General features: G+C 36.9%; 19 protein-coding genes, 1 long non-coding RNA gene and 1 pseudogene across 39 annotated transcripts; 14 read left to right on the top strand and 7 right to left on the bottom strand.

Moving 5' to 3' along the window:
• The first annotated feature begins 1,480 nt into the window (after positions 1-1,480).
• On the top strand, positions 1,481-6,393 carry LOC113694237 (uncharacterized). Of its 2 annotated transcripts, XR_003449291.2 has the most exons (4): positions 1,482-1,637; positions 3,378-3,430; positions 3,543-5,851; positions 5,991-6,393. It is a non-coding gene; the product is annotated as an uncharacterized lncRNA (long non-coding RNA). The 2 variants fall into 2 exon arrangements; XR_011815723.1 differs by having other exon boundaries at positions 1,481-1,637; positions 3,543-6,393.
• Positions 6,394-13,032: 6,639 nt separating this feature from the next.
• On the bottom strand, positions 13,033-15,602 carry LOC140007955 (uncharacterized). The gene is made up of 3 exons (XM_072051607.1): positions 13,630-15,602; positions 13,455-13,556; positions 13,033-13,383 (listed from the first exon to the last, which is right to left on the bottom strand). Exons 1-3 carry the CDS (start codon positions 15,586-15,588, stop codon positions 13,126-13,128), a joined length of 2,319 nt encoding a protein of 772 aa, XP_071907708.1. The 5' UTR covers positions 15,589-15,602; the 3' UTR covers positions 13,033-13,125.
• A 4,235-nt stretch (positions 15,603-19,837) lies between these two features.
• Positions 19,838-21,911, top strand: LOC113692035 (cytochrome P450 94C1-like). The gene has a single exon (XM_027210371.2). It carries the CDS (start codon positions 19,941-19,943, stop codon positions 21,477-21,479), a length of 1,539 nt encoding a protein of 512 aa, XP_027066172.1. The 5' UTR covers positions 19,838-19,940; the 3' UTR covers positions 21,480-21,911.
• Positions 21,912-29,741: 7,830 nt separating this feature from the next.
• On the top strand, positions 29,742-38,781 carry LOC113692876 (uncharacterized). Of its 4 annotated transcripts, none has more exons than XM_072052311.1 (15): positions 29,742-30,228; positions 30,551-30,677; positions 30,783-30,823; positions 31,362-31,450; positions 31,839-32,821; positions 33,545-33,676; positions 34,366-34,438; positions 34,716-34,755; positions 34,899-34,971; positions 36,088-36,153; positions 36,582-36,659; positions 36,762-36,934; positions 37,404-37,450; positions 37,963-38,215; positions 38,321-38,781. In XM_072052311.1, exons 3-15 carry the CDS (start codon positions 30,796-30,798, stop codon positions 38,626-38,628), a joined length of 2,343 nt encoding a protein of 780 aa, XP_071908412.1. In that variant the 5' UTR covers positions 29,742-30,228; positions 30,551-30,677; positions 30,783-30,795; the 3' UTR covers positions 38,629-38,781. The 4 variants fall into 4 exon arrangements, 3 of the variants coding, with proteins under 3 accessions (XP_071908412.1, XP_027067281.1, XP_071908411.1); XM_027211480.2 differs by having other exon boundaries at positions 29,755-30,228; positions 31,357-31,450; XM_072052310.1 differs by having other exon boundaries at positions 29,847-30,228; positions 30,438-30,677; positions 31,357-31,450.
• A 9,753-nt stretch (positions 38,782-48,534) lies between these two features.
• LOC113692215 (subtilisin-like protease SBT4.15) lies at positions 48,535-55,726 on the top strand. Its single transcript, XM_027210584.2, has 12 exons — positions 48,535-48,590; positions 49,034-49,124; positions 51,794-51,882; positions 52,052-52,149; positions 52,269-52,412; positions 52,510-52,615; positions 53,303-53,810; positions 53,900-54,000; positions 54,107-54,325; positions 54,461-54,569; positions 54,642-54,855; positions 55,046-55,726. The coding sequence occupies exons 1-12, from the start codon at positions 48,535-48,537 to the stop codon at positions 55,594-55,596; spliced, it is 2,286 nt and encodes a 761-aa protein (XP_027066385.2). The 3' UTR covers positions 55,597-55,726.
• A 2,371-nt stretch (positions 55,727-58,097) lies between these two features.
• LOC113692689 (IQ domain-containing protein IQM3-like) lies at positions 58,098-62,008 on the bottom strand. Its single transcript, XM_027211176.2, has 9 exons — positions 61,423-62,008; positions 61,140-61,254; positions 60,886-60,951; positions 60,651-60,739; positions 59,985-60,072; positions 59,599-59,745; positions 59,406-59,498; positions 58,883-58,984; positions 58,098-58,626 (listed from the first exon to the last, which is right to left on the bottom strand). The coding sequence occupies exons 1-9, from the start codon at positions 61,839-61,841 to the stop codon at positions 58,132-58,134; spliced, it is 1,614 nt and encodes a 537-aa protein (XP_027066977.2). The 5' UTR covers positions 61,842-62,008; the 3' UTR covers positions 58,098-58,131.
• A 9,325-nt stretch (positions 62,009-71,333) lies between these two features.
• On the bottom strand, positions 71,334-73,261 carry LOC113691396 (large ribosomal subunit protein P2B). 2 transcript variants are annotated; one of them, XM_027209519.2, is made up of 4 exons: positions 73,126-73,261; positions 72,876-72,990; positions 72,073-72,308; positions 71,334-71,644 (listed from the first exon to the last, which is right to left on the bottom strand). In XM_027209519.2, the coding sequence occupies exons 2-4, from the start codon at positions 72,961-72,963 to the stop codon at positions 71,618-71,620; spliced, it is 351 nt and encodes a 116-aa protein (XP_027065320.1). In that variant the 5' UTR covers positions 72,964-72,990; positions 73,126-73,261; the 3' UTR covers positions 71,334-71,617. The 2 variants fall into 2 exon arrangements, with proteins under 2 accessions (XP_027065320.1, XP_027065321.1); XM_027209520.2 differs by having other exon boundaries at positions 72,073-72,402; positions 73,126-73,177.
• A 1,508-nt stretch (positions 73,262-74,769) lies between these two features.
• On the bottom strand, positions 74,770-80,312 carry LOC113692014 (monodehydroascorbate reductase). Its single transcript, XM_027210347.2, has 10 exons — positions 79,997-80,312; positions 79,092-79,163; positions 78,041-78,092; positions 77,813-77,893; positions 77,544-77,662; positions 77,227-77,446; positions 76,776-76,894; positions 76,548-76,673; positions 75,766-75,906; positions 74,770-75,300 (listed from the first exon to the last, which is right to left on the bottom strand). The coding sequence occupies exons 1-10, from the start codon at positions 80,045-80,047 to the stop codon at positions 74,977-74,979; spliced, it is 1,305 nt and encodes a 434-aa protein (XP_027066148.2). The 5' UTR covers positions 80,048-80,312; the 3' UTR covers positions 74,770-74,976.
• Positions 80,313-96,077: 15,765 nt separating this feature from the next.
• LOC113692804 (serine/threonine-protein kinase KIPK2) lies at positions 96,078-101,225 on the top strand. 2 transcript variants are annotated; one of them, XM_027211373.2, is made up of 4 exons: positions 96,078-96,387; positions 97,561-99,751; positions 100,082-100,962; positions 101,056-101,156. In XM_027211373.2, exons 2-3 carry the CDS (start codon positions 97,773-97,775, stop codon positions 100,926-100,928), a joined length of 2,826 nt encoding a protein of 941 aa, XP_027067174.2. In that variant the 5' UTR covers positions 96,078-96,387; positions 97,561-97,772; the 3' UTR covers positions 100,929-100,962; positions 101,056-101,156. The 2 variants fall into 2 exon arrangements, with proteins under 2 accessions (XP_027067174.2, XP_027067173.2); XM_027211372.2 differs by having other exon boundaries at positions 100,082-101,225.
• Positions 101,226-106,203: 4,978 nt separating this feature from the next.
• LOC113694094 (double-strand break repair protein MRE11-like) lies at positions 106,204-117,731 on the top strand. 3 transcript variants are annotated; one of them, XM_027212943.2, is made up of 22 exons: positions 106,204-106,551; positions 106,786-106,921; positions 107,228-107,385; positions 107,806-107,896; positions 108,293-108,412; positions 108,508-108,576; positions 108,656-108,747; positions 108,868-108,970; positions 109,054-109,161; positions 109,264-109,326; positions 109,397-109,468; positions 110,169-110,246; positions 110,334-110,396; positions 110,486-110,546; positions 111,667-111,749; positions 112,220-112,333; positions 112,455-112,532; positions 113,545-113,616; positions 113,728-113,951; positions 115,316-115,433; positions 116,310-116,507; positions 117,416-117,731. In XM_027212943.2, exons 1-22 carry the CDS (start codon positions 106,535-106,537, stop codon positions 117,446-117,448), a joined length of 2,151 nt encoding a protein of 716 aa, XP_027068744.2. In that variant the 5' UTR covers positions 106,204-106,534; the 3' UTR covers positions 117,449-117,731. The 3 variants fall into 3 exon arrangements, with proteins under 3 accessions (XP_027068744.2, XP_027068745.2, XP_071908410.1); XM_027212944.2 differs by having other exon boundaries at positions 106,228-106,551; positions 107,856-107,910; positions 117,416-117,654; XM_072052309.1 differs by lacking the exons at positions 106,204-106,551; positions 106,786-106,921 and having other exon boundaries at positions 107,327-107,385; positions 107,806-107,910; positions 117,416-117,654.
• Positions 117,732-119,215: 1,484 nt separating this feature from the next.
• Positions 119,216-131,288, top strand: LOC113693946 (BTB/POZ domain-containing protein FBL11-like). 5 transcript variants are annotated; one of them, XR_003449207.2, is made up of 19 exons: positions 119,216-119,535; positions 119,671-119,721; positions 119,857-119,977; positions 121,154-121,295; positions 121,422-121,471; positions 121,584-121,672; positions 121,761-121,854; positions 123,747-123,783; positions 123,881-124,032; positions 124,282-124,816; positions 125,174-125,452; positions 125,567-125,712; positions 125,835-126,185; positions 126,833-127,076; positions 127,270-127,325; positions 128,559-128,639; positions 130,293-130,343; positions 130,452-130,520; positions 130,903-131,288. XR_003449207.2 is itself a non-coding variant. In XM_027212736.2 (19 exons), the coding sequence occupies exons 1-19, from the start codon at positions 119,357-119,359 to the stop codon at positions 131,074-131,076; spliced, it is 2,895 nt and encodes a 964-aa protein (XP_027068537.1). In that variant the 5' UTR covers positions 119,216-119,356; the 3' UTR covers positions 131,077-131,288. The 5 variants fall into 5 exon arrangements, 4 of the variants coding, with proteins under 4 accessions (XP_027068537.1, XP_027068538.1, XP_071908409.1 ...); XM_027212736.2 differs by having other exon boundaries at positions 130,299-130,343; XM_027212737.2 differs by lacking the exons at positions 121,584-121,672; positions 121,761-121,854 and having other exon boundaries at positions 130,299-130,343.
• A 3,099-nt stretch (positions 131,289-134,387) lies between these two features.
• Positions 134,388-142,406, top strand: LOC113693894 (ABC transporter G family member 39-like). Its single transcript, XM_027212657.2, has 20 exons — positions 134,388-135,057; positions 135,148-135,268; positions 135,581-135,669; positions 135,834-135,918; positions 136,030-136,320; positions 136,406-136,496; positions 136,791-137,691; positions 137,851-138,011; positions 138,238-138,341; positions 138,450-138,615; positions 138,724-138,807; positions 139,163-139,296; positions 139,504-139,836; positions 139,943-140,233; positions 140,341-140,424; positions 140,574-140,707; positions 140,794-141,021; positions 141,205-141,376; positions 141,541-141,795; positions 141,903-142,406. The coding sequence occupies exons 1-20, from the start codon at positions 134,699-134,701 to the stop codon at positions 142,170-142,172; spliced, it is 4,353 nt and encodes a 1,450-aa protein (XP_027068458.2). The 5' UTR covers positions 134,388-134,698; the 3' UTR covers positions 142,173-142,406.
• Positions 142,407-142,729: 323 nt separating this feature from the next.
• LOC113693895 (tyrosine-protein phosphatase RLPH2-like) lies at positions 142,730-145,106 on the top strand. Of its 2 annotated transcripts, none has more exons than XM_027212660.2 (4): positions 142,730-143,410; positions 144,055-144,122; positions 144,285-144,464; positions 144,574-145,106. In XM_027212660.2, exons 1-4 carry the CDS (start codon positions 142,864-142,866, stop codon positions 144,607-144,609), a joined length of 831 nt encoding a protein of 276 aa, XP_027068461.2. In that variant the 5' UTR covers positions 142,730-142,863; the 3' UTR covers positions 144,610-145,106. The 2 variants fall into 2 exon arrangements, with proteins under 2 accessions (XP_027068461.2, XP_027068460.2); XM_027212659.2 differs by having other exon boundaries at positions 142,732-143,410; positions 144,643-145,106.
• A 759-nt stretch (positions 145,107-145,865) lies between these two features.
• Positions 145,866-153,244, bottom strand: LOC113692372 (dnaJ protein ERDJ2). 2 transcript variants are annotated; one of them, XM_027210765.2, is made up of 11 exons: positions 153,031-153,244; positions 151,420-151,688; positions 151,218-151,313; positions 150,521-150,641; positions 150,299-150,405; positions 149,972-150,189; positions 149,289-149,466; positions 149,087-149,206; positions 148,665-148,751; positions 147,270-147,377; positions 145,866-146,937 (listed from the first exon to the last, which is right to left on the bottom strand). In XM_027210765.2, the coding sequence occupies exons 2-11, from the start codon at positions 151,603-151,605 to the stop codon at positions 146,101-146,103; spliced, it is 2,058 nt and encodes a 685-aa protein (XP_027066566.1). In that variant the 5' UTR covers positions 151,606-151,688; positions 153,031-153,244; the 3' UTR covers positions 145,866-146,100. The 2 variants fall into 2 exon arrangements, with proteins under 2 accessions (XP_027066566.1, XP_027066567.1); XM_027210766.2 differs by having other exon boundaries at positions 151,420-151,675.
• A 3,246-nt stretch (positions 153,245-156,490) lies between these two features.
• Positions 156,491-176,066, top strand: LOC113693802 (1,4-alpha-glucan-branching enzyme 2-2, chloroplastic/amyloplastic). Of its 4 annotated transcripts, none has more exons than XM_027212501.2 (22): positions 156,491-156,849; positions 157,672-157,775; positions 158,660-158,952; positions 160,001-160,099; positions 160,749-160,791; positions 161,796-161,855; positions 163,185-163,265; positions 164,977-165,093; positions 165,455-165,538; positions 166,432-166,553; positions 166,729-166,848; positions 168,197-168,326; positions 168,435-168,545; positions 169,104-169,232; positions 170,459-170,562; positions 171,400-171,544; positions 172,380-172,527; positions 172,642-172,742; positions 173,981-174,058; positions 174,360-174,515; positions 175,245-175,319; positions 175,416-176,066. In XM_027212501.2, exons 1-22 carry the CDS (start codon positions 156,711-156,713, stop codon positions 175,521-175,523), a joined length of 2,547 nt encoding a protein of 848 aa, XP_027068302.1. In that variant the 5' UTR covers positions 156,491-156,710; the 3' UTR covers positions 175,524-176,066. The 4 variants fall into 4 exon arrangements, with proteins under 4 accessions (XP_027068302.1, XP_027068301.1, XP_071908406.1 ...); XM_027212500.2 differs by having other exon boundaries at positions 156,560-156,849; positions 157,618-157,775; XM_072052305.1 differs by lacking the exons at positions 175,245-175,319; positions 175,416-176,066 and adding an exon at positions 174,646-174,901 and having other exon boundaries at positions 156,567-156,849; positions 157,618-157,775.
• A 174-nt stretch (positions 176,067-176,240) lies between these two features.
• On the bottom strand, positions 176,241-179,326 carry LOC140008343 (growth-regulating factor 4-like). 2 transcript variants are annotated; one of them, XM_072052307.1, is made up of 4 exons: positions 178,943-179,326; positions 178,523-178,756; positions 177,890-178,211; positions 176,241-176,868 (listed from the first exon to the last, which is right to left on the bottom strand). In XM_072052307.1, the coding sequence occupies exons 1-4, from the start codon at positions 179,196-179,198 to the stop codon at positions 176,436-176,438; spliced, it is 1,245 nt and encodes a 414-aa protein (XP_071908408.1). In that variant the 5' UTR covers positions 179,199-179,326; the 3' UTR covers positions 176,241-176,435. The 2 variants fall into 2 exon arrangements, with proteins under 2 accessions (XP_071908408.1, XP_071908407.1); XM_072052306.1 differs by having other exon boundaries at positions 178,523-178,747; positions 178,943-179,287.
• A 5,966-nt stretch (positions 179,327-185,292) lies between these two features.
• LOC140008341 (1,4-alpha-glucan-branching enzyme 1, chloroplastic/amyloplastic-like) lies at positions 185,293-194,902 on the top strand. Its single transcript, XM_072052301.1, has 13 exons — positions 185,293-185,389; positions 185,565-185,684; positions 187,033-187,162; positions 187,271-187,381; positions 187,940-188,068; positions 189,295-189,398; positions 190,236-190,380; positions 191,216-191,363; positions 191,478-191,578; positions 192,817-192,894; positions 193,196-193,351; positions 194,081-194,155; positions 194,252-194,902. The coding sequence occupies exons 1-13, from the start codon at positions 185,352-185,354 to the stop codon at positions 194,357-194,359; spliced, it is 1,443 nt and encodes a 480-aa protein (XP_071908402.1). The 5' UTR covers positions 185,293-185,351; the 3' UTR covers positions 194,360-194,902.
• A 174-nt stretch (positions 194,903-195,076) lies between these two features.
• LOC140008342 (growth-regulating factor 4-like) lies at positions 195,077-198,160 on the bottom strand. Of its 2 annotated transcripts, none has more exons than XM_072052302.1 (4): positions 197,778-198,160; positions 197,358-197,591; positions 196,725-197,046; positions 195,077-195,704 (listed from the first exon to the last, which is right to left on the bottom strand). In XM_072052302.1, the coding sequence occupies exons 1-4, from the start codon at positions 198,031-198,033 to the stop codon at positions 195,272-195,274; spliced, it is 1,245 nt and encodes a 414-aa protein (XP_071908403.1). In that variant the 5' UTR covers positions 198,034-198,160; the 3' UTR covers positions 195,077-195,271. The 2 variants fall into 2 exon arrangements, with proteins under 2 accessions (XP_071908403.1, XP_071908404.1); XM_072052303.1 differs by having other exon boundaries at positions 197,358-197,582; positions 197,778-198,157.
• Positions 198,161-225,218: 27,058 nt separating this feature from the next.
• Positions 225,219-227,027, top strand: LOC113692213 (uncharacterized; annotated as a pseudogene).
• A 16,655-nt stretch (positions 227,028-243,682) lies between these two features.
• Positions 243,683-247,497, top strand: LOC113693829 (uncharacterized). Its single transcript, XM_027212557.2, has 3 exons — positions 243,683-244,739; positions 245,624-245,834; positions 246,719-247,497. The coding sequence occupies exons 1-3, from the start codon at positions 243,816-243,818 to the stop codon at positions 247,249-247,251; spliced, it is 1,668 nt and encodes a 555-aa protein (XP_027068358.2). The 5' UTR covers positions 243,683-243,815; the 3' UTR covers positions 247,252-247,497.
• Positions 247,498-250,697: 3,200 nt separating this feature from the next.
• Positions 250,698-252,383, top strand: LOC113692041 (UPF0481 protein At3g47200-like). Its single transcript, XM_027210376.2, has one exon. The coding sequence runs from the start codon at positions 250,882-250,884 to the stop codon at positions 252,247-252,249; it is 1,368 nt and encodes a 455-aa protein (XP_027066177.1). The 5' UTR covers positions 250,698-250,881; the 3' UTR covers positions 252,250-252,383.
• Positions 252,384-253,192: the final 809 nt, after the last annotated feature.

Below are 253,192 nucleotides of genomic sequence, written 5' to 3'. Positions count from 1 at the left end.
TGGTGTGACTGTCACAAAATATAACATTAAGGGGTAAAACTGATAGTAGTGTGACTAAAATATAATATTAGGAGGTAAATTGATAATAATGATATAGTTCAAAGGGATAAAGTGATAATAACCCAACTATAAAGGACAAGGAAACTATATGAATAAAAATCAAAGTCTCGAACACAAGCGGTTAACGGCACACACTTGGTTTGTTTGGATTGTAAGTTATTTGAGATATTTTTACTGTAACATTTTTTGTGATGTGATGTATGTGAGATAAAAAGGTAATTGGGAAGATCAAAAGATGTATTGAAAATTGTAATGATGATGTAAGCAAATATATTTGGGAAAATAATCAGCTGTCCAAATATCTCTCGTAAGTCTGATTTTTAAAATTTTTTTTAATAGTTAATGGTTTCCAGGTGTACTAAATGAAGGAACATTCAAGTATTCCAAAAGAAAGAGGCCCGTCAACTGGTTAGTTTAACAGCCCCATTTGGTGCCAGGCCTGTTGTCAAGTTAACACCAACTTTCAGTGAAGGACTCGAAAGGCCCAATAACCAATCATATGGCAGTAACTCGAGATCAATTAATTTGACAGATTTTTTTTTTTTAAAAAAAAAAACCACAGGAATAAAATTACGAAACAAAAAAAAAAATCCCAAACAAACAATATTCATGACATTTGAATACAAACTAGGATATTTGTAGGTAGCGAAGAGGAATAAATAATTTATAAGGCGGGGGAAATTTTATGTTCTCTCAAGTATATAAGAAATCAGATTGGAATTGAATCAATAGTTAGGGGATTAAAATTTTAATTACCCCTTTAAAAATGTGTGTTAAAGCAAAGACTTTTTTTTTGTTTTTTGTTTTTTGTTTTTTGTTTCTCCTTCCCAGTAGTCGATGTTGACATCTCAAACCAAGACTTACCGGTAAATATTATGTAGTTTCTTAGGCTATTTCAAATGGGAAAAGATTTAAAAGGCACAGGAAAAAAAAAATCTTGCAATTTTTTATATTTTTCCATCCAGAAAAAAAAGTACAATAAAAAAAACGAACTAGACATTGGACTTACGTGTCATAAGCTGAAGCTCTCACTTAATATTTTGATATCATCTATCTATCTATGGAGTAAGTTTAAACAATGAACCTAAAGGATTTTTTTTTTTTTAAATCCAAATGGCCTTTTTTTTTTTTTTAAGTATAAGTGGTTGGAATTGAATTTTAAAACCTTTCAATTACATTCTCTGTCCAATTTTAAAACCCAATTTATCCAAAAAAAAAATCTGATTATGGATCAAGATTACGTGTATACATCCGAGCTTGCAATTGTCAAGATACACAAAGAATTAAACCATTATACTTCATTTGTTAAAAGCAAAAAAAAAAAAAACACAAAATAATTTGTTTTATTTATTACTTATTTGTTTGTGTTTTCTCTTCCTGAAACACAAAGCACGGACGGACATTGCCTTGGTGGACCCCGAAGGCCGAAAACGTACTTGCCACTCGTGCGTGTCTACTGTTTTATTTCGCAGAAGCAGAACAACTTGAAAGAAGCGCCACTCTCTGCTTCATTCGCTTGCAGTGGGACTGGGAGAGGAACAGATTGGTTTCCGAAGAGACAAGGAGTCAAGGGCAAGGTTTGGTTTTCAATTTTCATCACCATTAATGTTAAACCAGCATTATTGTCAACTTCTTCTCGATTACAAAGTATTCTTGAACGCTGTTGCCGTCATAATTCTGCACTCAAAATATTCTGCCCATGCTCGTACTACTAAGTATTCCGCACTCAATCATTCCTATAATTCTTGATATTAGTCATTATATTTTGTACACATTAATGGGCTAAATGTATTCTGATATCTTTCTTTCAAGTATTAAACATTTTATTCAAAGTACTCAGGAAACCGCGATCTTCGGGGGGTTTTTTTTTTTTTTTTTGTGTGTACAACGTCCTGGTGTATTAGTTTTACTGTGTTTTTTCTTAGTTTATTTGTTTTTATCTTTTATACGTATGTATAAACAATTTGAAAATGGCATCTGAAGTTGTTGAGCTGGAATTATTTGATTAATGAGAGAGATTTGTTAAATTTGTCTGCAGAATTTGTATAGTTAGATCTGATTTCCTGGAATAGCCTGTGTTTTAGCTATTGTAGCTTTTTTATTACTGAGTGGTAAATTCTAATTGTTAGATATGTTTTCTTATATTCATAAATAAAACGAGTTTTATTTTCCTGGCCAAAAAATAAAAAAAGAATGCATCATTTACAAATGTTGGAGTCTCTTTTGCTAATTCTGTTTTCAAGCTTTCGATATATACCTGGTACACTAAAAACTATCCATGAAAAATTGTATTTCTTCATTGAAAGGGTTTGAAACAGCAATTACGATCTATCTGAGCTACAATTCAGATTTATCTTAAATGGGCTATTTTAATTCAGATTTATTGTATTTAGATTTATCTCAAGCGTAGAATAATTAATTTGCTATTTTAATGTTTCCATTGGAGTTTAGTTTATTCACATTTTGTACTGAATTAAGGAGAAATATGGCAATGACGCCTATGCAGCTGCCCCCATGGAGAGTCATACTGTTAGTTTTTCCTTTCTTTCCAATTTTTTGTGCTTGTTCAGGTGGATTTATGTGTCTCTATGCTTTTGTATTTTGGATTCTTGCTATTTGAATGTGTGGATAACCATTTTGTTTTTGTCTTTATTTATTGGCTGTAAATCTAAGAAGCAAAATTGCACTTTTCTGTAAGTTTTGAATGTTTAGGGGAACATGAGTGCCCTTAAATACTGGACATTTCATGTTAAGGGTCAATGCCTGAAATCTTATTGAAAACTACGTTTTTCTTGATTACACTTCATAGCTTGTTAGTGAGGATCAAAAGCTTAAAAGTTTTGAAGTCAGTAATTAGCGTACATGCCACTGCCATAAGTTATCAATCGTTCACATTTCTTGTATGCAGTGTGTCGAGGATTGCATTTTCTTATCTTTAAGAATACAGCAACTAGTTTGTGCATTTTAGCTTATCTTGCAACTTAACTATTAAAATCTTGAAGTCCTTCTAAGTTGTTTTTTTTTTAGCTTTATTATGTGCTTACTTAGCTAAGAAATGAAGAAGCAAGATTCACTGTCTATTGTTCTATTACGTTGTTAATTACCTTAAACTAGATACCGCAATTCAAAAGCATATTCTGGCAGGGGATGGGCATATTAAGTAGCAAACCTTGTTATATTGTTTTGGCATTTTCTTATGTTAAACTCTTTGTTTTGTCATATTGAGCTTCCAGAAGACTGCAGAATGATACTCCAATTGTAGAGATTAATATCATTATTTATGCTTGCTAATAGTTCTCATTACTTCATGCACACAGAAACTGATGCTGTTTCTAGTACAATATTCTGATATAAAGCAAGCTTGATTGAGGTACACTCTATTCATATTGCGTTTTACCATAATTCTGTACTCTACTTTATTGTTGCCCACATGATCTTGAATATAATCTCATCCTTTTCACTTTGTTTCATCTCTTCTTTAGTTCTTTCCTTGGTGTAATTGTGTTTGTCAAGGAAGCAAGGTACACTAAGGCAAGAAACCCTTTGATTTTTCACGAGGCAGGTCTAGCTCTTTCCCTGTGCAAGTTGTTTGCAACATGCAATATTTTTTCTTGTTTACTTGGTTCAAACCAACCTTTATTTTCTCTTTCCTTGGCAGGTAAGAATTTTCGTGTCTGAGTTATAGCTCATTTTGTTTGAGGAAAATTATATATCAACTTGCATTTAATAGATGACTATCAATGAAGATTATCTAGACATATGGTTGGCCTGGCCTCACGTGTGTTTTGGTTTCCGATTTGTGCACTAATCTGCATTTTCTGAATAGCAAACACAAGGCCTTGCCCATTTCTTTGTTTCTTGGTTCATTACATGTAGCTTATACTTATCCTCACTTTGGTCTATACTGCTCTCTTTTCGTGACTAGCCGCTACACTGCAGAGAACCGTTTCAATTGTTTTAGAAAGACTATTTTTGTTGGTTTCATTAGAGATCTTGATTGTTTCAGTTAGGTCTAAAGAATCTTATTGAAGCATCAATTTTTGTGTCAAGGCAGAGAAATATACTCTAGTTCACATTATGGGTAGTTGTCTTTGATTGAAGCATCATCCATTCCTAAATAGGGACATCTTTGTCCACCTATGAAATACAGTTGCCAAGTCAAAATTACTACCACCTGTCATTCTTTGAAAATTGGAAGCATAAGAAGCAATGTCATGTATTTATATACTTATTTAATACGCAAACAGACATATAAACATATTTTTGTAAGTACTTGTGTCCACTTTCTGAAGTACTTGATTGAGTGTTAAAAAAACTGTCGTTGTCTGCACATGAAAGGTTTATGGATCTAGTGTACTTGTGCTTTGAGCTTAATTAACTCCTTGGTTGGCGTTTCACCTCTTGAACTGTAAAGTGTAGAGATTTTTTAATGATCCAATATGGGAAGCATCTTTTTTGGACCTTTTGAAATTCTACAAGTTTTTAATCTTATAGTAATTCTGAAGTACCTTTGAGAAGTGCCTTGTCTGCCAGTTGGAAAGACTTTGCCAAAAGTGCATGTGTTCTCTTGCTAGCCTGGATAAATATTAGAGATTGTTTCTTGACTCTTGGAAATATATAGCCCTTAAGTTATCTTCAGAGGTACTCTATATGATACAGGCATCTAACGTTCTTTTATTAAGTATATGTGGCTAGAGGTGGATGAGTAGACTTTGGTGAAAATACACTGTCTTTATGATTATCAAGGTACATACAGATTTCTTTGTCAACTGTTTTTCGATGATTCTCCATAATTTTAAAATTTTAAGATATTTCCTTGTCTAAATTGTAGCTTTTGTTCATTGTTAGGCTCGTTCCATAGATTAGAATCCCCTTTCAACCAATATTTAAAAGCTAAAATTGAGCAGTTAGTGTTGCACATAATAGTGGAACTAAAGCAATGTAGTCTGCGACTCCATTTAGTGTTGCTCTGATATAAAACTTTGCTTCATGAGTTCTACATTATACTTCCAGTTAATTCGGACTAAATGAACAATTAAAACTAAGCTTGAAACAACCGTTGAAGGCATGATGTGTGTATAATTATTAACTGTTGATTGGAAGAAAGTTTTTCAGGTCAAAAACCCATGTCCTGTAATCAGATGATTTGAAAATTATGTCCTATCTTTCAAACCTGTAAAAAATAACTTACAAATATTTCTCCCTTGAGGACATGTTTGTTGGAGTCAGAAAATGGGACTGCTGTTGATGATAAATCATAGATAGAAGATATTATTGCACGCGATGCAACGCAAATAAATGAATAACTAAAGTTGCCTGCTTATTTTGCACTTCAGCATGTGTCTTTCTATGTCTTGTCTTAGAGCATTTGATGAGAACTTTCGAGAGAATCATATTTCTGATCACTAACTTCTAAAGAAAAGCCTTTGGTTAAAACAAAAGAGCAATTTTCACAGCAGAAAAACTTGTCTTGCTTGTTTCAAAGAGGTTTTGTGAGCTAACCACAAGACTTAATGATTTACATAATGGATTAGAAAACATGCCCAGCATATGAAGTTTCCTTTAAAAAAAAAAAAATTTATTTATGTAGTTTGCTCTTACAGACATCCTACTTACCTGTGAATATTTCACTTTACCAGTGTGTGTCTATTACTACTATGTTTTGTTCATATCTGTCCAAGAAGATACGGATCTTTCTTCTTGGTGGTTGTTTCTTTCTTTTTCAGTAAAGCATGATTCACCAGGAGTAAGAGTATCTGTTTTCAAGGAATTCATTCATCAAAATTCACAGGTACAAACGAACTGAAAGCTTTGTTTATGATTTTTTTTGTCTTCCATTAGGATGGATAAGGATGTAGATCGTGGTGTGATTTTCATTTCGTTGATGACATATTTAAGTTTGTTGCTGTACTTAAGTGGTTACTTTTCAGATCTGTCATGATGATTTTAGGAACTATAGCATGTTTGAAGACACAAATTAGCCAGAGACTTTGAACTTGGTGGAAATATTTGGGTGCCGTAGGATCTGAAACGTCCATCATACGATCTTCCTTTGAAAAATGGTGTCATGAAGTTAGGGTTTACGAGTCACGACCACTCATACACCTAATTTTCTATATTTAGAGCTTCATGATTTCATAACTGTTTATAGAGGGTGCCAATCAGTAGATGTATTAAATATTAAAAGTGTTGAGGCATTTGGATTGTGGATGTGGAACGGCATATCTTATCTGATTTCTTGGATGGTAGAGGAGGATCCGATGTTGATACACTCATTTGTCTCATCCTGAACTTCTCTCACATTATATGCTAATGAATTCTTTCGTACTGATAGTCACGCTTTTAAAAAAAAAATGAACTACAATAGAGATGACGTGAAGTCAATAGTTGAATGAATAATGTTCATGCGTCTGTTTCGGCTGAGCAGATGCTTTGGATCGACATCTTCTACCTGAAACCTACTTTGTCCTCTCGTTGAATGTTGCGTCATTTGCCGGCCTCTTTAAACTCCAGTTTTGGTGTTTGCTTCTGTGGATGGTCAGTAGCCCCTCATGTATTGTTTAACACAAGTGATTATTACATTAGCCAATAGATTTCTGGGAAAGTGGTAGGTCGAAGAATGAATGCATTTTTTATGCAATGATCGGTTCTGATGCATATCATCACTATATACAATAAACAAAGAAGATTTCTTATATACTTCTTCTGGTAGCTTATGATTTGATAACCGCCCCCCCCCCCTCCCCCCGCCTTTACGTGATAATAATGCCACGTGATCGCTCCCCTCATCATAAATAGCGCGACACTTCCGCCTACTATGAAAGAAGCGTGCTGCTTTCATGTACGCTTTCAATTCAGAAGTGATGTCAGTTTGTTATCCTGCAACAGTTACTCCATTTTGCGAAGGTTGATTATTTTGGATTGGTCTCCTGCTTCAATTTTATCATCGTGGGACATACTTTTTTTGTTTTTTCAGAGACGATAAACCTATTCTATTCTACACCAAGGGAGAGGGGGCGGACCTAAAGAGATCCAGGAATAATCCGAAGGGGATTAAACCATCACCGGACTAGATGGATAGAAACAAATCACTTAGACGTGGCATTTTTCGGTGACCCTTGCCTCCCATCCCACCCACTTAGGTGGTGGCCGGGCTGGTGGTTATCATCGTGTGGGACATACGCTGCCGTTTTTAGTAGTGATCGATCTTTAGTGCGGGACAGGGTGCGTTTTTTTAGATACCTTATAGGATGGATGCCATTTAGTACCAGTACTTGCTACTATCTTTCGTAGATATGGCAGACCAGCCGTTATGAAAGATTGACGTATCCCATAACGTTATGTTGAATATATGTGGCTAGAAGATTCACTCCTCTTCCATAAAACCTTAGAACGGGGAGCGGGTTGGAGCAAGTGCGGGGCTCCGGTTTTCATATAATTGTGCGATTGTTTTTGTTCCATAAATGATTTTGGTAAAAATTTCATTATATTTATATGTTCTGCGTTTGATAATTTAATATACCATTAGAACTTGGAGAAACTACAGCAGCACCAATTGCACCAATTGCAATTGCATTGCATAAAAAATTAACGGTAATGAGTCGAGGTGCCCTTCTCTTCCAGTCGACTTGTAGATTAGCGTTTAACCATTATTTGGGAGTTAATTGTAATATGATTTAGTTGTAAATCCTTTGTATTTGATCGCATTCTAATCTTGATTAACCAGAAAAAAAAAACCTTTTCTTCTGGAAACGGTAAGCAAACAGTGGATCTCTCAGCTGGCCTACCGTTAAGCACATTCGACCAATCATATTTCCAGGTAGTAATTCATCTTATGGTATGGTGCTTAGGAAATGGAATAATACCTACAGATTAATTGTGAGTTGTGATGTGGAAAGAAAAATTAAAAACCAATAATTGGGATTTCTTTATGCAATAATAGAAAGGATAATGGAATATGCCAAGAGATGCCACAATTATAAAAATTTTGCTCCCCATTGTCGAAAAAAAGGCTAGTAAGCTGAAGTAATCTTGGGAAAAAAAAGTTTTTTAATGCACTTGGAAAGCATTTTCCGTTTCTTTTCCGACTGCTGAATAAGATGGAAGAAAATATTACCACTTGTCTCCTCTTACTTTTTTTTTTTTTTTTTTCTCGCTAGTAAGAGCGTGATTAATCGATGCAATGCCATTCTAGGATATGAGAGTTCACACCAACAAAAAAATACATTAAAATAAACAAGCAAATTATTGAGGTAGGCACTAAACTTTTTTAACAGTTAAGATTTAGTCATTCAATTATTAATAGTATATTTTTACCTACTAAAGTATTAAAAGTGTGAATTTTGGATCACTTCATTTGATTTTATTATAAATTCTCTACCAGATCTAAGGGTTCGTACGACTCATGAGACATATTATTAATAATTAGATTTAAAATTAGACGGAATGATCCGAAAATTTACACTGTTAATGATTTAGTGAATAAAAATATACTATTAATAGCTGAATAGGCAAATTTGACTATTCATAAAATTTAATTAATTACCTGGATAATTTGCTCTAAAATAAACTGTAAACTGAGATTATAAATTTTGCTAATGAACTTTGAGTGGTTAAGAATAACTCGTTCGTGTATATATCTTCCTTTTCATTTTCCTTAAAACCATTAGCAACCATTGCGATTCATGCTTTATAAGAAACTAAACTAAAAAGAACGAATCTTTCCATCCTCCGAATGTAGCTGTATCACGGTAGTAATAGCGACTCAAAAGATAAAACATGACCTCGTTCAGAAGAAAAATCTATGGTTAAGAACACTCCGTAAAGTTGAGACATCCATCATGGATGATTAAGATAGAGGAGGAGTTAGTGGGAAAGACAATCATGTCTTGAGTGTCGCTTTTCTCTCTTGGTTGATCAACGTACATATATAATATATTCCTTTTTTTACTGTTCATTTGGGTAATTGACGGTGCGACGTGTATCAATCAGCAGGAGCCAGTTTCTTTGTCCTACGTAAGCATGGATTCTTGGGGCATCTACGTTGGTATTTCATTATCACTCTTTTTTTTTAATTATACTTTCATTCATAATAAATTACACTCCATATAGTATAATAGTACGAGTTCATAATTAAATCAAATATTTATTTTAACAATATACAACTTATATCCTGTCAATGAATAAAGTAATTTTTTAAAAATAATTTTGTTATTTTCTAAAAAATATTAGTATTAATTTCTGAGTTTGAACAATATATCTTTTTCTGTCTCTCAAAAAGTAATAAATTGTTATTTTCTGAAATTTGGGTAATTTGGTGGTTTTGATTTTGTGAGGATGATGAATTTTCTATATTTGGAACATTTAACATGTTTCAAAAACTACTAAAGTTATCATCCATAATTACAAAATATTGAAATTTTAGAAAATTGTGCAAAGAGGTTGAGAAAAATTAGTGAGAGATTAAGTGAAATAATAAAGTAAGATAGTGAAATAGGAAAAAAAGAAAAAAAAAAAGGTGTCTTGTATGTTTATATAGAGAAAATAAAAAAATGACCGCTGAAAAAAAAAATTTGAACGTAAACTTGCACCATAAAATTTTCACCGTTACCTATGTTTAACCAAATTTATCCGTTGCACAAAGGGACTCACTATCTCCTCTTTTTCACCAGCATCATTGTAAAGTTCATAATTACACGGCCATTGGAGTTGCTCCCAGGAAGCAAACAGGGGGAAAAAAAAACACGGAGTAATTTTATTCTGGCCTCTAAGTAAACAGATTACTTTTGTCACTTTCCTAACTCACCGTGCCGTCCAATTCCAAAGCCTATATTGCGCCCGTGCATTCTCGGGAATTAAAGACGACTGAGCATGGATAAATTTTCTTGTTTTTCTTTTTGATGATCAATTTACAAATGCTTTATGCTGTCTCGGTCGTCCTTTTGGATCTCGATAAATGTAATTACAAATTCTATCTAGACTGAAGCGAGACAAAATCTTCAGGATTTCAAGGCACTAAAAAAATAACAATATCAAATTCAGATACCTGCGATCGACGTGGAATTTTTGTTTTTGTAGTAGTCTCGTACAAACTGGAAAGCTCAAATTAAAGTCTTAAATCTGTCACAATTAAATACTGCGGTCTGCAAATCGTTGCTCAACCACAAGAAACCCAAAATAAAAAAAAAATAACTCGTATGTTTCAATATATATATTTTAAAAAAAAAAAATTTCATAATCTACTAATTATAGATGAAGCGTCAAATCAATTAAATTGTGTGCCGTTGTCATATTCTAAGTATTATTAAAGAGAAAGGGCAAATATTGCCTTTTATACTTTAATGGGTGGGCCTGGTTACATGTGTTAGGAATCTTTAAGCTCGCAATTCTAATGCTTATATAGTACTATTTTACTCTTATTGCGCCACGTCAGTATGAGGAGGATGATCCTAATGGATGCGTCTTGCCATTATGGGTTAAATTTATTCCCGCGTGGTGTTTCTCTTTCTTTGCTATTTGTGTTCTATTAATATTATTATTTTACGTACGTCACATCATAAAAAAACATAATTTTTTTTTGTTGCTATTTATATTCTATTAATATTATTATTTCACGTACATCACATCATAAAAAAAATATTATAATAACTAAATCAAATAAATCATTCAAATAAATTCTTATCCAAACAAACCCATTGATGTGCAAGAAGACTGCTTGGCATTGTTCCCCTTGGGTATCCGACGATTGATTGTTTAGCAATTCATGACATGAGCTAGTCAAACTCAGTAATTAATCCCTAATATCATTTTTCTTCCAACAGAAACTGACAACAAAGCTAATTTAATTGGTCTCTCTTTCAATGACTTATAGCTCCTCCTCCGGTCAATAATTCTCCACTTTCCGCGAGGACGTTTTATTCGTTACAACTCCTTTCTGGATTGTAATTTTTTGGGCAAATTACATTTTAGCCCCCTGTGGTTTTCGAAAAAACCACATAACCCCCCCATCGTTCAAAAAGCTACACATAAACCCCCTGTGGTTTGGGTTGAACTGGCAAATAGACGGAAAGCATCCACCGTAACGATTCGTGGGCAAAACGCGCCTGTTCTTCTGGTAGCAGTAGGAAACATACCCATATTACCCCTGACCAATTTGACGTACCCAATAAAGCCTAGATGGGTGCTCCTCATCTCTTTCCATCTTCCGGAATACTTTGTAGCTGACTTTGCACTGAATGTTGGTGAAGGAACCCAAGATAGAGAACGAAGGAAATCTGAAGGTGAGTTCTAACATCAAGGTGCAGTCTTTTACTTTTCCTGAAATATGACTTGAATGGATTATTAATTTTTTTTCAATAAACTATAGATGTCATGCTCAAGCAGTGCTGGTGGAAGTACTGAAGATCTAAGGTACCAATACCTATTTTGTTCATGTGGGAGAAAAGCAGCGGTAAAAATTGTTGAATCTGACAAACCTTCAAAAGGAAAGCTATATTTTGTTTGTGCGACAAGAAGTTGGGAATTTTTCTCATGGTGCAATCCAACAAGGAGAATAAGACAATTACACTAGTGATTTGAATGTTACAAGGAGAGACATATTTAGTGGAGAATCAAGTATTGATAGTTCAGAAGTGGAAGGCTTGCGCATGGATGGTGGTTTATATTTGAGGAAAATGAAAAACATTGAAGAAAGCTTAGGAGCCATGAAGATTTGCGTGGGTGCTTGTTTTGCTATATCTGTGCTATCATTTCTCATTTTGATGTTTAAGTGAAAATAATTCAGATGAATTGTGGCTCTAAAAGTGTTGTAAATCTGAACCTGTTGTGTTCAATGAATGAATGAATGAATCTGCTTTGGTAGTCAATTGATATAATAGGCAAACATGATTTCCAGTTGGTATGAACCTGCTTTGGTACTCACAGGCTGAACTTTGTACTCATCGAGATAGCATAGCCAAAAAGCACATACATGAGCTATCCAAAGTGGACATTTGCAATGGTTTAAAGCAAAAGAAAGTATCTCAATTAATTTAAGGGATAATTTCAGAAACCTCCCCTGAGAGTTGGACGGGTAACTAGTGTGTCAGAGAGTTGCCATAATCTCCTTAAACCCGCATGCGGGTTTAAAAAGTATTCGAATATTCTCATATGCACATATGCAAATCGAACCAACCGGATATCTTATCCGTATCCCATTTTTTTAAATAAAAATCTTATAAATTTGAAAAATAAAATCAAATTTAGATGTATTAGGGTTTTAAAAATATTATATAAGTGATAAAAATTTTATAAATTGTAAAAATAAAATCAAATTTAAATAATTAAATGTTATATTTGCATAAGAAATAATACAATAATCATAATAATGATAATACAATAATATTGGTGTAATAAAACTGCCATTAATTTAAATATTTACTTATAATGCCCAAAGAGCCTAATTACCAATTTTTTCTTCTCGCGCTCAAATATAACATTAACCCGCATGCGAGCTAATCTTGAAATAGAAAAAACACAGAATCCCGCTTGCGGGTTTCAGTGTTATTATGCAGGCGGGATTTTAACCTGCTTGCTTGTAAACATGTACCACATTGCTCTGAAATTATCCCTTAATTTAACTACCATTATAGCTATGCGGCAAGAGTTCAAGTATAGACAAATAAGGAGCAGTAAAGGTTCAGACTAAGTTCTAAAGCAAAAAAGCACACATCAAAAGTCAATTTCCAAGATGACTCAAGCATGGAACCAAATTCTGAAGCATTGAACCAAGCATTGAACCAAATTCGTATGACTTACTTAACATGGGCTCACACCACTGAACTTTGGATTCATTTGACAATATAGCTGTCCAGAAGTTCATAACCAATTTTTACAAAACAAAATAAGGTACATAAGTAGCTAATCATTAAGTCCAGCAGACACCAAGATTCAACAAAAAGTGTAGCAACAACATATTAACAGTAGACACCAAGATTCAACAGAAAGTGTAGCAACAACATATTAAAAAAAAGCATTTGCAGACAAATAACTTAATTGAATTACAAACACGTTTAGCCCTCTTAGTCCTCACATTCTAGAAACACGTTTAGCTTTCTTAGCCCTCAAATTTTCCAACACACTTGCAACTGTTGGTACAAGTTTTCTGACTCTAGTTGATCTTCTAGTATCCAAAATGGGTTCAACAGCAGAAGCAGTTCTTGTAGTATCCAAAACAGGTTCAACAGGTTCATCAGTTGGTCTTCTAGTGTCCAAAACAGGTTCAACAGGTTCATCAGTTGGTCTTCTAGTTTCAAAAACTGGTTTAGCAGCAGAAGTTTCACAAGGCTGCATAAATAGATAGGTTTAAGTCAGTTAAATGCAGTAATTGCAGTAATAACCATCATCATTAATAGTACCTGTGACACTGAACCCTGTTGTGAGACAGATCCAATACTTGTATTTCCAGCATTTACAACATCTTCACCTGCATTTCCAGCATCACTAGCTCCAGCAGGCACCTATTTTAATGGTAACACATAAGGTAACAAATTAAGTACATATGACACTGATTACAAATTAACTACTACTTACCTTATAAAACTTGGACTTTGGATGGATTGGGAATTTACAAGTCCTAGAATTATGTCCTGGCCTAAAACACTTCTTACAGTGCACAACAAGTCCTTTTCTTGTAGATGTGGTGCCTCTAACTTCATCAGCTTCTCTTCTTCTCACTTTCTTGGGTCTTCCAGGTTGCTTTCTAATCTTTGGGGGATTCACCTTTTCAGCTCCTTTTGAATCCCAATAGTCTTCAGAGGGCATTGCAGCTATAGTGTAGTTATAGGTGCTCAAGTATGCTTCTTTGCTATAACAAGGATCAACATAGTGTTCAGGCTCTGATTTATCCCTTTGAATGGCAGCAATAGAATGTGAGCATGGAATCCCACTTAGTTGCCATGATCCACATGTGCATGTTCTACGACTTATATCAACAACATATACTCTAGTCCCACAATCCACTTCATACTCAGCATCCCGAGAATAATGAGCTATGCAGAACCTACTATTTAGCTTGTTCCTCTCAAGTCGTTCTTGTATGTTTGGACAAAGGTTCCCTTCATACTGTTGCATGCCTTCCCTTTTCACATTTAGCCTCTGCATGAGTTTTCTTCTTATCCACTCAAACATGGAGATGATTGTGAACTCTCTTGTTGGAAGTATGTAGGAATTAAATGACTTATTCAAATTATTAACAAGAATATCACTCTTGCATGAGGAGCTGGAATGTGACCTGGACCATAAATGTGCAGGAATCCTGTTTAACCAACCAGCTGCATTCATAGCTTCTCCCACCTTTGGATCAGCCCTTTCCAATTCAGCCATTGCTATCTTGAAGTCACGAATGTTCCCAGCAGACGCAGCTGCCCAAAAGTACTCCTTCAACTCCTTTCCCTTGAACTTCTGTTTGAAATTTTGATATATATGACGAAGGCAGTACCTATGCTCTGATTCAGGAAACACATCATCAATTGCACTGACTAATCCTTTTTGCCTATCAGATATGAATGTCCATGGAGCTCCATTTTCAGCACCAACTTCAATTTTCAACACCATCAAAAACCATTTCCATGAGTCATATCTCTCGGCTTCCACTACAGCCATTGCAATGGGAAACATGTTATCATTGCCATCCCTACCCATAGCTGTCAAAAGTTGTCCACCAAATGGACTTTTTAAAAAACAGCCATCTAATCCAATTATTCGTCGACAACCAGCTAGAAACCCATTCTTCATTGCACTTAAACTCCAGTACATTCTTTCAAATATCCCAACCTCGTTCTCATCCAGTCTAGTCACTTGCAGGACAATATGGCTACCAGGATTCCGGATCAACAAGGTAGCAGCATAATCTCTGATGACATTATACTGTTTTATATCATCCCCTTGTAGTGCCTCTCTTGCCAATCTTTTAGCTCTATAAGCCTGTCTCATGCTTATGTCCACCATAATCTCTCTCCTCACAGTCTTGACAAATCCTTCAATAGAAGAACTTGGTTCATCTCTGAACCTGTCTAAATATTTTTTGCTCAAATATCTTGCATTTGCATGATGATTGCTGTATTCTCTTCCACACACATGCACTCCCTTTATTGATTTGATCTGAAAGGTGCTTTCATTTTGAATTGGGCTTGCCCGTATTTTCCAAGAACAACCCTTTTTGCACATGGCAATAACTTTTGCTCTTTCATTTTTTTTGTACTTCATGGTGTAGCCTTCCCTGACATTCCATTCCACAAGTGCTTCTCTAAAGGCCCGTAAGTTCTTAAATTTATCCCCAACTTTCAACTCAAAATCTGACTTTCTGAATTCAACTGCAGCATTAAAATCTCGACAACTATTACCTTTCCCATTTCTTTCATCATCTCCCCACATAGTGTCAAGCAGTTCTTCATCATCAATAGCAAATTCATTCCACTCTTCATTAGTTTTAGAACTCTCCCATTCTTCAAATTTGTTCTTAAAAGAGCCTGGTGTTTGCAGATCCTCCATTATATATGTCTGGTTTGCTGTTGTTGGTTCTTCATCTGTGCCTTTTGCCTGCTGCTGATTTTCTATTTCATTAGCCTTTGCTCTGTTTGCAAAAATATCCTCATCTTCTGGTCCTTCTAATCCCTCTTTCAACCACTCAGGCTCTTCTAAACTATCAGATGTAGCATCACCGTACTCATCTTCATTTTCAGGCTGTTTTTCAACTTCATCTTGCTTTTCTACAGCTTTTTCACCTTTTTCCTTTGCTGAATTAGACTCTGCTTTGCTGTGCTTTTTGTTTCCAGTTAGTTTGGTCTGTCTTCTCACTGACTTCTTGACTATCTGTTTCCCCTTTTTGCTTGCTAACTTTTTTGGGGTATCTTTATCAGATGCCACATTTTGTGCTCCACTATGTGGGGCATCAGTGGGGGCACTTTTACCATGACTTTTTACTCCAACTGAAGCAATTTCACTAGGCATTTCATCACGCAATTCAGCATATATGTTGATAACATCTACTCCTTCATGTGCAGTTAACATTAACTCTATTTATTTATCTCCTTTAATTTCAGCTGCTCCAACATACAACCCACAATTTGGTATTTCAAAATATAGGTTCACATTCGAGGCATCACCATACCTACTATACAATTTACACAACATATCCCTGGATAATTTTCTTGTCTCACAATTTTTAAATATGGCTACATTGTTACCAGTATAGACAGTTTCTGGTTCCCATATGAATATACCACCGAAATGCAATTTTATAGTAATTCTTTTTGAAGTTGTCATTTTTTTCAAAGCCTGCATTAGAAATAGTGAAACACATGATAAGAAAAAAAAACACAATCTGATTAAGAAAAGGACATTTAATAGATTACACACTTCAATGAAAACACATGATTACAAAAAAATACAATCTGATTAAGAAAAGGACATATTGCATATCGCATACTTCCATGGACCACATGACGGCCAATAAGCCGACAAGCAAAAATTATTCAATGTCCAAATTGTCAAAACTTTATCAGCAGCCAAATCACTCTATATTATTGAAAATCAAGCCACCCACATTTGACCCAAATCTGACACTAATCAACAAATCTCAAACTAACAAAGTCGTATTCTACCCATGTTTAGTTGAAATTCCGGTGATTTTAGAACTCCCGAATGCAATTTTCTTTACCCTAATCTTAATGCATAAATTCAATTCTAGTCGATAAAATACTCTATGCTTAAATATGATAATACAGATTGTCCCAAAGCAGCAAAATTTTAAATTAATCAACGCTTAAGCAAAATAATCACTGATTTATTAACTTTCCAATGCCCGCTAGTTTCTGTTCAAAAACCATGCAAGTGCATCTTATATGCTAAAATGATGTCAAAAAACTTACCAGATGCAACAACAGCTTTCGTGATGCTCTTTCACAGCTACTTTTTGGTCTTCAATGGTAGATCTTTGTGGGTTAAATTTCTCTCCTTCATTCGGTGGTCATGTTTTTCTCTCCTTTTCTCACGACAAAGACAGAACAAGGAAGAATCTGACTCATCTGCTTCCTTTTTGTATTTATATTAGGGTAATTTGGACATTTTGCCTACGAATCGTTACGGTGGGTGCTTTTCGTCTATTTGCCAGTTCAACCCAAATCACAGGGGGTTTATGTATAGCTTTTTGAACGATGGGGGGTTATGTGGTTTTTGCGAAAACCACAAGGGGTTAAAATGTAATTTGCCCTAATTTTTTTTACAAAAACAAAAAAAAAAAAAATTTCGTTTCCTGTAAACATATTTTTCAATCATTTTTTTAAAATCTTGCATACATCAAATTGTTATAATATTTTTTTAAAAAAAATTCGTAAAAATAACAATCCAGATGGGCTTTCAAACCCTAGAATGGCGTCTCTATTAGAAAAAATAAACTAAAAAGAAATCTTTATTTGCAAATTTGCTGCTGGCTCAATTGAAACGTGGTACCATTAGAAAAGAAATCACAGTTCGTTTCATGTATGCACATGTCGTGTTGCTTCCGTTTAAAGAAAGTACAGTCAATTTGAAAGAGCTGTCTAATTTGTCCAGAACGCACTTCAGCCTGTTTCCTTCTCAAGTTGATATGATACAAAATTTTAATGGTTAAAAATCATTAAGAAAACATAAAATAGAAAGATTCCGCCCTTGTTATTTTTGTGAAAATTATAACAGATGCCGCCGATATGAAGGCGCCTGTGTTTGGCGGCATTAATCAATTTGAATGGGGCATACACATGAAGGTGGCAAGAACATGCATGTACATTTTCTATAGGCGTCATATACCATACATAGCAATTAGCAAGCAATCATCATGTTACTTAAATCGTTTATGTCAGGTAGCGAAACTAATCTCGTGATCCGCCGATTTAATCATTGGCCGGGCTTACTTGCTCGTGAAACATAACATCGCCTGACGGGACTGCTCTGGCCTCAATTCTCCAATGAAATTAAGCCAGATACCGGCCATACTTAACCAAACTTGTCGAGCTCAATCTAAAGTCTTGTCTGTGAATAACAGCCATGTAACCTAACCCATATAGGATGTGGGAGTGTCACCTTAAGGGCCAAAAACATGAATGTGGATAATTACGGGGTGCCCAAAAATTCTGATTAATTTGTCGCGCGCCATGGAAGAACACCAGTTTGGAACTTCCGTCAGTTTCTCCGTTCCGGTTACCACATTTAACAGTTGAGATGTAATTAGCGTACATACTGCATAACCGGAAATCGGTTGCTTTCTGAAAAAGTTTACTCCATGCATGGAATGGCTTATCCAATTTGCTTCAATCAGATATGGCACCAATGACGACTGGCCTCGCCTTGTGATTGTATGGTTGACGATATATTATATACCACTCCCTTTTGTCAAAACACTACACATGTACATACACACTGTGTGTATATATATATATCCCATCCCATGGACATGGACTTACCGTTGCAAGGTCGCATCCCAAGAAGATTCATCTGAAAGCCGCCCACCAAGGGATAATTATGGCGACAGAAGAGGTATAGAAGCTAAAACAGATCAGAGTTAATCTCTCAATGGAGAAGGTACTGGTCCATGTTTGCTCCACTAGAGTCTGGAGAACCAGCGAGCTCAAGAAATTTTGTGTCTATCTAAGGCTATTCTGCTTAATTTTTTTCAGATAAATCTTCTGTCACACATTTTAATTCTTCATAAATATCATATTTTAATTCTTTTTTATTCACAGTCGAATAACTATTAATACAGTAAAAAATTAAATACAACAATCTCAAAAAATAATATATAATAGAAAATCACAAAATAAAGGACAACATTCACAAAAAATCTCATTTAATTTTGTGTATTTTGATTTTTTGAGTCCGTTAAATTTTGCATATTACTCATTTAATAGTTATTGAAATTTAAGGAAACAAAAAAGAATTAAAATATAATGTTTATGAAGGAAAAATAGCAATATAATAAAAAGTAGATCATACAACGGAGCAGAAAGTGGGATTTTAAAAGATTCGTTGCACCAAATAATCGTACAAATAAATTAACTTACCCAGATTCAAATCTTGAATGTATGACTTAGAATCAATTAACTTGCCATAATTCAGAATTTACTTGTATAACATGGTACAAGATTAGTTTTTTGAGAACTTCAGAAAGGGATTCTGTTTTCTGAATCACATATTAATAGTTTGTATCCTTTGCACTTAGATACTTTTTTTTTTTTTTTGGGTCCTCATTTTTATGAATTGAATAACTTCAGAAAATTTGCATTGTTGTGGGGAGCAAGACCAAACCCAGCCATTATGAAGTCATATGATTCGACAACACTAGCTGGAAAGAGGCAAAATGGCGTTAGTTGCAGTTTCTCAAAGGGAAAAATAATTCAGTAAACACCCATAAACATGACAACATGCTCCCATGAGTCGCCGCGCTGCCGAGCCCAATATTATACCCATCGAGTGGGTACAAATGAAAGAATATGAGCACGTGTTGGAATGTGTACAAACTATATATTGCATTAGCTTAGCTTATATATAGTCTTATATACTGTTTGGTTGGATGGTGCAGAAGGATGCGTCATCAAACTGACTTTTTCCTTTAGCCCATGCGTTATCCCTGCTCTCACCTTTCTTTTTTTTTTTTTTTTTTTGCAGATATAATTTTGTTTCCTACCTAAAGATAATGAAGAACAGTGAAACCTGGTTTTGCATTTCCTTGTTCAACTGTTGGTTCATTATATATGTAACTCTTTCAAAATAATAAATATTGGTCTCTTTCCCCTTAGTCCATGCTAGCTACTCTTATTGGCCTTCCATTGCCCGCACCCTCTTTATCTTCATAAAAAAATCACCCATCCATGGAGTCTGCCCAATTTTCATGCTTTATCGTGCCTAAGTTTCAAGCTTTCTGTTTCCTTGTCTTCTCTTTGGCGATGGCTTTTGTATTTCTTATCCTGAAGTATTTTGTTATGAGGCCAAGAGTTTGGTGCAAGTGTGTGATTTGCCAAGCTTATGTTAGCTCCAGTTGGTCAGTCAAATTCAAAAACTTGTGCGATTGGTACACTTATCTCCTCCAGGATTCGCCTTCTCAAACTATTCACGTGCACGTACTCGGCAACATAATCACTGCTAATCCCGAAAATGTTGAGTACATACTCAAAACCAGGTTTGAGAATTATCCCAAAGGCAAACCTTTTTCGACCATCCTAGGGGACTTTCTCGGCCGGGGCATATTTAACGTTGATGGTGACTTATGGAAATTCCAGAGGAAAATGGCCAGTCTTGAGCTGTGTCGAATCTCCATGAGATCTTACGCCTTCGATGTTGTCCAACACGAGATCGAAAATCGCCTTATTCCTCTTTTATCCTCCTTCGCAGCGGGTAAAGAAGATCGCGTTCTTGATTTTCAAGACGTTTTCCGCAGATTTTCATTCGATTGTATTTGCAGAGTATCGTTTGGGTTGGACCCCAGGTGTCTAGAAATATCCCTGCCTCTTTCAGAGTTTGCTGTCTGTTTTGACCTAGCATCCAGATTGTCGGCGGAAAGGGCCATGACCGCTGCACCAGTTACTTGGAAGGTCAAAAGGATGCTGAATATAGGCAGCGAGAAGGAACTCCGGAAAGCCATCCAGATGATCAACCTACTAGCTAAAGAAGTCATAAGGCAACGCCGAAAATTAGGTTTTTCCGAACACAAAGATCTTCTCTCTCGATTTATGGGCAGCGTCACTGATGAAACCTACTTAAGAGATATTATAATAAGCTTCCTCCTAGCAGGTCGCGACACAGTTGCCTCGACTTTGACAAGCTTCTTCTGGCTTGTGGCTAACCACCCGGAAGTCGAGGCTGCTATTCAACGGGAGGCTGATCGAGTCGTGGGGCCTAAAGAAAAGCTCACCAGCTTGGAACAACTAAGAGAGCTTCAGTATTTGCATGCTGCAATCTTTGAGAGTATGAGACTGTACCCACCCGTACAATTCGATTCAAAATTTTGCCTGGAGGATGACATCTTCCCTGATGGAACCGCTGTTAAGAAGGGAACACGAGTTACTTATCATCCTTACGCGATGGGGCGGATGGAAAATATCTGGGGTTCCGATTGCTTAGAATTCAAGCCCGAGAGGTGGTTGAGAGATGGCGTCTTCTTCCAAGAAAACCCTTTCAAGTATCCTGTGTTTCAAGCTGGACAAAGGGTCTGTCTGGGGAAAGATATGGCACTTGTGGAGCTCAAGAGTGTAGCAATTTCATTGCTGCGAGACTTTCACATCGTTTTAGCTGAAGCCCATCAAAGCCCGCGCTTCTCTCCTGGACTTACGGCCACTTTCCACGGTGGTTTGCCGGTATTGGTCCGAGGAAAGAAAAGCTCCGCCAGCACCGAGTCAACAGTAGCTCAATAAGAGTATCAAGCTCGGGTATTCTCTAGGTGCGCATCTCTCTATAACCCTAAACTTGTAAGTAATCTCCATTAAGATTTTATCTGCAGGTAGATGGTGGACTCAGGACAGCTAGATAGCTGTACGTACCGTGAATTTGTTGAGAAAACGAGATTCATCAAGCGTTGGCTGCCTTCGTCGGCTCCAAGTATGTATACTTGATTTTTTTTTTATCATGTACATCCATTGTGGGGATATGGCTGTTGTTTTTGTACTGTACTTTTTGTATTGGTATTTTGATGTTTCTAGTGTAGGATTAGCTCCTCAGTTTCTGTACCCCATGTCCCCTATATATATATATGTTTCCCGAAATTGTGGAGGACAAAATTGTACATTAATTGGTAGAACTCATTATTGTCATTTCGCAGTTCATAAAGCAATTGATTCCACCCTCAATACCTAACTTGTACCTCGCATGCTTTGTTTGCCCTGATATGCTGCTACTCTCTCTTTTCATTTTTTCATTTTTTTTTTAAAGTTCCAGCTACTTCATTACTTCCTTTCCTATTAGTTCGCACCGATCGATCACGAAAAGTTCTTACGATGCAATTGAACAGGTGGCGCTTGATTCAGACTGTATCATTTCTTATTGTTGCATCTCCTTCCCATTTAAATGGTTAACTTGGAAATTCTATTTGTAGCTATGCCTCGTAAGAAAAAGAAAGAAAATTTAAGTAGTGTTTGGATTGCATTTTCTGTCATTTTTCATGGAAAAATTACTGTAGCGATTTGATATATGTGAAGGAAAAATGTGATAGGGAAATGTGATCACGGAAAATGACAATATTTTCCGACGGAAACAAGCAATTCAAGCATGACCAGAATGCGGATGTTTCATGAGCTAGTGATTCAGAATTCTAGATTAGAAATGGATACCAAGTCTGAATTGTACTTTTTACTACGATGTAACTTGATTCTTGCATGTGTTTGATGGAGTCTAGTGAACGTCCAAGTTCCACTGTTTTCTTTTTTTTTTTTTTCTGGAAAAAGATGAAAGCTTTGCGGGCCAAGACGGATTTTTAGGCACAAAAAAATTAATTAATTATCACAATGTAAATTGAGAATGGCAAAATTACAGATATAGCTATAAATTGGAGTGTTACTGACAACTCTAAACCATTAATCACATTCTAATTTAGCTAATTATTGATCTCCACTATGATTGTCTAAGGTCTCAAATGTTAAAAATTAGCGCCTGTTATGATTCCTAACAAGTTAGTTGGCAAGATCATTTACCTAAAAGTTCTCTGAATCATCATCAAGCGTAGATGAAGAATCCCTATTGATTTTCTTTAAAATGAAGGGAAAAAAAAATGCCACTATGATCACTGAGAAAGAAAGAATTAAGGAACACAATATATATATATATATATATATATATATATATCAGAAAAGTATACTAGACTAACTGATTCTTTATTTACATGATCAGTAACACAATATCGACCTCAAACGTTCTTTTACAATATGATCTTTTAGTGCATTTGTTGTGTTACGTATCTCGTGCAACAACAACATGTGAGCTTTGAGCTTTTATGATTTTTGATATTAGCACACAAGCAAATCAACTTTATATTATGATCAACACAAAAATTAGAGTCCGTGCCCGACTGTGACGCTTTTAGATGGAAATACGTACTATTTTGTCTCCCCGCCCCCGGGGGGGGGGGGGGGGGGGGGGGTTGGTTGGTTTCAGAGCTCGACACTTTTTGGAAAGTTTACGGGCATATAAACAAGCCACGGACGAGTCTGAGGTTTCTCCTAGGCTTGCCCTGTCCCACCGGAGTGTATATGCGTGCCGCCACCACAAGGGATTCAGGCGGGTAGGAAGGATATAGAGGGCTTTTGAGTAACTCGATTGACTTGGCAATATTAGCCAATATAAAGTTCGACTTCGCTACCAGAGGATTTGGGAATAAAACCTGACAAAGCACAAACATTCGTTAATGGAGTTTTATGTGTTTGTTGAGTAAATATTGGTCGGTTCACAAGCAGTGTAGCTTTTGAACACAATACTTGTTCATGTGCTAACGATTAGAGCTGCGGCTTACATATAACGGGTGAATTCTTAGTTTACGATGGAAAAAAAAAAAGAATTCTACAACGAGGGCGGTTCTTGGAGTGTTTTCTACAAATGGGGGTCTTCGCATTCTGTGCGAGCTCAGTGAGGTCGCATTCTACGAATGCGAGGTCGCATTGGAGCTCGCATTTGCGGAATGCGAGCTCACTGAGTTTACAGGACACATCAAAATTGTCTTCTACATACAAACTAAATAATTATGCCTCCTCTATTGAATCTCTATCTCTACAATCGTGCCCTATGCTGTCTCTGATGAGTAGCGACTCAGCATCTTTACAGGAGATCCACTTATTAGACGGCCTTCAATCAATCTCCTCATCGCTTGATCACTCAGTTTTGCCCTTTCATCGATGTGATGAGTGCAAAATGTATGTACCAGATCGTGTACAAAATCTGCAAGTAACCTGCCTTTACAGTTAGAGATGTCAATTGTGAATAACCCTCTTCACTATCTGCTACACCTTGCCTCCATCAGATGAATTAGGAAGCTTTCTCTGGGCTTCAATATCTGTAGATGCAGTAGCTACAGAATTTGATCCTCTCGAGGGAGCTGAAGAAGGAGATGGAAGCCTTTTAGGTAGCATCTGTTTCCACATATCCTTTGGAAATCTTGATGCTTCTTATGAGATGAGAATCAAAGCAAGAAGAAGACTGAAGAGCATGAACTTATGCCTCCTACAAGAACCTGATATGATGAATACTTCAAGAAGAACTACAGAGTAGAGCTCGCATTTCGCGAATGCGAGCTCTATTCTAATCTCGCATTCGCGAAATGCGAGCTCAGAGGGAGCTGAAGAAGGAGATGGAAGCCTTTTAGGCAGCATCTGTTTCCACATATCCTTTGGAAATCTTGATGCTTCTGATGAGATGAGAATCAAAGCAAGAAGAAGACTGAAGAGCATGAACTTATGCCTCCTACAAGAACCTGACATGATGAATACTTCAAGAAGAACTACAGAGTAGAGCTCGCATTTCGCGAATACGAGCTCTATTCTAACATCGCATTCGTGAAATGCTCTAACCTCGCATCGCTCAGTACGGAATCCATTGCCAAAATCACCCATTTTGTAGAATTTTTTTAAAATTCATCACAAAATTAGAAATTTCTCTACATATAACTGTGCGGGCAAGTAGTTTCGCTGATTGTGCTTTTGAATAATTTCAAAAATCTCCCTTGAGATTTCTAACAATTTCACTGAATTTCTCTGAGGTTTTTAAAAATTACACCTACCTCCCTTGATTTGATAGTTTTAATAACAAAATCTTAAAATAATATTGACTTTATCAAATTTTTAAATGAATACCCAAAAAATGATATTGTGTAATGAATTTTAATTTATTTTCCTATACAATTATAAGATTATATTGTATAATTATAAGAAAAGCTACCAAATTTTTCATGTCCATATAGTACTATTTGATAAACAACTATAATAATCATATAAGCTGTAGTCATATATGTAGACTATATGTAAGTAGCCTATATAGATTATATGATAATCATATAAACTGTAGAACCACTAGTATAATCACTGCATTTCCTTTTGATTTACGGGAAATTATGAAATCTCTATATGATTACAAAACCACTACTTATTATTTGAAATGTCTATACGATTATAAAAGGTTAATTTCCTGATAGGTAGTTCTACAGTTTTATTGACAAAAATTTTTTTTTAAAAAAAGAAAAATAATAAAAAATAATTTTAAAAGTCATTCTAAATATAAACATACCAAACAAGGGAATTTCACTAAAATATTTAAAGGTAGTATTGTCATTTTAAATGACAAGAAAGGTATGTATAATTTTAAAAATTTCGAGAAAGCTAAATGAAATTGTTAAAAACGTCAAGGGAGGTTTCTGAAATTATCCCTTTGACTAATTAATAATCATATGGACATTTCAACAGCAGAGATTGGTTCTGGCCCACAAACACCGATATTACCTAAATCAGCCTTGATCGTTTGATCTGCAATATCTCCCATTGTTACCAAACACAACATGCGCATCTCCCCTCTGTAGCTAACTTGTATAACTAACACCGATGGTCCGGGACCAAACCCGTAAATTAGACACGTGGAGTACAAATATATACAGTTGTAGCGGGGAGGTTTGGTACCAACCATAGTTATTAAATTCGGTCCAGTACTCAACTTAGAGAGGTGATTGAATCACTAAGTTACTGGTTCAGTCACGGGTTGTATATTAGTTATATTATAAATATGATAACATATTTTATATTATAAGAATAGTAAATTTTTTAAGTTGGTGTTTCAACTAATGGTTTGACTAGCGATTTTTTTGGTTCACCAGTTGAGCTCTCAAGTCTTTAACAGGTCAACGAATTTGTTGTTTAATTGATTTAATTAGCAATTCAATTCGATTCTATGGCTGATTCACTGATTGATCGGTTCGACCGTCGGATCGAGCCAAGTTTTATAACTATGATAGCAACTGGCACTAAATTAGCAAAGTGTCGATCTGCCTGGATTTGATAGCTCAAATATGACACATGTAAAGACGTGACGTGTTGTAGGAGAGGTTGTTGCTATTTTCTCTTTTCGCTTTCCTACCCTTCTTGTAATTCTGTAATGTTGGTGATAGTAAAATTTTATGTTGGTCCGAAGTAGGTATTGGACATTGTATAATAATTATTCTCGAATCAATCAAGGAGTTTCAACTGAATTTATTTATTTTTTTTACAGTGATAAACATTATAAGGGAATGGGGAGTCGACGGGATTTTTCCATCGAAAAAAACCACGAAGTGGCAAGGTGAAAAACCCTTGCCTCCCATTTTCACCAAGACTTTGGTGGTACCAACAGCCTCTTAGGCAGTTGGCATTTCATGTGGCTTCACTTGATTTAATTTCACATGTGAAGTAGACTAGCATAATATGTGAATTAATGAGTTTCATGTGGTCCTACTTTCTGGTGGAACGTTTAGTCGGGAATCGGCTCAATTTGAACTTTGAAGGCAATGACACTCTTGCTTCTAGCCAGGAAATTTTAATGTGTCCCACCCATAAGTGAAAGGCCTTTTCCTTCAACCACATGAGCTTTCAAAGATCTCATGCCCACATATTCATGGGCAAATGAGAACAGAAGGCAGCTGCTTGAGCTATAGTTTTTGCAATTAATTGATTGAGTCCGTACTAAACAAAAAAAAAAAAAAAAATTGGCCAGTGATTCTTCGAGTTTTTTGGCGCCTCCGTTTTCCATGACAGCCGACAGAATTGTCATGGCCCGATAGATATTGAAGAGCCGATGGATAGATAGCACCATAACTGGCGTACTAATTAAGTTTAATTTCATAGCCTGTCACTGTTTTTTTCAGTGCTTATACGAAGTGTCATCTCCAATCCCCAAATCTTTGATCAGTTATGGCCCTCCACGAAGAAAAGAAAAGGCAAATGACAAGATGGCATTGAAACTAAAAAATTTTCTTCCGATTCTGAACTCTAAATATTATTAGAAACTTATGCGACAAACTTCCAACGCATCTGATGTTTTTGAAGTCATACACTCAAAATATGGGGTGTGCAACCTTTTGAATCATGGCAAATGGGCGGGTGGCACCAAAAGAAAACATGCTAAAAATCAAATATGTGGACGGAGAACGGAGCTGTAACGGGACTGGTGGTGAGGAACCACTGGGGTCAGCTAGAAGCAGCTATGGTTGAGGGAATTTCAGGCGCCCTGAGTACGGAGCATGTAGAGTGTCCTACTTTCCTTGAAGCACTAAAATTTGCTAGAGATTTTGGAATTACGCACTTTATTCTAGAGGGTGATGCTCTATGTATTATATAGATCGAAGCTAAACAACAATGGCAGGGAGCTGTCTCTTCTTGGGAATTTGATGCATGGCATGAGGTCAATGTTGGCTAGTTTTGAGTACGTCAAAATTAGTCATGTGAGGACTGAGGAGGACCACTAATGTTCCTGTCCACATTCTGTAAAAAATGTCTCTATCTTTTAATGGGGTTAGAGTCTGGTTTATTGACTTCCCCAAGAATGTCATTGATGCTGTAACCACAGATTCATCATAAACTGAAATCCTCCAAATTGTTTATCAAAAACAAAAAAGATTTCCTCATCTAAGCAGCGAGGAAAACTCTAACAGCTTTCACCTGATCACTCTGACTTATCCTAGCGGCGATGTTATTTTTTTTTTTATTTGCTTGAATTATATCCGTTCTTTTTGGATTTTCCTGTTTTTCATAAATTAATTTTTCAAATGCAATACTACTACAGTAATAAACAAACAAAAATAACTCCAAAAACACAACCCATACAATATTTTAAAAAATAACTCACAAATATATACAAAAAAAAAAAAAAATTCTACCACATTTTCTCCTTCTACTTAACACCACCGCCCACTCCCCCCCCCCAAACCCCGAGGCCGTGTGGGTTGGGGGATTGTTTTCCTTTCCCATGGGACAAAGCTTTCTTGCAAGTTTCATAAATGGCAAAATAAATTGCGTGGGGGGGCCGGCATGGAGACTCGTAGCTGCAATCCCACAGCAAAGTCCGGCTGGGGCTACATATTTGAGAATTGACTGAACAGCTTGGCAACAACTTCAAAGTAGCAATCGTGGGAGGGGCCACGAAAAATATGTGGAGCTAGAGATTGTAACACCTGAGCGATGGGTACAAACAGGGACGGGATGACAACGGGGCGGGGTTAGGGCGGAGGACCCCTCCCTATCCCCCGCCTCGCTGCCTACGAACTCTCTTCGCCCCTGCTCTGTCCCCCGCTCCCCCCCTTCCAATCTCCACTTTTTCTGCGGGTGCCCCCCGCCCCACTTCCTCCGCGGAAACCCCCGCGCAGACTAATAAAAATTTATTATATAATTTTATTATGGTTAAATTTTAACAAATAATCAAGTACTAAAATATCAACACATCATCAAATTATTATTCATTATAATTTTACAATTGAAACTTATAAAAACAATCAAACAAAAATTATTTGAATACAATCCAACATGATGAAATAAATATAATTAAAGTAGTCAAGTTTTCACTTTTGATACAAATACAATCACTAATTCATTATTGTACTTGTGTTTTTTTTAGGAATGTTATTGTATTAAGTGTAATTAGAGATTTAATATAAATGTATTAGTAAATTTAGTATAACCAATTAATAATTTGTATTAGTAAACATATATAATTATTAGTATAATTAATAATATCAATTATATTATATATACTAATAGATATCATATAATATATATAACTAATAATATCATTATCATAAGTTTGTAACTAATTAAATTATATATTATATATATAATTATATACATATATATTTTATATATTTATTTTTTTAAAGCGGGTGGCGAGGCGAGGGTACACTCCCCCACCCCGTTTCTTAGCGAGGGGGAAAATTTCTCCCCCCCACCCCACCCCTCGCCCCAACCCTCTCCCAATTAGCCCCCCGCAGTCACCCCGCCCCCATTGCCATCCCTGGGCACAGATCTTAGGAGCAACCTAAGTCAGGTTCAAAAAATTCCATTGGCGAATGACTATCATATACCCATAACAAAAATGGAAAACATTTGGTTGCGTCGATTTGAAGTAAGAGAGACGAGAGGATAAGGGAGGGAAAGGAGAGAGGAGGGAGAGGGTGGTGGTATCAATTTTAAAAAATACTCCAAAAATTTTTAAATCCTAAGAATACTTCAAAATACATACCAAAAAACACCCTTAAAAACATCTACAATATAAAGGTTTTTCATATACACTAATATAATAAAATATTTCAAAAACATCTCTAAAAACAACTAATCCAATTAGAGCCATCAGCTTTCATCTAGTCATTGGGCTTATCCCAATGGTTATGTTGATTTTTCTATTTGCTTAAATTATATCCTCAAATAACAGTATGTAATCATAACCAGGTAGGATCTTATTATGAAAAACTTGGAAGAGATCGTTGTAATGTTCCCATAAATTTGGAAATTCCCTTTTTTTTTTATTTTACCTAGCAGTTTGTTGTGTAGTTTCTTCGAAAATAGAAATCGATGTCAGATGAGATGGGCTGCAATGGATATCCACCAACGTTAAATTGGGCTTTGGAGTCTTGCTTGTCTGCCCACACTGCACATAAATAACATTGATCGATAAACTTTTAAAAGGCCCAAAACTATCTCATTCTCGAAACGCGGGTTCGAATCCCCTCTCCTACACTCACGCGCCACTGATAAACGCCTGCCCTGGCGGTAGTGTTTTTCCCTTTGATTGAACAAGCCAAAAAAGAAAAGGGAAAAAGAGAAAAAGAAAAATGGAGGGAACTGGAGAAGAAGCGCCAACCGACATCGACATGGACATTCCAATCGCAGAAGCGTATAACCGGATGAAGAAACTGAAGCCGAAAAGGAAAGCGAAGGTGAATAAGGAGGCCGCTGTCGATGGCGAAGACGAGGGTTTTTCGGTCCGCAAGGAGAATACCGGCGGCGATAAGAGTGAGTTTCCGCATGGAATTACTGTTTCCTTATTCGATGATTCCGTCGAGAATCACTTCAAAGCAGTGGATAATATCTCCAAGCTTTGTGGAGAGACGGATATGGACGATTTTGATCCTGCTGAAATTCAACGCTTGTCATCTTCCATCACATTCTTAAGGTTAGTTTTTTCGAATGTTAGATTCATTTAAAAAATTTATTGTGGTTTCTTTTAGTTATTTATGGACCTGATAACAAGAATCATGCTTCCTTACCGTTAAATTGATACCGAGATACATTTATCGGATAGAAGTAAGCTGAAACGTGCTGTTTAGCAAGACATAATTGAATTGACTGGAGTTTATATTTTGTTATGTTTGGGTGGAGAAGCATGCTGTTTTGATGAAGTGTGGTTTCCAGGCTATGTTCCCTAAGCCGTTGAGTTTTAGTTGCTAAGTTTGGGTTTTCTTTAAGAAGGGATTATGATGAATCCGTGCTTGCAGAGAATGGAGGGAATTTAATTACCCATCGAGGAATTTAAGGTTTTCTTGTCAAAATCAGAGCAAGGAGGGGAGAGATTTCATGGGTGAAATACGTTTACCGCAGTTTTCATCAGCTACTGTTCCAAAGGTACGCGACATTATATGTACTCGTTTGAATGTCTGCTTTTTTTTTTCAGCATTTATTTTTTTTAAAATGTGAATGATATAACACTGGACTTTCTTGATGCTGCAGAAAGATATACAAAATGGGGATGCAACTTCTTCAGAACTCAGGTGGCTACTTATTTGACAATGATGTTTAATTCATTTTTATGCTTTATTTTACCACTTATCTGCTTAGATCTTTGTCTTCCTACCTACTCTCTAGGTACCAATATGAGATTAAACATGGATGGGTACCAGAAGTAGGGGGTAAACATGAGTAAATCCACAATTCAAATCAGTTGATAACAAGCCAAATTATGGCAGTTATTATGTATTCTCAATCTGTTTGAATGTATACCATTTTTCTAATTTTCTTCTGCAATATATATAGTTTAATGGTTTAAATATGTTCGTGGTTTGGCTTATTGACATTTTTGTTGTGCAGAGTGTTTCAGTTGGTCTTTTGCAAATCTTTCCTTTTGTCTGCATAATGCTTTTTGCCACCTTTGATGATATATTACATTGTAAATTTATTGAGTCTCTTCATCCTGTGGATTTCCTATAAGGGATCCAACTAAGAAGTATTGCCAAGGATTTTTAGTGCTCTTTGTCTGATTTTGTGTTACTACCTTTTGGAGAGCTTCTAATTTGATATTTTGCAGCAAAGATTTTGTAATGTATGTTGGAGGTTCAGTTTGGGCATTGGACTGGTGTCCAAGAGTCCATTCATATTCCGACTCAAGTATTAAGAGTGAGGTAATTCTGTCTGATGCTTTCTCTTGGTTTGCTTCCATGTCTTCTTGATTTCCTCCTTCACTGGATTTTAAATGGAAATCTGTATATGGGAAACTTTCAGAGAGGTTCTTAATTGGAATTTTAGAAAATATCTAATGGGTATTTTAATAAACCTCTACTATTTTAGATTGGTGTTAAATCTTAATTGAACAGAAATTCTATGGTTTGATATTCATGCATTAATGGTTGAATTGTGGTTTGGGTTTGGGATCTCATGTTGACAAAAATTGGAAGAGTATGACTGTGTCAAATGTCTGATTATGGTCCTAAGCCTTAACAGACTGCCCTTGCAATAATTTAGATAAGAATGTTTGATAAATCCCCGTCTTTTTTTTCCCTTTAATTACAGTTCATTGCTGTTGCTGCTCATCCTCCTGAATCTTCATACCACAAGATTGGTGCACCCCTTAGGGGCAGGGGATTTGTCCAGATATGGTGTGTACTGGGTACAAACATGAAAAAGGACATGCAATCTCAGGATAAAAAAAAACGGAAAAGAACTTCAAGGAATAGTGAAACAGTTATAACTGAATCATCTGAACGGCGGAGACCACGGGGGAGACCAAGAAAACAAACTGTAAATGGATCTTCAAATAATACAAATTCTCATAGTGAAACAGTTACAACTGAATCATGTAAACAGCAGAGGCGGCGAGGGAAACCAAGAAACCAACCTACAAATGGATCTTCAAATAATACAAATCCTCATAGCGAAAAAGTTCAAACTTCTGCTGTACAATACCTTCAAGATTCATCAGCAGTAGTTTCTAGAGATGTGGCTTTGGTTGATACTTCTGATCATGAAAATGTTAAGACCAAGTTGCCTAAACAGATGAAGCCACGTGGCAGACGACCAAAAAAAGCTGTAAACAATAGCGAAGTAGTGCAAACTCCTGCTACCAAATGTTCATCCACATTGCTTACTGGAGATTTGGTTTCTGGAAATACGTGTAATCATGTCCTTGAGGAGAACTCCCAACTTGTGCTAGAAGTATCTACCATGAAATCCAAGTCAGTGATTGTCCCTTCAAAACGCATAAGATTGAAGGATAAGGGGAGCACAAGGGTTCAGGTTTCCAAAGATGCACAAGAAGCTGAACTGTCCCTCGCAAATCCTCCAACAGAAGAAAACTTAGCACTTAACATGATCACATGTGATTTTGGCTCAGCTAACTGCTCTATTCCCAATGATGTTGCCTTGCCTAGAATGGTATTTTGTTTGGCTCACAATGGAGAAGTTGCCTGGGATGCAAAATGGCGTCCATGTGATGTTTCTGACAAACAAAGAATGGGTTATCTTGCTGTCTTGCTCGGAGATGGTGCTCTTGAAGTGTAAGAATTGTTTATTAAATCATATTGCTTGACATCTAAACTTTACACATTTTTTATTTTTGCATGCTTGGCTTATTGGTTGACATCTAAACTTTACACATTTCTTATTGGTGCAGTTATACTTGACTTAATTTGTTTTTCTTTTTTCTTTTAGCTTGTTTGATTATCTGCTCTTAAGAACATAAGAATGAGCATGAGACTCTGCTGTATGCATGGATGCTATGAAGCTTTATATGTGCGATCAAAGTAATGAGCTTTTTGTCAGTCTTGCATGCTTCTTTTGGAAACTAAGTCTAATCTTGTGATGCATAGTTTCCTGAAGATAAGAACTTATATGTAGGAAGGGGAGAATTTAAATGAATGTACCCCTCTAGGATAACAAAAATGAAAAAGAAACAGTATCCAGACACAAGCATTGTCAAGCATATTGTCATTTTTCTTTCTTCCAGAAAGGGAAATATCCCCTGTAGATGTCCTACTGCTACACTGATATTTTAGCAACTGGACCATCAGTGCCTTGGGAAAATTGTATACTGACTCATGGATACTGGTTTCCTTTTTCTTTTTCTTCTTTTTTTTTTGGGGGGTGGGGAAAATAGGTGTTCTTTATGTCAAATTCTTGTAATTACTTTGTGGCACCTGCTAGCATCTTTTATTGTGTGTTGTACTGTAAATAGAGATGCTATTCTGACTATTTGTCATGGACCTAATTATTATATACAGCTGGGAGGTTCCTTTTCCTCGTACCATGAAAGTTATATACTCAGCTTCTCAAAAGGAAGGTACTGATCCTCGCTTCATAAGATTGAGACCAGTATTCAGGTGTCCAACAATAAAGCGTGGCGGTAGGCAAAGGTAGCTTGCCATTTATTCTTCTTAGTTTTATAACATTATTACACCTGCAAATGAAAGAACTATTCTACTCTCCCTGTCCTTGTTGTGTAGACAACCAGTTAAAGGTCTCACTAAAATGGTAATTGATTCCTAAGATTTTACTTGAGCAATAAACACTCTTTTATTTTGAGCCTCTATCAACAAGTAATTCTTGAAATACTTCCAAGGAAGATTCCAATGAAGATTTTAATGATTGACTTGAAATAGATACTAACTTACATTTGTCCAGAAAAAAGTTATTTGACGACTCGATCTCCCTCCTTGTGTTTCTTTTCCCTTTTGTTGTTCCCTGTGCCAAGGTTTTGATCCAAAAGATCTTATCTAGTTGCAAAACCATAATACATCTTCAAACAGCATAGCTTTTAAGCTGGTGAAGGTTGACTTGAAAACCATATTACATCTTCAAACAGTGTAGCTTTTTAAGCTAGTGAAGTTTGAGCTTTTGGATGTTTGTTCTTGCTAAAAGATGGGCCTTGCGCTTTTAGAAGCCTGAATTGGCATGGACTTTATTAGGGATTTGTTATGCGATTTGGCTTGCCATGTTTTCATTGGGGATGTAACAGATGTTGACATCATTGTCTGACTCAGTAGACAATGCTCAGTCGTGCACTTTTATTAGGTTTAATTCATTTACTGCAACCATTGAACAGTATTCCCTTGACGCTAGAGTGGTCGGCATCCTCTCCACATGATATGATTCTGGCTGGATGTCACGATGGAGTGGTACATGTTTTATTTGCTACTTCTACTGTTTGTCATTTTGGTCTTCGCTCAAAGATTTAAAATCCAGTATGCTATGCAACCCCACCCCCTTGTCAATCCCCACAAAAAACCCTCCCAAAAAGGTCGGCTATGACATGGGAGAAAAATAAAACAATTGTTGCAGATGATTGTATAATGTGATTTTGCATTTCATATTCTAATTACTCCTTTATCATCTGTTTTTGGGGCAATTCCATTATTCTTATGTTAAGTGGTACTAAGAATTTGGCTGTTTCAGGTTGCCTTGTGGAAATTCTGTGCTACTGGTTCATTACAAGGTATTATCTTTGCATGATTACTTTTACTTTTTGCTTCATCTTTTGCTGATATATCAGGTTATGAAAGGTGATTTTGCCTTTGGCAAATGGTGGACGTTCCAAACTATTGAATCCTAATGTGACCTTTTTTATGCATAATTTAGAGACAAGGCCTTTGCTTTGCTTCAGTGCTGACACAGTTACTATTAGAGCACTTACTTGGGTACCAGTTAGCAGGTTGGTAATGCTGGATTTACCTTCTTTTAAAATAATAATAATAATAAACTGGTTTCACTGGGTTATGAGTTCCTTAATATGTATAGATTCTTTTGTACGAATTTGTTGCTGCATTTCTCTGTCATTCTTTGATCCCCAGGTTGGTGGATCAATCCACCCCCTTGGCTTCAAAAACTAGGTTTCACCGAAAGATCAAAGTGATGCAGCCTGTTTACTTTGTGTTTGCAGATTTTGGAAATTTAAACTCCAAAAGTAAGATAATACAGCACTCTCTTGCTGAAGTATGTGATTAGTTTCTTAGAAAGGTCAGTAATCAAATCTGATGATAATAGAATTGATGGGCAGAATAAGTCTCAAAATGATTTCTCAAAAGTGCAAATCATGTCTACTTCTAGACATTTTAATTTTAATTTTAACTTGTTTTGGTAAATATGATTGTATGATTTCCTTTTCTTGCATTGATTTCTCAAAATGATTTTACCCCACGTCCCCACTTGACATATCTGAAATGATCTTGGATAAGTACAATCAAGATTAGTGACTGCGGATCATCTTGGTTGTACCTTCTTGAGATGTTATTAGTCACTATGCTGTCCAAATTTGTTTGCATCGAAAGAAAAATGAAGTTGCTTTGTCAGCTTGCTGAAACAACTTTGAGGGATGCTTTTAAGGTGTGCATCTTAAGAAGCTGCAGAAAATGATAATTATAATCTCCTGTGCTCTTTTGTTGTTGATCTAACACATCCGCATACCTAATTGTCAAGGTTATAAGCTATCGAATTGGGTTGGAAACAACTGATATGGAGATTCACAGTGATGACATTCAGACATTGGTTGAAACACAACATAGACTCTTGAAAAACATGCCTCATTTGAGGAGGCTTCACACCTTTCCAAATGCTAACAATCTTGACGCTATAATTAATCCACTGAAGTCCTTGCATGTAAAGATGGTTCATAATTTTGATTTTACTATGTATTGTCTCTCAACCCTGTTTGGCTCCCCCATGTCATGACATGCAGATCAAGCTCTTGATGGCCCCTTTTTTTTCCACCTTCATTCCCCATTAAGATATGCTTTCATACTTACTGGGCTATTTGAGTATGCTTTTGCAGCTATTCTGAGAGTGCAAATATTATTGTAACTGCTGGTCACAGAGGCTTGAAGTTTTGGGACCTACGGTAAACATAATTTCCTGCTATTGCTCTAAGATCTTTTGTCATGCTCTGTATAAATAGGTTAAGTAGTTGTATTTTGAAGGTTTAACTTTGTGAGTGCAAACATTTTGGTGAATTTAGTTGTGCAGTCCATTGTTGGCGTTGGAATAATATTGGTGTAGAAATTTTAAGACATTCTTAAATTCCTGCTGCATATGATTTATGTCTTCTTATGCTTTCATTTTGAGCTTTTGCATGTTAATTTTCACATGAACTATCCAAATGTTGTCGTGATGTATATGGTGCCCAGAATGCTGGTCATATATAGCATGCTCTATCTTCTTAATAGCCATATTTGTCAAATTGGGAGATTTTCTGCATTGCAAGTGGAGTTGATATAGATGCATCTTTTATGGATTGAGTTTATTGCTTATATACTTTTTCTTTTGCAGTGATCCATTCCGTCCCTTGTGGGATTTTTATCCTTTTCAAAGGGTTATATATAGTTTGGACTGGCTACCAGATCCAAGGTTTGAGTTTGATTGTTTTAATGGAGAAGAAGATAAATTAAATTTCTTTTAACTATAATATCATTTTGTTTTCTTATTAAATGAATGACTACTTTGCTTCAGATGTATTATTGTATCCTTTGATGATGGAGCGCTAAGGATTCTCAGTCTGTTGAAGGCTGCAAACGATGCCCCTGTTACTGGAAAACCTTTTGAAGGTGCACAACAAAAGGGGTTTCACAGCTACTTATGCTCTCCATTTCAGATTTGGAGCGTTCACACATCCCGGTTGACAGGTTCTAAATTATGTCTTAAGTTTTTTATTTCAGTTGATTGAACCACATATTTGGGCATATTCATCCATGGACTATGTGAGAATACCCTTCTACTGCTTAAAGTGGTGAAACTTAAATTGAACATGCTTCCCTTCATTCTTGGTGTATTGCCATAGGCTATGCAATGCGTACCAATTTTGGTGGCTTTTTTGGGGGTGGTGGCAGGGCTTGGGATGCCTGCTTTTACATTTCAAGACATAAATGTGTTGGGATGGATGTCATCGTTTTGAAATTTTTCAGTTAAAAAATAAGTTACCGTTGAACTAATGTAAAAGGCCACACTTTCTGTTTATATAATATTCCACCAGAATTGGATGATTATTCTCTGTACTAGACTGTTATCTTACTTCCTATCTTTCCTTAACATCTTTTATTATGGTTTATTGTATTGCTGATGGCATGATACATCTATCCTCTTCTGCTATATTAGGCATGGTTGCATATTGTGGTGCAGATGGTACTGCTCTTAGGTTCCAGGTCTGTATTGGCTGATCATTTTGGTCTCAATTCAATTTAACACTTCTGTTACATTGGTTTGACCTGAAGGAATTTATTGAACTTAATATGTTTGATGTGAATCACGCTTTTACGTTAGTAAGCATATAGTGGCTATGACTTGTGACCTTAATGGTGTAATCTGATCTACCTCTTGAGAGGAGGTAGAAGATAATATTGCTTTGATTTGTGAGTGAGATTTTCAGGCATACTATAAGAGTTGATAAGTCTGAGAATTTTGATTAATAAATCGACCAATTAGCCTAAAACATGAGCAACTTGGTCTCACTTAAAAAATATAACAGATTTGAGGACTGCCTAAGCACGCTTAGCATGTATGGATTGAGCTATCCATTAGCTATTGAATCTGCACAACTTAGCAGACTTGCAGTACCGTGTGTGTTTCTGATTTTCTCTCTGAACAATTGTACACTTCCAGCACACGTACCCCAAATTTTTCTGTGCTTAAAATTTGGTGTTTCCCCGGTGATCAGCTGACTACCAGAGCAGTGGAAAAGGATCCTCTGCGTAATCGAGCACCACATTTTCTTTGCGGAGCATTAACTGAGGAAAACTCAACACTCACAATGTTCACTTCCTTGCCTAATACTCCATTTCCAATGAGGAAGTCACTACGTGAGTGGGGTGAAGCCCCAAGAACTGTGCGTGGATACATATCTGTCTCTAATCAAGAGAAGAGAGCAAAACAGAAGGTTGTAAAAGTTCGATCAGAAGAAAAGCATAAAGGTATTACTCCGTATTACATGGCTATTTTCTGAAATTTAAGGGGTAGCCGAAAACATTTCATAGTAGATGTTTATCGAGTGTTTCTGACTTTAAATGTATACGCAGCTTTGTGTAAGAGGGGTGATCTGGATTCGGAATTCGGACCTGATTGCATGGCGGTGACCGAGACCAGAGAGGCAGGCAAAGTGAAAACAAGCAGCAACTCAGAAGCTGATCAACGACCTATCATGGTTGGAGAAGACAATCCAGATATTATGCGTGGGGAGGTGGAAGAAGTTGAAGTGTTCCCGTCTAAGACAGTAGCTATGCATAGAGTGAGATGGAATACAAATAAAGGAAGTGAAAATTGGCTCTGCTATGGAGGTGCTGCTGGAGTTGTACGCTTTCAGGAAATTGACATGTGCGGTGAGTGAATAATAATCTTTTGTCCAAACAAGACTTTGGAGGCTGCATTACGAGTTTCCGCCTGTGCGCGACTTTAATATATATACACACGGTTGTATTCTGCAGAAATATTTGGCTCCGTCTTCAGACTTTATTATGCAAGTGTAAATCTTTATGTGCAATTTAATCCATATTATGCCTGAGTAACTGATGGGAAATATTTCGGATAAAATCGTCCGATGTCATTATTTAAAGACCACCGCGACCAGACTGGCTGTTCGTTTCTTCCCCATCTTCGGCTGCCCAAAACAAACCCGCTACAACAACGTGTTCTTATAATAAATAATGAAAAGAAGGGTAAATTACTATAAAGTAAAACCGTAGTTACAGTTTTGTTGATGAAAGAGTAAATTATGATAGTCAGTGGCACATTGATTTTGTAATGTGAAGAGGTGATTTCTGGTTAAATAGCCGAATTGATCTAATCCAACTCCCTCTCTTGTTGACGTGAAATTTAGTATTCCGAAGTGAAAAGCAGGGTTTTGTCCCCTCGGATCACTCCGACGATCAAGTTAATATAGAGAGAGAATAAAGAGTAATGAACAGTATGAGCGCAACAGTAGTCTTACTTGTAAGGAGTAAACAGGAGATATTTATAGAGTGGAAGTGGACAAGATAGGATGATGGGTTCATGCTAGCGGGTCTCACATCCTAACGGTTACGGCTCTGTTCTGTGCCTAGAGGTCTGTCCCTAACACAATAGCAGTCTGGACCTCCTAACAGGCTGCGCTGTGTGGCCGCCATTAAGAGCAACAGTAGCTTTTCAGATAAAGCAATGACTTTTAGTGGGCTATCAGGTAGGTTGACATCATCCGCATGCAGCCGAGACGAATGTCTAAAACATGAAGGTCGCCCGGGATGTAGACCTGAAACGAGGCTGAGGTCGGAGACGGGAGTCATGGCCAAAGGACATCTCCTCGGTCTGTGTGACGGACGAGGTGATATAACCCCGGCTTGAAGCTATCCGAGGTGACCATCCTCACTAAACCCCCCAAGTCTCGGGAGCGTAGAGACCCGAGAGGTTCCGAGGCTTCTGGGTACTGAGATCGTTCAGATTCTGGGATCTGAACTTGTTCCGGATAATGGCGGGACGTGACATGTGGGCAAGTCAGTTGAGGGGACGTGGTAGACAAGGCGATTACGGGTAACTGAGGCGACGTGGAGTAATGGGAGGTTACATGCAGGGAACATGTCAGTGGAAGGGACAAACCATTAATGAGGAGAAAGAGAGAGACGTCTTTTTGAAATTTAATGTTGCCGCCTCTTCGCGTTCCCTCCAACCTCTATAAATAGGGGGTCCTTTTCACCGCATTATTTTTCATCATTTTCCTTCTTTGCAGCCAAACTCTTGCAAACTCGAGAGCATTGCCGAGATTAGTTTGTTTAGTCGAGGCACTGTGAGATAGCCGAGATCTCCCTTCTCGTTCAACCACATTTTCCTAACCAACAGTAAGTACGCTTACTCTTCATCTTATCTTCACTATGACTAAAGTGGTTAAGATGCACAAGGAGACCGTAAAATCGAGCAATCAAGCCGAGAAGGGCCCAACTAGGGGTGAGCAAAATTATCTGCTAACCTGAAAATCCGTCATATCCGATCCGATCCGATCCGAAAATTAGGATATCCGATTTTATTATTTGATCGGATCAAAAGAGAGTCGGGTATCCGCTAAGATGCGGGGTGGGTTAGGATCACATAATTAAAAACTCACGGGTACCCAATCTGTCCCGCATATATATTTTTTATTTTTATTTTTATTTTATATTTATACACACATTATAAAATAATAAGTTAGAACTAAATAAATAATTTTATTGAACAAATTGCATTACAAATATGAAAGACTATATTTTATTTACAAGATTCATTTGTAAAGGTCATGATCTTATATTTTATATAAAAAAGTTTAATTAATGTGGAACATATATATTAAAAATTGTGCTACTTATTTCAAACTTTTATTGATTTTGAATTCTTTTAATTTTTTCCTTTATCTTATATTCTCTTCATATGCTTGTTTCTTGGTGGAAAATCTTTTTTTTAAAAAAAAAAATTATGAAATCTTAGATGAATGTGTAAAATATAAAATTGAATTAGTATAAATCATTTTTTAAAAAAAATTAAATAATAAACGAGGCGAGTCGGGTATCCGCTGATCCGACCCTATCTCAGCGGGTAAGGATTAGAAAAAGGCTGACCCGCAAGGTGCGGGTCAGATAAGTCAAATGGTAAATGGAACGGGTACTCAACCCTTATCCACCCCTAGGCTCGACCCACCGGAGGAGTGCACTTCGTCCCGTTCCAAGGGAGAAATATCCAGCTCAGGGAAAGAATCCGCCGAGAACTACCAAGTGAGGGAGTCTCCCAAGGCGAGTGAGGAGAGTTTGAAGGTCCTCTACAACGACGAATTTGGAGTCGAAGTCCCTTATGATGAGGGAGTGGCAGAGCTAGTTGCTCCCGGGAATCTCTTCGACATTGACTTCGGCCATCTTCCATTGTACCAAAGCTGAATCGGCATGGTGGAGGTTAATAGGATATTGCAGAAGTACCCCTTCTGAGAGGGGTACAGCATTGGGACTCTTGGGCTGAACCACACAGCTGAGAGGCCCACGATGAGCTTCGTAGCCGTCTATGCGGAGAAGCTAAAAGCTGGGCTCAAAATGCCAACCACGAGGTTTTTCCAAGATATACTTCGGTATTTCGCAGTTCGGATAACTCAGCTCATCCCGAACGCGATCTGAATATTGGTGAGGTTTGAAATGTTCTGCTGAGAACAAGAGGTGACCCTACAGTTAATCTCTTCCACCGATATTACACCATCAAGAGGCACGGAAGCGAAAAGGGGTGGTTCTATTTCTGCAATCAGAATAACATCATCCCGAAACTTGTTGTCGGCGCCCTTTCTCGATAAAGAACTGGAAATGCGACTTCATGTTCGTCACTGCTAGGGACTTTCCCTAGGGGTTCTGGTGGAGACCCGTGAATACAAAAAGTGATCCTTTCCCAAAGAACCTGGACGAGGAGAACTTTTGGAAGATAATGGGGTCGGGTCTCAGAATCTATAGTTGGGACTATCCTGAGGCGGTGTTATTGGATGGGGGAATCAGTCGAGCTGTCATTAACCCTGAGAAGACACCCTTCTTCTCTACTAGACTTTAGAAGCCTTGTAAATTTTTTTTCATAGTCTGGGCCTTTGTTTCGGCTATTCTAAATAATAATGTTTGTTTCTGGTGCAGTGACGAAAGTTTCTTACATTATCACTTCGGCTCGACGATCGTGATCAAGAGACCGAAGAGAAAGACTTCAGGAGAAACCTCGGCACCACTACCGAAGAAGAAAACAACCCAAGCGTCAACTGTCAAGACCTCGACGGCAAAGAGCATTTCGGTTGGAGCAGCCATCGAGTCCACCTCGTTTGTGCCAGAAGAGAGGGCCACTCACGGAGTCATAGTCGCGCTTCCCCCTTATGGCCGAGGCAAGCAACTGAAGTCCTCGGTCATGCCGGTCATGGATTCTTCGTTGTATAACCGTTTCTATAGCGCATCTCAGTTTCCTGAACAAGACAAGATACATCCTAACGAGCACTGGTGTCCGAACTAGCAGCTTTCAATCGATGACCGGTGCACCCATCCTCGTGCGGCACAAGAGCTGATAATGTTCTCCAACTTGTCAAGGGATGCGGAGTTTACCGAGAAACTGACTTCTCACGAAGTGATCCAGAGCCTCATAGTGGCAACAGCCTCTTCTACGACCTTCGTTGCCGAGATGGCACGTCGATATAGCGATGTGCTTGAGAAGTAGGACTCCGACAAGTTGGAGGATGAACTCTCCAAGCTGGAGAAGCAGCTTGCTGTACCCGAGTCCGAGAAGACCCACCTGTAAGAGCGACTCGAACAAGCCGCGGCCAAGGAGGAAGTAAGTAAGGCCATAATCAACAGTCTCAGACCGGCCTTGGAGGAAGAGCAGAAGATGGGGGAGGAAGAGAAGAAGTCCTACCAGCAGGCACTCGAGGGTGCCGGGGCCTTAGCTATGGAGGTCTTTAGGAGGTTCGAGACCTTCATTAAGGATCCCGGGGAGCTGACCCTGCCAAACTTCATGTTCGGGTATACCTCGACAATAGACGAGGTCGCTTCTCATCTCTCTTCCGAAGATTTGGAGTCTTTAAAAAACAAGGTCAATTATAATGAAGACTCCAAAGAGCTGTGTGATCAGATGACCGAAGACATCCAATTTGGAAAGGACTTGGCCGAGATTCGAGACGAGTTCAACCGGTAGCTGTCCGAGCTCGACCAGGAGCTGGAAGGGGAAGAGGGTGTCGAAGAGGAGGGCCAGATCGACGAATGAGGTGAAGGTCGAGAAGAGATCGGCCCAAGAGGGACCCGGGAGGTCACGCGGGGTGATGAGAATATCGAGGTGGAAAATGCTTAGGAGCATTTCTGACCTCGGTTATTGTACCTTTAAACTTTTGTAATCATCAATGAAATGAATAGAAGTTATTTTTTTCTCATATCGGCTCTTTTTTCTTTTTCATTTCATCGCCTACTTGTTCCCCTTATTTTTTAATAGCAAACACATGACATGAAAATATTTTAAAAAAAATGAAGTGGCTCAATTGACAATAATTCAATAAAATTTTCAAAAATAATATAATTTTATATTCTCGGCGTGCCAGGTCCTTGGCACCAGAAAACCATTTCGATAGCCTAATTTACAATACCCATTTAGATTAGATTCCACAACTCGGTAGGCGCCCTCCCATTTTGGAGCTAATTTCCCTTGCGGCTCAGCTCGGCTGACCGAGTTTTTTTGGAGGAACAAGTCTCCTGGTTGGAATCGGCGATGTTTCACGATGGCATTGTAGTAACGGGGCCAAGGTGTTCTTGTAAGATCCATCCGTCTTTCTTTTTCATTTGTCTCAGCCGTGTAGGCTGCGATTCGAGGAGTGGACATAAGGATTTCGGCAGGAATGACCGCTTCGGAGCCGTAGGTTAAAGAGAAGGGGTTCTCTTGCGTGACCGACCTAGGCGTGGTCCAGTAAGACAACAGGACACTGGGGAGTTTCTCCACCCATGATGATCCAACTCGGTGTAGCTGAGTCTTGAGACTGTGCAAGAGAGTTCGGTTAAAATTCTTCGTTTGCCGGTTGGCTTAGATTGACCTACCGAAATGAAGTGTTGCTCGATACCGAGATTCTTGCACCAAGTTTTAAACGAATTCTCAGCGAACTACTTCCCATTATCCGAAATGATCACCCGGGGTATGCCGAAGCGGTAAATTATGCATTTTTAGAAGAATTTTTGGATCACCAATGGCATGATGGTCCTTAGAGGCTCGGCCTTGACCCACTTGGAGAAATAGTTCACCGCGGTTACAAGGAAAGTATATCCTCAAACAGTCTTGGGGAAAGGCCCGATAATGTCTGTCCCCTATTGCTTAAACGGCCAGGGTAAGGTGATAGGAACCATGAGATTTGCGGACTAGTGGTGTTCGAGGGCATGGACCTGGCAGGAAGAGTAGCGAAGGACAAGGTCTTGAGCATCTTATCCGATAGTTGGCCAGAAATACCCTAGGAGTAAAGCCTTTCTGACCAACATCCTGTGGCCGACGTGGGCCCCATACAGGCTTTCGTTTATTTCATGAAGGATGTGATGTCTTTCGTCGGGTGTACTGCATCGCAGTCATGGGCCAAGATAAGATCGTTTATACAGCTCGCTATCTCGGAAGGCGTAACGAGCTGCCTTGCGCTGCACTTTTTTGGCCTCGGCTTGGTCTTCAGGAAGGATCTCTTAGCCCAAAAACAAGATGAGTGAGCTCATCTATGTGTCTCCCGAATGCACAGGGCATGCCACTTCCTCTAGGTACCCGGACTCGATAACCACCTCTACAAGAACTGTATTGTTAAGGGCCGAGAATGAACTGGACGCCAACCGGGATAAAGCGTCGGCTCACCTATTTTACGACCGAGGTATTCTTTGGATTTGAAATAACTTGAAATATGCTGTGACTTGGTGAACTTTAAAAAGATACCGTTGCATGGTCTCTTCTTTGACTTCATATTCGCTAAGCATTTGGCATACCACGAGTTGGGAGTCATTATAGACTTGGATTTGTCGAGAATCTAGTTTGCCGACTAGTCGAAGTCCCGAAATCAAAGCCTCGTACTTGGCCTCGTTATTGGTTGCAAAGAAGTCAAATCGAAGGGCGTACGAACATACCTTTCCATGGGGATTTTTCAGGAGCAGCCCTGTTCCACTGCCATCACTGTTGGAAGATCCGTCCACATACAGCGTCCAACTTTGAGGCCCGGATGGTGCTGAGGTGGCGTCTTGGCTCAAGGAGAACGTGAGTTCGGCGAGAAAATCTGCTAACGCTTAGGCCTTGATTGTCGTACGGGGTTCATACGACAGATCATATTCTCTTAGTTTGACAGTCCACTTGGTAAGGTACTCGGAAGTCTCGGGACGCACCAATATTTACCGAATAGATTGATCAGTTCTGACGGAGATAAGATGAGCCCAAAAATAAGGCTTTAACTGCCTAGCAGCTTGAACCAACTATAGCACCAACTTCTCCACTCGGGTGTATCGAACTTCGAGTCCGCAAAGTGCGCAGCTGACATAATAGACGGGCATTTGAATACCCTCATCTCGGATTAGTACAGCGCTGACCGCTTCATCCGCCGCAGACAAATAAAGGTACAGCCTTTCCTCGGGGCGAGGCGAAACGAGGGTAGGGAGGTGGTGCAGGTATCCTTTCAATTGGTCGAAGGTTTGCTGACATTCTTCGGTTCAGGTGAATTAGTCAACTTTCTTCACCACCTTAAAACAAGGTAAAACCTTCTTAGCAGATTGAGACAAAAAGTGGTTCAGAGCAGCCAGGCAGCCATTTAGTTTTTGGACTTCTCGGACATTCCCGGTGGAGACATGTCTTGGATAGCTTTCACCTTGTCTGAGTTGGCCTCGATGCCCCGACGAAAAACAAGATATCCCAAGAATTTTCCCGAGATAATGCCAAAGACGTATTTTTTAGGGTTTAGCATCATCCTAGAATTCCGAAGAATGTCAAAGACCTTCTTCATATCTAACAGGAAGGCCGAGGTGGTTCGGCTCTTCAGGAGGATATCATCCACATAGGTTTCCACATTTCGGCCGATCTAATCTTTGAAGATTCAGTTGATCAGCCTCTGATAGGTTGCCTCGGCGTTCTTGAGCCCGAAAGACATTGTTGTATAATAATAGACACCTCGGTCAGTGTAGAACGCCGTTTTCTCCTGATCCTTTTCACTCATTCCTATTTGGTGGTATCTTTTGAAGGCGTCTAGGAAGCAGAGGATATCATGCCCCATGGCCGAGTCAACGAGAGCATTTATTTTCGCCAGTGGGTAGCATCTTTGGGGTATACCTTGTTAAGGTCGGTGAAATCCACGTACATTCTCCACCCACCGGCGTCCTTCTTCACCATTATGGGGTTGGACATCCAGGTGGGATATTGGACTTTCCTAATCATCTTGACGAACAAGAGTTTGTCAACTTCGTCTGAAATGGCTTAGCTACGCTCTGGGTCAAAATGCCTTCTCTTTTGTTTCACAGGATGAGCCTGTGGATCGACGTTAAATCGGTGAATCATAAGTTCATGGGGTACTCCGACCACCTCATCAGCAATCCAAACGAAGACGTCTCGGTGCTCCCTTATCAGGTTGATCAGTTCTTCCCTGAAGGGTGACGGAAAACTTGTTCCCACTTGGATCACATGCCGGGTCTCACCTTGTCAAGGACTACCTCTCCCATCTCGTCCTCGGCCTCCAGCCTGCCGGATTTTCCGGCATCCTGGGGGTCGATGCAGCCTATAGAGAGAACGTCCGACCTCTTTTCCTCAGCCTTTGATTCAGCTCGAGGGGTGACTGCGGCCTGTATGGTGGTGAGGTAGCACTCCCTGGCCCCGCTAACATCGCTGCTCACCTCAACCACTCCAGTGGGTGTTGAAAACTTGAAACTCAGGTGGTAGGTGGAGTACACGGCCCTCAGAGCGTTGAGTATGGGCCGGCCGATCAACATATTGTATAAGGAATCGATTTTGACCATGGCAAATCTTACAGGGACGGTCCGACAGCGGGGATTGCAGCCAATGGTTACCATCAGGAAGACCATCCCTTCAGGGTGGACCATATGTCCCCTGAATCCCACAAGAAAGGTCCTGACGGGCATAAGCTGCTCCTTGGTCAGCTTCAAACTTTCAAAGATTCTGTAGTACAGGACATTTACAGAGCTGCCGGGATCGACATAGATTTTCTTGACTATGTAATTATTGGTGAGGACTTCAATCACGAGGGTTTCGTGATTGCTGGAAGCGGCAGGGACAGGATCATTGGGACCATAAGTGATCACCTCGAATAGCCTGGAGCTCGGCTCGGCAATCTCCATGCCCGCTTGACGGTAGGTCCATTTCTGAAAATTCTGGCTGTCTCCTTCCATCAGATCACCCGTAATTATATTGATGATCTCAACGATGTTAGAGCCGTAGCTCGGGGACCTATCTCGGGGAGACCTTTAGTCCTCCCTATGGTCCTCAGGCCCACGGCAATGACTCTTCGTGTCCCATCTGTTTTCTCGGCAATGGCCTTGATTATCTCGGTGGGAAACGCTTCGGTTGAAGCCTCCATTCTTGCGGACGAATTGCTTCAAGTATTCCTGCCTAATCAAGTTTTCGATTTCTTTTTTCAAATCATTACAATTTTCGGTCTCGTGCCCAACATCCCGGTGGTAGGCACAGTAAAGACTGGGGTTCCTCTTCTCTTTCCTTCCCAGAATCTCAGGAGGGTCTCGATCGAGGTGATTTTGTCTCATTATTGCCAGAATGTGAGATCGGCTGGAGTTGAGAGGTGTTACCTCGGCATCTGAGGTGGATGACCTCCCTTTCGCAATTCTTTCAAAAATGCTCTACGATCTCGGAATGGATTCAACGAGCCGCTGGGGCCCTGTTCGACTCGGCCGATTTCTTTCTTCCTTCGGGACTCTTAACCAGTACGGGCTGCTTGGGCTTTGCATTTCATGCGATTCAGGTCCTCATTTCAAATATCTCGGTCCATCCTTTCCCAGAGTTCTCAAAGTGTCCACGGGTAGTCCCGATGAATTTTGGTGTGGAACGTTCCCACATCAACCTGTTGGTGAAGGCAGCTATGGTTACCTGCTCGTTTTGATCAGGTATTTGCACATTTTCTTCGTTGAACCTCTGCACGTATAAACACAGAGACTCCCTAAAAGCCTGCTGTATGTTCAGTAGGTGGGCCAAGGTTTTCGTAACTGGGCGAGACGATACGAAACGGTGGATAAACCTATTAACCAACTCGTCCAGCGAGAAAATGCTCCTAAATTCCAAGCTCCCAAGCCATTTTCAGGCAGTACCCTGCAGGAAGATAGGGAAGGCTTGGCAAATCACGGCGTCGGGGATATAATACAGCCGAAATACCAAGATGAAGGCGCGGAGGTGATTCTCGGGATCACTTCGGCCATCGTAGGGCTCCAACGCTGGGAACTTGAAGTTCGGGGAAATCATTTCCCCCTTAATGTCATCGGTAAAGGGCGGAGCCCTCATGTAGTCGACTACCAGCCCTTCGGGCTTCTGCGGGGCATCCTCAACTCGCCTTCCCAGCAAGCCCCGAGAAAATGCCTTGGAAATGGAAGCGATTTTAGAGGTGGCTTTGGAGGAAATACGTTTCGAGGTGCTCCGGGCGGAGTCTTCTCTGGAGGTTATCTCAGGGGACTTGGCTGATCTCCTTTTGGAAGATTCGGCTTTTTCCTTCCCCTACCGTTTGAAGTACCTCCCAAGTTCCTCAAAAATATTGGAATTTTCTGTCACAAACTCGGCCATCCGGGCGATGGCGTCTTCGTTTATGGGCGGGGCCCTTAGGGACCCTTGCTCTTTAGATACACGGTCTTGCTGAGTAGTGGATCTGGATTCAGGTCCAGTAGAGAGAACTCTTCTACTCCTAGATCGCGTAGGTCTCATCTTAAGAGTATTACATTCCCACAGACGGCGCCAATTGAAGAGGTGATTTCTGGTTAGATAGCCGAGCTGATCTAATCCAGCTCCCTCTCTTGTTGAAATGAAATTTAGAGACAGGAGAGCTATTCCGAAGTGAAAGGCGGGGCTTTGTCCCCCGAAATCACTCCGACGGTCAAGTTAGTATAGAGAGAGAATAAAGAGTAATGAACAGTATGAACGCAACAATAGTCTTACTTGTGAGGAGTGAACAGGAGGTATTTATAGAGTGGGAGTGGGCAGGACAGGACGATGAGTTCATGCTAGCGGGTCCCACGTCTTGATGATTACGGCTCTGTTCTGTGCCTGGATGTCTGTCCCTGACACAATAGCAGTCTAGACCTCCTGACAGGCTGCGCTGTGCGGCTACCATTAAGAGCAGCAGTAGTTTTTCAGATAAAGCAATGGCTTTCGGTGGGCTATCAGGTAAGTTGACATCATTCGCATGCAGTCGAGACGAATGCCTAAAACATTAAGGTCGTCCCGGATGTAAACCTGAAATGAGGCTGAGGTCGGGGGTAGGAGTCACGGCCAAAGAACATCTCCTCGGTCCGTGTGATGGACGAGATGATATAACCTCGGGCTTGAAGCTATCCGAGGTGACCATCCTCAATTTACAACTGATACGATACGTGTACAAATTTTATGAAGAATTAATTAGTTGTTTGTACTGCATATGCTACTATATGTGTATTGTATATTCTAGAGTTCAATTACATGAATCACAATATAATAATTGGTCCACTATACTGTTAGGGATTGTATTCTTAACTCTTTTTATTACCTTTATGAGTTGATTGATATGCATTGCCTGCGCCTTTTAATTTTATCCTCTTTGACTTTTCATTCAATTTCTTTTTTCAGTTTAGAAAATTATTAGATTTTTTTTCAATTAACTTGTGTTTAATTAAGTCTTACAAAAATGTACAAGATGCAGGGGACGTAAAACTGTGCCTCCTAATTACAAGTTTCAATCTTAACTAATTAGAAAATAAGGCAAAACACATAATAGGTTTGTATATGATTGAGAAAAAACGGTTTGAATCTTTTTTTAGCATACCAAACTTCTCTTCCCTTCACTTGTTTATCTCATTAAAGCATTTCTTTATCTCGCTTTCTTTCTCAAACTTACAACACTGCACTTAAATTTCCACTCCCAAATTGAGGACATTTACTTGTTATGTGTGGATCTTTTTGGTTCGATACGAAGTGAACGAGATGAAATTTGGAATAAAATTATCGTCAACCAAGATTAAAGAGCGTGAAAAGATGAAATTATAATTTGCCTAAATTTAAAGAGCATGAAATTGTCATCTTTCCACCCTGATAACTTATTTTTACCAACCTAGATCCATTTTTTATTTCCATTATACCCATATTAATTAATTGAAATTCATTGTATCTAAAATCATGCATTTATTCCATTTTTTGACTTTATATTCAGGTTTTCTTCTTTTGGTCTAAGAAATAGCTACCTATATTAATCTTAATTAGATAACATGGACAAAAAAAACATAGTATTAGGTATGCAAATGATTGACAAAGATGACTTGAATTTTTGTTTATCACGACCACTTCCTTCTTTTTTTTCTTTTTTTTTTCTTTTTTGCTTTGATATATCCACAATCTCCTTTTGTGTTACCAAATTTTTAGAGACATTTGTTACAACTCCAACAAGAATTGCAAGGCTAAAGTTCAGCTTTTTAAATTAAATGACAAAAATAATTTAATATATAGAGAAATAAATTTTGTTTCTACATAGTGTAAAATTAAAATAAGTTATATTTTTACATAGTGTAAAATTAATTAAGTGATTGTTGAGTATTCAACTTTGTTAAATCCTATTTTTATTTCCTAAATCGATCAATTTTAAGATGATCAAGATGCCACATGGTTCGGTATTTGGCATTAGTTTGAACTTTGAATTATATCTCAGTTTTGACGAGAATGCAAAATCTCCAAATAAATGACTCCGCTTTGTGAATTACATCATCTATTTATACTTAGTATGTAGCTTCAATATATGATACTTATCCTAAATGACTATTAAAAGCTACAATTCATTATTTGTTTCTAAGAGATTAATGTTTTTGATGTGTCAATATGCATCTTTGTTTAAACTTTTTATATTTACAGAATAATGATGTATAATGCACTTTGATAGGAATGAAATTAATGAAAATCAAGATTTATTAAAAACTGAAAAATATGTTTTATACATGCATGGCACGTGCATTTTTGCCACTATATCACAATGGTTTAGGACTTCGTCAATGTCCCAAGACAACCAGACGAAGAAATTATTTTTGGTTGATATTACATGAAATCCTGAAATATTATGCATAGAATTAAAGACAACACTATCCACAAAAAGAAGAAGTCATGGAGTTTCCGTAAACATTGTCCAAGTCACTAAGGGAAGGGATCTAGTCACTCAAGAAGATCCTTAATTGGAGCCACCAAATTCTGGTTCTTGCATTCTTTGCTCCTTGGTCAAATCTACCACTCTCCATCTCTTGCATGTTGAAGTTTTGAATTGTCCTCCTGTGACCAACTACTTATAGCCACATGCTCTTCCGAATCGATCAAACGAGAGATAGAAGTAATAGGACAGTAGAAAGTTCTTGTCTTGCATAGGCTGCGAAGATGAACTCAAACAACGTACTATTATTATGTTTCTGTTATCTCTCGCTAGCTACATTCATTAATGGAGCCAATGACAATGAAAGAAAGGTACATCTTTACTTGTTTGGGCTTTTCATGTGCCACATAGAGCTGGCTGCAACAACATTATGCCTTCATTCTCACCAAAAAAAAAAAAGTTAAGGAATCCCTCACAAAATATATGAATAAATAAAATGTAGCTCTGTTTCATATGAAAGTGATTTTAAACTTCACCACCCAATGATGCTCTAAGATGAAATAAAAAGTTCATTCTTCCGTTTCTGAAATTTGTGACAACTTTTTAGTAGTATCTCATCCTCATGTGATTGGAGACTGCTAACATAACTGCTGCCTATAGATCCTGTAGGCTAACGTACGTAGTAGTCCTTTTCTTTTATCTTGTTGAACGTAACGATTTTCTTGATCCACAGACATACATCGTGTACATGGGAGAACTGCCGGAGGAGGGGATATCTACAGTGGATGAACACCACAATCTTCTGCAAGAAACAATTGGAAAGTAATCACCCTAACATTAATTACACAGCGTTTTCATCTCTTGCATGTTTAAGGTCAACACAATTTGTCATCTTTAATTGTAGAAGGATTTATTTAGTTAGCTAGGGTATGAAATGGGATGGAAAACAAACTGTCCTCTAATCTTTTTGATTTGTTCGTTCAACTCTCAGTGAAAGGATAGCTAGAGAATCAAAGATACACAGCTACGGACGAAGCTTTAACGGGTTTGTGGCAAGACTGTTGCCTCATGAAGCTAAGAGCTTATCGCGTAAGTTTATGCATGGAATCAGCTGCTTCCGGTCATCAATTTCAGTACTAATAATTTATGTTTTCTTCAAGTTAATCGCTGATGTGATGCAAAATGTTGATTCTGCAACATTAATGCAGAGAAAAAGGGCGTCGTTTCAGTGTTTCCTAACACTGTACAAAAGCTTCGAACCACAAGATCGTGGGATTTCATTGGAATGCCGGAGACGGTTGAAAGAAACCATCAAGTAGAGAGCGAAACCATAGTTGCTGTCCTGGATACAGGTTAGGAAATGTAGATAATTAATTGGTTAGTAATTCTGACGTGTTTGTCCATAAATTAAAGTTTTCAATAAATTAATATGTACTTTCATGATTGCAGGAATATGGATTAAGTCACCAAGTTTCAACGATGAAGGCTACGGTCCTCCACCTCCAAAATGGAAGGGCAAATGCGCCAAGGGTGCTAACTTCACTGGATGTAACAGGTAACTCTTTCCCCTCTCCAGAAAAGGAAAAGAAAAAAGAAAAAAAAAATGCAATGAACTGTATGACCATATATGTCTTGCTAGTACTTCAGAGATCGTTATGCACGGAGTACTTCATTCTACGCGGTCGAAAACAATTTTTTTGCATGACATGACACTCGAAATATGAAACTATGTTTTGTACAAATCTTTTAATTGTATTTATAACATTTTTTAACCATTTGAAACTTTGTCTTCTCTCTCCAACCTCAAGCTTTCTCTTCGTCATCTTTGTTTGTTTTAGATTTTGCAAATTTCATATTACTGGAACATTTTTAGTAAAGAAAGGTACTAAATTCTGGACTTAATATGGAGATTAATGGTTTACTTTCTCATTAATTAATCTTCAACATAGAGAAGTGCATGAAAAGGGGGAAAAAAACAATATTGCTACTAAGAATTCCCAATTAATTTGACTAAGATGCCAGTTGAACTGGTGAAAGAACTAAAACAGCAAAATAATTTTTCTAGATGTTGTAACAAATCAAATTTATTCTTGTACTCAAATTTCCCCAAGTTGCACATCTCGGCACGTACGTATGATCGTGCATATAAACGGAAAATCAAGATTTTTTTTTTTTTTTTTTTTTTGGTGTTGAAAGCTAGGATTAAGCTAAATAATTAGTATCGTTTTCTTCCCATGCACAGAAAGGTGATTGGCGCACAATACTTCAATCTGGGAGGAGGTGCTTCGGACGGGCCAATTAGTCCAGTGGATCTTGTAGGACATGGCACCCATACATCCTCTACTGCTGCTGGCGTACCCGTTCGAGATGCGAGCTTGTTCGGCCTGGCAGAAGGGACTGCACGAGGAGGAGTGCCTTCGGCCCGTATTGCCATGTACAAAGTCTGCTGGGGCGTGGGATGCGACGACATGGACCTATTAGCAGGGTTCGATGCTGCAATTGCTGACGGCGTGGACATCATATCAGTGTCCATCGGAGGACCTTCAAGAAGGTTCTTTGAGGATCCAATGGCAATTGGATCCTTCCATGCTCTGAAGAGAGGAATCTTGACTTCTTGTTCTGCAGGAAATTCCGGGCCTGATTTGCAATCCGTTGAGAATGTGGCCCCATGGATCATGACTGTAGCTGCTAGTAGCATAGATCGACAATTTGTATCGACCGTGAAGTTGGGTGAAGGAGACACAATATCTGTAAGACTTTAAATTTGCCTTCTTTTGGTCATAAAAACAAATCTTTTGATGTACTGTATCAGAAGATCTCTGGCTTGGTTTTTTGGCAGGGAGTTTCTATTAACACTTTCACACCCACGAAACAAATGTATCCTTTAACAAACGGCGATCGTGCAGCAAATAGTAGCACGGCGAATTATGGAAATGTCAGGTAATTAATGTTATGGGTCTGAAAATATGTGTTTGAATTGTGCTGTGTGGATTGCAACATGCCCAGATAGTATTGGTCACATTTATTTGCACATGCTCTGTTGCAGTGCTTGTGATTATGGCACTCTAAGCGCGAGTAAAGTGAGAGGCAACATAGTATTCTGCCGTGGACGAGGCCAAGACTCCACCATTCAAGAATTGGGAGGAGTCGGAGTAATCATGTCAGCGGATCAGTACACAGACATGGCTTCTGCTTGCTTGATACCTGCAACCACTGTAAATGTTACCGACGGCGAACTGATTGATCACTACATCAATTCGACCAAGTACGTTTATTACGCATTTTTCAATTGATTCTCCAACTATATATATATATATATATATATGTAGATTGGTGAACCAGGCATGGTATACAATAGCATGTCAAGAAGTGTTAATTAACATGCAATTTGACAATTCAGGGCCCCCAAAGCTGTTATAGACAAGGCAGTAACAGTTAATATGACGGCACCATTCATTGCATCCTTTTCATCCAGAGGGCCACAGGTGATTGCGCTCAACGTTCTCAAGGTAAAATGATCCTTAATTTTTATCCTCGTTAGCTCTTCTTTGGTCTCTGTCTGATGAATTTTCAATGAACAGCCTGATGTTGCTGCACCAGGACTCGACATATTAGCTGCTTATTCCCAATTGGTTTCCCTGACTGGTGATACCAGCGACAAACGGATTGTAGAATATAATATCTTATCGGGAACATCAATGGCATGTCCTCATGCGGCTGCAGCCGCCGCCTATGTCAAGACGTTTCATCCCAAATGGTCTCCTGCTGCTATCAAGTCTGCTCTGATGACTACCGGTAAGAAAATGAGTCGGATGTTGTGTAAACAAAAAAAAGGGGACCATCATCTAGGTTAAATTATTAATATTGCCTAAAGCTCTAGCCTCGTGCAACTTATATCGACCATAAGGGATTTATTACTCCTAATCAAGTGGTTTCTTCAGCTTGCTAATTGCGTGTTCGTGCCTGTGTTCCGTATTGTACTCAGCAAAATCAATGAAGATCAAGCCAATAGGTCTCGCATTAGCCTCCGGTGCAGGCCAAATCAACCCGAGAAAGGCATTGGATCCCGGGCTAGTCTATGACCTCGATGTCAACTCTTACGTAAGCTTTCTGTGTAAAGAGGGATACAACGACACAGCCATTACAGCAATTACTGGCGACAGGACTAGCAACTGCTCAAGCTTCCCACCTGCTAAAGGAACTGATGGCCTGAACTACCCTTCCATGCACTTGCAACTGGTGGATCCTACGTCGAACAATACCGACATTTCTGCAATTTTCTACCGCACGGTGACGTATGTTGGGGAGGGTAAAACAGTATACAGAGCAAAGGTTAAGTCGCCTAAGGTTCTGTCTGTCACAGTTGTTCCAAAGGTCCTGTCTTTCACCAAGCAACACCAGAAAAGGTCTTTCAAAGTGATGGTCAAGGGGAATTTTGTTCGGCGAAAGTCATGGTTAATGTCAGCATCACTTGTGTGGAGTAACTGTAGGCACAATGTCAAAAGTCCTGTCTTAATATATCGGCCACCAGTTTAGGGAATTTCGGTTGGTATTTAATTTGATTATGGATTAAACGTCCGTGTTGAAGGAAAAGGGTTAAAAAAAGAAAGAAATGACTGCTCCTTATGAATATTCTTTCTTTTTGCTGTACTTAACCAAATTTCGAGAAGATGAAGGCGGTGCCTCCGAATTCCTTTTTCGATTAATACATTTCAAGCTGCATGAGTGTCGGCATCAGGATAAGTTCCTCTAATGTTACCCCGCTCTCCGCCCCATTTTTTAACAGTCGCCGTCCCCGTCCCCGTCCCCGTCCCATCACCTCTCCACGGGGGCGGATGCCCAACCCTAATTATCAGCTACAAAAAATCGCATTGCACCTTATGTATTAGCAGTAATAGCATACGCAGGAAACAATACATTAATTAAGGAATTAATTTTATATACACTATCAATATCATCAATATATATGTGTATAGTATCACGATCAGATATATGACGTATCAGTAAATTTTAAATTTTAAATTTAAATTTTGCACATGTCATATATCTAATATAATAGTGATATTGTTTCATTAATATGTCATATATCTAATATAATATTGATATTGTTTCATTAATAGTGTATATAAAATTAATTATTAAATAAAATTTCATGTTACTGTTAGCTAGTAGCGGTCTAGCATTACAAATTAATAAATGTAATAGACTAGTAGTAGTAGTGAACAAAAGCATTTAATCCAAACAGAGTAGTATCCAAGTGAACCACACTAAATATAAAAGTAGAACTTGAGAAAGATGAGGAGGTTAAATCACAGGTAGAGGGCGGCTGTGATGGTATTTAAGGTGGGAACGAAGAAGACCCATAGTTGATCACTGGCGGGGATTCCGGTTTGTTGGTGAGCTAAAGCCGCCGAAGCTTCTCCTCCGAACATGATCATTTTCTACTCTGAATCCTGTTACGAGAACAAATGATCACCATGGGCATTTCTGTAATGAGGAATATTTCCTCCTCCATCATCGTCAAGAGGTGTTCTCCATTTTCATCTCTTCTGATAGAGAGTTTTTGGTCTCTTTCTGCCTTTTTATCAAATCCCCAATAGTCGTTTTACGCGCCGCCTCCTCGCAGCACTTTCCCAGTCCCAGGCTCCGATTTGTGCTTCCGCCACGCGTTACCCATTGCCCACGTTAGCTGTTTCATTTCATGTGTGGACTGGAGGGTGCTGGCACGGGCCCCAACCAGCCATTGCTGATTAGGTCCTCCTTTTTTTTTGTTGGAGCTTTGGGGCGGGGGTGAGTATTCAGCGTCTCGACCCTTATGGGATTTGCTTATGAGGCACCTACGTGGCTTCTTTTATTTGCTGACACGTTTTCAATAAAAACTGTGAAAAAACAAAAAAAAAAAAAAAAGGGACAATGCTAGAACATATGAGAATAAACAGTACGACGGCGTTCCGGTTGTCGAACATTTTTTCGTCATTTTACAGGGGAACGATAGCACAGGTAATACGACAACGGCATCCTGCTGGTACAAGTAGGCATGGCCATGGTTCCACTTGGAACCGGGAACCGGACCGGAACCGAACCGTTTGGAACCGGACCAGAACCGGAACCAGAACCGTGGAACCAGAACCGTAGTAGAACCTTGGATAAAGGTTCCGGTTCTGGTTCTCTAAAAAATAGAACCAGAACCAGAACCGCCGGTTCCAGAACCGTTAAAAAATTTAAAAATAATTAATATAAAAAATAATAAAAGTAGAGGCATCATGATGACCAAGGTCATCATGATGCCACCACAATTTTTGCTCTCAATTTTTGCTCTCGGGGGCTCCTCCTGACTTGCACAAAGGTCCTCAGGCTCTCAACGGAAGAAAGAAACAAAGCAAAGGATAGAAAAAAAACAAGAAAGGTGGCTGCCTGCTAAATTTGACAAATTGGGGGTTAGGGTGAATTACAAGTTTACAACGTTACAATTCAACGTTGTAATTTTATCCAAATTTTCAATACAACGTTACAAATTTGGAACGTTACAATACAACGTTCCAAATTTTTAATTTCATTTTGTCCTATAAATAAGACTTGAAATTTTATTTTCTACTACACCAAAATCAATCTTCTCTCTTCCATCTCTAAACTACTCTCAATTTCTTCATCTATTATCTATTTATTATTTCGTACTTTGTAGAATAATAATAAAATTAAAATATGATATTTATTTTGTATTTATTTTTTTACATTTTATTTAAAATTTTAAATATATTGTTATATTCGTATTAAAATTGGTAAGGATAAGAAATTAAATAAAATTGTATATAACCATACGGAACCGGAACCGGAACCAGAACCAGAACCAGAACCATAAGGAATCGAAATCAGAACTATGCGGTTCTGGTTCTACCTTTTTGAAGAACCAGAACCGCCGGTTCTGGAACCAGAACCAGAACCATCTTATATGGTGCGGTTCTGGTTCTACCTCTTTGAAGAACCAGAACCGGCGGTTCTGGAACCAGAACCGTTGGTTCTGGAACCGTGGCCATGCCTAGGTACAAGCAATCTAGATAACTAAAGATGAACTCAGATGCCGGACAACTTCAAATCACCATTAGTGAGTTCTTGCGAAGGCAATCTAATTGGCGAAGGAAGGGTACCCCAAATGGGTGTAGCAGATGTAGAAGGCAGTCTTGGTGAGAGATTAGTCAACTCTAAGGCCTGTATCCTCAGTTCTATAGGGTAGTCAGCAATACAACCAATTCTAGGCCCAGCACCGGTCGACCATTTCAGAGAGAGCTGTTTCCCCAGTTGGTAAGACCTTGCCGCCTTCTTTGAGTTGATCCTTTGCAATATTGACGTCTTGGGCACCTCTGCTTTTGGGCTCTGAAGCCCACCAGAGAGAGTCCTCTGATAGTTGACGTTAATTTCAAGTTTTGGAGCTTCAATTGTTTCCACGGCCCCTTCATCTGGAGCATTAGTTTCGCAGGAATCGGAAACTGTTGAAACTTCAGAAGTTGATTCATCTTTTGTCGTTTTCGCTTCTTCAAAATTCTCATAATCTTCATTTGCTTTATTCATCTAAACACACAATTTTCAAAGCAAAACATTGTAAGTTCTATATGGAGATCATAACCAAAGAAAGCTCCAAATGCGCAGGACGAATCTAAGGTAGAGCTACATCTAACATGGCAGAGTTAAGTAAAGAATCGATATCTTGAATTCTCTCATATCTGTCTAGCTTGTCGAATACTTGGTGCAAATTCCTTTTGGAGTAGATTGAACAAATTATTCTGACAAGAAGAACTTAGCAAAACAAGCAAAGCAAATGAGATACCTCAACTTCATCCAGATTGACTCCATGTGCCTTCAGAAAATCTAAGAAAGTATCAAAGCTATCATCAGTGGGTCGATAGTGTCCACTGTATGGCGATATAGACTGCAAAAATGAACAATTGTAATCAAGTCAGATCAGATGCTATGTGAAAAAAGTATCAGACAACTTATAGTATGACACCACAACTGCTTACTGTGGGTTTGACTGAAAGAACAAGTCAATATCAAGCTGGACGAAAGTCAAACCACTCCTCTAATACGAGACAATAAATCCATATCACGCAACCTAGAAATAAAATTTTCTGAACAATACGCTGGCAACTCATTGTCTGCTTTCTTGAAGAAAGGTATATGCATCAATTTATCCCACACTCTTGTAGGTATGCCAGTGTATAGTTTCAAGGTAAGAATACTTCAAATCATATCATTTATGAATAATTACCTTAAATGCCTGTTAATGTCCACTAACGGAACTACCAGACCCCAACATAAAATTTCAGGTTGAAGTACGAAAAATACTGTACCTGAAGTGTTCCATCAATTACCACCAGCCTCCCAGCAGCCAAAGTAACGCCTCCCGCAAGAAAGCTGGAATGATGGAAGGTTCCTTTCTTTTTCTGCAGCATTAACAGTACAAGATTAAACAGACTGACATGGAAGTTTGAGAGCACATCATCAAAGGAATTAGTAGTTGTGATTTTAAGGCTTAATTCTCACCTCACCAGCGTAGAGTCTCTTAGAGGTGCTCATCACAAAGATCCATTTTGCTCCTGGTGAAGCTTCTGTTGTGTCAAGAGGTTTCCCAGATTGTTTATGCCAAATTTTCCCCTCAGTGACCAAATATTCATAATGTTCTCTTTCTTTCTGATAGCAACAACATTTTTTAAAAAAAAAAAATCCAGTTTAAGAAACTGTTGAAAATATTTGAACATTTTGGAGAAAGAACATCAAAATATATTACTCCTATATTGCAAGTGTTCAAGTTGCAAGATATCAGTTCAAAAGTATCCCACTTTTGATTACAACATGCAAATATATAGTTTGGAACTAATGGCATACTTAAAAAACAGATTGAACATAAACATTTTTTTTCAACCACTTACTGGTCCAAGATACTTAATATGCTGTTTACGAAGCTTGGAGCGTGGGCATGCTGTGAGATCGACCTCTTTGCCATCTCCAAGATCCAACCTGCACAAGGGAAATGGATATCCAAAGCTTTCAACACTCAGTTTTGTTTTTATTGGAACACATATCAGATATTTGAGGAATTAAAACAGTAGCACAACAGTGCATAATTTAGATTTGCATTTGCAGTGGAACTTCTGACTTTTAACATTATCATCACTCTTCACTAGTACCACAAATTTTGATAAGTGTACAATGGACCTATGAAACTTGCAGACTACAAAATCTTGTTGATGTTGTTATTGGTATAAACTGAGAATTTTATCTCAACAGTCATGTTGGGAGACTCTTGTAACTCTTATCCACGCATGGCAAATAGTTTATTCCTCTCTTACAGTTCTAAGCAAGAATATGAAGAGGGAACCAGGCAAGTTTCAAGACACATATTGAACTATTCTTGCCACGCCCTCGGTGTGCTGAGGTTCTTTTTCCAACAATTGCATGTTGCTTGGCTAATCACACACTAAATATCCAAATGCCATAGCGACTAATTATAGCCATCATGTATGACCGAATACATACTGAATAAATGGTGAAAATCAGAAAAAAAAAAATTAAAAGCCAAATCCCAGTTCTCTTACCAAAAAAAGAAGGGTTGACCAGCATCACCTTTACACCACTCTTCGTAATACAGATGCAAACTATGCCCATATCGGTGCCGGGGGTCAATCTAGATGTCAAATTACACGGAATCAATATTCAAGCATAACCATTGGCTCAAACACATTTTACGCCTAAATTAGACTTGGTAAATCAGACTCACACCCCGCAAGCAGAGAACACAGTTGTAAAGGGAAGGAAGGAACAGTAACTTACAGCCTCAATCCAGTGTTGAAAAGCTAATTTCTGTGCCTTGGCGTCCTTAGACAAACCTTTACCCACCTAACCACAAATGTTAAAACTCCAATTATAGCCGCCTTTTCGAACTAATGATCACTATTTATATGTAATTAGCTCCTACTATTACACGGATATTTGTAATCCTCAAAGTATATACAGTGGTAATTATTAATTAATTCTCAGATCACTTTCTAGTAAAAAAATTATTATTACCAGTTTACCACTTTTACCTTGGAAGCATTTAAGCTGACCCGATTCCACCGCGACGCAGCCGACTCCGGTTTCGAAAAATTGAAGAAAGATATCGTGCTGTGGTTCAATCGAGCAAAATCTAACGCCTGCCACCTACAAATTCAAACGCAGATAACGCATTCTATTACTTTGGAAGCTCAAAAAAAAAAAAAAACTGAGAAACAGATGGGACCATAAATACGTGCGGAATCGCAGTTTTGCAGCAAATATATTTTACTACGTCATAAATAAAATGAAAAAAAAATCACTGTGATAATCTACCAGAGCTCTTCAGCAACCACGGCGCAGTCAGCTAACATGCGTCGCGTACGATAGCTCCTGTAAACCTTCTGCAGCTTCATCGCCGCACGCGAAGGACATCTTCCCATCTTCTCCGGGAGAGGCTCCTCTCCGGCAAATGCATTGGCCACCGGAGAAGCGGAGTCTATAGTTGAAAAAACGGGAGCCATAAGGTCACTGCCACCAACGTCTTGGCATTTACCACCTGCGGCGACAGGAGATCCTAAATCCTCGCGTACGGGAGCATGATCGGATTCGGAGTAACCAAGAAGTTTGGAGCTCCGGAAGGGCTGAGAATTTCGGAGCTCCGGAGGCTCACGGGCAGCGGTGGTAGTAAAAGGGAAATTATCAGGGGAGGAGTTGAGATCAAAGGAAGAGAGTGCGTGAGCTTCGACCTCCATAAGGGATGGGACTGGGTCATCAACTAACCCTAGAGACTCGGAGTCAACTCGGAAAATCACTCGGTAAGGGTTAATGCCCAGAGGGAGTTCAGAGTCGTCGATTGTCGGAGCGCTTGAAGAAGAGTGGTGCTTGGCTTGGGATTCGTACTCAAGTAGTTCCCGGCAAACCTACCTGTCAATTTGTATGGATATTATTAGGAGGAGGACTAATTTATTTATATATAATGCAGCGGTTGAAACGTCCACGCGCCTGAGTGACTTAGCTGTATCGGTTTACGCCAAAAAAAAAATGTTAAATACTAAATAAAGACAATTTTCACTCCATATTATGGGTTGGTTGTGCTGGAAATGAATATTAAACTCCTAAAGAAATACTGTAAGCAAATATACGATCCTCAATATTTTTCTCTGTTGTGGTGGATTGAGACGGTCAACTCGAGTCCTACTCTCTTCTTATCTGTTTATTTAAGTAAGTTTTTACTATATCTTATGCTTTGCCAGATCATTCAAATCTTGCAACTAGTAACGAAAATATCAAATTTCACTTTGGAGTCATAGATATTTATTGAAAGCTTCTTCCCTCGTTTTTTTTTTTTTGTTGAAATTGATATTACAACTTGAGATTTAATTAGTTTTATCTTAAATAAGTTAGTTATTAAATAGGTAAGATACTCCATAAAATTTTTGTGGTTTGCGAACCTTCAAAAGCTGTTTGAACTATCTCTTAGGTTCCATTTGGAATTGCAGTACTTTTAGTAAAAAAGCAATTTTAGATGTTAAAAGTACTTTTAGTGAACAATATTCTATAAAATTAGGAGCGGAGTTTTTGGTGTTAAAAATATTTTAAGCAAAAACTCAAATTTGGTGCTTTGGATTAGCTTTTGCGATTTAAAAAATAAAACATTAAATTTAATCCTTTTATCCTATATTATGAACTAAATAAAGAGATAGATACATTTAAAAACTTTCATATTGCACATTATCTAATATAATAAGTACTTATTGAACTATATTTCTAAACAATGTATTTAAAAGCACTTAAGCATTTTTATTGAAAACTTTATTAGGAAAAATACTTGTTAATGAGCTGCTACAGCTCCAAACGAGCCCTCAATTCCATTCTATAGTGCATTCAAAAGAATGAAAATATTTTGACATACTATTTCTTCAATGTGTATGTCTTAATTATGATAGTAATTTGAAATTTAAAGTTTTAAATTTGTTATAATCTGATTATAAAAGGTAATTATTTCACCAACCAAGGTACGAACCCCTTTCAAAGAAACGCAGTCCTCAACATTGCATGGTATTTGATTGTTTAACTTCTCATTCCCAAATCCAGTTGGACTTCTTTTGGGCAGGATAGTCACAGTTGGCTTTAAAAAAAAAATAAAAATAAAAACAGAGAGTTTGAAAACATCACTTACCTCCCCTATAAGCTATTTGGAACCTAATGCTTAACTCGTAGATCGTCAAATGACTTCATTATCCTTACAACTTAGGCAATATTGCGTACTGTGCAGGGAGATAAACAATTGATTTATATGCAAATAAATAAATTTTTTTTTTAAAAAAAAAAGAGTATCCATCAGCTTCCACAAAAACGACAGGAGTAGTTTTTTTTTTTTTTTTTTAGTTATCAATAAACAAAAAGGCGAGAAGAGGACAATAGACGGCTAGCTTAGCTAGGACGATAACGCTATTCGAACTCAAGTCTACGTCGTCGCATGCAAAAACAAAAGTCCAAGTCCAACACTCCAACTTGCGAGCGTGAGTGAATCATATATACTCACTCGCCGTGGCATTGATAAAATTTCCTGCTAGCGTGGACGGGATGTTTCTGGCTATGATCTGTGCGGCTGACGAGGGTCAATTCCATTTTTATAATAGAATTAGCTGATATGGTATGCCGTAGACATAATACAAGATGAGGAGCACATTTTTGTAATTAGCTCATTTTTTTTATTTTTCAGTGTTCAAGTATACTGATTGTATAACTCTTTCGGGTCTTTGCTCGTAAATGTACAACTTTACAAATCTATAAAAGTTACCTATTGTTTTGACAGAAAAATAAAAGTAGACTGATCTCAACGTGGTTTTTCGTAGTTGAGAATTCTCTCGGCCTCAGTTGATTGTAAGTTATTTTAAGGGCGAAACAATTGTTTTGAGTTGTTTTGATTTGCTCATCTTTGATTTTTTTTTTTTTTTAATCGTTAGCTTATTCAAGGTTATTAGTAATATTTCAGATCAGCAACTTTTAAGGACTTGGGTGAGACTTTTGAAAGTAAGGCCTGGTTTGCAAGCAAGTTATTGGTCAAGTTTATTTGGTATAAGTTTTTTAAAAACTTTAACTATGAGAATTTCAAAAAATTTTAAATTATACACTTCAAAATATTCATAAATTTATACACGCTAAAAATTTTTATAGTAAAGCTTTAGATAAACATTCAAAAAATTCACTTATCAAACCGGGCCTAAATTTTGGCAATCTTCACAGGCACAGCTACTACTAAAATCGAGAGTTTATCAAATGCTCTTGCAACTTCGTAGTCGGTTTCCGGAAAGAGAAATCAAACGATACAAATAGCATAGCACAGAAGGACGGCACTTCTTTAATTCTTATTATATCGGTGGATCGTGACGAGAGGACATTATTTGTTTTTCGATGCCTCAATTTGTCAAAATCTTGTTGGGTTGGTGATGGCTTTGCACTGTTTTGGTATGCTACAAGTGGTATACGTTAGCCAACAAATAATATACACGTACAGAACTGCAATCTCCATGTTTAACCGCTTGGGAGTTAAGAATATGCGCTTGGCATGGATTTCTTAATCTTTGCTGGCATGAAAATTTACTGTAATGACAGAGCAGAGATGTATACATCTTAAATCTCTCTCTCTCTCTCTCTTTTTCTTTTGGGCCAATCTACACTGCATACGTAGAATATACAATATACGAAGTACATCGAGTAGTTTCGCAGATACAAAGCGTTTGTCCTGTTGCGTGTGAGCCCATCAGGCGATAATGATCGTGCAATTACTACATCCGTATCTCATTGTCAAAAGACTCAAACCACAATCTTTTTTTCTCACAAATGATCAATAACTCGCGCTCACGCGCACAGGTAGATTAAACACGGAAAGAAATATTAAAAAATAATTCAAACGAATAATTTAAAGGGATCCATAAAACAACTGAATTCAGCCAATTAGTCTCAAATCACAATCACAATTTCTCTTTTACACCATTCTTCGTAAAAAAAAAAAAAGGTTGTGGATGGCAATGGCGCATATGATAGGTTGTTCTCAACAACTTGGACTTTAGTAGGAGTAGTTTTCTCATCAACATAAATTTGGGTTGGAGATGAGCTAAGAAATGAGCTGTGGCATATTATCATTTGTCAAAACATATAGTACTAAATAGTTATATAATCCTACAAAAAGAATATCCGAGGAGATCTAATTCAAAAGTTAAAAAGCCACTCTTATAGTCTAACGAAGCATATCTGAGTAACCTTCTCTATAATTTCTTTTTAGTTGTATGAATAAAATTTCTTATAACATTTTTTTAGTGAGAGTTCCACCTGTCTTAGGGTTGCATAGTGAGAGTTTTCATTTTTCTTAAACTTTTTTAGCGAGAATTTTATTTTCTCATAGGGATTTCTAGCAAGAGGTTTGGGTGGTTTTTTCATCTTTCTTTTATTAGATCTGAGTTTTTTTTTTTTCATATTTTGATTATCAGATTTGAAATTTTTTTGGTCTATTTGACATATTTCACCATAATATATGGATGTGAAGCAGCTAATTAACAGATTTGATGATTGAAAGCATGCACAGATATTCGTAAAGTTACAATTGTTTTATCTTGTTTTTTAAAACTTGAAGCGTTATAATGTAATTTTTTTATCTATTCTTTCGCTTTGTAGCATCTAAATTTGCTAACTCAATCACAAGCAATCACCTTGTAAATTTATGGACTACAATATGTGACATTTTTTATCCACCCAAAAAAAATAAAAAAAAAGGTGTGACATTTTTTGCTATCTATCGTCAATCAAAGAAGATGTGATTCATTGCACAGCGGAAGAGTTGAAAAACTGAAGGAAATGTGAATGTCGAGTAAAGAGTTTATGGTCATTCGATTGGTGCTAGTTAGTGAGGAGGGTGTTTTTGATTAAGCGTAGATTACACCTGGCTAAGACTCTATCTATCTATTCAATATTACCACTCAATGACGATCAAAAGCCATTCCTCCAAGTGAGAGAAATTATGCTAATCTTATAATCAAGAAGTCACCCAATTCTTCTCACCGTTTACATTTGCTGATCCTACTAAAGTAGGATTTCTTTACTGGCTGATCTATTCCGGCCAAAATTAAGTTGTTGGGTCTAAATCTCACAATGAAGCTTCATCGCTGATTCTGTGGATTGTTAGTTTTATTTACATCGCGTTTGTGCTTGCCCACCTCACCCGAATTTGCTACTATAAAACAAACATACCGCTTTTATACGTTATAGACTAGTAAAAGATGTACTACTATTACTGGTCTTTTTATAGTGGCAAAAAATAAAAATCACTCGCGTTTGGTGGCTTGATTATTTGCAGTCAAGCTTCCATGTTCCCGGTAGTTTCTCCACGTGGCCCCTTTTATGACCGGCCAACTTGTGCTAGCTTCGTGGACATGGTTCATTGTTCCGGTGGTAGGAGTTAGTCTAACATACCCCTACTCCAATATCTTAGGATAAGAAAAGGTCCAACGGAATCTAGAGAAATCGACAGAGATTGAACCGTTATCGGATCAGACAGATGCATTACACATTCGTATGAATTTAGAAGAAATCGCATATGATGACAAATTGATGAAAGATAAGATTTGAATCCTTAATCTCCCACCTTAACAAGACCAAAAGTCTTCAGTGGTGACCAACAACTCAAAGGGTCGTCGGTTTTCATTGTTGGTATTGGTAGCTCTGAGTGAGAGATAGAATTGGCGGTGAGTGAGGGCTCAAAATGTAAAACTTATAGTCCCAATTTGTAGGAAACTCCCTTTTGCACTCGTGTTTCTTGACTTCTCCTATTTTGAGTTTGAAAGTAATCTCTATCCTGCTTCAAGCATATGCCAAGGAGGCAACAACCAAGTTCGTTCTTCATGCTGTCAATTTATTCTGCCCCCCTCACAGCATGCAAATGCAACACAAGTCTCCAACGCTTTCATCATTCACAACTTAAATGTTATGGTACGAAATTTGACCTGCTCAGCAGTCAATTATGCTAGTGGCAAAGGCGTTGATCCAACAACTTGTGTATTATGAAGAAAAATTCCACCAATTAATACCAACTCAAGAATACTTGGAATTTAGCAGTGCAGCCAAGACTTACGCAGCATTAAAGTCAAATCAAAAAGGAATTTTGATTCTTAATGTGACAAAAAGAAATAAGTAATACTAGTTTATCTGTCTCAATCAAAATAGTATATTAAAATGAACACGCTTTCTTTTTTTTGGTAATTTCATTCACAAATTTCTTGTCAAAATATTTCTTTGTAATATTCACAATCAGGTTAACGTTTGCATCACCATGAGTATTCTACTAGTAGTAGTTCCTGGTAAGTTAGTGGCCGGTGACTACATGGTTTTTTCCAGGAAACAACTTAAGGTTTTTTTTTTTCTTTTTTTTAAGGTGAAGTTTTTGTAAGCTGGGAACGCCCAATCAACTGATGGCGGCTGGTCAAAAAACTCGCAAAATCTTTGAATAGAAAATTTCTACTCACTTCTAAGTTCTGAGTTCTGGCCTTTGTACTTATACGGTCGGCCCATTGATTAATTAAACCGCTTGTGGTTTTACTTGGCGAGGATCACGTGGTTCCTTTTACTGTTGTACTCAACGACTCGGTTGACCCGACGAACTTAGGTTGTGTTTGGATTGCATTTTCCGTTATTTTTCATGGAAAAATTACTGTAGCGACGTGATATATGTGAGGGAAAAAGGTGATAGGGAAATGTGATCACGAAAAATGACAATATTTTCTGACGGAAACAAGCAATCCAAGCATGGCCTTAATAAACTGTAGTAAATTGTTTTTTTCTTTTGGGTCATCGGGTTTTGGTTTCTGAGTTGCTTCTTGGTTCAAGACTTTTGCTTTTGGTCTCCAGTGACAGCAATATATTTTTATCCCAAATTTGTTTGGATAACTTGTTATTTGCAAATATATTTATATTTAATTACATCATATACATATTTTTAATTATTTTTTTATTTTTCAAGCACTGTTTTATTTTACATATATCATATCGTATCGTATAAAAATGTTACATTAATATATAAAAAAATTATTTCAAATAATATCCTACCCAAACAGAATATATAATTGAACCAAGCAAACAAGAGGAGTTTTAGATAGACAAGAGGGGAGACCGCTAAGCAACAATTGCTAATTTCTTATGATATGAAGTAAGAAAGAAAAAATAAGTATAGTAGGATACTGTGCAAAAGATATTTGATTTTTCCCTTAAGTACGCATGCTTTTCATTTAATAGTGCGTAAAAAAGGATTTAAGCCGAGATGGGGTTGTGGTCTATGAATGATTTCTGTTTTGGAAAATCATGACCAACAAAAAATATATATATAACAAAGAAAAATAACTTTTGTCAACTTCAAAGATTGCAGGGCAATATTTTTGGGGAGGGGGGGTAGAGTTGGGTATTAAGGTAAGAGAAATTGTAAATTAATCTACTTAAACAAAATTTAATAAAACTTTCAAAGACCAAAAAGATCATAATTAACAAATAAATAGGGATTCTCCTAAAATAGGTTTTTTTTTTTTGGTAAGGGAAGTAGGAATGTTTTAATGTCAAAGGTTTTAATAAAGGGTTAATTCCACTTTGTCCTCCCAAACTTTGGACAATTACTCACTTTAATCCTTAAACTTCAAAATGGGACACTTAAGTCCCTAAACTTATAAATATCTCCCACTTAAGTCCCTAAACTTATAAAATGGAACACTTAAATCTCTAAACCCTTATAAAATGGGATATTTTGACCACCAACGACATTCAGAATTTGTTAATAATTTTCCTTAAGTGGAAGGCATTTATAAGTTTAGGGACTTAAGTGTCCCATTTTGAAATTTAGGGATTGAAGTGGGTAATCGTCCCAAGTTTGGAGGACAAAGTGGTATTAACTCTTTAATAAAAAAATAGTCCAGGAAAAATGAAAAGAGAAGCACGTGCAGATATTTGTCGGTGGTCGTCGGATAAATACAACAATGATAACATAATGATTGGGGTCCCATTTCATTAATAAGAGAGTGAGAGATATTTTTGAAACTTCTGCTAAGCGACAAAACCTAAATTATCCCGAGAGAAAACGAAGACTAAAAGACGGGACGTATGCGTATCCACGTGGCCGACAAATTGGCTCCATGAAAGAGAAAGCAAAACAATGGAACCCAGTGTCCAGATCCAATGCGTCATCAACAATTATGACGGCAAAAAATTTAAACAGCCATTAATCACATTTTGTCACTAAAATATTTTATCCCTCAAATTGCTCACTTAATTCACGACGAATTATTGGGCAACCAAGTGCAACAATAAGAAAATGAAAAAGTGAAAGTGAAAAAGAAATTGTACATATAAATGATAATATCACAATAAAGTTTTCTTGAATCAACGTATATCCAACTGATCAAATCGTATTCCCAGCATTTTCATTTTCTCGACTTGGGTTCAGTTATAGCTGTCAAACAAATTCATTTAACTAAATTTACTCATACCCGCCTATGAATAGATAGGTATGGATATTTTAAATTTTTGCATATGGGTATAAATGAGTTACCCAATAATACCCATTTATTAAATAGATATTATTGGGTAACACATCAAATCCAATTAACCCATTTAGAATTGTCTTCTCCCAAACCTCCCCTCTTCCCCCGCCTTTTTTTTTTTCAAAATTTTCATTTTGTCATGATGTTAACTACTTTTTTTTCATTATTATTATTATTTGTTGGTTTTATCTTATCAATTTTTTTTTCTCTTAGTTTGTTACCTTACTCATTTTTCAGCATTACCAATTTATGATGAGTTTTAGCCTCTTTTCATACTTTTTCAAAATGAAATTTTAAATTTACACACGAAAAAATGCTAGAGGTTCAAAATTTTTGGATTAAGTTTTTATGTTAACTTTTATAGTACTTAGTTTAACTTTTTATATTCTTATTGTTTAATTATTAAATAGTATGTAATTTTGCAACATAGAGTACGGATGAAAAAACAATTGATAATTAGGTTTATTGTGTATTATAAGTAAATATTTAAAACTAATGCAAATGATGATATAAATTAATAACTTAGTTTGCAAAAATGAATTTACAAAAAGTTAAAATAAATGGATTATAAATGGGTAATTAGGTTACCCAATTCATTTTTTGACTTATCCATTTATACCTATTTAATTAAATTGGTATAAATGGGTTGACTCACTTATACCCAACTCAAACCCGCATAAATCACCCATTTTGACAACACTAGGTTCAGTCTAGGCTTCTTTCCACATAATCCACAGGAATTGATGAAGTGCAGCCCGACCCTGCCGGGTGAATGCGCTTCGACCGTCTGGAAGACAATAATAATTTTAGGCCATAAAACTATGCACTTTTCTGGAAATAAACTATCCCACGGATAACTAACTATCCACTTCACCCTCTTCATCAACTGTGCAGAAACCTTATCGTCAGTGCATTTCAACTTGCATCTCGACTTTGTATTCTTTTCATGAGCTGTCTATTAAGTTCGTCTAGAGTTATGGCATTTGCACAAATTTCTCTGGAAATGATCAATGCTTTAACACGGTTTTCTGGAATTTGGGAGCAAATATGCTTTCCACATTAGATGCTTTGTTACCTTGTCAAACAATTTCGAGAAGAAGAAGCATACCATAGCGGCAACCGGGCACGTCTCTTACAACTTCTTTCAGTAGCCCGTTGTCATTCGACCCAATTTTCTCGGCTTTTTTATTCTCTTTGTGCTCAGTCATTCAATCAGTTATCGGAATTTTGCGCTACAAGCCTTAGCTCAGGGTCTTAATGATACGTATCATCAATTATCAAGCTTTTGTATTCTCCTTTCCCACGAGATGCAGAATCCAGACGTTTCTTCCCCACAAATCCTTTTGGTACCCAACATGGTCCGGTCACGGTTAGCTATTCTTGTTAATCTAAAGGACATTTCGCATATCAGCTATCCAAACCACAAAGTCGTAGACAATTGCAAACAACAACACACCTAGTTTTGTTACATTCGCAGCATATTCAATTATAAATTGTGCTTGTATTCTTCTCTCTGTTTCTTACTACAAACCACCATGAACTGTAAAGTCGGGTTTCCCGTCTCGAATAGCTATCATATTACACAAAATTTCTATCAGTTAAAGAACCAAGGAGAGCAGGGAGGTGGTAAAATGCAGAAAAAACTTTTGCAAGAATGCATCCCACTTTCAAAACAGTTTGCCTATTGATTGGGTTTTACTTCAACCACTGTATTACCAGATACGAAATGATAAAAGGATGAGTAAAAGAGCAATCCTAAGAAAGAAGAGCTTCCAATTCTACAGCAGAAAAATAGACCAAAATTGCGTCCTGTTGCATTTTCAGCTTTGTCGTAACTTCACCAACTACTAAGAAAACCAAAACTAAAGTTACTCTCCAAAACCAAACGAAAAAAAGAATAACCTCCCGCTTTGTCCCTAATGTAGAGAATCCATAAACACTGCAACCCTTCAGTCAAAGAGACTGAAGCCCATATCCTACAAAAAATTGGAAGGATGGAAATGTCAGATGCCAAAACTTGAAAAAGATAAACCTAAAACAAGGAAAAATTAGTCAACGGTGAAAAGAATAATGGTCAATAAATGTAGATAGCCCGCTGCAAATGGGTCCGAGTGCTAACAGGCCTCTTGACCAAGTAGATGGAACTAGCAAAACCATTTCAATCAAGTGAGAGTAAAGGTTTGATATCAAAGAAGAGGTGCATAAACAATTTAATCATCTCAGCATAACAATTTTTGCAGATCAAAATGATAAAACCGCACTGACTATCATGACCTCACAATCCCATGTCATTTGTGTCAACAATATTATAGCAAACCAAGCCATATAATAGGCAGAAATTTTTAACAACTGTGATCAGAGAGGAAAAAAAACCAGTACTGCACAGTATGAGAATTAATCATACCTCATCAGATTCCTCTTTCTCTTCCACCTTCTCCTCTTTCTTGGACTCTGCAGCTGGAGCAGCAGCAGCTGCACCGCCACCACCAGCAGAAGCAGCTGCTACTGCAACAGCCCCACCACCACCAGCAGGTACGGATGCCAACTTTTCACGGCCAGCTGCAATAAGCTCTGTGATATCCTTGCCATTGACTTGTGACAAAAGGAGCTCAATCTTATCCTCATCAGCTTCAGCTCCAACTGACCACCCACAATAACCCCCAGTTAGAAAAGGAAAGATGACACAACCCATGCAACAAATACAGATGGGGGAACAGGCAATTCCCATGGCAACCTGCACATTATTAATGATTGGAACCTCATAAAAATAAAGCCCCAAAAGCGAAAAGCATGACACACAAACTAAAATATCTCAAGGAACCTCAGTACTAGCCCAAAATGATATCAACTGCCATATGGAGCAAAACATTCTCCAACAACAAATGTATCTACCACAGGCCTTAATAGCATAATATCAGTATCCAACCATACTGCGCCCATAACAGACATCATGGAAAGGTCATTCAGATATTGCCATTGTTTTGCATGCATTCAAAAACTAAGCACTGATTCCAATATAACTTTAAAAAGTACTTACATTTTGCTAAAAAAAAAATGGAATTCCCGTTAAAGTGTCATTAATTAGAAGTTGGAACCGTGGTAGAGTTTGCAACCATCTTGAAAGTAGCAAAAAAAAGTCCAACAATTTAAATTTGTCAAATTTATACACACATGTGCATAACGAAATACAACAGTCATTTGCAGTACCAGAGCTCAAGATATTGGAGACATGCTCAGCGGAGGGGCAGGTGTTGCCGCCCAAAACAGCGAGCAAATAAGCTGCTACCACCTTCATCTCTTTCTCCTTTCTATTCTTTTTTTTCTGCCCATTTAAATACAAGTGTTAAAACAGACGTCAATCCTCAAATAAAGTAGATATTACTTCAAAGGCACACTAATTGAAACGATACAAAATCTCATCTAGCAAGGGTAATCCTGTTGGAGATGGGGTGTGTACCTGGGCAGCTTTAGATCTGTGAAGGCAATGGAGCTGGAAATTGCGAGGATGATGCTCGGGATGTAAACGCTCGATCCTTTGTATATATAGCTAGGGTTTCTGGTTGGTTTTTAGTTGCTATGCGGGACTAGGAAATTATGGTCGGGTCTGATTGGACCCGTATTCCTATCCGGGCCAGGAAAGGAGTGGCTTTAGAGCGGGTCGCGTTTTAACACCAGCTAAATTGTATTCCGATTTTCAAGTTTTTATTTATTTATTTTTTTTTTAGGAGGATAGCTAGCTGCACAACATTTACTAATTGGAAAAATAGTCTATGCAATTCCAAAAAAAAAAAATTTTTTTTATGGGCGAAAAAGGTTTAATTCAATTTTGCACCTTGAACAGTCGGGCTATACCCCATTTTCGTTTCGGTCCTTAAACCTTAGTTTGGAACATTTAGTTCCATAAAGTTTTAAACTCGCTTCAATTTAATCTAATGATCAATGAAATGCACAAAATATTAATAAAATAATTTTCTCTCTCAGTTATTTTATTACTAAAATCAGAGTACTCTGTGAATGGGAATGACAAACAATTTGTTAATTTTTTACAACGCATGCTATGCACGGAACTACAAAATGATTAAAATTAATTAAATCTTGAGACGAAGTATTTGTTATTATTTGTTTGTGGAATTTGAAAGCGGTGAGAATTTATTAGAACTTTTTGCTAATTGGCTAATACAAGGACTTGTAATGTGGTCAACCTCTAAAATATTTCAGATAGATTTTACTTGTTTTTTTTTTTTTTAAGTTTTAGCACCTAAAATGTTAACCTTCCGTATAGAGGTATCTTATCTGTATAAAATACAAATGATTAGGATAAAACAAATGACGTGGAACAAATATAGACTTGTTTGCATAAATAAAAAATTTCAAGTTGCAACTTGCGCAATTGATTAAATAGATTTAATCCAAATGGAATACCAAGAGTCCACAAACTTATTGTTAATTTCTTTCCCAACATTTATTACTAATATCTCATACACACATTTAGCGTCTTTTACTTTTTCTCATAAAATGACAAATTCTTACATTTAACAACGTAATAATGTGTATTAACTTTTCATACGGTCCAAGTACATGGGAAAGCATTTTGCTAGTTATTCTTTTGAAAAGAAAAGGAGAATTACATAACACCTTGTCACAAAAGCAATGTATCAGAGTATCTGCTAAAGTTGGAAGTAAAAACGAGCCGTACTTTAATCTTGATAACTTGGAGAAAGTATCGATGATGCCAAATGAAATAATTTTCAAATTTCACCAAAGGGGTGTAACTGTAACAAAGCCTAAACATCTTAGCACTGCTGTAGAGTTCTCCCATACTTCATGCTTGGTTAAGCACCACTGTCCAACCCCCCCCCCCCTTTTTACTGGGTGGGGAAGCATTCAAGCTGGGATTCCTGTTACACAACAAAGTATACGGCTTTTGGATGGTTGACATTGGTAAAACAACTTATAGTTTAAAAAAACAACTTATAGTTTAAAAAAAATTTCAGCCATTGATTAAAGAGGTCGTGCCCTAAATTCTCAGCTCGTTATTTCATTCACCGGAGAATATTTAAGTAACAGAAAATACATCACACAAACAAAGAGACCTGGTCAATGACTTTAAAAGCTCGTAGTTCACATATAAATCCTCCCAGAGAAAGGGAAACAAGTTGTAAGCACAATTGGATCCGTAATATCCAACTTTACACTGGGCAAAAGCCGACCATCGACTGCAGGGGACGTCGTCAGCTCATAAGAAAAACTACGGAGACCATGTATAGAATTACCCTGTAGAAGCCCCCGATCATACGTAATAAGACCTTCAAATCTTACATGCAAAAGTGAGACCCTCCTTTGCCAACTCATCCAAGCTGTCAGCTGGGGGCTGCACCCTTGCAACTTTGGCAATTGCCTTGTTTTCTTCAGGGGTGCCACTCTCCAGGAATGCACCAACGACCTTCCCATCTTTGATCCAATATGATCCAAATTTGTGAGTAGAAGAATCTGGACTGCTGTCTCCGAACAGCACTGTGTCTCCAACATTGTCACCATAGAATTGCCATGACAAATCAAAGGCACGAGAATAGAAGTATGGGAGATAGTCGTACTCATCAATAGACTTCCCTTGTTCTCTTGCAAAAATTGCCTGCTCAGATAAGTCGTCCCTTATCAGTTATTAGCTTTCATTTGTGTAATTGGAAATGTACAACCTTTTTTTTAATCTTTCTCTGGGAAAAATTTCATGGAAAATGTGACGAAATGGAAGACACGGATTTTTAAGGTTCATTGCTATTAAGACATCCGAAAAACTAAAAAAGTTGCCTAGAGCAAGTCCTGCTGCAAGTTTTCATCATCAAAAGAAGAAAATAGGCTGTCTTAGGAAACTGTGGACATTTTAGACGATTTCCAGAGTTCATCAAATGAAGACGTGAATTAAGAGAATTGAATCGGAAGGGAAGAGAAAGAAAGATGATACTTGTCACAGTTTTGGTCTATGGCAAACTCTTTTTGTTTCAGTCTAATGACATTCAAATAACCCACATAAAAAAAAATGTATATTGAATCAGAGCAGACTTTAAATTACTAAACTCAGAAAAAGGTCAACAAATACCTTCACAGCCTGTTCAGCAGATTTGCGAGCATGATCAACATGCTCAACTCTCCTGATCTCATTGTAAAGTTTCAGAGGGAAAGTAGCAACATCACCCACAGCATATACATCAGGTACGCTTGTTTTGAAGAATCCATCAGCCTGCAACAAAAAGGCAATCTCTATGTAACATCCACACAGTTTGTGACATACTGACATTAAACTGATTAAGAAAAATATTAATCTTTTTTATATTCAAATAACTAAGAAAGAAAAACTCATTCAGACCATGCAATAATCATGAACGTTTGTGACAAGGACTTCATGAAATGCTTGGGCCTATTCTCAACTGATTCTAATATTTGTAAAAGTTAATTTTTAAAAAACCAAATTCAGAATTAAAAAAGCCAAAAGCAGAAAGATAAAGCAGTTGAGAACATTGTATAACCGATTCTCTAGAATCAGAAGCTAAAGCAGTTCCAAAAAATCAGTTGAGAACAGGCCGATAATCAAGTTTTTACCACCACTACCACATTAAAAAAAAAACCATGTGATTTGATGAAAATTACTATCATAACAGGATATGCCATGAATTATAGCAACAGTACTTCATATGTTTTCCAGCTTCCAAAAAGGAGAGAGCATGACATCTGGCAATCTATTCAAATGTGCAAACAAGACATAGACACTAAATCTTTTATCATATAATCTAATTTCAGAATCTACACCATGAGGAAACACATAGGGCAAGCCTGAAAGGTTGGAACATAAAAATCACAAAACATTGAAAGGAGACAGCACACCTTAATTCCACCTTTCTCCTCTTCAACTTGTCCTTTAAACAGAGTTATCAGTGGTCTTCCTCCCACACCAACAACAACTATGTCAGCTTCCAGAACCCTACCATCCTTCAGCTTCACTGCTTTAACCTATAAAAGGGAGCATGATTGCAGTGTTTGATTTCTATAATGCTCGTAAATAAAATTCTTTACTGGAGAATTTGGAACGGTTCATAAGGATATGTATTATACCTCCCCATTGTCATGTGCATCAAATCCAACAGCTACAGTACCCTTGATGATTTTGACTCCCTTCTTCGCATAATAACCCTCATAGAAGGCAGCTATACCGGATGTAAAAAGCCTGGGCACTACAGAATCATATGATTGACTGGGTCAAGCAGAAACAACTAAGAGTACACAATACATGCTATAAGTTGTACTTCATTGGCATTCAAAACAAGATGCCCCACTTTCCTCTATAGCAGTGACGAAGTAAATGCCCAGTTCTCCAAATAAAATATGCTTGACCAAGTAGTGGCCTACAGAAATTTTATGTCCTATTTCACCAATAATAATCTTTCAAGTCCCCTTGATATTGGTTCCAGAAAAATATAGGAATTCATTAACTAACCATGAGTATAAATTTCAAAAGTTGGACAGTTATAATAAAGCATGAGATGATGAAATAATTTCCACTTACTGCACCAGGGCTCTGGGTAAACCATACTGACATCGATGTTGTTGATTCTCAGTGCTGCACTAAGCTCAAGACCAATGTATCCTCCTCCGACAATCACAGCCTTGCCATTTTTCTTTTCTTTTATTGCTTCTACAAGCTTATCAGCATCATCAATTTCTCTCAAGTATAAAATATTTTTGGCATCAGCCCCTTGGACACCAAAGTCGGACAACTTTATAACCTGCAGAAATGTTGAATTGATATAAAGAGCAAGGGGCACAAAGTCAAAACGTAAATAATTCCCTGTTTAGTTGTAACTTTGCAGATTAGGGACTTACTGTTGAACCAGTTGCAATGATAAGCGTTTCATACTTAAATGTTTCCCCAGCTGCACTAATGAGTGTCTTTGAAGGAAGGTCTGCTTTTACTATTTCTGTGCTCAGGATCAATGATATCCCTGGAACATCAGAATAAGCTCTGTAAACAGATTCAACTTCATTCTGAAGCTATGGATGAAGAAATATACAAAATAATGAGAGCAAGCCCAGGCACTTGCATTGTTACGCATAAAAAATAGCAGATAAATCATGATTCCCCAGAATTCTACCTTTCTCCGGGTACCACTCAGGCAGCAGTCTCTCCCCTCCACTGCCAACACAAACATGAAAACCTGGGAGTCTAGCAGTTCCTGAAGAAATTGAACTAGTCTCAATTAAGAAAGTTTCAACATATAGAGAGTCAAGAAATTCAAGTGACAGTAAGACTTCTAAGCTAGTTATCTTAAAATTGGTTCAGATAGTATTCTGTTGAAACTAATTTCCAATAAAGAACTTACCCTCAGGAAAAAGGTATGCTTTGCTTAGTGCAGGGCGCTCATAGGGAGCCACCTGAAAATGCAATATAATTGATTAATTCTAATTATAAGCAGGTAACAGGTTAGCAAATAAACAGCACGCCTGGTAAGAGCTTTTAGCGCCGGGCTAATTTTTCTTGCTTTTTCCCCATCCAGCTACAGGCACAATAATAATATGATATATCTATGTTGAGAAAATTACATCACCAGTGGTTATTATTTCTCAATAATTGTTCCTAGATCCTATAATAACAACAAGAAGAACATTATGGGGCCTAATTGTCACAAAACATTTTGCACTTCTTTTTTCAAAATTACAGAGTTGGGTGATTGAAGGAACCAAGAGACATTTATAACATATACACAGAACAAATTTCCCTTTCTATTTAAACTACACGGACAAGAGTCTATAACTTCTGACAATGTGAAAGACTCAATTTGAAAAAGCTTCCCCAGTTGGCAGTCATTTGATCAAGAAATATCACAAGTCTTGCAGTGGAAGTTTTAGTTTTCAATAATCATAAGCAGGTGTGGATTCACTAAGGCAAAAGAACAAACAATAGAACCAAGCAGCCCAAGCTTAAATTTATTACCACCTGATTGATTATACATTCCTGGAGTTATGATATTGATTCTTCAAATGCAGCTTCATGAAAAATGGTAACCAGAACTTTTAACTGCTGCCTAAGAGCATAGGTATGGAAGATGTATGTTGAAGGACCATAGCCTTGTAAACGACACCCAATTTGAGATGTTTAATAAAGACATATCACAAACATAAATAATAAATATGCCCTTATTTTCTAAACTTAATGCAACTGAATGAAGGTTTAAGACACCATGAGTGTGTACAACATGTTGTCGTCTTCTCTTTTTCTCTCTCCACAATTATGAACTCCGGATAAGTTTTCATCACAAAAGTGAACGCCTTATACACTTCACTCTACATACTGATGCAAAGCACACATACAGGGTATGTAGGAATTCTAAACAGAAAAATTCAAAAAATAAACATTAGTTGAAAGATGCATACCGCCTCTTTTGAAATGATTGCCAGTTCACCAGGTTTAACTCCCTGTTTTGCAAATTCCCTGGCAGCATACCCCTACGGTCGTAACCAAATTCAATAAATGCAAACTATCAGCAATAAACTTCGAGAAAGAGAGAGAGAGAGAGAGAGAGAGAGAGAAGAAGAAGAAGAAGTTAATAGATGAAATCTAATAGTTGAATTTGACCTAGGTCATATAACATGAGCAATTGAAGTGCAAAAACACCAAACACTTTGAGGAATAAACTGGATTCTCAGCACCTTTTGGCCGATTAGATTTTCACCATTTATGAAGTTTGAAATGCAGTAATCTTATAAAAAGCATACAAGAACATATACTGCGGTAACCGAATCTACACAAACATTGTATTTAAATCAAAGCTAATGTTTCATCAAAAAAGAGCCACAGTTTTACACAAAAAATATATCGAGTATTTTGGCCATTTTGTTTTGGCTCAAAGTTTCGCCTGACCGGGCAATAACTATAAATTTGATTCAAGTTAAAAGTGAAAGGAACAAAACTACCAGACAGTTGAATTGGAACCTGAGGCATCCATCATAAAAATCTTTGTCATAGGAACATCGTCGTCGTCTTATACAAATTAAATAAAACAGCTAATAAATAAGTAAAGCAGAAGCTAGGGCAAATTGTGTTGCTCAAAATTCTGACCATCTCCATTTGCACGGAAAATTAGGGCAAAAAGTAAAGCGTCAGTTTTGTAAATCACGAAGGCTAGCATAAAGAGAAACATGGCCATCAGATCCCATACCGTAGCAAATTAATGAATAAATCAAGTGAATAGTCTCATGCAAACAAGAATTTTCTCATAAAACTTCGGAATTTAGAATTGAAAATTAACACGACATGAGCGATCGAGGATTGTACTCACAGCAGAAACGCCGCCTCCTAGGATCACGTACTTGAATGACTTCTCTGCCATTTTCGTTTTCCTTTAGCTCTTCTTTTTTAATATATATATATCTGATCAGGATCTAAAGTTTCGAGTCAATAAATAGAGATTTGGGGGGTCAAAGACGAGAGCAAAATGCGGATTGCGAATTGTAACTATCAATACTAGTCGCTCAATATAAAATGAAGCCGGCGACGGAGCGAGAGTTTCTTCTCTCCTTGGGGCTGGGGCCTGGGGGAGGACGATTATGAATTTGGTGGTGGTTTAGAGGTACATACAAATTACAATACAGGTGGACTGATGAGCTGAGGGCTGCTGCTGCTTTGAGTGGGCATGGCTGGTGGTGTCGTAAAATGGGAACGTAGCGCAAGTCAATGGATGTCGTACACGTGGCGGATCACTTGCCGCTTTATTCTGCGGACTATATATTCGCCACGACAGTTTCTTCTACTGACTGTCTTGCCCTTCTCCAAGAATGATTCAAAAATTGTTTCCAAATTTAAAAAAAAAACAACAACAACTGTTTGATTCAAAAATTCATGGGTCGTCTTTTTTACTCCATATCCTTTTCTCATTTTTTTGGCTTTTAATACAAGTTCTTGGCTAGCCTTGTCTATGGGTCTTGGGTTGTAGCTAGCATCTCATTAAATAGTACTCCAAACCCCCAAAAAAAAATTACTCCCTCCGTCCCGTTTTGTTAGTCTTGATTTTTTTTTCACACAGATTAAGAAAGTGTAATTAATTTGGTTGGAAACATAAATTTAGATTAATAATTTTCTAAAATACCCTTATGCTAATCACGAAAAGTGCCAATGAATATCAGTTACAGCTAATGGGTTAGTATTGAAAAAACTCAATGTATTCAATGTAGTGGGTTAGTATTTAATAATAATGTATTAATAATAAGATATTTAATAAGGGTATTTTAGACAATTTGAAAGATTACTACATTTCTTAATGGAAAAGCGGATTACAATTTGGGACAGACGAAAAAGGAAAACAAGACTATCAAAGTGGGACGGAGGGAGTATATTATTCAAGTGTCACATTACATGACAGCACATTAATTTGAATTATTGGATCGTGTTACTTGTCTTCCATTAACGGAGTTTCAAGGGAAATTTGATTTGTATAACTTAACAGGTAAAGTGATGCCAAATGGGAGGGATAGATTAGATAATACGAGAGTGGGAATGCAAGTGAGATGTCTCGAGACTTTTTACTTACAGAATAGTGCATTTGATGGCAAGAAATGCATGAGATTGAACTTAATGGAAAAACGAGTTGCAAAAAAAAGGTTACTTTTTGCAATGTGTGTGCCCTCATAATTGCAAGAAATATTTGAGATTGAATTTGAAGAAAATTTAGTTGCCAGAAAAAAGGGTACTTTTCGCATATATTTATGTGTGTATCCTCGTGCTTACATTTTTGTAGGCTTTGATGCATTTTATACCTAGCTAAATATGTAAAATTGGAGAAAAATGGATACTCATACATAAAAATCTTTTAAAATATCATTAACATTAATGACAAACTCTCCTTCAAATGTTTTTAAAATTCTAAAAATTTATTAAATAAGACTAGATGCTTAAGGCAATTTTAGTGGTCATTTAGAGAAATGTTGTATCCTTATACTATATAAGAACGAGTTTAGAACTAAATTTCAACCGCAGGGGTGAGGTTATTTTGGGAATGTGAGAATGTTTGAAGAGTAATTAGAACATTGAGTACAAGTCATCATAACTTTAATTTCACTATAATTACTTATATAACCTTTCAGACATTTAAGGTTAGGGGCAGGTTTGGTATGTTACAATGTTTAGTGTCAAGTTGAGTATCAAGTACAACTGAATAAAATTTGTATTTTGATAGAATTACATAAGTGTCCTTTTAATAATTTATTATACTAACATCCAAACCTTCAAATTTCCTGAAACCTTTATCATCCGTTAAGGAATTAATTGGATGTTTACATAATTGGATTTTAATTATAATTAATTAACTTAATTATTATCTGAACAATCATTATCATATTTATGTCCCCATGTTTAGCCGATACTCTTTCTTCTTTTTCGGTTTCCTTTAAATTGAGGTGAGTTTTTTGAGTTTGGCTTCTTCGATTGTAGTTTTTTTTTCTGATAATTGATTTATTCAAAAACTCCATATAATTTGCCTTTTGATACTTCTAATTCAAAAAACTGACTAATTGTATTATTTTTCTTAGTAGATCCCAGAGATTCTGTCTCTGGTCAAAGTACAATTTGAGATAATGTTGTCACTTTCTAAAATAATCAGAAAAACAATTTTATCATCTTTTCTTCCTCAACCAAGGTATTATCTATTTTTTTAAGTAAAATAACCTTATTTTTCATGAACTTGCTCATATTATTTTTGACTCTAGGGATCTGTTGACTACATTCCAGCAATTATGGTTCAAGTAGTTATTTTTTTATGTAATATGATTTGAAATTCAACTTGTGTTTATTTTAATTGAGAACTTTATGATTGTAAAATTTATTAACTTATAATTTTGTACTTCATTGAAACTAAAAAAGAAAATTAATCATGCTACATATTGCTAAGATGTCATTTGCACTCTATTTGCTTTCTATGTTATGATCTCGTTCTTGTATTATACTGTTTAAATAGTTTCAAATACAAAAAATTTACTTTTTTATACCATGTAAAGAATTTGTAATGGAATTTGATGAGTTTAAATGCTTTAACTACAGCACCATTTTGATTACATTGTATTAATTCATTTACTCATAATTGTATGTTGTAAAATGATAAATAGTATTTCTTAATTTGATTGAAGCAACTATTATCCATAGTTCAAACAAGTCAATTAAGTTGAGATGTTATATTGAATACTTATACAAGTAAACATTGAAAAATATCATTAAGCAGTTTCTACCTATAGTTTGCAATTCGAATTCATATGAGAAATTTCTTCTGATTTTACTTACCATTTTCTACAATTTCAATTTTAGAGAATATTATTTGCACCAATTTTTTATAATCAAGATAGTTTCAATTCAGATCTTTAACAATTATGCAGATTTGAACTTATTTATGAGATTATAAAGAAATACCTCTAACAAAAAACACCAAATTTGAATAGTTTCTACAAAATTTTGAAAAATACCACTAGAGTTTATTATATATCTATCATTTTTTGATATTATTATCTCTGTAAGAAACATGTGATTAAGTCGTATTATATCCACCAGATTATATAAATAGTTAGTAAAAAATAAAATTATTTTAGATTAGATTAGACACAAAGTAATCGATGGATAAACTTGACTTGATAATTCAGGTTGAGCTTAAGTCGAGAGGGAAATCAGAAGCATTGCTTGAGGATCTTTTACGAATATATATAGATTCGAGAGATGAAGGGTCCAATTGATACTTTAAAATATTTTATCATCTTGGATAAGTTTTAGAAGAGACATTTGAATACTTTTCAATTGCACTTCAAACATTTTTACATTTTCAAACTACCTTTATCTTTGCAGTTGAAATTCAAACATAACCTTTGATCACAATGGATTCTTATATAGTATAACGATAAGGATGTTTTATTGCACATTATTTTTATTGACTCACAATGTAACTTATCAATTTTCTATTAAAATCACACGATAAAATTATCATACTTCAGTTCCTATACTACAAAATATTAAACAATAATTATTAATTATTTTGAATCACAAGCACCAAATTTCCACTCGTCACGCGGGCTGTCCCTCCCTAGTATTTTAATACGAAAGAGTACTGATTTAGCCAATAATTCTTTTTTTTTCTTTTAAGAATGGTATTTTGCTTAGTCGAAAAAGGAAATTGTTTTGTTTGAATAGTAACAGTAACAGGATTTATGAGATCAATTCAGTTAAAATGAAATAAGAACGAGAAAGGGAGAGTTTAATGATAGTCAATAAGAATATCTGGGGTTTGACCAAAAAAAAAAAAAAGAATATCTGGGATCCAAAACAAATGAAAAGAAAAAATGAGATGTAAATTTAGACCTGTAAGTCTCGTGTGAAAGGAATCATTGCAAGGCATCATCGCCCAAAAAAATAGAAGGACCAAACAGTTGTTGCCATATCAGCGTCAGCCGTTACGTCTACGTGTTTCAGCCATGTGTCAGTATGTCAGTCTCTTCGGGCCTGCAAGCTATGCATAAAAGTCCAGTCTCGCCCACTGCTTCTTGGACCCTGTTTGTCCGCATTGTGCTTGCTGTCGTCCAAATTAGCACCGCCCCTTCCCCCCCTCTTCCTGCGGGGGGGCGGCTCTCTCTTCTCGAGGAAAGGTTGCCCGTTTCAAAATGGAGGAAGGAACGAGAATAATGCATCTTTTTATTACACTGATGATAATATTAATTTTTTTTTATTAAAATTTTAATCTTTACACATGTATCATAAATTTAAGAATAATAATATATAAATAAAATTTACTCTATCATTTTTTTCATGTTGGGCCCAAGCTAGACGTCAGATCCAATGATGACCAACCGTATTAAATGTTCAGTTTCTCATTTTGCAATCACAAGCGTGAACAATGGCCGTGAAGGCCCAAACATTAGATCCATTATATGGGTGTTGTTACAAGGAAATTAATACGCGCACCCATTGCTTAATTTCTTGCATTCCAATTCATTCGCTAAAAATATATAGCTTCCGACAGAGCGCTGGAGGCTAATTGGAGAGTGCAAACATTACTTTCCGGCTATAAGCTTTGAAGAATGGTACTATCAGAACAGTAGTATCACTTAGCCACTTAGGCTATTATCTGTGTTCTGATTGGTATCCCATTCTCCATCATCTGCATTTTTTTTTATATCTTCTCCGTCCATCTGCAAAATGAAGATAATGGCACAATTTCAGGATGTATTTAGCTTGATGAAACTTTTGTGGACGTAATAGTTATTTAACTTTATAGAGGTTTATTTATGTAATTGGGTTGGGCCTGCTATCAATAATATGTGGATTTGATTGTGTTCAAGTGGGGGAAAAAAAAAAAAGGAAAGGAGTACAGATATAAAGGATGATAGCAAAATTCCTTAATCAGCTTATTTAATGGTAGAAACTTTCTACTAGAAAGCTAGTTCATATAAATTGCGTAACAAATTCAAAAAAGTTTTGACAATTGCATGCATTTTAAACAATGTCGTAATTACTAGATCCTCCCCTTTTTTTTTTTTTTTTAAAAAATAACTGCTATCAACTCATCATTTTTCGTTGCGGTCATTGCAATGACTGGATTAAAGAAGCATTCTGAACAAATATTATTTTATTTTTGTAGTAAATAAATCTGGAAGCAATTAAGAAATGACAAAGAAAAATTTAACCGGAAACCCCTATGTCGTGTAGTTAGATTTGTTGATGAATTCTTTCTTTGCGTTGAAAACGAATAGCAAGGTTGATTTTTCACGAACCTTTTGCCGATACATACCTAAAGTAGATGGTTAATGCTTGTAATTGTAGGGTTGGGAAATGAACCAACTGGTGTAGACTATTAAACTATAGAGCCACGTTGCTTGCTAGCGGAAGGGGCTCGGGTTCGAAACCCATGGAAATAGAAAAAAAAAAATAACGTTAAGAGAATTTCCTTCTGCAAGGGGTCCTACACAGATCAAACAGAATTAATCGCAGACCGTAAAATGTTTGCGAATACCTGTAAATTATATATATAAAAAAAAAAAGAGTCACGTTGCTTCGTAAGACAAGAACAACAACATTACTTCACATAGTACTAGCATCAAATTACTAATAATGGACCATTTTACACATTCATTTGATTTGAATAGGTTAAAATAAAATAAAGAATATTTTATCCTTCCTCAATTGAACGCGTAGCACTATTAATATACATAATCTATATAACAACATTAACCATCATCATTTACACATTTAGTACATAAGCATACTTGTATGATTCTAGGCACCCATCATCCAGCCTCAAGCGCGGCAACATGAGTCGGCTTGATCATTTTGAATGATAGCCAAAAAAAAAAAAAAAGCATTGAAGTTGTCCGCTACCAAGTCACGATTGCTTACGCTTGTGGACCTTGCAGTACCATCCATGTCCCCTTTACTCGTATACTTGATCATTCAGGTCCCTCGACTCTTTGGGAATTGCTTTAACTATAAAACCTTAAATGAAAACAATTGCTCACTCGCTTTCCCACCCCCTTTGGAACAATTGACCTTATAAATTAATGCAGATTTGCACCGTCCCTTAATTTCTAAGAAAACTTGGGAGGTACTGAGATGGTATCATCTCATCCCAGGTCTCGGACCCCTGACCTTTTTTGTCATTCTACCATCAGTCCCAAGGTTTTCCGATTTCCGTTGTGGATTCAAGAACCCTTTAAAAAAGAACGGGGAAAAAAAAAAAGCGAAGGCGTTAAGGCAATTGGCTTGGGATTAGTCAAAAAGCATGAAAAGATGTTAGGAAGAGGGGACCAATTTGCCTATTCACTTTCAACCTGCGCTCCAAAATCATTTTATGTGAGCATGGAAGTCAGTAGTATTTCTATTTCTTTATATCACCTATAGAACTTCCTATGATACACGCACATTCCATTAAAGCTTTTACCGACTTCTAAAATATCTCCATCCGTCACCATCATAACTACCATGATCCACACTTTTTTTTTTATTTATATTTTCCCTTCTTTTTCTCAATAATTAATAATACTTTGAGTTGGTCCTCGACGATCATGTTCTTCATCGGGAACGCGCAATTCAGAAGTTAGAACATACTTATTTTCAATCTTTTTTTTTTTTCTATTTGTACATTTTATGTGTAGAATTTGCTTTTTTGCAAAGTCCAAATGACAGAAGAGGTAGGGATCCATTTCAATCCCAAGCTTGATATGGGCAGCATTATCACCGTGCAACAAAAAAAAAAAAGAAAAAAGAAAAATTGCCATTTGTATAAAGTTATTTATTATGGTGAAATCAGATACGTTGGTTCAAAATGTTGTAGACGTAAATAATAACCAGAAGTAGTTCACTATTTGCCGAAAGGGACATATGGTCGAACAAAAGATTTCTGAAACATGTACTGTGCCACCAAACTTTGATGATAATGAACCCGTCGAAGACCTCAAATTTTACACCGGGCCCCTCATTCCTGACATGTGGAAACAGAGCGTAGGGAGTAGGGCTGAAGGAGGAAGGAATTTTGGTGGCCCTTGATAAATGCAGGGCCAAAGGTCCAAGGTCCAAGGTCTCTCTGCCTCTACGCATGCTTAAAGCATATAGCGACGCTAGCCTATCATCATATATACTCTGAAATTATTTGGTTTTCCCTTTTGAAATGGAGCGTATATATTTTTCTTCAAAGCCGCCAAAAGTGGGAAACACAGAAAAAAAAGGAAAAGGTTGCAAGAAATCTAATTTGAAATCTGTTGCGACGAGAAATTTCGATTTTTATGAAAACTCAGGTTCTACTTGATGATCCAATTTAGTAATTAAATTTAATGGATTCAATATATTCAGACGTGTTTGTTTTAACAAAAAAATTAAATATTTAAATTAATTAAATAGTATTAAATTTTTTAAACAAAACTTACTCTAAAAAATAAATGATAATTTATTTACTTATCAGCTAATATGATATGCACTCAAATGTATTATATCTATACTTAATAATTTAATAGATTTATATTTCAAACTTCAAATATAAATTTTCAAATTTCAGTTTTATCAAATGTACCCTCGCTCTATCTCTAAATGGGTAAATATACATAAAGCGAAATTATTTTGAAAAGTCACTAGGATACATTTCAAGTCGTGGAAGCATAGATCCCGAGAAATAGAAATTCTTTGCTTTTTTCCTTTTGTGAATACAACTGCGGACCAAATTTTGCAACGAGGGATGGGAGACATGCGAGGAAGGAATTCGTTTTCCTCGATCCACGTTTAGAGTTTTATGTACTAGTTTTTTCTTTTAAAATAAAAAATTTTAAATTTAGAAGAATATTTTATTTACAATTGCTCTTTCAAGTGTTGTGCTTGTTTATGGTGCTAATTATCATCACAATCACGCGCCTTTCTGCATCAGCCGATAACCAGCAGTACACGTGCATGCTCTTTTTTTTTTTTTGTGACTCGAAATATGTCCGACTTGAGTTACTTTGGACCTAAGTAGGCACACCAAATCATAACAGATGCTGCGATCCCTCACAATTAGGGTTGCAAACGAATCGAGCCGCTCGCGTCAAACTCGAGTTGAGCTTGAACTCGAGCTCAGAATATTAAACTCGTTAGCTCGCGAGTTTGAGTACATATATATTTTTTATTTTTATTTAATAATAAAATTACGTATATTATATATATTTTTTTATTTTTTATTTTCACAGTAAAATTACGTATACATCCTTAATATTTTATTAGTTATTTACAAAAAAATATTATTTTATTTTTTTTAAAAATAAAATAATTATTTTTTATTTTTTTCGAGTTCGGCTCGACTTGATTCGAGTCAAACTCGAGCTTGAAAATTGCCGGCTCGTCGAGCTCGAGTTCGATAAAATTTAGTAGAGACTCGAGTCGATTAGTTCAAAACTCGACTTGACTCGACTCGACTCGTTTGCAGTCCTACTCACAATGTACCCAAATTAGATAGAAGGATTCAAATCTAAAAAAATTTCATACTCACGATCTTATTCAGCTCAAGAGCTCGCTTTACGGCTAGACTACGGCCCCGGGCATGTGCATGCTCCTTGTCCACGTCGTACGTTCCGAGCCGCCAACCATTACTTGGAACCAGCCGGCTGCATGTGCAGAACAAATCACGACGGTTTACGTGGTCCTTCTTCTCGCTCCTTTAGGCCTGTCAACGGGTCGGGTCTAGACCCGGATCCGGACCGGATCCGTGAAATTATTGCGGGTATGGGTAGGGATTTAATTCCGTTTTCCGGATCCGGATCCGGATCCGTTTTGTCAAACAAAAAAACGGGTCGGATATGGAATATAGTATTCCGGCCCGTATTAGACCCGGATCCGGATATAAATGAATTAATAATTTTAAATATGTATATTTATCAATATAATTTGATTAGAGTGATGTATTTTAATAAAGTTAATTTGATTTCTTTTCTTATTTGGTTTTTTCTTTGCATTAGTTAAAAATTAGTTTACAAATATATTTTTTTTTCATTTTTATTAGAAATTATAAATTTTGCTAAATTTGTTCGGGTAGACCCGGATCCGGATCCGGGACCCGCCGGATCCGGATCCGGAACATAGGATAAAAGACCCGTCGGGTAAACGGGTCGGGTCCGGGTCCGGCATAGTAATTCGGGTCCGGGTCCGGAATAATGAATTCCGGCCCGGACCCGGCCCGTTGACAGCCCTACGCTCCTTGAGGATTTAACTGCGTACAAATAAAATTCACCCTCACAAAAGCACAGGACCGCCCAAGGACTGCTTGCTTTGCTTCGCGGCCCGAAAAGTGGATCTAATCCTTCGAATCCCGATATCGACTAGGATCTCTAATCATTTTGTAGCACTCTCAATTTGTGTATGGATTAAGTCTCTTTTGTCACATTAACAACTTACAAGCATGCATGATGACAAGCGCCTAATTCCACCTAGTCACTGAATACGAAGTCATCCTCCTATATATAATTTTGTCCCCATTATTAGTCATCTCATGATAAGCAATTGCACATCCCCTTTGCTTTCGCGAAACAGTAATTTATTATGCAAAATTATTAAATGTCATGCCAAAGACTATCCAAACATTTTTCTATCCATTAGATTGATTCTCGTTACCTGGAAAAAATTTGATGAAAAATGTGGGCCAACGAATTACTGATTCGACCAGAGAATGAGTGGTCCAATCGATGGATCACAAATATACTTAAATATTATGTCTCATAATTTTTGATATGGTTGAAACTATAATAAACTCTATCATAATAAATACTCAGTTAGTTCAATTTATTATAAAATCATTAATTCTTATAAGAATTAACAAAATCTAAAATTAATTAGTAATCCACCAAATTTTAAATATAAAATTTTATCTAATTGTAATTATCTAGTTTATTTATAAATTTTAAGTGCAAAAGGTTATTAAGAATAATATTTTACCTTTAAAATGAATTATGTAATATGTTACTTTTTAAATCCATTTCATAACTTATAGAATTTGGGAAATAATAAAATTTTATTAAAGAATTTCAAACAAATTTTGTTTTGAAGAAATAAAATAAGAATAAAAGTCTAATATATAACGTAGAAGGACTAAATAAACATCAAATGGGTTGTTGGTCTAGTGGTGAGTACACTTTTATTTCTATACTTGAGGTTTGAATCACCAACACAATAATCGGGTTCCTTACAAAACCATCTAGCCCGTTGAACTGTCAATTCGTTGACAAATCAATGGATTTTTTGGCTCATACGATCAAATTAGCAACCCAACTCGATTTTATGGCCGATTCACCGGATTGACCGGTTAAACTGTCGGCCTGGTTTCGTAACAATGCGTATAGCCTTCCTTGAAGCGATCTGCAATTCGGCGTCCACGTTTCATCACTAGGTTTATCTCTCGGTCGAATCTCTGGTTCTAGCTTGGAGGACTTACCCCACTATTTATTGTCTCCAAACCTAAATGGATTTGTCTCTTTGTTCATGTGGCAGGCAGCATCAGGTTCTCAGCTGCCTATCTGGTACAGATTGAAGATGACCTTCTCTCCTTTTGCATCTTGTACAAAGATCTTTTCTCGTAGTTCCAGTGTTGGCATGTAGCCCAGTGGTCCTCATCTGTTATTTCACAACTAACAGATTTAAGTGGTTTATGTTGGGTTGATAATATAAATCGAGATTTTGACATTGAAAGTTTAAATGCAAAAAATTGTAAGCTCACTTTGTAATTAAACAAAGTTAAATCTCATGTTCATAAGTAAAGCTCTTGAGTTTAAGAATGATGGCGCGTTATCAACAATACCTGAGAATCGCACTAACTTTCTTGCGAGGCTAAATTGCTAGCATCAAATTCAAATGGTATTGTCATTATCACTTTCTATAATTACTTCATGTCCCAAAAGCGCAAATCCATGAATCAAGATTCCTCTTTTTTTGTTCAAAAACCAAATCCCAAATTCCAGATCATATCTCATCTGATTGGATCTTGAAGTTTTAGTATCAAACAAACAAACATGAGGAATTCTAAGGCCTGCAAAACTTTTCACAAACACAGCGGCAACGAGATCCATATTCCTTTTCCTTGCAAGATCTTCTTGTAGAGAAAACGAGCAACCTCCTCATAGGAACATATTATACTAGTTAAAGATGAAGCAGAGAGGACATAACGACACATTATTGTCACCTTGACTATTTTGAGAAGGCACGACCTATTTGGAAACTCATGTTAAAAAAAGCCCAGATCAGTTATTTGGACCCAAATAAATCTTTCTCCTCCTCTGTTCACCCTCACAGACCCTCAAAATCGAAACCCTCCAGAAGAAGAAGAAGAAGAAGAAGAAAATCAAATTTGGTTTAACTAAGTTATGGATTATGGAGGTGGGAAACAGAGGATTGTAGCATCTGATTTGCTCTCTTTGGTGTCCCTAATCATCACATGCGGGAAGTGAGAGGTGAGGAGCTACCCCGTCCGGGAAGAAGGTGGTTTTAGGCTTATGAACTGAAAAGCTTCGAGCAAAACTCTTCAGACGATTTTGCCCCGGAAAAGTACGCCTGAAAGCCATGTAATGCTGATTCCATCTCCGTCCACGGCAGAATTAGACAAAGTGATCCAAAATTTACCATTTAATTAGTTCACTAACATTTTTGTCTACAAATTTTGTTAACCAAAAGTGATATAAATTAATAGTTTCTCTTCTTTAAATATTATGGTTTTGATTTTCCTAAACAATCTCGACCATAGATGATACCATTCTTAGAGTGTTATACATAGCAAAGACTCTTTTTTTAACCCGTGGCGATCATTTGTACAACATAAGACACTACTGCCTACCAACATGTACGTATGTAAATAAAAATCTTACATATCCAAGTTCTTGCGTGGGTTTGACTTGGAAAATATTTTAGTACATGTTCTTACTTCAAATATTTAGAATTCAAATTGTAATAATCCGTTTCATAAAAAAGATAAAGCAAAAAAAGGTAAACATATCAAACAATTTAAAGGGAATTGGCGTTGCCAATTTTCAGAGCAAAGTAGCTTGCAATAAAATTGTTTTTGGATTGTTTTGTGTGTGTGTTGGGGGGCCGGGGGAGGGGGGGGGTTCAATGTAGATTGCTATATTATGTAGGAGCTATTGTCCATTTGCAGCCGTGGCTTTGAATTATTGTACCAAAGTAGGCAGGAACACCGATTATGTGGACGGTGGCTGTGCAGCAGCAGATGTCATTCTCATCGCTCAGGGGAAAATGCCAAGGGAAGGCAGATCTCGGCCAGCCAGATAGTTATAGCGTGATACTACCCTCTTTCCGCATCAGGCCATACATGCACCTCATTTTGCTGCCCACGCTGACATGTGTTGTTTCTTGGGTACCATTTGATCGTCCCAAAGTCCCATCAAAATTCCTTTTTCTCCCGAAAATAATCCCTAGGGTTTGTTGTGCGGGTGGGGGGAGTCATTGGTACTTTCAAAGAACTAGTATTATTGTTGCATGATATGTACAGTTACTTGTTCACGACTTAGGAATTGGCAATACGGAGTTTCACTTACCAAAATTTCCTTTTGCCAAATTTTTTTATTCAAATGAATTAATCCACCTCCTTAATTAGCCGCGAAGCGATGAGTAGTAGTCGAAGGGATTCTTGAGCTAGAATCAAAGTTATACAACCCGGTTCAGTCCAGTCTACCGATCGAACCGGTCAATTCGACGATCCGATCATAGGATCAGATTGAGTTGCTAGTTAAAACCAATTAAGCAATAAATTTGTTGATCGGTCAATGACTTGACGGTTCAACTGATGAATTGAAAAATAATCGCCGATTGAACAGTCAATTGAACCACCAACTTAAAAATTTTATTATTTTTGAAATTTAAAATATATTATAACATTATATAATATAACTATTATGCAATCCGTGATTGAACCGCTCAGCCCGCAATTGAACTAATGACCTGATCACATGTTCAGTTGAGTCTCGAACCGGATTTAATAATTATGACTACAGTACTAGATCGAACTTTTGCACGTCAAAAATTTATCCAGCTTGCTCTACCCCATGGGCCACGCCGTGAGCTACCAACCGATATTACGTTGACAATTACTAAATTGTTGTTTAAGAAAAGAGTATATTACCCTAATGATGGTTAATGTGGTCCCAAATAAGGGTGATGCCTTTTTCTTTTCCCCTGTTTAATATTACACTGAGATTTGTGCTTGATTTGGAGAATCTTTGAGGTGACCCCCGACGAATTTTCAGCAAATTATTTCCTCTTCTGGTTGATGCTTTTTATTTGACGGTCATATTGCATTAGGCAACAGCAGTCACTACTGTGTATACACAACTGTTATTGCCCTTGACACCCAACGACATTGGAGTAGTTTGTTGTACTTCCCGTTGAGCGTAACCGATCACAGTTTGTACTTCCCGTTGTCTTTTTCATGTTAAACAATGCTGGCCTAATTTTTATTTCTGTTGGTGCCTATCGATTTCAGAAACAAAAACAGAGTATCATCTATTCATTTTAATTAAAAAATTTAACCTACATTTCCGTCAAGTCATAATCCGAAGAAAAGCAACTGAGTAAATCTGCCATTCTTCAAGCTTACCTTGCTTACTTGTCCAGCTGCAGAAGGAGGCCGTATAACTGACCGTATTGTGATGGTTTTCATTAATTAAGTATCGTGAGCCGTGACATACATAACACAGGAATTTTTCAGGATTAGATGTTTAAAATGCGGATGAAACTTTTAGTAATGGGGTGTGAGTTACTGTTCATAAATGGTAAAAATAACTACTTTGAAGACAAAAGTATGATGTTATCTCTGTGTACATACTAGCACTTGTATGTACACATTCGAGCACAAATACATCGATTTTAACGTGCACATTCAGGTGTCTATATGCATTTATTAAAGTATATATTTTTTCTCCATTGAGGTGTACATTATGATTCGATGGAGTGTACACGATAGTAATTTAGGCCCCGTTTGGAACATGAGTTTTTTGAAAGTTTGTTTAAAATTTTACTGTAGATCACTGTAGATGTTGTATAAAAACTTACTGTATAAGTTTTTTTAAAAACTTTACTGTAGCATTAAAATTTTTTTTAATAACTTTCAAAAACAAAGATTCGAATTTCATAAAAGAAAAAAAACCATTTTCCATTTAAATGCAGACCGAAGCAAGTTCCTGGCATCATTCTAATTGCAGACATCGAAGCAATTTTTAATGGAAGCAAACATCGAAGCAGGTTTCTAGTCACAAAACTAAGCAGACAGCAGGTTCGTGGCATCGAAGCAAACCGAAGGTAAAAAAGGGATTTAATCCCTCCACTATTGTTCCTGGGATCCTAATATAGGTTGAATGGGCAGCCATTGCCGGGCAATAGCTGATCGCTGCTAAGTCCAAATAAAAAAATTAAAACAGAGCTGCCGAGCTCAATTAAACGAAGAATGGAGGAGGATATTGCACCTAAAAATAGAGGGGTTTTGTAGCAGCAACTACATGGGAAGCTTGAACAGGCGGACCGTGGTGGAGGACACGAACTGGACCACCGTCAACTTGCCAGACTGCGAGCTGCTTCCAAAATGCTGAACCTTCGCTGTGATTGCAATGGATCGACTGTTCACGGCTCCGCTTCCTAGAGGTCTGACCAACTTCAACCGCCGTTTCTCGTTTGGTGTATCAGCTTCCGACGAGCAGGAGCATATGCTGAGGCCAAAAAGAAGCCACAAACGAGTCACCTTGTCCCGTAATGCCGCAAGCTTTTTTCAAGTTTTTGACCCAAAAACGACGTCGTTTCATTTAAGTTTCAGACATGGCCGGAACTTTTTTACAAGTTTTTTGGGTTCCTGTAACTAAAGTTATTAAAAAACTAGTAGCATACAAACTTATCAAAAGGCCTTGGTTCCAAACAGGGCCTTAGTCTTTTAATTATAAATCTATTACCTTTTTGTTAATCTATTAATAATAATCCATATCCCATTTATAAATCATCTAAAAATAATTGCACCTACCTATTTCTTTCCAAGTTCCTTTTTCTAAAATTTGTTCAAAGAAAAATAATGCCAATTTATTCAATACCATTTTTATGTCACTTTTGTTTGTTGAATTTGATGGTTATTTTAGGCAATGACAAGTGAAAAAAAACTATTGAAATGTTTATTTTTATATTTAAAATTAAATAAATCTTATATATGCTTATAATGCATACAACCATTGTTGAATGCATGATACATGTATATAAATTGAAGTTAAAATTCAAAGTTTTTATAATGTTATTCATCTAAAATTGGCACTGTATTCACAGTCACTCGGTGCAGGAAAAATAATCATTTAAAATTATCACACACCAAATCGCGTCTCATTCATCAACTTTCTGCTCTCATCTAGCTCTAAAATCCAGGCACGGTGGTCATATCAAAGACAAGATTCTAAACGTCTAATCAAATTATATTAATCTACTAATGATTGTGGGAAAAATATAGCGTGAAGGAAAAAAAAAACCAAAAGTGAGCGGGCAATGATGTTCTTCCACCAAATCAATAAGCGGGCAGTGGGTTTATCAGTACATGCTGAGTCTGCTGACACTGCATCTTTAATGAGTGCATGCAGACAACTGAGAAGCGGTAACCGGTGAGTCGTCAGAATGGAGTAAATTGTTGCTAATTTCGTACTGGTAAAAGTTTAGTATGTGCGAATTCTCCTCGTCTTCTCTTCTCTGAAGTTATTAAGAAAACTAAATATGAAAAAAATAAACTACTATTGATAAAACAGCCAATAATATAAAAACAAGAATACAGAATCCAAAGGCTTTTTCATGGGACCCATAGCCTCATCATGTCCCTATACAATTACAAAACGGCGGTCCCACTATCTCAACAGTGTCGTATGCCCGGGAAGAAAGGGGAAAAAAAAAAAATGTAATTCACGAGGCTCCTCCTGAGTACTAAGGTCTAATCTAAGTGGTAAGAGAAGCGGAGGCTCCCCTCAGTCCCCAGTTCCCCACTCTCTCTCCCCACCGAATGCTCACCAGTTCCTTCTCCAGAATCATTACAATACTCACTAGGGTTTTCATTTCTGTGCTGTATACCAAAACTTTATTCTTTTTCTTCTTTTCTTTCCTGGGGTCGAGTACATTTTCATGTTTTACTTGCAAAGTGCTCAGATCTTCGCATCTTTTGCAGCTCCACTTATCAAGGTAGGAGGTGGCCGCTTTTTTCTTTTCCTTTTTTTTTTCCTTTTTGTTTTTGGGCGATCTACTTTACTTTGATGTTGATCACAGTCTAACTAATCTACTCATTGCTTGCAAATGTCTTTAATTTAAATTCGTTTTAGCTGTAAATTTTTGGTAAAATTGTACTGATTACGTCAAGATCAATACTTTTCATGTTATTTGAGCTCCGAGATTATATTATAGTGGTGGGTTTTGGTTCTTTGGGATAGTTGGAGACGTGTTGAACATATAACTTTTGAATTTTTTTTTTCTTTTGCTTGGAGTGATGTGGGCTGTGGATCTTGTTAAGGTCATTTTAATTTTTTGCTCTTTGATTATTAGTAAATAAAAGTACAAACGACGTTCTGTTCTTCTTCCGGATTTTGTTTTTTCGGGTGGGAATATGAGTAATGGTATGCAGCCTGGTTAATATGTTACTATTACTAATTGATAAACTGTAAAATAAAGTTAAAAGAGGAATAGTGGTAAGGATGGATTGCTTCTATGTACATGAAAGACTTGGCCTTAGGTACCAATATTATTTATGGTATTGGGCCTATCCGTTGGCACTTGGAAGATAAGCTTCGACAAAATTTTGGTTGTTAGGATGAAGCTTAAATTGACAATGATTGATATAGGTTGCGCTTCAGATATTTGGATAGTGATGTTATTAGTCCGTTCTGGTCTATTGCACCATTGGATATGGATGGAGGCACCTTTGCTCATATAATGATAAGTATCTTGCTCATTTTTTAGGGTTACTGTCAGAAATTATTGATAATTAGAGGATTACTGTTACAATCTTTCAAATATTCAACTGTGTGTGGAGGCAACAAAGATGATGGTGACCAAGCAGATGAAATTGGTGCAGATAGGAGTTTCTTTTTAAAGTCTAAATAGTGATGATTGAAACAGCCACTTAATTTATGAGGCACTATACTTTATTATTTTTTTAAGCTATGCCTAGAAAATCTTATTCAGTTTTTTCACTTATTACAAAAAGATAATCAAGTTCTCGTTCGATTGAATTGACAACTTTTATTCCTGATGTGCTTTTTCATTATATGAATTGTAGTGTGTCTGTGCACAACTATATGTTTGAGAGAATAGAATCAATTGTTTCTGGCTTAAATAATGAGAAATTTGGTGTTCTTACAGGACATGGGTGGGGCGGCTTGCAGTGGCTCAAGTTTGGGTATTTCATAGAGCATATACGGTGAAGCTCCAGTTTTTTTTTTAATGCCTTCATTGAGGTAAAACCTGATTTCTTCCAAAGGATTGGAGAAATATGGTCCGCAGTCAATCTGCTGTTCTGTCTTGTCCTTGCTGTGGAGTTAAGTTGATGTGATTGGCGAGCTTTATCAATTGTTATGGGTTCTTTCAGTCGTAGTTGTGAAATTGTTGAATCAAATGAAGAAATGTGCTCAACTCGGCATCCTCAAACACGTTATCAAGCAAAAAGACATGAACGAGAGTGGCAACCTCCAGTAAAAAAAGGATCTAATAAGTCTTTAGAAGATGATATCAATAGGCTTTTTGAGGGAATCACTATTACGACTTCAAAGAGTCTGGATCTCTCAGACCGTGCAAATACAGGGTTCTCCAGAAAAAATGCCTCAAAGAAGCCAATGAAGGTAGGTGTTTCTTATTCACCAGGAATTGGATTTTCCGATCCAGTGTCCTTGAAGCAGGCGCTGAGGGGACTTTGTATATCTCAGGCAGCTGAAATGGCTGCCCTCAAAAGATTATCAAAGCCACCAGGATCTCCGGGGGTATTGGAACCTGGAAGAATTACAAACTTGTATAGGTCTGTTGTAATTGAAGCTGGGGATTCTGGTCTTCCCTTAAGTGATGTTAGAGAAGGCAAAGTTGAAATATCTTTGAAGCCTGAAGAAAGCACTTCGAATTGCATTGAGAGGGTTCACAGATCCCTTCAAGAGCCGAAAATGCCGTCTGCAACCCAAAGTGCCTACTCGTCCCCCCGTTTTGGTGTTAAACCCACCATGAAAAGTGTAGAAAACTCTCCACTGCACCATGCAATTTCCCTTGCATCAAGAAAAGTTGAGACCCAAGCATCAGGAAAAATGCGTATTAAGGCAGAAAGCCAAGAGCCTAAGAATGAGTCAGCTGGCCAAAGCACCCTTCCTTCTTCACAACCTGCTGTTGAGCCAATCATAGAGAAGACGGGATTAACTCAGAGAGAAAATGAGATTACATCTACATCCAGGGAAATTGAGGTTCAGCCATTGGAAATGGTGCCCTCTCAGGGGGGAAACCAGATTTTAAGTTCTTCTGTTCCTTCTCCTAGTTATGCTGATGTTAAGTCAAAGCTTGACAAGAACCCTTCAGGCACTAACAATGTTGCTAGTGGTCCAATTAGGAAAGTTGGAACTTCAGTGAAAATACTGGGCAAATCAACACCTAAGATAAGACGGAAGGGCAAGTTGCAAATGGTTCCTCCATCTAATGCATCAAAAACCAGGAAAGAAAGCAAGTCAACCAGAGCCACTGCCACTGCATCGAAACCTGTTACCAGGAATAAGAATCTTGCTTTGAAGAAAACAAAGCAGGAGTCAATAATAGTGGCAGCTAAATCCGACGCAGCTTGCGGAGTATATGGTGCTTTTGGTGATAATTCCAGCCAATTAGTTTGCCAGAGATGCAAGTGTTCCTTGAAAGATGTGAAAGAGGAGCTGAGTAAGGAGTCTTCATCACTTGCTCATTCAAATTCTGCCTCCATGGTTACCACAAATAGTAGGACCTGTGATACAAATAAGCCTGGTCTCATTTTAAAGGACTGTGAAAATGCTAGCACTCCTGCTGGAAAGGGCAGCATGATACCAAAAATTAAAGAGAAAGGAGATTTCTCACAAAGCTCAAAGAGTAGCATGGGGGAGTACAGCAGTTGTACAAGCATGAGTGAGGAGAGCACTGTAAGCGGGTCTAGTTGTGGCAATAGACCACACATGTCAAAAGATGTAAGGTGGGAAGCCATCAATCTTGTGAAAAAGCAGCATGGCTTCCTTGGTTTGAGCCATTTTAATTTATTAAAGAAGCTTGGCTCTGGTGACATTGGTACTGTATATCTTGCTGAACTGGTTGGAACAAACTCCCTGTTTGCCATTAAAGTTATGGATAATGAATTTTTGGCAAGGAGAAAGAAGATGCCGAGGGCACAAACTGAAAGAGAGATTCTGAGAATGCTGGATCATCCTTTTCTTCCTACTATGTATGCACAGTTCACCTCAGATAACCTGTCATGTTTGGTTATGGAGTTTTGTCCAGGTGGAGATCTGCATGTTCTCCGCCAGAAGCAGCCAGGCAGATATTTTCCTGAAAATGCAGCAAGGTAGAAGAACCAAAGTGTTTCCTTGGCCTATATTTTAAACCCTTAAACCACATCAAACAAAAAGTAGGTACTAGTGGAAGAAGTCATCTATCAGCCATAAGTGGTAATTAATTTTCTCGTAGTACTTGGGTCGGAAATCTGTGCTCAATAGGTCAATATAAATTTCTTGTTTTTTATACAAGGCTTGGACTTTTGTGAACTGCCGACCTGTTGGAAATTAATATAGTGGGTATGCCATTATTCTAATAGCTCATTTATAAGTGATATTTTTTGAATTGTCCAAGCTTATTGTGGAACGCCCTGACCATTACTGACACGTATTGCTTACAGGTTTTATGTTGCCGAGGTTCTTCTTGCTCTGGAATACTTGCATATGCTTGGCATTGTGTATCGTGATTTAAAACCAGAAAACATTTTGGTGCGAGAAGATGGCCACATCATGCTTACGGATTTTGACTTGTCACTTCGATGTTCAGTAAACCCTACCCTTATAAAGTCATCTTCACTTGGGTTGGAGCCGCCAAGGATATCTGGTCCATGCGCAGGATCAAACTGCATTGATCCTTTTTGTGCTGCACCATCATGTAAAGTTTCATGCTTTAGCCCTAGAATTTTACCTGCAACTGCAAAAACAAGGAAACAGAAGGCTGAACAAGCAACCCCGTGTAGATTTTTGCCACAGCTTGTGGCCGAGCCAACAGAGGCACGATCCAACTCCTTTGTTGGTACTCACGAGTATTTGGCTCCAGAAATTATTAAGGGAGATGGCCATGGGAGTGCTGTAGATTGGTGGACGTTTGGTATATTTCTTTACGAGCTTTTGTATGGAAAGACTCCCTTCAAAGGTTCTGGAAATGAAGAGACATTAGCCAATGTGGTTTTGCAAAATCTCAAGTTTCCAGACAGCCCAATTGTTAGTTTTCAGGCAAGAGATCTGATCAGGGGGCTGTTAGTTAAAGAGCCAGAGAATAGACTGGGGACAGAAACTGGAGCTGCGGAGATCAAGCGGCATCCATTCTTTGATGACCTGAATTGGGCACTGATACGCTGTGCTATACCACCTATAATACCCGAGTTTTGTGATGTTGGAGTTCCAAAAGTAGTCTCTCAGGATAAAGGAAAGAGATTTCTCGAGTACAATGCTACTGGAGAGCACTTGGAGTTTGAATTGTTCTAGAGCAACTCATTTCTAGGACATGCTGTCTGTTTAGGTAATAATTTGTTCCTCTACTTTGCTGTAACTAATGTTAAGCTCATAATGTATATCAGGAATATCACGGAAAATTTTCTCCTTCCTGATCCAGAAATGTTTAGCAACATACTGAAATCGGCTGTGTGATATTTATCTGGTCAATATTGCTCTTTCATGGCCAATTATGCGATGGCGAATTCTTTGCCTGTATAAGCATGTCTTGCAGAGTGGCTACCTTGTTCAAAATTGCGGTAATCTGAAAATACATTTTCTTTTCCTTTCTGATAAGTGTTATGATTTGCATCTTTTAGTGAATATTAAATTCACTCTTTCTAAAGATAATGCAACATTGATTAATGCTTCTGTTGCATTCATTTCTTGAAGGTCTCATGTCGATTTTACTTATCAGCCTTTGAAAGCAGGTTAAATTAGACCAGTTATTCATCAGAAACTGTCTCTGCATTCTTGGTGCAGCCAAGCTTAGTTGACAATTAAGCAAAAAAATTGTTGGAACATATTGCGCACTTCCGGAACCTGGTTAGTCTTCAGCATCTTATAAGTTTTAAGTAGTTCTTAAATGATTTTGTGTTTCACGTTATAATTAGTTTAGTTGAGGGAGCTTATTGAAGTTGGTAATTTGTAGCAGTATTGTTGATTAAGCTAGTCAAGGTTTGGGCTTGAAAATATGTTGCATATTTTAGTTCTCCAACTTCTGTCGGTACTTGGTATCTAAGAGTTAAAATGCCCTTACAGAAAAGTAAATATTCCAAAGTTTCTTTAATACATTTATTGAGGTCTGTGCATTACCAACTTTTTAAGTGGATTTTTTTCGGGGGTGGGGTGTGCAAGGAGTATTTATTGTATAACGTATCGACAAATTTTTCAACGGTCCTCTCTGCCTAATTAACCACGAATTAGCTGCTGAATGTGCAGCTTTTCCATTGAATGCTACACTTGGTTTGGGAGATAGAAGTGTGCCACTCTTGGTTATATCCTGTTTTAGGGAAGAGTAAAGATAAGAAAAGGGTTCCTCCAGCCGCTGTACCTTCTTTTATTTGACAAATTTAGATCGAAAGACTCTACTCTGTACCAAAGCTTCAAAAATGGTAGAAGCATAAACTTGAGATTTTACAATTTCTCCATGAAGCTCCAGAAAAGTTGTTGTCTTTCTTCTTCTATTTCATCATGGTCGAACTTCCGTCGTTTCTGGGATCTAAGCCATCTAACCAAACTTGCAAACTGTGAAAGAAATGCCGCATTGAGCAGAACAAATCCTCCTGTTTCTCACTGTCCTCGACATAATACAGCCTGTGCATCATTATGCTGTCTATTAATTTGCTTGTGTGTCGTCTTTAATTCGAGCATGTAGCAAGGCTGCCACTACATCAAGGCTCACCTTTTTCAATTTCAATCTGGGACGATATCTGAAATGCTGCTACTTAGGGTGATTTAGATCAGCTGTCTGGATTGATTTCTTTCATCTGCAAGTCCTGTGTGTTGTGTGTGTTGAACCGTACATATTCCGTCCTAGATGCCATTAGTGGCCCGTGTATGATTGACTTGACAAAACTTCCCATGATGCGTAACAGAAGATTGTGCTGGTCCTGCATCGGTCATCTCCCGAGTTGTATACGCTACAAGACTATGATAATGTACCACATGCTCGTTTGCCGGGGTTTTTCAATGGGGTGAAACGTTAGACCATTTTTCATCAGCAAGTCTAGAACAGACCGCCTCATCCTTTTGCCGGAAAGGAAGAAGAGTCAGGGCCCGTTTGTTTCGGGGTGAAAATCTTTTCGGGAAAAACATTTTCCTAGATTCCGGGAAGATATTCATGCCTTCTCTTCCGCGCTTTCATTGCTTGACATTTTAATCACCAGCCGTTTCATGGTATTGATATGTCTAGCCTGGTGACGTCAATGGACTATCTTTTTCTATTTTTGAGTGATTATGCTATTTTCAGTGGTGGGAACAAGGAATATGGCTTTTCGGCGGTGGGGAAAGCACCTGAAAATCGATGATCCTAAGGTACTTAAAACTAAAAAATTTCAACAGAACACAGAAATTATTGAAAAAAGTGAATATTTTCCATGAAAAAAATATAGTTCCTTGCATGGAAAATACTCTCTCAAGGAATTAAGGAAAAATATTTGACGTCTTGCCAAACAGAGCCTTAACGTGGCTGGTTTTGATCATCTGAGCATTTCATTGCCTATAAAGAAGACCATTGATTAACCGAAAGAAGCAGCTGAGCCAACTGAAAATGACTGGAGTTTTTGCCGGTACAAGGCTGAGACACAAAGAGAAGCTTCTATTTCTTCTTTGATAATACTACATAAGACCCAAATGAGCTTTATGTGTCATCAATATTCTACACAAATACGATGTATAATTTCTCCTTTGAATAACTTTTGATATACAAACAAATAGTACTATGAGTTAATTAGTAGGATCTTTTAGTACGTTTTCAGCATGCTCGGCCTTCGGCCTTCAAAGCTTTTTTGTTCTTTTTGCTTTTTGACTATTCTGAAGTTAATCCGAGCTACTTAACCCTAAGTTAATCTTTTTTCCCTGCGTTTAAGACGGCGAGAGAACTATGACCTTTACGTAATAACCAAAAATTTTACAGCTCTAAGCTATATCACACAAGTTTCCTTTGCCGTTTTCGTCTTAAAGTGACAAGATGATTCAAATCGACAAGAGAGCAGATTCAATTTTTGAACCAAAAAAAAAAAAAAAAAGTCCGATATCGCATTCACATCACCCAATCGATTAGCAGTTAATCAAGTGTTTGTCTAGCAACGACAGACTAATAATGGTCCTATTGGAGGCTTCCGTTGTATACGTTTAAGCTTAAGTTTCACAAGTGTATGTGAAATTCAATATGTCTGTTAGATCTTGCTGATTTACTTGTGACTGAAGAGAGAAAATAAAAAAGGAATAAAACTAAACTCTATTGTATTGTGAGGAAATACATCACTTTATCATTATCTCGAGTTCTCAACATATTTTTTTATATAACCAACCGAGCTAGTTCAGTTTGGTCACCAGAGGAGGGACTAAATCCCCTCTCCCCTCTCCCCTAGTATAGGTCGAGGGATCGAACTTTCTTAATTATCTTTTTTCTCCAGAATTTCCTGAAATATGGAATTAAATAGGTTTATCTCTATTCCCTCTCTCCCTACGCGACCAATTGTAAGAATATTATAGTATTAAAATTTTTTTTCCCTATACAAGTGTCATACTACTAATAGAAATTAATAAATGAAGGATAGGCAGCGTTGCGATTATTATATCTTCAACTAACAGCGTAACAGGAAACCTACCTTTTCATTCGTCGGCCTTTTACATGAATTATACTTATTAGCTACCAAACTGGAGGCGAGGTATGACTCCCCTTTTTCACTCTCGCCCATTGCACATCTCCTCTATAAATTGTCATATTGAAGTGCTGACGCATGTGGAGCTTGACATCGACGCCCGCCCAGAAAATTTAATAGGATTAGGACAACAATCAATATCCACCGGAGCTGGCCACCGCGTCTCTGTTCTGGCCCGGTGGATAATGCATATATGCTACCATTTCATGCAGCCTCGAACAAGAAGCAGCTTTGTCCAAGTAGTCCAAGAAGGAAAACAATAATAATATTACTAGGACGTGCTGCTCCAGGATGGCGAAAACTACAAGTGTAATGATATTGTATAGAGATTGCCGGAAGAACCATGCAGTGAATGCGGGTAGATATGCGGTAGATGGTTGTTGTGAATTCGTGCCGGCCGGAGATGCGGGGAGCCCCGGTGCTCTTCTTTGCGCTGCATGTGATTGCCACAGGAATTTCCATAGGAAAGACGTCCTCCTCCGGGGTCATGACGATACCTTTTCCTGCGACTCTTCGTCCGTGTCCACCACTCCAAAGTAGGGCTCCTGGTGCTTAAAACCTGAGCAATCATTTCCAATTCAGTAACCATATGATGCATCATATTTACTATCATATTTTGTCTCTTAATCTATTTAAAATCTTTAAAAGAAAATCTTTTGCAGTAGTTTTATGGAGTAGCGCCAAATTAAAGCGACGAGAAACAAAATGCTTACTTGGAGTTTAATTTCTTTGTTGTAGTCTTTGGTTAAACTTTAACTCATCAGGCATTGGAGTTTGTTGAGTCTTTCTTTCTTTGTTTTTGCTCCCTTCCCTACTGAATTCGTAATACTTTGTGATATCCACGTAAATATCTGCTTAATCTACAGAAGCCTTGAGATTGCCTATACAAGATTGTGATGCAAAAAAGGGTAATTGGTTTTAAATCAGAGGCAGCTGACAGAAAATCACAAAACCAAAAAGAGAAGAGTATCTAAAGGCACAAATTTAGGACACTAATTAGAACCCTTGTTCTATCGACCAAAAAAAAAAAAGGGAAAAAATTAGAACCCTTGTTCTTGACTTTTTATCTGTCATAATTCATAAAAAGGTACAGATGTTATTTGATGCAAGGTATAGCAGGCGATCACTATGGAATAGAGTATGTTTTTTTACACAGTCAACATATATCCTACAGGCTACAAGTAGCAAATTTTAGCGTTGAAAATTGATGCTTACTAATTTAATAAGTTACATCGACACAGAAGGGAAGGGAAAGGGATGAGTTGATTAATATGAGGGAAGATCCACTTACACTTAAAAAATAAAAATAAAGTTACATTGGCTCGAGAGATACATATGAAAATAGCATTTACAATTCAACTAAATTACATTGACAAATTGCAGGGCACTTTTGTCTAGATTTCATGAAGTTAAGATGAAGCATATTTATTATAGAGAAACAAATAAGGCAGCTGATTTCTTGGCAAATATAGCAAGAAAACTGTTTTGTTGGATGATGTAAGGGGAATCCGCTTCCCCAGGAATATTGTACTGAACAATTTTCTTAAGTAGTTATTTAATTGAATATTTGTCGTTTTTCTACTTAAAAAGACATTTTTTTGGATCAAAATTCAACTTAACTTTTAATTAAATTGAGGCGGTTTACTCGAAAAACAAAAGCGGAAGTTGATTTATTCCTACATCCGTCTAATGAAGACAAAGGTCAGCGGTGATAAGCACGATCGGGCCTTTTCTCCCTGTCGGAGACCTAGACCATTGGGCCCAATTTTGGGTTAGGAATTTGTCAAGACCCATGAATGAAAAGTGCTCGGCCTCCGCGCCGCGACCGAGGGCCTTTCTCCTGTCCTGAAACTTTCTCAGTACACTTCTGACTTCCCTTCACTTTTCAGTGTCACATTTTCTTCAACTCTCTGGAGTCTAGACATCGCTGGTTTAAATTCCCCGCCACTCTTCCGAACAGTCGGTCCTCACCGGCTTCCACCGCCGCCGGACACTAGTTTTTTTTTCGCCATGCACTTCTTTGCCACTTAATTTTGACTCGCTTTTCTTCTTTAGGTACTGAGTAACTCCGTCACTACCATTACCGGCGTTGAGCAAACTGATTTTATATGAGAGTTTAGGCGCCATAGGCCTAGGGTTCAGTTGGTCAGCTGCGGATGTTTTTTGATTTCTTGGTTAATTGTGCTGGTTTGATCTTGAAAATTGTTGGAAATGAGCGGCTCTTCAAGGTAAAACAACAATTTCCATTCTGTCCATGGTTTCCTTACTGAGTGTCACTTTTGGCAGGTATTCATATGGTGTGCTATTATAGCTTTTTCGAGATTACTGCTTACTAACTTTTTTTTTTTTTTTTTGGCTCTTTGCTTATTTGACTTGTTTGAAAAGAATAGGAGGATTTTGTTATTGTGGTTATGCATGCTAATAAGGAAAGGATTTTTTTCCCCTTTAAATTCTTATTTCAGTGAAGACGCGAGCAATACGCTGCGTATACTGGTTGCTACTGATTGTCACCTTGGCTATATGGAAAAGGATGAAATACGCAGGCACGATTCGTTTCGGGCATTTGAAGAAATATGCTCCATTGCGGAGCAAAAACAGGTATTACCATGATTTGCTTTTGCGACGTGGTGTCTATGTATTGAACCTCAAGTAATATTTTTCTTTTAATGGAACTGTGGTTAATGGTTGGTCTCATGTTTACGTTGGGCAAGTTGATTGTCTCTCATAACAGCTTTGCTCGGTTTAATAATAAGTTGGAGGTTCTAAAACCGATCTTCAATATCCTAAAGAATGATTTACTTATCAAAGCTGTAATTGAAACAAAGCTACCAGTTTAACTTTCTGTCTTTTTTTTTTTGTGTATTAAGTGTTACGGCTACTGTTCACATCTTCTATCTGCCCCAGGTCGATTTCTTACTCCTTGGTGGTGATCTGTTTCATGAGAACAAACCCTCCAGGTCAACCTTAGTAAAAGCTATGGAGATTCTCCGTCGTTATTGCCTTAATGATCAGCCTGTGCAGTTCCAAGTAGTCAGTGATCAGACAGTGAATTTTGCCAACTCGTAATGATCTATCTTTGCATTAGGATTTGCATTTGTTTAAATTCAGTTTTTCCTCTTTCTTTGCTCGATCAACACCTTTAAGAAAAGAAGTTGAAAAGTTTGAGCCACTGATCTTTTGCACTTGATTCACTGTGTATCTGCCTTCATACTGCAGCAGTAGTGAGAAATTATTTCTTAAATGTTTTGTGTTTCAAATATCTACTTTCTGCAGCTAGTTTTAGAATGTCGGACTTCCAGGAGTGCTTTGTTTTCAGATATTTCACATCGTTTAGTAGTTTGCACATTTTGTACTTCTTCCTGGTAGAGTATAATACTTTCAATTTGGTCATTATATATTGAGTGCATGTTTTCGTATGAATTGTACAGTACAAGTTCTATTTACATTTTCCATCTTCCTTTTGTACTTGTTGATCTCTCCAGATTTGGTCATGTAAATTATGAAGACCCCCATTTTAATGTTGGTTTGCCAGTTTTCAGCATTCATGGAAATCACGACGATCCTGCTGGAGTGGTATGGAATTTATGGTAAAATGCTACATATTACCTATATTTGCCATTGCATAGAAATGTGGAGTTGATCTATTTGTAGGGAAAAAGTGTGTTATTAAGGAGCTTCCTTGCAATTTGTTTCAAGCCAAATCTGTTGTCTGAGTCTAAGAGCTGATGCATAGCTGTAACTCAGATGCTTTTGCCAAATTTCTATAATTCCTATTCCTTTTGCAACAAAATGATGATCTTATCTGGATATCCCGTTCATATTTGATAGTTTATTCTAGATTTGAATGCTGCCTTTTCTCTTTTGAAAAATTTTAGGTGCAATCCAAAGCCTTATCTTAATATGCCACTTACATATGTATCTTCTTAAACACTATTTTCTGTGGGCTATTATTGTTGTTCACTATGGCAGGACAACCTTTCTGCTATTGACATACTTTCGGCATGCAATCTTGTGAACTACTTCGGAAAAACGGTCCTTGGTGGTTCTGGAGTCGGACAGATCACCCTCTACCCCATTCTTATTAGGAAGGTCTGTCAGTGTGTCTATTTAATGGATGATACAGATTTGATGCATGTATTTTTTGGAGATTTTGATAAATGGTCCTCTAACTACATGAATTGTAGGGTTCGACTTCTGTTGCCCTTTATGGCCTTGGGAATATTAGAGATGAACGCTTGAATAGAATGTTCCAGGTACGCTTTTTGGGTGCTTTTATTTTTAAATATTCCACTGCTGACTAGCTATCCACTCTGACTTCTCTTGATACTGTAGACACCACATGCAGTACAATGGATGCGACCTGAAGCTCAAGAAGGTTGTCAAGTATCAGACTGGTTCAATATCCTTGTACTTCATCAAAACAGGTTTTTCTGAGGGCACGTGGTATATAATAGTGACGAGAGAAAATATGCTTAATCTTGTTGGTTCATTTTTTCCAGTATCAATTTTTTCTATAGTGATGGAGGTTGGTTTCTTGCATTCAGAGTGAAGACAAATCCTAAAAATGCCATAAATGAGCATTTTCTACCACGGTTTATGGATTTCATTGTCTGGGGCCATGAACATGAATGTTTAGTTGACCCTCAGGTAACCCTGGTGTGGAGGTTTTGTATTTGGTTTGCCCAAAATATGTTCTGTATCATGTATGGTTGATCTGCATCAATGTGCAGGAAGTTCCGGGTATGGGATTCCACATTACTCAACCAGGTTCTTCTGTTGCTACATCACTAATTGAGGGTGAATCAAAACAAAAGCATGTACTTCTTTTGGAGATTAAGGTTAAATTTTGGGCCAATTCCTAGAGTTCTCCTGCTGCATATATTCTTATCATTTCTACATTTCCAAAAGATGTTGTAATTATGTGTCCATCTGATGTATAGGGAAATCAATACCGCCCAACAAAGATTCCACTGGCCTCGGTCAGGCCATTTGAATATACCGAGGTAGTTTCTTTTCATGCTGTGTTCATGATTGAATGGGACTTTTACTAACTGCCTAGATTTCCTGGTGCAGGTTGTATTGAAGGATGAACCTGATATTGATCCTAATGATCAAAATTCAATTCTTGAGCATTTGGACAAAGTGGTAAACATCTTATTCTACTGTTTTTTTCTGTTTCCGGACATCCTGATTTGTTAAGAGTTTATTTTATATTTTATTAGGTTTGACCTGAACTCACTTTCTGATGCTCTAATGATGATGACATCTCACTTACTAGTAACTTATTGATGTAGGCTTCAAGCCTCTCATAGTGCCACATGGTAACTTGATAATTTTACTTGTTCACTGTTAGTTTCATTTTCTAACTTACTAAGAGTTGAATCTTGATCTAAGACAAACAAATTGGGCATAAATATCACCTCAAACAAGTTAACATTTATCAACTTTTAGGCCAACTCCAACCTGCACTTTTTTGTTTTTTTGGTCAATCCAGCTTATCAAGGCAATTTGAGTTGCTTATGGTTTGGGGTTATGCAATGTGTTTGTACATCTTATGGAGATATTGATATCCATAATGTGTAATGTGTAATATGTATGGTTTGTGGTCAACGATATATTTTGCCTATCGCAGTCTTCAGCATGGCACAATTTTAAGATTCATAAATGTTATTCTTGTAATTTTGGTAACTCTTTTGGTCTTCACATATATCAAGCTGTATTGGAGGTTCAAAGAAAAAGTCTGTTGAAAATTTCTTTTAGTTTTCTTTCTTTAGATAGTATTTGTCTTCTTCTTTAACTTTCCCACTAATCTTGCACAAACTTAAATGAAATTTTGATGGAGCAGGTGAGCAATCTGATAAAGAGGTCTGGCCAAAAGGCTGTTAACAAGTCAGAACTCAAGCTTCCTTTAGTTCGAGTAAAGGTGACTCCCATCTTGTATGTGGTTCTCGTTTCGCATTTGTCATTCTTTATGTACTTCTTATCCATCCTGCTCATTTGAGTGTGACAGGTAGACTACTCTGGTTTTATGACGATAAATCCTCAGAGGTTTGGACAGAAGTATGTGGGGAAGGTACCTTCTTCCATTTATTATATTGAGAGAGGAAATAGTATTCTTTTCTTCCTGAACTCTACAGATGCATAATTGTTTTGTGATTATAGGTTGCAAATCCCCAGGATATTCTCATATTCTCTAAAATTTCAAGAAAAGACCAGAAGGAAGGTATTTATAGTCTTATTTGATGTCAGATTATTGGTATTCCGTGGATACTGCATGCCGTCTTAAAAGTGTAACTTTTAAGGATGTTAATCTTTATTCTTTTGTTTTAGTTGTAAAAGGTTCATCTATTTATGTCAACTTGCAGGATACTATTATATTATTTCTTGAAAAAGATAATGAGAAGATACTAGATGTGTAATCTGTTCTTACACTATATTTGAAAGTGTAATTGTTACATGAAAAATGCTTAATGGCTTGCTACAAGCTTATGTAGACTATGTACACAGTAGTTGTATTGTGTTATACTTTTAATCAAAAAGACTTTTTTGAAATTAACTTTCACCATCAAATAGTTGTATTTAGATGTTTTGCCAAATTGACTTGTATACTCATACAATAGAGGTGATGGTTTTGTTCCATATAGTAGGTGAGAGTAAACAATGTTTACCATGAGAGGAACCTTCTCGGTGGCTAATTTTATTATCAACTGAATTTTCTTTCTTCAATACACAATGGTCTGTTTTGTAAACTAAAGTTGTAACGTTTAATATAGCCATAGATACTAAATATAGCTATTGATTCTGGAAGTTTGGTTCACATCAGAATTAGATGTCTATGAATGATAAATATCTACTGCAGATGCTAAATGGCCCATTTCTATGAACCTTCATGTCCTAAATATGTCACCTTAGCATTTTGCTGACTTTTTGAGCGACATACTTAGCTGGTTGCTTGTGTTGTGGAGGGTTAAACATTCAATTTAACTTATTGTTGATAATAAGTTTGTGGCACATGTCAAGGCTCAATGGCAGAACAGGAAGAGAAATAAAATTTGGTTGTGAAAACTTTTCTCGACATTGGAAAAAAACCAAAGTTGGAGTTGAATGCCTTGGTAAATCAAAGTACAAGAGTATGTTCAATTGGTGGGCTGCTCAAAATTCAACCATAAATTTAAGAAATTTTAGATATGCCTTGGGTGCTATAAAAAATGTGGTGTAAGTTATTCAAATAGAATCCACTTTCTTCCTCTCGTGTCCTATCACCTACGTATCTTATATCTGTGATCCAAGGTTACTCCATTTTTTTTGGTGTTTGATTAATTAAGTTTCTCATGTATTACCAGCTAAAATTGATGATTCTGAGCGTCTTCGACCGGAAGAACTAAATCAGCAAAACATTGAAGCTTTGGTTGCCGAGCATAATCTGGTATTAGTTCAATTCTGAATCTTATGATACCTGTTTTACTTCTTAGGTTCAATATAGATTAATCCAACAACTGAGCCTTTTAGTACCTTTCTACTTCTAATTGCAATCCATTCTCATTGCTGAAAGTGGGCTTGTTTCACCTCACAAAGCGTGAAGTATCCCCTCGTCTCTGCTTTATCTTCACTTGCTGCAAAGAGTTGAAGAAATATTCTAACAGAGCAGAGTTTGAACAATGTGATGAAGTTTTCAATTATATTTTACATTCTTTACTCTCATATATCAGCTTCTTTTCATTGATACAGAAGACTTTTATTTTCTTTCCCTCTTATGATTTTTCTTTTTGTTCGAATGTATTACAGAGTAAATTCAGGGTTAACGGTGTTGTGAATTCTTACACTACCTGTTTCCCTCTTTTTGTTAGGTTTTTCCTTTCATCATTTTGTGGTATTTGATGATAACTGTTTACACAGAAAATGGAGATTCTTCCTGTTAATGACTTGGATATTGCATTACACAACTTTGTTAGCAAAGATGACAAAATGGCTTTTTATTCTTGTGTCCGGTACAATCTTGAAGAAACTCGTGTAAGTATTCAATCTGTTTCATTGGACATTGAATTGTTTTTGTTCAGCAAGGTTGCACTGTAGGAAATTTCTTCTCAATGTTCTTTGTACTCTAATACAATGATTTGGTATTATTCAACAGAACAAAATTGCACGGGATTCAGATTCGCTGAAGTTTGATGAGAAAGATATAATTGTCAAAGTTGGAGAAAGTTTACAGGCAAGAAACCTTTATCCAACTTAAATTAAATTGCTGTCATGACCTTTTCATTTGACAAAAGCATTTGCATGAGGTCATTTGCTTTGGTCATAAATTTATCTTACGTTAGTAAATACATTGGTGAGCATGTTTTCCTTTCCATTTTTCTTTGGGAAAAGTGGAAGAAGGGGACTATCATGTGCGCGACTCGTAAATGTTAATAGAACTACAGTTAGATTCTTGAAATTTTTATAGGCAAGATGGTTCATTTTTATATTTATTTTTTCTTTTTTGGGCAAGATGGTTCGCTCAACTATTAGTCACAGTATATTTTGAGTTTGCTGACGAGAGTGTTTCACCTTGTTCTCTGTGGATCAAAACATAAGCTGTCTAAATAAGTCATGATATTCATGACTTGTTGCAGAAACATTTAATTAAGAATGTCAGCGAGTTTGCATGTTAAGCATGCTAGATTAACTTATAGTGGTTTGTCAAAGTTTCATTCTGTGCCACAAATATACATGTATTTTGCTGTTTGTGTCTGCTAATGTTGTAACTGATGGAAAGCTCCTCAATTAGGGATTGTATTCTTTTGCCCATATGAGCTATCTTTGCTGCTTTTCGAATTTTTTGCCATGCTCACACTCTTTCTCTGAGGGAGAGCTGGGGGAGGTAATTAGGAGGGTACTTATTGTGCAATGCCAAGCTTGCACTTGGTGATCTAGAGGCCTATGTCTTTCCCTCTTCCTACCCTGCAGCCACAGGTGCCTTGTGCACTGGATGTTTTCATTATGTACTTCCCTTTGTGTCAGTCTGCATATGCATGTAACTCATGAGACAGCTTGGATATTAGATGCTGTAAGTCAACACTACCTACTATTGGTGAGGGCAAGCTGTCATTAAAAGAGAATTTTGCCAGCAGGCAACTGCTCTGTTTGCAGCATGAAATTGGTTTGTGTGGTTAGAGAGTAGCACATTGGTCATAAGTTGTAAAACTACATCTTATCTGCGGGAGTTTGCAAAACGTTTGCAGGAACGAGTCAAAGAAAGAGCCTCTCAGACAAAAGATACGCTGCAGTTTACATCTTCTGGACAATTGTTGGAAGTAAGGATCTCAATGCCAATGATGAATTTTTCTATCTATGGATTTTCTGCAGTATATATGGGGTTTATATTACATGGATCTTTGTATGAAGTGTTATTCTGATATTTGTAGGACATGGGAAATACTGGAGTTGGAAGTGCAGTTTCCTTTAGTGATGATGAGGGCACCAGTGTGTTGTCTAGTTCAAAGGCCAGGACAAGAGGGTGCAAAGATGCTTCTGATGTTGGTAAGACTACCTCCAGAGGCAGAGGACGAGGGAGAGGCAGAGGCAGGTCTTCTACCAACTTAAAGCAAACAACCCTTGATGTGGCTATGGGGTTGCGCCAGTCGCAGAGGTATGGCCTTGTTCTTTTGTGATTACCATGCTGTTCTTTTGGTTCCTTTTTCCAAGCTGATGACTGTAGACATGCATAGAAGAACTTCTGGTTAGCTTGCTTCGTTATATTTGTCAGAAGAGGCGGGTACCTTTTTGTTACAAGGCTAAATGTATGGTTGGGATATTTGTATGTGACTCTTGAAGAATTCACTAACTACATATGATGTGGTAGTTCTTGAACTGATATCAGAACTAGAGCCTCCTCACTGCAATCATTTGTGCTTGATGAAGCCTTCCTTGAGTTCTACTCTGATTGACATTAGCTGAAGATCTTGGAGTTGTTACTTCATTCAATAATTTCGATTCACAAAAGTTATGATGCAGCACTTTAATACTAAGATTTTAGAAAGATCTTGCAATTATTGGTTTTCCGTAATTTTATTACATTGTGTCCAAGTTCCTACCTTCTGGTAAAATTTGGTTCTTGCTCTAGTGGTTTCCACTATTGAATTTCTTTTCAACATTCATTGTGTACGTGTGATCTGCTTAGAAATAAAAGGGAAAGGTACTAGACTTGCGAAATGCAGAGAGTTACTTAAAGTCTGCTGCATTATGTAGTTACGATCGGTTTTTCTTTCTCCTTGCTGATTTTTTTCATTCTCATAAGTAGACTTGGCAGGAAGCTGAAATACAAGAAGTGTAGTGGATAAAGCTTCCTTCATCCTGATGTTTAGGTTTATTTGATAGCTTTCAGTTACATACAAGACGTAGACTAAGACTTCCTTCAATCTGATTTTCACACTTGTTGGTTGAATTGAGCTGCTGAGCAATGCATTTGTTGGACCTGAATTGAAAATGTTGTGCTTTGCTTGTGAGTTTTGCCATATATTTGAAATAAGATCAGGGATTAAGCTGGTTTTTTTTGGCTGGCTTAGTGGAACAGTTTCTTTGTTCATCATGATACTGATAAAATGACATCATCAGAGTTCAGAAGTTTAGGCTCTGGAGTTGGACTTGTTGGTCTTGGCCTGGCTGTCTAGCAATGACTGCTGTCTATGTTTTTTCTTTGTTGCTTCTTTTTGTTCACATTCTCTCTAAATGAACTTTTGTCTGGTTCCAGTAATATTTAGATGTATTTCCTCACTGACTTTGTCTGAACACATCTGATTGATATTGCAGAACTCAAAGCATTATTGCAATACTTTTATAGAATTGGAATTGTAGCTTGTGAATTAGCTATTGGTTTATAGTGACATGTCCATGCAGTTGAAAGCTATGAAGCAAGAAGTTATTTAGTTTCATGTTCTGTAGTGTGAAGATATAGTCTTCTCCATGAACATCTGGTTGACAGTATGGAGAAATTCTTTTGATGACCTTTTGCAGATCCGCATCAGCTGCAGCGATGGCATCTGTGCGGACCATCACTGAAGATGAGGAGAATGTGGTTTCTTCAAGTGACGATGGAGCAGAACATTGCATAAATGATATCGAAAATAGCTCGGTATTTTTTTTTTTTCATTATATGGATAAGTAAAACATCCTCTGTGAGCATATGTGCGTTTTATTTTACACTTCAAGGTAGAGACTCTGTCTCTGGTTAACTTGAACTATTGGTGCATAGCATGAGTAGTTCCAGCCGATTTACTTGTGCCAGGACTCCTTAAAGTTTCAAGCCAAGTTGCTCTTTTTCATATTGCTATGCTTTTCTATAATAGACTCGCCTGATATCCTTCTTGAATTGGATGCTACTCTGCTTAACGATGGGTTAGATATGCTTCATAATGGCTGGTCCTTTTTTGACTTGTACATGATTTGGCTCTAGATTTGTATGTAGGTTCTGAATTTTAATACACCAACCAGTATTAACATATTTCTGGAATTTGAAAATGTGTTCTATTTAATTAGGATCCAGAGGTAATTAGCAATTGAATATTCTGGATGAGATCATATTATATGCATAACGTGTAATGTGAATTTGACATGGAAACAAAATGCATGTGTAACCTGATGAGTTAAAAATGATATAAGATAGCAGAATATCTCCTCTAACTTAGTCTTGTACCATATAAATACTCGAGTACAAGAAAAAAGTATATAAAGATGAGTTACAAACTAGTAGAGTACCCAGATCATATCTGCCTGGGTCTAATGTTTTTGCATGTCAAACCGATGTATCCTGTAATTGGGTCATTTATGATTTTCACACTTAGATTTAGGAAGTGGATACAATTTAAATTGTTTTCCATATGCACCTCCATGCTTTTGACTAACATGTTGATAAGTATACGCAAGTTTTAAACTCTGTCTCTAAACTATCTTAATAGTATACCAATGCTTACACACCCTTAGCAAATAATTTTGTTTTGGCTTGTTATAGGAAGAAAAATCTGTCCGAGGCAAAGGACAGAAAAGAGCTGCTCCAAGGGGAAGGGGTAGAGGTTCTACAACAGCATCTAAAAGGGGAAGGAAATCAGATAACACGTCTTCTTCATTTCACAAGATGCTCATGAACAGAGATGACGATGACGACGACGACGATGACGATATGGCAAAGAAAAATAGATCTCAAACTCGGGTAAGTGACATTCAAAACAAACTCATGTTTTAGGGTTTCCTGCTGCTATTGATGTCACCAAATTCTAGAATATGTTGCTGTAAGAACCAAGATCCCTCTCCTTTCAAAATTATTGCAGTTGAATCTACTGTTGATGCTTTCCTTGTCATGTTAATTGTGATTACTTGCTAGTTCCTTTTGTTGCTTTTGCTTGATGAAAGCAATTGATTCTTTCCACATATGGTTACATATTAAAATCCCTGACCTGCAATTTATTCTAGCATTTTTCCGCACTTTTTAATATGTAATTGAAAGTTGAAACCGTAGTTTGAATGATACTTACAGTTTTACGTGGTCAAAGCATGTAGTGCCTGAATATCCACGTTACCATATTCTAGGAATTCTCTTCGGTGGATGAATTTGATATAAGGAGTATGATCCGTAGTTATTTGTTCTTTTATGTACTTTATGTTCCCAGGTATTGAGCTGCATCATTTTATCTTTAAGGAAAGATGAGAAACTTTAGAACTACAAAAATGTTACAAAAATTGTCATTTTTGTAGAGTAACCATTGTAATTGTTCTTTTTATGCTTTGACTAATTAAAACTTTCATGCATGTAAGCCTCTCCACCATTGGTGTCACCTTTTCTTCCGCATGGTTCAGCACCTAACTTCTTGCATAAAGTATTTATTGCTGATTCATATAACTTTTATTTAGTTTTTTTTTTAAAAAAATTTTAATTTGCCACTGATTTGATCAAATAGTCTAAAGTTAGAATTTAATGCTTGTAATATACTGGGATAAAAGTATTCCAATATTCTTTGAGTGGAGAGTCCAATATTCCAATATCCTTGAATATGTACAGGTCAGCCGTCAACCTTTCTTAAGATTTTAGGTATTCGACCTAACGAGCAATTCTGATTGTAGGCCACAAGGAACTATGGTGCTTTGAGAAGGTAATTGTCATTGAGGCGCCTCCTGGACATGGATGCAGGAAAGCTTCCCCCATCTTTATTTAATTTTCATGTATTTGTACTTAAAAACACCAGAACAGTGTGAGTGTGGAAACCGGAGCTGTACATATGTCTTCGGTCCAACTTTTCCGCTAGATATCATTGGACTGATAGTAATGGAAAATCCGCTTGTGAGGCCTTCTATTCTCAGAACTCTGGGAGGTTGTTTAGATTAAACAACGCTAGAGATCACCTATTGCAGTACATAATTTCTATTGCTTTAAAATGCAGTTACATCTATAACATCTGACATTTCGGTCACAAGAAAAATCCGGTTGATGCATACCAGAGATGAGTGTGTTTAACAAAGATAGATCGTGTGCTTCTTAGGTGATCATCATGGGTTCTGCCTTCGCTTCAAACAAGGGATCCCCTTACACTGCCGGTCCATGCTTGTCCACTGCCTTAACTTGTTCATTGAGTTATGATGAGGACTAAGTAAGGACTCTCCTGCTTGCCTTCTTCAACAAGTGAAATAGCCATCTTCGAAACGGATTCTACCGACCACTTTTCTGAATCCGATTTCCCAAACTGACGTCAACCCATGCACAGCCCATCCTTCTGCTGCTACGTTGCTAAGCTAAGCTTGTTCCTCCTAGATCTAGATTTTTTAAACACATTGTTTATCTTACATACATTAAATGTCTACAATAAATTTTCTATGAAACCTCCCGAAAAAAGCGATTTCTAATATAAAAGTTGTAGTTTGCGCTCATGTTTAAGATTTGCCGAATTTTACTGAAACTTCACCGAGGAAAAGCGCAAAGGATCTTCTGTCCTACATCCTGTATCATTCTTTGTCCCACTTTTTATTTTATTACTATTTCTCCTTCATAAACATCATGTTTTAATTCTTTTTTGCTTCCTTAAGATCCAATAACTATTAATTGAGTAATATATAAAATTTAACAAATTCAAAAAATCAAAATGCATAAAAAAATGAGATTTTTTTATGAATTTTCGACTGTATTTTTTAATTTTCTATTATATATTATTTTTTGAAACTGTTGTATTTATTTTTTACTTAATTAATAGCTATTGGATTTTAAGAAAACAAAAAAAAACTAAAACATGATATTTATATAAGAGAAATAGTAATATAATAAAAAGTGGGACAGAGAGTGACATAGAGTGTGGGACAGAAGATCCGTTGCGGAGGAAATGCAAAGGATTGAGGAACTCACTTTTGGGCTTTAGAGGACAGAACATGAGGATGGCAAGCCCAGCCCTTCTCATAATTTTGATGGTGACCCATTGTGCAGTTTCGTTTTGCATCCCGAATCAATGATGTGCCCATGGATTCGTGAGATGGGTCAGATTTTTTATGACAACCCAAGAGGTGAAAGCAAGGTCCGCTACGTCTTTCTGGGTTTATTCTTTTTCGCAGTACAGCAAACTGCAAAAGGAAGGGAAATTGGAAATTGGACAGCTATGAAGGAAACAGGAATGGTCTCTTTAGCTGTTGAAGCAAGTGAACTGTTGGTCTGAAAAAATTTCAATGGATCCGAGTCTAAAAGAGAAATTTACCAAAAAATGGGGGTGGGGAAAGTGAATAAAAGCCTCACAAGTTAATTTTGTTTGGATAGGATGTTATTTGAATATTTATTTGAAATAATTATTATTGTATTTTTTATGATGTGATGTATGTAAAATAAAAAATAATTAAAAATTATATTTATGGTATAAATAAAAAAATTTTGAAACTTTTTTATGCAAATCTTCCCATCCAAACAAACTCTTGGACCGGCGTCTAGTCTAGTGTTTATAATAGCTCTTATGCCAGTGACTCGGGTCTTTCCCGATCCCGGTTCTTTCTTTTCACGAGAGTGGAGAGAAATTTGGTAGCTGTGTATTCATGGCGACGAACACCGGCATGGACGAAGACGAGGAATTCGTAACTCTAAGGTGTATGGAAGACGACGTTGAAGGTGACGCGGAAGATGTGATTTCCATTTCAACCGCTGACATTTACAGATGGGACTTGACTTCCATTCTCACTCACAGAATCGTCCAAATCAAAGCCAATCGAAACAGGCAAACTAATACTGACTGCCTCATCTTCCTTCCTTAACATGCTTATAATTCTGTACTGCTATTCTCATCCAGTTCAATCGCAGTTCCACTATACTCTTCTTTTGGAATGAGTATTTCTTGACAACTTTTCTACAGGATCATTCAAATGTCTTCCTATTTTAGCGGTCTCTTATCTGGAAGCTTTAGGTATTACTGTTCATCACTTTATCAGTAGATTGATCAGAAATTTTTTTTTTTACCGGATATAAAGTATTGTGATATTTTAGCTCTTTGGTACCTATTTGGTAGCTATTAAAACATTTTTTTTGTTGATTTCTGCAGTGAATCTTGCCTGGATTTGGTATCAATTCATTGGAACGCACAATCATTTTTTAGTGTTTTGAGGTTCATGTTTGGATATTATGTGGAGATCACCTCTGATAATTTTATTCTTCTCTATGAGGTAAGACCATAAGAGGTTATAACATGTTATTGATTTTGACAACATTTGACAGTTTGGCTTAGAAGCTTCATTTGAACTTGGAATCCTGCTTTTTGTCAAAAATTTATGTGCTTCAAGCTGTCATACGCCGCAAACATCACGAAAGCTTATATATATATGTATATATTCCTTCTGTTTGAATGGAGAGTTGATGGTATAAAGTGGAAAGAATGCTCCTAACTTCTTTGTTCAAGATGGATGAAGGGTTTAACTTGATAATAACTGGAAGACATACACTAAAATTGATGCTCAGGTGGACAATAACAGAAACAACGGTTCCCACAGGTGCAGAAGTACATAAGAATATCACGAACACCAACATGTTTCTTCTTGAAGTTGTAGATTCGATCTAACTAAAGTATTTATGTTTCCGTTCGTGGCCCCTTGGCAATTTGGCTCCTCATGAATCTTATTTGTTCAACCAAACTCTCATTTTATTTCTTTGGACAATTTTTAATTCCCTTGAGGTTGTCATCATGATATTCGAACTGAACGTAATTGGTATAGAACTTAAGCAGATTCAGCACATGCATTTATATTCATGTAGACCTAATCTCATCTAGTAATGCATGATAACTGTGGGAGCCAAACATTCATCATATTGGCCTTCAACAGTTCGAAAGAACATCAAACTTCATAAAGTTAGTGTGTCCATAGATAATATTTTCGGTTAAATTGAAGACAGTGTGGCATTAAGTTGAAGGATTTTACAACAGAATTTTTTCAGTAATCATTGTGCATGTTTTTTTTCATTATTCTGCTTCATGAAAGCATGTTGTTTTCAGAAATTCATCCATATTCATATTTACACCAATGAAAGAATGGTTTCAAGTTTGTTGCTGAAACATGTCAAACCCATTGTGTAATGCAGTTTCTCCTGGAAATAACTTGTTCTTTCTTTATTTGACATCTTTAAGAGCTCTGTATAAAGTCATTTTGAATGGAAGAGTTATGTTTTGGATGATAATGACTTGGTGTAATTTTGGGATGACAAAACCTTCATGTATTATGTAGTTTTTTCTGCTGCCACTGTACTACTCTAATATGTTGTATATTTTAAAGTCTAGATGGACAAGAAATATGACCTGTTTCTGAGATGATTCATTTGATTCTTCAAACTTGCTATTTATGTATCAGGCTGCTCTATTTTTTGGAGTGGAATCGCTGCTCTTGCAATGTCAGCTTTGGTTGAGTGAAGTAACATCTTCCAAGGACCCATTGACTCCAAAACTACAAGTAGATGCTTTGATCCGTGTTTGGAATTATGGTGTAGAGCATGGTAAGGAAGATTTTTACTGCTTGGAAACTATGAAAATGGCATTTGTAAGATCTTGTTTGTTAGGTTGTGTTTTGACATGTATGTTATATCATTCCATCTTATAGATGAAAATGGAATATGTTGCAGCAAATGATTTGATTCTACATCTTTGCACGAGTTATCTAGCAAGGAACCTCGTAAGTGCTTAGGATTTTGGATTTGTTATCCCTGCCAAATCATCTATTTCCATCACCAATTGTGCTGGTCCCTTCTTTCTTCAATCTAACTGCGTATATTATACTTCTCCAGAAATGGGCAATGTTGTGTGACTCTTTTTTGGATGTTCCTTACCAGTTACTAAATACATGCATTCAACATCCCGAATTGACCATAGATAGGTTGGATTTTTTGCCTTTTTAACTTGCCATTGTAGTAGATTAATAGTGTCAATTATAATGCTGATATTAGTTAACCTATCCCTAACAGCGAGAAATATCTTTGTGATGCCATTCTTCTTTGGCTTGCTGCTAACATCCGAAAAAAGACTATTGAAGATGGTTGCACTGGCATGTTGCGACAGGTATCCTTTAGAGCCATTCTGTTTATGTCTTGGATCGGTAGGTAGATGCTTGTTCACTATCATAAGAATCAGTTAAGAGTTTCTTTTTTTAGTGGTTATTAGATCTTCCAAGGACTGTAACCAAAATGTATCGTGAGGCCATTTTTTACTGATTGGAATAATAGAAATTCTGATTTATAGATCTTCGAAATAAGATGAAGTTTCAACATGCTCATATTCTTTTGTTATCATTATTATTTAAATTTGGTGCAGTGTTGTTCTTCTGCCAAAGTTTGAATGCAAAATCTCCTATGGCAAATCATGGTCTGTAAATAGATTGATTGTCTTTCTAAAGGTTGTTTTTGGGAATTGGGTTTGCTGGTGATGTTAACCACGCAAAATCTATCTATACAATCTTACAAACTTCTAAGAAATGTATCACTTATTCACTGAATTGTATTTTCTCGCATTTAAGTTGTGCATTGCGGCTTGGTTTGAATGACTGAAGACTGCAAAGAGAATATAATAGTAGGCTTTGGATGTCATTGTGATATGGCAGAATAAGAAGAGTAAACACGTTTTTTAGCCATAAGATGTCTTTTGATACCCAATTTTCCTTGTTTTACATAAAGAAACTATTCCACTTTGTGAAAGCATCCTATCAAATGAATGGTCAAGCAAGCATATTAGTATGATTATCTATCCTATTAATTTCAAAATGGAGAAAGAGTGTGGCTCATGCAAAGCTTGGTTACTGGAAGTTAGTGATAGTAACGTGCTCTTTCAAATTGCTAGGTTGGGTAACTGCTCCAAGATATTGTTCTTGTTATGAGTCATGTAGTGAACCACAAGCTATATGCGCATCTGTAGTTTACCAATTGAAATGTATAAATAGCGAGTTCATGTCCGCTAAAATGTTACCGGCAAATTGCAATTTGACCTTAGAATTTAAATTTATTCTCCTGGAAAGTATTATTAAAGGAAAATGGTGCTGGAACAATTTACCTTGCAGGTACAGGAGGGAATAAACTTTGCATCTAATTCATCTACCTCAAGAATGAACGAGTTGAATTGTCTTTCTGAGTTGCTGTTTCTTGACCTAGCAAAGTCATATTCTTGAAATTACCAGGACTAATTAAGCATATCAATTTCTCCTCAAATTTTTCTTCTAGTGCTGCATTGGCAAAATTGTGGTGTCGTATTCCTTGATATATGTTAACTGATAATATTCATGGGAGCACCCATGATATTTTCCTAGGATACTAGGGTTTGTTTGGATACCCAATTTTTCCAAATAATATTTTGCTTGCATCGTGAACACATTTTTCAACCCACCTTTTATATTCCCAATCATCTTCTTATCTCACATACATCACATCACAAAAAGTGCTACAGTAATTCCAAATAATATTTCAAATAACCTCTATCCAAAAAAACCAGTTTTTAAAATTGTGGTGTTGTATTCTTTGATATATGTTAATTGATAATCATAACATTAATAATATTCATGGGAGCATGCATGGTATTTTCCTGGGATACTAGTGGGTTTGTTTGGATACCCCATTTTTTCAAATACTATTTTGCTTGCATCATAAACACATTTTTCAGCCCACCTTTTTATATTCCCAATCATTTTTTTATCTCACATACATCACATTACAAAAAGTGCTATAGTAATTATTCCAAACAATATTTCAAATAACCTCTATCCAAACAAACCAGTTTAGGCTTGTAGACAATGTAGCATTTCAACATAGATCTCTCCCTATACTGCTCTTAAGTTTCTACTGTTTGGATTGAGTATCTGAAACTAGTGTCATGTTCTACATGGAAATTGCTGAAGATTTTCACATAATGGCTATTAATATGTTTCATCAATATGTTAACTTTCTCTCTCACCATTGTTTTTGCAGATACGGTGTAATTGTTTGCCTCTGTGGTTTCTTGCTGGTAACTGTCTCTAGCGAGGATTTCTTTTAAATATAACTATCTTAATTCATTTTTTTAATCTTAAAAACTAACTTTATCTAAGTTGCTTTTTTCTTAGGTAAAAGAAGATGCTGCTTCTTTGCAGAGTTTGCTGATGAAAACGTTGATGCTATCCTTCAGCTAGCTGGACATCCTTCTGTCGATGTGGGAAACATATGTGCAGATTGTGATTTGAGTTGTATGCAAATTCGATTAACAGAATTTACTAAGGTTATACTCATCTGCATTTTTTACCCCTTGTAAATTATGTGGGCCGAAACACACATACAGATACGAGCATGCTTATATGTGTGAATAAAACATATTACAGTATGCAGACACACAGATATTCTGATCTTTACAATGGATGAATTGTTTGAGGCTTGCCTTGATATTCTCTTTTATGTCTGTAATGCTTTGGTACATCTGGTGGTTTCTCATAGTAATTGGTAACTTACTGATCCCTAGTTCACCATGCAGAAGGTGGATCTTTCAGGTTGCCCGCAAATTAGGCCTATTCTGCTCTTGTCATTACTTCCTCCTCTATACAGCAGGGATATAATGGAAAGAAAAAAATTTAAGCGACCTTTGCTCAACCTTCAATATCTCAATGTGGATCACTTGCCAACTTTGACTTTTGAAGCTGTAGAAGAGGTGGATATTTCAAATTGTCCAATGCTGGATCTTGAGGATGCTCTCAAGTGCTTCTCCAAGTCCTTTCCATCCTTGAGGAAGCTAAGGGCCGTAAATTATGTAGACTTTGGAACTGAGAAGTTGATTCGCTTGTTGGCAAGATTTCCTCTTCTGTGCAACATTGACCTAACAGTGGATGTTAGCCCTCTTATACCTGCAAAAGTATCCGTTGTATCTTCACAACCTGCTCTATCTCCCCTAGGATCAAGAGAGTTCCCAAATGATGATCACTGCCCTTGGGATGCCTTGTTGAGTAACATGTCCAGACGACAACTTTCAAATATCACAAGGCTCACATTGCAGGGCAGAAGTGATATTGCTGGTGAGATAATCAAACTCACCTATACCTCATGTGCGTGTTTATTATCTGGAATTGGAGCTGTCGAGCTCAGTTGAAAACAACTTTGGAAATTGATCTCCTCTGTCATGCACCTGTTGCATACAGTTAGAATGTGCTGTTTTATTAAGCCTTTGTACAATTTGTTTGTTTGCCAGTCCTAGATTGTTGAGTTCCAGAGTGTGTTTCATTCACTTTTTTGGGGGGGGGGGGCGGGGTTGTTGGTACTGTGCTGTCTGAGTTTTGGCTGTGACTCTTTTTCTGATTGTGTTTGAAACAGTGCTATGCTTTGATAATTATTGAACCGTGCTATATAACTGTCATTTTTTATGTTTTCCCCAGATTCTGACCTGCGTAAGATCACCAAATCATGTGCATCCCTCTGTTACCTTAACCTTAATGGTTGTATGTCAGTAACAGATTCTGGCATATCTTTTGTAATACTAAACTGCATTTTGCTTCGCTCAATCTTGGCTTGTGATACTTATTTTGGGCAAGAATCAATCTCGGCGCTTTGTTCTGGTGTTCACAACCTTGAGGACCATGTAGAGCCACAAGCTAAAAAACCCTTGCACTCGTTTGCTTCTAAGTTCCATACTCTACATATAGGTGGCTGCATGGGTAAGTGATATAATTTTTTTCCTCTTCTGTTGGCTGAAGTTTTATTCCTTCCCGTTTAAGAATGTAGACATGTTGCTCTCAAGAATATTATGTTGACACTGTTATTAATTGCAGGGGTCAGTGAAGCATCTCTTTCAGAACTTCTATCTCAAACTCTTATGATAAAGAGTGTATCTTTAAGGGAAACCCACCTTGTGGATGATGCTCTCGATCGCTTTCCAGGATGTTCCTTGGAGATGCTAGATATTTCTGAAACCAAGGTGTGATAACTGATAAACCATATAGAATTCTCTTTGCTGTTTCATGTATGTGGTTTTCAACACTTGGTTTCCAAAGCTTTTCATGGCAATGTCTTTGTTTGATGAGAGAATTTTTCACTTAGGTTTCTAGCCTTGCTCTTGCTCACTTAATCCATCGAAATCCTGGTCTGAAATGCCTGAAAGCAAGAGGCTGTAAGCATTTGTCACTGAATTTTATGGATGCTGAAGGCAGAGAGCCTTCTAACTTGGCATATAGTTCGACAGAGTTGCATTCTGAACTTGGCAAGTCGTGCCAGTTGGAGGAAATTGCAGTTGGATGGGGATTTTCATTCTTTTCTTTGGAGAGCTTGAAACCTGCAATTAGATCACTGCGGACATTGGTAGTTGGTTTAGGTGGGTCCTTGGGGCATGATGGGCTCAGACTCTTACCTGCTTTCTCTCCTTTGTTAGAAACGCTGATGATTTATTTCCAGGTAACTGTGGCCCTTTCTTATATGTGATCAAACCAAATCATATCTGTCATCAGGTGCTGAATCTTCTGTGGCATTAGCTAGTACATAAACTACAAACAGATTGTGAGAGATTGTAGATCAATTTCTTTTTTAATTGTTTGTCCTATATCTGTTACTCTTGGTTCTTTTCTCCTTCATTTGCGTATAATTTCTATTCAGACAAATGTCCAAACAGATATTAATGATGATTGAGAAATTTGTTTACTCATCTTGTGCCTTGACAATGATAGAGAAATGTCTAAGCCAACTGAAGCAAATATTAATTTTGCACAGACCCTGCCCCACTCTGCCCCCACTCACACCCCAAAAGAAGAAAACAAACACAACCGATTTATGTTCTTGCTCAGGACATCGAAATAATTTGGATTTTCTGCTGCAATCTTTCATTTATCTGCAGCATACGCATCTAGTTCACCATCTTTTTCAATCTCTGCAGACTTTATATGTACAACTTTTTCCTTTTTGATTTACCTTGACTAGTAACATAATAAGAAGTGATTTTATTTGCTTGCTTTGAAACCATTTGGTTAGAGTAGTTTGATCTCTTGTCCTTTTTATATGTGAAGAACTATGTGAAATTTGTGGGTAATATGTTCTGCTTATAACAGGTGATATCTGACTCTCTTGTGATCAACATTATGAAAACCCTTAGAAAACTGCAAGTACTGGCTCTCTGCTATTGCTTTGGTCAGATTTCCTCACTAAGCTTTCAGATCAGCATGCCAAATTTGAGGAATTTGAAACTTGAAAGGGTTGCAGCTTGGATGACAAATACTGACTTAATTATTCTGACTCAAAATTGTCCAAATTTGGTTGATCTTTCATTGCTTGGATGCAGACTTCTTAATCCAGGTTGGTAATAATGATTGAAATGCATTTTCTTAGAACCTGCATCCTCTCTCATGTTCTTGAAGCTGCTGCAGGTGGCAGATTCTATTCATTGTGTTCTATTTGATTTTGCACCCTATTGTTAATTCAAGTAGAACTTTTGAATTGTGAGGCAATAAATGACTCAAATTTAATTTTTGATTGCTGTTGTTTGTAGAATCCCAAGATATCATTTCATGTGGCTGGCCAGGTTTGATCTCTATGCATCTTGAGGTTAGTCATCTTTTGTCTAGTTCTTGAGATTTGTATAGGAAGACTATGTTCTCAAAACTCAAAAAGTATTCGTAGGATAGTAGCTGGTATGCACTTCCATTTACTTTGGGAGTTGTGTCCTGTGTGCATTTTCTTAGGGGTTGTACATTTCAAATTCCACTTTGTCACATTGCTCTAAAACTTATATCATCCTTATTTTGTCCTTCAGCAATGAGCGTATTGCTAATACATAAATCATTGCACATGTATTTCTCCTTAAACTGTTAGCAGTATTACTACGGAGGAGGAACACTCCCTCGTGTTGCAAAAACAGTACTTGCTAACAGAATCAGGTCTTGCCTCATTTTTCTTTTTCATTATTGGATGTGCCTTGGACATTGGCATTATTGTTAAATTCCATATTTACAGTTTTGGTGGTTTGTAGATCCGTATTTTATAAATTTTCTCCTGACTGCCTTGTTAAGTGGTTGTGAAAGTTTCAAGGTTCTTGTAGCTTCAAAAGTGAGTGCCCACATTCGCCTTTCTAAAATATATGTTGCCATAGCTCTGTAACGATTTAGTCCCTTCTGGAAATGATTCCTCTCACCTCTCACCTCTCCCTGCACCCCCTTCCCCCAGCCCAAACAAAAAGAAAGAAAGAAGGGGTTTTATGTCCCAAGGCTCCATTATCCTTATCATAGATGGGCTACAAGCCTTTTACAATGACTGTCGACCTGGGAATATGTTGGTACAAGAGGGAAACGAGATCTAAGCAATCACTTGTTAAGCTTTTTCCTTTGCCGGCTTTAGGTTTTATTTAGTTCAGTCATTCAGATCATCCACTTGTTACAGCCTCTGTGACTGCAATTCTTGAGCACAAATTGCACATTACTGGTAGTGGAACATTTTGGGGGATGTGATCTTTCTATAGCAGCTATATTTCTGTTCAAAAAATTTTCCGCCCAAAGCATTTTACAGAAGAATCAATGGCAAGAAGAGACATTAGGTTACCTATTTTTGATGACCTGGGGTCCTTTAATGCTCAAATATCATTCAAAAGTCTGCAGAGAGTTCCAAAATTCATTATTGACCTCTCAAGGTGTTCTCTCCTCTTTTTGCTTTTTCTATGGTGACAGGAATGTTTTTACTGGTTCTGTCATAATAAATAAACTATTCATCAATTTCTAAACTTATGTGGCTCTCAGTAACTGCCCCTACTGCCTCTCATGTTCAGCAATTCTTAATTTTTATTAGGACTGTGGGGAAGTAACAGCCCATGGTGTTTCACCTCTTATGAACTGTCGAGCCCTTGAAGATCTCTTGCTACGTCATACTGTGAGTTGTCAATTGCCTCTTTCCTTGCTTATCTGTTTATAAAATAAAGGTTCATAGTCAGGAAGAATACTTTATTGCTGTTGAACAATTACTTTTGATTCAGCACAAAATGCTTAAGTTTGTTGCGCATCTTTTTAAGAAATTCGAGCTCGAAAGACTATTGAACCCTTTATTGCTTTCAGGGTCTAGAAAGTTTGTAGCCTGATTCCCCTTTGGACCTCTAAAGCTAACAAATGAAAATAAGGTGAAATATTGCCAGACTCCCCTTTGTACCTCAGGTCGTGTAAGCAAGTATTGCTTTTTTTAAAATTTAAAAATTTTGTTAATGTTTAATGGACTTCCAAAAATGTGGAAGTTGAGCTCTTGAGACTACAGTCAACTTCTTGGAAATCGACTTTTAAGTTGACTTCTTGGAGATTGGCTTTAAAGTTGACCTTAGTTGACTTCGTCTCTTGACTTTACAAAAAACTAAATATACTTCATCGCTGGGTTTATCTACAAAGAGTAATTCTCCTTCCACAACCACGAACTGGTTTAAAAATGCGAGGCAAAACTCACACTGTGGTGAAGTGGTCACTGCCTTGGAAGCTTGCAGAGCTGCCAATGTTACTGCATATGCCCATCTCCAAAATCTTCAAAATTTGTGGAAACTACAGAGAAGGCAGTATGGGTGCCAATCTAGTTATGCCTATCCAATTCAGTTGGAGCAGGCAGCTAAGAATCAGATGCCGCAAGACCATGATCAAGGATTGGAACAAGGTCGTCAAGGCTAAGACTGAGACAGCTATCAGGACATCAACTATGCTGGAGATTATCAGAAGTCCCAAAATTGTGACTGGGGTCTTGTCTTGCAAGTTTTCTTCAAGATATTGTAGTATAATTATTTGTCAAAATGAAAATGGACTCACCAAGTTTAATGACTACACCAGGGGAATTAAGCCTCAAACTTAAGCGGGTGCATTTTCAAATTGAGGAGAAACCACAGACATTTAAGGTTGAAGAGGCACTATAAACAACCAAAATTTTCTCACCAAGACATAAAGTTGATAAAAAAGACTGTATGATCTAGGAAAACAATAACATGGATGCAACTGATATTAGAAAAAAGAAGAGAGAGAGAGAGAGGTCGATTCAGAACAGAATCCTGGTGGTCAGAATATATATATATATATATATATATATATATATATATATATATTTAAGTTGATCTCTACTTGAATAGGTGCTATTTGTTCTTATGGTGTTGCCACAGTCTGATTGAGAAAGGGCAAATATGTGAACTAAAACCTGATGAGGAAAGAAGCAAGAGCAGGATAATGGAACAGAGAGGGAGAAGAAATAATAATATGCTTTGGCTTTCAAATAACTGAAGTTGGCTTCATAGAATTCAACTTAAATGTGTTTGGGAACCTAATACAAACAAAATTATGTTTTAAATATTCGACGAGAAATGTAATAATTGGGTAAACAGCCCTGGTTCCCTTTGTCCCTGCGATATTTGGCATATATGGAACAGTTTCGGGAGAATTTTGAAGTTAATAAAATTTTTCAAAAGCTTCAGAATTCTCCAGATCACCTATAGTGTGAGATAATTTATCTCTTACCTCTTTTTGTAACAATTCAGTGGGCCTGATCTGAACTTTAAATTTCAAGATGTAGGGCACTGGAATTCCCAAAAACTTTATTGTTCTTATGGCTTCAGAGGTGAGCTTACTGGTTCCATGTTCTTTAAATCCTTTTAAAGTTCCATTTCCTAGTGAAACTGAATTTATGAACTTGCATATTTGATCTGCTTCTGGTTGTTGGCTGCAGATGCCAATGCTTCGGAAAATGTCACTTGATATTTGTGATGCGAGCGACGGTGACTTTGACATTCCAGATGTAAGTTGAGGCATTCTTTTTACAGGTTTTGAAGGTTCTCACCATATTTTTTTCTGCAATAATAATAATAATGCTGCACATGGAAAATACTAGTGCTTTAAGCATAGATTCTTTTTCTTTGAAACTCCCAATTCAATGATGATTTAAGGGGACAAGAAAATGTTTCAGTAAAATGCAAATAGCCTGACACAGCTGCTAGTGTGCATAGTTTGTGTTGAAGTTGTTGTCTATCAGTGGAAGTTTTAGCTGTCTAGGCTGTTTTGTGGTAACATTCATAGACAATATCATGCATTGCACTAAGGCAGCTCTTTTGGCACGAGACTTCTTCCCTCTTTTACTTCCAGCGTGCACATTTCGCCTAATCTTCAAGTGTCTGCTTCAGTTTTCTGACAGGTGCTTCTTGAGCTATGTGAAGATAGCAAGGTGTAAACTTCAACGGTGCAGTTTAGACCTCCACAAGTTGGATATTCATAAGACACCTGTACATAAAGAAACATTATTACTGGTCTGGGATAGCAAGAAACTTACCAGAGCGGTAATCAAAGAAAGGCTGTAGTTATTGAAGGAAGGAAAAAAGATGAGTGGTGATACAAGGTGGAAGAAAAAATAGATTTTTGGGATTTTTTTTACAACCCCATAGCTCATCCCGCCAAAATCAGAATTTTTTGGTCCTAGATCATTCCTTCCATTCCACTGAATTGGGCCAGCCTTTAACTCAGTATGTTTTATAGTCACTTTGACAATTGATATCCTAAATCTTATTTCTTATACGCTTGTCCTAACCAAAGCAACTGATGTAGCTGTTCTTTTCCTTTGCTGGAGTAGACTCTTGAAAAGGAAGGGGATTCTTAAACCAGTATTACTAATTTACATGTTCAAAATGCGCTATCAAGTATTCCATATGACCGTATAGATTTACGTGTATGGATCGAAAATCTAGTATATGACCTATTCTTTGAAGTCGGTGAAGCCCGTCTTTCTTACGTTTTTTTTGTGGTGGTACTATCTACATATTAGTGTATAGCGCACCAAAAATTCCACACATCTTGTCATGTGTATGCATGCACACTAATAATTAATACATGTCCTTGTATTTATATATTTTCTCAAATAGATTTTACCTTTTAAACAAATCTAACATTTGAATTATATCCTAACCTTTTTTGGGACAGATATCGAGTTTGTTAGTAAAACTAGTTTACACCAAGCTAATCATATAGCTGCACACTTTGACATTTATTACTCCTTTTATATTTATACGTTTACTAAATTAATAATGCTCTTACTAAAAAATTAATACCAAACTTAACAGATTCATATTTATTACACCCTTTACATTTAGACGTTTCTTAAATTAATTACACTCTTACTCCTTTGTAACAGGAACTCATCAACTCAACCCATAAAATGAAAGGTATGGTTAATTTTGTTACAAAAGAGAGGTTTCAAATATTAGTCTTGCTGTAAAAATATACTAGTAAATTTAGACAAGTGTCTTTATAAAAGTAAGGGAAAATCGTTCAAAATGTCCCTGACATTTTACAAGATGACTTTTTTCGTCCCTCACTTTTAAAAGTGTAATTTTATATCCCATACAAATTCATATTGATCAAATTTGATCCCTACTTAGATTTCCAACTAGTTTTTTGTCGGAATTCACCACGTGCAAAGCACGTGATCATATTTTAAGGGTAAAATTGTCAAATCAAATTTTATATAATTCAATTCATAATCTCTCACATTTCACAAAATAAATTTTTTCGTCCCTTACATTTCATAAATGAATTTTTTCATCTTTCACATTTTTCAAAATGAATTTTTTCATCTTTTATTGATCATGTGTGTGAATAATTTTTTTTTTAAAATCCATGTATATATCTATTTGATTTTACCTGAACAGCGCGACTAGCATGTGAAATCAAATAGAGATATATTACATACTATTCGTACTGCTCAAGTGAAATCAAATAGATATATACATGGGTTTAAAAAAATTGTTAGTTTTTCACATATATTCTTTTTTTACTCGAAATTTGAAAATAAAGCAGACATTTAATCCTAAATATTATCGAGTGTTTATATCGAATTAAATTTGGATAGAAAAAATAAACAAAAGAAAAGTATGACAAAAGAAATAAATGATTTGCACTTTCAAATTTTAAGACAATTACAAGACAAGTAATTCAACTGTTGGTCTTAAAAGTATCGAATAGAAATTTCAGATTTAAATTGAAATTTGTTAACACAATTATAGAATTCGAGTTAGGATTCATTAATTAGATTACCTTATTATACAACTCAATAAATAAATTATTACCAAAAGAGAAAGGTCACAAATATTGAATAGGTTCAAATGGTAAAATCATATAAATATATACATGGGTTTCAAACAAAATTATTAGTTTTAAACCCCTATATATATCTATTGAATAGCATGTATATAACTACGATTAACATGTTTAGATGAAATCCAATAGAGATAAATTACATGATATTTGTACTGTTTAGGTAAAATCAAATAAACATATATGTGGATTTATAGAAAAAAACTATTCATACACATGATCAATGAGGGATGAAAAAATTCATTTTGAAAAATATGAGGGATAAAAAAATTCATTTTTTGAAATGTGAGAAACGAAACAATTCATTTTGTAAAATGTTTGGGATGAAAAAATTCATTTTGTGAAATGTGAGGGACTATGAATCAGATTATGTAAAAATTTGATTTGACAATTTTGTTCTTAAAATCAGACTATGAATCACATGCAAGTCACGTGATGGATTCCGACAAAAAACTAATCGGAAACCTAGATAGGGACCAAATATGGTCAATATGAATTTATAAGGGACGTAAAATTACATTTTTAAAAGTGAGGGACGAAAAAAGTCATCTTGTAAAATGTAAGGAACGTTTTGAACGATTTTTCCTAAAAGTAATCCAAGAAATGCGCAACGGATCTTCTGCACCACACCCTGTCTCACATCCGGTTCCACTCCTTAGGATCTCGCCAAATGTCCCTTAATAAACCAAACCCTCAAACAACCCAACTCGGAGAACCTTAATAAATTAATTAATTGATTAACCGGACAGAAAACTTAAACCCATTCAATCTCTATAACCAAACTGATTAAAATAAAAACTCTTTAACCAAATATGGTATAGGCGTCAACGAATGTTTTCTTCGAATACTCCTAAAAGGAAATCAATAAATGTTCTCCCACAAGGGGAAAATTTTTTAGAATCGCCTCGAATGAATGCTCTCTCTCAACCTTTTAGAACATTGGTAATCGAATTCTTTCTTTCATTTTTTCTTAAACAGGTAAATTTGGCAAGGTGAGATACAAATAAAGAGATACTTTTTATTGAGTATCTCACCCATAAAATCGAACAATAAAGGATAACAGAGAGAAAGCAAAACATTGTAAGGAGAAAATATGTACAAGAACATCTGATAAAAATTAAAATTTTAAACAAAGTTCAACGAACCCACCCCCTCCCCCCCCGGGCGCAAGCCAACCAATGGGGAAAAAGAAGGAAAGAAAAAAAAAAGAAAGGAAAAGACACGAAGCTAGATTTGCATTGAGTAGTAATTATCATCCAATCTCTTTCCTAATCTGTTATGGTAAAAGGACTATAAATGGTAAGATAATCCTGCATGCATAAAGCCGTAATAATGTCAAATACTCCGTTAGTAGTAAGTAATTATATCCGCATTAGAAGCTTCCATTTCCAACAATTGGAGCAGTGGCAGTGTCACAGCCGGGCTTCCCGCATTGACTTCATATCATTCGTTACCAAGAATACAATTCATTCATTAATTTCCGCCAAGCTATAAATCTCATGACACCCGCACCCTCAACTTCCTCGCTCGCTCTCTTTTTCTCTCTCTCTTCGCCATTTTGTCCTGTGAATCCACCCAATATCTTGCTTCCGCAAGGGTTCTCTCTTCAATCACCAGTTCATTATTCCCATGCATTTTCAGTAGTGCGTGGACATTCTTCCCAGGAGTGCTTGGTCGTGAGGCGCGATTCTTGAAGAAGTAATATTTGGACAATTTTTTTTTTAATTGGTTTGAGTAGGTTTTAATCAAACGTGAGGGGTAGCATAGCATCCACTCCGCCGCAGCAGACTGGAAACGCTCCCTAAACGCGCCCTTAGTGTTACACGGTGAACAATGGCATTGGCATTAACGGGCGATGATCTAGCAAGGAAGAGTACTGGTAGCAGGAGTTGGGCGTCGGCCAGTTTCAGGGAGGCCTGGCATCCTGCTCCCGAAGCTTTTGGTGGAAGTACTGAACATGAGGAAGATGAGGAGCAGCTCAAGTGGGCTGCCATTGAGAGGCTGCCAACCTATGATAGGTTGAGGAAAGCTGTGTTGAGGCAGGTTCTGGATGACGGGAGGGTCGTGGGTCACGAATTGGACCTCGTTAGGTTAGGATCAGACAAGAAGAGGATGTTGGTTAATAATATACTAAGGGTTGTTGAGGAAGATTATGAAAAGTTTCTCCAGAGGCTAAGAAGCCGGGTTGATAGGTTCGCCTTAAATATTCTCATTCAACAAAAATTCTTCTTTTGGTTCTTGTTTTAGGATTAATGTTTGTTAACGCTCATGCATGCATGTAGGGTTGGGATTCAGGTTCCAACAATTGAGGTCCGTTACGAACATTTATCTGTCGAAGGAGAGGTTCATGTTGGGAGTAGAGCAATTCCAACTTTGCTGAACGCTATCCTGAATGTAATTGAGGTAAATCACCACGCGACCTACCTTTTGAAATTAGAGGGGATAAGTTCTTTTCATGTTCGTTCCTGGGAATTCTAACATTTATTAGTTGTGATTTTGGTGTCCATATGTCAGTTCAAGAAACACTACGGTTGTCTAAAAACTGAAAAAGTTCATCTACATTTACTAATCTTGTGTTTGATTGAGTAATCATTCTAACGTAGGCTAGAATATGCGCCCAAAAAAAAAATAAAAAGCTAGAATAGATGGGTGGTACTAATATGTTTTTTTGGTGACTTATATGTTCTCTGTCAATGTAAACTGTCATGGACACAGACTGCGCTGAGATCAATTCGTCTTGCCCCTTCCAATAAGAGAAAAATAACTATACTTAAAGGTATCAGTGGAATCGTCAAACCATCTAGGTATCTTTCTGTCCCTAGTTGGATAATTGTTGTTCTGATCAGTCTGCTGCATCACAATATCTGCGTTATATATATATATATATATATATATATGTTGCAACTCGTTTTATTCCACTGTCCTCGGAGTAATCACTTGAAAACAAAAAACTTTATTTTGTTTTCAGGATGACACTACTTCTTGGTCCGCCAGGTGCAGGAAAAACAACATTGCTGCAGGCACTTGCAGGAAAGATTGAAGATAACCTAAAGGTACAATGGTTTTTTCCAGCTATTTACTCATCTATATGGTATTTGAAACGGTGTTTGTTATGATATATACTCCCAGGTATTAATAGGTCACTAACCAGCATTTTGACACAGACGTGTGGAAAAATTACATACTGTGGTCACGAGATGGATGAATTTGTGCCCCAAAGAACCTGTGCCTATGTTAGTCAACATGATCTGCATCATGGAGAGATGACCGTCAGGGAGACATTGGACTTTTCGAGGCGGTGCCTGGGAACGGGCCGAAGGTACGAAATGCTAGCTGAACTCTCAAGACGCGAGAAAGAAGCAGGAATAAATCCAGACCCTGAGATTGATGCATTCATGAAGGCTGTAGCAGTGGCAGGTCAAAAAAGTAATTTGGCCACAGATTGTGTTCTCAAGGTCAGTTCTTAAGTTTCTACACTGGTTTTCAACATTTGGATTTCGAGTTTGACAAAATAATTTAGTAGTCAGATTTCTATTACAGCTTCTTGGATTAGATATTTGTCCGGATATCATGGTTGGTGACCAGCTAAAAAGAGGTATATCAGGGGGGCAGAAGAAGCGTGTTACCACAGGTAAAATCCCAGAGTTTCATCTTACAAGTTACAACCCTCGTTTTGTGTTAGCATCACAACTGTAATTCGATTGTTCCTCTATTTTCTTTCTGGTAAGAGAAATGTCAATGAGGAATATTGATTCAATATACAGTAATTCTAAAAAGAAATGGAGCACGCTTTTACCTGTCTAAGAGATGACACCATTTGTGCTCTGGTTGTCTCAAGAAATTAGCTGTCAGCTCCCCAGGGGGATGTTGGTTCATGCTTCAAGTGTCTTTAATAGTACGTTGTCTGCATCTCAACTGGATGCAGGTGAAATGTTGGTCGGGCCAGCAACAGCTATTTACATGGACGAGATATCCACTGGATTGGACAGTTCCACTACTTTCCAGATAGTAAACCACATGAAGCACATGGTTCACGTCATGGATATAACAATGATTATTTCTCTGCTGCAGCCAGCACCTGAGACTTATAATCTATTTGATGACATTATATTGCTTTCAGAAGGTCAAATTGTCTATCAGGGTCCACGGGAACATGTCCTGGATTTCTTTGAGCATGTTGGTTTCAAGTGTCCTGACAGGAAAGGAGTTGCTGATTTCCTTCAAGAGGTGACTTCCAAAAAGGATCAAGAACAGTACTGGATCCGGAAAGACCAGCCGTATAGATACATATCAGTTCCTGAGCTTGCAGAAGCCTTCAAAGCCTTTCATGTTGGCCAACGGCTTGCAGAAGAGCTCAGTGTGCCTTACGATAAATCCAAAACCCACCCAGCAGCATTGGTTACGAACAAATATGGTCTCTCAAATTGGGAAATATTGACGGCATGTTTTTCGAGAGAATGGCTGCTGATGAAGCGAAATTCTTTCGTGTACATTTTCAAGACAGTTCAGATAACAATAATGGCCATTGTTTCATCCACAGTGTTTCTTAGAACGCAGATGCCACATGGCCAATTGCAAGATGGAGGGAAATATTTTGGAGCTCTTTTCTTCAGTCTTATCAATATAATGTTCAACGGAATGGCTGAACTTTCAATGACGGTGTTCAGGCTTCCTATCTTCTTCAAACAAAGGGATTCCCTATTTTATCCAGCATGGGCTTTTAGTTTGCCAGTCTTTTTGCTTAGGGTCCCTCTGTCTTTCATGGAATCAGCAATATGGATAATCCTCACATATTATACGATAGGGCTTGCTCCCTCCCCTGCCAGGTAAATAAATATTTCATGCAGTCTAATCTCTCTCAGCTATTTCGCTAAACGGAAACATGACTGTAATCTGTGAATTCTACTCTCGTATTTTATGGTGCATTGAAATTCTCAAATCAAATCAAATCCCCAGCACTGACAATTCTCTTCCATATGCTGTAGGTTCTTCCAACAGTACCTGACATTTTTCTGTATACATACGATGGCTCTCTCTCTTTTCCGCTTTATTGCAGCAATTGGAAGAACGCAGGTTGTAGCAAACACATTGGGTACCTTCACTCTGCTAGTGGTCTTTGTGTGCGGAGGATTTGTGGTTGCCAAAGGCGAGTGTTTAAAATTCTCCTTAAAGAAACCTAGAAATCATTCTCACACAGTACAAAATACTTTCACGTCATATTGTGTAACAAAGAACTACGCATTTTTTGAGAGTGGAGAAGCTAAATTAATCAACTTTTGCATGGTATAATAGAAATGCAGTACAATTGCAAGGCAGATTGATTTTTAGGATTACTGGCCGTTGCTAAAGTGTGTTCGTATTGTTGCCTGAAGATGCCCTTAAGCCATGGATAAGATGGGCGACCTATATTTCTCCAATGAGCTATGGACAAAATGCTATTGTCATGAGCGAATTTCTTGACAAGAGATGGAGTGCAGTAAGTTTTCTACATAATCCGCCTTCTACAATCTATCCTCTAGTCTGTTTATTTCTACTGCACTTACAAGTCCTAAATTAAAATCTTAGAACATTTCACTTGATGCAGCCTAATTTGGACCCCCGAATCGATGCTCCCACGGTAGGGAAAGCCCTCCTGAAAGGAAGAGGCTTCTATACAGAGTGGTCCTGGTACTGGATATGCATTGCAGCACTATTGGGGTTCTCCGTTCTCTTCAATGGTTTCTTTGTTGTAGCACTGACTTTCTTAAACCGTGAGTACTACATGTTGGAACTCTCATATGTTGACTTGAACTTCTCTTTCTCTTTAGTTGGAATAAAAACCAGAAATTGAAGTAGTTTTGCAATGCATTTGTCTTCAGCCTTGGGTGATTCAAGAACAGTAGTCTTGGATGAAAACCAAGAAAAGAATTCATCTTCTGCAAGCAACAAGGAAACATCCGAAGGTTTGGTCTGTCTTTAATGGTTCGACATTTTATGATTAATGTTAAGGTGTTGCTAAGGTGTGAATTTTGAGTTTGAAATCTTATGTTTCTGATTACATAATCACACCTGCTCCTTCTTTCTCTAATTATATGGTAATACATCGTGTACGCGAAAACTTGTTTCACGACTCTAAAGCAATTAGCAACTAAGAAATTAAGCTTCAGCTTTAAAGCTCATCGAATTAAAGCATCTTTTATTGTACATCACATCTGCATGACATGCTTCCTTGCCCCAACCGTATATGAAATATAACGGTTATTGTGTTGTTCATTAATTTGCTGGTCTGAGGTGTATATAATGATTGGCTGATTTCAGGAACTGACATGGAACCCAGAAATGCCTCGAGTAGCACAGAAGCAAATGGACATGACAAGAAAGGCATGGTTTTACCCTTCCAGCCATTGTCTATAGCTTTCAACCATATTAACTACTCCGTGGATATGCCAGCTGTAAGAGTTTTAATTTACATCAACCCTTTCATTTTGTGCTAAAACGTTTGAATGGATAAAAAGCACTAAAAACAATGCTGCTAGCTCTTTAGTTCAGATTTTCATATTTAAAACTCAAACTGGAAATGCCCCCTCGTTCTCCATGAAGGGTCTCAGAATGCCTAAGATGGATCTTTCATGTCTAACATTTTGCAATTGGTTTACCAGGAAATGAAGAGTCAGGGGGTTCAAGAGGATCGTTTGCAACTACTACGAGATGCTAGTGGCTGTTTCAGACCTGGAATATTGACAGCACTTGTAGGTGTTAGCGGTGCTGGGAAGACAACTTTGATGGATGTGTTAGCTGGACGAAAAACTGGAGGATACATTGAAGGAACCATCTGCATCTCAGGTTACCCGAAAAACCAGAACACATTTGCCAGAATAAGCGGATACTGCGAACAGAATGACATTCATTCACCTCATCTTACCGTGTATGAATCTGTCTTATACTCCGCCTGGCTTCGTCTTCCCGCTGATGTAAAAGAAAGCACTCGGAAGGTAAGTGATTCATTTAGATCTTCAACATAAATATTGACTGATAATTGTATGCTTCAACCTTTTGCTAACCATCTTACTATTATTTTGCTTTGGAATTGAACTGCAGATGTTTGTGGAAGAAGTAATGGAGCTGGTTGAACTCAAACCTATAAGAAATTTGTTGGCTGGCCTTCCAGGAGTTGATGGTCTTTCAACAGAACAAAGAAAACGCTTAACAATTGCTGTAGAGTTGGTTGCCAATCCATCCATAATCTTCATGGACGAACCAACATCTGGTCTTGATGCTAGAGCTGCTGCCATTGTTATGCGCACTGTAAGAAATACTGTGGACACTGGAAGAACTGTAGTGTGCACGATTCACCAACCAAGCATAGACATTTTTGAATCTTTCGATGAGGTAAGAGTGACAACAGTTTACATTAGTATATCAATTTATTCTTTGCAGAGAAACGAGTGGAATCCCCTTGGTTCAGTTTTCTAAACTTAAACATATTTTCATTGTAGTTGCTTTTGATGAAGAGAGGAGGGCGCGTGATTTATGCAGGACCACTTGGTCGCAATTCTCAAAAGCTAATAGATTACTTTGAGGCAAGTGTATCTCCTACTGTTATTTGGTTAAAATTTATCCGAGGGAAAACCAAAGTGTTTGTAGCTTCTTTCCACATATTCTAGTTGTCTTTGAAACTAAGGTCAGCCAGGAAATTCCCAATGGGCTTTGATTTATTGTCCACCTGCAGGTTGTCCCAGGAGTTCCCAAGATTACTCCTGGATATAATCCTGCCACGTGGATGTTGGAAATCAGTACTCCGTCAGTTGAGGCTCAGCTGCAAGTTGATTTTGCTGACATTTTTGCTGAATCAGCCCTTTATAAGTAAAATCCGAATGACCGACTGCTCTAAGCATTTCGTCTTTTACCCTTTTGTTCTCTTTCCATGTCTTCATTTGGATAACTTGCAGGAGAAATGAAGAACTTATAGCAGAACTCAGTACTGCTCCACCTGGTTCAAAGGATCTTTATTTTCCAACAAAGTACTCCCAACCCATATTCACTCAGATCAGAGCTTGTTTCTGGAAACAAAGATTGTCGTATTGGCGGAATCCTCGATATAATGCTATTCGTTTCATGTTGACAGTCGCCTGTGGCGTTATCTTCGGTGTCATATTCTGGGACAAGGGAGGAAAAATGTGAGTCCACAGTTTCTTCAGATGACTTCGCTCGCTCGGAATGACTTAACTTGAATGCTTGTTAAGGATGTCCAAAAATTTGTGATTCTTGTCGAAGGATAAACCCGAGCCTTTATGCATGTGTTGCTTATAGAAACTACTCTAGAAAGTAGGCTCTTAATGATGAAGCTTTTCACTGGGCAGGCAAGTACAGCAAGATCTGCTGAATCTTATGGGAGCTATCTATTCTTGTGTCCTCTTCTTGGGAGCCACCAATGCCTCCTCGGTGCAGGGAGTGGTTTCCATAGAGAGAACAGTTTTCTACCGTGAACGAGGAGCTGGGATGTATTCGGCATTTCCTTATGCCATCGGTCAGGTAAAACTCAACAAGGACACTCTGATGGATCACACTTGCTAAATTTACAGCAAAATAGTCTTTTGCGAAATTCAACGGGACACACATCAGATAATTTAGTAGTGTGTAACTTAAAAACAAGGACAATGATAATTTAGTAGAGTATTTTCATGGGTGTTTTGCAGGTAGCGATTGAGGTGCTCTACGTTTCAATTCAGACCTTCGTGTACACTCTTATCATTTACTCAATGATCGGATTCGAGTGGACAGCAGCCAAATTCTTTTTGTTCTACTATTTCTTGTTGACGTGCTACACTTACTACACAATGTTCGGGATGATGCTAGTCGCACTGACTCCAAATATTCAAGTTGCTGCAATTTCAATGTCTTTCTTCATGAGCTTCTGGAATCTGTTCTCGGGTTTCCTCATTCCTAGGACAGTAAGTCAATTCTAATGAGAATGTGGCGGCTTAGCATGGAATACTTGAGACATTTTATCTTGATCCTAAGACTGTTAGATGATTGGTTTATATTTTTATTGTTTCAGCAAATCCCAATTTGGTGGAGGTGGTATTACTGGGGCTCACCTGTGGCTTGGTCTATCTATGGTACCATAACCTGTCAAATTGGTGATAAAACTAACCAAGTTGTGGTGCCCGGGTCTCCTAATGTTACGGTGAAGGGGTATCTAAAACACGGCTTGGGTTATGATCATGACTTTCTTCCGGTGGTTGGTGTAGTTCATATTTGCTGGGTACTTCTCTTCGCCTTTGGCTTTGCTCTCGGCATCAGGTACCTCAACTTCCAGACTAGATAAAAACAGCTCTGAAACATCATTAGGACTTCTAATTTTTTGTGTTGTGTAGACATGTCAAGCGGTGATGTCCTTACAACACACCCACAATTTTGGCAATGTAGCTTTTCCTTAGTGGGATTTATTCCTTTCTCTTTCTCTTTTTTTTTTTTTAGAGTCAATTGTTTTGATTAGATGTGGCTCTGCACCAAATGTACCATGAATGATCTAAAATCTAGGAGGTTGCTTTCCTTCCACAAGCGTGAGCGGTGTGTGTTCAAGGTTCTATTTTGACATCCGGGCTAAAAAAATCACCTCTTCCTTAGTTCCTTTACAAGAGGACTCAATCGACCCACCCACTGCAAAAGCTGATTACAACAAATTTCCCTAAATCTATCTCACAGTATATATAATTAAATTATAATTCAGATTTTGATGTAATTTTTTATAGTTATGAAGACAGTAATACGTCAAAACAATATTCAATGAGAGCCCCCCCCCCCCCCCCCCCCCCGGTGGGCGCCAACAAAAGCACAAAACAACAAAATGATGGAGGAGTATAAAAGATCGACTTCACGTTCAACATTCGTAACCAGATTTTTATTGTCCCGTCAATCCCGAATCTACGGCAAAGTCGTGTAGAGGTAGAGCCCCCCATCAATTAAACGATTAATGACCGAACGACAAATGCTGCTGCAACTGCAAGCAAAAGCACATGGAAGGGCGAAATGTTGAAGCTCAAGACCCCAACTCCACCCAAAAACACCGAGTGGTCTGTTGCATAGGTGATCTTCATGGGTACGTGACCAAGCTCCAGAGACTCTGGACAAATCTTGAAACCCTCATGGGCCCGTCTGATTTTGAGTCTGCCCTCGTCATTTTCTTGGGTGATTATTGCGATAGAGGTCCTGACACCCGCAAAGTCATAGATTTCTTGATATCTTTGCCCTCGAAATACCCGAAACAGTCCCACGTTTTTCTGTGTGGGAACCATGATCTTGCCTTTGGGGCGTTCTTGGGGGTCCTTCCCAGGCATCCGGATGGCTCCCCCTTCTCGGAGACTTGGAAGGAGTATGAGATGAATGAGGAGAGAGAGGGGTGGTATAAAGGTGAGGGCTTTGAGAATATGCATGTGCAGGGAAGGAGATGGGCTGGCAAAATTACTGTCAGATTTAATGCGCTGAAGGGCACTGAGTACAAGGGATCGATTTATGATGCTTGCCCCACGTTTGAATCTTATGGAGTTCCACATGGATCTGCTGGTAAAACTTGCTTCTTGTAGCAATTCTTGGATCCCTTGTGATTGTCCTTGCACTTGTTGATTGCTTCTGTATGATTTTCTTTTCTACAGGCGAACTTTTGTGTTTAATTAGCCAATGCCCGTATGAATTTGATACTTTGATACTGCTTGAATATATCTTTATTTGGGCACGCTGCATCTCTTTGGGTTTGCATGTTTACATTGATGAGTGATTGTTTTCTCAATGCAAGATTGTATATCTTGGGTCGATGTTGAGTGTTGAACCTATGTGGTATGCTTTTGGGCGTTTTGCAAATTTCTAATATATTTGCATTGTCGATCATTCTGTCTGCTCGTGGCTATACCCTATTAATCTGGGATGCTTCTGGTGGCATTCTTTTGTTCATATCATGTGCAAATGGTTCTTCATATATCCACCTATGAAAAGGGGTTCTTTAAGTTAACAAGGATACGAAACTGGCTTGACTGCTTTCTTGTTGACGGTCAGCATTGGCATTATATCTGTTCCTCTAATATTAAGAGTCCTCATTCGTGTAGGTTTTGAACTTTCAATGGTAAAGGTCGCTTCCTTGCCATAGGTCAATACTTTTGTAGCTTTTGATTTGTGAACTTTAGTTTCTCGTCACAAAATTCTATGTTATTCAGATTTGATGAAGGCTGTTCCTGATGAACATAAAAAGTTCCTTGCTGATTTGGTTTGGGTCCATGAGGAGGTAGGTACTGTTATTGCTCCAGTATATCTCTTTTAGTGAGTTTGCTTTGGTGACTAAACAACTACCACTAGACTGCTAAACCACTTGAGGCTCCATTACTGTTTTTAGGTTGTAACTCCATACGAGATATAAAATTTCTGTTTTATGGGTTGAGCATTGCAGGATAACATCAGCATAGAGACTGAGGAAGGGATTAAAAACTGTAAATTGATTGCTGTACATGCTGGTTTGGAGAAAGATAAAGAGATTCAAAAACAGATGGAATCTCTGAAAGCCAGGGACACGAGGATTTCTAAAGTGGAAGCTCTCAGTGGGAGGAAAAATGTCTGGGAAATTCCTCAGGTAATTGCTTATTAGTGCATTGATTCACATTAGATAGATTCACAATCTTCAGTTTTCAGTTCTCAAAGTTATCGTGCTAATGTGTTTTATAAAATGATTACGTTTCTAGGACAATTTACTTGTAGGCAGTAGCATGAGAATGTAACGAACACTTGTGTTTGTTCTACCACTTCCGTAGGAACTTACTAAATCCCCAACGATTGTGTTGAGTGGTCATCATGGAAAGCTCCACGTCGAAGGGCTTCGGTTGATAATAGATCAAGGTGGTGGACTGGAGAATAATCCTGTGGCTGCAATGGTGCTTCCGTCTAGGATGGTTGTCCGTGATACTGATGAGATTTGATAAAGTAATTATAACTCACTGGTTCATGGGCACATTCCAGCTCAACTAATGGAGATACTGAGCCTGCTGCAAGGCTGGAACTGTACCATGTCTTTACGGCGTCATTTAATTGTAAGTTGTTAGTAACGGTTCAATGTTAGAAGCCATCACCTCTAAAGGGCTGGCATCTTGAGTAAATCATGTACTTGCCCAACTAGTCATTAGAAATTTGTCCAATTATAGAAGTCTGATTATGCTCCCGCCGCCCCATTGACAGTTCGGGATATTTATTTTCTTATCAAAGTCAAAGTAATTTTTGATCTCTTTTTTCAATAATGTTATTTTCATCTTTATCTATATTTCACTTTAAATTCAAATTTGAATTTTTTAGAGTAATTTTGAAAATAAATTCACTAACTTCACTATCAACCTATTTTTGTTAAAAGGCTGGAATCCCAAAATGTGACAAATTTTTTCAAACAGGGGGAGTATTACTTATGAAAGGCTGGCATCTAATGTAAATAGTTTGTTGGATGGTTTATTTTTTGCATAATTTTATTTACTTATATTAGAAACACATTTTTAATCATTTTTTTTATTTACATACATTACATTAAAAGTGCTGTAGTATTTTTTCAAAAAAATATCCCAAATAATCTCTTATTCCAAATGTAACCGTGGGATAGATATAGGCTAGAGACCTAATCTGCGGAATTCTTTTAGCTTTTGGAAACTGCGGTCATAGCTTTCAGGTCCAGGTGGCACAAATCATATCTCGAGAAAGATACCAACCCAACTATCAAGGTTAAAAGCTACAGTAACCCAACTATCAAGTTACATTTAGAATAAGAGTTTATGAACAGCATTTTGTCGGCATTTGAAGCTAAAATATTCAATAGGCATCAAAAGTTTTAGCTTCGCAAACAAATCTGTTCCGCAAACATTTGCAATGTGTCCGCTCGGTCATTGCTTGCACTTCATTTGTCAGTCTTTACTCTACAAGGATATAACTCTCAGGCAAATTCTGCAATTAACACGTTCATTTAAGAATTTGAGTTCATAAAATGGGCAATTAGCAATTTTGACGTACAAATTATGCATATTTCTTCTTTTCCGTCAATAGAACCACAGTAAAAGCTGTAACTACGTACGATTCCAGGAGGTTCAAGTACTGGTGAAACGTAACAACTGGAAAATTAAGCTTGCAGCACGAACTTTCCCCTTTCTCTCAAAAAATTAAAAGACAAAACTGTAAATGAAGAGGAAAAACAAAATGCTGGAGAGAACAGAGATGATGAAAAAAATGTAAAGCTTCTAATCCTCCTCACTTCCTGAACTATCAGAGCTTGAACCAGTACTTTTATTGTGAGCAGAACCATTGGCTACAGCCCCTCTGCTCTTTGTGTCTTTCACGTCCTCGTCGTCTTCACTATACTCACTCTCATAATCATCATATTCTTCTTCTTCCTCCTCATCTTCCTCCTCAATTCCATCCTCCACCGTGGGTACTTCATCTGTTGAGACAACGCCCCTTGTACCTGCCCTGCTGCGTTTCAAAACCTTCAACTTCAGATTTGACTTCACATCACAGCCAATCCAGGAGTCGCACAAGCAAAGAGAAGTCAAGTTGTAGTTTCCCTCAGCTGGAGCTTGGAACTTGCCCATTACTAGCCTAGATCCCTTTTTAACCTTAGCAATTGCTTCTTTAACAGTTGCTTTTACATCCCTTGCACTAGCACCAGAGCCTTCTTTCAACTCTTGAATTGCTTTTGATGCAGCAATGATGGCTGTAGCTTCATCCATAAAGTTGACCCTCTGGGATACCCAGACATCATTTGACAGAGAGTCCGCAAGCAGCAACCAGAAATTCTCCTCTTTGTCGCAAGGAAAATATGGAGCATGTGGAAGGGCACGAATCAAACCATTGCCACGCTCAAGAGTGATCCAAGCATGCAGTGTGACTATGTCACCCTCTTGTATCCCCTCTTCACCTTCAGTCTCACACGAGATATCAAGTGAAATTGAAGGCATCATTTGAAGAACCTTCTCCACATCTTCTGATTCCGAAGCAGAGAACCCAGCAACCTGACTGAGAAGCTCCGCACGCTCTTCCAGTTTCATATCTCGGAAGTCTTGAAATGTGCGAATTTTCTAAAAATATAAACAGAAATGCATAAGGATCTACTGCCAACATCAGAAATATAACAAAAGAAGGGCGAAAGAGGAGGAGAAAATTCAGCACCAAAAAGGGTTTAGCGAGGCGATAATCAAACCAATGATGCTGAGCCTGGTTGGGCCAAGTTTACTAACTATGCCTGATTTGTCAAGTGTCAACTTAAGATTATAGAATGGCAATCACTAATCTGCTTGGTGACTGCGGTGAAGTTAAAGATTATAGAATTAATCTGTGTTTTTTCTTTTTTTTTTTGGTGATTGTTTTTTTGGGGGGGGGGGGGGTTGGGATTGGTGTTGAGAGAGAGAACCTTTCTTGCAATCTTTTTCACCACTGTCTCACTGAAATGTGGCAGCTGCAGAAAGGGTGCATAGCCCTCACTAGATCCAGTTGCTTTTCTTGCACTTAATGGAACTGCCTGGATTCAGGAACCCACATGCAGACAAAATAACTACCAAAGGTATTTCTTCAAATCAGGGAAAATAACAAAAGAACCTAGATAAAATAGCAGACAACTTTTCAGGCACCAGAACTATAAACCTGACGAAACCGAAGGCAACATGGGAATCATTTGATGGACAAAGCAACCATGTTAGAACTTTCTAGACAATTAAACCATTAGTCATGCTTGTAACATGAATGGATGCGCATAGTTATAACAGCTGCTTTCAAAAATGGCCTACGAAAGCTTGCCTCAAATAACTGTATGCTTAAAATGTCAAAAGAAATGAAGAATTGATTCTCTTAGCAACCTGACATAATCAATCTCCTCAATAATTTGAGAAATCATTTATGCAAAACGAAGATTTGCAATCAACTGCACAAGCCAATATCTACAAACTTGGCTGGGAAATAATGTGAATCCCAAATGACACTCAAGCTAATCAACATAGTGGGAGAAAACATCTAAGAAAAATGAACTTGCAGCAACATATCCAGGGAAGATAAAAGCCTTTTCTATCTTCTCTATCATTTAATAACTAGTCAAAACAATTCTAAAACTATAGTATCTTTTCTTGCTTGCCAGATACAACTGAAAGCATTTTGTATATAACTCCATTCTAAATGTTATCAACATCAGCTGAGAATAAAGATATCAGGGTTAAACAGATATAAATTCAAATAAAGACCTGGTTTTTTCAAAAGTAATTCAGGTCCTCTGGTTTCTCTATCTAACAGAGATAAAGCCTTCAATAGTGCTGCTGCACCCAAAAGTGCATGCTAAAGAATTAAGATTGAAGTCAGAAGTCAATAACATGAGACCGAAATGCATGCTAAAAAATTAAGATTGAAGTCAGAAGTCAATAACATGAGACTGAAATGCATGCTAAAGAACTAAGATTGGGGTTACAAGTCAATAACATGAGACCCCCAGTATCTGTTTCTTGCATGAATTAAGATTGAGGTTAAATGTCAATAACATGACACCCTCACTCCCTGTTTCTCTCTTTTCCTTTCATTTGTAACAGAATACTTGGAGTAAAGAGTCTAAACAAAAGACACCAAATGACAACAGGTGAACAGGGTGAAAAAGGTGTAAGCAAAATGTAATTTGAAGTTACATACAAAACCTTGAGTTAACGTTCCTTGTGCAGCTATAAAATAAACATGGAGGCTCAATGTCAAAATTATGATTAGAAAATAAAGATTGGCAACATTCAGCACCAACATACAGATAGTGGTTGTTTTTGTAAATTATAGAAACCTGCACGATACACTGGGACAGTTCAACTACGCCAGTTGCAGGTCTCAGCCATCCATGCCCCTGTGGAGTGCGAGGTACGAGTGTCATCTGCACCAAGAAGAATTTCATGTAAGTAGGGCAAAAGATCACAGCACGTATTAAATCCTGGAAAGTGAAAAACAACAAGAATATTTCCAGAAAACCTTATTCATGGTAAGAAGCCACAAAGATGAGTATCCCAGTAGCAAATCATTAAGACATTCAAATCATTCAGGCATCACTTCAAGAACATACCCACTTAAATAATCATCAATGATTTCAAGAACATGTTTAAATAAGTTGTCTAAATACAAAATACAGCACGTAGCAACATCTTATTACCAAGTCTAACAGCAAAAAGAAAACAAATAAATAAGCACAGATACAATAAGAAAGTATGGTACCTTCATCAATTCTTCAAGAAGACGAGGAGCAAGTTCAAGCACCCGTTTCAAATCACATTGCAAGTTTGGAGATAAATCTGACGTTTCACGAGTTAAATGAGCTTGAATCAATAATTCAGACTGCAAATAGAAAACAGAGGACAGACTGTGAGGAAAGAAGAACTTCATGGACAACTCAAAATGTAGATGTTAGACATGTGACCTTCACATAGCCAGGATGTTGCTTAAAGAACTTTGCTTGTTCTTGGCGGATGTTCTTCACGTCCAAATTCAACTCACTCCTGACTAATACAAAAAGTTTCTGAAGAGGCTCTTCATCAATCCGATGGACAGGAGTGTCCCTGTACTCAGTGGCCTTCACGAAGAGATCCAAGACTTTACTGTATCACATGGCAAAATCACACACAGTATTGAGAGACTAAACTACATGTTAATTAACACACAGACATTAGTAGCTCAAGAGTCTCTATGAAAGAAAAAGACTTCAGCAATTACTCATGCATAAGAAACACTAAAACATCTGCTTCAAAGACAGATTACGGACAAAATTGTAAATCTACGTTTTTGTCAATTTACCTGATGATGTAATAATACATAACATCCAAACCACATTGCAGTGTTAAACAAATTTATATATGAAACATTTGTTGGGGAAATTGCAAAGCAAAGCTTCTGCTTTTTCTCTTTTTCCTTTTTTTATAGGGGTTTAATAGAAGAGAGGCAAAAAGCGGACTCCAATTCCTCGAACCTTAGACCGACATTCATGACTCCAAACAAATGGAAACTATATAAAAATTCAATTGCAACCAAGCAGACACATAGTTTGAGGTCAAAGTTTTGATCTTGATATGGAGCACACTAGCAGAGCATTAGAGGATGCCTTACCTTGGAGCTAAAGACGGCTTCATGCTAATGTAATATGTATAGATCGTTGAGTGCATGACATAGTTTCCAGTATATTTTGCAGATCTTGATAAATATATGACAGCAATCATCAAAGGCAAAATGATGCAAACTCCAACTATGCCAAGCAAAAGTATTCCACCAGATGATCCATCAATGTCTAGCAGGAATTTAGGAAGGGCTATGCCCATTTGAAGACCCTGAAAATCAGATTTAATTGACTTCAGATCACTATTCTAGAAATTCAAATTTCAGGTAAACTTGAAACCATTTCACATTTTCTTCTCCATGGTAGTAACATTCTATTACCTGCCTTCCATCAGGATGACCATACTTTTCAAAGTTCTCACGTGATACTGGGTCTGTTAAAGCTTGATAAGCCTTTGAAATGTAATCCACGAAATATTTATGTGCCTCTAAGAAAATTTAATGAGAAATCAACAAGATTAATGCAATCCAGGAAAAACATCAGGGCTCTCACTGGCTTGAGCTCAAAGAAAATAGAATGCAAAATATCAAAACACCTTCAACCTGGATCTGGATTCTTATCAGGATGGTACTGAATGGAAAGTCTCCTATATGCCTTCTTAATTTCAGAATCAGAAGCTCCAGCTTCCAGTCCCAGAATATTGAATGGCTCAAACACTTGGATCTGAGCGTTAAAAAAAATAATAATAAATTTGAAGAATGATCCATTTGCAAGAAGCATCTTAAACAAATGTTAAATAGAGTGCCAAAAAAATGTCCAAATGCAACAAAACATGAAACAATAGATAAGCAAGTGAAGATTTTATAATATTTTCATTGGGAACTGTAAGACAAAAATATATACTACTAATACTTCTCAGTATTGATAGTATCGATGCAATACAATACTAGAGTTTTTGTGATTGCATATCATTCTTGCATACAAGTAATATAATTCATATATCAAGTGTAAACATCATTTCAGGTGCACTAAATTGCATGTTTAGATAGCCTCTCTAAGTTAGCAGTTAGAAGCAGATTAATTAGAACATGAAGTATTTGCGAAAAACCCTTGGAACATATGATTTGAGTCATTAATTCAATGTAAAAAAAAATAATTCAACGTCAAATAAATGTTTGACCCTGCACACTAGCTTTATCAGAACAAACCCCAAAAAGAGAAATATGTGTGTGTGCGTGTATCGTGTGCCTCATTCTTGACATACTTCTGCATGAAATTTTCATGGAAGACAGAAATTACCTCGCTGCTAATATGTTTGATGTAATAAGCCAAAACTGCCATGATGACCCACAAGAGTACAAGTGTCAAATTACTATAAGTCGAAAAGTTTGAAATCTGAAAATTAACACAGGAAGAATTAATGTCAGTTTGACAGTGACGTTTCAAGCTTACAAATCCAATGTAGTAAAACATACTAAAAAACTAAAGACCATCCACTAACCCGCTTGAAGATTGATTTGCGATATTTCCCAGACCGAAAACAAACTGAACACTGACAGTTAATGTTTGTAGTTTTCTTTGAAACAGCATGGAATAACTTGATTAATGTGTACGGTACTAGAGGAAAAGCCATTAGTGTCAATATAAATATTGGGAAGAGAGTACTATTCTCTTCTGCTGCAGCCATATTCAGGTCTCTTTGTCAAAATTTGAAGAGATGCCTAGTTTATGCTCGTGGAGATGTGCTTCCAGTACAGCTACATCAACAACCTCGAACAGAAATGAACCAATCAGAATTTGCATAGCAGGGTTAAACAATGGCATGAATAACCAAGACTGCACAAATAAAACTTCACTAGTGGGACAGATCCTTGATTAGTGTATTCTGTCAGCCATCAGAACCTTACATGATAATATAAGCTACAACAACCACTAGTGAACCTCTCATAACCACCTTTTCAACAAGGTAGAAATAACATGGAACAGCACATTTGCAGAACATGCTTATTGAGAAGGTCCAAATTAAACCTTTGTGTCAACTGATACTATTGATATGTCTCTTCATACCACCTGTAGTAATGGAGCTCAGTAATTCACCAACATGATCTTCTCTCTTTTGCATTTAAATCATGTGTGACATAGATTCTGTGTCAACTTAAGAATATTAATTACTGCAATTTTTTGCTACATAATGTGATTGGCTTGCCATACAATAGGATTACTCTCTGGTAAGCTCTAATATTGACCCTACAGACAGAGGAGATTATAACCTGCAGAATATAGCATCCTTACTGTGTCCTATGAAGGTAATAGTTGAGCACAGAACATTTGGAAATCTGAGTAGAAGACGTGATTAATAAAAGAAGATCCTGATTTGATTTGTCAAACATCGCCATACAGATCATACCAATTTCTGTTTGTCAATCATTCTGAAAAACTTTTTTCTTCTCCAGTTTTCTCCAGCTCTGAATGCTACTGAGGAACTAAAATGATCTCCGGCCACAAACTTGAGCAGCCTAAATAATTTTCATTAACTTATTGTATTACAATTCGTTTACTTCCCTGATTTCATTGAATAGTTCATACAAACATATAGCGCATCACGAGTTTCGTAAATTGCACCTAAATTTGCAGGATGACGGATTAATATGCCACCGATAACATCCTTCAAAGTCATATTCTCGGCTTCAAACTTACATACAACATTACATTCAAACTTCATGTCCTTTAAATATGAGAGAAGTCAACCAGCACAGTTAAATTCCTAGACATTTACCTTCAAAACGTGAAGAACATTCAGTATTTTCTGTCAATCTAGTCGGTTCGACATAAAGCAACGCATTGAATTAACGAACCTACACAGTTCAAATATTTAAAGAAATCATTTTGATCTACACAGTTCAAATATACCTCATGTATGTGCCTGCCGGTGAATTCATTCGTTTAATTTGATAAGAACATTTCCAACTTAAGAAGACGAAAGCACTAGTCAAACATACGCATATGCACATAAGAAAGGAAAAGCAAACTCGATGCATTTGGCGAAAATTCTTGAATCAATTAAAGTTGTGCAGCTATTAATTGTCATGTGTAATCGGACACGAGGAAGTACCTCAGCCGGAGATGCTGCCGGAAAGATTAACCGAAGCTTAAGAACTCAGCTCGGTCGGAAGAGGAGGGAGAAGGCTGAGTCTGTTATACTCGGTGTCCCCACTCACCTTAAATAAGCCCTAGATTTATAGGAAGGCGTGCGAGAAAATATGTAGCGGTTCTCGCACTACTCACTGTATGTAAAACGAGTCAAATTTCTTCACCACACTTTGGAAAATGTTAGGTAGTCGTGGCTTGTGACCGATGCTAGCCAGCAGGCGCTACAACCATCTTGGGCTTGATTTTCGAAGATTCGAACGCGTCGTAAAATGGGCCTGGGCCTTACAATATTATTGGTGCGTTATAGTTTGCTCATTTTCGTTGTTTTTGGACTGGATACTTCCACATTTATGAGTCCAGACGAGTTGAGTTAACAAATGAAAGGAAAACGCGATACCAGATCGGAAATCATTGAAACTTTTATTGACGAAAAGCAAGGAAAATGCATTAAAATTTTTAATTTGAATATTTGTCGTGGCAAAGTTTGATTAATGTGTTGAATGAGAATGCATAGGCTTTGATAAATGACAAATGGTGGGCAACTTAGCGCAAGAAAAGCCAAACCATCCTAAGGTGCATGCTATATCCAAAAGCAAATAAAATACTGATCACAGATACCACATCATGTTTTCATTCAATTTCTCAAGATGCGAAGTTGAACTTATCAAATGTGTGAAATAAATCATATTTTTGGCTGCATATGGTAAGAATATTAAGATAAGGACGTAAGAATTTAACTAGTTTGTACACCATTAATTGTGCAAGTAATATTGTGATATTACTCAAAATCAAAATTTTTATCTCTTTTTTTTTTTTGTGAAATGTAGACAAATACTTATTTAAACTTGTAACACGTTCAAGTTTTGATACAATATTTTTTTATCTTTATCATCATTGTAAGTACTTGTTATGTAGTGAATTCATTTGATTTTTTTTTTTTTAGCATGTTAATGTATTTTGTTATATGCATGAGATGGGGATTTTTATTTTTAAAAAAGAGCTATTGCGGAAGTTTGGCAAATCTTGCTTGGATTGTATTTTTGAAAAAGTTTTTGGGAAAAGTTACTGAAGTAATTTTTAGAATGTAAATCAGTGTGATGTAAATGAAGTAAAATGGTAATTGAAAATGTGTAAAATGAATATTCATGAAAAATATAAAAAGTTTTTTGCAAAATAAATATCTAAACAATATATGAGTTTTATAGACACTAGAATAAATTAACAAAGTGCGGTTCAAATTTACGTATAATCCCAATTATGAATAGTCTTAAATATGAAGTCATATGCTATTAGTGTTTCGTAAAAATTAAATTGATTATGCGTGCTCCGTAGCTGTTTTCTTTTAACTTTTTTATTCAGTTGTGGAAGTTGGCTATTAAGCCAACCTAGAAAAACCATGGCATTTTTATATTAATTAATCAGTGTACGTATTTTCACAATTTGATATATAATACATAATTCGAATTTAAATTTTAAACTCAAAATTTACCCATGTATTGTATATCAAACTGACAGTGATAGTGGAAACACTATCAGTATATACAAGATATATTCTTTTAATATTTGTAACATTTTTATTACCCCATTTGTCCCGCGTTTATATGTCTGCCTCATGAATATATATATGTTCTTTTCAATGAGCTATCTTTAATGTTATGCGCTCTTTTTTTTTTTAAAGAAACTTTAATACTAAGTTTGAGGAAAAATGCGGAAATGAATACATTCCTTAATCCAAAGTAAGGATCCATCCTCTTTTTTTTTTTTTTTCGGTCTAGTGTCACAATTTACGCCAACTCTTACTCTAATGTATACTAAGTGGATGATACCATCGTCGAATCATATGGTATGTACGGGTGCATTAAAGTAAGGGTCCATCTTTCTTTTTTTTTTTTTCTATTGTCACTGTATATATATGTACTTCTACTTTAACCTATATACACTAAGTGAGTGACACAACCGTGGGACCAAATGAGTGCATACATATGTATGGAACCTTAACCTTTGATTCCACAGAAATATCTGGTCAACAACTACTCTAAAAAGAAGATTAATAGTTGTTTAGCAACGGTCCATCTTATGCGACACTTGTCTAATGTACTGAGCTTATGTCACATGTATGCGTTCTTTCTTTAAAAGGAAAATTGATAAGTACCGTTCACCTGAGATGAGGCGCCTAGTCAGGAATGGCACTTGCACACCGAGGTAAAGAAATTTCAAGTATAACGCGCGCAGCCGCTAGAAATATTCGGTATTAAATCGTTATCAGTTCGGATATTTTATTTCCAATTTCAGGTTGCGGAAAATAATATAGGATTGATAAGAGAATATTCTAAAGAGATAATTTCAGAAACTACCTTTAAAGGTTCAAAATTTCCCTTAATACCTTTAAAGGTTCAAAATTACACATAACTTCCTTGTCTATTTAAAATAACAATATCAACCATAACATTCTAATAAAACTCCATTGCTTGCTATGCTTATGTAGCGAACGAGTTTTATCATTTTTTCCTTTCCATTTTTATTCATTTCTCTTTATATTTCATTAGAAAATATGACAAACTATGTTATCCTTAACTTTATCTAGGTCAAACGTGAAACCAGTATCTTTTTTTTGTATAACTTTTAATATCATATTTTTTTTTATCAAAATTAGGAATAAATCAACAATAGCCTAAAATAATGGTCCAAAATTACTACCAAACTATGATAGTTTCATCAGTGAACTAGTCTACAAACTCTAAAAAAAAAAATCAAGATAACACATGATTCTCTATTTTAAAAATAATCTATATCCCCAATAAAGTATAAAAAGTAGACTACTATAGCGATATATTCATTGTTGTAGTTGGTTATCAAATTACAAATATTGGCATAAGAAATTTGACATTCATTAATTTTACAATTGTGTTAAATTACTTTATAATTGTTTAGAAAAATAATTTTGAATATTCATTAAAATTTTGACTATTCTAAGGTCTGGTTAGAAGTATCAAATTAAGGGAGGAAAGTATATTTTTAAAAATTTGAGGAAATTAAGTGAAATAGTCAAAAACCTTAGGGGAGGTTTTTAAAATTATCCTTGTACCCAAAACTATGCCGCCAGCCGGTTCGTGGCCACAAAAGTGCAAATTGCAAAAAGAACCTTTCTCTAGAAATCAAGCAGTAAATGAAAAAGTAAAGACTTGAGATGGTAGCCTTTCGTTCCTGATCTTTTTTGAGATTCATGCCCTGCCCACCCACGGCCACGTGCAGTGGGGGAGGCCCATGTCGAATTTCAGTTTCAAGTCGTCATCATCAATTGAATTGACGATTGACGATCCAGGATATTGAAGGGCAGTCTAACTGGACCCCACGCCCCATATCCCCATGCATGCTGGCTGCAACATCTCACACAAATACACGTATTATTGGCTCCTACACTCAAGTTCTTGGAAGTATTCGATTGTCACTCAAAATCCCATCACCATCCACCTCTCACGTCTACTGCTACTAATGCTAATAGAGGTTTTTCACGGTTCTCTCGGGCGCTGGTAGTAGATTAAAGTAGCAGTAGTGTCACTTCCACGAGCAATAGATCTACAGCTTTTTGCCGGACCAAGTAATAAACCCTAAAATTATATTGCTGGAGGGGAAAAAAAAAATATGGTGTACTCGTTATCAGGAGTCCGCTTTCCCACTGTTCCGTCTCCGTCGTCACTGAACAAGTCGGTTCGAGCGAGTTTTAATGCTGACCGGAAGATTGATCATCTTTCTTTCTTCTTGAGAAACCGCTCTTCTTCACGTAAAGTCTCGCTTTTTTTTTTTCTCTCTATTTCTATGTACTTCTTCTGGGTATGTCGGATTGAGTGTTTTTTGTTTTTATTTGTAGTGTTTTGCCTTTGGTGTTAGACTTGTTGGGTCTGTTTTTGGCGAATGAATAGTTGTAAATGGAACGCGTGTGTGGCTTTTTTCGTACACGGTTTCCTTTATTTTTGTCTCAATTATAAATGATTTGTTGCGACGCAGTGTGCGATGCGGATTACTTCTGCTTTTTCCTTTATTTTACTCTTGATTTTTGAGTGTTGCTTTGACAAGGATTTTACTCTGTCAACCCCAGCGTTTAGTTTGGTATTTGACTGAATTGAAGGTCCATTGACATTTTGGTATTTAATAGTCATGGGTTACACATACAATATCTTGTAACGAATTGGTGGTAGCATTAAGGAAATGCAGTATTAAGATGTGAAGGGCTGTATTGGTGTTAGAGTTCAATTGACATTGATTTTCAAGGGAAAAACCTTGACCTAGATTTAGATTGCTGTCTGAAAAGTAGAAGAGTTTAGTTGAAAGAACCCTTTTGCCTTGAGGGCACAAAGGGGTTAATTCGGCTGAAGTGTTTACTTCTAGGAAACCTTCCCAACTGACTACCTGAATGGATTGGTTTATTTCTTTTGGACCACCACTTAAAGAAGACTTTTCCGCTTTTTCTTTACATTTGGTTCATTTTATGTACACCATTATGCTTTTCAAGATGGGGTAAAGTTGTGGCCGTTGTGATGTTCTTTTCTAGGGAAGAACCTTGCTAGCAGGTTGGCTTATGACTCTGAATCCCCTTCCTCTACAGTTGCTGCATCCGGGAAGATTCTTGTTCCAGGCAGTGACGTTGATGATTCCTCATCATCAAAAGAGCCATCAGAGGTTCTTCAGACGGTTTTAGAAGATCCTCAGGTATGTAGTCATGATATTATCCATTTTGAGCAATGCATGCTAGAAAAACATTGAAATCATGTTCAGGCCCAAAGTATCAAGATGTTGATGCATATATCATATGTCATGGATGTGGATCAACAAATGTTCGAGAAAAACTTTTATGCAAATTACAGTAAAAGGATAATGAAATAGGTGATACAAAGCTTGTACTAATAATGCTAACATGCTTAAAAGAAGAAAAAACACTTTTCTTTTATTCAAGTCATTAGTGCAGGACTCTTTTCTTGTTTGCAATGTATATCTCACCTTTGTAGTGTTGAAAAGGCTGAATTGTGTTATTCAGGGTTCATAAGTGTGTAATATTTTAGGTGGGAATGAGTTCGATGCTGTTTAATGAATGTTAATAATCTCATACTTTTGCTATTGTGATCTAATTTTGTGTTTGTTAACTTGAATTTGTTATGAAATAGAGTCTCTTGAAATTCTTTCCTTGCATTTGTTTCACTTGTTTATTCTGCCTCACTGATTGGATGCATAGTCTTTTAGTAACCTGCATTGGGAGTCATAATTTTGTTGTTGCTTTTGTAGATTATATCTAGTTTTTGTACTGTGCAGTAGGGAAGTTTTTCTAACTAATTTCTTGGAAAGCCTTTGTCTTTCTGTTTTGCAGTGCATTTGTATTATGTTTAATGTAACTAGATCCTTTCTTCTACCGTTTTGTCTTCTTCCTCTCTCTCTCCCATTTCTCCTCAAAGTTCCCATGTAAATGCTGCATTTGCACTTGAAACTTGTGCTCATCAATGTCCATAAATCCTGACTTTTTTTGTTTTGATAAACAAAGTTCTCATATTTTATTTCCTGCTTCATTGGTATTTGTATTTTGACTTTGCACTTCATTTCAGGCTTCTATTGACGCTTCAAAGATGGGAAATGAAAGTGAAATTGAAGGTGAGGAGAATTATATTGACCCCACAGGTGGGTATGGTGAAGGTGGTGAAGCGCAAGATTCTGCATCTTCATTGCCTGTACATGAAGATGAAAAGGTGAAAGGTTTAACAGATTTGGAAGTGGAGGAGATGATTAGTAGAGAATCAGAACAAGTCAGAAAAAGAACCATTCCTCCACCTGGAAATGGGCAGAGGATTTACGAGATAGATCCTCTTTTGAGAAATTTTAGTGGTCATCTTGACTACAGGTTGGAATGCTAGTCCCATTATCCCTCCACTCTCTGTTGTTGTTTTTCATCATTTTCTCTAGTTTAAGCATGTGGATCCTTCAATATGCCAAATACCTGGACTTAGTCTATGTTTTTTATTCTTGTTGAAGTAGACCTGACTGTTATCCCGGAAGTTAGTTGTTTCTTTTTTATCGTGTAAGATGTCTCTCAGCCCCCTGAATCATGTATGCAGCAAAACTTTTTTGGAGATTCAGTGAAAAATGAGTTTCCAAATTCCCTTGAAGTCAATCAACAAAAAAGACTATTGTTTATTAGTTAAATTCTTTCTGTGTTGATGGTCTTATGGTTCCATACCTTGCTGGTTATCTCTAATACTTTTTTGTAGGATTGTGGCACAAAACTATATTACATTCCCCTTACAAGGATGGGTTGGGTGGGCTTCAATGTGGGGAAATACTTAAAGTTGTGCATTTTAAAAGTTGACTTTCCCAATCATTTAAGATTCACTTTGTTGCTTTATTGACCATAGATTATTACTAGGAATTGGCTTTATCAGTGCAGATTGCCCTCTTATCTCATTCCTAATGATGTTTGTGGAATTCAAATCTATCTATTCTACCTTTGAAGCTGTAATGTCTCATCCCTTTTCTGGTTATTAGAAAATCATAAAACAGAAAGAGTTCTTTTCTGAAATCTTCTGTTGGTTTCTGTTATGTAACTAATTGAGCAAGTTTTAATTTGAAAATTTTATTTTCCCCCCTCTTTGCCTTGAGTAAATGTGTCTTTTATTTTTTGTTACTTTCTCTTAGTTAAAGTAAGAGAGAACAAATCCACTAAATAGTTGGCACAAATTGTCTTTTTGCCTTCCAATTTTCAGCTTCTTTTGTACACTGTGGAATGTGATACATTCTCTTAGATTTTAGTTTTTTCCTTTCATATCTAAATCTCAATTTTATTGGACACACTTGAGTTATTGCCTACTAAACTAAAGGTTTTGCCTATTTTAGTTTGTTTTGTTAATGCTTCTTTGTCCTGAACTGTGGCCTGATGCGGTGTCCAATCACAGGTATGGTCAGTACCGTAAACTGAGAGATGCAATAGACAAGTATGAGGGTGGTTTAGAAGCATTTTCTCGTGGTTACGAGAAATTTGGTTTCACTCGCAGGTATTTCTCCTGATTTATTACTGTGCTAACTAGATTATCCTTTAAAAGTTCTTGCACACCTTGATGTTTACCATCCTAGAGATAAGGTGGAACCAATATGCCTGCTTTTGACACCTTTGCCTTTGTTCCATGTTATTTGTGTCACAATATTATTGAGTTATTAATGATCGTACTTGGCTGTCGAATGTGTACTCCTGTTGAGCAATCAGATAGAATTCAATTGAGAGATGGCACCTCTTGCTCTGATGCCCTTGGACATCGTTTTGCATCTTTAAGTATAGGTAACTAGTATAAAGCCTTTGGAGCCTGTGGCATGGGAAGGTTACTTGCCTGTCGTAGGTTGGTCCTATTTGGGAAAACTGAATTTGTACCTTAACCTAATTAAGATGCCTCTTAAACATGGGTAAAAAATCTTCATGTTGTCTGGGAACATCATTTAGAGTCCTGATGATTGCTTAAATTTGTGTACAAGGGAGTCTAGACTACTGATTCTGTGCATTCTTGTGTTCAGTTTATGTTCCTTCTACTCAAGCTGTTTCCTATGTCTGATCCAGAAGTTTATGTTGTTTATGCTATTTTAATGTCTTGAAGAACATTTTTTCATGGTTACAGTGAAAAGGTTGAGGTTCTTATTTTATTGTGTTTCCAGTGCCACAGGAATCACTTACAGGGAGTGGGCTCCTGGAGCCAAGGTTTGTGTCCTTTTTACTCTCTTTGCAATAGCCAAAGTTCCTACAGTTTACCTTAGATTCTTTATCTCTGTCAGTATGTGCTGCTCTGCTTTTTCAAATCTTATTTTGAAACCTTACAGGAAAAGCTGTTTATTTGCATAAAAGCATGTCAATAGATGTTTATGGTTGGTGGATTGCAGTTTAAATTTCTGGGAACTAACTTTTTTTTTTTTTGGAATATCTCTCCTGTTCATCTTTCGTTGAATTTTTTTATCTAGGATGTGGTGCTGGGAAGAAAATAATGTTTCCATCTTGGTTCATGGATGCATTTCATTTGATTATGGATATATCGGCTTCAATGCTTCTTCTACAACAAATAATGCTTATTGAATCCTAATGCATTGAACTTCATCCTCTCCATCAGCCAGATTATTACTAGTTTAACCAAGTAAAATTAGGATGCATGGTGGATACTTAGATTTGCCTCGGGTTTTGTGAAGCATATAAAGTGGTCTCTGCATGTTGTGTGAGGTTTCATTTCTCTTCCTAGCACCTGAAATAGTGGGAGCTTTGTGCTGGCATAGCCTTTTAATACAGTTGAACGACAAGTCTAATGAAGTAGTGTATGTGTGAAAGTTCTGGCTAATCAGGGTAAAGTTACAAGTTTTAATCTAGCTTGGCTAGTTTTAATGCTATGTATCTGATTATTCTTCTTATGTGCTGTCCAATATGGTCTATTTGACTAAATGTTTTCTTTTTCTTCATGATTACTTCTCCATTAAATCATCTTGCTGATTCCCAACAAATGCCAGCTTATTAAACTGTTTCTGACTTTCTAAATCAGGGAAGAAAAGTGTTGACAATTTATGGCCATGTTATGTTAACAATGGCAAATACATAGGCAAGCAGCACTAGATAGAGTATTTTTTAATTCATTAACTGTCATGAAAAAATTGAACCTTTTTTGCATAACTTGTTGGATTTTATTTTTGAGTTTTCAGTTCCTTACTTTATGATGCTTGCAGTGGGCAACACTAATTGGAGATTTCAACAATTGGAATCCTAATGCTGATGTCATGACTCAGGTATGCTAATTACTCTGTATATCTTATTGCTCTTCATATATTTGTTTAGCATGCTGTAGTCCTGTTTTGGACAATTGTGATCTGTGTGATGCCACTGTTGTTTGTATTGATAAAGGTAATGATGTCCGGTGTGGTGACCCGATTGTGACATGATAATATATGAGTCTTAAGATCTTCGGATGGGGTATGCTTGTGAATGTCAATGGTGTATATTGGCGACCCATGCTAGTGAACAGATCTCAGTGAGCTTTGTATGGCAATGTTTAGCACAATCCATCAGTAGTAGTTTTTGAGTCCCCCTCAGACCGGTAGGGAAAAGTGACTAAACAGTCATCTATTTTTGTTCACTTAAAACTGAGGTACTGATAGAGCAATGAAAACCTTTTATCAAATTTGAGGGGTATTTTGAAAATCAAATTATTATTTGGGATAATTTCATAAACCTCCCCTGAGGTTTCTAACAATTGCAGCCACCTCCCTTGAGGTTTAAGAAAATTACACTTACCTCCCTTAGTGTTATGAAAAGACTATAATAGCCTTGACAACTCTACAAATCCTAAGTATATGTGGGTGTAAAGAAAAAAGAAAACCACATTTTGCAAATATTTCTTTATTCAGAAACTCTCGCCTCATATTTAATACATTATATTCAATTCCTAGATCATTTAATTGGACTTCTTTCTTAGTTTTATAAATAGTTGACTATTAGGGATGCATTTGTTAAAAACAGTTTCTTCACTACTTACTTAGCACCAAAAAAAAAAATAAAAATCCAAACATTAAAATATAATGCCTTAAAGCATGGCCTAAATTTTGCTATAAAGAACTACTTTAAATTTTTTTACTTAACAAGTAATGCTGATATTTGATTTCTTTTATCATTCAATTTGTTTTGTAAATCAAATAGGGGCGAAATAGGATATTCATTGGATGTTTTGTGCTTGCATCACCATTTGTTACCAAACATACTTTCTAGGGGAGGTTTCTGTAATTTTTCAAATCTCAAGGGAGGGACTGCAATTGTTAAAATTCTCAGGAGGTTTCTGAAATTATCCCTTGTTATTTTAACTCTCAGTGAAGGATGGATATGTCTTTCCATGTGAAGGAGGTTTCCCTCTCTGTTAAAATGCTTTCGTTTGAGCAGAAAAATGCTGACTTGCATATTTCCTTAGCATACTATGATATGCAATGTAAAATTGGCATACCTATTCCAATATTATGCAAGATACTTATCCCAATAACATGCAAGATTTTCTCTTTCATTTGTTATAATTGAGTTTTGTTGAATCTTCTAATGGAACATGGCACTTATTGACTATTTTTATACAGAATGAATTTGGCGTTTGGGAGATCTTTTTGCCAAACAATGCTGATGGGTCGCCCCCAATTCCCCATGGCTCTCGTGTAAAGGTGATTCCTGGATACATTAGAGGCAGGACACCTGGGTTTTTGTCATTGAGGTTTTTATTTTATTTTTAAATTTTATATTCACTTGCCTATTTCCCTTTGCCAACTGCTTCAACTTGCAGAAGTGGATTGTGGAATATATCACAGAATTTTTTTGGTCACAACTGTAATTGGAGCAGTCCACCATGTTAAAGGAAGTTATACCTGATGAACACGTACCAAATTGAAGCTTGTGATAGCTTCTAAGCTTGATAATCTAACAAATCTTAGAAGAGAAAGTCTTGCATGAGCCTGTTATTGAGAACATTTTGACATGTAAAACCATGAATACATTTTTGTTTACAACAAACAAGCCTGTTATTGAGATATATTGACATGTCTTTTGCCCTAGTCAGTGCTGATCCAATTAGAATGCTAATACCTGAAAATAGGTATGCAGTAGATGCATGGTGTTACATGTACAATACCATAAATTGTGTTCCCTCCATCCCATTGATAATGTCATGCTTTCCTTTTTGGCTTGTCCCAGAATGAACGTCCCATATTAAATTTGGCAAACAAGTTTTCCCACCATTTCTCTCTCTGCCCTTACATTCAGTTGTCACCTTTCATCATCATTGTGGGCTTTGGAGTTTGCAGTTATCATTCAAATGTTTACCTGTTGCAAAAGCATGCATGGTTGACACACATGTTTATTTGGTTGGGGTGTGAAAAGCATGCACTAGGCATTTGGGAAACATAACAAACTACTGCAGGTCCAAGTTTGCTTTTCATCACCTGATTTTAATGAAAAGGTTCTAAAAGTGCCAGTATCAAACAAGCATAGAATTTGTAAACAAAGTACAATTCATCCATTCAAATACACTATTCTTACATGTTCTGAAAAGTGACAAACTTTTTGAGACAAAGGGAGTAACTGCAAACCAATTTTAGGCTCCTCCTCCAACTGCATTAATTATTCCACTGTTGTTATCCATGTGAAACTTTATTATGTCATCCTTGAGCTAGTGAAAGTAATGGCTACGGAAATGCTATGTTGTGTTAAATGCTTTGTTTTTCATTCACTCTTGAAGCTTACTAATGCTGTCCAAGATTTGTTCTCTTTTTGCTTCATTGATTTAGTTTACTCCATAGAGCTCATTACGTGCTTTGATTGTTCTAAGTATGCAATATCTGTTCTATATGCTAATGGTAATTGTCTTTGCTGATTTGTTGCTGAAATATTCATGTAAGGAACGGAAGGCTTTATAAGTTTCAAACGATAGGTTTTTTGGAGGATTTCTGGGTCATCCCTTCTAACATGGCTGTGACCATATTCCTTGCCATGTTTGCTACTGTAACTTAATGGCTTTTAACAGCTTGACATATGATGAAATTAGTCTTAGCAATTGCTCAAGGTTAGGTTTCTCGGGGAATTTCTGTGTCATACATGTTACATGACACTGACAGTATTGCATGCCATATAAACTAGTTTAACTTAACTGCTACTAGCAGGTTGACAGTTTTGACTTGTGAACTTGTTGCCTGATTATCACTGTGGAAGTATATATATATATATATGCACTAATTGCATCTCCCCTTCTATCCCCCTTCCTAAAACTAAAGCAAAATAGCGTCCCATTGTATGGAGTAGTTGAGCACTTATATTGTCAATTCGTAGAAATGCAAATGGGCTACTGTCCAGATAATATTATTTTGCATTTTCCAAATTTAGGTACGTATGGATACTCCATCTGGCCTTAAAGACTCGATTCCAGCATGGATTAAGTTTGCTGTTCAGGCTCCTGGTGAAATTCCATATGACGGGATATACTACGATCCTCCAGAAGTGGTACTTTTTTGCCTTATTAATTTTTTTACTGCCTAAGTGGTAAACTTGTGGTTTAGGAGGTTTCATGGTTATCGAAATGAAAAACGGTTTACATTTAGATATTGTCCAGCTAGGCATATTGTTATAATGCCTAACTTTTTAGGATGATTTACTTGTGCTTTCAAATGCCTTTTGCTTTTCCTTTGTTTATAATACCATAAACTTGCAGCTTATTTAATTTTTAAGAAATGCATCATACTTATCTTATAAACTGGACGTTTTTGCTTTTGACCAGAATGACTTTTTTGTATTTTTTTTAACTTAAATCAATTCTACTTATTGACCTCTCATGCTCATAACTTTTGATAATGTATTTCAACAGGAAAAGTATGTATTCAAGCATCCTCGGCCTAAAAGACCAAAATCACTCAGGATATATGAGGCTCATGTTGGAATGAGTAGTACAGTGTGAGATCCCTCCTCTCTTATGTAATGATTAAATTTTTCTTATTTTCTCTGATTGCTATTATCTTGTGAGTCTAAGATGTTTATTGAGCTGTGAATCTGTATGTACAAGCCTTCCATAAAATGATGGTAGTGGTCCATTTTCTCCTATAATGGAAAACCTAAGGGGAACTGTGGCAGCTGATAGGCAACTATATGGCTATAAATAAAGTGATAAAGATATTTGGCTCCGCTGAATTGTATCCATGATTCAGATGTGTTAATTGACAGTGGAAAGTGAATAATTTTTGTGAACAAAATGCATTTTATTGTGTTGTATTGTATACGACTCTTTCTATTTTTGGAGAAGCCTTAGTGGGAGTGTGGATTCTATGGGCCACCAAGTATTGATACAAATTTTGCAAATCATTTATGAACACAGAACATTGAAATCTTGACTCCAAGAAGAATTACTCTGTTTGGCTTCAGCTCTTTTTTTAGTAGTATGTTAATGGGATCCTAAATGTATGAGGTTAAGGGTAGATTGCAACTGATGTTCACTCTGAACTAGTGTTCTGTGAGATCATTCCTGAGATATGAAAATTTGATCAACCAACACATTAGCAAGTATAGATGACAAATCCAATAAAAGTAGTATTTCTTATGAATCTTGGACTATTTGTCAATTGAAGTCATTTGGTATTAATATCCATATTTGGTTCTCACCGTGGACTATTATGTGGCATTTGCAACTTTTCGATCATATAAGAATTTGGTGTATAATTGTTCTGTTTTCTTCTGGCGTCAGTTGGGGAGGAGATGACTAATGTTGCTCCTATTGAGATGTCAGAATAGTTCTCAACTAGTTGTATTTTCCTTCTTGTCCTAACAATGTTATCGACTTCGTGAATGCAGGAACCTATCATAAATACCTATGCAAACTTCAGGGATGATGTGCTTCCACGTATCAAGAGGCTTGGTTATAATGCTGTTCAGATCATGGCTATCCAAGAGCATTCATATTATGCTAGCTTTGGGTAATTCTTTTGTTCTATTTGGTTTGTTCAGTACATATTTGTGCAAAAATATCCTGCAGCTGTGGTGCAATTTTACGTCGTCTTTTATGGTGATTTGCAGCAGTGCTCTTGGATGTTTGATAGTTTGATTTTCACTCTAAGGGGATATTGTCTTTCTTTTATTCATATGCTGCAGTTATCATGTCACAAATTTCTTTGCACCTAGCAGCCGTTGTGGGACTCCAGATGATCTTAAATCTTTGATCGATAAAGCACATGAGCTTGGTTTGATTGTTCTGATGGATATTGTGCACAGGTAAGACTTGCACATTGATTTCCAGAGCAGACTTCGTCAGACTTGAATTGACCCTTTTGCATCTTCATTTGATTTATAATAAGATTTTCTCCTAGAGAATAATAATATTTCTTTCTCTGATCTTTCTTAAAAAAAAAAAGAAGAGAGAACATTGTTCATTTGGAATTTGTGTTTTGCCCACAGAAATACCATTTTGGTTGATTAAGTATCCACTTTGTGCTTTGTTGTGTTGTGTTAATATCTTTTCGCTTTTGATAATGTACCTACCAGTATTGACTCAGATATGAAGAATAAACATAAATAAGAACTTGTATTATTGAACTGTTAAACCACCCTTTATAACCTTACTTTTGCACTTCCATTATACCCTTCAACAAAAAAAAAAAAGGCACAGTGCATTTGAATTTTGAAAAGCGGAAGCTTTCTCTCCAAGTCATTTACTATCATATTATGCTGTACTGGAACATGATATCTCAAATTTTGGATGTTGTCTAATTGATCATAAAACAGTCCCACTTGTTTCCCTAGGATGGCTACATAGTGTGACTTGTGAAGGGCTTATACTTATTGAAATATAGGTTACCTTGCACCTTTGAATTGTAGAAGGTTTTGCTTTGCTTATATAGTGTTTGATTGCAAAGGGAATTGTGGGAATGTTAGTAAATTTTTTATTGGGTGTTTTTTACGTGAGGAAGTTATACATTTGTGTCTTTCAAATTTTGACAGAAAAAGTTACTTCTAACAGATATCTTAGTAAGTACGAGTTGTAGACTTATTTACAGAAGAAATTAGTTTCACTCTTCTTTACTTCAGTCTCATTTCTCATAAACCTTCCCTCAATCAGTGTAGAAATTACAACGTCATTGTGCACCAAAATGGCTATTTTAGAGAGCAAGTAATTTTATTGTTCTTTTCCAATCTGGCAAGAGCCATTTGGTCTTCTAAGAGGCTAATTATCTTGGATTATGGTTAAGGATGCTCTCAACTGGTTTTGAACAGGTAGTGTTTATGATCTTTGTTTCATTGCGTTCTTGTTGACGTCTTATGGTTTCTCGTTTTTTGTCAATTGGATGGTTTGGTACACCATGTCCCTTTTGCCTCTACATGTAAGGTACAATTTGAAGTAGTCAGTGAAACTCTTTTCTTAGGAAAACGGAAATGGTTTTTTCAGGGCTGGGCAGTTTTAGGTTGTTTGTTTGAATTCAAGTAAACTTGCAATACATTTGTCTCTGGTGTTTGACATCTAACAGGCTTTCTTCCTTTATCCAACTGTTATTTTTGCAACTTAAATGCTAGTATTTATATTTTTACCTGAAGGAATCTAACTAGAAGTTGCTTTTTTGTTTAGCCATGCGTCAAATAATACTTTGGATGGGCTAAACATGTTTGATGGCACTGATAGTTGTTATTTCCACTCTGGCTCGAGGGGTTATCACTGGATGTGGGATTCTCGTCTCTTTAACTATGGACACTGGGAAGTATGTGCCATCTTGCCATTTTGGATTCATTTGCATGAAATATGTGTCCTTTTTGCCCCCTAGGAAAAGCTAGTTTTGAGGTTTGCATCAAATCATCTTCTGTTATAGGTGATAAGGTATCTTCTCTCAAATGCAAGATGGTGGTTGGACCAGTACAAGTTCGACGGCTTTAGATTTGATGGTGTGACTTCGATGATGTACACTCATCATGGCTTGCAGGCATGTGTATATATGATGCTTTGGCTACGATATCATTATCTATAACATCATGATTTTTATTAAATGCTGTCCCCTTCAAAAGTGTTTAGGACTACTCCTTGATGCCCCTGAAATATGGTTGTATTTGTAGAAAGATATCTAGAATCCGGTGACTGTGCTCTTTGTCGTACAGTCATATCCTTAGCCACTTATTCTCCTCTTTCTCCTGCTTTATTTCATTGGAAAGGTGGATGTGTTAACTGCCTTTGATTTCTTGCATGTGTTTATGCAATTATTTGAGTAGGATAACTTCACATCAATCATTTGATGAGCCAATGTTACTGTAATTGTTTTAGGTTGCCAAATCAAAATAAGCAGGGTTTGGTCTTGTCTGCTAGACATGTGCACAACATATTGTCCCATCATTTTGTGTTTTTCATACCTTGTATATGCAGACCTATTCTTCATTTGGGGTTTTCCATGATCACAGTTCCATGATCTTTTGTGGCAGAAACCCATGCAGATAAATTTCTTTACCAGTATATCAGTACTTTATCTGACATTGTTTCACTTTATTAGGTTGGATTTACTGGGAACTACAATGAGTATTTTGGATATGCAACTGATGTTGATGCAGTGGTCTATTTGATGCTTGCAAATGATCTCATTCATGGGCTCTTTCCTGAAGCTATTACCATTGGTGAAGATGTATGTATATCTGTTTATTATGCTTGTAAATTTGGCGATTGTTTTAGATGTGATATTAGTTTCCATCAGTTAATTGTTCTGCTTTTACTGGATTTAAGAATCTTATATATGTGGATGCTTGGTCTTTGTACAATAAGAAATAAGCAGGTCTTTAACCGGGGAGAGGGGGGGGGGAATACTAGGTTAGTAAGAATTGTCTTACTTATAGAAGGAATAAAGGTTGGCTTCTTCACTATGCAACCAATATTACTGTCAAGATGTCTTGATGTTATACCTGGTTCACAAGAATTCTTTCAGATTTCTTGTGCAGCATGTCTGTCATGGTCCACCATAACCATCCTCTGTCTGGAATTCATGGAATAGCTTCTAAGTTTTGACTTTTCCAGCGCATCAATGTAGATTGATGCTTGGACCGTTCTTGTAATGTGGATTTTTTTTTTTTTATTTTTAAATCTAACACCAATACTTTGTAAACTTTAGTCCTAGGAGAAAGGAAAGTGACAAGTGGATCAGTCATGATGCCTTTACATGTGAAGAGCAGATTTAATGTCCCGGGGCCCCTAACTTGCTGAAATTGTTTGCAGTTATGAGAATCTTCATGATTCTATTTTTTCAACTGCACTCGTCTGTCACACCTATTACTTGGGCAAGTCCATTTCCATTTCTTGCTACCTCAGGAGAATTAAAATATAATAACAAAGAAAGCACGTTATCTATCCTCTTTGATTTCTGGGGTACCATATTCTCTAGAACAGAATAAGTATGCTTATGACAAACTTATGAACTTATGTCATCATAATTTCTTGTAACTCTAATGAAACAGTGTGTGGAAGGTTCCTTAGCAGTTGAATTCATATGAAGCATCATTCTCTGGCAAAATTCAGCCAGATGCCTGTAGATTCTCTTACTTCTTGCACATCAAGGTTCACAATCCTCCTGAATTTGATACTTTAATGATTTGTATGCATCTGCATCAGATCTTTTGTCAGTTGAGTTCAATAATAAAATCCAGCAGTGTTGCTTGACTCCAATATACCAGAAATGTTTATTTTGTTGTACAAAAATCTGTTGACAGTAAACCATCTTGTTGTTTGGTTCTCTTTTTAGCTGATTTTGATGTTGATTGTTAAGCTAGCTTGTACTAAACATTCCTATTACATTACATAGCTACCATTCTAGTCCTTACAAGTCTGGATACTGCATTGCTGTTTGTTTTCTTATCTCAGGTCAGTGGCATGCCAACATTCTGCATTCCTGTTCAGGATGGTGGGGTTGGATTTGACTATCGCCTTCACATGGCTATTGCTGATAAGTGGATTGAGTTGCTCAAGTATGTTACCCCTAGAAGTTCACATACTAGTAATGCTTTATAGATATTGAAATAGGCTGCATTTTTGCTGTTAGTGCTTAGCTTAAAAGAATCAAAAGGTTATTCGACATAATGAATCATTTCTACCTTGAGGTCATATAAAGATTTAACTGTAGGATTTACATGAGCATCCTCTAAATTTTTGGGAAAACTGCCAATGGCACATTTGTCATTTGAATATAAGGTTAATCTTAACAATACTCCAGTTGATGCATTCAAATGCTTGCTATTTGAATGTAATACTGCAGTTCTGTTCAAGGCTTTTTTGTTTTTCTGGCATATGTAAGTTCTTCTTTTGAGGGAGATATCTTGTTGAGCTGATCAAAATGCTTCTGGTTTTGAAGGACCTTATATAGTATTTGGTGACCACCTTCAGCTTGTTCTTTGTAGTGCTTTGCAGTGGAATAGTTTGTTTCTACAAAACCTTGATGGCCATCCTCATCCTTGAGCTTGAAAACACTTTGGGAGTCCACTACTACTTGCACACTGTCCTGCTTTAAGCTTAATACTGTCAACCTTCTTAAGTGATACGAATAACTCATGATGTTAGGTTCCTGTGATAATTTTCATCAATTTATTCAGCTTTAAAATTGCACTGTTTGCACATATTCATGCTACTTTTCTGTGATGTATGTTAGCTAATCTTTATCATGATCAAGAATGTGAAGCATTTGTACTACTTGCTATATGTACTTAGATAATCTGATTGTTGCTAAGTAGCATCCTCGTTTTGACTTTAATTATATGTCATGTTCTCAAGCTTATTTAAAGCTTCTGGCTTTGCTTCATGTGGCACAGGAAGAGAGATGAGGACTGGAGAATGGGAGATGTTGTTCATATGCTAACAAATAGAAGATGGTTGGAAAAGTGTGTGGCTTATGCTGAGAGTCATGACCAGGCTTTAGTAGGCGATAAAACTATTGCATTCTGGTTAATGGACAAGGTTGAGTACATATATTTTGATATATCTTTGTAATGGCTTTCTTTCGCTTCATCTCCCCTCCCCAAACCCCCCCCCCCCCTTCCCTCGAAAAAAAAGGGAGGAAAAATGAAGGTAAGAAGAACAAAGTGAAGAGATAAGGGAAAAATAAAGTGCAGTCTATATGAGATTAAGGGACCAAGAATCATTGAGATTTGTTGCTCAATTTCCTGAAGAAGTTTTCTTCCTTGAAAAGATGCCCAAAAGGATATGGAATTTACAAAAAAATGGATGTTATGTTGAGAACAGGTGGTGGGCATGGTTTGCCCTGCTCTCATTGTCCTTGTATCATACTGCATGATAGTTCTGCCTATCCAATTCAATTTTTTTCTTCTACCAAAAACTAAGATTGACCCATATGTTTTATTAGTAGTGTTATTTTTTTCAGTTAATATGGTTGCTAGCCTTGTTAGTAAGGTGACTTCTGTCATTTTAGACATGCAGTTTGTTAGGCGTTTCTTGAATTTGCATCAGCTGAATAAGTCTATGGAAGGAACAAATTTAGGTTAAAGTATTTGAATAATTACTAAATGAATTTCCCTTTCTTTTGCTTTTCTGGTCGCATGCTTCAGTTTGACTTTTGTTTTATCAGATTTCCTGAAGGGTTGGGTTGATGGGAAGGGCCTAGTTAAGTGCTCAATGTGGTTGACTTTCTTGTGGTCAACATGGCCAAAGAAATTTTTATAATCTGTTATTCCAGGACTTTGAACCAGATGCGTATATATTTCCCCGACAATGTAATTCTATGGCTATCTGCGCGTAAATTGTTCATATATCCTTCCGTTTTCATGTTTTGCAGGATATGTATGATTTTATGGCATTGGATAGACCATCAACTCCTCTAATTGATCGTGGAATAGCATTGCACAAAATGATCAGGCTAATCACTATGGGGTTAGGTGGAGAAGGCTATCTAAATTTTATGGGAAATGAATTTGGGCACCCTGGTAATAATGAATCTGGTTTTTCCAACTTATGCTATTTTGTCCAGAAAAAAAATGTGAATTTTGTATTGTTTCATGGTTTATAGAAAATTATGATTTTTTTCATTTCTTTATCAGAGTGGATAGATTTTCCGAGGTTTGATAACCGTCTTCCTGATGGCAAAGTAGTCCCTGGAAATAATAACAGCTTTGACAAATGCCGGCGTAGATTTGATCTGGTATGGTTCTTCCCTAGCTTTGCCTACAGTCAGTACCTATTGTTTGCCTTTCATGTGGGTCTATTTTCTTGTGTCTATCTTTGCTGAGTTCTGAGAGGCTTAGATTACATCTCTGTTTAACTTATGTGGGAAGTATTAGATTTTTTTACAACAGCTAAATTGGAAGTGAGACAAGGTCAATTTTAGATTTCTGTGTGGGGATGCCTTTGGGTAACTTGCTATTTGCCAAAAGAGACATTAACTGCCTCAATCTTAACAAGTAGGTGAAGTTACGAAAGTCTCTTTATCAAGATTTCTCTAAAGATTGGAAAGAATGACCTTACTGAAGTTATCCATGTGAGCTTTCTGCTGACAAAGCATGATGGCAGTAGGTAGTCCTTGAAATGTTTAACTGAGTTTTTTATTGTTAAATTAGAACAATAAATAACCTCTAACATAAATTTGTCACCTGGCCTGCCAACCGAATTGAAACTGCTGTTCAAAAAGCAACTCTGAGAAGGTAGAAGTAGGTGGGCGTGCATCTTTCTGCTCCTCACAAGTGATAGAATGAACTTGGACTTAAACCTGTTTAGTGGTGGTTCTTTTGGCAGTGTGGGTAGAATAGGGCTGCTCATGGTACTACTATTAGATTTGGCAAAACACTGTTATCAGTTCAACAAAAGTGCCCTAAAGTTTCATATGCAAGTAGCTGCTGCTGGTTAACGTGCTGTCTTGGGCTGTAGATATTTTATTGAGTTTTATTGGGGAAAAGCCACTTAAAGTGACCATGAAATTCTATCTTTGAATCAAAAGGCACCAAGTTAGTTTGACCGTACAAAATTCACAGTAAGTCTTTCAGAGCACATCTGGAGCATAGCTTCTTATGTTTATGCTTTCTTGTCAAATTAGTTACATCAGGCTTTAAATGCTTGTAAATCATGTAATATTCCCCAAGGTCTTCCTGAATAGGCTTAATGACACGGGTTCAGAGAGCCAAGATCACTCAACACACTCCTCTTTCCTTTATGATGTGTACTGATCTACTTAATCTTTACCCTTAGTGCATTACCCAAGCTCTCTTTAAGTTTTCTTGTTATTTTAATTTACTGTTGATTTGCTACATTCATTGCCAAGAATTGTACCAATGAAACTTGCATATGTAATAGTATATTGTACTTTTTTGAATCCAAGTTTCAATGTATCCCTTTCAGAATATCTTGACAGATGTGCCTAAAAATAAATCACGTTTGAATAATCAGGGTGATGCGGATTATTTGAGATACCGTGGAATGCAAGAGTTTGACCAGGGAATGCAGCATCTTGAAGAAATCTATGGTGTATGTTGTGCTTTTTGCCCTATATACCTCTCTCTCTTTTTAACTGCTAATACATATATGTAGTTACATGTAAAGAGCTCTGAAAGCAAGGGTATCTATGTCAATATGAATTTCAATGTCACTCCAACCATTTCAAAACTCACCACTAGCTGTTAATCATATTAGTTCACTGACCTCTCATTCCAGTATTATTTTCAAGGCATAAGTCCATGATTGTACCCCAGACTTCGGGTTTTATCCTTCTTCAGCATCTAGATTTGGATTTCTACATGTTAATGGCATCTCTTTTTTGTTCATGCAGTTCATGACTTCAGAGCACCAGTATATATCACGGAAGAATGAAGGAGATAGAGTAATTGTGTTTGAAAGAGGAGATTTAGTTTTTGTCTTTAACTTTCATTGGAATAACAGTTATTCAGACTACCAGATTGGATGCCTCAAGCCTGGGAAATACAAGGTTAGGTCAACTAATGCTAACACAGCTCAGTGTCTCTCTTTTTCGCTTCTTAACCATTGGTCTATGATCTACCTTTCCAAGAATGCTCCTTTACCTCTAGTGAAAATGGACTACTTAATTAGTATTTCAGATTAAGGAGGATACTCGAGTAAGATGATAAAATCTGCCAGTTGAACAACAAATTTGAGAGACTCCCTACATGATCTTTGGTTGGACTAATGACATGGTTCCTGGTGTCAGTCCCTGGTTGTGACTGGAAGAAGTAATACGCCATTTGTTGATAGAAAACAACTCAAGGATAGAGAACTGGCATCCGGAAGAGAAAATAATGCTGGTTCTGCAAGGCTGGTGAAAAGTTGAATTTTTTTTTTTTTAAATGTAGAAAATATCTATTCAGGTCCCAGTTTGAAGAAATGATCATGGTTATGCTTATGGTAAGAATATAAGGAAAATCGTGAACTAACTTGAAGCTGCTTTGCTATATAGAATCTATGTAACTCGAACACGAGAGATACACAGCATATGTCAAGTTGATAAAATAAGAATGCCTCGTAGTCTTACTTTGAAGCAAACTCCTTGGATGGTTTGTAAATTGCTAACGTAGCTGTGTTTGAATAACTGGAATGACCAAATTTTGAAGTGTTATGGGTTCAGAGAATGATCGATCATAAATAGCAATGGTCTCCCGCTTGTTCTACTGTCCAGTAACGAAGTCAATATTGTTTCCAGGTAGTCTTGGACTCGGATGATCCACTATTTGAAGGTTTCGGCAGAATTGATCACAATGCAGAGTTCTTCACATCTGTAAGCTTATTCGATACTCTTTAATGTGTGTGTGATGTATTTTCCAAAGAAAGAAAATAAAGCTAGGAATTTATTCATTTTCATTGCCTTTTGCAGGAGGGATGGTATGACAATCGTCCTAGATCATTTTTGGTTTATGCACCTGCTCGCACAGCAGTTGTCTATGCTCCAATAAAGGATGAACTGGAGCCTATTGATGGATAAATGTCTGGTGCCCTGGTTGAAAAATGCCATGGGTGGTTGTTTTGGCAAATAACGAATTTGATGTCGGATATATGTGAAAGATGGTCGTTTTGGAGCGCGCCATTGCCAGGCTGCTAATTTCTCTTGCTCCGCTCTTTGAAGGGGATATGACGAAGGAGACGCAAGTTATTGAAGGCATGGAACTGATAATAATGCTGAGCTTTAGGGCTTAATAAGTCTATTGTAGGCATACTGGCAAAGCTCAGGAGATGTCATGTAAATCATATCTATAGCATAGCCAGGTAGTAAGTGTGTGAGCAGCGATTTGTTAGTTTGTCCGTCGTACATCATAGTATAGCAAACTGGACATGTTGGTTGTGAGGGTCTTTTGGTGGGACCGTGGTACAAGCAGCAGTCTTGTATTTTTGATGTTTCCTTGGGCCCATGCGTCAGGATGTTTTATTTTTGGATGATGTTTCTGTTTTGTTTTCATTTTTGGGATACTTCCTTTGTTAGAGGTTTCTGCCATTTCGACTCCACCCTTGCTACTAACGGAGTCATGTATTTCGCGGTGTCTTTCTCCCCTCTTCTAAGATTCTGGTATCTAAGCAAAACTTCATATGGCCCGTTTATGCTTTATTAACCAGCTTGACATGTTTGAACAGAATAAAGAAAATCATCATCAAAAAAAAAAAAAACATGGAAAGCCAAACGGGCCTCGGGTGATGCAACCTCACGAAACCAAGCTCGATGAAATTCAACACTGGTGGAGAACGTGGCAAAATATTATCTGCCCCAAAAAAAAGAGAAAGCAACGATCTATGTTGTACAGCAGATCAGGGTGTTCAGCATGGTAAGAAATAAAAAATTACTTAAATGAAAACAGCACAATAATAATAATGGGAGGATATTTGTATGCAAATTAAATTCGTATCAAGTGCTGACGTAGCTGGTCTCCGAAGCAGAGCGCCGTTGCAATTGATGTAGAACGCTGGTTGGCGAGGAATTGGACGTTGATGATCGTAAGGCCTCTGCAAGTGGTCCGCCCATTGGAGCCACATGGTTTGCTCCCCAGGTACCGGTAACACCCCAGTTTGATTGGCTTCTCTCCCGCTCTACGTTTTCAGCATCAGTAGTGTCATCTCCATCACCGGTGGAGAGCTTCAAAGAGAAGTCGGAATTGGTGGCGTTGCCTGAAACAGAGATAGAAAGGTCAGTAGTGGCTGAAGTCCCATTGCTTCCTCCATCCTCAGATTCCTGAAGTGATCGAGGCCAGTCATCGAAAAAATGCCGAAGTATCTGCCCACTCGATCTAGTATCATCTCCGTGCACGTCATTCTGGGATCGAACTATTGATTCTGAGGATCTACCAAAAACAGTAGTGTAGATTTGGAGTCAAAGAGGGAAAGAAAAAACGAAATAGATTTTAATAAATAAAAATACTACTCCTAGTGAGCAACAGAGGCAGCAGAAGAGGGGCCTTTTAATATATATATATATATATATATATATATATATTTTTTTTTTTTTTTTTTTTTTTTTTTTTTTTTGTTTAACGTTCGGAATTTGGTGCATTCTTTCTTTACAAGGGGTTGTTGGGCTTGAGTTTGTGACCATCAATCTCAAAACGCTGTAGCCCAAAACCCAAAAAAAAAAAAAAAAGGGGGAGGAGGTCCTACACTCCTACCATAAAGATATTAATTGGGCCAAGAGCAATCCAAAGTAAATTGACTTAAAAAAAAAGAGTTAGATGACCTTCCTCGCCTCTCACTTGGACAGGGTAAAAACTGAAAAGCAGCTTTAATTTCAAGACATAAAGGCTAAAGCTCATCCATTCTGCCGCCCCAGCAATAGCATGCATATTTCACTTTACTTTCTTCCTTTCGGGGGGACATGTATTCCAATTATTAGCTCATGGAAATTATCCCAACACTTATTTGATAATAAATGAATCCATTATGTTATTGGCTGTACGTGACCAAACAGAACACCCGTGTTGATAGGAGCTGCTGATGTTTTTACTTTTTATGAACCCGCTTTCGTTTATCTCTGTTTCGCTTGCCTGTTTTTCTTTAAGAAGAGCAGGAGAAGGAGAAGAATACGAAGGGAGGAGGAAACAAAGGTGTGATCGAGCGGATGAGAGAGAATTTAGATCTCGTCTTAAGATGATCAAAGACTCAATCGTGATTTAATTATTATATTCTGGAATAGTATTCTCAAGACTAGCTAAAACACACTTATGAAACGGTGATCTCCAGAGGGAAGATTGAAGTAAGGAACAAAAACTTGAGTCGTCAACAGTCTTGTCGTAGTAAATGTTGGCTCCAAATCAGGCCCGAAGCTTCTTTGAAGTAATTTTTCATTGCTGCTGGGTGTTAAGGGAATACCTTTGACTGAGGTGCAGAATATCAATGGACGGTGATGACCCAGAAATTGCAGAATGAGGCGTATCGCCGGCGACAAGGAAGCTGCTGTTTTTCAGGATTCCGCCGCACACATTAGCACCGCCATTACCAGGGGTAGCGGTACGAGTAGTGGGGATTTCCACAGGCTTTCTTGAACGGTTTCGGCCACGGTGCATGTGGCGCTCGCAGTACTTCTGCCCAGCCACCACATCTCTAGAGCACCTCCATTTCTTGCCATCTGTCCTCCGGCATCTCCCTGGCTCCGGATCCATGGAAGCTCTTCCCCAGTACCCCGACTGCAGCACTGTACATTCCAGAATACAATGCATATGTATATAATCAAAGGACAACATTAATATTTACAAACACTACTATTAATATAACTAATTGATTACTGTACGAAAGACCTCTTTCTAACAAAGGTTGATGCAATGATGTTGGAGTTCTGCGTTATCTAGATCTCAATGCCGAAAGATTTTCAGACGGAACCCTTATTCCAAGACGAGGCGTAGACAGACGTTTTAGCATGAGGAGGAGGAGGTGAGATCACCTCATCTAGATGAAACACGTTGACTTGATGGAGTGCAGATGTAAGAGAATGTAGGGACAACTTACATGCAGATTGGAAATGAGGAGGATAGTGATGACGATGGTGGTGAGGGGCGTAATAAGGGTGATGATGATGAGAAGAGTTGAGGAGGGTTTTCTTGACAAGGTGGTGGAGTAGTTCGGGAGGAACAGCAGCACCAGCTAGCATGTGTCTGAAGATCAATGCCTGCAGTTCAAGCTCCTGCCACTGGGCCAAGCTAAAGTAATAACTCCCCATCCCTCCTGCTTCTCCTGATCGCACTAAATATCAGCGAGAAACAATGCGCGTACATAGTTGGTTACTTAGAAGCAACAAACAACAAAGATACTTTTTTTAGCGGGAAGTAGTAAAACTTTCCTGAGTAGTAGCTGAGACGCAAAAGAGGATGCTACTGCTAACTAATAAAGTAGAGAGAGAGAGAGAGAGAGGTGTGTGTGTGTCGTTACCGGGATATTTGGTGGGAGTGGGAGTTGAATCAGTGGGGTTTGGGCATGGCGCTGACAGGTTGCTGCTGAGCTTGCTGATACTGGTTGGTTCAGTAACAAACAATGGAAGGGCAGACGAGTCTCCTGAGGGTGGCTGATGCTGTGGGTAAACGGAGTAATCAAGGTGAAGTCTTGGTATCTTTGCACAAGGCGTAGTGTGTTCTTGGTCTGACTCACCCTGATGATGTTCTCTCCATTGCTTCGGATTGAAGTCCATGGAGAGATGAGAAAAAGAACGAGGAGATGTGGGATTTGTTTTGTGAGTGCTTAGGTTGATCCAGTAGCTTTTGTTTGTGCTGTTGGGGATTTTTAAGAGAAAGTTTGTAGTAAAAGCACGTGAAATGACTTTAAGTGGACACCCTCCTCCTTACTACGCCTTCTCATCTCATCCCTCTTCCCCTTGGACCTTTAAAAATCTGTTTGTGGTCAGTGGACCCCGGTGCAGAAGCGTCAGGGCACTTGAGAAAAAGGCCGTCAGGCAAGACAGTTGAGAGAAGATAAATGAATAAATAAAAGATCGCCAGAAAATATCATAAAAAACTCAACGAAAGAGAGAGAGAGAGAGAGGGAGGAAGCTGATGCTGCAGCTGCAGAGAGAAAGCAGTGTTGATGTTTCTTGAAATGTAATAATGATTTCGGAAACGGAACAACAGAAAGAAGCAGCGGTTTTTTTTTGGGTACAGTTTTGTATTGCAGGATTAGTTACGAGTGGTGAGTACTAGGGAGGGGTGCGAGAACGAAGAACAGGACACAACAGCTTAAATGCCTAATCCAATTTGGAGATTTCGAGCTTTGGATTTTGCTGAGCTTTTTCCCATTTTGTGGTTGTGCCCTGCATTTGATACAACAAAGTCACGACAGTCAAGAACGTAAGCCAGCTGAGCTGACAATGCAAAGTTCCATTTCAGCCCAAAGCCAGTTTTTGTCTTGGATATTTTTCCATCAACAGTCACCTGGCTCTTCTGTTCCCTTCAGGTTGTTTCTTTGTTTATGTTAAAAGTGGAATTTTTTTTTTTTTAAAAAAAACGAGCACAGATTGATTATCTCTACTGGTAAAGAAAAGGAAAAAAAAAGGTAGAGCAGCCCATTTCAACACTCGTAGCAGGAACTCATGCATGACCTGAGTCTCAAATCTAATGTAGCACACGTTCCACTCAAAAACCAATAAAAATCCAATTCCTGTTTTTTTCAGGGTTTAAAAGGAATAGCAGAATTTTGATGACACAAAAAGGTTCCATCTATTTACGAAGCTCTTGGCCAAAACATGCACGCATCTCTCTTTTCATCCTTATCAATTTTAAGACTAAAAGAAGTGAAACGAAGGAAGCCTCAACACCCGTGGACTGGAGCTTTCTTCTGAAGTGCGTGGTCAAAGGTTCTTCCAAGTACATCTTACTTATAATAAGTAGTACTACTACTACTTAGCATCTACTGCTGCTATATTAAATTACTAGTAACTTGATAGCAGCCGTGATTACTTTACAGAAACCAAGATATTCGGGGCCTGGCAATTTAGTAGTGTTGAATATGGGTTTCTCTCTAGGTCTTATATTATCAGAAAGCGATTGGATGATGTGCCTTTAAACTTTAAAGGCCTTGCCATGTCTGGGGTCTCATAAACTACAAATTTTTGCCCATCCACATATATGACAGTCTCTCTTTTTTTTTTTTTTTTTAAAAAAACATATATGACAGTCTCTCTTTTTTTTTAAAAAAAAAAAAACATATATGACAGTCTCTCTTTTTTTTTTTTTTTTTAGTTATTATCCCTACTCCTATTCCTACTTTAATTAGGAGGAGGCTCAACTGAACTTACGAAGAATCGATGAGAATAGAATTACCACCGGATCAGACGGGTGCATTATGCATCCGTCTGAATTTGAAGCAGATCTATAAAAGTGACATTTTGGTGGGAGGCAAAACTTTAAAAGTGACATTTTGATGGGAGGCAAAACCTTAAGAGCTTGGTGGTGGCCACCAGCCCAAGAGCTGGTGGTTACATATATGACATTGTCATGTCTTCCCGTTTTATTAGTGATCTGGTCAAGTCTGCTTTAATGGGACTCTGGGTTTAAAGGCCCCTTATACCCTTTTTATTTTGGTTTACATTAAATGGTATCTCTGTCTGCGTTTTGCACTTGAAATACTCGGTGACATGTTTTCTATGCCAATTCAATGCCATCAATAGTGTTGCCCCAAGTGTCATGTTATTATTTAAACTTGTATTAAACCAAGCTAAGTTGAATTATTAGAAAATTAAAGTATAAATAATAACAAGACACTTGGCACAACACTATTGGTGGTATTGGATTGGCATAAAAAACATGTCACCGAAGATCTCAAGTGTGCGTTTTGGACGGTAAACAACGCGGACGTTTTTATGTTTTTTTTTTAACATAAAACATTTATATTTAAAGGCCCCTTATACAACATGTTTTTTTTTAGGTTTGGGGAAAGACAATTCTAAATTGGTTAATTGGGGTTTGACGGGCTACCCAATAATATCCATTTAATAAATGAGTATTATTGAATAACTCATTTATATTCATATACAAAAATTTAAAATACTCATATCCATCTATTCATGGACGGATATGGATAAATTTAGTTAAATAGGTTTGTTTGACAGCTATACTTGTCAGTAAGAGATTACGAAGTTAAAAGAGTGAATAAGGAATCATATTTCATTTTCGTAAAAAAAAAAAAGAGAAATAAAAGGAAAAACATATATATGTACGAAAACTTATACAAGAGTGTGTAGAAAAGAAAAGTAAAACTTCCGTCACTAGTATATTAAAACTTGTAAAGAGCGAGCATCTTTGCGAAATGCATGCGAACCCCATCAGCTAATTTGCAAGCGTCTAGCTTGAAGAATAAAAGAAAAGAAACTTGTATTTGTCTTATTTGTTAAATTTGAAAGAAATTCATATACTAGTATATTTATTCATAAATCGGGTTGAAAGAGTGAAAAAAAAATGATTGGAAAAATGTGTTTGAAATTTATTTTTCCAAAACACCTTTATATAGGTAAGAGTAAGACATTCCCAGACAAACTGAACTAATATAAGTTGCCTTTGTCTTCTAATTTGTATGCGCATAATGCCAATTAATGGAAGAGTATGAGATCAAGTAACAACTAGTTCACTTATATAAAATATAGTATATTAAAATGTATATTAAAAAATACGTGTCATTCTAGACACTAGTTTCATTGTTGTTAGAGTCACTAGTGTATTTGGGTATGTGATTATTTCAAAAAAAAAAAAAAAAACTTACGTCACAAATATGAGTTTTAGTAAATTTTTATTATTTTTTATTTCATATACATCATATTACAAAAAGAGTTATAATAAATACTCTAAAAAATTTTTAAATAATCTTTTGTACAAACACACTTTAGGATCATTGTCACCACGCCACAGTAGACATTTGGTGGACGCTTTAGAAAACATTCTAATTAGAAGGAGAGGGCACCACCATAGTCTTTAAGGCTTAATAGAATAGGAGGTTAAGGTTTCAAATCTTACGTTCCACAACTTATCATTTTAAGTTCCTTAAATTTATATGAACGCGTAATATACCCACCTGGTCCAATAGTAATTCTCCGATAGATTCAATTGGTTCATAGTAATTCTCCGATAGATTCAATTGGTTCATCCCCTTTAAATTATGTTAGACTGGGTGCAGAGTAAACAAATCATGATTGATCAAAAAAAAAAAAAAAAGGGATAATTTCAGAAACCTCCCCTGAGGTTTCTGACACTTTCACTGACATCCCCTGAGGTTCTCAAAATTTCACTTACCTCCCTTGATAAAAAATTGGGCCCCTTTTCTGACGTCATCAGGGCCAAAATTACAGATATATCCCAAGTAGTTGGGGTTAATTACTACCGTTTATGTTTAAGTTACATAATGAATTTTCTTATTCTTTACGTACCTATTCTTGTCATGTAAGATTACACGCCTGACTTCAAATTACGTACTTTGCAAGAAAATGTCTGTGGAGTCATTTGTTACAAGACAAGAAGTTCAATCAAATAAGAACAATTTATGTACACAGGTGGGATTGGGAATTCAAGCTTGTCCTTTTTGGTATTTAGGATAATGTTTTTATATGAACTCAAGGAAGATGGATAGCCTATTTTGCAAGGTTATTAGGTAATTTACCTTTGTGGAATTCTTGATATCAAGCCATTTGATTGCTAATGTGGACAGGTGGCTTAAGCGCGTAATAAGTGCCATGGATTCGAAGTTCGGCTGAAATATCACATATCGAACGAAGTCTTTATTAGAAACCTAATTAGAAACCTATTAGAGTTCAGTGAGCTCGCATTCTCATTCTGAGAATGCGAGCTCGTACTAAGCTCCACCGCCAACCCTCCATTTCGAAAAAAAAAGACAAAAGCAAAACAAAAGCAAACACACGAAGCGCAGAATAACGTTGAAACCCGCAAGCGGGATTCTGTGTTTTTTCTATTTCAAGGTTAGCTCGCATGCGGGTTAATGTTATATTTGAGCGCGAGAAGAAAAAATTGGTAATTAGGCTATTTGGGCATTATAAGTAAATATTTAAATTAATGGCAGTTTTATTACACCAATATTATTGTATTATCATTATTATGATTATTGTATTATTTCTTATGCAAATATAACATTTAATTATTTAAATTTGATTTTATTTTTACAATTTATAAAATTTTTATCACTTATATGATATTTTTAAAACCCTAATACATCTAAATTTGATTTTATTTTTCAAATTTATAAGATTTTTATTTAAAAAAATGGGATACGGATAAGATATCCGGTTGGTTCGATTTGCATAGGTACATATGAGAATATCCGAATACTCCTGAAACCCGCAAGCGGGATTCTGTGTTTTTTCTATTTCAAGGTTAACTCGCATGCGGGTTAATGTTATATTTGAGCGCGAGAAGAAAAAATTGGTAATTAGGCTCTTTGGGCATTATAAGTAAATATTTAAATTAATGGCAGTTTTATTACACCAATATTATTGTATTATCATTATTATGATTATTGTATTATTTCTTATGCAAATATAACATTTAATTATCCAAGCAGTTTGATTTTATTTTTACAATTTATAAAATTTTTATCACTTATATAATATTTTTAAAACCCTAATACATCTAAATTTGAATCTAATTTTCTACAAGTCATACTTATAAATGCGAAATCTAACAAAAAAGTTAAATACAATTTTTGCAGGTCAAATTTAACAAATGCGAGCTATTTGCAAAATTTTAAATATTTGCAACATTTTTTAAAACAAAAATTAGAAGCTTTCTGCAAATAATTCCCTACCTCTCAAAAAATACCAAAATAAAAAAGAAAAGAGCTCGCATTTGCTTCCTAGAAATAATTCCCTAGCTCTTAAAAAAGGAAAAAAAAAATTGAGAAGAGCTCGCATTCGTGGAATGCGAGCTCAACGAATGCGAGCTCAATAACCAGAGCTCGCATTCCACGAATGCGAGCTCTTGTAAGCTCGTATTTGTGAAATTCACAAATGCGAAGACCCCCCTGACGGAAATTAAACCCAAAATCACCCCTTTTGTAGAATTTTTTTAAAATTCATCACAAAGTTGGAAATTTCTCAATAGAAATACAACTTGTCTGGATTCCTTTCACTCTCTGATATCATTACGGTTGCTTTGCGATTACAGCGGCAAAACCTGTTTTTAATGGAGAAAGATGTAGGTGAATTCCATGATTCTCCCCTATGGCTTGAAGAGGCCATGGTTGCAGCTAAAACTTTTTACTCAGAACTCTAATTGTAGCACAGCAAATGCACTTGTTATCACTCCAAATTAGTAGCAAAGAATGTTAATAGCTTGAAACCTCAGAGGTAGTTAAGTTACTTTGCTTTATATGCTATTGCTACTGAAACAGCAAACCTTCTGGCCGTTGCAATTTGCAGCTAGCCGTTGCAAAATCTGCCAAATAACTGTTGCATGGCACATCTGGTGCATGCAATTTTTTGTATTGCACTTACCCCCCCTCAACTTTACTAATTAGTCCAAATCATTTATTCTTCTTTGAATCTTCTACTAATACAACTTCTGCAAAGGGTAGCTATGGAATAAAAATACCTTCTCACACATGAAAATAATATTTTAATCTGATTTGGACTGGATTGTTACCACAAAATCAAAAGCAAGGGAGGTAAGTGAAATTTTGAGAACCTCAGGGGATGTCAGTGAAAGTGTCAGAAACCTCAGGGGAGGTTTCTGAAATTATCCCAAAAAAAAAAGAAGGAGAGGGCAAAAATGGTAGATGAAGAAAGAATGCAAACTTCAGGGATGATGTGCTTCCACGTATCAAGAGGCTTGGTTATAATGCTGTTCAGATCATGGCTATCCAAGAGCATTCATATTATGCTAGCTTTGGGTAATTCTTTTGTTCTATTTGGTTTGTTCAGTACATATTTGTGCAAAAATATCCTGCAGCTGTGGTGCAATTTTACGTCGTCTTTTATGGTGATTTGCAGCAGTGCTCTTGGATGTTTGATAGTTTGATTTTCACTCTAAGGGGATATTGTCTTTCTTTTATTCATATGCTGCAGTTATCATGTCACAAATTTCTTTGCACCTAGCAGCCGTTGTGGGACTCCAGATGATCTTAAATCTTTGATCGATAAAGCACATGAGCTTGGTTTGATTGTTCTGATGGATATTGTGCACAGGTAAGACTTGCACATTGATTTCCAGAGCAGACTTCGTCAGACTTGAATTGACCCTTTTGCATCTTCATTTGATTTATAATAAGATTTTCTCCTAGAGAATAATAATATTTCTTTCTCTGATCTTTCTTAAAAAAAAAAAGAAGAGAGAACATTGTTCATTTGGAATTTGTGTTTTGCCCACAGAAATACCATTTTGGTTGATTAAGTATCCACTTTGTGCTTTGTTGTGTTGTGTTAATATCTTTTCGCTTTTGATAATGTACCTACCAGTATTGACTCAGATATGAAGAATAAACATAAATAAGAACTTGTATTATTGAACTGTTAAACCACCCTTTATAACCTTACTTTTGCACTTCCATTATACCCTTCAACAAAAAAAAAAAAGGCACAGTGCATTTGAATTTTGAAAAGCGGAAGCTTTCTCTCCAAGTCATTTACTATCATATTATGCTGTACTGGAACATGATATCTCAAATTTTGGATGTTGTCTAATTGATCATAAAACAGTCCCACTTGTTTCCCTAGGATGGCTACATAGTGTGACTTGTGAAGGGCTTATACTTATTGAAATATAGGTTACCTTGCACCTTTGAATTGTAGAAGGTTTTGCTTTGCTTATATAGTGTTTGATTGCAAAGGGAATTGTGGGAATGTTAGTAAATTTTTTATTGGGTGTTTTTTACGTGAGGAAGTTATACATTTGTGTCTTTCAAATTTTGACAGAAAAAGTTACTTCTAACAGATATCTTAGTAAGTACGAGTTGTAGACTTATTTACAGAAGAAATTAGTTTCACTCTTCTTTACTTCAGTCTCATTTCTCATAAACCTTCCCTCAATCAGTGTAGAAATTACAACGTCATTGTGCACCAAAATGGCTATTTTAGAGAGCAAGTAATTTTATTGTTCTTTTCCAATCTGGCAAGAGCCATTTGGTCTTCTAAGAGGCTAATTATCTTGGATTATGGTTAAGGATGCTCTCAACTGGTTTTGAACAGGTAGTGTTTATGATCTTTGTTTCATTGCGTTCTTGTTGACGTCTTATGGTTTCTCGTTTTTTGTCAATTGGATGGTTTGGTACACCATGTCCCTTTTGCCTCTACATGTAAGGTACAATTTGAAGTAGTCAGTGAAACTCTTTTCTTAGGAAAACGGAAATGGTTTTTTCAGGGCTGGGCAGTTTTAGGTTGTTTGTTTGAATTCAAGTAAACTTGCAATACATTTGTCTCTGGTGTTTGACATCTAACAGGCTTTCTTCCTTTATCCAACTGTTATTTTTGCAACTTAAATGCTAGTATTTATATTTTTACCTGAAGGAATCTAACTAGAAGTTGCTTTTTTGTTTAGCCATGCGTCAAATAATACTTTGGATGGGCTAAACATGTTTGATGGCACTGATAGTTGTTATTTCCACTCTGGCTCGAGGGGTTATCACTGGATGTGGGATTCTCGTCTCTTTAACTATGGACACTGGGAAGTATGTGCCATCTTGCCATTTTGGATTCATTTGCATGAAATATGTGTCCTTTTTGCCCCCTAGGAAAAGCTAGTTTTGAGGTTTGCATCAAATCATCTTCTGTTATAGGTGATAAGGTATCTTCTCTCAAATGCAAGATGGTGGTTGGACCAGTACAAGTTCGACGGCTTTAGATTTGATGGTGTGACTTCGATGATGTACACTCATCATGGCTTGCAGGCATGTGTATATATGATGCTTTGGCTACGATATCATTATCTATAACATCATGATTTTTATTAAATGCTGTCCCCTTCAAAAGTGTTTAGGACTACTCCTTGATGCCCCTGAAATATGGTTGTATTTGTAGAAAGATATCTAGAATCCGGTGACTGTGCTCTTTGTCGTACAGTCATATCCTTAGCCACTTATTCTCCTCTTTCTCCTGCTTTATTTCATTGGAAAGGTGGATGTGTTAACTGCCTTTGATTTCTTGCATGTGTTTATGCAATTATTTGAGTAGGATAACTTCACATCAATCATTTGATGAGCCAATGTTACTGTAATTGTTTTAGGTTGCCAAATCAAAATAAGCAGGGTTTGGTCTTGTCTGCTAGACATGTGCACAACATATTGTCCCATCATTTTGTGTTTTTCATACCTTGTATATGCAGACCTATTCTTCATTTGGGGTTTTCCATGATCACAGTTCCATGATCTTTTGTGGCAGAAACCCATGCAGATAAATTTCTTTACCAGTATATCAGTACTTTATCTGACATTGTTTCACTTTATTAGGTTGGATTTACTGGGAACTACAATGAGTATTTTGGATATGCAACTGATGTTGATGCAGTGGTCTATTTGATGCTTGCAAATGATCTCATTCATGGGCTCTTTCCTGAAGCTATTACCATTGGTGAAGATGTATGTATATCTGTTTATTATGCTTGTAAATTTGGCGATTGTTTTAGATGTGATATTAGTTTCCATCAGTTAATTGTTCTGCTTTTACTGGATTTAAGAATCTTATATATGTGGATGCTTGGTCTTTGTACAATAAGAAATAAGCAGGTCTTTAACCGGGGAGAGGGGGGGGGGAATACTAGGTTAGTAAGAATTGTCTTACTTATAGAAGGAATAAAGGTTGGCTTCTTCACTATGCAACCAATATTACTGTCAAGATGTCTTGATGTTATACCTGGTTCACAAGAATTCTTTCAGATTTCTTGTGCAGCATGTCTGTCATGGTCCACCATAACCATCCTCTGTCTGGAATTCATGGAATAGCTTCTAAGTTTTGACTTTTCCAGCGCATCAATGTAGATTGATGCTTGGACCGTTCTTGTAATGTGGATTTTTTTTTTTTTATTTTTAAATCTAACACCAATACTTTGTAAACTTTAGTCCTAGGAGAAAGGAAAGTGACAAGTGGATCAGTCATGATGCCTTTACATGTGAAGAGCAGATTTAATGTCCCGGGGCCCCTAACTTGCTGAAATTGTTTGCAGTTATGAGAATCTTCATGATTCTATTTTTTCAACTGCACTCGTCTGTCACACCTATTACTTGGGCAAGTCCATTTCCATTTCTTGCTACCTCAGGAGAATTAAAATATAATAACAAAGAAAGCACGTTATCTATCCTCTTTGATTTCTGGGGTACCATATTCTCTAGAACAGAATAAGTATGCTTATGACAAACTTATGAACTTATGTCATCATAATTTCTTGTAACTCTAATGAAACAGTGTGTGGAAGGTTCCTTAGCAGTTGAATTCATATGAAGCATCATTCTCTGGCAAAATTCAGCCAGATGCCTGTAGATTCTCTTACTTCTTGCACATCAAGGTTCACAATCCTCCTGAATTTGATACTTTAATGATTTGTATGCATCTGCATCAGATCTTTTGTCAGTTGAGTTCAATAATAAAATCCAGCAGTGTTGCTTGACTCCAATATACCAGAAATGTTTATTTTGTTGTACAAAAATCTGTTGACAGTAAACCATCTTGTTGTTTGGTTCTCTTTTTAGCTGATTTTGATGTTGATTGTTAAGCTAGCTTGTACTAAACATTCCTATTACATTACATAGCTACCATTCTAGTCCTTACAAGTCTGGATACTGCATTGCTGTTTGTTTTCTTATCTCAGGTCAGTGGCATGCCAACATTCTGCATTCCTGTTCAGGATGGTGGGGTTGGATTTGACTATCGCCTTCACATGGCTATTGCTGATAAGTGGATTGAGTTGCTCAAGTATGTTACCCCTAGAAGTTCACATACTAGTAATGCTTTATAGATATTGAAATAGGCTGCATTTTTGCTGTTAGTGCTTAGCTTAAAAGAATCAAAAGGTTATTCGACATAATGAATCATTTCTACCTTGAGGTCATATAAAGATTTAACTGTAGGATTTACATGAGCATCCTCTAAATTTTTGGGAAAACTGCCAATGGCACATTTGTCATTTGAATATAAGGTTAATCTTAACAATACTCCAGTTGATGCATTCAAATGCTTGCTATTTGAATGTAATACTGCAGTTCTGTTCAAGGCTTTTTTGTTTTTCTGGCATATGTAAGTTCTTCTTTTGAGGGAGATATCTTGTTGAGCTGATCAAAATGCTTCTGGTTTTGAAGGACCTTATATAGTATTTGGTGACCACCTTCAGCTTGTTCTTTGTAGTGCTTTGCAGTGGAATAGTTTGTTTCTACAAAACCTTGATGGCCATCCTCATCCTTGAGCTTGAAAACACTTTGGGAGTCCACTACTACTTGCACACTGTCCTGCTTTAAGCTTAATACTGTCAACCTTCTTAAGTGATACGAATAACTCATGATGTTAGGTTCCTGTGATAATTTTCATCAATTTATTCAGCTTTAAAATTGCACTGTTTGCACATATTCATGCTACTTTTCTGTGATGTATGTTAGCTAATCTTTATCATGATCAAGAATGTGAAGCATTTGTACTACTTGCTATATGTACTTAGATAATCTGATTGTTGCTAAGTAGCATCCTCGTTTTGACTTTAATTATATGTCATGTTCTCAAGCTTATTTAAAGCTTCTGGCTTTGCTTCATGTGGCACAGGAAGAGAGATGAGGACTGGAGAATGGGAGATGTTGTTCATATGCTAACAAATAGAAGATGGTTGGAAAAGTGTGTGGCTTATGCTGAGAGTCATGACCAGGCTTTAGTAGGCGATAAAACTATTGCATTCTGGTTAATGGACAAGGTTGAGTACATATATTTTGATATATCTTTGTAATGGCTTTCTTTCGCTTCATCTCCCCTCCCCAAACCCCCCCCCCCCCTTCCCTCGAAAAAAAAGGGAGGAAAAATGAAGGTAAGAAGAACAAAGTGAAGAGATAAGGGAAAAATAAAGTGCAGTCTATATGAGATTAAGGGACCAAGAATCATTGAGATTTGTTGCTCAATTTCCTGAAGAAGTTTTCTTCCTTGAAAAGATGCCCAAAAGGATATGGAATTTACAAAAAAATGGATGTTATGTTGAGAACAGGTGGTGGGCATGGTTTGCCCTGCTCTCATTGTCCTTGTATCATACTGCATGATAGTTCTGCCTATCCAATTCAATTTTTTTCTTCTACCAAAAACTAAGATTGACCCATATGTTTTATTAGTAGTGTTATTTTTTTCAGTTAATATGGTTGCTAGCCTTGTTAGTAAGGTGACTTCTGTCATTTTAGACATGCAGTTTGTTAGGCGTTTCTTGAATTTGCATCAGCTGAATAAGTCTATGGAAGGAACAAATTTAGGTTAAAGTATTTGAATAATTACTAAATGAATTTCCCTTTCTTTTGCTTTTCTGGTCGCATGCTTCAGTTTGACTTTTGTTTTATCAGATTTCCTGAAGGGTTGGGTTGATGGGAAGGGCCTAGTTAAGTGCTCAATGTGGTTGACTTTCTTGTGGTCAACATGGCCAAAGAAATTTTTATAATCTGTTATTCCAGGACTTTGAACCAGATGCGTATATATTTCCCCGACAATGTAATTCTATGGCTATCTGCGCGTAAATTGTTCATATATCCTTCCGTTTTCATGTTTTGCAGGATATGTATGATTTTATGGCATTGGATAGACCATCAACTCCTCTAATTGATCGTGGAATAGCATTGCACAAAATGATCAGGCTAATCACTATGGGGTTAGGTGGAGAAGGCTATCTAAATTTTATGGGAAATGAATTTGGGCACCCTGGTAATAATGAATCTGGTTTTTCCAACTTATGCTATTTTGTCCAGAAAAAAAATGTGAATTTTGTATTGTTTCATGGTTTATAGAAAATTATGATTTTTTTCATTTCTTTATCAGAGTGGATAGATTTTCCGAGGTTTGATAACCGTCTTCCTGATGGCAAAGTAGTCCCTGGAAATAATAACAGCTTTGACAAATGCCGGCGTAGATTTGATCTGGTATGGTTCTTCCCTAGCTTTGCCTACAGTCAGTACCTATTGTTTGCCTTTCATGTGGGTCTATTTTCTTGTGTCTATCTTTGCTGAGTTCTGAGAGGCTTAGATTACATCTCTGTTTAACTTATGTGGGAAGTATTAGATTTTTTTACAACAGCTAAATTGGAAGTGAGACAAGGTCAATTTTAGATTTCTGTGTGGGGATGCCTTTGGGTAACTTGCTATTTGCCAAAAGAGACATTAACTGCCTCAATCTTAACAAGTAGGTGAAGTTACGAAAGTCTCTTTATCAAGATTTCTCTAAAGATTGGAAAGAATGACCTTACTGAAGTTATCCATGTGAGCTTTCTGCTGACAAAGCATGATGGCAGTAGGTAGTCCTTGAAATGTTTAACTGAGTTTTTTATTGTTAAATTAGAACAATAAATAACCTCTAACATAAATTTGTCACCTGGCCTGCCAACCGAATTGAAACTGCTGTTCAAAAAGCAACTCTGAGAAGGTAGAAGTAGGTGGGCGTGCATCTTTCTGCTCCTCACAAGTGATAGAATGAACTTGGACTTAAACCTGTTTAGTGGTGGTTCTTTTGGCAGTGTGGGTAGAATAGGGCTGCTCATGGTACTACTATTAGATTTGGCAAAACACTGTTATCAGTTCAACAAAAGTGCCCTAAAGTTTCATATGCAAGTAGCTGCTGCTGGTTAACGTGCTGTCTTGGGCTGTAGATATTTTATTGAGTTTTATTGGGGAAAAGCCACTTAAAGTGACCATGAAATTCTATCTTTGAATCAAAAGGCACCAAGTTAGTTTGACCGTACAAAATTCACAGTAAGTCTTTCAGAGCACATCTGGAGCATAGCTTCTTATGTTTATGCTTTCTTGTCAAATTAGTTACATCAGGCTTTAAATGCTTGTAAATCATGTAATATTCCCCAAGGTCTTCCTGAATAGGCTTAATGACACGGGTTCAGAGAGCCAAGATCACTCAACACACTCCTCTTTCCTTTATGATGTGTACTGATCTACTTAATCTTTACCCTTAGTGCATTACCCAAGCTCTCTTTAAGTTTTCTTGTTATTTTAATTTACTGTTGATTTGCTACATTCATTGCCAAGAATTGTACCAATGAAACTTGCATATGTAATAGTATATTGTACTTTTTTGAATCCAAGTTTCAATGTATCCCTTTCAGAATATCTTGACAGATGTGCCTAAAAATAAATCACGTTTGAATAATCAGGGTGATGCGGATTATTTGAGATACCGTGGAATGCAAGAGTTTGACCAGGGAATGCAGCATCTTGAAGAAATCTATGGTGTATGTTGTGCTTTTTGCCCTATATACCTCTCTCTCTTTTTAACTGCTAATACATATATGTAGTTACATGTAAAGAGCTCTGAAAGCAAGGGTATCTATGTCAATATGAATTTCAATGTCACTCCAACCATTTCAAAACTCACCACTAGCTGTTAATCATATTAGTTCACTGACCTCTCATTCCAGTATTATTTTCAAGGCATAAGTCCATGATTGTACCCCAGACTTCGGGTTTTATCCTTCTTCAGCATCTAGATTTGGATTTCTACATGTTAATGGCATCTCTTTTTTGTTCATGCAGTTCATGACTTCAGAGCACCAGTATATATCACGGAAGAATGAAGGAGATAGAGTAATTGTGTTTGAAAGAGGAGATTTAGTTTTTGTCTTTAACTTTCATTGGAATAACAGTTATTCAGACTACCAGATTGGATGCCTCAAGCCTGGGAAATACAAGGTTAGGTCAACTAATGCTAACACAGCTCAGTGTCTCTCTTTTTCGCTTCTTAACCATTGGTCTATGATCTACCTTTCCAAGAATGCTCCTTTACCTCTAGTGAAAATGGACTACTTAATTAGTATTTCAGATTAAGGAGGATACTCGAGTAAGATGATAAAATCTGCCAGTTGAACAACAAATTTGAGAGACTCCCTACATGATCTTTGGTTGGACTAATGACATGGTTCCTGGTGTCAGTCCCTGGTTGTGACTGGAAGAAGTAATACGCCATTTGTTGATAGAAAACAACTCAAGGATAGAGAACTGGCATCCGGAAGAGAAAATAATGCTGGTTCTGCAAGGCTGGTGAAAAGTTGAATTTTTTTTTTTTTAAATGTAGAAAATATCTATTCAGGTCCCAGTTTGAAGAAATGATCATGGTTATGCTTATGGTAAGAATATAAGGAAAATCGTGAACTAACTTGAAGCTGCTTTGCTATATAGAATCTATGTAACTCGAACACGAGAGATACACAGCATATGTCAAGTTGATAAAATAAGAATGCCTCGTAGTCTTACTTTGAAGCAAACTCCTTGGATGGTTTGTAAATTGCTAACGTAGCTGTGTTTGAATAACTGGAATGACCAAATTTTGAAGTGTTATGGGTTCAGAGAATGATCGATCATAAATAGCAATGGTCTCCCGCTTGTTCTACTGTCCAGTAACGAAGTCAATATTGTTTCCAGGTAGTCTTGGACTCGGATGATCCACTATTTGAAGGTTTCGGCAGAATTGATCACAATGCAGAGTTCTTCACATCTGTAAGCTTATTCGATACTCTTTAATGTGTGTGTGATGTATTTTCCAAAGAAAGAAAATAAAGCTAGGAATTTATTCATTTTCATTGCCTTTTGCAGGAGGGATGGTATGACAATCGTCCTAGATCATTTTTGGTTTATGCACCTGCTCGCACAGCAGTTGTCTATGCTCCAATAAAGGATGAACTGGAGCCTATTGATGGATAAATGTCTGGTGCCCTGGTTGAAAAATGCCATGGGTGGTTGTTTTGGCAAATAACGAATTTGATGTCGGATATATGTGAAAGATGGTCGTTTTGGAGCGCGCCATTGCCAGGCTGCTAATTTCTCTTGCTCCGCTCTTTGAAGGGGATATGACGAAGGAGACGCAAGTTATTGAAGGCATGGAACTGATAATAATGCTGAGCTTTAGGGCTTAATAAGTCTATTGTAGGCATACTGGCAAAGCTCAGGAGATGTCATGTAAATCATATCTATAGCATAGCCAGGTAGTAAGTGTGTGAGCAGCGATTTGTTAGTTTGTCCGTCGTACATCATAGTATAGCAAACTGGACATGTTGGTTGTGAGGGTCTTTTGGTGGGACCGTGGTACAAGCAGCAGTCTTGTATTTTTGATGTTTCCTTGGGCCCATGCGTCAGGATGTTTTATTTTTGGATGATGTTTCTGTTTTGTTTTCATTTTTGGGATACTTCCTTTGTTAGAGGTTTCTGCCATTTCGACTCCACCCTTGCTACTAACGGAGTCATGTATTTCGCGGTGTCTTTCTCCCCTCTTCTAAGATTCTGGTATCTAAGCAAAACTTCATATGGCCCGTTTATGCTTTATTAACCAGCTTGACATGTTTGAACAGAATAAAGAAAATCATCATCAAAAAAAAAAAAAACATGGAAAGCCAAACGGGCCTCGGGTGATGCAACCTCACGAAACCAAGCTCGATGAAATTCAACACTGGTGGAGAACGTGGCAAAATATTATCTGCCCCAAAAAAAAGAGAAAGCAACGATCTATGTTGTACAGCAGATCAGGGTGTTCAGCATGGTAAGAAATAAAAAATTACTTAAATGAAAACAGCACAATAATAATAATGGGAGGATATTTGTATGCAAATTAAATTCGTATCAAGTGCTGACGTAGCTGGTCTCCGAAGCAGAGCGCCGTTGCAATTGATGTAGAACGCTGGTTGGCGAGGAATTGGACGTTGATGATCGTAAGGCCTCTGCAAGTGGTCCGCCCATTGGAGCCACATGGTTTGCTCCCCAGGTACCGGTAACACCCCAGTTTGATTGGCTTCTCTCCCGCTCTACGTTTTCAGCATCAGTAGTGTCATCTCCATCACCGGTGGAGAGCTTCAAAGAGAAGTCGGAATTGGTGGCGTTGCCTGAAACAGAGATAGAAAGGTCAGTAGTGGCTGAAGTCCCATTGCTTCCTCCATCCTCAGATTCCTGAAGTGATCGAGGCCAGTCATCGAAAAAATGCCGAAGTATCTGCCCACTCGATCTAGTATCATCTCCGTGCACGTCATTCTGGGATCGAACTATTGATTCTGAGGATCTACCAAAAACAGTAGTGTAGATTTGGAGTCAAAGAGGGAAAGAAAAAACGAAATAGATTTTAATAAATAAAAATACTACTCCTAGTGAGCAACAGAGGCAGCAGAAGAGGGGCCTTTTAATATATATATATATATATATATATATATATATTTTTTTTTTTTTTTTTTTTTTTTTTTTTTTTGTTTAACGTTCGGAATTTGGTGCATTCTTTCTTTACAAGGGGTTGTTGGGCTTGAGTTTGTGACCATCAATCTCAAAACGCTGTAGCCCAAAACCCAAAAAAAAAAAAAAAAGGGGGAGGAGGTCCTACACTCCTACCATAAAGATATTAATTGGGCCAAGAGCAATCCAAAGTAAATTGACTTAAAAAAAAAGAGTTAGATGACCTTCCTCGCCTCTCACTTGGACAGGGTAAAAACTGAAAAGCAGCTTTAATTTCAAGACATAAAGGCTAAAGCTCATCCATTCTGCCGCCCCAGCAATAGCATGCATATTTCACTTTACTTTCTTCCTTTCGGGGGGACATGTATTCCAATTATTAGCTCATGGAAATTATCCCAACACTTATTTGATAATAAATGAATCCATTATGTTATTGGCTGTACGTGACCAAACAGAACACCCGTGTTGATAGGAGCTGCTGATGTTTTTACTTTTTATGAACCCGCTTTCGTTTATCTCTGTTTCGCTTGCCTGTTTTTCTTTAAGAAGAGCAGGAGAAGGAGAAGAATACGAAGGGAGGAGGAAACAAAGGTGTGATCGAGCGGATGAGAGAGAATTTAGATCTCGTCTTAAGATGATCAAAGACTCAATCGTGATTTAATTATTATATTCTGGAATAGTATTCTCAAGACTAGCTAAAACACACTTATGAAACGGTGATCTCCAGAGGGAAGATTGAAGTAAGGAACAAAAACTTGAGTCGTCAACAGTCTTGTCGTAGTAAATGTTGGCTCCAAATCAGGCCCGAAGCTTCTTTGAAGTAATTTTTCATTGCTGCTGGGTGTTAAGGGAATACCTTTGACTGAGGTGCAGAATATCAATGGACGGTGATGACCCAGAAATTGCAGAATGAGGCGTATCGCCGGCGACAAGGAAGCTGCTGTTTTTCAGGATTCCGCCGCACACATTAGCACCGCCATTACCAGGGGTAGCGGTACGAGTAGTGGGGATTTCCACAGGCTTTCTTGAACGGTTTCGGCCACGGTGCATGTGGCGCTCGCAGTACTTCTGCCCAGCCACCACATCTCTAGAGCACCTCCATTTCTTGCCATCTGTCCTCCGGCATCTCCCTGGCTCCGGATCCATGGAAGCTCTTCCCCAGTACCCCGACTGCAGCACTGTACATTCCAGAATACAATGCATATGTATATAATCAAAGGACAACATTAATATTTACAAACACTACTATTAATATAACTAATTGATTACTGTACGAAAGACCTCTTTCTAACAAAGGTTGATGCAATGATGTTGGAGTTCTGCGTTATCTAGATCTCAATGCCGAAAGATTTTCAGACGGAACCCTTATTCCAAGACGAGGCGTAGACAGACGTTTTAGCATGAGGAGGAGGAGGTGAGATCACCTCATCTAGATGAAACACGTTGACTTGATGGAGTGCAGATGTAAGAGAATGTAGGGACAACTTACATGCAGATTGGAAATGAGGAGGATAGTGATGACGATGGTGGTGAGGGGCGTAATAAGGGTGATGATGATGAGAAGAGTTGAGGAGGGTTTTCTTGACAAGGTGGTGGAGTAGTTCGGGAGGAACAGCAGCACCAGCTAGCATGTGTCTGAAGATCAATGCCTGCAGTTCAAGCTCCTGCCACTGGGCCAAGCTAAAGTAATAACTCCCCATCCCTCCTGCTTCTCCTGATCGCACTAAATATCAGCGAGAAACAATGCGCGTACATAGTTGGTTACTTAGAAGCAACAAACAACAAAGATACTTTTTTTAGCGGGAAGTAGTAAAACTTTCCTGAGTAGTAGCTGAGACGCAAAAGAGGATGCTACTGCTAACTAATAAAGTAGAGAGAGAGAGAGAGAGAGGTGTGTGTGTGTCGTTACCGGGATATTTGGTGGGAGTGGGAGTTGAATCAGTGGGGTTTGGGCATGGCGCTGACAGGTTGCTGCTGAGCTTGCTGATACTGGTTGGTTCAGTAACAAACAATGGAAGGGCAGACGAGTCTCCTGAGGGTGGCTGATGCTGTGGGTAAACGGAGTAATCAAGGTGAAGTCTTGGTATCTTTGCACAAGGCGTAGTGTGTTCTTGGTCTGACTCACCCTGATGATGTTCTCTCCATTGCTTCGGATTGAAGTCCATGGAGAGATGAGAAAAAGAACGAGGAGATGTGGGATTTGTTTTGTGAGTGCTTAGGTTGATCCAGTAGCTTTTGTTTGTGCTGTTGGGGATTTTTAAGAGAAAGTTTGTAGTAAAAGCACGTGAAATGACTTTAAGTGGACACCCTCCTCCTTACTACGCCTTCTCATCTCATCCCTCTTCCCCTTGGACCTTTAAAAATCTGTTTGTGGTCAGTGGACCCCGGTGCAGAAGCGTCAGGGCACTTGAGAAAAAGGCCGTCAGGCAAGACAGTTGAGAGAAGATAAATGAATAAATAAAAGATCGCCAGAAAATATCATAAAAAACTCAACGAAAGAGAGAGAGAGAGAGAGGGAGGAAGCTGATGCTGCAGCTGCAGAGAGAAAGCAGTGTTGATGTTTCTTGAAATGTAATAATGATTTCGGAAACGGAACAACAGAAAGAAGCAGCGGTTTTTTTTTGGGTACAGTTTTGTATTGCAGGATTAGTTACGAGTGGTGAGTACTAGGGAGGGGTGCGAGAACGAAGAACAGGACACAACAGCTTAAATGCCTAATCCAATTTGGAGATTTCGAGCTTTGGATTTTGCTGAGCTTTTTCCCATTTTGTGGTTGTGCCCTGCATTTGATACAACAAAGTCACGACAGTCAAGAACGTAAGCCAGCTGAGCTGACAATGCAAAGTTCCATTTCAGCCCAAAGCCAGTTTTTGTCTTGGATATTTTTCCATCAACAGTCACCTGGCTCTTCTGTTCCCTTCAGGTTGTTTCTTTGTTTATGTTAAAAGTGGAATTTTTTTTTTTTTAAAAAAAACGAGCACAGATTGATTATCTCTACTGGTAAAGAAAAGGAAAAAAAAAGGTAGAGCAGCCCATTTCAACACTCGTAGCAGGAACTCATGCATGACCTGAGTCTCAAATCTAATGTAGCACACGTTCCACTCAAAAACCAATAAAAATCCAATTCCTGTTTTTTTCAGGGTTTAAAAGGAATAGCAGAATTTTGATGACACAAAAAGGTTCCATCTATTTACGAAGCTCTTGGCCAAAACATGCACGCATCTCTCTTTTCATCCTTATCAATTTTAAGACTAAAAGAAGTGAAACGAAGGAAGCCTCAACACCCGTGGACTGGAGCTTTCTTCTGAAGTGCGTGGTCAAAGGTTCTTCCAAGTACATCTTACTTATAATAAGTAGTACTACTACTACTTAGCATCTACTGCTGCTATATTAAATTACTAGTAACTTGATAGCAGCCGTGATTACTTTACAGAAACCAAGATATTCGGGGCCTGGCAATTTAGTAGTGTTGAATATGGGTTTCTCTCTAGGTCTTATATTATCAGAAAGCGATTGGATGATGTGCCTTTAAACTTTAAAGGCCTTGCCATGTCTGGGGTCTCATAAACTACAAATTTTTGCCCATCCACATATATGACAGTCTCTCTTTTTTTTTTTTTTTTTAAAAAAACATATATGACAGTCTCTCTTTTTTTTTAAAAAAAAAAAAACATATATGACAGTCTCTCTTTTTTTTTTTTTTTTTAGTTATTATCCCTACTCCTATTCCTACTTTAATTAGGAGGAGGCTCAACTGAACTTACGAAGAATCGATGAGAATAGAATTACCACCGGATCAGACGGGTGCATTATGCATCCGTCTGAATTTGAAGCAGATCTATAAAAGTGACATTTTGGTGGGAGGCAAAACTTTAAAAGTGACATTTTGATGGGAGGCAAAACCTTAAGAGCTTGGTGGTGGCCACCAGCCCAAGAGCTGGTGGTTACATATATGACATTGTCATGTCTTCCCGTTTTATTAGTGATCTGGTCAAGTCTGCTTTAATGGGACTCTGGGTTTAAAGGCCCCTTATACCCTTTTTATTTTGGTTTACATTAAATGGTATCTCTGTCTGCGTTTTGCACTTGAAATACTCGGTGACATGTTTTCTATGCCAATTCAATGCCATCAATAGTGTTGCCCCAAGTGTCATGTTATTATTTAAACTTGTATTAAACCAAGCTAAGTTGAATTATTAGAAAATTAAAGTATAAATAATAACAAGACACTTGGCACAACACTATTGGTGGTATTGGATTGGCATAAAAAACATGTCACCGAAGATCTCAAGTGTGCGTTTTGGACGGTAAACAACGCGGACGTTTTTATGTTTTTTTTTTAACATAAAACATTTATATTTAAAGGCCCCTTATACAACATGTTTTTTTTTAGGTTTGGGGAAAGACAATTCTAAATTGGTTAATTGGGGTTTGACGGGCTACCCAATAATATCCATTTAATAAATGAGTATTATTGAATAACTCATTTATATTCATATACAAAAATTTAAAATACTCATATCCATCTATTCATGGACGGATATGGATAAATTTAGTTAAATAGGTTTGTTTGACAGCTATACTTGTCAGTAAGAGATTACGAAGTTAAAAGAGTGAATAAGGAATCATATTTCATTTTCGTAAAAAAAAAAAAGAGAAATAAAAGGAAAAACATATATATGTACGAAAACTTATACAAGAGTGTGTAGAAAAGAAAAGTAAAACTTCCGTCACTAGTATATTAAAACTTGTAAAGAGCGAGCATCTTTGCGAAATGCATGCGAACCCCATCAGCTAATTTGCAAGCGTCTAGCTTGAAGAATAAAAGAAAAGAAACTTGTATTTGTCTTATTTGTTAAATTTGAAAGAAATTCATATACTAGTATATTTATTCATAAATCGGGTTGAAAGAGTGAAAAAAAAATGATTGGAAAAATGTGTTTGAAATTTATTTTTCCAAAACACCTTTATATAGGTAAGAGTAAGACATTCCCAGACAAACTGAACTAATATAAGTTGCCTTTGTCTTCTAATTTGTATGCGCATAATGCCAATTAATGGAAGAGTATGAGATCAAGTAACAACTAGTTCACTTATATAAAATATAGTATATTAAAATGTATATTAAAAAATACGTGTCATTCTAGACACTAGTTTCATTGTTGTTAGAGTCACTAGTGTATTTGGGTATGTGATTATTTCAAAAAAAAAAAAAAAAACTTACGTCACAAATATGAGTTTTAGTAAATTTTTATTATTTTTTATTTCATATACATCATATTACAAAAAGAGTTATAATAAATACTCTAAAAAATTTTTAAATAATCTTTTGTACAAACACACTTTAGGATCATTGTCACCACGCCACAGTAGACATTTGGTGGACGCTTTAGAAAACATTCTAATTAGAAGGAGAGGGCACCACCATAGTCTTTAAGGCTTAATAGAATAGGAGGTTAAGGTTTCAAATCTTACGTTCCACAACTTATCATTTTAAGTTCCTTAAATTTATATGAACGCGTAATATACCCACCTGGTCCAATAGTAATTCTCCGATAGATTCAATTGGTTCATAGTAATTCTCCGATAGATTCAATTGGTTCATCCCCTTTAAATTATGTTAGACTGGGTGCAGAGTAAACAAATCATGATTGATCAAAAAAAAAAAAAAAAGGGATAATTTCAGAAACCTCCCCTGAGGTTTCTGACACTTTCACTGACATCCCCTGAGGTTCTCAAAATTTCACTTACCTCCCTTGATAAAAAATTGGGCCCCTTTTCTGACGTCATCAGGGCCAAAATTACAGATATATCCCAAGTAGTTGGGGTTAATTACTACCGTTTATGTTTAAGTTACATAATGAATTTTCTTATTCTTTACGTACCTATTCTTGTCATGTAAGATTACACGCCTGACTTCAAATTACGTACTTTGCAAGAAAATGTCTGTGGAGTCATTTGTTACAAGACAAGAAGTTCAATCAAATAAGAACAATTTATGTACACAGGTGGGATTGGGAATTCAAGCTTGTCCTTTTTGGTATTTAGGATAATGTTTTTATATGAACTCAAGGAAGATGGATAGCCTATTTTGCAAGGTTATTAGGTAATTTACCTTTGTGGAATTCTTGATATCAAGCCATTTGATTGCTAATGTGGACAGGTGGCTTAAGCGCGTAATAAGTGCCATGGATTCGAAGTTCGGCTGAAATATCACATATCGAACGAAGTCTTTATTAGAAACCTAATTAGAAACCTATTAGAGTTCAGTGAGCTCGCATTCTCATTCTGAGAATGCGAGCTCGTACTAAGCTCCACCGCCAACCCTCCATTTCGAAAAAAAAAGACAAAAGCAAAACAAAAGCAAACACACGAAGCGCAGAATAACGTTGAAACCCGCAAGCGGGATTCTGTGTTTTTTCTATTTCAAGGTTAGCTCGCATGCGGGTTAATGTTATATTTGAGCGCGAGAAGAAAAAATTGGTAATTAGGCTATTTGGGCATTATAAGTAAATATTTAAATTAATGGCAGTTTTATTACACCAATATTATTGTATTATCATTATTATGATTATTGTATTATTTCTTATGCAAATATAACATTTAATTATTTAAATTTGATTTTATTTTTACAATTTATAAAATTTTTATCACTTATATGATATTTTTAAAACCCTAATACATCTAAATTTGATTTTATTTTTCAAATTTATAAGATTTTTATTTAAAAAAATGGGATACGGATAAGATATCCGGTTGGTTCGATTTGCATAGGTACATATGAGAATATCCGAATACTCCTGAAACCCGCAAGCGGGATTCTGTGTTTTTTCTATTTCAAGGTTAACTCGCATGCGGGTTAATGTTATATTTGAGCGCGAGAAGAAAAAATTGGTAATTAGGCTCTTTGGGCATTATAAGTAAATATTTAAATTAATGGCAGTTTTATTACACCAATATTATTGTATTATCATTATTATGATTATTGTATTATTTCTTATGCAAATATAACATTTAATTATCCAAGCAGTTTGATTTTATTTTTACAATTTATAAAATTTTTATCACTTATATAATATTTTTAAAACCCTAATACATCTAAATTTGAATCTAATTTTCTACAAGTCATACTTATAAATGCGAAATCTAACAAAAAAGTTAAATACAATTTTTGCAGGTCAAATTTAACAAATGCGAGCTATTTGCAAAATTTTAAATATTTGCAACATTTTTTAAAACAAAAATTAGAAGCTTTCTGCAAATAATTCCCTACCTCTCAAAAAATACCAAAATAAAAAAGAAAAGAGCTCGCATTTGCTTCCTAGAAATAATTCCCTAGCTCTTAAAAAAGGAAAAAAAAAATTGAGAAGAGCTCGCATTCGTGGAATGCGAGCTCAACGAATGCGAGCTCAATAACCAGAGCTCGCATTCCACGAATGCGAGCTCTTGTAAGCTCGTATTTGTGAAATTCACAAATGCGAAGACCCCCCTGACGGAAATTAAACCCAAAATCACCCCTTTTGTAGAATTTTTTTAAAATTCATCACAAAGTTGGAAATTTCTCAATAGAAATACAACTTGTCTGGATTCCTTTCACTCTCTGATATCATTACGGTTGCTTTGCGATTACAGCGGCAAAACCTGTTTTTAATGGAGAAAGATGTAGGTGAATTCCATGATTCTCCCCTATGGCTTGAAGAGGCCATGGTTGCAGCTAAAACTTTTTACTCAGAACTCTAATTGTAGCACAGCAAATGCACTTGTTATCACTCCAAATTAGTAGCAAAGAATGTTAATAGCTTGAAACCTCAGAGGTAGTTAAGTTACTTTGCTTTATATGCTATTGCTACTGAAACAGCAAACCTTCTGGCCGTTGCAATTTGCAGCTAGCCGTTGCAAAATCTGCCAAATAACTGTTGCATGGCACATCTGGTGCATGCAATTTTTTGTATTGCACTTACCCCCCCTCAACTTTACTAATTAGTCCAAATCATTTATTCTTCTTTGAATCTTCTACTAATACAACTTCTGCAAAGGGTAGCTATGGAATAAAAATACCTTCTCACACATGAAAATAATATTTTAATCTGATTTGGACTGGATTGTTACCACAAAATCAAAAGCAAGGGAGGTAAGTGAAATTTTGAGAACCTCAGGGGATGTCAGTGAAAGTGTCAGAAACCTCAGGGGAGGTTTCTGAAATTATCCCAAAAAAAAAAGAAGGAGAGGGCAAAAATGGTAGATGAAGAAAGAAAAATCAATAAGCTGGGGGCAAAAGGATAAAAATATCTGACGAGTGTTAAAATAGCACTCGATATGATGTGATCAACGACCGTTTCAATGCGACGCGACTATTCTTTACCCGCTTTATGAATGTGTATGTATGTATGGGCCCTTCTCTACGCTGCTTTCTTCTGTTCTGTTCTGTACTACACAACTTTCCCTTTTTTTTTTTTGGCACAAGGCCGCAAACCTTTCTTTAATTTGGCGTTTTTCATTTTCCTTTCTCTTTATTGGGAATAAATTCATAGTATTCGTAATTTTACCAAAATATACTATCTTATCTTTAAAAAATCATTTAAAACATCCATCATATTTTGCCTAATAAAATTTTCCATCTTTCATTTTTAAATTATTAATTTTACAGCAATTTTCGATCAATTTTTGAGCTAAAATCACCGCGTGACCTATATGCATTCATTTTTTATGTATAAAAGGTTAGATCCTATTCTTTTAATGACAAAAAATTGAATATGGATTAGATGCGATTATACTTTTTAAAGGAAAAATAAACATGGTTCATATCAAATCTTTTTTTTTTAGAGATAAAAATGAATATGAATATGAATCGAATCATTTGTTTAACTATATTTAGAATCATGTGTGGGTCACGTCCTAAATTGAAGGTGAAAAGTGGTCGAAAACCTAAATCGGGATCAAAATTTACGTAATTGATTTTGTAAAAGATATAAAGTTAACATTATTATAAAAGTAAATCTTTTCTTTTATCTTATCTCATTCGGCTTTAGTATGGTAGTGTCACTGTGTTGAGTATCTCTGCCTTAATTGCTCGATAACATTTATATTTGCTACTGTTAGAGGTTTGATATTTTGATCATAAAAAATTGCCAATCCTACCTCAAACACAGAGCTATTATTAAATAGAAGGTTGCATAATTTTTTCTTTTGTAGTGATTCACAGCAAAGGTTCCTATGTGGGATAAAAAAAAATGTAATTCAGAAATGAGCTTAAGAAATATGTAGTGAAAAGCTTAAAGGTGCATTCAAAATAATTAAGTATATTTAGAAAGGGGAAGGTGACTGGAGTCTCACATGCATCTCTCTTGAGTTTGACTGAAATTTCTTCCGCTGATTCGTATCAATAAAGAAGAAAGGATAAAAGAGAACCGTGCTGAAAGGAAAAAGAATGGCAAAGCACACTGACACTCTTTCTTCCTTCCCCCTCAGCGAAGATTTCACGTCCAGCTTCTTGTAACTGACATCATCCTTTCCAATATTGCAAAATATTTTAATTAAGGCCAGATAAGGTAAGCAGGCCGCCAACTCATAACTCCTTAATTTCAAACATAAAAATCTCGCCCATCAATTCCATTCAGCTCTTAGTTAAGGCCTGGTAGCAGTTTCCAGCGCAGGCTTGGCCCCTGTCGGGGTTTCAATCCCACATCGGCTGGGGGGTGTTAGGGGATGGGTAGATAAGTCTCCTGGATCGTCGTCAAAAGTTGCCGGCTTTTGACGATTGATCTGGGGTTTAGGTTTGTTTAACGCATCTCTTGAGGTTTCTCAAGAAGTTGAAAGAAAGAAATTCCATTTAGCTCTTTAACCAACTACCTTTTACCTTTGGAGTAGCCGGAGTTTTAAGCCTCTTCTTGGATGCAGGTCAAGGAATTCATCTCTTTGCTTACAATTATTTTCAAGTTTTTCTGAAAATTTTGCCAACGGATATGAAGACGCATCCGTTTGATTTGATTTAATGGTGATTCAGTCTCTTTCAAATTATTCTTCCTTGGCCCACTTGGACCCACCTCATGCCCTTAGTACGGGGTGGTAATATGAGCTCTTTACCCCCACACTCCACCATTCATTATTTTCACTGATTTTCTTGTACCAAAAAGGATTTTTTTTTGGGTTGGGCTAAAGGAAGCAGATGCTATCCTCTTTGCTCTTTGAAGTAGAAACAATTGTAGCAAGCCATTAGGTAACAAAAATGAAACAGGAAAAGATATGGGTTGGCTTCTTTATTACTAATAGTAGTGTATTTAGGACAAAAGGAAGAACAGCAAAATACTGCGGGTGGCATACAACTAGTACGATTTTCAGGAGAAGAAGAGGTAAAACAGAGGAGTGTAGGAAGCAGCAGCAAAGAGAGGGAGAGAGCGGGATTCCTTGGATCAGCTGTTGTTCGGTACGGTCCGTCGATGCTAGCCGTCCAAGTCACCTATTTCGTCCTTATTTAATTAATTCAAGGAATGGTACTGCTACTGTCTATCACTAGCATAGCAGCAGTAATTCCAAAGAAGTAGTAAAAGAAAAAAAAGAAGAGGGCCCAGCTCACAGCCAGGCGGGCGGGAGAGGTACAAACTCTCTTTCCTCCGACTCTCGTCTGATACGTCGACACTGACGCCCTGTTTGGTTATGTCAGAGAAAAGTGTTTTATTTTTTGTCAGAGCAAATGGAGAGAGACAGCTGCTCACGTGGGTCCCTCGTGGACCTTTTGTTTTCTCTCTGTGTTTTTTTTTCAATGAAAAAGAAAAAACCTGAAAGATAAAAGCAAAAGCACGCCGGCACGCGATCTATCGCCCAGGGATAACTCACGTGAAAACACGTGACTCCTCTTCTCGAGGCACTCACCATTTCTTTTCTTTTACGACTAGCAAAATACACTACTGTACCATCATCAATTCCTCATTAAAAAAAAAAAAAAAAAAAAAATCCTCATATCCTTCGTTCCCTACAAACTCACGTTAAGATGCGTGGGCTGAGAGTCTTTACCGCGAATGTCTTTATTGTTCTAGCAAGCCCAATATATTTGACCACGGAGGCCCAAATGACTAAGCGTCCAACACTCTGATTGTCGTGGGCTGAGATAAGTTTAACAGAGTCCGACAAAAAAAAAAAAAAAAAAAAAGAAAGAAAGGGACTAAACCATAGGCTACAATTTTAAAAGATCTTTCCGCAAACAGCTTGGGATCTGGGCTTCAAGCATGCCGAAGTGGATCCACCAGGGAAGCACAAGTCATCTCCATGTACTGTCAACAACCTAGGACTTGGCTCCTCTTCAACGAATCTGTCAACACAGGAGAGCTTTTCTGTCGGGGTTAGGATTTGCAAGTTATAATCACTTTCGGAGGGAGGAAGGGAGGGAAATTCCTGTGCGGATGGTTGGGCTAAATGATCAAGTGTTAATTAACATGCAAAAGTAGGGCTGAACAACTTGACTTGACGGGCCACGCCAGTCCGTAAAATATGGCCAGGCCATCATCATGCTTAAGAGGAGGTCCAGTAGGCCCAATTCTCCATGGGCCTTCGGTGAGTGCTTTCTGGATTAACTTAAAGAGTCTGTAGTGCGTTTTTTTTTTTAAACTCGTTGATTTTCCGTTTCTTCCCGGAATGATGTTTGCTTGAATTGATACCCCCATATTATTGCCTGCATTGTCGACTCGAGCATGAAGGTGGGGAGGGTACGTCGTCGCCGTCGGCATCCGACTACAGAATCTGCTTAACTAAGTTAAATTATTTATACAAGCTAGATGGATATACATAATATTTGGTCAAAAGCACAAAGGCTAGCTATATTCGATTAGAAACAACTGAGACAAATCTGATATGTTTTCTTGTAGTATATTTTTGAAATTTTATTTTATGCAAAACAACTTAGAGTGGAATAATTCATTATGATAGAGAGTTAAAATTAGTGGTTACTAGAAATTTATAATATCATCATCCAACTTACATCAGCAATGAAGAAAAATATCATAGAGTAGCGTAGACAAATAGGAATGCAGCTACCACCACGTAAAGAATTCTTTTTCTTTGTGAGATGAATTTCGGTACACCACCACGTAAAGTCTCTCCTTGCCCTCGCCCTGTTCCCCCCACCCCCGCCCCGCTTCCCCACGAGTGTCCGCGAGTGATAATTTGATTTTTTTTAGAAGCCTTTATTTAATAGATCAAAATTAAATTCTAAGAATAAAATAAAATACGGAACTGAAAAAAATGGAAAAAGAAAATGAAACAAGAAAAGTGTTAAAATAAAACACTAAGAAAATAAAAAAAAATTTAATTGGATTGTATAGATAATATTTGGGAATACTCATAGAACACGTAACATGCTTGTGTCAAATATCAATTAAGAATTTGGATAGAAATGAGATAAAAGTTATGCTTAGTTGCCAAACATTCTAAATTTATTATTATTATTAGATTATATAATATATTATATTTATTTATATTAATAAATTGAAGCGGGGGACGGGACCGAGGATGGGGCGGGAATATCGTCCCTGCACCCTATCCCGCCCCATTTGAAACGTCCCCACCCTACCCCATTACTCCCCAACGGGACGGGCACTCCGGGCATCCGTCCCGTTGCCATTCTTACACACACACATATATATATATATATATATATGTATATATATATATGAGGAAGGTATTGGATGTAGGTAACCAAAGAATCAAAATTGTCGGATAATGTGACGGCAATTGCAGGCCAGTGGAATCCGGAATCTGCTAATTGTCGTTATATTAAATGTATTAAAATTCGGGAGGGGCAACCAAAAAAGGTAAAGGAAAGAAAAAATCGCTATCTGATGGATGAGTCCATATGGATGCAGGTACTTGCACAACGTCAAGTGAATGCACATCACTTTCCACGTTACGTCTTTCAGTTTTTGAGTAAGCCATACTCTTACTGCCTTTACCTTTAGTGGTATAACTATTATAATTAATGCATCAGCGGCGAATGATCTCTGGACCTTCCTTCCGGTATTGAAGAAGGCTTTTGCCAACTTGTTTGGTCAACTCTGTAAGCGCAGCATTGTTTATAGGCAGGACTTGGAGATACACGAGAGCATAAACAAACTCACAGTTCATCCATCTGGTGTAAGAAACAATCTCTTCTTATCAACATTCAACAACTTGATTTGCCCCCAACAAAAGGGTCCAATCCTTTTTTTCTTTTTCCTTTCTCTTTTGGCAAAGAGACAGCTAAGATAACAATATGATATTTAAACGATAGCTATTTCTGAAAAATCACCAGAACGTTTCTGCAAGAATGTCCAGAAATACTTGCATAGCAGTCCATCTCTGGGAACATTTTGTTCCAATTCCACAAATTAGTTGTTTTTGGTAATGACTGACTCGCAAAAGTGTTGGTATTGAATCCATGTGCTTCTTTCTTTGGCCATAAATTTGTGGAAGTGCTAAAGACTAGGACAGCAATTTAATGTAATGTTACACCACTTCAATTTCCAGCGCTTAGCTGAGTTCAATTAATGGTTTCGAGGGAGGCAGCATGCACGGGGTATGTCATTGTTTATTGGTTCTATAAATAGAGAATCTTTGTTACTACTTATAAGTACTACGTAGTATACATGGTACCCTTGAAGCAATCATGAGAGGCTAGGCAGCAAAATTTATGATAAAACCGCCTCCTCCAAGCCCTATGACTCCGAGGCAAGTGCTGGGGTGGTGCATGATATATCAAGAGTGATTACTTTTTTACTCTACTTTCCTACAAAATTGTCAAAAAAGTTTTAGGCAAATTTCTCTTCAGCTGTACTTTTGAGATTGGCCTGAGTCCGGACAAACCCCGAATGATTATGTCCGATTGCATATGTCCTTTCCAAACTCTGCAGAGCAATATGATACGAGCAACCACATTAAATTGAATTAGGCACTTGCTACGGGAGTAACCAATCTGCTACTGTTAGCACGCGAATTGACATGATTACAACCCCATAATAAAAATGGTCCAGAGACAAGGGATTCCTTGGCCCATGATCGCATTTGATCTCGCAATCGCAACCGTAAAATCCTTAGGCTGGCTGGCTGGCTGGCTGGCTGGCTGGCTGGCTATCCAGAAAAGAAACCTTCTTGAAAAGGTCCCCCCACAGAAAGAGAGAAAAAAGAGAGACAAAAAGAAAAGAAAACCAAACCCCCAATTAACTCTAACTCTGTGTGATTTTAACGTTTTAAAATGTCTAAAAGTAACGGCTTGACCAAATCATACCAACTAACCCGATGTACAATAAAGCTCCAGATAATAACAAATTAGAATAGAAAAAAATTTACCTATGCTGCCACCCAATTATTCTCGGGGCAACATTTTGGTCGATAAGTTACTAATCATAAGCTTTTGATCTCATCTCAGCAAGCGTTTGGTTCGCACATTGGAATAGGATGCAAATTTGAGATCATTCATCTTGAATTTGGAATAGAATCAGTCATTCAAATACATCTGTTTGATTTAGTATCAGGAATGTATACCATTACTATAATTGATATTTGGTTCATTGGCTCTTTCGAAATGGGAAATAAGAAATTTTCACTAATTAAATGTATTAGTATAAATGTATTAGTAATTTAGTATAACTAATTAGTAATTTTATTAGTAAACATATATAATTATTAGTATAATTAATAATACCAATTATATTACATATACTAATACTTTAATAAAATATATTATTATAACTATAAATGTTATTTATATATGTATATAATTACATATTAATTTTTTTTAAATGGGTGGCGGAGTAGGCCCAGTTTCTTCCTCCCCCCAATTATCATCTCTAGTTTTCGAGATAGGAATCAAATTTGGGTTTTGTTCAAAACCCTTTAGGTTATTAGGGAATTCCAAATTTTTAATATATGATTCCAAGATTTCAATTTCGATAGTAGGAATTCAAACAACAATTATGAAATTTATTCAAATTCTCCGTTCCAGAACTCTTTTAACAAACGCCACCCTATAAATAAATGGTCAATCCGTCTGTTATAGCCGTTACATTTCTTTAATTAGAGAAAGTTCGTGGGCATTAATGTCCATACATCCCCAATTTATTGGTTCAAATATTTGTCTGTATTTACACTTCATTCTTTCTGTGTTTTACTTTGATATGTCTAGGCGTGAGCGTCAGTCACTAGACTTAATGGAATAGAGGAGACTTAATTGCGGAAATGGACGGAATGGCCGGCAGTTTACGAGTCAAGAAGTTAAGTTTTATTGAGACTTTTAATTAGTTAATAGTAATGGTTAGAAGTACAGGATCGTAATAGTCTTTAATGCCCTCTAAGATATAGCACCCCTTTTTCAATTACTAAATCATAATAAAAGAAGAGATTGGGCCTTGGAATTTGGATATCGAAACTGGAAAGGGCACTCCCCTATATGTCAAAAGGCAAGCAAAGTCGCTGTCTGTTGGAGCAGTTTATGTTTTTTTTTTAACATAAAACATTTATATTTAAAGGCCCCTTATACAACATGTTTTTTTTTAGGTTTGGGGAAAGACAATTCTAAATTGGTTAATTGGGGTTTGACGGGCTACCCAATAATATCCATTTAATAAATGAGTATTATTGAATAACTCATTTATATTCATATACAAAAATTTAAAATACTCATATCCATCTATTCATGGACGGATATGGATAAATTTAGTTAAATAGGTTTGTTTGACAGCTATACTTGTCAGTAAGAGATTACGAAGTTAAAAGAGTGAATAAGGAATCATATTTCATTTTCGTAAAAAAAAAAAAGAGAAATAAAAGGAAAAACATATATATGTACGAAAACTTATACAAGAGTGTGTAGAAAAGAAAAGTAAAACTTCCGTCACTAGTATATTAAAACTTGTAAAGAGCGAGCATCTTTGCGAAATGCATGCGAACCCCATCAGCTAATTTGCAAGCGTCTAGCTTGAAGAATAAAAGAAAAGAAACTTGTATTTGTCTTATTTGTTAAATTTGAAAGAAATTCATATACTAGTATATTTATTCATAAATCGGGTTGAAAGAGTGAAAAAAAAATGATTGGAAAAATGTGTTTGAAATTTATTTTTCCAAAACACCTTTATATAGGTAAGAGTAAGACATTCCCAGACAAACTGAACTAATATAAGTTGCCTTTGTCTTCTAATTTGTATGCGCATAATGCCAATTAATGGAAGAGTATGAGATCAAGTAACAACTAGTTCACTTATATAAAATATAGTATATTAAAATGTATATTAAAAAATACGTGTCATTCTAGACACTAGTTTCATTGTTGTTAGAGTCACTAGTGTATTTGGGTATGTGATTATTTCAAAAAAAAAAAAAAAAACTTACGTCACAAATATGAGTTTTAGTAAATTTTTATTATTTTTTATTTCATATACATCATATTACAAAAAGAGTTATAATAAATACTCTAAAAAATTTTTAAATAATCTTTTGTACAAACACACTTTAGGATCATTGTCACCACGCCACAGTAGACATTTGGTGGACGCTTTAGAAAACATTCTAATTAGAAGGAGAGGGCACCACCATAGTCTTTAAGGCTTAATAGAATAGGAGGTTAAGGTTTCAAATCTTACGTTCCACAACTTATCATTTTAAGTTCCTTAAATTTATATGAACGCGTAATATACCCACCTGGTCCAATAGTAATTCTCCGATAGATTCAATTGGTTCATAGTAATTCTCCGATAGATTCAATTGGTTCATCCCCTTTAAATTATGTTAGACTGGGTGCAGAGTAAACAAATCATGATTGATCAAAAAAAAAAAAAAAAGGGATAATTTCAGAAACCTCCCCTGAGGTTTCTGACACTTTCACTGACATCCCCTGAGGTTCTCAAAATTTCACTTACCTCCCTTGATAAAAAATTGGGCCCCTTTTCTGACGTCATCAGGGCCAAAATTACAGATATATCCCAAGTAGTTGGGGTTAATTACTACCGTTTATGTTTAAGTTACATAATGAATTTTCTTATTCTTTACGTACCTATTCTTGTCATGTAAGATTACACGCCTGACTTCAAATTACGTACTTTGCAAGAAAATGTCTGTGGAGTCATTTGTTACAAGACAAGAAGTTCAATCAAATAAGAACAATTTATGTACACAGGTGGGATTGGGAATTCAAGCTTGTCCTTTTTGGTATTTAGGATAATGTTTTTATATGAACTCAAGGAAGATGGATAGCCTATTTTGCAAGGTTATTAGGTAATTTACCTTTGTGGAATTCTTGATATCAAGCCATTTGATTGCTAATGTGGACAGGTGGCTTAAGCGCGTAATAAGTGCCATGGATTCGAAGTTCGGCTGAAATATCACATATCGAACGAAGTCTTTATTAGAAACCTAATTAGAAACCTATTAGAGTTCAGTGAGCTCGCATTCTCATTCTGAGAATGCGAGCTCGTACTAAGCTCCACCGCCAACCCTCCATTTCGAAAAAAAAAGACAAAAGCAAAACAAAAGCAAACACACGAAGCGCAGAATAACGTTGAAACCCGCAAGCGGGATTCTGTGTTTTTTCTATTTCAAGGTTAGCTCGCATGCGGGTTAATGTTATATTTGAGCGCGAGAAGAAAAAATTGGTAATTAGGCTATTTGGGCATTATAAGTAAATATTTAAATTAATGGCAGTTTTATTACACCAATATTATTGTATTATCATTATTATGATTATTGTATTATTTCTTATGCAAATATAACATTTAATTATTTAAATTTGATTTTATTTTTACAATTTATAAAATTTTTATCACTTATATGATATTTTTAAAACCCTAATACATCTAAATTTGATTTTATTTTTCAAATTTATAAGATTTTTATTTAAAAAAATGGGATACGGATAAGATATCCGGTTGGTTCGATTTGCATAGGTACATATGAGAATATCCGAATACTCCTGAAACCCGCAAGCGGGATTCTGTGTTTTTTCTATTTCAAGGTTAACTCGCATGCGGGTTAATGTTATATTTGAGCGCGAGAAGAAAAAATTGGTAATTAGGCTCTTTGGGCATTATAAGTAAATATTTAAATTAATGGCAGTTTTATTACACCAATATTATTGTATTATCATTATTATGATTATTGTATTATTTCTTATGCAAATATAACATTTAATTATCCAAGCAGTTTGATTTTATTTTTACAATTTATAAAATTTTTATCACTTATATAATATTTTTAAAACCCTAATACATCTAAATTTGAATCTAATTTTCTACAAGTCATACTTATAAATGCGAAATCTAACAAAAAAGTTAAATACAATTTTTGCAGGTCAAATTTAACAAATGCGAGCTATTTGCAAAATTTTAAATATTTGCAACATTTTTTAAAACAAAAATTAGAAGCTTTCTGCAAATAATTCCCTACCTCTCAAAAAATACCAAAATAAAAAAGAAAAGAGCTCGCATTTGCTTCCTAGAAATAATTCCCTAGCTCTTAAAAAAGGAAAAAAAAAATTGAGAAGAGCTCGCATTCGTGGAATGCGAGCTCAACGAATGCGAGCTCAATAACCAGAGCTCGCATTCCACGAATGCGAGCTCTTGTAAGCTCGTATTTGTGAAATTCACAAATGCGAAGACCCCCCTGACGGAAATTAAACCCAAAATCACCCCTTTTGTAGAATTTTTTTAAAATTCATCACAAAGTTGGAAATTTCTCAATAGAAATACAACTTGTCTGGATTCCTTTCACTCTCTGATATCATTACGGTTGCTTTGCGATTACAGCGGCAAAACCTGTTTTTAATGGAGAAAGATGTAGGTGAATTCCATGATTCTCCCCTATGGCTTGAAGAGGCCATGGTTGCAGCTAAAACTTTTTACTCAGAACTCTAATTGTAGCACAGCAAATGCACTTGTTATCACTCCAAATTAGTAGCAAAGAATGTTAATAGCTTGAAACCTCAGAGGTAGTTAAGTTACTTTGCTTTATATGCTATTGCTACTGAAACAGCAAACCTTCTGGCCGTTGCAATTTGCAGCTAGCCGTTGCAAAATCTGCCAAATAACTGTTGCATGGCACATCTGGTGCATGCAATTTTTTGTATTGCACTTACCCCCCCTCAACTTTACTAATTAGTCCAAATCATTTATTCTTCTTTGAATCTTCTACTAATACAACTTCTGCAAAGGGTAGCTATGGAATAAAAATACCTTCTCACACATGAAAATAATATTTTAATCTGATTTGGACTGGATTGTTACCACAAAATCAAAAGCAAGGGAGGTAAGTGAAATTTTGAGAACCTCAGGGGATGTCAGTGAAAGTGTCAGAAACCTCAGGGGAGGTTTCTGAAATTATCCCAAAAAAAAAAGAAGGAGAGGGCAAAAATGGTAGATGAAGAAAGAAAAATCAATAAGCTGGGGGCAAAAGGATAAAAATATCTGACGAGTGTTAAAATAGCACTCGATATGATGTGATCAACGACCGTTTCAATGCGACGCGACTATTCTTTACCCGCTTTATGAATGTGTATGTATGTATGGGCCCTTCTCTACGCTGCTTTCTTCTGTTCTGTTCTGTACTACACAACTTTCCCTTTTTTTTTTTTGGCACAAGGCCGCAAACCTTTCTTTAATTTGGCGTTTTTCATTTTCCTTTCTCTTTATTGGGAATAAATTCATAGTATTCGTAATTTTACCAAAATATACTATCTTATCTTTAAAAAATCATTTAAAACATCCATCATATTTTGCCTAATAAAATTTTCCATCTTTCATTTTTAAATTATTAATTTTACAGCAATTTTCGATCAATTTTTGAGCTAAAATCACCGCGTGACCTATATGCATTCATTTTTTATGTATAAAAGGTTAGATCCTATTCTTTTAATGACAAAAAATTGAATATGGATTAGATGCGATTATACTTTTTAAAGGAAAAATAAACATGGTTCATATCAAATCTTTTTTTTTTAGAGATAAAAATGAATATGAATATGAATCGAATCATTTGTTTAACTATATTTAGAATCATGTGTGGGTCACGTCCTAAATTGAAGGTGAAAAGTGGTCGAAAACCTAAATCGGGATCAAAATTTACGTAATTGATTTTGTAAAAGATATAAAGTTAACATTATTATAAAAGTAAATCTTTTCTTTTATCTTATCTCATTCGGCTTTAGTATGGTAGTGTCACTGTGTTGAGTATCTCTGCCTTAATTGCTCGATAACATTTATATTTGCTACTGTTAGAGGTTTGATATTTTGATCATAAAAAATTGCCAATCCTACCTCAAACACAGAGCTATTATTAAATAGAAGGTTGCATAATTTTTTCTTTTGTAGTGATTCACAGCAAAGGTTCCTATGTGGGATAAAAAAAAATGTAATTCAGAAATGAGCTTAAGAAATATGTAGTGAAAAGCTTAAAGGTGCATTCAAAATAATTAAGTATATTTAGAAAGGGGAAGGTGACTGGAGTCTCACATGCATCTCTCTTGAGTTTGACTGAAATTTCTTCCGCTGATTCGTATCAATAAAGAAGAAAGGATAAAAGAGAACCGTGCTGAAAGGAAAAAGAATGGCAAAGCACACTGACACTCTTTCTTCCTTCCCCCTCAGCGAAGATTTCACGTCCAGCTTCTTGTAACTGACATCATCCTTTCCAATATTGCAAAATATTTTAATTAAGGCCAGATAAGGTAAGCAGGCCGCCAACTCATAACTCCTTAATTTCAAACATAAAAATCTCGCCCATCAATTCCATTCAGCTCTTAGTTAAGGCCTGGTAGCAGTTTCCAGCGCAGGCTTGGCCCCTGTCGGGGTTTCAATCCCACATCGGCTGGGGGGTGTTAGGGGATGGGTAGATAAGTCTCCTGGATCGTCGTCAAAAGTTGCCGGCTTTTGACGATTGATCTGGGGTTTAGGTTTGTTTAACGCATCTCTTGAGGTTTCTCAAGAAGTTGAAAGAAAGAAATTCCATTTAGCTCTTTAACCAACTACCTTTTACCTTTGGAGTAGCCGGAGTTTTAAGCCTCTTCTTGGATGCAGGTCAAGGAATTCATCTCTTTGCTTACAATTATTTTCAAGTTTTTCTGAAAATTTTGCCAACGGATATGAAGACGCATCCGTTTGATTTGATTTAATGGTGATTCAGTCTCTTTCAAATTATTCTTCCTTGGCCCACTTGGACCCACCTCATGCCCTTAGTACGGGGTGGTAATATGAGCTCTTTACCCCCACACTCCACCATTCATTATTTTCACTGATTTTCTTGTACCAAAAAGGATTTTTTTTTGGGTTGGGCTAAAGGAAGCAGATGCTATCCTCTTTGCTCTTTGAAGTAGAAACAATTGTAGCAAGCCATTAGGTAACAAAAATGAAACAGGAAAAGATATGGGTTGGCTTCTTTATTACTAATAGTAGTGTATTTAGGACAAAAGGAAGAACAGCAAAATACTGCGGGTGGCATACAACTAGTACGATTTTCAGGAGAAGAAGAGGTAAAACAGAGGAGTGTAGGAAGCAGCAGCAAAGAGAGGGAGAGAGCGGGATTCCTTGGATCAGCTGTTGTTCGGTACGGTCCGTCGATGCTAGCCGTCCAAGTCACCTATTTCGTCCTTATTTAATTAATTCAAGGAATGGTACTGCTACTGTCTATCACTAGCATAGCAGCAGTAATTCCAAAGAAGTAGTAAAAGAAAAAAAAGAAGAGGGCCCAGCTCACAGCCAGGCGGGCGGGAGAGGTACAAACTCTCTTTCCTCCGACTCTCGTCTGATACGTCGACACTGACGCCCTGTTTGGTTATGTCAGAGAAAAGTGTTTTATTTTTTGTCAGAGCAAATGGAGAGAGACAGCTGCTCACGTGGGTCCCTCGTGGACCTTTTGTTTTCTCTCTGTGTTTTTTTTTCAATGAAAAAGAAAAAACCTGAAAGATAAAAGCAAAAGCACGCCGGCACGCGATCTATCGCCCAGGGATAACTCACGTGAAAACACGTGACTCCTCTTCTCGAGGCACTCACCATTTCTTTTCTTTTACGACTAGCAAAATACACTACTGTACCATCATCAATTCCTCATTAAAAAAAAAAAAAAAAAAAAAATCCTCATATCCTTCGTTCCCTACAAACTCACGTTAAGATGCGTGGGCTGAGAGTCTTTACCGCGAATGTCTTTATTGTTCTAGCAAGCCCAATATATTTGACCACGGAGGCCCAAATGACTAAGCGTCCAACACTCTGATTGTCGTGGGCTGAGATAAGTTTAACAGAGTCCGACAAAAAAAAAAAAAAAAAAAAAGAAAGAAAGGGACTAAACCATAGGCTACAATTTTAAAAGATCTTTCCGCAAACAGCTTGGGATCTGGGCTTCAAGCATGCCGAAGTGGATCCACCAGGGAAGCACAAGTCATCTCCATGTACTGTCAACAACCTAGGACTTGGCTCCTCTTCAACGAATCTGTCAACACAGGAGAGCTTTTCTGTCGGGGTTAGGATTTGCAAGTTATAATCACTTTCGGAGGGAGGAAGGGAGGGAAATTCCTGTGCGGATGGTTGGGCTAAATGATCAAGTGTTAATTAACATGCAAAAGTAGGGCTGAACAACTTGACTTGACGGGCCACGCCAGTCCGTAAAATATGGCCAGGCCATCATCATGCTTAAGAGGAGGTCCAGTAGGCCCAATTCTCCATGGGCCTTCGGTGAGTGCTTTCTGGATTAACTTAAAGAGTCTGTAGTGCGTTTTTTTTTTTAAACTCGTTGATTTTCCGTTTCTTCCCGGAATGATGTTTGCTTGAATTGATACCCCCATATTATTGCCTGCATTGTCGACTCGAGCATGAAGGTGGGGAGGGTACGTCGTCGCCGTCGGCATCCGACTACAGAATCTGCTTAACTAAGTTAAATTATTTATACAAGCTAGATGGATATACATAATATTTGGTCAAAAGCACAAAGGCTAGCTATATTCGATTAGAAACAACTGAGACAAATCTGATATGTTTTCTTGTAGTATATTTTTGAAATTTTATTTTATGCAAAACAACTTAGAGTGGAATAATTCATTATGATAGAGAGTTAAAATTAGTGGTTACTAGAAATTTATAATATCATCATCCAACTTACATCAGCAATGAAGAAAAATATCATAGAGTAGCGTAGACAAATAGGAATGCAGCTACCACCACGTAAAGAATTCTTTTTCTTTGTGAGATGAATTTCGGTACACCACCACGTAAAGTCTCTCCTTGCCCTCGCCCTGTTCCCCCCACCCCCGCCCCGCTTCCCCACGAGTGTCCGCGAGTGATAATTTGATTTTTTTTAGAAGCCTTTATTTAATAGATCAAAATTAAATTCTAAGAATAAAATAAAATACGGAACTGAAAAAAATGGAAAAAGAAAATGAAACAAGAAAAGTGTTAAAATAAAACACTAAGAAAATAAAAAAAAATTTAATTGGATTGTATAGATAATATTTGGGAATACTCATAGAACACGTAACATGCTTGTGTCAAATATCAATTAAGAATTTGGATAGAAATGAGATAAAAGTTATGCTTAGTTGCCAAACATTCTAAATTTATTATTATTATTAGATTATATAATATATTATATTTATTTATATTAATAAATTGAAGCGGGGGACGGGACCGAGGATGGGGCGGGAATATCGTCCCTGCACCCTATCCCGCCCCATTTGAAACGTCCCCACCCTACCCCATTACTCCCCAACGGGACGGGCACTCCGGGCATCCGTCCCGTTGCCATTCTTACACACACACATATATATATATATATATATATGTATATATATATATGAGGAAGGTATTGGATGTAGGTAACCAAAGAATCAAAATTGTCGGATAATGTGACGGCAATTGCAGGCCAGTGGAATCCGGAATCTGCTAATTGTCGTTATATTAAATGTATTAAAATTCGGGAGGGGCAACCAAAAAAGGTAAAGGAAAGAAAAAATCGCTATCTGATGGATGAGTCCATATGGATGCAGGTACTTGCACAACGTCAAGTGAATGCACATCACTTTCCACGTTACGTCTTTCAGTTTTTGAGTAAGCCATACTCTTACTGCCTTTACCTTTAGTGGTATAACTATTATAATTAATGCATCAGCGGCGAATGATCTCTGGACCTTCCTTCCGGTATTGAAGAAGGCTTTTGCCAACTTGTTTGGTCAACTCTGTAAGCGCAGCATTGTTTATAGGCAGGACTTGGAGATACACGAGAGCATAAACAAACTCACAGTTCATCCATCTGGTGTAAGAAACAATCTCTTCTTATCAACATTCAACAACTTGATTTGCCCCCAACAAAAGGGTCCAATCCTTTTTTTCTTTTTCCTTTCTCTTTTGGCAAAGAGACAGCTAAGATAACAATATGATATTTAAACGATAGCTATTTCTGAAAAATCACCAGAACGTTTCTGCAAGAATGTCCAGAAATACTTGCATAGCAGTCCATCTCTGGGAACATTTTGTTCCAATTCCACAAATTAGTTGTTTTTGGTAATGACTGACTCGCAAAAGTGTTGGTATTGAATCCATGTGCTTCTTTCTTTGGCCATAAATTTGTGGAAGTGCTAAAGACTAGGACAGCAATTTAATGTAATGTTACACCACTTCAATTTCCAGCGCTTAGCTGAGTTCAATTAATGGTTTCGAGGGAGGCAGCATGCACGGGGTATGTCATTGTTTATTGGTTCTATAAATAGAGAATCTTTGTTACTACTTATAAGTACTACGTAGTATACATGGTACCCTTGAAGCAATCATGAGAGGCTAGGCAGCAAAATTTATGATAAAACCGCCTCCTCCAAGCCCTATGACTCCGAGGCAAGTGCTGGGGTGGTGCATGATATATCAAGAGTGATTACTTTTTTACTCTACTTTCCTACAAAATTGTCAAAAAAGTTTTAGGCAAATTTCTCTTCAGCTGTACTTTTGAGATTGGCCTGAGTCCGGACAAACCCCGAATGATTATGTCCGATTGCATATGTCCTTTCCAAACTCTGCAGAGCAATATGATACGAGCAACCACATTAAATTGAATTAGGCACTTGCTACGGGAGTAACCAATCTGCTACTGTTAGCACGCGAATTGACATGATTACAACCCCATAATAAAAATGGTCCAGAGACAAGGGATTCCTTGGCCCATGATCGCATTTGATCTCGCAATCGCAACCGTAAAATCCTTAGGCTGGCTGGCTGGCTGGCTGGCTGGCTGGCTGGCTATCCAGAAAAGAAACCTTCTTGAAAAGGTCCCCCCACAGAAAGAGAGAAAAAAGAGAGACAAAAAGAAAAGAAAACCAAACCCCCAATTAACTCTAACTCTGTGTGATTTTAACGTTTTAAAATGTCTAAAAGTAACGGCTTGACCAAATCATACCAACTAACCCGATGTACAATAAAGCTCCAGATAATAACAAATTAGAATAGAAAAAAATTTACCTATGCTGCCACCCAATTATTCTCGGGGCAACATTTTGGTCGATAAGTTACTAATCATAAGCTTTTGATCTCATCTCAGCAAGCGTTTGGTTCGCACATTGGAATAGGATGCAAATTTGAGATCATTCATCTTGAATTTGGAATAGAATCAGTCATTCAAATACATCTGTTTGATTTAGTATCAGGAATGTATACCATTACTATAATTGATATTTGGTTCATTGGCTCTTTCGAAATGGGAAATAAGAAATTTTCACTAATTAAATGTATTAGTATAAATGTATTAGTAATTTAGTATAACTAATTAGTAATTTTATTAGTAAACATATATAATTATTAGTATAATTAATAATACCAATTATATTACATATACTAATACTTTAATAAAATATATTATTATAACTATAAATGTTATTTATATATGTATATAATTACATATTAATTTTTTTTAAATGGGTGGCGGAGTAGGCCCAGTTTCTTCCTCCCCCCAATTATCATCTCTAGTTTTCGAGATAGGAATCAAATTTGGGTTTTGTTCAAAACCCTTTAGGTTATTAGGGAATTCCAAATTTTTAATATATGATTCCAAGATTTCAATTTCGATAGTAGGAATTCAAACAACAATTATGAAATTTATTCAAATTCTCCGTTCCAGAACTCTTTTAACAAACGCCACCCTATAAATAAATGGTCAATCCGTCTGTTATAGCCGTTACATTTCTTTAATTAGAGAAAGTTCGTGGGCATTAATGTCCATACATCCCCAATTTATTGGTTCAAATATTTGTCTGTATTTACACTTCATTCTTTCTGTGTTTTACTTTGATATGTCTAGGCGTGAGCGTCAGTCACTAGACTTAATGGAATAGAGGAGACTTAATTGCGGAAATGGACGGAATGGCCGGCAGTTTACGAGTCAAGAAGTTAAGTTTTATTGAGACTTTTAATTAGTTAATAGTAATGGTTAGAAGTACAGGATCGTAATAGTCTTTAATGCCCTCTAAGATATAGCACCCCTTTTTCAATTACTAAATCATAATAAAAGAAGAGATTGGGCCTTGGAATTTGGATATCGAAACTGGAAAGGGCACTCCCCTATATGTCAAAAGGCAAGCAAAGTCGCTGTCTGTTGGAGCAGCTGCTCCGCTGCTACTTGCTTCTTAAGGCTTTCCCCTTTGTATAGTATCGTATTGTACCAGCGTAGGTGGGAGTCAGATAACCCTTTCCGTCCACTCCATACCAAACTTTTCGCTTAAGCAAGTGATAGGATTAAAAATTCATCTGTACAGATATCTGAGGGTCATTTTAGTGCGAAATTCTTCTTCCAGGCCAGGGCCCAGGGCCCAGGAGTAGAAGAAAACCTTGAGCAGTAAAAAAGAACTGATCAACCTACAATTCACTCTCCTCCAGGGGAGAGGGATTTGACGTTGAGTCGCTCGAAAGCGCTCACCAATAATTTGTTTAAACCCGTCATTATTTTTGAATAGATCTAAATAGATATCCAATTAAATCCATATGATGATGGATAGCGAGTTAGTTCGAGTCATTTATTTATACTAATTTAAAAATAATTATACATTTAATATCAATTTTTTAGTGAATGTTGAACAAATGAATTTCAATTTTTTATTAATCTAATAATAATAAAATATTATATTTTTTTTTCATCAAACAACATGCAAAAAAAAAAAAAAATAAGTAGAATTTCAAGTGCCCATAAATGAGTAATTGAACATACGCGTACCCACTATTTATTAAATAAATATAAATGAACATTTATTTAAATACATATAAATAAATTGATCCAATTACATTCAATACTCAATTCTGATCCGTCCATATCCGCGACGAGCCACCGGTTTTGACAGCTCCATTTGTCTTTAATTAATAAGGATAGATCTGTTGGGGGTAGCTTTTCGGTCCTTAATATAGTAATTCCGTACCGTACTTTTTTCCCTTAGGAATTGATGATGTTCTTGAGCACGACTAAGAAATGGGCGGGCGTTGTGGCCGTGTCTCTCGAGAATCACTACTGCTTTGTCACCCTAACAATCACTATTATAGCTCTCTCTTCTGGCAGAAAAGGAAGAGCAGAGCAGCAGACAGACGAACAGGTTTGATACATTGGAAGGTGAGGTGAGTTGCTAATTTAACACATTAGACAGATTAGAGGAAGGAGGCAATCGATCTCAAGAGAAAGAGGAAGCAGGTAATCCGGGGATTATTAGCACGGAAAAGAAGGAAACAAGAATTTCAGTAAGAATCATCAAACTTTAGACTTTGAAAGCTTTAGCCAAAGACGGAAGCAGAACACTCAAGTGCACATGTCAAGCTGCCCGTCCGTCTTTTGGGCAGGCAAAAAGATTGCGTCGCAAAATGGTTTTCCCTTTAACTCGGGTCGGTGGAAGATACCTATTTATGCAGATTTTTACAGTAAAAAGCAAAATACTAGTGTGTGTGTGTGTGTGTGAGTGTGTGTGTGTGTGTGTGTATATATATATAGATAGAGAGAGAGAGAGTATACCGCCATAATAATACTAGGTAAGTGTAACGAGGATAAATGAAAGGGCTTCTGTCAGTGGTGACACCAAGTGGAAAGAGCAGAGAATAAAAAGTTTTAATAATAGTTGAAGTTGCCATGGTACCAACTTGTGAGAATAACTGCCTAGCATAGGCGCACTCATCATCCATCATCCAATGTGCATTGCTCAACAAGTTTTCTTTTCGTACGAGCAGAAAATGTAACCTCATCTTACAGATTTTAATCCTTCTCTAATCTTGAAAAGTTCCTCTAATTTTTATTTCTTCTGCAATATGTGAAACGTTTCGCGGTGTTGTTCCGATTAGAGAAATCCAATATTTTTTTTTATTTATCGCTAACAATAATATTTGTATAGCCTAATCTATAAAGACTGAGTAAGAGATTAGTAGGTTTACAGATCTGATTAGATCAAAAAAATGTTCTAACGCCACCTTTAATTTTTTTTGGTTTATTACAAGAAAATTTTGATTTCCCGACTTATATTTTTTTGGTGGCCATTGAGCTTTGGCCTACTGGTTAATTAGAGAGATCCAAATTAGGAATTGAACAGTAAAATCATCGCCGCCAACAGTCTATGACTTCATTACTGTGCCCTGCCTTATCTGTACGAACAATAATTATTGGGTGCTTCCCGTAATTCTTTTACTAGTAGTATTTATTTATTTGGAAAGAGAAAAAGGTTGGAATTTACAGTTGCAATACCTTGTACTACGTCCGAGGCTGAGCTTCCGTTTGGTCTGTGTTACTCGTGAAAATTGGGCCGACATTGGTTAAAATATATTTTAAATGTTATATATTTTAAAATATAAAATTAATTAAAAAATATAGATAAGATTAAATGGAAAACATATATACATGTAAGAAATGATAATAATTACTAATATATATATATATATATGATAAATTATGTGAATATTTTTGTGTTAACGGATGTTCCAAGGCACTTGTTAGGAAAACCCATGAAAATTTTACAAAAACAAAAAAGTTTCCGGTGTGTTTTTAAAGCTACCCCTTTATCACACATATTAATTGATCTAGAACGCTTTGAAATAATATGTATGCTATCCGAACAGATAATAAAATTCTCTCTGTCATCAAAATGTCCAACGCACATTTGTAACGTCTTTGCTTGAGAGGGAATTTCCCATTGGTTATCAAAGTTCAATTTCTAAAAATTAAAAATTAGATACGCAAATCCCAAATACGCAAAGCGCCGCGAAGGCTGAGTAGAACATTTAGACCTGCCCACCACCACTCTCCCCAGCCCAAAAAAAAAAAGAAAAAGAAAAAGGCCTTCATTCATTGGGGGATTTTTATTTATTTATTTATGTTTTCCTCAGCAACGGTAACATCCCTTCATTGATTAGGGATGAGTGGCATGGACGCATTTCTGGAGCAGTTGAGACATGGTGGTTGGGTCATTTCACTTTTGTGCTTTAGCAAATGACAATATGACATTACAACTTTCGTAATTTATATAAGCTTTATTAAGAAAAAAGAAAACAACAAATTATTTATTTAGAAAAAAATATTTTAGACAAAGTATTGGGAGAAGAAGCTTGAGGTCAAGGAGAAGGTTCAAGCCCAGCTTGGCCGAATTGAAGAAGAGACCAAGCGCTTGGCCACTATCCGTGAGGTACTCATCCTTTCTTTTTTCTTTTTTAATTCAAGATTTTGTACTGATCTAGTAATTTTTCTGTTAAGGAAGACTGCATGCATGATTTTTATATGTCTCCGCCCCCCTTCCCCACCCCCCCCCCCCCCCCCCCCCCCAAAAAACCTTCAATTTGACGAAAAGAATTACAGAATTGGGGCCGTATTGGTTATTTCCTCACCGCCTAAAGTATAAACTGAAATTCTTCGTGATTAGTCTGTCTCTGTTGAATTAATTTGTGTTTTTACTGTTATTCCTGTGAACTTTATTTACGGCAAAGGCAAGCACGCTTTATATTGTGTAGAATTAAATTTTATGGTTTTACCTTAGTATGAAGGCGGATAATTTCTGGCATAAATTATTTGTTTTGGGTATGGGTTTCAGGCGCCTAGAGAATTGAGGTGAATTTTTTTCACAAGACCCGACTAATTGAGGTGGTTTTCTGTAGTCTGCCAAGGGGAAAGAGTGTATCTGCCTAGAAAATGTAAAATTACTTGGAAGTCTGCCTCTTTAATTTTGGGGGTTTTTCTGTTTTTGCTAACAGTAGGGTCTGGTCTGAGTGTCTCGCATAGTATTCCTGTCTATAATTGGTATTACAACAATCAATTCATCAATTACGTAGACAAGCCGTTCCTTCTGATTTGCGGATTTTGAAAAGTGTGACTTGCTTCTGGTCAATTAAGTGCTGGGATCTTGCAACAAAGTTTCAGGGTGTTCTTTTTAGGCATCTCAAGTTAATAACTTGTGCCATCGATTTATCACTACTATCTGCCTATTTTTCGTGTTCTGGGCTGTTCTCAACACTGACGTTGATTGAAAACATGAATCAATTACCAGGAGCTAGAAGCGCTAGCAGATCCAATGAAGAAGGAAGTTTCCGTAGTTAGGAAGAAGATTGATGCTGTCAACAAAGAGTTAAAACCACTGGGCCAGACTTGCCAGAAGAAGGTGAAACATGTCACTAGTGCCTTCAAAAATTTGGGCATTCTTATGATGTTTCGTGGAGCCTTTATCTTGCATTGCAAGAAATAAAGGGAATACAAAGAAGCTCTGGAGGCTTTCAATGAGAAGAACAAGGAAAAAGTACAGCTGATTAGCCGATTGATGGAGGTGAGCAATGTAATGCTCTGGCCGATAATTTGTGTGCTTTTTAATTTATGCTTGAACGGTAGCCTTAGCGGTTTATTTGTCTTCTTTTGTCGAATTGGGTTTTTTTTGCTGCAGCTGGTCGGGGAGAGTGAAAAGTTGAGGATGAAGAAGTTGGAAGAATTGAGCAAGAGCATAGAAACAATACGTTAAGATAGTCCAAGGTCAAGAACTAGTTAATATAGGTTTGTGTGATGTATTCTAAGGAAGACATTCTGTTTATGCACGGTTGCTTGGAGTTTGGTTGTATTTTCTGCTTTCGTCGTCTGTAGTTCTTGATGGACCTTTCTGATTGTAGGACAGGGATATATACCCACCCCAGTGAACAGGTTTGTGACTAAAATTGTAAAACAGGTCTCTACTTTGCATTCTTCTCCACTTTCGTTTCTTTTTCCTTTTTGCGTACCATTTCAACTCGTCTCTTGTCTCGTGTCAAGTGTTAATAGAGTGTAGTAGTGTTCAGGGAAGAAATAATGTTCGCATTTTCTTCTGTTGACTCTCTTACTTTCTCAAGGTTTTGGTTGCCCTTCTTTCAAAAGCTTGAACTGGTAGCCTGTGCCGTGATGAGTATGGCGGTGAATCCAGTTCCAGTTTATTGGGACGTGGATATTTGTTTCTAAAATCTCTTTCAAGTTGATTGACAGTTGCATGTGCGGCCGAGTTGGTGCTTGTACGATCATTATCAGCTAGTTGTTGTTCATCAATGGTTATTGAACGCGTGCATGGACAGTTTTTGGCTAGCCTACTGACATGTCTCATCTGATGTTAAATTCTGCAATTGCAATTTCACAGGGTAGTCTGTTGGAGAAGGACACAAATTGATGTGGTCCTTGAATGGGGGGTGGGGCGATGAGGGTCTTTCTTTGTTTCCCTGCCTCTCTTTGCCTTGGACGCTATAAGTTGATATCCAGCATGGCTTGTGGTACCCAGAAAAATCTTAATCAGACTTGCAAGAAGTTACGTGTAGCTTCATGCGTCATCCTAATCTGTGTGGCATATGAATGAAGGCCGAAAGGTACAAGGGACCGGTTAAAGGTAAAATCAGTAACTAAAGAATGGAGCGAGTCAAGAGGGGTTGGTTTAGGGGTCTATTTTACGTTGAGACGGATAAGGATGGCAAACTGCCAATGGGTTTTGGTGTATATCTGATGTCGAAAAATGATCGTTAGAATTCGGGCAACAAACGGACAAGAGGGACAGCCAGGTGCTTTGCTGGTATGCAGCTCCTGCACCTGCACTGAACCTGAATGATTGCTGGTTTACTAGCTTAGATGTCTCCATGTACGTACGTACAATAATGCTAATTAATGATGAGCTTTGCAACGAAAGGAAGGCTAGAAAAAGGATGGAGATTAGCCAATTTATGGCATCAGTAGCAGCATAAGAAAAATATACGTAGTCACAATAATTATGGGATCCGTCAGTTTTTTCAATCTCTATCCCAATTGAGGATTCTGAGCACGCATTCAATGTGTTGGTTGTTTGATTTCATCTCATGACGAAAGATTTACCAACAGGTGTCCGGGTCAGAGCTTGGCAGGTGCAACGATCAATCAATTACTCTTCCAAGGCTAAGCTAATGAGACGGGGCAGGAGCGATCCTCATCAGCTGTTAATAGCCATGATTTGGCCTCAATAAATTGTACTATTCAGATCACAAATTATGCATCGATTTTCACATTATGTGAAACTCACAAAATTTTATAATAAAATTATACGTTGTGCAAATAAAATTACGCACGATTGAAAGTGATCAAAACCGTTGGGAAAGGTTGCAGGTGCCCCTTTCCGCTAAACATATTTGGTTGTACTATTACTACATATGCAGCGCTATCGTTAGTTTTTTGATATTTATAAAGAAAGGAGGAGTAGAATATGATTAATTTGCGGATTGCTTGGTCAACTGTTATAACCACTCCAACTACTACCCTAAAAGAATTTTCTTCTTTATTTTTTTGAATAAACTTCTGTCTAAACTAAGAAAAGGAGGCAAGGGTATTGAGGAACCCGCATGTAAGTCTTACTAGTTAGAGTGGATAAGACAGACAAAGCTGAAACATTCCCCAATGCTAATAATTGTGCGGCGAGTGCCTTAGCCTTTGGTCCACCCCTCACTAGTCACTCCCTCAGAGAAGGAACCGAAATAAAACAATAGTGGGAAACACGGAGTGGCCCCTCCGGTTGGTGCTGTGTGCGTTTCGAAAAATGCAAACATCCCTTCCTTCCTTCCTTGCATTTACAAAAAAGCATTTACAAAAAAGGTGATAAACAGACTTGATCAGGTCAAAAAATTTCTCAAGACACATATAGGTTACTGTTCTTGTTCCAAAACAGACTAGAATTTTTTGGTCCGCTTGTTCTAAATTCTAAAATTCGACCCAAATGGACCGCTTTAAAGCTGACCAATGCTTTCAAGTCCGCGTAGAATGACCAACATTTATTTTCCGGGAGCATGAGGAGATATAGAAGAAAGGGACCGTGCACTTTGGTTCAAAAACAAAGGCCGCTGTTGTGTACTATGTTGTTTGTGCATCGTAACGGCTATAGAGGAAAGATAGTCGGTACGGCACCGGCTAAGTGGAAGTTATATTATCGCCATATGAATGGCCGTTATGCATCTTGTGAAGAAGCCCTTACAAAGAATTACAATTATCGGAAAATTAAGAGTCAACCTCAGCATTAACCGACTCTTGCCGCCAAACAAAAGGCCCAACTTACATTGCTGAAGTGCTAATCCCTCGCCCAAAAAAAAGGGTTATTATCACTTTACTCTCTTAACATTTGACATCACTATCAATTTCTTCCCATAAAATTATTTGTAGTCATTTTACCCTCAAAATTAACGATCAAACTTAATGGAGTTTATTAATTCGAGTGATAAAACATGTTTAACTTTTAAAATTATTATCACTTTACCCCCATAAACTATAGCCTTATTATCAATTTATCCCCTATAGTTATTTTTTAGACAATTTATCCCATCAATAAATCAACTTGACTAGTTGAAAAACTTGAGAATATAGTACCCTCTCTTTTGTATAATAAAAATAATAAAAAATTTAGAGTGGCTCTTCTCGTTTTTAGTATCAAGAAAAAAAATCAAAACATTAATCTCTTTCTTCTTGACAATCTTATTGATATTCAAAAAAATAGAAAAATAGGGGAGGAAGAGAGAGAGTTCAATTCTTTGTTTTAATACAAACAAGAAAGAATTCAATATTTTTATTATTTTAAAATTATTTTATTTTTCTGTTTATTATCCAATTCCAATCCTAATCCCGAGGACATTAAAGTAATACGATAATAGTATATTCTTCCTTATTTTCTTTCTTTGCAGGTATTAAAAAGTGTGAAAAATTTTGAAAATTTTTATTTTTATGTTTTTGAAATCTTAGAGTGAAAAAAAGGAAGAATAATTATTCCATTTTGTTTATTTTTAATTATATATAAAAAAAGGTTAATACATTTAAACATTTTTTAACATACTTTTTAGATTAACAATAGGGTAAAATACTTTTTTATGTTTGGATAGATCAATTTTGCCAAATAATAATATTTGACTTGCATCACAAGCACATTCTCAACTCACTCTTTTATATTATCAATCACCTTTTTATCTCACATGTATCACATCATAAAAAATACAACAGTAATTATTTCAAATAATACTCTATCCAAACACAATATTAGAGAGTAAAGTGATTATATTAGGGGGTAGATTGGTAATAGTGATATAGTTTAAGGGAGTAAAGTGATAATAACTAAAAAAAAAACCTTACTTCTAGCAAAAAAAAGATGGTTGGGTTGGATAGTAAGGTAGGAAGGATGGTAGGTAAGAGGTTTTAAATTCAAACCTTTCATTCACCCTACTTCCAAAAAAAAAAAAAAAAAAAAAATCTAGCAATTGGCAGAAAGGTGGTTTAGTGAGCCCACTGATGAAGCTCCATCTATGTCACTGCCGGGAAATGATGCAGGCCCATGATGCTTGGGCTTTTTCATGTGGATGTCCAGACTTCTACAGTGACTTAATGCGAGACTCAATATCCTGTTAACCGTAGCCTTGGGTTTTTTTCAGAACTCTGGGAATTTGGGAGGAAAGCAAGGTTGAGATCGGTGCCTTAACTCAAAAGAGATTGGTGCAAGGCTTTGATCAACTTTAAATGTAGTGAATAGTGTAGCAGGATTAGGGGATACAATGAGAGTGAGTTGTTGGCCAGGCAGCCAGACGTGCTTATACGATGATAAATTGCACGGTTTCAGGTCCGCCCGGTTCAATCAAACTATAAAGAAAGGGGCTTTGTCCAATAAGATTTGGGCTTTAGAGATGGAGACGCTCTCAAATACAGCGCCCCAAGGACTTTTGTAGAAAGGCCAGCAGAGGATCACTCAAAAAAAAAAAAAGAGTTTCTAAGCGACGCTTTGGGTCCGACCGGGAAATTCTACCTCCAATCGAAATGGACTTCTCTATCTCCACAAAAATATGTTGCTCTCTTTCGAGGGGTTAAAAATATGTTTATTTGAGTCACTGCAATCTTTTTTTTTTTCGAAACGACATTTGATAATATTAATTTCAAAAGCAATACAATTGTGAGCAAAGAATCGAGTTAATTTTACAGTCAGTGTACTTGATACCGAGGAAATATGATATTTCCTCATCTAGTGTGATGTGTATAGCATGAGTGCTAATCTTAAAACTTATACGATTCTTATCATTTTTAACTAAACAAAAAGAGCACATTTGAAACTAGTCTGACGTCCCGTGCCTTGCGTGATCGAATGTGGTTGCGCCATTGCAATCCATTTGATTTCTTTTGTTACCGACAACACCTGAAGGCGGGGGTCGTAGTACTTCATTTCATTTGTCTTCAAAAATCACTGAGCCAAGTTTTAATTAGCACCAGAGCTCCAAATTCAGATTTTGTTTCCAATAATTACCAGTTGACGTGAAGTATCCTCTGAAACCCTTCTTCGCACTCAGTCAAGATGTTCTTCCTTAAACTCTGACGCTGCTTTAATTTATTGAAATGGCAGCATCTCACGGCTTTGACCCCGAGAAATAATGCAAGAATAATTGAAGGTGGTTTCGAACTAGAGACAAAATGGCATGTGAACATACCGGTCAACGGCCATGACAAAATGGCACGAAAAATATAGATTAGGGTAATTACTACGGATTAGTGGAGCATGGTCTAAGCAACTGCTTGCTCTAAACTAAAAAAATGCTCGTTTGGTCAGGTGGCACTAGCCGCCAACGGTACCATTTCTGTCATTAGATCATGAGGTATGGATAGGCATTCCTATACAAGCCAACCGTCCCATACTTTATGAAGAATCGTAATTGCCTTGTAACACGATCGAGTGGATGTCAATTTCTCTCATCCTCCCAAATTTTTGTGCTCCAAACACGTTCATATCACAATTTGGGTGACTGATGGAGGTAGTCTGCTGCTTTTTTCCTCCTCTAATTTTTTAAGGGGATGCAAATGTATGCTCGCATGGTAGAAATTTCTCCTTCTTTTTTTTTTTTTGCGCTCTTTTCTTGTCAATGAAAATCTCTTTACGTTCTTCCCTTTTCCAGCTATTATATCCAAATCATAAATTTCATAATGAAAAAGAATTTTAAAAGCCATCCACGACCTCATGATGACTACATGAAAAGACCCCGTTTATGGTCGAATCGATCGGCTACATTAGATTGAACGTGTGCATATATGTCCGAGAGAGTGTGTGAGGACAAAGTGCGTTGTCGTTTTGCTATTCTACGGAGGATTTGCATGTCTGCTACGAGAGAGCCGTGGGTTCGCATAAAATATATAAAATAATCTTGCATCTGAATTTGTGCAAACGTTTTTATTTTGTTGTTCTGCCTCGTCCTTTCTGAATGTTAGATAAAGCACAGATTGAAAAAAAAAAAAATGCTCTTCTCTCTCTCTTTTTTTTTAAAAAAAAAAATCTTCAAGAAAAAATACTGCCTAAATTAGGAAAAAATACTTCTTGCATCTTAGCCAGGTTGATTAGTTTGACTTGGAGTTTTAACTCTACTGCACCCCCTGCCATCACACTTGGGATACTCGGTGACATGTTTTTCTATGTCAATTCAATGTCACCTATAATATTGCGCCAAGTGTCCTGTTATTATTTACACTTTAATTTTCTAATAATTCAACTTGATTTGATTTAACACAAGTGTAAATAATAACAGAACACTTGGTACAATATTATAGGTAATTTTGGATTGGTATAGAAAACATGTCACCGAGAATTCCAAGTGCTGCCACCGGGTCTTACCTTGTAGTTTTCTTTTTTTAAAAAAAAAAATAAAAATAAGAAAGTACGTTTTTATTCCATATCTTCACTAATAGCAGCAAATATAACACAAATTCACGCGGATCTTAAATCAAATGCTACGACGGATCTAAAAAAATTCATAAACTTGATCATAAAAAACAACCATGCATATCCTCAAACAACCATCCACTTAATAGTCACTATAAAGCACAAGATTACACCCAGCCAGCAGTAAAATACTTCCAAAGAATTCTCGGAGTCTTCACCCTCAAATGGGAATCGTATATGATATGAACATCGTGCAGCAGCAGCAGCAAAGTTTTGTTTTGACATACCTGGTGCGCGTGCGATTGTTGGCCTCAAAGCACCCAATCAAAAAATATATATATATATATATTTCAATTGGCCAAAATAGAAAATGGCGCAGGGAAAAGTGAAAAGGAAGCACCGCTGTCGCTGTGACTGGTGCAAGAGTACAAATTTGGGAAAAAAGAATCCAATGTGTAGAGGGTTACCGCTTTGACCTTGGTGTGGAGTGTGGACAATAAAAGACCAAACTGTATCGCGGAGGTCCTAGCAAATCTCCCACATCTTCTGACACGCGGACAGAATTGACCAGCGTACACGTGGGAAATAGACCACCGGATTTTGGTAGGGATGAATGCACTGAATGACGGTGCATTTGTTTGTGCAATGAGACAAAAAGTAATATTGTTTTTTCTTTGATTTTTTTTTTTTTTTTTACTTTTTGCTATTTTTAAAGGGCCCACGAGGGTAGCATAGCCAGCCCTGCATCAAAAATTGGCTTTTTATTCAAATAGGGAAATCATTAATTACCTTTTATTTCATTTCTCTTGGAGATGAAATATTATCTAGGCACGCGACAATAGATAGAATTTGTATTGAATTCTCTTGTTTCAGACTCAAATTCATTAAATTTAGCGAGATCCAAATTCGGATTCAAACCCATAAAAATTATGTTAGATCTGAGTTAAATTCATTTGAAACTCGATTCAGTGACATGTGTACGTGAATTCTAAACATGTAGAGAAATTTACAATACAGCATCACTATATATGAATTGTGTTTGCTAAACACGTGTAATTTGCAAATAAAAAAGGGGGAAAAAAAAAGTCCACAGATATCCTATTTTTCATCAATTAAAATATTTTAAGCTTTGGCATTTTTCGTTAGTTTCCCTTTTCCGCTGAATGCATGACTCGAAGAAATTAACACGTACACTTCTTCTCTTTTTCTTGAAGAACGCAGCAATAGATGTGGGTAAATTAAATGAGGATCGGACTTGTTAAACAGAACACGAATAGCTTCACTATAATCTTTTTATTGTTTTTTTTTTCCCTTTTTTACATAAGAAATTGAATTTTTAGGACCACAAAAGGTTCAATCTTAAATTAATAGTTATATTGTTCATGCGGATAGTATGACTAAACGGAGGACCACATGGACATGACTTGAAACCGTTATGTTGATGGAAATTATAATCTAATAATATTTCAAATATCAATAATTAATAAAAATGAAAAGCAAAACGTGAAGAACCTGCTTTCTTATTAGATTTTTTTGGTGTAGAACATATTGCGAACAAAATTTGGAAGTAGTTATCATTTCAATTTGCTTGGATGACATCAACCAGCAAAATATATAAAACGTCAGTTGTTGTTAGAATATCGAGCAATTTCTTCGAGTTTAAACCCTATTTAGATTTGCTAATTTAACAAGATTCGCATTTCCATGAATATTTTTTTTTTATACAATTATCAATCACATTTTCTTTTCTTGATTTTACCGTTTTGATGCAAGCGTCAATTTTCCACTTTTTAATTTTCTGAGTATCATTGTACAATGCGCCACAGTTTATGGTAGAAATAATTGAAAATTTGGAATATTAAAATTGTTTGGATAGGACCAATCGAATCATCACGAGTCCCTCGTTGTCTTTTCCAGATTTAATTAGTTCCAGATCAAGTGAAATGAGGACATAAAACACGGCACTTAGTCAAAGAATCTGATGCAAGAGCTCCATAGATTTAACTAGGTTGCATTTAAAAAAAAAAAAAAACTAGGTTGAATTTGGTTGCAATTAATTAGGATGCTAAGTACATGGATAATTAAAGCTTCGTTTACGCTGCCGACGACAAATAGAAATTTAATCAAGTAAATAAACGCAGAAAAGGACAAACAACACGAACATGGATGATTTATTTCCTTCATACTTAATGTACCAGTTGGACTAGTTGGTCCGTCAACGTGGAGGCGTCTTTGCGCCCTCCATCCAAACTCCCTCTTTAGGCGTCAACCCTACTTACTTCTGCCACGTGATGAAAAAAATTACGCACACAATTACTGACAGACGCTTAAAAAAAAAAAAAAAAAAAAACGTAGAGGCGGATAAAAAGTGTGGGGGCTGTGAGGGAATTGTCTATACTGACCTCACTAAAATTTTTATATTTATATATATAATTATAGTTTTATTTTTATGCTTAAATAAAATTACTCTCACTGTCCTTCAACAAATTACTCTTGCTATTCGTCAACAAAATACCAATAAAGAATTGACTTTGAAATGAGGGAAGAGGGATGGATCAGGTGATTTAGACGGAAGGAGTATAAGTGAGATTTCGTGATTTGAATTCTCCATACTAGTACTTTAAAGAAAATGTTGATCAATTCCAAGCAAGAAATACCAATAAAGAATTGGCTTTGAAAACTGCAACTTTTTGCATTGTATCATGATCTTTAAATGTTTTAAAATTGACTTATGAACTTATCCTACAATTTGATTACATCTACATAATATATGGCACATACAAAATATGCCTACCCAATAATTATTATAGTTTAAAATAAATAAAAATTAGTGAATATCAATTTAACATCTATAGTTAGCTTTTTCTAACAATTCTTTTAGGTAATATTTCAAAGACCCATAAAAATATTAAATTCGTAGACATAGTGTATTATAAATTAGTTAAAAATATGTATTTTTTAAAATAAATAAAAAATAATTGTGTAAAGTACAATATATGTAATTTTTGTGAATAATTTATATAGCAATAAATATGTATCTCGCCACACAACTGTAACAATTACATGGCGGCCACGACCTAAACCGTGACCTTAAACCATAAATACAACAAGCTACTGTATCCGGCATCGGATCCTCTTTGCAGATTGCAGACGTAGAGGTGCACGAGAGAGAAATATTTAAACATCAAGGAAATATAATTAGGATATAACTAGCGACCTGCATGGACAGTTCCTCCCGATTACTGAGCCCTTAGAACCAGTACCGCACCTCTCTGCGTTTTGCATGTAGATAGAGGTGGCAAAATGGGCGGGATTTGCTTGGGTTTGAGATGGAACCGAGTCATATGGGTTTGGGTCCAACCTTACCCATATGTGTTTTGGGACTAACTTGGGCGGGATCATTTTGGGATGGGTTTAGATTCATCCCGCCCAATACCCAAATTCATTTTCTACATATTTTTTTTCCTTTAATTCATTTTTTATTTTTTATATAATTTTAATATTTTTGATTTATTAAATTTCTTTTAGTTTTATTAAATAAACATGCAAGTGCTTTATACTCAAGATTCCCACCAAAAATTGGATTAACAAATAAAGGAAAAGATAGATATACAGCCATATTCCAACATATATCAAGATGGCCAAGGTCCTTAGGATGTTGAATATTTATCCTCATCATTGTCCAAGGATGACAGGTCTAAACTAACTGAAATGCTGGAAATTCTTGTGGATAATGACTAAGAAGATTACTAGATTATATTCGCTGGTATGACTATAAAAATTGTTAAAGATAATTTTTGAATCTAAGACTCCGTTTGGATTGACTATTTTTTCAAAAAATAAGTTTTTCAAATACAATGTTACAGTAATATACAATAACTCAAGAAACATCCCATCCATATTAGTATATCAAATATTTCAAAAAAATTTTATAGTAAAAATTTTTCATATACACGGCTACAATAAAATATTTCAAAAACACCTACCAAAAACAGCTAATCCAAACGGAGCCCTTGCCATTTGAGCCCAATGGGTACCCAAGTATTTCCCATCCTTTCCCATTCATTAATGGGTATAGTTGGGATGTGTCCCAACTTAAACCCAATACCAAATTATAATATCCATCCCGCCCAAAGTTCCTTTGGGCATGGGTAGCCCATTGGGACTTGGGACAAATTGCCAGCTCTACATGTAGATATGCCCCCCATATGGAATTCAGTTGATAGGTTAAAGCAGCAGCAGCATTCTCCAGTTGACCAGTGCGGGCAGCTTTTACCTTTTTCTGTGGTTAAATGGAGTTATAATTTGTATTTGGTACTCCAAAAGCAGCTGCTTTTGTCGCACGTCCAGCTTGCTGAGCATCCAATCTCAATAATGAAATGCAATCAAGATAAAAGTTTTTCACTTTTGAGATGTAGAGCGCATGTAAAAGGGTCCAGGTGCTAAATTATCCTACTTCTATGGTCTTTTGGAGGGGGGTGGGGTACTATAGGGTAAAAGGAACTTTGAACATGTTCATAGGAGTTTGTTTCCAGTAGTCTTTGCTGTCTCCTACATCCTAGTTCCTAACTAAAATTGTATAGTGATCTGAATCTGCTTTGAAAGGAAGAAAAGAAACACTCTGCCGCAACTTTTGGTGCGACTTCTAACTCATGGAATTGGAAGCTACAAGTCGTCAACTATATATATATAGCTAAGCTAATGACCAGCCAAGAACTTTCCGTGTCTGCCAATAAAACACAGCAAAGGAAATAATTTTAGGAACTGATCATTGGAGAAAAATTGTGCTTTTAAATTCTAGCAGTCGGTTACTTTGATTTGCATCTTCCAATTAGTTTTCCTCATCCACAAGAACTTGTGTGCAGGTTCAAGAATTCTTTGAACAGATATCTCCTCCACAAAATTGCAGTTTTGTTTCTCAAAGTTTAGGCATTTTAGGCACTGTACCGAAATAGTTACCAAAATATTGAAGAAAACAAATTTGGCACTGTAATTGACTGAATTCAATTCAATCAGTTGTGCTTGTTTGGTCAAAATTTTGAGGTATCAGAAGCCAGATTTACATTGTTTGAAACTTTGGGCTAATTGCTTAGAATATGGACGAAAAAAAGATTAATCGGACATCCATGGCTCTGATAGATCCATGGTACGAATTAGCCCGACACCCAAAATTCCAATCAAACCTTCTGACACCGTTGACAGTTCAGCAGTGGAAAAACTTTTTTTTTTAAATAAAATTATCGGCTGCCGGATTGACAAGGTCCGGTAGCTGACAACTTCTGCACAAAGCTGGCTATCGGGCGATAGCCAGAGAGTGCCCGACAGTCAGTCCAATTTTTTGTTTTTTATTTAAAACGGCCTTTATTTAGTTTAACATCTTATAGAAGTAATTATTGATTTAACAAACCTATTTTCATCTATTTTTGCTGTTCGAATTTTGAAACATCATTTAACTTAAAAGACTGTCGGATTTAGTACGTCAAGCGACATAAGTTTTTAATAAAAAAAGGGTGAAATTATTGTATTGGAAAATGGGTGAAATTTTCAACATAATTCAGTGAATTTTGTACATGTCAAATATTGTGGTAGATTTTATTTTTTAATTGAGTTTCATATTTCAAATAATTGAGGCGTAAATATGAAAGAAAGGGTTGGGATATCAAATATGATTAAGATAAAAAAAAAAAAAAAGCTCTTTCAGCCCACCAGTCAGCTTTTTATAGAAGCTGTCAGCTATCGGGCCTTGTCAGCCCGACAGCCGATAACTTTATATGTAAAAAAAAAAAAAAAAAAAATCCGCTGTAAGGATGTCAAAGCTGAAAAAAAAAATTTGACTGACTTTTGGGTGGCGGGCCGTGTCAGTCCGGCATCCATAGATTTGCACCGGATTAATGTCAGAGCAATAGATGTTCGAAATTTTTTTTTTCAACCATATTGTGAGTAATTAGCCGAAACTTTGAGATCACTTCGATGTAGTACCCAAATTTTTGTAACTAAATAACTGCACTTTCGCCTCCTCTCTCTATCTTTATGTAACTTCTACTTTTTACTTTTCTCTTTCTAGAAATTGGAGACAAAGCTTCGGAGCAGGCAATTGTATATTCTAAATACTTTGAAAGTAGGATACGTACTTTTGGCAGTATCATCTTCTTTTTTTTTTTTTTTTTAAAAAAAAAACTTTGTGGCACGTATGAATTTATCGAGGTGAGCTAATTATCCTGGGTCTAGACCACCGTGCAAACTGTTATTACCTCTTCGACCAGACTTTACTAAAAACCCATCACAAGTTTATTTTAGAGTAAATCCTCCAGCGAGCCCTCAAACTATTAATTTTGGATGTTTTTAACCTCTATTTTATTTTATGTAATATTTAAGCTGCTGAATAAGTAAGCGTGCATGAATTTGATAACAAATATGTAATTATTGTTTATAGAATCCACATAAATAATGACAGAATATTACAGTATTGTTTTAATGTTGTACAGATAGTCAAGCGTGTCTTAAATTTTGTTCAAATGACATCGTGCGGAAAAATGATCGAACTGGCAATTGTTTCTGTCCCTTATTCATGATATGGTTTCGGCTTCGGTGACTAGTACATGTCTTTTGTTCTTCAATTATTATTATTTTTTTTGTTGTCAACGGACAGCCAAAAATCGTCCGCGTGTCAAAACAGGATAGGTCCTTAGCTTGTCTTTGTAAGTTCTACGGCAGTCCCCAGAGTGACAGCTGTGTTGCGAGTTGCGAATTTTGAAGAGAAGCCGGAATGCAATTGCGTTGTTTTTTCGTGATCACATTTCCCTATTATCTTTTTTCCTCACATACATCAAATCGTTACAGTAATTTTTCCATGAAAAATCATGAAAAATGCAATCAAAACACAACCTTAACTTTACTACTGGTATTAAGTAGTTACTCTCTGTTTTAAGCAGACGGTAAAGGAATGTGGGTTGGGGGTAAAATGCAGGCTACAGCGTGATTACGTTGGGTTGGGAGTTTTCGTTCATTGACAACAAAGAAAGTTCAAAAGAAAGTTGATTGACAACTACAAGACAGGATGAATCAGGACAATCTAACGCTGTTACAATCACAACACCACTAACATTCATGTTCGGCTGTAAAAAAGGACGGACACCAACTAGAAAATAGCAACCGGGCGTGTTTTTTCCAACGGAGACGTTCTTTAATTTTTTTTCACATAATTTAAGAAAAACTAATTTAATTTTACCAGAAGAATAAATCGAATTCACTACTATCTTGCTAAAACACTCATGCATTAAATGAATATGACTAATTAACTTTGTATTAAATGAGTTAAATTGTACTCAATAATAATCTACATTAAATAAGAATGTTTTAAAAAAATTATAATTTGAAATGAAAAATATTAAATCTATTATTAATATAGGAAGGAGAGAGTTAAAAAAAAAAAAAAGGAGATTGGTGCGTCACTTAATTATCAAAAAGTGGAAGGGATAATAAATGATGGGTTTGTTTGGATAGAGAATTATTAGCCAAAATTTATTTGCTTACATCATCATTACAATTTCCAACGCACCTTTTTATCTTTTCAATTATTTTTTTATCTCACATACATCACATCACAAAAAATATTACAGTAAAAATATCTCAAATAATTCACAATCCAAACAGAGCCGATGATTACTATCAACGGGACACGTTCAAAAAGAAAAGGAGGAGATGGAGTACCCAACAACCTCAGAGATACAAACAAACATTCTCAAAGTATGTTAATGAAAAAAAAAAAAAATTTGTTTCCTGGTAAAAAAAGTCGAAGCTGTTAAATCGGGAAGGGTGGGGGTCACGCGTCACAGTCTCCAAGTCACATGTCCCAAATGCAACAACAACTATCAATCAATTAATTGATACTATATGCATATATACTACAGTAGTATCCTTTTTCTCTCCAAGTACTAACACTGCACCGCACTGCACTGCACTGGTAGTGGTAGCGGCAGCAGCAGCAGCAGCAGCAGCGGCAGCAGCATTTCAATTCAATAAAATAAAATAAAATAAAAGCAGAGGTAGTTTGGGTACACTAAAATAAGAATTCTTTAGTTTGAATTAAAGCAGAGGTGTAAGCAAGTGAAGTGGACTGGACATGAGGAGGAGGTACGACCTGTATTCAAAGCCACGTTCACGCATGGACGGACAGTGAGCGATGCTAGTAGTGGTAAAATGTCTTTTTCTTTTTCTTTTTTGCGCGTAGAGTAGCAAGTACTTTACCTGAATTAATATTGTTGTTGCTGCCAATCCTTCAGAAAGCAGCTTCAAAACAGCTCGAGTGCCCCTTTGACTCCTTCGAATCATATTTATTTTTTGTGCGTATTGTGAAACTTATACGATCAAAACTTTTTGATTGTTTACATTCGGATTTGACTACCGTAATGATTTTCCATCATATCCTCTCTCGTTTGTGGACTGTGGGTCCGATTTATGCGCGCATCATCAATTATCTGCTTGGATTCGGTGAATTAGTCGCTAATAATAATAATAATAATAATAATGATTGAGAGGAGAACTGAAAGCGTATAATGCAGAGTATTCCCTCATTTAAATTAACAGTGAAATAAAGATTTTTTTTCCCCTTTTTCCGGTTCAAGACAGGATTCTAAAAAATTGACACTAAATGCTCTCTCTTAAATCAAACGCTCCTTCTTAAATATTGATGAATTGGAAAGTTAAAGAGTTTAAATTTTAATTTTCATCACTATTTTGTTTTAAAATTTATATGAAGGCGCATTTGGTTCGGTTTAATTTTCATTTTGTGATTTGACTTTCCTCTTCGTTGGTAAACAATTGGGGGATTGAAGAAACTCAATATACACGGCGAGTTGACCGTCAAAGATCTCGTCAAATCTCTCCTCTTGTCGTTTTCCCACATGTTTCGGCTCAGACGGAAACCACTTTATTCCGGAAATGTATACCGGCTCGCCGATATATTCACATTCAATTTGAAAGGCGGAGCCTTTTATACTGCTAGTAATTAGTGGTAGCAGTAGTAGTAGTATTTCGCTGTTCCTGCATCGAGGTTTACGTTAGCACCACCGGCGGCGGCGGCGAATCATGGAGAATATATCTGCAACTGTTTCGATGTGTAGACTAGGCATCGGTGTGACTGTTCAGCGTACGGCAAAATATTCTGCTCGTCGTTGTTAACGGAAATACGCAATTGGTTGGTGGTTGTTGGCATCCAATGAGTTAGTGACACCATTAATTACTTCAACAGTGAGTAACAGCTTAATTTAGCTCGGGATTTTGCAAATTCTATCATTGTTTGCATTTGCATATGGGTACAAAAAAAAAAAAAAAAAAGGAAAAGTGATGATAATTGACTTTGAAGTTGGCGGGGTGATGTGGCAATGTTGCACGAGAAATATGCCAGAGTTAAAATTCTTCCTCAACTCCGTCAACATACAAATTATTGTTTCTTCTCAATTAAACCTACTAGTATCCATTTGACTCCACGAATAATTAATTCCCTTCAACCTCCAAACCATTTCATATTTTCCCTATAATTTATACTAGATAATAAGAGAGTAAAAATGTTGGTATTAATTAATCATATTCATACGCACTTTTTTTTTTTTTTTTTTTTCAAAATAGCCGTCTTTGATTCTAAGGGTAAGTTATGTCATATTCTAATAACTAAATATGTATCTAGGATATCTTTTTCTTAAAATATCATTCGTCATATTAGGTAATAGTTGCTGTATATCTAAAATTCATTTGTTATTGCATTTATAAATGTTCTCATGCTTTCATCTATTTAGTCTTTAATCTTTCTTTTTTTTTTATCGCTATTATAAGCTTCATAAGTATAATAACATAAAGCAGTATTGGAAAATAAATTTTATCCCTCTAGCATTTCCTCCAAAAAGATTAAAATGTTACAAACAATAATGCCAATTCAAGGGAGGTAAATAAAATTTAAAAAATAAACTTAAGAAGTGCTATGTAATATTATGAGAAACATTAGGAAAAATTTCTCAGATCATCCCTACTATAAAACCTCCTAATGTATAGTTGTGGACTGGGAAAGCACGTGGAAAGTCCTTACTGGTCCCGTAAAGGCAGCGACTTTTATCATTGTTTCACGGCAAACCACCACACCATTATACACAGCCCTCGCGGCCCAACCACAGCTCTGGCCCATTCCCACGGTAACCACGTACACGCCACAACAACGAAAACAAAAAGGCAATTTGCAGAGCGAGAAAGAGAACAGAGATACCCATCCCCCACCACCCCTCGCCCTCCCGGGGTTACTCTGGCCCGAGTTCACTCTTTGGCGCGTCCTCCAGCGGTCAATTCTGCCCTGAAATTCGTGGTACTTAAAAGTTGCAGCCATTTCAACAACCAAACAACAATGCTAAAAGTATGCTCTCTCTCTCTCTCAGCACTATAGCGTCTTACCGCTGCAACTGTTGCATTAATCTAGTAGCCTACTAAGCTTTTCAATAATTTATCTATCACAATCCTGGCTTGCCTCGATCTTGCAAATTGAACCCAAGATTTGAATCCGGAAGTCTCCCCGTTCCATCCTTCCTTATCTCTCTCTCTCTCTCTCTCTCTTCATAGTACTACTACTTCGTATATTACCCCTTCTCTTTTCAAACCCAACCCCACACCACACCTTTTCTAGTTGTAACCTCTCCAATCTTTCCACTGGTTCTTTTCTCATGCAGCTCTTTAAACTCCGAGCCCAATTCAAAAACTGATCCCTGCATCATCATCATCTCCATCAAGATTTTATAGGGTTTTCCGCTGTGGTGGTAGTGGTACCGGTGCTCTCTCTATACCCATCCCATGGCTGCTCAAAAACATTTACACGAACTTCTGAAAGAGGATCAAGAGCCCTTTCACTTGAAGAAGTACATAGCCGATAGGCGCTGTCTGCTTAAAAGGTCCAACAATCCTCCTCCCAAAACGGCCTCCACATCACTACAACTCAAGAAGGGCAAGCCTATCATCGAAACCAGAGCAGTCAACAAAAGCAATTTATGCAGGCATGCTTGCTTCTTATCTTTCCATGGTTCTCCGGTGGACGTTAGAATGTCTCCTTTTCTTGATTTGCATCCTTCGCCGGCCAAGAGTCCTTGTAGAAGAAATCAAACCGGTACAGTTTTCCCCCACGTCCCAGCCAGGACTGCTGCCTTACTTCTCGAAGCTGCAATGAGGATTCAGAAACAGCAGCCTTCTTCTTCTTCTTCTTCCTCCTCCTCCTCCTCCTCTCTCGCAAAGCCCAAATCACATCAGGTTAGAAACAAGGGCCTCGGCTTATTTTCTTCCATTCTTAAAAAACTCAAGGACCGAAACAAGAACAAGAAAGGTGGCATTCGAGACGCTGAATTCAAAATTCCGCGAAAAAGCGATGCGAAAATGGAGGAAAATGTAGCTGCCATGGAGAGTACCAATATTGAGGATGGAGCATTTTCTTGTTCTTGCAACAATAGTAGGCTTAGCAGTGCAGGATGGTCGGAGAGTAATGAAGACAACAAGTCTTTGGACATGGAGACTTCTACTAGTGGCTGTAGGTCCGAGGAGGACTTAAATGATCATGAAATGGTTTTTGTTGCTCAACAGAGTTTAAATGGTGCTTGTGCATCCTGTGATAATCTTTTTTGCTCCAGCCCTTTTAGATTTTCCCTCCAGAGAAGCCCCTCTTTTGGTGGTAGTCGGACACCGGATTTCTCGCCTCCGACAGCATCTCCCAGCCGCCGCAAGGAAGAGGTTTGTTGTCCCTGTCTTACTGAATTTAGTTTGTTTTGTAGTAGTAGTAGTCGGTATCATAACATACTGCTGCTGTTATTTACGCAAGAGCTAAACCACCCAATTCTACTTGGATCCGTACGACAAACATTTTTGGAATGTCGGAGAAAATTTTTTCACATTTTAAAGTAGTAAAACTAGCAATTTTTGAAGCAACATCATAAACTCCTCAGCTAAAGATAGATTATTAAATTCGCTAACATTTGCTCCAGGAAAAGAAAAATTAGATAGTTTTTGTTCTGTATTTGAATGATCTAAACAACTGGGTAAATTTTGATTGATCTTGGACTCAGATGAACAACATTTTGACTGTTGTAAAAAAATTTAAAAAAAAAGGAAGGAAAAAAGAGATGATGAAGTTTCATGTAATTTATTTGTCGGCAAAACAACCTTGCTAGTCTGATTTGGTGGCCGGAATGTCGACCGCCAATGACCAAGATACCCTTAAATTTTTGTGCCCACATATTACACTAGTAGCTGAAGATGCTATTTGTGTTTTAAAAGGGTTATTGATGTCATTTTACCTTTGGCTAGTCGCACGTCAGTGTGTTGGTTGCTACAGTATGCATTATGATCAGGTTACCTCTGCCACCCAAATCTTTTTCGCCAAAAGACAAATAAAGATTTTGTTTTATTTCTGAGACCAAAATGAATAATAAACCCTGAGACCAAAATAATAATTGGTACCGTTTTTGATATACAAATTTTGACTTTCATGGTTTTAAAGTCAGCAGTCAACTTTCAAGGCCGATAATTCACGGTAATTGCGTGAATTTTGAGATTGTTGCATAATTTGAGCTGCAAGTAAAATAATTGAAAATTTGTCTCCATGAACCCCCTTCAAGGACAAGAAGAATAATAAATATGAAGGCAATGGCTATGAAAATAGCGCTAAATTGAAATTGGAAGAAGAAGAGGAGGATGAAAAAGAGCAGTGCAGCCCAGTATCCGTATTGGATCCTCCATTCCAAGATGAGGATGAAGAAGACGAGGATCGTGGTGAAGAAGACGAGGAAGAAGATTACGATCTTGAATGCAGTTTTGCTATTGTACAGAGTACGTAACCCCAACTTCTCTTTTTGGCTTAGGCGCGTTTAAGCATTGAATTTGCTTTTATAATGTTGCTATTGGAATTCGTTTGGGGGTGGATAGATACAATGGGATTGTAAGGTCGTAATCAGGTAGATTTTGCTGATTTTGATGCATAAATTCAATTTTGTGGGATCCATTGAACCTATTTCATAATTGATGATCAGGAGGGACGGACGATGTAGTAGTACATCCTTCTTGCTGTTTTGTACGTCAGTTTTGTTTTCTGCTGCTCTGTTACTGTTTGTATGGCCTATTTTGTTCCTTTTAGCAAGTACAGGAACAGGGCATTGCTTGCTAACATGCTCATTACTACTCCTCTGACCCACATTTAGGTGGTTGGGCTCATCCTTTGATTTAATTTGGTGGATTTATAATTTTCAGCAGATATGGAAAGATAATACCTAGTGGTCTTAATTATTTACTAATATTTACCGGCTGCTACTTTTCCAGGGCGATTGGTCTTCTGATAATCCTACAATAACCAACCTTTTCAATAAGTTTATGATAATTATGATTGATGGAATTGTTAACGTTTTTTCTTTTGGCCTCTGCTTTTCTATATTGTCTGACTTTGCCTCTGCTTTATGGTGTTTATCAAGAGTAGGTCTTCCTTACCTAGAATTTTCAATTCTTGAAAAACTCTAATTTTTTTTTTTTTTTTTAAAATTGGTGGGTGATTTAGAAGGTCCCTATTCAATGAACTTCGATGTCTGTTTTTTTTTTTAAATCGTCTAATCGATGGCCCGGTTATCTGTTGTTTGGACGCGTTCCAAAAAAAAAAAAAAAGTGAATTGGTTTCTGAAAATTTTTAACTCTTTTTTTTTTTTCGACTCTTGCTGAACTCACAGAGGCAAAGGAGCAGCTTCTGTACAAGCTTCGGAGATTCGAGAAACTTGCAGAGCTAGATCCTGTTGAACTTGAGAAAAGAATGATGGAACAATTAGACGATGATGATGATGAGAATGAAGAAGAACGAGCAGAGGAAGAAGAGAAATGTATGGAGAATGACTTATTGCCATTGTACAGAGGCTGCAGTCTCGAGTCATTTGTCAGCGATGTATGCAGGAAATCAAGCCTCCCGAGTCGAAGGAAAATTCCAGCTGACATGAAGAGGCTAGTTTCGGACTTGATTTCAGAGGAGAAGAGGGAAATCAAGAGCTCGGAAAACAAGGAAATCGTAGTAGGAAGAGTTTGCAAGAAATTGGATTCATGGAAGGAGGTGGAGTCTAATACCATTGACATGATGGTCGGATTGGATTTCAGAACTGAGTTTGATCTGTGGAAGAGGTTTCAGGAGCAAAGGGAAGAAACTGCGTTGGAAATTGAAATTGCCATCTTTGGTTTTTTGGTGGACGAAATATTGGAAGAGCCACTACCATAATCATCCGGTCTTTTGTCAAAACCTCTACTGTGGTTTTGGTTTTGCCTTGACGACTCTTTTTTGCCCTTTTATCAAAAAAACGAAGAAGAAGAAGAAGAATCGGAGGATGATAATCTAACTTCATCTGGGTTGAGATTGTAATGATACATGAATATTGTATTATTGTCCTATGTACTCGAGCGGATGCTTTGCGCGTCCTAATCTTTTGTCGTATCAATGGTGAAGATGCAACCGGCTGCTTGTTTTCCCCGGGATCAAAGATGAAACCAACCAAAGCACTTTCAAGTACCGTATCATTAAAGGGTGCGCTTGATAAGATTAAATTCTGCATTTTAGGATTTAGAATCTGAATTCATTAAATTATCACCGAATTAGTAAAGTACTGAATAAAATATAACTTGTGATTTGAATCTGAACATTGATAGTGTCTCTATTGGGTAATAATAGACAATTGAGTGCTGAATTTCATATATTTAAAATTTATGTCCTTATGCTGGTTTATTCATTTCATTAATGATGTTGTTAAAATGTATCCTTTATTAGCAAGATATATGATTTAATTTTATTGAAAATAAAATATTAAAAACCACAAAATAAGTATAAAAATATTATAACAAATTTATCTAGCATAAAAGCAAGTTTATTAGCATATACTAATACAGCAAAACAATTATTTTGCCATAATAAAAGTAATAAATATTGCATTTACATTAAGTGATAAGTGAACGGTTTATCACTTATTTTTGAGAGCATGTTTTTGCTTACATAATTCAGAATCACTTAACTAATTACCCCCAGGACAAATGTTCTATTTTTTAGTTATCAAACACTTCTGAACATATTAATTTTACGTACTGAACTAAATTATTAAACAGGGTGCACTCCTTTGCCAGCAGCGCTTGTCAATCGCTACACTCCATATTGAAAAAACTTTAAGTGTTTTTGAAATTGGTCACATCTATTGCCTTCGTAGGTGCATTTACATTTACAGGCAGATACCATTTAAGCAAAATCTGAATCTCTGCTTTGTATGCTCTGAGATTTTAAAATGAGGGTGAAAGTATAGGAATAAGGAATTAAGATAAGGATAGACTTGGAATAAGTTAATGGCTAAGAAAGTCCGTAATTTACAAAGTTACGACATTTGTAATATTTCTATTTTCTTTAGAGAATTACTTGCAGTTAGGCAAATCAATAATATGTTTTCCTGCCAAAAATATGTAAACAAAAAGGAATTGGCAAAACAAAACCAGTATTTTCCTGCCGACAAATTGATCCCAATTGATCGGTTGGGTGGAGATTTTTCTTACACTTCCACAACTGACCGACCAAGCGCATATAATTTTCATTTGGGGAAAAAGCCATTGTTGATTTTAACACTCTCACAGTTGCACAGAAGTAGAGAGTACTAATAATAAAATGTCAAAAAGCTCAGCTAGTGGGTGGAGAAGAGCTGGAGTAATTAAGCAGAAGATTGATGTGAAAGCATTTATGATTCGTCACGTAACAGGTGATTAGCGCAAGAGATTCAACCTCAATCCAGTGGTCGCCAATGGGTCATGCGACGAGAACCACTCAAGCTTTATTGGACTCCACTCCCATAAACAAAATCCAAAGTGGTATCTAAGCCTCCAATAGGATTCCTGATTACTACGGCCCAACAACCAAGCTTGTTAGAAAGGTCAAGAATTTGGCATTATTATCTACCGTTACCGTGATTAATAGGGAGCCCCCTGTTGTCAATCAGCCTTCGAGATCGTTTCATTTCTCTCTTTATACGTCTGTCTTTGGGTGTTAGGCACTACCTGCAAACCACTGCAATAATTGGGCTCGGACTATTGCGCGCTTTTGCAGGTAGAGATGATTAGGCTTTTTTCTTTTGTTGTGGATGGATGACGACACATTAAAATAATGCGTGCTTCCATTGTGGCCCTAATATGAGGATTTGATGGGTCAACTAATTTCGACACATACGTCCTTGTCTACGGGCCTGCCAAAAGGGGCGGAGCGGAGGATTGGACTGGACGCCGAATGATAAAACTGAGGTTTGGAATTTAAAAGTATTAAATTACTAAATTTATATTATCTGTTTAATAACGAATTGGATTATAACACTAAATTAAAATAGCACACAAATAGTTCATTCTCATTAATTACCGGCATAAAATAGAACGCCGACATTATGGAAACATCTAATACACAAATGCAAATCCGTGTTTGGTTGGGGGTTTTAATGGTTCCAGCTAGCTGCCAGTTAAAATTATCCCGAATAGGGAAAATCCGTAGACAACAATAAGGAGAAGAGATCAATCGAGTTGTATAGCATGTTTCTTCTTAGAAAAGTCCAGAAAGCTTTTGTATATCCAATTTTTTTTTCCCTCCTAACACAAACACATTTTTAATATTTTTAATTATATTTTTATTTCATATACATCGCATTAGAAAATGTGTTATAATAATATTATTTTAAATAATTTTTTCAAAAAATCTCCAAACACACACAACAACAAGAAGACTATCAGAGACGCTTTTCTATTGTCACAGCTCAGTAGTCGTCACGTATGCTCCATATTTCTATTTTTTTTTTTTTTTTTTGGTGGCTTTATATATAAGTTGATTATTAACTTTTTGGTTTGTCAAATCTTGCGGAGAGAACATCGAAAAACTTTTATGCGGTCGTGCGAAATTAAAAAGGCTACAGTACAGACGTCCTATAGATGGACTGTGGATCAGTTGAAAATGTAAATTTGTCACAGGACCCAGTCTGCTCTTGTAATGGATTATCCATGTGCATTCTAGTACCTAAAGGTCGGCGAAAGTGGTTGATACAAATCCTAGCGAGAGGCCCGTAACCTAACCTCTGGATGTTTAGATGATTCAAGACACAATGGGCTGCACCATTTGGACCAATCCACTTGTTTGATGGACTCGCAAAGGCTGCCGGTGGAATAATTCAGTCCGCGATTTTCAGCTGTGGAAAGCAGAGAGTTTTCGTGTTTGGACACAATTGCTTTTTTAATATTATATTTTAACTATTTTTTTTTTGGTCTTACATAATATTATCACATTAAAAGAAAAAAAAATTATTATAATTATTTCAAGTAATATTTCAAATGATTTTCTATCCAAACACACTCAATTTATAATTCCTCTACAGTTTTTCACCCCAAAAAAAGAAAGAAATATCATGACAAATGTCTAGAACATGGCCTTGAAATCCATGTTGCTATCCAATTAGAAACGGACTGCTCATAAGATATTAGTCATTGATTCAAGAAATGAAGACACCTCGCAGGAAGTGGTCCCCAATCCTCCTCTGTAGCCAGCCTGCAAACGACATGCAAGTTTGCAAATTGTACAAGCAAACCAAATCAATTGATTGAAATGGCAAGGCACATGTTTCGGGAAATTTTTTTTGTTTTTTTTGGCAAGGCACAACTGCCAATCAATGTCGGACCACTTACCCAACAGAAAAGGAAAAAGGCACAACTGCCCAATCAATGCTTGACTTTGATTAGTAAAACATTCGCAAGGCGGGCCGCCCCATTCAAATACAAATCCAAATCCGTCTCCTGCTTCTGAATCACTTGGTGTCTCTGCTTGTCGATAGATGATAAGAGGTATTTCTTGATGGGCAGCAATTGGGTTGAAAAAGAAAACAATCATCATCATCATCACGCCGTTAAGATATGGGAAGTAAACAAAGATCGGTTATCATTGATGCAACAGAAGATATCTGCAGCTCCTCAAATTCTGAGCAAATCAGCCGGCCGGAGCTCATGTTGCATCTTCAGAGTACCCCGAAGCCTTAACGATGTCAACGGCCAGCACTATCAGCCTTACATAGTCTCTATCGGTCCTTACCACCACGGCATGCCCCACCTAGCTATGATTGAAGAGCACAAATGGAGATTCTTGGGCGCTCTTCTGAAGCGGACGCAAGAAAAGGGCATCGGGTTGGAGGACTATTTGAGGGCCGTGCAGCCCTTAGAAGCCGAGGCTAGGGAGTGTTACTCCGAAACTATAGGGTACAGCAGTGATGAATTCATAGAGATGTTGGTTCTTGACGGTTGTTTCATACTGGAACTCTTTCGAAAGTTTGGAGGGTTGGTGCCGGCCGATCCAGATGATCCGCTCACCTCGATGTCGTGGGTGTATGCATTCCTTCTAAGGGACCTCTTGCGACTCGAGAATCAAATTCCATTTCTCATCCTCAAGCGCTTGTTTCAGCTGACAAACCTGGCGCCCGATGACGAAGGATCAGGGCCGTCTTTGGGCCGGATGACTCTGAATTTCTTCAACAATGCGCTGCAAAGGTCTGAGCCAGCTTTGTCCAGATACAGCGGCCTCGAGCTCGAAGGCAAGCATTTGCTGGACTTTCTCCGCGCAAGCTTCATCCCCCCGGAACACGGCGAACCTAAGCCCAGCGAGTTTCCGAAGACTCGCGTAATCGAATGCATCTCATATCTCCGGCGCGCCGGAATTGACCTTAAACCCAGCGAGGAAGAGAGCTTCTTGGCCATAAAATTCAGGCACGGGGGGGTAATCGAGATGCCAAGAATTGCTTTGGATGATTTCATGTGCTCGTTTCTGTTGAATTGCGTCGCCTACGAGCAATGTCAGGCGGGTTGTTCCAAACACATGACGACTTATGCCACATTCTTGGATTGCCTGATAAATACGTCCAGGGACGTCCAATTTCTGTGCGATCGGAACATAATCGAGAACTATTTTGGGACGGATGCTGAAATTGCCAAATTCATCAATAATATGGGGAAGGATGTGTCGTTCGACATCGACGTATGCTACTTGGCCAGACTGTTCAATCAAGTGAACCAATACTACCACAACAATTGGCACGTTCAGTGGGCGAGCTTCAAGTACACGTATTTCAACACTCCATGGTCATTCATCTCAGCTTTGGCTGCGTCTGTTCTTTTGGTCTTGACCGTGCTTCAGACCCTCTACACGATCCTTGGCTATGTTCATCCGCACTGAAAAAGAAAGAGAGAAAGTACTTTCTTGCACAATATTCAATGCCCCTCCATGTTGAAAAATCCCATCCAGGTTTCTTTCTTGTATCAATTCAGGCCTTGTAGTACCAATAATAATAATTTAATCTTTTCTGCTTCTGTGTATCATCTGCATGACCGCAGCATATGATAAAACAAATGCTAAAACTACTAAATAAGTTTGAAAATTTCCCGAAGGTTGAGAGGAAACTCCTTATGTGAGTGCCATTTTCTCTTTTTCTCCTACATTGACAATTGAATTTTGTTCCACTCAATTAGTAGTAGGTGCGTCAGCTCCACAAAAAAGTCTCACTTTGAAATTTTCACAAAAAAGTTGTACCATCACAAAACTGCTCTCAAAATGGAGCCCCTTACTCGATCGCAATGGTCAATGTTGCAAGCTTTCAAAGAAGCCCCCGCGGTGGTTGTAATTCACAACATGAAATGAAATCATCACGAGCGGCCACTTTCATTCCACAACGCAGCCGGTTGTATGAATGTATAAAAACCCAAATGCTGTGATTCCGATATATATAACTCATCCCAATTCGTAATATAGACATTCGTCTTCACAACCTCAAAGCAGACACTCACCACTCTCAACAAACAGAAGATCAGAGCGATACTTTTATAAGGAAAAACAGTTGCTTTGATCTTCAAGATTTTATTAGTTGATTGAGTTCCTTCAGCAGCCCAGAAAATTTTGCTACCCAGCAAAAAAACCTGTGGCCGCTGAAAGCGGCTGGGCTACTAGTACTACCCAATCGTGAGCTCAACAATCTCAGGGCGGTATTAGAAAGTATAACGACTGAGCTAATTCTAATTCTTGTAGAGTGTTTGGAGAAAGCTGACTTCAAGGAGCGGGGGATGACTGCTACTGAAATTCTTTTCTGAGGTGGAAAAGGAGCATAATTTGGAAGGCTTCATCG

Source organism: Coffea arabica, chromosome 6c, assembly GCF_036785885.1.
Source record: "Coffea arabica cultivar ET-39 chromosome 6c, Coffea Arabica ET-39 HiFi, whole genome shotgun sequence".
Lineage (NCBI taxonomy): Eukaryota > Viridiplantae > Streptophyta > Magnoliopsida > Gentianales > Rubiaceae > Coffea > Coffea arabica.
This window is presented reverse-complemented; position numbering and strand designations above follow the sequence as displayed.

What these genes read in the sequence shown, in the direction of transcription:
- LOC113693895 (XM_027212659.2), top strand. Translation starts at nt 142,864, where the DNA reads ATGGAAGGGCGAAATGTTGAAGCTCAAGACCCCAACTCCACCCAAAAA. An exon ending in TGGTTTGGGTCCATGAGGAG is followed by an intron (nt 144,123 to 144,284) that starts GTAGGTACTGTT and finishes TGAGCATTGCAG; the next exon opens with GATAACATCAGCATAGAGAC. An exon ending in ATGTCTGGGAAATTCCTCAG is followed by an intron (nt 144,465 to 144,642) that starts GTAATTGCTTAT and finishes CCACTTCCGTAG; the next exon opens with GAACTTACTAAATCCCCAAC.
- LOC113692014 (XM_027210347.2), bottom strand. Translation starts at nt 80,047, where the DNA reads ATGGCAGAGAAGTCATTCAAGTACGTGATCCTAGGAGGCGGCGTTTCT. An exon ending in ATGCACATGACAATGGGGAG is followed by an intron (nt 76,674 to 76,775) that starts GTATAATACATA and finishes TCCCTTTTATAG; the next exon opens with GTTAAAGCAGTGAAGCTGAA. An exon ending in AGGAGAAAGGTGGAATTAAG is followed by an intron (nt 75,907 to 76,547) that starts GTGTGCTGTCTC and finishes TTTTTGTTGCAG; the next exon opens with GCTGATGGATTCTTCAAAAC.
- LOC140007955 (XM_072051607.1), bottom strand. Translation starts at nt 15,588, where the DNA reads ATGGAGGATCTGCAAACACCAGGCTCTTTTAAGAACAAATTTGAAGAA. An exon ending in CAAAGTCCAAGTTTTATAAG is followed by an intron (nt 13,557 to 13,629) that starts GTAAGTAGTAGT and finishes CCATTAAAATAG; the next exon opens with GTGCCTGCTGGAGCTAGTGA. An exon ending in AACAGGGTTCAGTGTCACAG is followed by an intron (nt 13,384 to 13,454) that starts GTACTATTAATG and finishes CTATTTATGCAG; the next exon opens with CCTTGTGAAACTTCTGCTGC.
- LOC113693894 (XM_027212657.2), top strand. Translation starts at nt 134,699, where the DNA reads ATGGCATTGGCATTAACGGGCGATGATCTAGCAAGGAAGAGTACTGGT. An exon ending in TAAAAGAAAGCACTCGGAAG is followed by an intron (nt 139,837 to 139,942) that starts GTAAGTGATTCA and finishes ATTGAACTGCAG; the next exon opens with ATGTTTGTGGAAGAAGTAAT. An exon ending in GTTTCCTCATTCCTAGGACA is followed by an intron (nt 141,796 to 141,902) that starts GTAAGTCAATTC and finishes TTATTGTTTCAG; the next exon opens with CAAATCCCAATTTGGTGGAG.
- LOC113692876 (XM_027211480.2), top strand. Translation starts at nt 29,888, where the DNA reads ATGGAGGGAACTGGAGAAGAAGCGCCAACCGACATCGACATGGACATT. An exon ending in AAGCGTGGCGGTAGGCAAAG is followed by an intron (nt 33,677 to 34,365) that starts GTAGCTTGCCAT and finishes ACCATTGAACAG; the next exon opens with TATTCCCTTGACGCTAGAGT. An exon ending in TTGAAGTTTTGGGACCTACG is followed by an intron (nt 36,154 to 36,581) that starts GTAAACATAATT and finishes TTTCTTTTGCAG; the next exon opens with TGATCCATTCCGTCCCTTGT.
- LOC113692804 (XM_027211372.2), top strand. Translation starts at nt 97,773, where the DNA reads ATGGGTTCTTTCAGTCGTAGTTGTGAAATTGTTGAATCAAATGAAGAA. An exon ending in TTTCCTGAAAATGCAGCAAG is followed by an intron (nt 99,752 to 100,081) that starts GTAGAAGAACCA and finishes TATTGCTTACAG; the next exon opens with GTTTTATGTTGCCGAGGTTC.
- LOC140008342 (XM_072052302.1), bottom strand. Translation starts at nt 198,033, where the DNA reads ATGGACTTCAATCCGAAGCAATGGAGAGAACATCATCAGGGTGAGTCA. An exon ending in CACTCCCACCAAATATCCCG is followed by an intron (nt 197,592 to 197,777) that starts GTAACGACACAC and finishes GCTGATATTTAG; the next exon opens with TGCGATCAGGAGAAGCAGGA. An exon ending in ATTCTGCACCTCAGTCAAAG is followed by an intron (nt 195,705 to 196,724) that starts GTATTCCCTTAA and finishes TGTTTTTGGTAG; the next exon opens with ATCCTCAGAATCAATAGTTC.
- LOC113693946 (XM_027212736.2), top strand. Translation starts at nt 119,357, where the DNA reads ATGGCGACGAACACCGGCATGGACGAAGACGAGGAATTCGTAACTCTA. An exon ending in GTTATCTAGCAAGGAACCTC is followed by an intron (nt 121,472 to 121,583) that starts GTAAGTGCTTAG and finishes ATACTTCTCCAG; the next exon opens with AAATGGGCAATGTTGTGTGA. An exon ending in TTGTTCTTATGGCTTCAGAG is followed by an intron (nt 130,344 to 130,451) that starts GTGAGCTTACTG and finishes TGTTGGCTGCAG; the next exon opens with ATGCCAATGCTTCGGAAAAT.
- LOC113692035 (XM_027210371.2), top strand. Translation starts at nt 19,941, where the DNA reads ATGGAGTCTGCCCAATTTTCATGCTTTATCGTGCCTAAGTTTCAAGCT.
- LOC140008341 (XM_072052301.1), top strand. Translation starts at nt 185,352, where the DNA reads ATGGCTATCCAAGAGCATTCATATTATGCTAGCTTTGG. An exon ending in CTGATGGATATTGTGCACAG is followed by an intron (nt 185,685 to 187,032) that starts GTAAGACTTGCA and finishes TTTTTTGTTTAG; the next exon opens with CCATGCGTCAAATAATACTT. An exon ending in ATGCAGAGTTCTTCACATCT is followed by an intron (nt 194,156 to 194,251) that starts GTAAGCTTATTC and finishes TGCCTTTTGCAG; the next exon opens with GAGGGATGGTATGACAATCG.
- LOC113693802 (XM_027212500.2), top strand. Translation starts at nt 156,711, where the DNA reads ATGGTGTACTCGTTATCAGGAGTCCGCTTTCCCACTGTTCCGTCTCCG. An exon ending in CGGTTTTAGAAGATCCTCAG is followed by an intron (nt 157,776 to 158,659) that starts GTATGTAGTCAT and finishes ACTTCATTTCAG; the next exon opens with GCTTCTATTGACGCTTCAAA. An exon ending in ATCTTGAAGAAATCTATGGT is followed by an intron (nt 174,059 to 174,359) that starts GTATGTTGTGCT and finishes TTGTTCATGCAG; the next exon opens with TTCATGACTTCAGAGCACCA.
- LOC113693829 (XM_027212557.2), top strand. Translation starts at nt 243,816, where the DNA reads ATGGCTGCTCAAAAACATTTACACGAACTTCTGAAAGAGGATCAAGAG. An exon ending in CCAGCCGCCGCAAGGAAGAG is followed by an intron (nt 244,740 to 245,623) that starts GTTTGTTGTCCC and finishes ACCCCCTTCAAG; the next exon opens with GACAAGAAGAATAATAAATA. An exon ending in CAGTTTTGCTATTGTACAGA is followed by an intron (nt 245,835 to 246,718) that starts GTACGTAACCCC and finishes CTGAACTCACAG; the next exon opens with AGGCAAAGGAGCAGCTTCTG.
- LOC113692041 (XM_027210376.2), top strand. Translation starts at nt 250,882, where the DNA reads ATGGGCAGCAATTGGGTTGAAAAAGAAAACAATCATCATCATCATCAC.
- LOC140008343 (XM_072052307.1), bottom strand. Translation starts at nt 179,198, where the DNA reads ATGGACTTCAATCCGAAGCAATGGAGAGAACATCATCAGGGTGAGTCA. An exon ending in CACTCCCACCAAATATCCCG is followed by an intron (nt 178,757 to 178,942) that starts GTAACGACACAC and finishes GCTGATATTTAG; the next exon opens with TGCGATCAGGAGAAGCAGGA. An exon ending in ATTCTGCACCTCAGTCAAAG is followed by an intron (nt 176,869 to 177,889) that starts GTATTCCCTTAA and finishes TGTTTTTGGTAG; the next exon opens with ATCCTCAGAATCAATAGTTC.
- LOC113692689 (XM_027211176.2), bottom strand. Translation starts at nt 61,841, where the DNA reads ATGGAGGTCGAAGCTCACGCACTCTCTTCCTTTGATCTCAACTCCTCC. An exon ending in GTGGTTGCTGAAGAGCTCTG is followed by an intron (nt 61,255 to 61,422) that starts GTAGATTATCAC and finishes TTGAATTTGTAG; the next exon opens with GTGGCAGGCGTTAGATTTTG. An exon ending in TTCAACACTGGATTGAGGCT is followed by an intron (nt 60,740 to 60,885) that starts GTAAGTTACTGT and finishes TTTGACATCTAG; the next exon opens with ATTGACCCCCGGCACCGATA.
- LOC113692215 (XM_027210584.2), top strand. Translation starts at nt 48,535, where the DNA reads ATGGCGTCTTCGTTTATGGGCGGGGCCCTTAGGGACCCTTGCTCTTTA. An exon ending in GCGAATTATGGAAATGTCAG is followed by an intron (nt 54,001 to 54,106) that starts GTAATTAATGTT and finishes GCTCTGTTGCAG; the next exon opens with TGCTTGTGATTATGGCACTC. An exon ending in GTCTGCTCTGATGACTACCG is followed by an intron (nt 54,856 to 55,045) that starts GTAAGAAAATGA and finishes TATTGTACTCAG; the next exon opens with CAAAATCAATGAAGATCAAG.
- LOC113691396 (XM_027209519.2), bottom strand. Translation starts at nt 72,963, where the DNA reads ATGAAGGTGGTAGCAGCTTATTTGCTCGCTGTTTTGGGCGGCAACACC. An exon ending in CTCCAATATCTTGAGCTCTG is followed by an intron (nt 72,309 to 72,875) that starts GTACTGCAAATG and finishes GTGGGTGGTCAG; the next exon opens with TTGGAGCTGAAGCTGATGAG. An exon ending in AGAAAGAGGAATCTGATGAG is followed by an intron (nt 71,645 to 72,072) that starts GTATGATTAATT and finishes AATTTTTTGTAG; the next exon opens with GATATGGGCTTCAGTCTCTT.
- LOC113692372 (XM_027210765.2), bottom strand. Translation starts at nt 151,605, where the DNA reads ATGGCTGCAGCAGAAGAGAATAGTACTCTCTTCCCAATATTTATATTG. An exon ending in TCAAACATATTAGCAGCGAG is followed by an intron (nt 150,642 to 151,217) that starts GTAATTTCTGTC and finishes TTTAACGCTCAG; the next exon opens with ATCCAAGTGTTTGAGCCATT. An exon ending in AACATCCTGGCTATGTGAAG is followed by an intron (nt 149,207 to 149,288) that starts GTCACATGTCTA and finishes TTCTATTTGCAG; the next exon opens with TCTGAATTATTGATTCAAGC.
- LOC113694094 (XM_027212943.2), top strand. An exon ending in ACCCCATTCTTATTAGGAAG is followed by an intron (nt 108,413 to 108,507) that starts GTCTGTCAGTGT and finishes CATGAATTGTAG; the next exon opens with GGTTCGACTTCTGTTGCCCT. An exon ending in ACAATCTTGAAGAAACTCGT is followed by an intron (nt 112,334 to 112,454) that starts GTAAGTATTCAA and finishes ATTATTCAACAG; the next exon opens with AACAAAATTGCACGGGATTC.